Source organism: Chelmon rostratus, chromosome 6, assembly GCF_017976325.1.
Source record: "Chelmon rostratus isolate fCheRos1 chromosome 6, fCheRos1.pri, whole genome shotgun sequence".
Taxonomy (NCBI): Eukaryota; Metazoa; Chordata; class Actinopteri; order Chaetodontiformes; family Chaetodontidae; genus Chelmon; species Chelmon rostratus.
The window spans coordinates 28,815,645-29,090,644 of record NC_055663.1 but is presented as its reverse complement, the minus strand read 5'-3'; the positions used below and the strand labels follow the sequence as shown (position 1 = coordinate 29,090,644).

The following is a 275,000-nucleotide window of genomic DNA, read 5'->3' as shown; positions in this document are numbered from 1 at the left end:
CAGAAGTGTATTATCAGAGTGGTAGCCCTTTGCATTACTCACCGCCCTTTAAGTAGCTCTTAGTTTCAAAAAGGTTGGTGACCCCTGGTCTACATGGTATGGAAAAGTCTTTATACTGCCTCACAGTCCATATCATCATAACTGCCAGCCCTGTTTCTCCATGAATTTCTCTCACCTCCATCATGGGAGTAAAAGCAGAAAGAGACAGAGACTCAAAACCCGGACAAATACAACCAGAAATGTCTGACTGGACTGGATTGAGTCCACTAGAGGGAAGACAGAAAGTAATTCATTAAAAAACAAGAAGAAAGAAAAGTCCAGTTTAAATACTGCAACCAAGAATCAGTTTCATTGTTTTGTTCATTATTGTTTAGTCTCTCAGTTCTGACAAAAATAGAAAAATAATTGAAAAAAATCACAAGTTTGCAGATTCACACGGTTCAGTGGAAAACCTGAAGATATTCAGCTTACAGCAGCATGAAACAGAGAAAAGCAGAGAATCCTCACACTGGAAGCTACATCTAACTACCAAAACAGCTGTCCATTAGTTTCTGTCATCTGACTTATCCTTTAATATATCAATGTTTTTTTTTCTTCAAGCTCTAAGATTTAAAATCTACGCTACGATGTGACAAACTCTGACGATGATGATGGTGATGATGAGCTCAGGCGCTTGAGGAAAGGCCTCCAAATCTATTCCTCCTCGAACAACCTTTTATAGTTTGGAAGGCGTCCTCTCCTGGTCGCAGGAGTCGCTGTGTGACAGCAGGCTCAAAGCAGGAAACAGTGAGAGCAGAACGGCAGCAGACCAGCAGGCACTGCCAAATCCTGCTCGAATTTATCTCCTCTATCAGCCTCGCTGGCAGGAAACCAGCCCCCACTTACAGCCTCATTCCTGCTCTGAAAACTGAGGCGGCAGGTAAAACAGCTCAGGAGCCGCAAAACATACATGACCCCTCCTCCCACTGAGGCCAACTGACTTCACTACAACACAGATGAAGACTGAAGGCAAACAGCTCCACTGTTCCAAAGGGAAACATACGATATGAACCACTTAAGCAGGTGAGAAGTTTAAAAGGAAGCGTAGACGGAGGAACAAGGAGGAAACAAGACAGCAAAGCAGCTACGCAACAAGGCGACAAGTCACATCAACATCAACAGCTAGAAAAAAAACAGGCGAGTGCAGGTAATGAAAACAAGACGGTACGATAAGCTGACAGTAAACAGCCCCCCGGGGAAGCTTCCTGGTGAGTGTGAAGCTGCACCCTGAACTCACACTGAGTGATTCTGCACTGTTTATTAGCAGGAAACATGAGACTGAAGCTTAACTTCACCCTCACATCTACTGGCTGTTATTAGTCTGAATATGTTCAAATTAGATCCTGGAGTCAAGAAACATTAAAAAAAAAACAACAACATGTCCTGTCACTGTTTGTTTATTCAGGTTTGGGATTATATGGAACACAGGACAGGACAGATTGAACCAGTTGGCTGGTTTTAGTGCCCATCAGCCACGAGGACGTCCCACATGACGATGAATTTTCAGACGCCCCCTGGTATATCTCGACCACTCTTCATAACCAGAATGGATCCACAAAGGCGTAGCACCCACATCAGGGGATCCAGTGCCATTAGAAGACTGATCGAAAGAGCAGGTTCTGATGAATTAAATGGCCCAAATCTGGGTGTTCTAGTGTGATTGCCTCCAAATCCCCCCCGGAGGGAGGACTACAAGTTGACATGATTGCTTCTGCTAAAGTCTGAAGACTTGCTTTTGATTGATGATCAATGAATCCATCACCTGCTCAGCTTAATTAGACAGACACTGTGCCCTCACTGTGATGAACGTCACCTGTTCATTTTAAAGGATAACTTGTGTTTTTTACAACCTGGACCTTATTTGTAGCATTAAATACGACCATTTACTCCCCCAGACAACTTTGGTGGCATTTGGAGTCGTTTTGAAGAAATTAGCCCCAGAGGAGCGGCGCGTATATCCGTATAATGCGAGTACTCGGGGCATCCATGCGCAGCCTCTATATAACGCATAATCTGCAGAAACTCGTTCATATTCCAATATTTTGTTCTGATATGCTGGTGCTATTCCCCTCTGAGCCCGTGGTGGCATGTTATCAACATCCGGCATCTCTAGACAACTACCTCTGACGTGGATGATGTCATTACCGAACGCCACGCGCTGCGAGCAGCCAGCCACAACACAGCTGACTCTGCTGCGGTCGGCTAGTAGGCTACAACAACAAACGGCTGCGCGTCCACGAGTAGACGGTAACTGGTGGTGTTCTTGTGGACAATATTCATCGATGACAACAGAGGAGGAATGGCTCTGTTGCTCAGAGTGGGAGATACGCGTTTGTTGTTGTTTGGCTGTTCCTCTCTCTGCCTCCGCGTCCTCCTTTCAACAAGCTCCTCGTCCGTGTACTCCGGCTCAAAACGGTGAGGACGTCCATCGTAAACAAATTCATTGTCCACCACCTCATAGTCGGAAAAATATTCATCCATTTTGTGAAAAATAACAGTCACAAACTACAGCTAAACTAGCCGACCGCCGCAGAGTCAGCCGTGTTGTGGCTGGCTGCTCGCAACACGCGGCATTTGGTAATGACATCATCCACGTCAGAGGTAGTTGCCTAGAGACGCCGGATGTTGATAACATGCCACCACGGGCTCAGAGGGGAATAGCACCAGCATATCAGAACAAAATATTGGAATATGAACGAGTTTCTGCAGATTATGCGTTATATAGAGGCTGCGCATGGATGCCCCGAGTACTCGCATTATACGGATATACGCGCCGCTCCTCTGGGGCTAATTTCTTCAAAACGACTCCAAATGCCACCAAAGTTGTCTGGGGGAGTAAATGGTCGTATTTAATGCTACAAATAAGGTCCAGGTTGTAAAAAACGAAAGTTATCCTTTAATAAGATTCATCCCATATTTCATTAAAAATAATCATTGATTTCCTTCATCTTTAGTGGAAGCGCTCTTTGTTTCAGGTGAGGCAGAGCACCTCCAGTATGAAACCTGTTCACTGCAGGAAAAGGTTTGCTGGTTAAAAAGTCTTTGGATCTATGTGCAATATTTCTCGTTCTCCTGAAGAATAAATTCGGTGCTTCTAAAGCTGCGGTCCCAATTTCAATTTAGCCACACAGTCGAGGTCCAAACTCCAGGTAACTTAACTTGTTAGACTCTGAGTGATGTCAAACACAGTGGATTGAATCTGCTGCTCTGTTAACGAGCTGCTTCAGTCTGTGTGACGCTGTTAAACCCACCAACATGAAAAATAAAACCATTCTCTAACGGACTGAATTCATCAACCTGCAGAAGTGATGCAGATTTTACAGCTGCTTCAGGCTCATCAATTCCTATTCCAAACTATTCCACAAAGGGACGTGTGGCTGCAGGTTTTTGTTCCAACCGACGAGGAGCACACCAGGCTGGACCCATTTGATCAGCTGATCTCAGTCTTCAGCTGATAACTAAGTGATCCCTTGGTGTTGACTGGCTGGCCTGGTGTGCTCCTCCTGCAGCCACTTCCCCCTTTGTGGAATAGTTTGGACATTCCTGGACCACCTCTTGTGAAAAAGGTTGAGTGTTGCTGCTTTTGTGTCTTCTATTCTTCCAGTATAGAACACAGTTAATTCATAAATATGAACAAAACCTGGTTTCATTGGTAATTCAACGTCATGTCGTACCCTCAGCAGCATGCAGGTGGTGTCGATGGGAGCTTTGGCCAGCAGCTGGCAGGTCAGGTCAAAGTAAGCTTTGGGCTGGACGGCAGACAGAGGGATTGTGGGGACCTGAGGGAGGAGGGCCTGGCTGGTGGCCCAGGATCGCAGCTCCTCCACGGTCCGACGGTCCTCCTGGTCGAAGTGGAAGGAGCGGCTGGAGGTCCTCGGCTCCACGGGTCCACCCACCGCCCCGTCAAACGTCACCACAGAGAAACCGAAGGTGTTGACCAGCATGATGGAGTTGTTGTAGAACTGAGTCTGGATAGAGAAAACCTTTAACGTTATCTGATCTGAGATGAAGAACAATACGGGTGCTTTTATTTCATAACTGCCAACTGTGAAAATGGCTAACATATGTTTTTGATTTTGTAGCACAAGACACGGCCGCTAAAAGAATCGGCCTATAATCCAGACCGGACCTTGACTCTGTGCATGCGGATGATGTCTCCAATTTGAAAGATTTTGGGGTGGTCTTCCAGCTTCTCGCAGAAGATGGTGCAGCTGATCTTCTGGTTGGACTGATCGGTGATCTTCAGGCTGGAGCAGAAGTCTGTGGAAAGAAAACTCGCCGTGGTCACATCTCTGAGTCCAGCTGCGCCTCATAACTTAATAACAAAATAACTAAAATGATGAAGAACAGGTCTGAGTTCATCAGTTAGTGATGCATGATGATTAAAAAAAGACATTCACAGCTCAAAGTCTTTCCTCTGACTCTCGTTCTGCTGTCATATAACAAACACAGTGAAGTGCTCGATGCTCCCACTCTCTCATCCTCTGTGAACAACACTGACCATCCATACCATAATATTCAAAGCCCAAAACAACCCTCACAGTCCACACAACAGCAACATATACACCCTAACAACATAGCCAAGTACACACACACTGCAAATACACACAACACAATCAAATACACACAACACAACACAAACATGCTCCAAATACAACACAAACAAATGTAGCGTGTGTGTGTATTTGCAGTGTGTTTGTATTTGCAGTGTGTTGTGAGTATTTGCAGTGTATTTGTGTGTATTTGCAGTGTGTTGTGAGTATTTGCAGTGTATTTGTGTGTATTTGCAGTGTGTTGTGAGTATTTGCAGTGTATTTGTGTGTATTTGCAGTGTGTTGTGAGTATTTGCAGTGTGTTGTGAGTATTTGCAGTGTGTTTGTGAGTATTTGTAGTGTGTTGTATTTGCAGTGTGTTTGTGTGGTTGTGAGTATTTGCAGTGTGTTGTGAGTATTTGCAGTGTGTTTGTGTGTCTGCAGTGTGTTTGTGTATTTGCAGTGTATTTGCAGTGTGTTTGTGTGGTTGTGAGTATTTGTAGTGTGTTGAGTATTTGCAGTGTGTTGTGAGTATTTGCAGTGTGTTTGTGTGTCTGCAGTGTGTTTGTGTATTTGCAGTGTATTTGTAGTGTGTTTGTGTATTTGCAGTGTGTCTGTGTGTGTTTGTGTATTTGCAGTGTGTTTGTAGTGTGTTTTTGTATTTGTAGTGTATTTACAGTATGTTTGTGTACTTGTAGTGTGTTGTGAGTATTTGCAGTGTGTCTGTGTGTGTTTGTGTATTTGCAGTGTGTTTGTGTGTCTGCAGTGTTTGTGTGGTTGTGAGTATTTGCAGTGTGTGTGTATGTTTGCAGTGTGTGTGTATGTCTGCAGTGTGTTTGTGTGTCTGCAGTGTGTCTGCAGTGTGTCTGCAGTGTGTCTGTGTGTTGTTAGTATTTGTTAAACTCGTGCTGTTTTCTCCATGTGTCTGTCTTTTGTCTATTTGAAGGTGATGTCACAGTCTCGGTGCGTCAGGCTCGCTCGGCCCTCAGAGAGATCAGGATCCAGAATGACAGCAGGACCTCTGTGGAGGATCTCACACACTGAGGCAGCTTGTCTGGGCTTTCAGATGTGTGTCGGCTGAGACTTCAGGGCCAAAATAAGAACCTCTTCTTCGTTCAGTCGGAGAAAGCGAAGCTGAACGGGACGCAGAGCTCTGTGCAGCTGGTCATAAGGCCACTTCCTGTGTTTAATGTGTGTGTCGCTCCAGAGTCTGATCAGATGGATTCTTCTCATATCTTTGTTTCCTTTAAAAGACGCTGTAAGTTTCCACAGAGATCATTATGTCCATCGCTCTTCTTTGGTAATTGGCGTTTCTGCACTGTATGACATCAGCTGCAGCGTGTTAACGTGGAAATGAAGTAAACAACTAAGCGTTGTTCCAGAAGTGCAGCGGGTTTGATTAATGCAGCTTCCTGTGTGACGCTGATGAGGACTGAAGCTTTTAAAGCCCGAGCAGCCTGTCCAAACCCCGACGTTCATTATGAGACGATCAACACGTAAACTGAAAATATACTCTGCCATCCCACTGCTCTCCACACCTTTCTGAGCGTGTTACAGGAACAATCAGAGACGTTTGCATCTAAAAAAAGAAAAACCTCTGCTTTCACTCAGCACTGATCCTGCTTTTATCACTTCATGAAACATTTTTGCTTCTTTTCTGTCTGTCAGCTCGTTTCCGTCTCAGAGGAGGTGAAGTGGTTTATGTTCCCAGTTCTGTTTACCGTAAACCATCAATCTTTCTTACATTTTAAAACACGTCTCTAAACTGTCTCAGACTCAGCTGCTGAGCATCTTAACGTCTCTGTCCAGGCTGCTGAAAAGGCTGAAACTCCCTGCTTCTGATACTGATCAGCTTCAGGTTAGAACATTAGAGACAGACGAAGACGTAAACCTGAGGAAAAAACTGAAAGAATGTGAACAGTTTTTTACGGAGCCCCTAAAGTGTCATGAAGAAAAAAAAAAACACTATATTGTGCGCACGAGATACTAAAACGTGCGCTCGATTTAATGCACTCGTTTATTTATTCAGACACTTAGCAACAACAATAGACAGCCAGGCTCCGTTTACGACTGAATATTTACTGTATTTTCCGCACTATAAGGCACCTAAAAGCCTTTAATTTCTCAAAAACCCACAGTGCGCCTTATAATCCGATGCGCCTTTTATATGGATCAATATTGGTTAATTATGGCTAATGTAGTCAGGGGGCGTGGCCGAAGTGCGCCGTCACCTGCATCTTTACGCAGGATAAGCTGTCATCTGTGAGAGCGCGCGGTGTTTGTTCCAAAACGAACAAACTAAAATAAAATACATTTTAAATAAATGCTCATTAATTATTTTCAGGAGCCGCATCAGACTTTTTAGAAAACGATGACTAAATGTCACCATATTCAAGTGTCCTTGAGTGTTCTGAAAGGCGCTTCCAAATAAAATGTATTATTATTATTATTATTATTATTATATTCATTTATCAAAAATGAAAGTTCATATAGTGTATATATTTTTCTCATATTTCTTAGACTTTATTCTTGATATCTCAGCATTTAAGTGCACAGACGTGGAGACGTGTCGGCATGCTAGCTGCTCCAGGGATGAAGTGTCGGTTTCCACCAAACTGAAACTGCTGGACTCATGACTTATTAGCTGCACTTTGTGTTTGGTGCTAATCACCAAATGTTAGCATGCTAATATGCTAAACACGATGGTGAACATGGTAAACATTGCATCTGCTGAAATCTGCATGTTAGCATTGTCAGTGTGAGCATGCTAGCATGCTGACGTTAGCATTTAGTTCAAAGCAGTCATGTTTTTACTGTTGCTCAGGCTTCTCTTCCAGGCTGTCGGACAACCTAAACTGTTCTACCATTTTCTGTCCATGGTTTTGTCTCGATCGCGACTGACCTGTGCCACGGCTCCTGAACGGCTGCTTGAAGAAGACCACCACTCCGTACACGCTGACCACAGATCCAGCCTTCAGGTCGTCCAGTCGGACGTATGTGTATTTTGGGGCCTTGGTCGCCCTGGACACCTGAGCAGAAGCATGGTGAGTTAAAAAGAGACATCAGCAGCCCAGGTTAGCACACTATGCTACGTGCCAATGACAACACACTAAAGACAGCACATTAAATTACATTACATTAAATTACAAGTCATCTTCCATGTTCATGTTTAAAAACTGTAAAACATCGGCAGACTGGCAAACTGCTGCACTTTGACGCCATCCCTGAACATGTGCCATGATACTGAGGAGAGGAGGCAGAATAAGGTTGTGACTTCATCATCTACCCATTCACAGCAGCTAATGTGTGAAACTGTAAAGAAATTCACAGCTGTCACTACGTTCACTCGGGTGTGGTCCCTTGTCCATTCCTGTGAATAATATCACCTCATTTATCATTTATCAACACTTTGTCACAGCAGGAGTCCGACTGCCTTCTCTCCTGCTCTGCTCATTTGCTGCCGTCAGCTAACGATGAAGCTACTGTTGACACCGACGCATCACTTCCTGCGTGAGTTTCATAATAAACGTGTTGTGAAACCAACACATGTGGATAATCCTGCAGACATTACACAGAGCAAACACTCGTCCCTCCAAGACTCAAAAATGAGTTTTTCTTGGTTTTCCACTTGGATGTTTGTGTGTCACTGCAGAACGATGTTCACATTAAATCTCAGTTTAACATGTGGAGCGACAGCATGGTGAATGCAGTATGGAAGTCAGTTGTGTTTCAGTTTGCTTGTAGTCAAAGAGAAGGAAAAGCAGCTACATTTTAGCTGAAAATAACTGAATAAAGACTTAAGTTACATCCATCATCAGAGCGTTATAGCTGTGTTATCAGCTGTCAAATGTGTGTGCTAACATGCTAACAGAGCATGAGCAGTGAGGTCATCATCACTTGAATGTATCATGAGTGCAGGCTGTGATGAAGGCAAACTGAGATTTTGTAATCTTTGTATGTAATTAAACCGCTAAACATTTCTGCTAAATGTTCAGAGCTTCGGAAACATCCGATCAGAGCCACCTTCCTGCATCTCTTTCAGTGTTTCCTCAGTCACATGTGACTTTCAGAGGAGGATAATAAAGATCTGAAAAATGAGCATATGTTCAGAAAAGGGAACTCCAGACAGGGGCAGTCTGTCCAACATCTATTTTTACCTGCACTGGTTCCACAGTACAAAGCAAAAGTCTTTGATCAGTGGCTTTGAAAAATATTTAATCTCTCTTTTTTATTCTGTGTGTGTTCTTCTGTCCTTTGTATGTGTTCATTTACTGAAATGTTTATCACAGCTCCACCTCACTGTTACTCCATCATGGGCTTCACATTTGATTTCCTGTGGTTGTTAAGAAGTTTGCATCTATATTTTATTCTCTTGTTGTGTCTTCACCGGTGGCAGATTATCTCTGCAGTGTCTTTACTCCTAAATTCATACTCGTCTCTCTGCAGGTTGACAGTCAGATGAGCTTTAATCAAAGTCTGACGTTATTTTTGCAATTTTGCTTTACAGTCACTGAGGAGCAGGACTGTCTCTGAACAACATTCAGTATTCAATGAGTCATTCGTCACTGTGTGGAGGCTAGTTAGCCTAGCTTCCTCATGTCAGCATGGATTCCCACTTCATGTTTTCAGTCATGTTATTTCTACCCCTGCTGAGTCCCTGGCAGCGCTCACACACATCCTGCACCACAGAAAGGTCTGGCAGCAAGCTGGCATTAGACGTTCATGGTTCCCACTGTGGTGATGGCAAATAACCGGACCATCAACATTCACAGCAACAGGAAGTCCTACTTTAACCATAATATGAATCATTACAAGGAGCAACATGCAGCAGGGAGAGCTCAAATCACAGATGGTACAAAACCAAGGTTAACCACATCAGCCCCCCCCCCCCAGCTGGCTGACTGCCTGTGTGCCGCTGGCACTGAAGGAAAAAAATCAATGTCGCTACAAAAAACATCAAACAAACAAAAAGAAAAACATATTGTTTACGTCCTGACAGACAAATTAATAAAACTCTCTATTTTCAATTAAAACGTGACTCAGTGAGTCCAAACACTGAGGAAATACTGAAAAATTGATGCTAGCATAAATTAAAAGAATTTTATTTACTTTTATGTGTCAGTGAAACTGGCAATATAAAGAACATTTTTAAAATTTCAGATCTAAGGGTTTTTTAATGAATTTATTTCAAGGACTGTGTGAGTACATTAGGGAATAATTCAGGTATTTTGAAGCTTTTAAAAAATAATATTGTCTGGTGGTGATTGGAGTTATATGATAAAAATCATATATTGGATCATAAATAGTCAGAATGGGTTATTACACAAATGATCTGATGACAAAATTCATCATGTTATGACAAAGAGTCATAACGTTACTTTAAAATTCATCATGTTTTGAGTCGCAGAGTAGCCGGAGTCAAAGTTTTCTCCAATAATTTCTTCATGTTTGACGGACTAATTAATCATCAAGAATGAGATGGAGAAGTCAATGAAAGCTGTGAGGTTCAAACACTCTTATGAAACAGTAACAGTCTTCATCACCACTTCATCACCAGAGGTCTGATGAGACCCTGATCCAGCCGTGGTGACTGGGGGGCAGCCAGCAGCTGACATGAAGCTTCCTGACAGACACAAGACCTCCACAACACACTGCAGCAGCCTCTTCAGCTACCCGGGCTTCTGACTCTGACCTCAGCGGAGAGCGCCGAGCTCCTCTTCATGGCTGGTGGGGATCGGGGGTCGGGAGGAGGCGGCGGGCGGGACACCTGAAGGACGAAGACAGAGGCGAGACATTAGAGCCACCGCAGCAGACAGGAAGGGCGAGGAAGGGAGGGGGTGGAATAATATGTAGAAAGTAACACTGTCTGAGTGAACTTTACCTCAAAATATAATAGAATTTAATGACAGAGTACATTTTATTTAAATATGTTCAGCCAATCAGCTCACAGCTCTCTGTCCTTCGACTAATGGCATGAATGTTTAGATCTAAACTGAGCTCAATGACTTTAATATAGTTTTTGAATATTGGGAGTGTGTGTATTTGAAGTTGTGAGCAGTCTAAAATATATATATATATATATATTTAATGGAAATCAAGCTAACAGCATGTGTCAGGTGTAAATCTGAGGAGCCTTGTTGTGTTGTTCATGCAGTGATGGATGAGCCTGCAGGTAAAACAGGAGCAGGATGTAAAATTCATCAGCAGGTAAACACAGACACGTCTCCAGGTGGTCGTGTTGTTGTTACGTCTGTCTGACGGAGATGTCGAGTGAGACACGGCCAGAGATGAGTCATGTTTCATTTACAGCTCACACAGAAGAAATCCTGCTCTGACACAACGTTTCCGCCTGCAGACTGAATTCAGATGCACACCTTTAGACGTCTATCCTTGTGAGTACAGAATGCATTCCCCAGCCCCTTACCCTCGCTTTAACCATCACGACTAAAGGCCTGACCCAAACCCTGAGTCAAACCTAACCCTTTAAGCCAGGCATCTCAAACCGGTTCCATAAAGGGCCGCGTGGCTGCAAGTTTTCATTCCAACCAAGGAGGAGCACACCAGGCTGGAATCAATTAATCAGCTGATCTCAGTCTTCAGCTGATAACTAAGTGAATCCTTGACGTTGATTGGTTGGCCTGGTGTGCTCCTCCTTGGTTGGAATGAAAACCTGCAGTCACGCGGCCCGTTATGGAACCGGTTTGAGATGCCTGCTTTAAGCCAAGTCTGATCCCTCAAGGTGATCTGATCCCTTTAGGCATGAAATGGTTTTTAATTTTGCAGCTGATGGACTAAAACATGCAAAACAATCAGAATTGGGGCATTGACGTATTGTTACATGCCTGATTTAATGCTGTTTCAACGTGTACTGTGTGCACAGACTCTTTGGCTTGCACTTAAAATGAACTGAAGTTAAAGTTGGCTGTAGAGAGTTTGATTGACAGCTTTCACAGCAGCTGAAATGCACTTCAGGCAAACACACCAGAGTTTGTTCTAACCAGACCAAAGAGGCTACATGTGAAGACCCCCCACAGTGCAAATGAACCATGAAAGACAGACTGAGAGAGGGCTTATTTATACACTACTTAGATTTATAAAATTCCTCACATAAACGCAGGCGTCATCTCCTGACAGCAGCAGGTTAAAGGGGTGCAACTTGTCCTTATGAACTGTGGGAGATTTGCCCACAGTGAAGCCAGAGGCCACCACCACATCCTGCAGGAAACACGAGATAAACAACACCGAGCAGAGAAATCAGGGATTAAAACTGAGAGAGCAGAGAGAGATAAATATACATCCTTCTTCCCAGAGGGAGGACAGATTGAAGCAGCAGATGTAGCATCCTGGGAGACATTAAGTAAGACGTCACAACATGCCGCCGATGATAAGCTGGTGTGAAAAGTGGAGATTGTCTTTTGTCTGGCATGTCAGCTGCCCCCGAGACGGCTTTAAAGCCTGACAAAGGGACAGCAGATAGTCTGAATAATCACGTTACAGAGACACATAGCCTGACAAGAAGTCTGTGATCTACAGCCGAGCGCAGCGGCTCAGCCCGCGATGTTTTCCTGACTTCAGCGAGCTTTACGGCGCTCTGAGTTCCATCAACACCCCGTTGTAGCGAGACCAAAAACACAGCGAGATGCTGCCGACGGAGGATTATCCCTGATGTGTTCGCTGTCCCCGCCCAGGTCAAAAAACAGACTCACTGCTCTGCAAACAACATCACAGCTGCTGCTGTGTGCAGATGTGTACAGATGTGACAGCATCAGAGGAACTGTGTACAATTCAAGGGGGCCGCAGGAGGCGAGCTGTCACACCAGAGGCCTGACACAGGAAGAGTTAACAGAGCTCAGCATAATCTATTCTTTGAAGGAAATATTAAAGCTGTCATCCTTAAGATTTCAGTCCTGTTCCCAGAATTCTGGAGGCTGAATTCACTTCATGAGCAGCTTCTCTGTCAGAAACAACAGAGGAGCTACTGGTGACAAATACAAGGCACTTCCTGTGACTGCTTCACAATAAGAGCCACCTTGTGTTTCACTACTTCGACGTGTTGTGTTTCACTACTTTTTTGAAGAGGAAGCTGCAGCAGTAGAAATGCATTCGTAGTAAGTCTGTGTAGCTCTGTGCAGGTGAGTGAACAGTAAATTCACATGCATGAATTATCTCCTGTGAATCCTGTTAGTGTTTGAAAGGAACCTGAATGGAGCACAGGAGGCTCCACCAGTGACAATGACAGCTGTTACTGAGAGAGTAATTCAGTATCCAACATTCAGTGAATGTAAATACACAGATTTGCTATTGCAGAAAAAACACTGACCAAAAAAATAACAACATGATTTCTTAAAAACTGAAATCACTGTATGTGTGCTGCTATTGTAATTCTGCGTTTTATTGCTCTGTGTAATTTCTATCTTTTTGTATTCTATTCTTTATTTGACACTTGGTAATGATTAGCTACGTTGTTAAATTATTTAGCTTCAAATTAAATAATTTACATAATCAGGATAAACAGACACTAGAGATTCTTCTTTTGTATTTTTTCAAAGCACAGAATATTCAGTTACTTCAAATAAACAGAGGTAACGTAGCTCAGCGCACGTTCCTTCAAACACACAATATGGAAATTAATTCACGTCATCCCTCAGATTGTCATACTCATCAATAGATCACGTCTCAATCTGCTCATTACCTCGTTCAAATCACAGATTTTATGATCCAGAAAAAAACATTTTCCACAGACACACCTTCCAAACATCCAACCCTCATTTTAAATGACAATAATACAATACATTCTCATCAGCATCAAATGAATATTCATTAAAAAAGGCTTTCAAACGGTTCTTCACTCACCCCTCCCACGATGAAAGGCCTCAGCCTCAAGGGAGTAACTTCTGCCTGACAAGGACACTTTATCGACTCGCATTGATTATCTAATCCAATAAATCCGTCAAATACAAGAAGTCATATATTATTCCACGCAGAGTGATGGTTTGGGGGAAAGCAGAGCCAGTGAACTGTCTGGGCCACGTGTGTTAGTGCTACAACAAGCTGAACAGGAAAAATAAGACTTCATTAAGTCAAACACACCCGAGAAAAACAACAACACAAACACAAACTCTCTTTCACACTCAAGGTGAAAAGTTCTGAAGATTTCAGACAATTTAGAGGAAAATAACAAGAACGATGTTTGTTTGGTACTTTTTTGTCTCACATGAAGAATCAGACTTCATTCTTCAGATGGACAGAAAACGTTTTGCAATAATCGTTATATGTCATCATGATTTCTGTTTTCTTGTTGCTTATTAGCATTATATATGGCCTGACTAGTTTTTAATACAGTAAGTGTGAAGAGGACGGAGTAACTGCTTAAACTGTACTTTCTTTCCCTCCTGGGAAACATTTCTAAAGTGGAAAGATAAAGAAACAGGCAGCATTTTCTAAAACAACCATTCTTACTTATTCAGCAGGACACACTGGCAAAAGCTAAATTAGGAAATAAATGATTAGTTTTTGTTGGCTCTGTATTTATTATTATTATTTCTGGAAATTTCCTCAACACCTTTCCGAACGTTTACTTACTCACTGATGCTTTTGATGGATGGATGGATGGATAGATGGATAGATGGATAGATGGATAGATAGATAGATAGATAGATAGATAGATAGATAGATAGATAGATAGATAGATAGATAGATAGATAGATAGATAGATACTTTTTTCATCTCCAAAGAGAAATTTGAAATATGACACATAAGTAGTGTCACATTTCAATGTCATTAGCTTAACAGTGAAAAAACAGCAAAGAAACAACAAAACAATCAATGAATGAGGATCAGAGTGCGAGAGTGACAGGATTCTGTTGTATCAACAGCTATTTAAAATGTGAGCTGATTAAAAAACAGGGAGTTCATCTCTAATATAAGCCTGTTTCAAATAAGGAAAAAATATTTGAGAATTTATAAAAGCATCACAATTACAAACAAACACTCAAAAAATGTATTTTTTTTATCAAAGAAACAAATGAATTACTGACTATTCTGGCCTCTTTGCAAAGAATCATGGGAAATCCAAATAAGTGGGAGTTGTTTGGGAAGGTGAAGAGTGTGTGAGATCTTTACCAGGGGAAAAAAAAAACACCAGGGTTTGTTCACACTCAGGTGACACAAAGGAGATGAACTAACAAACTGTAAATTACATTCACAAGCATGACACCATCGGCCTGTGCATGAACATCATCACCATCTCCAGCCTCCATCCACACTTTATCACAACAGCATGTCGGCACACACCAAATATAGATTCAAATGATACACGTGATTCATGTATGGGGACTGAAAAAAGTTAGTGTTTGCACTTCGAGGACAGTTAGAAACCCTGAGCAATGCACATAATGTGCTGGACTTCTTTATCATACTGTGAATATATTTCTATGCTTTTACTGATGTAAATAACGCATCACACCTGTTCTAAGGTAAAAAACACCCCCATAACTGCTGTACCTTCATACATGTTTCTGTCCAAATCATATTGTTGAGAAAAGAGTGGACCTACCCCTTGATTGACAGCCTGATTGAAGTCCTTGGCCAGTGATCCCAACAGGACGATGTTAATGGACGACATGTTTGGTTGGGAATCTTCTTCTGCAAAAGTCAACATTCAGAGCCGCTGACATGATGACGTCTGTCATGTATGACAGATACAGTACATATTCGCAATCATGAATTTGTAAACATTTAGGCCACAGACAGGAAACTCAGGATCGAGTGGACGTCTGAAACCCTATGAACTGATGCATGATTCATATCAGGACCTAAAAACTAGGTTGAACTTAGTCCTACAGTGGTTCAGCTCGCTAGGACAGGAACTACTTTGTGCCCCGATACAACTATAGATTCAAGTGGACCAACATGACGTGTGGAGTTCCCCAAGGCTCAATCCTTGGGTCACTACACGCAAATATTCACGCTATCCTTAACCATTTTTGATCCCTGTACAGAAATTCATTCTTCGCATTTAACCCATCCTAAGTACTAGGAGCAGTGGGCAGATACTGAGTGGCAGCTAGAGACCAGCTCCAGTTCTCAGTCAGTGCCTTGTCAAAGGGAACTGACTGGAAACTTAAACAAACATAAATGATTTTGAAGGCAGGGAAAACTCGAGCCTCCGCAGGAAACCCACGCAAACAGAGAAAGAACACGCAAACTCAGGTCAGGAACCAAACTCAGGACCTTCTTGCTGTGGGGTGACAGTGCTAACCACTGGGTTGCCTTTGCATGTTAAGCACAGGCAGCCCTGTGCTGCCGATAGTTTACATGCTTCCATTTGACCAAATGATAGAAAAACAACAAAATAATTGTTTTGATGATACCAAAAGTTAACTTTTTCTGTCATCAAGTGACTACAGTCCTATAAAACTGTCGTCAAGTGCAGGAAACCTTTTTTGGTATTAAAGAAATCCAGTAATTAACATCCCTTCCAAAAAGAAAGCTTGAATTTTAAGGTGGCTCTGTGGACATTTATACATTTCTGTTCCTAAGTTTTGCCAATTCTGCACACTTTCTGGGATGTAACCTTGGTGATGAGAAGTGTCAAACCTGGTGAATCAGAGCCCCTTATCCTGCATTAGGCCTGTCACTTCCAGTTAATGAGAAGTAACATGTTATTTGTTTGTAAATGCATGAGGTTCTGTTTGTTAGCAACGCTGCCAAGGCCTCACTTGAGTGACAGATCATTAGAGCAGGGGGGCAGATACATCTGTGGGTTACAAGGCATCTCTGCTGCTGAACCCAACATGCTTTCACACATGGTGTCGTGCTTATATGTTCAGCACGGCTCACTCGTGTTCTCTGCTCTGCGATAACAGAGAAGAATAACAGTGTACTTCACTGATAGGACATCAACAGATAACGGTGGATTTTATGAATGCCCCCACTGGAGAACAAGACACAGCATGTTCCACTCGTACACTGAGAATTATGAATCTGGTAAGAACAATCCAAATTATCAAATTATTAATTTTCTCCCGCACTGTGACAGTATTTCATATTTTGAACGTGACAGCGAACCAAACCAACGCATAGATCCTTTGCTCATACATGAAAATGTCTGTGCTGTGTTGTGACCACAGACAAAAAGCACTCTTTGAGGTGTTCTGAACAAACTGAGCTGATCAGAAACTCAGAAACACATCAGCACCAATGGGGTTCATACAAACGCAGAATCCATCTCTGCAGAGATACACTGGACCAGAACTGTCTCTAAACCGATAGAGACGAGAGGGGGTCCTGCTCATCCTGCAGCTGGGTGGGAGAGTTTCCATGAAGAGTAGGAAGGATGTCGCCGCCACAATAAGAGCCTCAGCTCTCTGTGGTTTTTTAATCAGGCTGCTCAGAGATAAGAAGGCGAGAGACGAGACAACAATGAGACAGAGTGGCCTCGTCCTGCTTCTACAGTACAGACCAGTTAAACAGCTTAACACACACACAGTCCTGATAGGGTCAGACACACACAGCAAGACTCTCCACACCTCAGCTCCGCAATACTACGCAGATTTAAGCCTCTTTTAGGCTCCTGGTTTTGGTTTTACACCACATTTAGCAACTGGTTTAGTGTCGGCACTTCTGGCAGCGGCAGGCAGCTGCTTTCAGCAAACAAGCTAAAACCACAAAACGTCTTCACGGTGCTGAAAACGTGGGCTAACAGGGTCTCCCAGTCAGTGCAGCTTTTAATTCACCAGTTAGTTCGCAGTTAATGGTTGTCAGGCTGTCGAAAGCTAAATTAGCAAAAACTAAAATCCCTACGCACAACCAAAGCGCACAGAGAGATGATTTCTGGGGTGACTGACAGGTTGTTGAATGGCACTCTTGTAGCAGCAGTGCCCTTTCAAGTACAACAGCACTGAGTTCATCTGCACCAGCCTGCTCTGAAAACTAAGTCACAACACACAGAAGAGCACTGATTGGACCAAATTCACAAACACACACAGAAACACACACACATGTTGAGTGTTACCTTGAACGACAGCCTTCTGGATGAAGTTGTCATCTGCTAACGACACCAGCGGACCTTTACGAACCACTTTACCCTGGAAATATATAAAACATTAAACTGAAAAGCAGTTAGCTCTGACTGAAGCTCTGCAGACTTTCACTGAGGGCCTGTCAACTGATCAAAGCCACATCAGGAAACTGAGCAGCGCTGATGAGCGCCTCAGGGAAATGAGCCGCGAGACAGAAGGTGGATTATTCTGCTCCTTTGGTTTGGTTCATGAATATAGTATATTCCTGCAGAGGACTAATCAAGAAGAAGGAAATAACTTCAAATAAAGGAAAAGAGAAACGAGGTGGATGTAAACAGATGGTGGCTGGTGGCAGATAAATGAAAAGGGAATAAAGAAGAAATACATGGAAGTCAGCAGGAAAATACCAAGAAAAGAGGAAAATACGTGAAGTTCTTGAACACTACAGAAAAACGTGGAACCTGTGAATGACTGCACAAACCGTCTTTTAGCTTATTATTTTCCACAAAGTGACTGATGAGGGTTCAGTCTTTGTAGAAATAAAGATCAGTCTTCTCTTTGTGTGAAAATGAAAGGCCTTTCTGGTCAACCTGCTGTCAACAAACCTTGAACATTTTGTCGGAGGAGTCGGTGTTCATGCTGATGAGCGAGATGGGAATCCTGGTCAGTTGTTTTGGTACCTGGGCATCTGGCCCCGCCCCCTCCGACAGCACACGGACAGGCATGACATCAAGGTGACCTGAGGGACATGAACCAAAAAATCTGATTAATTTGTGAGCCAATAAACTGAGCAACAAACAGTTCGGGTTAGAGTTCAGCGTCTGCTTTAATTGGACTCCCGGTTGGTCGATAGTGATGTCACCAGCGAAACACCTGACACTGCTGAGTTCATGGTTGTCTGGTTTGGAGAGAAGTGAACGTCAGTGTTTTCAGGCTGTAATCTGTCGTCTGTCTCAGAAGACAGGGCTGCTGACAGACACCGATCCGGCCTGTGATCTGTGGTTTTAAGGTCTATGGTTTCAAGTCCGGTCCAGACTGTCCTCCACCACAGTCGACTCATTACCAGGATAAACCCTCTGACAGGAAACACCAGATCCATGTCGACAGCACGGCAGGAGGGTTAAAGTCTGTTAGGCATTTCAGAGAGAAACCCAGGAAAGTGTTGGCCATGTTCCCAGCAGGTAGCACGTTGCTTCCTGTCAGAGCTCGTTAGTTTGATTTCCGGCAGATTTGACTTGCGAGTCCCCCTGTGGTACCTCGTCGACCGAGGACGGCGGAGCGGGAACAGCCTGCGAGGCGGACGGGCTGTTCACTCGGCCGTACAGTCAGCTGCTCAGTCAGGCAGAAAACACGGCCAGGAAAAAAAAAAAATCAAATAAACCTCTCTGATTCAGACCAGAGGGGAGGAGCCGGGGGCCATATTAAAGCAGGATGAGTGATTCATTCATGAGTCCAGAGCCGCTCTGTGTGAAGGTACCACAGACGAGTTTCTTCAACTGACCTACAGCTGCTACGAGTCACTGCGGCAGTCTGTCTGCCCCCCCAAAGCATCACAAAGCTCGCAGAGCCGCAGCTTCACTGACTCACGTACACCTGTAGGGTCATTAGGCAGGATGCTGGAGCTGCAGCTCACCTGACAGCTCAGGAAGATTTCAACAGCTTAAAACACCAAAATTAGCCCGTCATCCCCGTGTTGCTGTCACACGTGAAAAACGGCTAAACTCGCACTGTTTTTAGAAAGTGCACGCGGGGGTTATAAGAAAAATGTTCATTACCAAAAGCTGACATCAAGTGTCTGAGTCAGATTCTTTGTTCTGATAGTCAAATGAATACAAAAGCTTCATCCTTTTCAAAACACATGTCGCATTTGGAAAAAAAAGGCTTCAACCCAAAGAAATTAAGAAATATATAAGTGATGCAAATACAAAAGCAGTGCAAGTCACACAAAATGTTTCCACGGTGCAGTACAAACTGAATACAACGCAGGGCCGGACAGTTTCAGGAACATATTTACCTGTCATTTCTCTAAAGACTTCTAAAGATTAAACAAATTAAACTACAGGCCAGATAGTAACTTGGCAACTCCATGGCCACACGGCATCCTGACAAACCCCACCTGTATGATAAAATCCTGCCACCTGGACCTGCTGGACCTCATCTGTACATGCAGCGAGCTGACCTCCTGTGGTCGGTTTGTTTGGCGGCTTCATGTAAATGAACGGTACAGACCGAGCTGACTCAGAGCGCCTCCCACAGAGCAGCAACATATCAGAGACCACCAGTTGGCTGTAAACAGTCTACTGATCCCCGCGGCGGGACAGCAGCTGATCCCAGCCAAATGACGGCCGGGCCACCCCGAGCAGACGGCGGCCTTCCTGCTCCTCGCGGCGTCATCGAAACCCACCGCTCAGCTGCGCCGGGACATTCATTAAATCAGAGGGTCACTCAAGTTCATCCCAGCAGCATCGTTCATGAGGAACAGAGAGGCTCGGTGCAGCAGTTCAGACTGCAAGCCAGACATGACTGTCAGGGCGGGGGGGACGCTCGAGGGTCCCACAAACTGAACCACTCCTGACCTGTTCCCCGAAAAACACAGTGGGACCTACTGAGCTGCAACGATTCGTTGATGAGTTGATCAAAAGAAAATTAATTGTCAACTATTTTGCTAATTGATTCATAGTTTTCATTTTTTAAGCAGAAATGTCATTTGCTGGTTCCAGCTCCTTGAAGGTGAGGATTTGCAGCTTTTCTTTGTCATTCATGACAGTAAATGAAGAGTCTTTGGTTGGACAAAATAAGCAAATATGAAGACGTCACTTTGGGCTGTGGAAAATTCTGATGGGCATTTTATTGACGAAATGATGCGAAAATAATCGTCAGATTAATTGAAAATGAGATGAGTTGCAGGCAACTGTTTTCAGAGAAAAAAGCTCTGAAACAGTTCACTACCTGCTCAGCAGCACACAGCACAGTTCCAGAGCTGGTGAACATAGTGCAGCATTTAGCAGCTAAAGATGCACATGTTTCCAACAGGACTTGGTAGAGACCAAAATCGGAGCTAAAAGACTGAGGAAATGGGATTTAACATTCATCAGGTGGGAACAAACACAAGTCCAAATGAATGATAATGTTGCTCCATAGTTGCTGGATGAGTGAATATGCAAACGCTCGCTGTCAAGTTCTTCATATCAACTTCCAGATTGATTATATGTCAATGTTGTGTTTGCAATTTGTTTCTGCCGCTTCCAAGTGACCAAAAAAGTCAGTTATTGCAGGTTTAAACTCTCCGTGTGGTCCCTGTGACAAACTCAATGCCATCTCTTCAGTAGCTGTGTGACCACAACAATGATAAATATATAACTGTTCTCCAACACTGTAGTGTGTTCTGTGGAGAACCCTACTGCAGACACGTAGAAAGGCTGCTGCTGAAGTTGACCAAAACAGGGAAAGATTGTGAAAAGATTTACACAATGGTTGCAAGTCTACACTGAACAAAATATGTGTGTTTTCCTTACTCTTGCCTCCAAAACATTGGATGTCTGGTCACTAATGCGTTACTAGCAAAGTTTCCATCCAAATGAAGGGAAAATGTGACTTCATTTCTATAAAATCTGCAAAAGAATGAATGTGTTTTCCTCCACTACTGTTATGCAAATGTTCGGAGCTGGGTGCATTGAGATAAACGTCCAGTCAGGTGTTCATGTTCAGATCCAGTCATCCATTAAACCATTGCAGACGAAGAGGATGCAACAAGGTGACGTCATTAAGAGAGTAAACCCTGAAATGATGACAAACCAAGCGGAGAACGTGATGGAAATATGGCATTTCTGTTTGTTTTATGTATTCATCAGATGTGTGTCACCGGTTCACACATTCAGAGGATAACCAACGTTAATGTACATACATTTAAATTGCTTAATTTTCCAAAGTAAACTCATTAATTATGGACTCCAACACACACGGCTCAGTGTCGGATTCAACCTGAAGGTTCATTTTCTACAACATAAAACCTCCAGCTGCCACAGGCGTACGCTCCAGCAGTTTCACCTATTGAATAAATAAAAAATAAAGTCACACAGCTCAGCAGGTGATTTCAGGGTTTTATCAGGTCAGGAGCAGCTTGTGAGTGCAGAGCAGAGGGAGTGTGTCGAGGGAGTGCAGCTCTGCAGTACTCACAGATCCCATTTATTAAAACCATTTAAAACCACACTTCAGCACTGAGTCACAGGTTCTCTGTGGACTAACAGACAGACACACACTCCTGTTTAAATTGTCTCATATCTCACATCTGCAGGGAAAAAAGTAAAAGGTTGCGTTTTTAAAAAAAGACACTCGGTTGCTGCTTCACCCTGCGAAGCCACTGAGTGCACACATGAATCACAGACTGCAGGTCAAACCTGCTCTAATCAATATTTTCATATTAACAATGGATGAAATGGCTGAGCACGACCCCATTTACACCTGGTGTTAAAGTGCAACCTGTATACATGCATGTTAGGTAGATAAGGAAACATTTATGTTCATGGGAGGTGTAAATGCATTCTGACCACATCTGGAGGTAGTCTGGCTCGCATGGTGTTCGGATCTTAGGTGGGTGTAAACACAATCTGTACAAAGTGCTGGCATCCGTACACAACGTAACAGTGACTGGCTAGCATAAAATATAGGCTGTTGTTCAAATTCAAAGAGAGCAAATAAGAAGGCTGAAAGAATCAGGCCTCTGATCACTGATTATACGTCTATTCTGTGCCATGAAAAGCGCAAGTGCATTATTCAGCAGACCTGCATTAAATATGAAAGCAATGCAGGTGGTCACATTTAGGCAACAAAACTACATGGTTAGGTTGAGGAGAAGAGATTCTGGTTGAAATGGACCCTTTCATAACGTTAACGACCTGTTTGAAAGGCTAACTTCTACCATTCACATATTTTTCTGGTCTTTTTTCCTGAGTCGCAAAGCTTTGACATCAAAACAGCGTGATTGGTTAGTTGCAAAGATGATCCAGGAGCGACATGCTGATAATGTTGTAGGAACCAACAAAGCGATATCAGATCATGTGGCCTATGTGACATAAATGTAGTCATCTTGTGGAAGTCTTTGCAGACAAATGCGTTACGGCTAGACCAGTAAATCTGCTATCTATGCTGGTTGTTAATGAACAGGGGATTTAACCTCTAACCCTGACGCTGCTAGTACCTTGTTGAAGGTACTGCAGACCAGAACGAGCAGCTGTTTCATGTGATTCATCATCAGAAAAGGCTTCAAATATTCAGTATTTCAGACGACATGGCAGAGACACAATGATACACACTGTGTAGTGGAGAGTCATCTTATCTACGCATCCCCAAAAATCATCTGTCTTATCTTCTCAGCCTCGGGCTGGAAACACAGAACTAAAAGGTTTATTTCCATGCAGACTGGAGGAGTTTCCTCTGCAGTAGGAATCAGAGAAATCCTCCCAGAGGGCAGCAAGAGATGAACCTTCTTTCACCACATGCAGCTGATAAGACGCTGGCGCTGTTCTTTTCTTACTGTGGTGAAAAGCAGCGCATCCTCACAGTTTGCTGGTTTATCAATGATGATAACTCAACCATGATTATTGTGTTTATTATTTTTCATATCTCCCACCAAATGCATGCCTTTTCACCAACAACACAAAGAAACTAAAAAAAAAGAAATGTAAACAGTTTGCAGTGATGACATTATGAACTGAACCCTGCAGTAACTTTACGCTGACACAGACTCCGGTCATGTGGTTACTGTCACAGCCGAGCTGACAAATGTTCAATAGCACAAAAATCACCAGTGTACCCAGAGAGACACGACAACATGCAGCTGTTCACCACAGCAACAGAAACACGATGGCTAGAGCTGCAAATAACCCAACCAATCACTGATGAATTCACCAAATAATTGCCAGAAAATTGCGAATAAAACGCCCACAATCACAGTATCCATGAGCACATGGTGCTTTCAGAAAACGTCTTGCTTTATCGAACCAAACCCCAAAACATAATTTACTACAATGTAACAGGAGGGAGAGAAGTGAATTCTAGCTTTTGAGAACATGAAACCATCAAATGTTTTCATCCGAACGGTTAATCAATAACCAAAATTGTTGCTGATGAAGAAAAGATGATATAAGACAAAATGTTCTCAAACATCCAGCTGAGCTTTATAGAGGAAACTCTCTGCTAAGCACAACACAACACATCTGATTGGCTTTGAAAACCATTTCTACACAGCAGACAGATAATCTTCTCTGATTCGTGTTGAATTTTCAGATGTGTTCAACAGGTTTTAGTCGACAGCACGAGCCGATGAAGTCCCAGCACAAGTTCCCGTTCCACGGACACAATCACCGTGGGCTCTGCTGACGTTAAAACACATATATCTGACTTTAAACTAGCTTCAATCTGTGCAGAGCATACGGCTAAAGCATGTGTCCATCTGGTGAGTTTCAAACTAAAAGTCTGGTGTTTGAGGAGAATTTCTTTGCTTCCTGACACAGTGACATCTGCTGAATCCTCATGATTTACTTACACAACATCTGAACGGTCACAGCTCTAAATATTATGATCAGTCACATATATCTCATGACCTGGGTGAGGTTTAACAGTTAGTGTCCAACATTTCACAGCAGCATATGATCGTTTTAGTTAGTCCGAAGCCGTTGTGTGACCTAAATAGTACGTGAGTTGCATACTATTTCCAGTAAATATATCAGTATGCAAACACTGGACACTACGCCGGCATCTCACAATACAATGTGGCATTGACAACAATAATGATGGAACAAAATAAACCTTAACCATTAAATTTCACACATGATTGACGCTTCCAGTAGTTTAAGGATTATTTGGCGAAGAAGATTCACCACAGGATCCACCTCCCATTTCTTCTTATATTTCATCTTCATGCATATAAGGATGTACTATATGATTATCTTTATTATTACTGCTACATAAGAGATCATGCTGCGAGAGGTGAGGTCAGTTAGCAGATGTTACCACAGTGACACATCTCCAAGTAGGCTCTTGGGAAGTGGCGTGGGTGTCCAGTTCCATTTGAGAACTGGTTCCAAGTTGTCCGATCCATCGGAGCGGCACCCCTCGGAGTTTCCTTTCAAAGATGCTGGCATGTTTTTCTGACAGTTGCAAAGCAATGACATCAAACTCATGCATCTATGCTGCTGGAAACTTGCAACAAGAAGGAGTCCAGCCCAGGTACAGCCCGACTGAAGACTTAACCACAATGACCGGTAGAGGACAGGAGGCTGTACCAGCATCTGCTTCAGAAGCAGTCTAGACTTTGCTACCATTCTGACCTGGAGAAAAGTCGTGCTGCCCTCTGTGAGATCACTTTTAGACAAGACTTGATTTGTTAAAGCCTGCCATGCTGCACTGCTCTGTGTCCAATGATGCAGCTTCTTCACTGATGAGTGGAATTCTTGACATTTAGGGGGCAGTCCTAGTTTGAACCTTAAAAATGTGAGCTAACATGAGGTAAATCTGACACAGCATGGAAAAGAAGACGTGTATCTTAGGTTGTCACTGGTGCTTCTGTTTTGTGCCATTTTGAAAAGCTGACTTTTGAAAACTCCTCCTCGGGTTAAAGTCAGTTAAAAATATGACCTTAATGATGGCGTACGTTTCTCTGCTTGTAGAAGCAGATTTGGATAATCTTCTCCGAGCTGAAACACTGAAGACTTGCTGACTGCAGGCACAGCAGTGACTGGTTTTATCGGTTAAATGGAGGTGGTTAGAGGTTTTAATGAGCTCCTATGGAGCTATCACCTCGCTGAAAAAATGATTCCTACTAAAATTAAATCTCACTTTTGGCTGAGAAGCACTTGGGGCCAAAGCTGTCAGATAAGGCGACAGAATCAGCAGGTCTGTAATTACTGTATCAGAGAAGATGACAACTTAATAATATCATTTAATTGCACAGAGGTTTTTTTGTGGAAAAACATACCTTACAGCAATGTAAGATATCAGGAAAGTGTTGCTGTGGGATTAGAGACATTAAAATGTCAGCCCATCTGGTGAGAAAGTAAAGAAGAGCTGACGCACGTCGAGAATGTTAACTCGCATCATAATTCAACGACCTGAACACATTCTGTAAACTATTAAATTAAAGACGGTATTCAAATAAAGGCAGAGACGATTAGAAAGGTTGGGTAAAAACCATAGAGGGGTGGAATTGCCTGCACTATAATGCCTCACCTTTGATAAATTCAGTATAATGTACATTTCAATGTACATTGTACTGACAGACTGAAAAAATCGTTCCTCCCCCACGCCGTATGGCTCTTCAACACCTCTCGGGGGAGGGCGACAAAAACAATAATCAACACAACAACTCTGAACCCACGACACACTTACACCACGCACGTTATCACACACACATCCATATGCTGGACTCCATCACACACACATCCATATGCTGGACTCCATCACACACACATCTAAATGCTGGACTCCATCACACACACTTCTATATGCTGGACTTTATCACACACACTTCATCACACACACTTCTATATGCTGGACTTTATCACACACACTTCTATATGCTGGACCCAAGTGTGGACAAACCGACTATTACACACTGTTATTTTGCACAACTGCACTACCATGCACATATTTAACTGCTCGAATGTTTATCCTCTATTACAGATGTTAAGACGTTTATCCTGGATAGCCTAGTTCTTTATTTTTATTTCACTATTTTTTCTTATATTGTTATTTTGTATTTTGTATTGTATTTTTGCCTCTTACTTGAAAGTTGTTCTTTACTAGACAGTTGATCTCTACTTGTAAGTTATTCATTACTTGAAAGTAGTTCTGTTCTTATTTTGCATGCCCTTGTGTGTCCACCTTTTGAGCTGCTGGAACTGCAAATTTCTCTTTGGAGATGAATAAAGTATCTGTCTGTTCTATCTATTGCCATAGCACTCAATTTATCAGTAAAAAAGGGGGTCATTTCATACCCTCCACTCTTAAATCTTGTTTCTAGATGAATATAACCTGATGAAGAAATGCTCGTTATCCTTCAAGAGTGCGTTTGTCTTGCTAACAAATCAACTAGATAAGTTTTCTGTCACATGATATCATCATTATATATGATATTTCTGACATTATTCACTAATTTTACATTATCAGCCTGATCATTTATCTCGATTAAGATTGACACTTAATTGGTCTTTTTGAAAAGTCTTTTCAAACATCAAATTGATAAAGAGTATGTCTGACTCGAGGAAACCATCTTTGGCTGATTATAAATACTGCAGTCCAGACAGCAGCATGCAGAGGACACAGTAACAAAACACCAACAAAGACTTTGATCTTCGGCTCGGTCACGGAGTTAACATTAATATCCTACAGCTGAGTAGTTTTGCCACCAACAGATGTCTCACAGCTAGCAGAAACACCGTCCATTTGTAAAGAAATTGGCCAAATGTCAGCGTGTAAACAACATGAAAGCATGGTTCTGGTAATATGAAAGATGCACTTTCTAATTGGCTCTTCAATTTAAAACTGATTAAGCCTTCATCCAGTTGGCTTTATGCAGAATTGACACAGATTCATCTTGTCCTCCTGCTGGACAGATTCAGTTTGCTCTTTCAGCCTCTTCAGCAGGCAACCAGTCTGGAGTCTCTTTTTTACTCCAACCAGTAATGTGTAAGGTGCAAAGGGTGAAATAAGTGGCAGGTGGTCTCTATAATGCAGAAGCCACCAGGATGCCACAGCCAGATGAAAGCCCCATGTCCTCACCCGCTCACACAGCAGTCCAGCAGGGGGTCACCAGGGTCACGCATGGTGTGATCTATCCCAGAGCGAGCGGCCGCCACTTCAAAAGCAGGAGGGAGCACTCGACTTTTAACACTCACAGGCGGGTGGAGACAGGATCAGTAAGCTCTTCAGACCTCATAGATATTCATCAGCAGCTCCACACAGAGGCTGAATGATGATGATCGTCCGACAGAGACGAAGTTCACATTAATTAGGTTAGATTTGTAAACATCTCTGTCCGGACTAAAAGGGCATTTTTCTCCCTTCAAAACAGACCTTTACCAGACAGCAACCAGACTGTCAGACCATCTTTAAACACCCGCTTGGTGTTTCAGTGTGTTCTGGGCAAACACAGCCTAACACAGCACAACAAAGCCATAAGCTGCCCAGTGAGGATCTGGGGCTGTGTGGCAGGAAAGTTCAGCACGCAGCCTTCAGTGACTTTCTCTTTAAATGCCAACAAAGCCAAAGAGAAAGTAGAGCTAGAACACTGAGATTAATAAAAAATAAAGACTCATCACCACAGTGCATCAGCTTGGAATGATTGCTGGTTAGCAGGTAGTGTTTATGGGCCACAATTAAATAACTATTACTAATACAGACAGCAGGATGAGACTGAGCAGAGGTGTAACAGGCTGTCACTCTGCACAGTAGGACTGCAATAAACAACTACTTTGATAATCAACTAATCTGTCAATTATTGCATCCATTAATGGACTTTTTTCCCAGCATTTTAAAAAAAAAAAATATATATATATAGTGTTATTGTGCATGTTCTTTGAAGCAAATTGGTAAAGCAAGTACAGACAAGGCCACTACAACACAACAAAAATGAAGTTAAATGGACACTGGGGGTGCAGCCTGAGAGTAAAAGGGAAAGGTAACTTAAATATATTTGATTAGATATTGCTCAAGCCATATTCCTAAATCTCCATTAAGTTACATAAAACCGCAGTGTCTCTTTGACCTACTTTCAACTAGTTAGTGTTAGCTAAATCTGTCCTCTCCTGCAGATTTGTGTCCATTGTGACAGACAAACACACGATTACAGGTTAATTCAATAGAGGCCCAAAATGGAGAGAAAACAGACAGAAGGCATTTCTGGGATACGTCTTGTTTTTGAATTAGAAACTGTAATTATGCATTTCTCCGCTGTATCGTCAGTCTCTGCCACGGCCATTTTTCAAATGCTTAGTCCAGAGACAAAGAAGACGGCATCATTCTCTGTAACAGTCTCTACACGAGGCGCAGCAGTCTTACTGCCCCCTCCTCAGGACACGCTGCCATAGCGAGTGCTGGGCATCACAACAAACGCCCAACAAAGCCATGTCCAAATTCATTGGCAACTATCTTTAGAAGAATTTATCATTAACCTGTGTTTATTTTGATTTTGTCAGACAGCATCTTGATTCTAAAACAATGATTTTGTCAGCTGGCCTGTCTGTCCCACTCCGTAACAACATGTTGGCTGTGATGCAGTTTTGTTTTTTGCCTATTTAGCCATTTTTCTGTTTCATCGTGGACAGAGGTCTCAACAGAAACAACCTGGAAAAACTAATGTAGGCGCAAATCACTTCCACATGAAACCAGCGGCTTGATGTAGATATAGTCTGAAACAGCAAGAAGTAAGTGGACACAACCACGGGAAAACATCAGCATGTGATTAATAACATAACTTACTCTTCACATAATAATTCACTCCATCATCTGAATGCACACCAGTGTAGGTTTCCCCTAAAGAGAGAGGTTAGACAACTGCTCTCCACTGTTAGAAACTTTTTATGGCTTGCTGCTCTGATTAATTACTGCAAAGTGAATATACACATCCCAGACCTTTCAAATTAAAGGCTCGTACCTGTAATGGGCTAAGAAATGTTTAGTTTGTTGTTGTTTACTTCTTCATTTAGGACGTGGATTGTGACGCCACTGTCAATCATTTGCTCTAAAATAAAGTTGTAAAACTGCCAAATCCATTTTCTGAGTCGTCTGGCCCCACACTGTCATCCCTTCATCTGATTAATAAAGCAGCATCTCAATAAAATGTCAGCAGTGAAAAACACACAAACACAACCTGTTTAAATAGACAAAGTGGAAGAATTAAGAGGAAAATAAGCTTTAAAATGGCCCATCATGGCTGAGACTGCTGTATCTGACAGTGACGTCTTCTTCCAGCTCAAAGCTCACTCATTTTTAAGAACATAGATAAAAAATATCAAACCAAATATCAATTTATTAAGTTCTAATTCCTACATCACAGGAAACCAACAATAGGCGGGTCAGGGGTTAAAGGTCCCAGCTCTCAGGTACAACATCACGTTACTGCAAACACTGAATAACAACAAATGATATGTACAGTCCACTCTCAGTAAAGAACCCCAAGACGGTAAAATGACATCAACACATTACACTAAGCCACACACCTGGACCGGCATAGAGCACAATAACTCTGACTGATTGCTGCCACCTAAAAACAGCAGGTGCCATGTAGAGGTTGGCAGCTTATGACATAAAGTAATAGCAGAGAAACCACTTATTGTAGAAAGCTGCCACGTGTTATGAGCACTAAATGTCAGTGGAACAGTGATGTGGTGCACATTGGCCATCACAACATATCAGCAGGAAGTGGAAATGCATGTGCAAGCATAACCAAAGACCTGATGATTTTTCTGCGATTGTGTGCGGCAGTTAAAGTCAAATAATCATTATATGACACTAAATCAGAGGATATGCTGACATCTGCCAGTGGAGCATCAGTGACCTGCCATTTGCGTAAGAGCCAGTTCAACAGCTGTGGAAATAAACAGTAACACACCTCTCACAACCAGCACGTGCTACTAAAACAGGAGCGTACCATCATCGAGCATCGATGGGCAACTTGGGTTTACAGTCTTCTTATGAGTGGAATATTTTTTCATCCAGATGGTTAGAGGAGTCATTGTTCACATTGTTTACAACAACACTGTGTTTAAGTTCTGCGCCATTGCTAACTTACTGCGCTTCCACCCAGTATCCGCTCTGCTGGTCCACCTGTCACCGCTCAGTTCAGTCTGACGGGGGGGGGGGGGGGCATTAAACAACTAACTTTAACACGAACAGTGATCACTTACACGTACGCCGAAACAATTTTGTATCGTTAGTTCAGCTTCCATAGGTTCAGCAAGTTAACTGAACGTTAGTTGTTAGCTCGTTAGCCGCTAGCAAACTTTAGCAAACACCACCAGGGCAGCGTAGCCTACTTTTTAACGTTAGCAAGAAAATAAACAGCATACAACAGCAGTCAAGGACAAGTACACGCTAACTACACCTACTACAGAATTCATTTTATCCAGGAAAAAAGTAACATGAAGCTAGTGAGCTAGATAAATCTCTGTTCTGTCGTTTGATCGAAACTCCTTCCCAATATCCCACAATTTAAAGTTGCATTGCTTATCCGTAACCATGCACAGTAAATAGAAGATAATTTACAGGTTTTTATGAATGAATAGAGCCTATTGGAAAATTCGGCAATAATAAAATAGAGAATGACGCATATTATTGAAATGATATTTAAAATTTCCCCTAAGATCGCAAGCGGTACAAATTAGCATGATTTAGGGGGCAAGGAAAACATTATTGTGTATCGGGAGTAGGCCGAACTTTTAGGGTAATGTAGAGATCTTTAAAATTTCCAAAACCGCACTCTATATGCTGTGTGATTGTGCCGATGAGTAATGCAAACCAAAACATGATAATTTTTAGATTGGGTCTCGCCACGTATTCTCCTAAAAGAAAACGGAGCTTTGCGTTGCGTCCAACCGTAACTTTACATGCTTCTACAAACTAACGAACAACAATTCGAGTACAGTTAATAAACGGCCCACCGTAGTAAAATACTCAAACTTCAGCGGGTCATTGTGTAAAAGGATGTAACAAGGCGTCAACGCTACGTACTAAAAGTAAGGGAAGAAAACTTACGGAAGCAGGAGGTCGGCTTGTTTTCCCTCGCTTGGGTTCGAATTGACAGGCTGCAATAACGCGCATGCGTGTTGGGAACAAATACTGTTTGCGGAACAAGTGAACGCGTCTGTACATTTCTTCACATTTGAGCAAAAAAACACACAATTTTAAGTTCCTCTCCCTCCCACAATGTCCACTGTTCATACACGGTTTATTCCAACTGCTGCCTGTGTTAACAATTTAAAATAATACTTAACAAATATCCACTTTTAAAAATATCCGCTTTTTTTTAGAATTTTATTTAGGATTTTCCACTTAGATGACAAAAAAAACATACTAAACACAACAAAAACAACAAGACACCTGTAGGTGTGACAAAACTTACTGCCAAACACAGAAAGAGTATGTGCTCATGTCAGTCCATAGCGAGAGAAAAACTGTCCGTGGATAGATTGAAGGCCAGAAATAGTCCATATGCCAAAGCAGGGCAAAGCATATTAATATGATCAGACAGAATGCTGGAGAGTCCATGTAACACAGTAAAGCAAACTGAAAGGTCCACAACGACAGCCAAAGGTCATAAAACCAGACAAAGAGAGACAACAGGATTAAAATTAAAAAACAGAGGAAAACTCCTTCTGAAACTTTGACTTTGACACTTAGTTCATATCCATTCAGTACTTGTACTTAAAGTGACTCTTAAACTGCTGTCAGGAAATCTGTTTCACCTGCCACTTCAGTTTATGTCGTGCCACACGAAGACATTTCAAAAGCTACAGCAACTCAAACATGTTCAGATATTTAACATTTTCAGATGTTGCACCTGCAGACATTTTCTTCTCCAAATGTTGCTTTGTCCACTTAACAATAAATTGCCCAGGCCTCAACCCCCTTTGGCCAAATTTCCTGGCTCCAGGACCACACAAAGGTGATGTCAGTGGTAAAACAAATTCCAGGCTTAATGACATCTCCTCAGAAAGCTGTGTTGAACCCCAGAGATGTTGCTTCAAGACGTGAAGGTAGCATTTCCACAGATTCCCTCTGCACTGTGAGAAGCAGTTTTCTGTTCTGGCCATTTGACTTGAGGTGGAGAGGAGGTGGGATGCTGACATCAGGCAGGTTGACCTGTCAACCTCCAGACTCTGACTGCAGCCGCTGGAGGTGACAGCTGAGGACTTCTCGGTAACTCTGCCTCCCTTTGATTGCTGCATTTGGGGGGCATTTCTGCAGCACTCCATCCTGTCAGGAGTCAAAATAAGGTGAGCTGCTGACGTCCAGATCAGAAACCCACCCTGGGAGAGTCTGATTTGAGATGACATGCATCTGTGTTACATTTATTCCCCGATCCATCCTCACCTGGTCACCGGCTGTGTTATGCAGTGTGCAGTATTTTCCTGCTACAGTGCACATCTTGTGCTGATTTTATCACTGATGATATGGAGAATGTCTTAGAGCCTCACCAGAGGTGGGGCTGAAAATCTAAATTACATCCAGTGACACGAGTTTAGTTTACAATGTCACCAGAATCCTTTGGACTCATCAACAGGTGACAATCAAAGTCCGGAGGGAATTTCATATCAGTCTGTGTAGTAATTATTGCGATATCTTTCTGTGGATAAATCTGGATTAATCAGCATCATTATGCAGAACCAACAACTTCCCTCTCATCAAACAGCAGCTCTGCTCTGAGCTATCACCCGTGTCATATTCGTGTTACATTATAGATGGAAACCTCAGAAGCTTTTACAACCAGATTACTGACTGTTTAATTAAATTGAAAAATGCCAAACACTCAGAGCCTGTGATAGAGAGCATAATTCTGCAGCTGTATTAGCAGGAGGCTCATTACTCAGCACTAATGAGTTTCTCCTGCAGAGACACAGCACAGCAGCAGGCTGCAGGTTCTGTTCCTGCTTTATGTTTCTAATCAGCTGTCCTGCTCTGTGAAGAATATCACCAATAAACTACATACATGAAGCTGTCTACCAGATGGAAAACAACAACTTCCATATTGTTCTATTTGGCCCTGTTGCTGCCTGGGGGAGGATGGGGGGTCATTAGCTGGTCCTGATAGATAGCATACACATTGACTTCAGGATCATGCTGCTGCTGCTGCTGCCTTCGGTGAGGAAACTGGGATCTGACCGTAGATGTCCACGGGACGAGGCTGTGTACGCTTTTGTTTTTCCTCAGTTTTCCAGGTTTTTGTGTGTGTGTGAAATGGAATATTATACACAGTGTATCACCACCCAGGTTTGTCTGTAAGGTCTCGAATCTGCTCTGAAAAAAATAGTCGTGTGGTTGAAAATCAAAGTGTTTCTATGTGCTGAGCGTCCACACTGAAGGAGGGGTGAAAAGCCTGCCACCTCCTCCCACCACATCCCACTGCCTCCCAGTCTCTCTCCAGTAACTTTGCGTCTTTTGTAACTCTTTGTCTCTCAGTGCTCCTAATTGTACGAATGGGGATAATGGAGCAGACTGTCCTTGAGACATTCATGGTGTTTCGCTCGACTGTTCAAATGAAAAGTGACAGAAGTCGCTGTGCAAAGAATGAAAGTGCTCGAGAGAGGGGGCATTGTTGTTGGATTGTCTGATTTCAGAACTTTTCTAATCTCTAATTCAATCTTATTTATTTATTTATTTATCTAGTCTAATCAAGCATAGCCTATATATATTCTCTAGTCCAATCCAGTACATACATACAATATATAGAACTATATATCATTTTGTCTCTACCCTAATCTATCCAGTGTAATATAATATGCAAGATACTCTATTATGGAGTACAGAGAACTGATCCAGGGATTTGTGGATCAGAGCCAGCAGAACCACCTCCAGATAGATGCTGGGAAAACCAGAGAGCAGGAGGTGTACTTCTGCGGGTGAAACACTCCTCCAGTTCACACCAATGAACAACCAGGGAACAGAGTAGGAGGTGGGGGAATCTTACAGGTACCTCAGTGTTCACCTGAATAATAAACTGGACTGGAGTACAATACAAATGCACCGTATAAGAAAGGCCAGAACAGACTGGACCTGCTGAGGAGACTCAGGTCTGTTGGAGTGCAGGGGGACCTCTCCTGAGGACTTTGTGACTCTGTGTTGGCAGCAGTCATCTTCTATGGAGTGGCCTGCTGGGGCAGCTGCATCTCGACTGCAGACAAGAAGAGACTTAACAGACTGGTTAAGAGGGCCAGCTCTGTCCTGGGAGGCTCTCTCGAGTCAGTGGGGATGGTGGGAGAAAGAAGGATGATGGCTGAACTATCACCCCTGATGGAGGACATGTCCCACCCCGTGCAGGACACTCTGACAGCACTGGGCAGCTCCTCTGGCTACAGGCTGCTTCAACCACGGTGTGTGAAGGAGAGATACTGCAGCTCCCTCTTTCCTGCTGCTGTCAGATTTTACTATCAACACTACTCTCAGTAGACACACACACCCAAACTTACCCATATGCAAAATCAGTGTATGCTTAACTGTGCAATATTAAGACTTCCGATATGCAACAATATGAATTCAAGCACTGTCCACTGTCTGCTGCAACACTGCAGATTTCCCCCACTGTGAGATTAATGAAGGATTGTCTTAGTTTATTGTATCTATGCTAATGTAATCTATTAGCCAGAGTAATCTAGTCTAGTCTGATCCAATATGTATGATATAATTCACTCTAGCCGTTACTTTAGCGACTAAAGTAGCTGTAGTTCTTCAGTGCTGGGGAGTAGTTATCTGTAACGGCATTATGTAATAAAATTACTAAATAAATGTAATTGTAATCCATTCCAGGTACTGAGGAAAAAATATGTAATTAAATTACAGTTACTGTGTTGTCGGACAAGAATGCCTCTCAGGGCCAGAATTCAAGAGTTTTTTCCTTATGAAACCAGAGATGAGCTCTAACATTACTGTACAGTGTAACGCTTGTTTACCAGCTGTGACAATGCCTCAGCGTCAAATGCTTGATGTCAAACTTGTGAAAACAGCTACAGGTAAGTTACTTTATTTCCATCTTCATTGCTCAGTTTAAAACTTGTTAGAATTTTTTAGAAAAGTAATAAAAAAATGATGTGATGAAGTAAGTTACACGAGTTAGATAAGTAATTAAAATAGTTACATTACTTTTTGAATTTCTAATCTAATCTAATCTAATCTAAACTCTAAATCTAAGAAATTTACCAAAAACCTACAGCAGACAGGGGCTCCATTGCCGACACTCAAATAACTAATCCCACGAAATAATCAGGAAGTCAGACTGCAGGTTGAGTGGGTGTCGCTGTCACGCAGCAGCAACACAAATAACACAAAAATACGCCCATAAATCCTGACGCCAACCTCCCAGCAGCGCCGGGGGCCAGGAGGAGAGCGAGCAGGAGGATGACGAGGGAGAGGTGATTTACTCGTCCTGTCCGCCCCACAGATGAGCTCCATCATCCCTGTGAGTGTGAGGTCAGACCCCGGGGAGGGAGGTGTTATATGGTGTTGTTGCAGACCGAGAGAGCCGAGGGTACGGCGGCCTGCGATCCACGCTGAAGCACAACCTGAACCCGCTGCTCTGTGGTCGCAGCTGTTCATTAAACTGACAGCAGCTCAGTGTCAGAACAAGAAAAGGTGCGGTCTGCTCCAGGTAGGCCACATGTCAGCAAGTTTCTACACAGAAACTGGAATCAGCCTGCTGTTGCCTTTTTTTTTGCCCTGTTTTTATAGATTTGCAGAATACAAATGATATGATCAGTTATCATTGCATCATTTATGTGAGATCCAGATGTTGTGATCCAAATAGAGATGGGATTTATGGCTCTTTGAGAGGAGCCGGATCTTGGTGAGCCGTTCCTTTCAAAGAGCCGTTCAAAAAACTGGCTCATTAGGCTCATTTAACTAATTTTGTCTTGAAATTCTGAAATATTGATTATAACCTTATTTGACATGTGTGGATTCGATTTTAAAGTCTGATCTGGATTAATTGTAAATATTCCACAGGGTGGCGCCACATCACTCTGCTTTGACAGTGGTTTTCTTTTTTTTTTTGTAAGTGGCGCACTCACGTGAAGGCAGCGTGTATTTAGCATACAGGCTAAATGAACACAGCAGCACTTTTAGCTTAACGCTAACATTAGCATGGCAGTATGGTCAGCCAAATGATAAGGCTAACATGCTCATATTTGGCAGGTTTAATTGTTACTATATTCACTGTCTTAGTTTAGCATGTTAGCACGCTAACATTTGTTCATTGGAAGCAAACAGAAAACTACAGCTGAATGATGGCGCTGGATGATGAGATAAATGATCACTTTTGTGTGACATCCTGAGCTCTGCATGATAGATTAACTATTGAAACACTTCAGTTAAGGTTGAAGAAAGATGGTTTTGGTGAAATATGGAAAATATTGAGTCACTGTTGAGCTTTTTAATTTGTAACTAAGATCACCATCTTTCCTTTAAGTCGTGCGAGCTTTGAGTCGTCTGAACAGAGTCATAAAACTATCGTGCTGGTGGTTGGTGGATATTGTAGGAAAACAAATTACATGCACACACCAACATTTTGCTGCTACGTTCATCTCAACTTTCTGTGACTTTGCTGAAAGATTCATTGAAACCATTTCTCTTATTTCTTCTGTGGTAAAAACGTCTGAGCGGCGTGGGATGAACCTGGAACTTAAAACCAAAACTTAAACAAACAGCAATAAACTGTGATCAGCTTCTATCTCAAGAAAAGACTGTAGAGAATTAGAAAAGGTTATTGCCTCGTGCACCGATGCCTAAAAATACGGTCTCAGTAACAGCTGAGGTTCAACTTTTGCCCAATTTAACCTAAAGAAAAACCTGGTTCAGAAACTTCAGAAACTGATGAAAAGTTTTCTCAGAGTTTAGTTCTCAGTCACGACTGACATCCATCAGTGGAACGAGTGTGGAAAAGCTGGAGCAAAGGTAATTGATCGCAGAATTAATACATGAGTTAACAGTGAAATTGCAAATAACATTTTTATGATGTTAATTGCCGCAGGCTGATAGTGTGACAGTGAGTTCAGCAGTGGATCATTTCCTTGATCAACGATAATGTGAAGGAGCACGAAGGAAGCCTGATAACACCCCAACAAAGAGGAATGAAGATCTGGATCATTACAGACACAGAGCAGCGGAGAAGATCTCAGAGCTAATCATGCAGACAGAAGCACCAACACAGAGATTCATTCTGAAAAGCTTGATGTCGTAACATTACTGGAGGTCCACAGCACTGAAACCACAATCATCATCAGCCTGCCAAAAGATTTCAATCAAACATTCAATCTGCAGAAAATGAATTCAGTTTTTCTGATATTTATACTTTCCTGCTCCGACAAAGTCCATCAGTTCAGGCCTTTAACACAATTTCAGCTGTTTACTGTCTGTTGAAATAGAAAATGAGGCAATGTGAATGTCAGCTTAGTAAAATCTGAATGTTTCAGAGGAACATCATGACGCTCGTTGCTGTACTGGCCACGGCTGCTTTTCACATTACAGGATGGCGAAGGCATGACCCTTCCCGCTTCCTCTGATTGGTTTACCTTGATCTTCTTCCCGAACCATAACCAATCTCACTCCTCAAGCCTAAACTTGACCAACCCAACCAACAAAAGCCGTGAGATCTGGTCTGATGATCACGCCCTCTCTCAACAGCTGTTGGACCGATTGCCACAAAATCTGTGGTTCGTGGTCTCAGGGTCAACTAATCATACTGACTTTTGTGATTCCCTGTTTTGTCTTCTAGCGCCACCATGAGGTTGACAATTGTGTTTTTTTATTGAAACACATGAATTAGAATGACATTTTTTTTACTGACATCATCCAGCATGCTCCCTTCATGATGGTGTTTCCTCACATTTTCATTTTAGTGCCATTATTACATCAAAGTTTAAATTTGCCCAGTTTTTTGGTTTATGACTGAATACATGCCAAACTAACTCGAATCCTCATCATCCATAATGATAGTGCTAATTAGCAAATATTAGCATACTAACAAGCTAAACTGAGACAGTAAGCGATGGTATCCATTATACCTTCTAAACATCAAGATATTAACATGCGTGCATGTTAGCATGTTAACATGCTAGCCGTTGCTAACATTTGGCTCAAAGCACAGGCTACGTAGAGTGTGTGACATATTGTCCTTGTCTTACGCAGGACTCATCAGCTGGTGAGGATGTTGTTTTTGTATCTGTGGTGTGTTAGCATTAGCCTGTTAGCATTAGATAGATATCTATCTATCTAATGCTAACAGGCTAATGCTCACAAAACATACAAAAACAACATCCTCACCAGCTGATGAGTCCTGCATAAGACAAGGACATGAAAAGCATTCTTGTATGGAGGTGTAATTTAGTAAATAGCTGTTTGCTGTTCCAGTGAGTAACGTTAACTGCTCGTTGCACCACGGTATCTCATTTTCTGTCATCTTTGATGGAGCAGTATCATTCAGCATATGTTCTGAGCATGCACATGAACAGATGTTGGCCTCTAATTCAATCATCTAAATGTAATTGTTGTTTGATGGAGAGGAATGTGATGAAGCCGGTCGGACCCTCTGCCTTATTCCTCCACACGGCGATCACTGGTTCTCCGTTACGCCCACAAACTGCGTCATTCTCTTCATTTCTGTCATGAACTGCGGACGAAACGCTTCCGTCACGCTGCTGCTGCAATGAATCCCAAACTGTGATTCAACAAGTGAAGGCCTCGGAGCGAACACAGCGAGGGTTAACAAGCACCAGGTGCTGCTGTGAAAACTCTGAAGACTGTCCTAACAAGACAAAGATAGAAGTCTAGTGAATTTTAAGCAGAGCAGAGAGTACAGTGAAGTACAATATAGTGACCCAAATAAGATGAAGACCAGCTGGAGGCTGGAGTAAAAAATATATTTCTCTCACTGTCTGTACAGGAAGCTGTTGATTACAGTCAGTTTTCACCTCATGCTCATTACTTCAAAGTGTGAGAGGCCTGACTTCGGTCAGTGAGTAACTGTACATCATCAGTTGCTGCTTAAAGACCGGGTCCGAGCTCAGCAGACCTTCCTGTGGTAATAAAGGTTTACAGAAGTGACCGTCAGCGCTTTCTCCTGTGGCTCCCTGCTGTGTCGACACCTCGTCCTCAGAGAGCCATTATTGTGAGCGACAGGCCGGCGGGACGCTTCGGGATGATACGAGCGTGGTCTTTACAAGCTGCTGCTGGACCAGAGGTGCAGATATAATGAGATCGAGGAGATGGGTCATTATGGACCGTGTGAAGTGTGAGTGGGTGTAAGACGGAGCATTTGACAGCGGTGGCCTCTGGACAGACAGCGATGGTTAGTTAAATGTCTTTAAGTCTCCAGAGTGCAGGCCGTGAGATGGAGGGTTCAGCTGATAATCACAGTAGCCACAGTCAGTTTTCACATTTAGCTGTAGCATGCTGTTATACAGGGTTCACGCTGCTGAACGCGCAACCTAATTCTGACATGAATCATTCTGTTCAGTTCAAACACATCCTGGTTCACGATGTGCTCTGATTCTGTCTTCAGGTCAGTGGTACGTTCACTCTGGTGCTGGTTCAAGCTCGTACGCCCGGTTCAGTGTGTTCAGTCCGTATAAGCCCAGTTCATAAGGTTGAAAGGAGTCCTCCACTACATTAGCTCTCCAATGACATCGCCAGTTTGGTTGGATGATTCAAAATTGATGCAACAGACCCAGAGATGTCTTTTTTATTCCATGCTTTTTTCTTTTTGCTCTACGGCAAACAGTTCATTTGGAGATTTGGGTGTGTTATGCTAGCAGCAGCTAATGTAGCCTCGAGCTGCTACCAGCAGCGATGAGGAGCGGGCTACAGGAGTCTGGCTAACTCCACTTCCTCCTGTGCACTGGTTGTTGTTTTAATGTGAAAAAGTTGCATATTAAAGCTTAAATCAGTGTAATCACAGCTCACTTTTGGCAGCTGCTCGTCCTAACGACGCTCTGTGGACACAGACGGGAGCTTCGTCTTGGCAGCTCCGTCATCGGCACCATCACAGAAGCTGCAGTATTTATTTAGATGTTTAATTAAAAGTGTGTGTGTGTGATGGGGATGCTGCTCTCAGTTTGATAAGACTCAGAGAATCTCATTTGTCCGGACACTCTTATTGGGTTTCGTGTGAAAGATGAAAGCCATTCACCTCGTGCAGGATCTCAATTATCATACTTCAACAGCGGAGCTGTGCTAAGAAAGAAAAATGACTCATTTTTGAAATTGTTCTGGTGTAAACATTTGATTAAAGACACTCTGCTTTCTGCTCTGCTGCCCAATAACTTGCAGTGGATTACCATGAATCCAGCCGGAGAGCTTCACACCAGCTAGATCCAAATAATCTCCAAAGCTCATCTGTCCATCAGCATGTTAAATAACTAAGGACAAAATGTAAGCAGAGGTTTCTGGAACTACACAATTCTTCATCATGACATATTTTGCAATTACAGCAGTGCTGCTGCAGACAGTTGTGTTGTGTTTGGCTTTTAATTATGACAAATGTGCTGGATCCAAAGGGAGATCTACTCTTCTACTGTTAGATCACAGATTCAGAGTTTAAAGACACATTGAAGATGTTTAAATATGTTGAAATCTGTGGAGATGAAATGACAGTCAGATTGTGAGCCAGTTAATGTCTCCTCACACTGTGAAGCACCTCTGGAGATGGAAAATATCAGCACACACCAGACGTACCAGGCTGAAGGAGTAATCAAGGCCAGGTGTGGATATAGGATGTCCACTGGGAAGTGTATGAGAAAACATTATTACAGGTCGTCTGTGCAAGAAGGTTATTATGAACTATGTCTGTGTTTATTGTTAGCAGTGACCTCTAGTGGCTGTGGGAATTATGACAGGAACAAAGAAGTCAGGTGATGAGCATGGTGGAGGAGGTAAGGGTGGATGGACGGGTCGAACAAACACCAGACTTTCACTCAGGAGACCGCTGTTCATGTCCCACGTGAAACGGAAAATCAGCGTAGACTAATTTTAATTTACGTAACATATTTAAGCTACATAACGTAGCTTTACCCAAACCATGATGTGGTTTCTGAACCTGAGGAAACTGTCACCGTTTCACAGTATTGACCACGTGACAGGTCTGACGGTTTGATGAAGGTCGTGGTTGTCTGTCACTGGTGTTCTCCAGCAGTCAAATATGTGGTTTCTGGAGTCGCTGCCAGTCGACCCGTTCAGTCGTTCAGGTATGAGGATGTGTTGGGCTGAATGCTCTGCAGAGGTTTTTACATGCTTCATATAGGGCACCTTGAGGACAACATGAAAGGACCCGTCCACCAGATGGTTTGATACCTGTGTGAAGTGCAGGTAGCTCAACGAGCCCGTCTGCACCGCCTGCAATGGACGAGACCGTTTTCGGTTCCGACAGGACAGGATTTTTGTTGCTTTGCAAACTGCCTAAAATCATTTCTGTATCTGCCCTCCGGCACGACGTTTTCTGCCGCCATCAGCAGGACCACGTCATTTGTCACTGCCTTCCCAAACTGTTCCAAATCACTGTCAGCAGAATAAATCAGCTCTCCGGTCCGAAGGCTCCGGTTGAGGATCGTTTAGACACGACATAACTTTGTGGGGTTTATGGGAGCGTTGTGGTTTGGGCTGAAATGGTCAGAATGATTGTTTTTTGGGGCGCTGGCTGAAATGAATGATGGTGTTGCTTTTCTTCACACTAATTCCTCCTTTGTTCCCCACAGACAAGAGTCATAATTCCTTCTGCCTTCGTCAGCTTAACAGGATATTGTTTTTGTCCATTTCCTGCTGCTTTTCTCGGAAGGAAAGTCTCACTGTGTTGTGTAGAAAAGCTTTGTATCAGACAAAAGTCGCAGTGCAGAAAAAGCTCTGGTCGATTTGGTGAAGCGACATTTTTCGGCCCTGACAACGAACGTCCCCCGACCTCGAACACAGCTACAGCCTGACACGGGTCACGCCGGCTCTCGCCACGTCCAGAATTTAATCTGTCTGAATAATTCAGCTTCCAAAAGCCTCGAAACTTCAACCTGAATTGATTTTCGCGTTTTCATCTCAGTCGAAGGTTTCCGGCTCCTCTGTGGGTTCTGCTGGCTGTTTTACCTCTGCGCAGCATTAAATCACACTCCAGTTTAATGTCGGTAGTTAAAAGGGGGGGAAAGAGATTTTCCTGAGCCTGCAGAGAGTCTGAACTCAGCCACGCTGCAGAGAAAACTCCTCTACAACCTGCAGGTAATCTGCAGGAGACATTTTATCAGCATCACACACATGTTCATGTTTGATTTGATTCCTTTTAGATGCTTGATTACCCTTTCGCTCTCTGCCGCTCGGTCCTCAGTAAACTCTGCAGTGACCTCATCTCGTCCGCATTAATATTTCACGTCGCCTAAAAACTTTAAATGGGACCGAGGCGTGCCAGTCTTTAATTCCAACACGTTAAATAATTGATGCTGCTGGATTCTGATGCACTGCAGAGCTTCAGCAGAAAGGAGGAAATTTACATCCACTTACCCACTGATCTACATTTCCCATCAGGCTCAGAGAGCGCCTGCCAAATTCCTCACTAAACAGAGAGAGACGCGAACAGTGTCGAGTTAATTCTTTGTTCAAGTGCTGCACTTCTTTGTCTGACTGTTAAAGAGTTTTGTTTTTGTGCTGATAATGCAGACAGATTTCAGTAATCTGCAGATCAACTGTAAAACACGACTGTTCAGATGTGTTGAAGGAAAAGTGAGGAAAAAGTTTGGTGACTTTCTAGATTTTTCTTCCTGTCAACGATCCTCAGACCCAGACCGACGCTGAACGCATCTCCTCGCTGTGTTCATCACAGCCTGGTAGATCTTCTTCCTCTGAGCCACAGAGCTCCACTGTTGTCCAAAAAAACTATTAAAAACTCATCATTAAGCCTCACTGCTGCTCTGGCTGACGATCCTTCATCACCACGAACACACACGCTGCAGTTTATCTTCACACACACCGTCCTGCTGCCACAAACACTCTGCATGATTTAATCCGCCGCTGAAAATAGTCCCCAACAAATGCACCAGTTCCTCCTGTTTGAGTAAAGTTTGGTAAAACCTACAGTGAGCAGCTGTTTTAGGAAATGAATGAAGCCTTTTAAAAGATGTCAGTTTTTATTGGTTCCTGTTTTTACAGATTTAAATCTCAGTGGGAACCACCGGACCACACACTGAGTAGTAAAGTCAGGGGGGGCTGATGGAAGGACTACATCAGTGATGATTTGGGTCTTTTCATGGGATTGCTGACAACAGAAAAACAGCAGATTCATCATTTAAAGCAGCTGGAAGAACGAGCTCAACCTGATGAGAGCTAATTTGGAAGGGAACCGCTTCACACTGCATGAGGGACGCTCTCTTAAAGTCTTCAGCATGAATCTTTAAAGCACTTTGTCCTGATGACGAAGGAGATTTTTCACCTGGCAGGTTTGTGTTTTAGAAATTTAATGATTCACCCTGAAATTTGTTGACATCCTTGAATCAGTGTGTCGACCAAAGACTGCGGCTGCTGCTTCGAAAACTCATTCATCTTTTTTACCAAACTCACTGATTTACTCCTGTTTTTCCAGAAGAAATCTTAATTCCTGAAAGTTAAATCACCTGCAGCTTTAAACCCAAACACTGATAATAACTGTGTTTTTTTAGGGGACGGTCATGGATTTGGATCTCTGGGTTTCTCTCTGTGACGTCTGTTTACTCACATGACTTCTTACTGTTTCTGCTCTCTTCAAAGGCTTCAAAGCGCGAAGGATCTCAAAAGGGAACTAAGGACGCTAAGGTAATCAAAAAACAATACATGAGCTAAGGCACGATGAACAGGACTGATAGCAAGACGAGATACTGGGAGCACAAGACGTACAAGACGAGACGCGGACTATATATACATGAGGTCAGGGGCGGGTTTAACAAATTTGGGGCCCAAGGCAAAGGCGGGCATGGGGCCCTCTTAAATGAGAAGACAACACACAAAACAACAGGTCAGTTAAAATAAACATTTTAACAGAATACACACACACTATTTTTCTACCAGTAGGTTCTCTGATAGTGGTGAAATGTATTAATCATAATTGTAATAATATTAATAATAATAGTAATATTTACTCAGTTGCTAACGTAGAAATTTGAGGATTTCATGCAACTTCAATTTTGTCTGTATCTCAGAGGCAAATACTGCACTTTCTACTCCACTACTGAACATTATTTACATTGCTGGTTATATATTTCAAATTCGGCCTGCTCATTGGAAACCATGTTCCCCCAAAATGATGATTTAATGCTAATATTTGTGATAAACTTAAAGTCTTCCTTTGAGGGGTGACTTCTTAAGCCAAAAGTCTTAAAAAAAAAATCATCCTGGGCCAGCTGGAAACATCATGATGAGGCTGAAAACAGGCTGCATGTCACAGGAAAGACTAGTGAAGATGTGACAATTGCTTAAACTGCCCAACTGTAAATTAATTCATTTAAAATTAGCTCAACCTTAAACATCTACAGCAGTAAATGATAACACATTGTACTCACTTTGGGGAATTTTGAGGGCAGCTTTCTGCTTTCCTCCTTTTTCCTTCTTTTTTCAGCACTTTAACTGCTTTGCATCTTCTTTCTCTTCTCGTCTCTTCTCTTCACACCGTTTGTTTTCGTACGTTTTCTTCCTGGATCCTTTCTGCACATGCGCAATAAGATGGACTGATCCAATGTAGTGGAGACTGAAGGGGGGGCCCCTAGACACACATAATACAATAAGCATTCTGCTGGCATTTTATCGAAAGGATTTTAATCTAAAACATAATTAATGTGCGAAAATAAGTAATAACTATTTTAACCATTAGTGTATGAGGAGTTTTATGGGGCCCTCAGGAACTTGGGGCCCTAGGCAACTGCCTAGTTTTGCCTAATGGTAAGTCCGCCCCTGCATGAGGTAACAAGGAACAGGTGGAGACGATCAGGGCGGGGCAGACAATCAGACAGGCGGGAAACACATCAGGAAGTCAGGATCTGAAACGAGAGGAGAGTTAGGGTTTCACAATAAAACAGGAAGTGCACGACAAGACTTGACACAGTGAACAGACACATCAGACACGGCGGGACATGACAGTCTGTTTACTCCTTTTAACATTTTTATTTTAAATACACGACTTCTTACTGTGTCTGCTCTCTTCAAAGGGTTTTAAGCTGCTCTGAACCCGTTGCACTTCATCTTATCACGACACCTCGTCTTCATTTAACTGCTCCGGATCATTCCTCATTCCTCACTACTTAAGAAAAAAATGGCTGGATCTGCTGCATAAAAATGATGTATTTTAGCATTTTCTGATCTGATCCCTGACTTACTGCAGCTTGCTTTTGTTCAGTAAGAAGATTTGAGCTAAAACTCCCTCTCAAAATGAAAAACTGTAGTTTTTGCATGTTTGTGTACTAATTAAACAAAGCACAATAAATTCATTAGTGAGCATTTTGGATGCTGGTATGCATTTCCTTTTTTTCTTTATGCTAAGCTAGGCTAACAATTTACCAGCTCCAACTTAAAAAGAAACTCCACTGACTTTACACACCCAAACCTGTTTGCAGGTGTTGGGGAGTATACTGTGCATATGTAAAAAAATAAATAAATAAATAAAAAAGTTGTATAAAGCCTTTTGAGTCTCTGGAGTTGAGCGATGCAAGTCTGATGCAAAGCCTCAAGTGATGTCACTTGAGTCAGCGTCGGTGGAAACCTCCGTGGAGGCTAAAATGAGACGTCTGCTGCACTGCTTTGGTATTTTTTACTGTTCATCGGGGTGCTTTTGACTGTAATAATGTTTTCATTCATTCTTCATTATTATTTCTTTCGCTGAATTTTAAACTTCTGTCTCTCTCAGACACACGAGATTTCATTAGACGGACGCTTTGCGTGTCTTCCTGTGGACAGTTTGTCAGGTTGTGTATCACAGTGGATCGAGACTGACTAATGTTTCACCCGCTGAGGGATTTTAAAAAAAGGTGTTCAAATAAAACAAGTGGGAACATCAGAAGCGTTGAGGATGACCCTGATGAAGGCCACAAAACATTTTGGTCTTATAACAAAGTTATTAAAGCTGCTGGAGTTTCGACCTTGTTGCTGTCAGGTACGCCCCCGGTGGAGCACACACAGGTCATTTGTTGATGTATCTTGGTTTTATGCAGTGGATCTAATGCTAATGCTAATGCTAATGCAAATATAGCAGAATGATGTATAGAGGTGAGGAATCAAGATTAACATTAATCATGCAGCCCTGCTGTGAGGACTGTTGATTCAGTCAGAATACTGCAGGTTTCATTTGATTTGGGCTTCATATCGACTCGGCTTTGAAGATTTTTGGGATCAACAGGTTTTTTGCATTTGCATGGTTTATGGCTGCTCAAATTGATCAAGCTGAGAAACCACGAGGGACTTTTATCGAGTACCAAAAGTTGTTGCTCATGAGGGTGAAAAATGCAAGAAACTGACAGAAAAACACCAGAAAAAATGTATTGATAACCGTCTGCGGTCGGAAGGAGCTGAGTTGGATAATCATAGAAACGATGTAATAATAACCATCGTTTCATATCTATGGTGAGAAATTTAAAGTCATAGCTACAAGCAGCATGGCTCACACTTGTGGACAGTTTCACATAAGACAGGTGAACGTACATAACGTACCCATCTTGTTTTGTGGCGTTTCACTGGACCTTTGTGATTGGTTAACATTCAGCACAGCAGCTGAACGTTTGCTGCTCGGTTAACACACAGGACGGTGAAAGATACAAATCCTAGCAAACAGGAAACAACAGTGATCCAGGAGCACCTGGGTACCGAGGTCGTGGACCCAACCACACGTTTGTATGCTTTCATTTGGTTTCTCGAGCAGAACGATGTCTGAATCATCAGGTAGTTTGTTTTAGCTTCATGACGTAAGAGTCACGTTCTGATTTAATTTAATCTGAACGAAGAACTTTCCTCCATCTCATCTGTGACGGTTTTCACTTCCTGCCCTCCATCTGAATTTACCGTCACATGACTGCAAACAATCTACATTTCCATTTCAGCAGCATCCCAAGACGTCTTGTTTGCTGACAGCATCAGCTCGACCCTGCAGAAACTGCACAGTCTGAAGCGTCTCTCTTAGCCCTGCGCTCTCCACACACATCTGCTCCCATTATTTGTTCTGTTCTTGGAGAGTAAAATGATTCAGGTTCCTGCTTTGATGCAGCACTCTCATGTTTTCTGTCTGTAAAATCATTTGAGAAGCTCCGGAGGTATTTGAACGTGTCGGCAGGAAGCTGCTGTTCTACCTCCAGCGGGGCAGAAAATGTGAAACGCTTCAGGGAGTTTCAACAGGCCCCGAACTGAGACACAAACTCCTAAAGTGCTTTCATCACTCCGGGGACAAACAGGATTTCACAGCTTTCTGCAGCGAAGCCTGCCGCCTGGGACCGAAAATGGCTTTCTGCCGTGAAATACCTGTAAGAGCTGCAATAAAAGGAACAATGATGCTGCACCTGCTTTAATGTGAATGACGCTGAACATCGACTGAGAACGAGCCTCTGTCAAGTTTAAAATCCTAAACGCCGCAGATAATTTACACAATTAATCCTGCAATGTAATTCAGATATAAATCTCGTCATCTAGTTAAACTTGGGCTGAAATCGGTTGATGAGTTTAGTTTAGAGCATTTAAACCATATTAAATCATGAATCAGGTCCGACCTGCCTGTGAGTGGAACAAAGTACAATTTTGAGGCACTTGCAGCTTGCTGTATCTCCATTTGCTAATTTAGATTTCTACTCCACTTCTCTTCAAGCGGAAATAATGGACGTTTTACTCCACTGCATCTATTTAACTGCAGGATCCAAATAAAATGCAGCAGAAAAATGCTTCACACACATTACTGCATCAGCAACATATAATAAAAAAACATAAGAGGCACACAGCAGCTGAGCGCCGTACGAGTGAAAGACGAAGCAATCAAAGCAAAATCCTCGCTGGAGTTGGTGCCAGAACAGGGTGGACCTGCTTCATGATGTGTACCATGTGGAACCATCTGCTGGATGATCTTTGAGCCCCGACTTTGTCCCCTTTCCACAGTGACTCAAAACTCGGCTTTTGATTGGTCAAATTTCTCGCCTGCGCTTCCTTTCTTAATTGAATTTAGGACGATGTAGAACTGCACTTCTCTGCTGGTCTCATTATTTCCAAACCTGTCAACACTGGGATTTGAAAATAAGGGAGGTTTTCTGGCACCCTCCTCTGGGCCGTCACACAGTGAATCCGAAAATCACCGATAACCACTTTCTTTAAACTATCAGAGCAACGAGGGTTTACATTAAGTTAGTGGCTGCAGTGATGTGGTCAGAATCAGGTGTTTCTGCATCTCTTGGTCGCTCTTATTTTGGCAGATTTGTTGCTTTTCCCTTTGTGGCCTTGTGGCTCGTTGCTTCAGGTACTTCATCCCTCTCATGTTCATCCTTCTTCTCCTTTTTCTTGTCAGAAAAAGAGTCACGGACAGGCAGAAAGTACAGACCAAAAAGGTTGAGCTGCTGCAGTCCAATAAATGAATTCAAATCAGTGACAAACCAAAATCAAAGACTCACAGGAAGAAGAAGTAGGTGAGAGTCAAAAACCAGAAAATAAAGTCCAATTCAGCCTAAATCTCAGGAAGCACAGGGAAACACTAATGGAAAGCAGGAATGAACGACACAAAGAAGAAGTGAGAAGGTAGTAAGAAGTAAGACGAACTACCAAAAACTAAATGAAGCCCACAGACTTAAAAACACCGGGGGAAGAACTAACGAGACCCAGGTGAAAACAACGGGACAATCACACAGGTGGGAAAATACAGGAAATAAATCACAATGTGACACATGAGGAAAACCTTCAAAATAAAACAGGAAATGACAAAACTAAATACCAAGAACCATGAAACTTGTTTTATCACTACCACCTGCGTTACCAGGGGAACGTAGGAAACACATCAAATATGTCTGGCAGTTACGCTTCCTGTCGACATTACAGCCCGCCTTTTTTTTCCTTTTCAAGAACAGTTAAAGATACGAGAGATTCATGAGAAAATATTGAAAAGGGAGGTCAGAGGAGGTTACAGGGTTGACAGGTCTGAATATTTCTTTAAAGATACTGGATATTCACACGACTGTGCAGTGTTTACATGAGTTGTGCACCCGTCCCTCGTGCAGAAGGACGGGATGCTTCGGGTATTGTAATTCATATTGTGTCCGAATTCTGAATCTTGTTTTGGACAAAGCTAGAGGAGATGGACACGAACAGATAAATACACACTTTCCATCTAATGCACACATGAATAAACACACACGCTCTGAGCCGCCCACAGACAATTACAGTATAATTACAGAGCTCGTTATTCGTCTCTGCAGGAGGTTCTGATGGTTTCGCTGTTAAAGGAATGTTTTTAAATCAGCAGCTGGAACAGGCAGAGAAAGACCTGCAGAGTGTTTACTGCCGCTCACAGTCAGCCATGAGGTGGAGGCTCAGAGGTCGAAGCTGTAGGCGAGAGATCTGCGCCGATGTGAGAAGGACTGACTCGGTTCTGAGCACCATGGAGCAACGCTTTGTTTGTTGAGGACGCACGTGCATGCACATGACCATGCACCACCTGCAAACTGCATCAGCTCCAGTGGCTCCACCATGTTTTACTGGTCTACAGGTGGGGATAACATGCAAAGAAACAGCAGCAGAGGCAGTGAAGACGAAGCAGGGAGGAAGTAAACCACATGGAAACGATGCAGCTCCTCCAGGAGCCACCAGGCACTGGGTGTATTTGTGCACTTGAAGAATTTTGTACTATGAGTTAATGATTTAGTTCCTCAAATCAATGATTCCTTTGCATAATCAGTGTGTGCCACTATGTAGGCTGCTGATTTACAAGAGTGGAGCTTTTTAATTTGAACATTCTGCACCTTCATCACATTTTCATTCAGCTGACACAAGACAAACAAGAGAAAAACTAAAATATAAGAAAGCATCATCTTGCATGATAATGATGTTAAATGTTTGAGCTTGTTGCAGTGCCGTTCTGTGGTTCTTCAGGAGGAACTGCTTCCTGTTTGACCAGATCTTTAGCGTCCTTGAGAAGCTGCAGGACTTCGACCGTCCTCTCACTTCTCTCTAAGACAACAATTTCCTTTGTGTCAGGCTGTGGGACTATTTTGACACCCCAAATTGAATTTCCAACTCGTGTCTGGCTCGAGGTTTTTCCTCCATCAGAGGACTTATTGAAGTGTCACTCTGAGCGGCAGCACCGGACATCTATTTTTCCATCCTTCCTGCTGATAAATATTTTGATGTCTCTTTTGTCGTGACAGACTCAAAAAGAGGAGGAAATGCTCCAGGGACCGCTTAACATTTTGTTTTATCAGCCACACTTCAAATCTGACTCAAACCAAAGTGGTTTCAGTGCAGGTGATACGTTAGCAGTTAGCAGCGTTTGACACCAGGCTTCATCACAAACAGCACACGCTCACTCGTAAACATCAGGGCTGCTTTGTTTACGAAGGAAAGGTCAAATGAGATGCATGATTTCTTATTTTTTTGTGAAAAGCATCAAGCTGCAGTTTCTCTAATGTCCACTAGATGCCTCAGAAAACACAAAATGTAACTGAAATGAAATCTGTTTGTAAAAATGAAAGCAGTCACGCAGCATTTAGTTTGAGTTGAGCTTGTGGTAGATGGAGACCTCCACAATAAAAGCCATCGTTTCTTTCCTGGAACATAAATGCTGCAGGAACCTCAAACACAGAAGTTTTAATGAGTTGTCTCTGATCGGCTGGTTGATTGGTCGTCTGGCTGGTTCATTGGTTGGTTGGGTGCTTGGTTACTTGATTGGTTGGTTGGTTGATTGGTTTTCTGGTTGTTGGGTTGCTTGATTGGATGTTTGGTTTGTTGGCTGTTTAGCTGGTTGGTTGTATATTTGGTTTATTGGTTTGGCGGTTTATTGGTTGGGTGGTTGCCTGGTTAGCTGGTTGGTTGGATGTTTGGTTTATTGATTAGTTGGTTGGTTAATCAGCTGAGTGGTTGGATGTTTGGTTCATTGGTTGGTTAGTTGCCTGATTAGCTGGTTGGTTGTATATTTGGTTTATTGGTTGGTTGGTTGCCTGGTTTGCTGGTTGGTTGGATGTTTTCTTTATTGATTTGGCAGTTGGTTGGCTGATTGGTTGGTTGGTTGATCGGGTAGTTGTTAGTCGGTTGGCGGACTGGTTTATTAGCTAGCTAGTAGGTTGGTTGATTAGTTGGCTGGCTGCCTGGTTGGTCAGTAGGTTGTTTTGCTTGTTTAGCCCACAGCTGGTTCTCGTAGCATCGTAGCGTGGTCGTTAATTAGTATGTATGAACACCGGACTGGAGCCGTCAGTCAGGTGACATTGTTGTTTAATTCTCCACACAGTCTGTACGGGTCTGAGCTCATGATCACGAAGCCTCAAAGGGCTGCCAGTAGTTTACAGTAGTTTCACCTGTATGAAGTCTGACAGGATGAGTCTCATTCACTGCTCTTCATCACGGAGTCATCGGTGTAGAAATGTTCCTGAATGAGCAGCTGGATGATGTTAAAGCCTGATGGCATGAGAGGATTAAACTTTCAAACTCTGAACTTCCAAAGCGTAAATCATCAACACTTAGGTATGTTATTCCCTCCGGCGAGTTTTCCGTGTTGTGATATCTGGTTCTGTTCGTCAGCGACGGTTGTCAGGGGTAACGAAGCAGATGAAGGAAGGATTTCTTCTGACTAACTGCTGCATGTGACACAGCTGTATTTGCAGAGGTGCGTTTGATTTTTATGTCCACAGACAAGACGACGAGGTTCAGCAGCTCCGTCTCAGCGCGCGGCGACGTCTGAAGACAACATGTCGGGTGACAGCAGGAGACGACTGATGACTAACAGCTGAGCTACAGGCTGCAGCGTAGCTCCACGTCTCATCTGCACTGACAGATTCAGGACGGCAACATAGAAATCTGCATCAGCGAGACGAGACGAAACAACAATAACTGCACGTTGTTCTGGGATTGCAGAGATCAGATTGCGATAAGCACATTGCATAATGGGTTTTTAGGAACCCCTTTAATTTTGTGAAAGGCTTGTTTAATCAAGAAAAAGGAGGGCAACTTAAGGCAACGAAATCAGAGATTGAACAGTATTTGAAGTCGACGTATTCAGATTCAAAGGAGAATAGGAACATAGGTCTTCCACCTGACATGCCACCGTTAGGGGAAGTGGAGCAGGAGATGGATGTGAGCCCACCTAGGTGGAGAGAAGTGGTGGAGGTGGTTAGGCGTGCAAAGGCTTCTTCGGCCCCAGGGCCTAATGGAGTCCCCTACCGTGTCTATAAGAGTGCACCTGGCATCTTAAGGACACTATGGAGATACCTGAGAATAGTTTGGGAGAAACAAAGTATTCCAAGAGCATGGCGCAGGGCAGGAGGTGTCTTCATCCCTAAGGAGAAGGAGTCATTGGACCTTAGCCAGTTTCAGATGATTTCTCTCCTAAATGTTGAGGGAAAGATTTTCTTCAGTATCGTAGCACAGAGGCTGGCTAAATACTTAGAAGGGAATGGTATGATAGATACGACAGTGCAAAAAGCAGGGATACCAGGATTTGCGGGATGCTTAGAGCATACTAGCATGATTTGGCATCAGATTCAGACAGCTAAGAGGGAGAAAAGAGACTTGAATGTTGTATTTTTAGATCTGGCTAATGCGTTTGGGTCAGTGCCACATAACCTTATTTGGAGTTCCTTTGACTACTTTAAAGTGCCGGAGATAGTTGTTAACTTGGTGAAAGCATATTTCCAAGACATCAGACTGTGTGCAAGTATCGCAGAGCTCACAACAGGCTGGCAAAGATTGGAGGTTGGTATTATGGCAGGATGTACAGTGTCCCCGCTAGCTTTCACAATGGCTATGGAGGTAATTATTAGGGCTTCCAAGTGGGTCGTAGGTGGAGAGAGACGGCAGAATGGAATGCGTCTTCCACCAATTAGGGCTTATATGGATGATATGACACTGCTAACTTCAACAGTGCCATGTACAAGGAGGTTGTTAGATAAAGTCAATCAGAATCTCAAGTGGGCTAGTATGAAGATTAAGCCTAGTAAGTCAAGGAGTATTTCAATATACAGAGGGAAAGTAAGTGATAGAAAGTTTGCTATAGATGGTGAGGAAATCCCAACAATTAGGGAGAAATCAGCTAAGAGTCTAGGACGGTGGTACAATGTGGACCTGAATGATGTTGAACAGGTTGTGCAGTTTAGAAAGGATGTTGCAGAAGGGCTGGAGAGAATAGATAAATCAGGGCTCCCAGGAAAACTGAGGTTGTGGTGCTTGCAGTTTGGCTTGTATCCTAGGTTAATGTGGCCAATGTCAGTATATGAAGTCCCATTATCTGTAGCAGAGAGAATGGAAAGGCTAGTTAGCTCTTATATTAGAAAATGGTTGGGTGCTCCCAGGTGCTTAAGCAATGTAGCTTTGTATGGGAAAGGAATGCTTCAGCTGCCAGTATCCAGTCTAACAGAGGAGTTTAAAGGCACTAAGGTTAGGACAGAACTTTTATTATCTGGGAGTAAGGACATGTTAGTTAGCAATGTGGTTCCGAATCCTTCTGGGGGGAGGAAATGGAACCCAAGGGCAGCAGTGCAGGAGGCAGAGGCAGCTCTTAGGCATGCAGAAATAGTAGGAAATGTTCAATTTGGCCGGGGAGGCTTGGGGCTTGGCCCAGGCAAACCAGTGTGGAATAAAGCAGGTCTAAAGGAGAAAAGAAAGCTTGTAGTGGAACAGGTGCGTAGGCAGGAGGAGTTGTTAAGAGGGGCAAAAGCAGTTGGTCAAGCCAAACAGGGACAATGGTTGAATTGGGAAGGTGTTGAGAAGAGGAAACTTAGTTGGAGGGACCTGTGGAATATGGAGGAAGGCCGTATTAAATTTCTGATAGGGGCGACATACGATGTGTTGCCAACCCCGCAGAACCTAAGTCTCTGGGTACAGGGCGATCAATCGTGCCCACTCTGCTCAGGTACAGCAAGTTTACAGCACATTTTGTCAGGTTGTAGAATTAGCTTATCACAAGGCCGGTATACATGGCGGCATAATCAGGTGCTGAGAAGCTTAGCCGCAGGCATTGAGGAGAGAAGGAAGCAGGTGAATTCTGGAAGTTCTAGAAAGGAGAGGTTAGATGTGCAGTTTGTTCGAGAGGGGGAGAAAAATAGAGCTGCTAAGTCAGGGAGAAAGCAGGTAGGTGGCTGCCTGGTAGGGGCTGATGATTGGCAAATGCAGGTCGACTTGGGAGGAAAGCTAGTTGTGCCCCAGGAAATAGTTTATAGTAATCTGAGGCCGGACATTGTCTTATGGTCCATGAGTAAAAAGACTGTGTATTTTATTGAGTTAACAGTCCCTTGGGAAAATTCAGTGGAGGCAGCTTATGAAAGGAAGAAGACTAAGTATGCAGATTTAAAGACAGAATCTGAGCAGAGGGGATGGAAGACCAGGGTCTGCCCGGTTGAAGTGGGGTGTAGAGGTTTTGTTGCAGGGTCAGCTGTTTCACTGTTGAGGGAGCTGGGAGTGCATGGGCAAAATTTAAGAAAGACAGTGAGGGAGATGTCAGATGAGGCTGCTAGGTCTAGTCAGTGGATATGGATCAGGAGAAATAATAGTAGTTGGGGGGTGAAATAGGGACAGTGAGGGAGGGGGGGGGGGCAGAGGACATGCATGCCTAACCCGGCAGGAGAAGAGGTTAAAGTCTGAACAAGACACCTCTCCTCTGCTCTGCTTTCCCCGCCCCATCTTCTCGCTCTGCCAATAGGAAGAGAACCAGGAAGAGGAAGTTTAGATAAGGTGGGGGTGTGGCCAGCTAGAGTCTCTCTTTGGGACCATGCGGCCTGTTCAGGTGAGTGTGCGTGGTAAGATACAGAGTTGGCTTGTTTTTTTATCTTTTTGGTTGTTTTCCTGTTTTGTTTGCTTCTTGAAGGAAATGTTAGGGTTTGTTTTCCTGCTTTGTTTGCTTCTTGAAGGAAATGTTAGAAGAGGCTGTTAAATCTAGTCTGTGGTTTAGGCCTCCACCTTCAGCACCCTCTAAATTTTCCACCCCCTACCCGAACAAGGGTCTGTATCCAATCCCTACTTTCATCTTTTGACTCTACCTCTTTATTTTCTATCCCCTACCCGAACCAGGGTTTGTATTCCCACCCCGCTTTTTCTTGGTGCAGTTGGTGAGAGGCAGGGGTAGATGATGGTCGTGTGGCAATCGGCAGTTACATGTGGCATCTAGGCCTGTGGTAGCATTGTAGCAGCTAACAATAGCTAAAGCGGTGAGAGTATGATTGTATCTTAGCAGTTAGCATTGGTAGCTAGCAATTAACATTAACAGTATAGGTGAATCTAGCTTTATTGTCTTCTTCTGTTCCTCTTAGCAGGTAGCGGTTAGCACGTAACATTAGCTAAATGGTAGCATCGGAACTGTATTGTCTTCTTCTGTTCTTCCTAGCGGTTAGCATTAGCATTAGCAATAGTTAAATGGTAGCATCGGTACTGGCCACTACCTGGAGCATCTCTGGGTCAGTTGAACGTGGCAGTGCTGTTTGGATTGTGTAGGAGCAGTGTGAACTGGCACTAGGGGGGGTGACTCTGGGACGCCGGAGTTCACTGCCTACCTCCTGGAGGTGTAGTGGGACTAAGTAGGCGAAACACTGTTGAAGGGAGGTTTCCACCTGATGACCCCCAGAGACGTGTTAGGAATCACTGCTCTTTGGCAGGTATAGAGGCAGATTAGAGCTCCAAGGTTCTTCACTGAGAATGAATCCTCTGTTTGAGCACAAGGATCTTGTGTTTAAATTAACTGTGCCAGATATAATAAATGTAGTGAAAGTCATGCCGGTGTCACTGTGTGAAGACACCAATAACTGTACAGCGACTGTGTTCATCAACAAAAAGAGTTCACACATTCACGACTTTTCTCTCCTCTGAATTTACTTTATTCTAATCAACTCTCTCTCAGAATAAAATGTCATTTTGTTCGGACAATTTGGAAATACGCAATAACGAACCATAGCTGTGCCAAACTACAGCTAAACTAGCCGACCGTCGTGGAGTTAGCCGTGTTGTTGCTGGCTGCTTCAGAAATGACATCATCCACGTCAGAGGTAGTTGCCTAGAGACGCCGGATGTTGATAACATGCCACCACAGGCTCAGAAGGGAATAGCACCAGCATATCATAACTAAATATTGGAATATGAACGAGTTTCTGCAGATTATGCGTTATATAGAGGCTGCGCATGGATGCCCCGAGTACTCGCATTATACGGATATACGCGCCGCTCCTCTGGGGCTAATTTCTTCAAAACGACTCCAAATGCCACCAAAGTTGTCTGGGTGAGTAAATGGTCGTATTTAATGCTACAAATAAGGTCCAGGTTGTAAAAAACAAAAGTTATCCTTTAAGATTAAAATTCCTAAATGACAACACTAGAATTAAAAGGACCATTTCAACGACACACCAAAATATCTGTGTTTCAGCCTCTGAAGTTTCTTGCTCAAGTATATTTGGGGTTTGGACTGTTGGTTCAAGGATGTGACCTCAACAAAATAATCAATGAACAATAATAGACAAAACTTTCATCCGTTAGGTCTTTTTGTTTAAAGGGATATTTCAGCACTTTACAACATTTGGGGTGGTGGTCTTCTGTTCATGTGCTGCAGCTCTCCAGACGCACACATCCAACTTATATTTGGCAACAGTTTTAAATCACAGCTGATGTGAGTCTTGTTGTGCAAAGTCACTGTGAGATGGAGCAACGATGAGCGACTCTTACGATGCCTTTGGACCAGTTGTCGTCTGCACAGCAGTCGCACTCAGCGGGCTGGGATAGAGGTAAGATCCAGGACCGCGAGTATTAAAGCCCGACCCAGCCCGAGCCCAACCAATTAACGTGATTTGCAGGCCCGAGCCCGAAGCAAACGCGAAATTTCATATTTTATTTGTGAGGACTCGGGAGGAGGAGGGGTGATTTATGATAACAAATTAAAGCCTGTCTTTTGTAACGAAATCTAAGTTAAACAAGACTGAATAAACATTCACATCTTTTATATTTCTGTGTCTGCAGAGGTTACATTAACCGACAATTTTCCATCATTGACGGATTTTTTTAAGAGTTAACGGGAAGAATTTAGGCCGTCCGTCATTTTGACGGGTTGAAAATTGGGCCATAAACCACAGCAGCGGTACGTCCTTAAGAATTTAGCGCGGCACTTTAAGAGAGAGAGAGGCAGAGAGACAAAGAAGAACAATGACGGATGGATAATAGACAGAGACGCAAGTTTTATCAGCGCACGTTTCTGAAGCATTTTCAACAATCAGTTTGAAGCTTTTCCACACCTCACTCTTACCGGTGCATGTTTGCCTTTTCAGTTCCCCTGTCTTTAGTTTATCCTTCACTTCTTGCTGCTCCATATCGGGGATACCAGCAGGTCAGATGCGGACTTGCGGAGGGGAAGAATTTTAAGAGGACGAGGTTCACGTGCGCAGAGCATGCTCTGGCTCTGCGGCTCCTGTTTAGCCTTCTCTGTTTTATCCAAATTATTTATTTTATAACAAGTATTCCGTAGTTTAGTATCGTTTTAGTATACATTTTTATAAACATATATTTATTAAAAAAAAAAAAAAAGTCAGCGGGAGAGAAGCCCGACCCGACCCGACCCGACCGTAATGATTGACATTTCAGGCCCGACCCGGCCCGAAATTCGGGTCGGGTCGGGTCGGGCTTGGGCTTGGGCTTAAGATCTTACCTCTAGGCTGGGATCGCCGAAAAAGGGGCGGTCTCAGCCCGCCTCCACTCGAAGCCTGGAGCAGTTTCATCCGGAACAGCTGCTGATGCTGCTGATGAAGAGGAAAAAGAAGCGTTTTGAGGAATCTTCCTGGAAATATTTCTGACCAATGAGAGAAAAGCTTGTTTACAACTTTTGGACCGCTCTTGAATGTTGCCGTGGAAACACAAACCTACCAAGGGACACATGCGACAAATTAAAAAAGCAAATGAACTTCAGGCCTGAGATTGTCTTTGCTCATTCCACAGTTCACCTGGAGAGCTAAGCTACCTGCGGTCCCAGGGGAGACTGTCCTACCATTAAAAACGAGAGCATCAATCCTTTTAACCCAAAATGACTCCTGTTAACATGCTGGTCTGCAGAGAGAAGAGGGTCCTGGAGGAAAGAGGGTCAGCTAAGTGTTGGACGACCAGCATGGAAGGTGACCGCGGTCTTTTCCAAACCTGAACCAAGCGGTTCTCCATGAAGGTCCCCTAACTTTAGGTCGTTGTTTTAACCCAAGTTTTGATCTCTGCCTCCTCCTAACAGACTGTTCTGGTGGATAGTTTTATTCTTGAAACAGTGACGCCGTCCTGTGAAGGAGGTGTGAGGTAAGAAAACACTTCAGCTCGTTGAATGCTGGTGACATGTTGCTCAGGGTGCAGGGAACATTCTGGAATGCTGAGTGAACGCTGTGTCGTCTCCTCTCTGAAGGGTCTGTTGGAAAGAAATGCTTCACGCTGCAGCTTCAGACATGAAACGTGAGCTGTAACTCAGCCTGTGCAGACAGACGAATCGATCAGAGCTGAAGAGTCTGTTCATTCGGACGTCCTTGAGACTGAAAACAGCTGAAACGTGTCTGGAGCAGACTGCCTGGAATGTAGTTTTTCCAGGTGTGTAATAATTATCACCATGGTAATTTCACACCATCACTCTTTCTTTTTATTCCATCATATTGAAAGAGTCTGAAGCTGCTTCGAAAACAGTCAGCTTGTTCTTTGTCTATTTCCTGTGTCAATAATGTTTTACAGAAGTGACCCAGATACAAATGATCCAATCACATCACTGACGAGACCTCGTCAAACAGCCTCTGTCACCACTTACAGCCTCCTTCAAACTCGTTATGGCTCGATTTCACAGCCTTTAACCCCAGCGTTTGGTCCGGGACACCTCCCGGGTCAAGGTTTAAAGGACAAAGTGCAGAAAACTTGACACACATTCAGCTCTGTGTGCATCATGGTCTGGATTTGAAGGTAGAACAGTGAAATATGATGAGTCTGCTGTACTCAGTTCTCAGATCCTTTATCTCAGTAAAAGTACTAATACTGCACTGTGATAAATACTCCACTACAAGTCCTGCATTGAAAACTTACTGAACTAAAAGTATCAGCAGAAGTATTTCTCCAAATAGATCAAGTGTAAAAGACGTCATGTCTCAGTGAAATGTTCCTGTCAGTGTTTTATATCTGAGGTCTGTGGATTCATGTTCCTGCTGCATTCATGACGATTTTACTGCTGCAGATGTTTCAGGTTGAGCTAGTTTAATCTACAGCAACACATCATATTCTGACAGAGACAGAGACAGAGAGACGGACAGAGAGACAGACAGATGGACAGAGAGAGAGAGACAGATAGAGAGAGAGACAGAGAGGGAGGGAGAGAGACAGAGAGACAGACAGAGAGACGGACAGAGAGAGAGACAGAGAGACAGACAGAGAGACGGACAGAGAGACGGAGAGGGAGGGAGAGAGGGACAGAGAGAGACAGAGACAGACAGAGACGGACAGAGAGAGAGAGACAGAGAGACAGACAGAGAGACAGACATAGAGGCGGAGAGAGAGGGACAGAGAGAGAGACAGAGACAGAGAGACAGACAGAGAGACAGACAGAGAGACGGAGAGACAGGAACAGATATAGGACCATGTGTCTTGAACCTGTGTTAACAGTGACACCATCGTTCGATCCTCCTGCAGTTTGTTCCAGCTCAGTGACTAAATGCAGCAAACAGTTAGCAGACCTGTTCCACATGACCTCAGAGGCCTGGGGGGTTCACGTGTCTCAGTGGTTCTCAAACTGAGCGGCAGGTCCTCCTGGGGGGACATAGAGCCACTGCAGGGGGGGCGTGGATGATCAGGGTGAAAGAAATAAAAGTTTGCTGTTGCCATCGTGTTGACCTTAATTACACTATAATTCAACTTGGATCCTTTTTAATTAGCTGCTTCAGCTAACATTGCTAATGAGTGATACAAATTGTGGGGTGGGGGGGCGTGAACTTTTTACAACTCCTGCGGGGGGCTCTTCCAGCCACTGACCTGGAAGAACCATGAAACTGTTTCTCGACAACCAGCAGCACCTTCAGGTTGTGACAGACCTGAGAACCGGTCCGGTGAGCTCAGCTTCTCGTCTTTGTGAGGATTCATTATTCTTCTAGTTTAGCACAAACATTCAACACATCTGGAGATACGTGCTTTTCACTGGACAGGAAGCGCATGAAAAACTGTAATCTAGTAACCAAAGCTGTGCTGCATAACATGACGGACTGGAGCTCCTCAGGTGAAGTGTGTCCAGTCTGCACCTGCAGGATCTGGATTCGTCCACCACACTGATGCAGACATGAGACGACATTTTCACATCGTGTCGTCCTAAATTAAAGAGTGTGAAGTTTCTTTCTCTCTTTGTCTCGTTCTCTGGAGCTCTTTGTCATCATTTTGTCCTTCTTCTGGTAGTTTCTTGTCCTCTGGATGTTTTCCCGCTCTTATCTTTTTAAGACATCCTTCTTTTCTGTCTATTCAGGTAGCTCGTTTAGCACATTTAGCACATTTAGCAGTTGATAGGCCACGTACCGAGGCTCCACTGAAAGGCTGCGAAGGTGTAACTGCAGCGTCTCTGTGTCTTCTCGCTGGGACTCCCATGATCCTCCGCTGGATTCCTGCACGATCACAAAAGCATTTCTTTGTTGAATGTGTTCAGGTGTTACTCGTCTCACTTATCTGTGCACAGCATGTGTTCTTCCCGGCTGCCGCCTCATTCTGAATGCATTACACCAAAAACATTCAGCCCCTGTCAAACGGCACACCTGTACGCCCAGATACACTTCACCGATTCTCTTCTATCCCCGCTCATCCGCCGGGGGGGGGTGGGGGGCAGGCTGCTGGAAGGCCTGCAGCCCTGAATTACTGAAGTGTTCCTGCTGGTAAAAATCCTCATCGCGTTTGTCTCGGAGTCACGTTGATACATCAGGAGCGTTTCCTGCCCGGTGCTTCTTCCTGACCGTCTGCAGCATTGGGGGGTTGTTTCCTTTTTCCTGAAAACTCACTGAATCACAGTTACTGAATCACAACAACACTGCATAAATACTAAAGTAATCGCTGTCAATCAGCATTTATTTTAGTGGTGTATTCATCTGCAGACACGTCGCCCTCTGCCTGTGTTCTCTTATTTTCTTCTTCTTTTGCTGTTCAGGATGTTTCTGGGCTGCAGCCTTTGGGCAGTGGGTGTGAGTCCTCCAGCCAATAGCAGCGCACAGGTGAGAAAGTAGCACAGCCGCACACATCCAGATGGGTTCCAGCGGTTAGGTTCGTTAGCTTGCTAAAGTTTGAGGATTGAAGGTTCCTGCAATAGCAGCGTGCAGCGTACCGAACTTCATGTTTAGAAACAAAAAGCTTTGAGATCTACGGTTTGAGCTTTGGTTCCAGTCGCTCAGGTGGAGGTTCAGCATGCATCTGTTGCCTGTTTCCTCTCTCACTCACTTACTTTCGCTGTGTTTTCACTTGTTTTCTGTTGAATTTTTGTCGTCTCTACTCCACTTACACCCACGTACCCTGTGAGGAGGTTCCGGGGGGGCTGGAGCTGATCCCAGGTGACTTTATGCTGCAGGTGGGATCCACCTCAGACCAGTCAGTCACTCAGAGATAAACGACCGTCCACACTCAGTCACCTGCATGTCTCTGGACTGAAGCTCAGACAGACACAATAAGACAAACAATCATTTCCACTGATCCGTTATGGAACAGCAGCCTCGTTCGAGACTCGTTGGATCGTCCTCGTCTTCCTCGGTGTCCTGACTCCGTTTTCTCGTGCGCTGGGAAGAGCTTGACCTCAGAGGAAGAAATTACCTTCGTTTTTATCTGCAGGATCTGAGGAAGACTTGGAGGAAGCCTCGGCTAGAAGCCTCTGAGTCCAAATCAATAACAGCAATGAAAGTGAGCGTCCTCGTGCGATGAGAAGGTTATCTTAATCAGAGACAGTCGGGGCGTCTGTGGAGAGGCTGAGCGTGTCGGCAGGTTCAGGAGGGTAAACGCCGTGACCTCCGTCATCTTCATCTGGAGAGAAAGGATCGTGGAGAGCTGCCATCTAAATAAAGACGAACGCTGTCGAGTTTGATTTTCTCGTGTTGACCGGCGAGATGTTGTGGAACGAGCCAGAAAGACAACACGAGAGAACGGGATGAATTTGTCGCTGAAATGCTGCCAGTTGGGGTGTTTTTTTTTTCTGCTGTTCCAGCGTCTGAATTTGGCATTTTCAACAACGCCGAAGGCTCTTTAATTAAAGCAGCTAATGTCAGTCACAGCCTTCAGGGCCGCTGTGTTTCTGTGGAAGAATGATCTGCTGACACTCAGGCTCCGGTCATCGCTTTCTTAAATACATAAAATTCACCAATCAGATCAGCAGCTAATGTAAAGCCACAGTTCACCACAAGCTGCCCCAACACAGAAACAGGCATAAATAAGTTAATCATATGGCTCCTCTAGATGGGCCACAATGGATCTGATTCTGAAAACAGAGTCGTCTCAGCCGTATCTTTTCCAGTGATTGCACCAAACTCCTCAGTCCATAATCAGCTCACAGTCCAGCTCTGCTCCTGCGGGCTCGTTTGGAGTGAATAACAGAGCTTTTAAGTCTTTCATCACAAAGACCTCCCCAGAAAGAAGAAATTTGTTTTTGTCATCAGTCATTGAACTCTTCATCAGTCTCCTTCACATTCATCTGAGGACAGCAGAGAGTAATTCATTCAGAACGACTGGAATGAACTCAAGTTCAAGTTCTGTCATGACAAATAAAGAACTTGAGCTTTCGGTGGTAATTCATTTAAATTTCATTTGAAAAATACAGAAAAAAGGCAGCTCATTGTCACAAACATTTTAAAACCTTCTTACCTGCTCAATCAAAAAAAGAGGAATAAATGATGAAGAATCAAAAAATCAGGCAGCACGTTTATATTTCACAAAGAGAGAAAGTTAGAGAAAAGACTGACGTCACGTTCACGTTCATTCAGTCCCGTTTGTTCCTGGTTTCTCACCAGTTTGAGCCTTGTCTCAAACTGGAAGTCCACATCGCGCCGCCTCGTCCTCTCCGGCGAGCTCCTCTTCACAACATCTGCAGACAGATCCCAAACCCGTCGTCCTCGGATCCAGAGCCGGCTCCTGTCTCCCACAATCCTCGGGGTGTGTTTGTGAATAAACACTCTGCCTCAGAGCGACGCCTTAATGAAGAAAAATGCAGCGTTTCCCTCGCAGCAAAAGTTAACGGTAAATAATGCAACATGAGCGTGACAGGACAGCATGTGCATCATTAATTGCAGAGCATCCAGGATGGGTCATCTGCGCCTGCAGGGGCCCCAGGGGGCCGCCGTTAATTATAGCCTCCGCCCGGGAGGGAGATGATGAAGAGGAGGCTGCTGGAGAGGGAGTGTGTGTCGCAGGTGTGCACCAGCAGTCGCGTGTTTGTGTGTCTGTGTGTATTTTTAGCCTCTCTTTGTGTCAGGTGTTGGTTTTACTGTAAATCACCGTGTGTGCACCATTAACAACAGAATCACATCCATCCCATAAAAAAAGCACCTTAAAACGAGCTAGCAGCTCCGTGAGCTCGCAGTGGTGATGCTAGCATGCTGATGATAAGCAGGTGTAATGTCACCATGTTCACACCTTAGCTTGCAAATCAGCTCTACACACAAAGTCCAGCTTGTCCAGCTGACGGGGGTGTGAGGAATCAAAAGCATTGGGCTAATTTTTATCAGACTTCATGCTGAGGGGGACACGAAATGAACAGAATTTTAGTGCAAACCATCCAACAGTCGACACATTTCATTCAAAGACACATGCCAACCTCATGGTGGCGCCGGAGGAAGAGTCAACTCTGCAGCTCTGTGCAGCTTTTTAGCCTCTTTTAGCTCCTGGTTTGGATTTTCCTGTGGCGCGTAGGGTGCAGAGAGACCCAGGAGCAGAAATGGAGAAGGTTAGCAGTGTTAATTTTCACAACAAACAGTCAATAGTGAGACACGAGGCAGGAGGTCCACAAACAAAAAACTCAAGAAGGCGGTCCAGAGAGTGCTGGGCTGTACGGGCACAAGAGGCACTAGAAAACAAAAAGGGGAGAACAAAATTACTCCACATGAAATTCACAACAGTGATATTACAAGAAATTACCACAAGCAGGTTAGAGCCGACTGGCACCACGATATGACGGTGTATACGCTGGCATCGAGGAGCGTCTCAGCAGCCTAGAAATAGGCGTCTTGATTGCAGAAGTGATTCCAGGTGTGTCCAATCACTCCTCGACGCCTTAGGGAGAAGGGTGCCTCCAGAATCAAATAAAGTTGGCCACAAACACACAACAAAGGAAGTGGACTTTGCAAAATAAGTGCACCTGAAATACAAACCACAACATTTCCAGCACATTTTCTGTGGGACCGCTTTCAGAAGTGCGCCTCTCTGAGTTTACATGTTACACGTGTCATGTCTGATATTCAGTCCGAGTCACGTCATTCATCTTTTTACATTTTCATCTTTTTTTCACAGCAAATACATGATGAATCAATTAATATCCAGCAAAACGCTTCAGATGAGCAACAACATTTGAGCAAACGCCATCAAACTCTCCACCAAATAAATGATGCAGAAAAACACGTTTTTAAATCGATCACCGATGCAGCTCGTTAGAAAACAGAAACATTTCCTCTCGTGCATCAGATGCTAAATATCCTGCTAGCTCGTGGCTCGTTCTGTAAATGTGCTGTGATGTCTTCATAAAGCCTGAAATGTTACATATTCTACGTCTGAAAGGGCCTGACGTCGAACAACAGCTGATACAGACAGCGAAACATTTAGCAGCTAAAAACGCAGATTTTTGACTCGGTGGAGACCAAACCTGAGCTAAGAGGAGAGGGAATATGCAGCTTCACATTTAAAGTTGAAATTCAGATGATGAATTGTGCCGATGCTCTCAGAGATGTTCTCTGCTTTCGGTTGCATGACACCTCCAGGACCAATCTGACGTGTGCGTGCTGCCCCTCTGCGCTGTCTGCCAGGCTCATGTTTATGTACGAGTTTGCATTTTTAAAAAGTCAATTTGTTGAAACCATTTTTTTATTGTGCAGTTTATAAATAGTCAGAAGCCCGAGAGATGCAAACAGCACATTTCACATGCTAATCATCCATCTGCTTTCCATGTTAATTATCGCTGATCGGCCTTATCTGAATATGAATGCGTCCAATCTGCAGAGACAAAGCGCCGAGCACACGCCTCGTCCGACACGTGCACAGGCGTTAAAATGTCAGCTGCAACATGTTTGCTGCAGTGAAGCGGAAAACAAGAGGAAACAGAACGTGGCAGCGGCTCAGTTTGGAGAGCGTCAACAGACGAGTCTCTGGAAAGTCGCTCACAGACGCTTTTTACAGTTCAGGTAAAAGATCGGATTTTTTTCCTGAAATGTGTGAAATGCAAATCTCAGCTCTTCAGGATTCACTTCCTTCAGCCTCTCATGTTTAAACATCTCAGTTCAGGCCTGTTAGGCAGTGAAAATACGTGTGAAGTTAAAGAAAATGGATTAATTAATGACTATTTGTGTAAATATGATTTTAAATTGCATTGAATGACCTAACGTAGCGTTAACTGCTGTGATAATGTTTCGAGGTGTCTTCTGAATGAAAGTGAAGCTGGAGCCATTCACGGTGACTGAGCGATGAAGGTGAGGCGAGGAGCCGGGTCATAAACAGTAGAACAGAGCAGGAAGTGACCAGCGACAGAGGGGGAGGGGCCGTTCACGGGCCAATAGCTTCACTGTTACATCTGGAACATCAATAATGTCGGATGAGTATTTTTCTTTGATATTCTTACATTCATTTATTAAAAGTGCTTATTTTTATTAGTTTTTAATATATTTTTGTGTCACTTTAGAGATTTTTTTGATCAGGCACCAAACTGTGACTGTTTCACATTCAGCAGGTGTTACAGCAGAAAGTCTGTCCACCTGTCTGCTGACTCACCTCTGAACTACAACCACTGACTGTGTCGCTGCGGCTCAGAGACCACCTGGGACTGAACCCACCTGCAGCCAATCAAAAGAGTCAGAGAGACGCTGTGACGCCCCTCCAACACACACACACACACACACACACACACTCGTGCTGACCCTCACAGCTGTGAACTGATACCTGGGAGGTAAAAATAAACTTTGTTCTGTGGCGAGCTGTGAAATCAGCTGACGGGGGGGCACACAGGATCAATAGTTATAACGACAGACAGGATAAATGTGGCTGGTTGAAGATGGCAGAGTGTGAAGAGTGCGAGCTGCAGATGGTTCCTGCTTCGGTCGGCGGTCCGGACGCATCGACGGAGGATCTCTCTTTAAAGAAACGGGTTTCCAGAGCATCACGGCAGAGGAAGCGGCCTCGCTCTCTGTAATTATCACACTCTTATGAATATTACTTCACTCTGTGTTTTGCAGATGCGTTGCTTCACGCAGAGGGAATGAGTGAAACTCAGCAGCACAAAGACAAACACGCTGCAGCTTGTTAATCTGAACATCTTTACTGTTTGTTCTGGAAACGCTCTAATATGACTGTTCATGCAAAAAAACTACATTTAATGATGCCTGAAAACAAGCTACTGCTCAACTTCTGCATTGACTCTATTCTAATAAACAGACTGGGGGAGCAGCTGAAGGCCATTTTAAATATTAGACAACAAAAGTCATCTTTTTCCGGATGATTTCCTCCTGAAATGGGTCCACTGACGTGATCAGTCTCTCCTCTGATGCTGAACTGCAGCTGTGGATCAAACATTTTACCATCACATCATGACCGCAACGTTTATTTAACATTTAATTTGTCGTCCGCTGCCCAATAAAGACAAAACGCCAACAATGACTGACGTGAGTCGAGACGGAACAAAGCGAAGAGTCTGACATGAAGCGCAGCTGCTCTCAGACCCTGAACGCACCGCCGCTAATAGATGTCCTTTAATATTGATGTTAATTTGACTGAAGGGCGGATTCGTGTTCAAACAGCGCAGCTCGTCTCCGTGTCAAACTGAAACTGACGCCAGTCCATGTTGATCACGTCAAACGAGACACTTCTCAACATTTTGCCTTTTCAGGATGAAACCTGACAGCTTTTCTTTGCAGCAGATTTGACCTGCGGCCCCTCGTTTCCGCCTCTCTTACTCTCAGGGAGTAATTGGCCCCGGGGCCACCTACGGCGGCAGGATGGAAGTGCTTAGCAATGAGAAAAAGCTACAGTGTGTCTGTCAGAGTCCAATTAAGCTGATGTGGCAGGATTTCCCGTCGGTGGCGGCGGGTTTGCTGGAGACGAGCTGCAGAAGAAGAAGAAGCTGAACCTGCTGGAACGACTGTGGAGAAAGAGCCCGAGCTGCAGACTCTGTTTCCCCATTTAAAGACAATCAAAGATTCATGTGAGACCCTCAAAATATGACATGAACAGATTCCTGCATGGATATCATCACTCTGCAGTCTGAACTGAGGAGGCTTCAGCTGTTTGTTCACCTGGTTTGATGTGAGCAGCGTGTTACGGCGGCTGACGCTGGCAAACTTTCAGGTGTGATTTCAACTAGAAGGGAGTCATTTTCACCCACCTGGCAGAAAAATGTCAGTTTTTCCTTCCCCCTATTTATTAATTCAGCTGTTCAGTTAAAATTTCTCTATATTTAATCTCCATTAAACTCTACATCAAAGTCTAAATGCTGGTTCAGAGCGTTATCCACACTGCCAGGAATAAAAACCCATTATAATATTTAAATCTAAATTTTTACCTAAAAATGATTCAATTTAGCGTCAAATTTAGTCTAAAATGTCTCCAAATTCACGACGTCAGTGTTTAAAACACAGCACGGGGTCTTCAGCACATCACTGCAGAGAACGGCAGCGATGAACGTGATGTCAGTGTGAATACAGCACGACGTTCATCCTTTGAAGCCGAAGCTGCAGTCTGACTCTTCGGGGTCTTGTTTTCTCCTCTTCAGATCAGCGATGCAGGTGAGCGAGCGGTCGCTCTTTTCATTTGAATTCTTATTTTGGACACCTCAGTGGGATGAACTTAATTTTCCTTTTGTTGATTATTTTGGCAGTGTCAGCCCTGGAGCTGATTACTTCCTGGCAGCCACTTCATAAATACAAGCAGCGTGTTCTGCCAAGCTGCTGGCTCATTCTCCCTCTGTGGGAACAGATTCAGAGCGCTCTGTCACATTTCTGCTTCAGATGGCTTCCCCTCAGGCGGGGGCCAGCTCTCTCTGCAGACACAAGCGCCGCTGATTATTATTGATTATTGCTGCTGGATAAATTTGAGACTTTGTGACGCGCTGGCTGCAGGATGTGAGGGTCTTCAGTGTTAATTCTGCATATTCAGCTGCACCAGAGAGGTCGTAGCTTTTCTCCTGCAGGATGAAACACATTGTTTGGAGGCAGTTGCCAAATTTTTCTTGGCATAAAATAATTATTGTGTAACTTTATAACTTTTGCTGTGAAGTCAAGGCAATAAAACAAAAGGCGATCTGTCTGTATGGCTCCTGCTCCAGTCTACAGCCATGCTAACGGCTTCGTGTTCCGTGCTTCAAGCTAAATGCTAATTCAGCATGCTAACATGCTCACAATGACAAAGCTATTATGGTATTTAGCAGGTATAATGTTACCATCTTTATCAACTTAGCTTAGCGGGTTAGCATGTCAGCGTTTGCTAATTAGCACTAAAGCGCAGCTAGCCCTGATGGGAATCTCAGTGGCCTTGCAGGCCAAATGCTGACCTAATGGTGGCGCTAGATCCAATAGTTTTGGAGATATTTATATTAATAGACTAAATTATTGAACACATGTATAACACCAACCTCTGCGATGGCTGAGCTGCTTCTCTTCTCTCTCAAGGTGTCTGACAGATGATGCTGCTGCTGATGATGATGATGCTACTCGCAGCTGAAATCCAGGTCCAGTCTCGAGCTGCTTCCTGCTGCTCGTTGCTTTGCAGCTCAGTGATTTCCTGCTGCAGGTTGTCAGGTGTGTTCACTTCCTCCTGTCAGCGAACACCTGAAGCGGTTTTCACTCAGCAGCTTGTTCAGGTGTCAGAGCAGCTTCACGCTGACGGTGCCGCTACAAACTGGTCTGAGGATTTATTTTTGGTTTTAGCGATGTTCAGCTTCAGCTAATAAGACGGCAGTTATTTGGTTCAAAGGTTCAAATGAAGAGTCACGAAGGTCTGAAGTGTGTCTGAATCTCTGGCTGATGAAATCTTACATTTGTGCAGTTTTTCATGGCAAAATTTCAAAATGTGAACGATAAAACACAGAAAACAACAGCCAACATCTGGACTGTTAATATCTTTCCTGGCATGTCATTGATGTGTTCCTCTGTCATCTTCATGTTGGGACATAATTGGCGCCTCTGGGGGAGTCAGAGGTCATCACCACATTGAATTGACCAAATAAAACATGACCCGAACAAACAACCTCTGAACCCTTTTTCAGAGATATTCAGCAGCTGGTGTTTTTTTTCCATCCATAATAAATGTGAAAACACAGAGTGAACAACAGCTGAAACACTCGTCCCATTAAACCACACACAGTGGGACCAGTAAGAGACGGCGGTGCGCTGTGGTGCTTCTGCAGCTCTTGAGAGAAAACTGTCAGCTGCGAGTCAATCACAAATAAAATGTAATAATTGAGAATAAAACAATGATTTCGTCATTCAGCAGCAGAGAGGCTGTCTCAGAGCAGACATCATCCTACAGTTTACGGGCCGCTGTGGGACGATGATGTCAGTATTCACCTGCTGCTTCTGAAATGTGACCGGCAACCATCAGATCAACTCGTTAACCCCGCGGTCTGAGGCGTGACTCCTTCTCAGGTGTCCTGAATACTGGAGGTTAGTTCAGGTTGTTAAACCCTCATGTCCAACTTTCTTTACAGGTTGAATTGAAATGGGGGGTGGGGAGGGGGTGGGACTGCAGTCGGACAGTGCTCGACCGCAGGAGAGTACAAGCGTAAATGCAACCAAAATGCACTGAGGATGGACTTCAGGAGATCTGATTGGCCAAACCACCTCAGGTACAAAGATTAAAGCAGATGCATCGAACAGCGTCCTCCTCTGCTGTACTCTTCAGCATTCCAGCTGTGGAAGACGACTTCTTCCTCTGGAGGAAGAGGAGAAGAAGGAGAAGAAGAAAAAGCAGAAGCTGGACAAAGTGATCAGATCTCAACCGGATGTCAGTGCGGACACGTATTGATACCAGGTGTAAATCACAGGTAGATACAGTCTGGATACGAGATACGTTTTAATGCAAGGAGGTATCTATTACACATAAAGCTAAAGGCAGCAGCTAACAGCTAGCCTCACTCTGTCACAATCTGCCTAGCAACAGCCCGAAAGTCTAAATCTAAATTAACCAACTTATTTGTTTAATCCAGCTAAGTGTGATGGCTGCAGACGTCCTGATGCAGGAAACACAAACTCTCACCTGAAGGCTGTAAAACTGTTCAACAGCTGCGCCCGAGGACAGAGAACACCTGATAAAACAGAAAGGCAAGAATGAAAAGCTGCGAAATTCAGACGAGCCGTCTCATCCTCGGTGTATTTATTTCAGCGTGAAGACGGAGGCTCTTTCCTTTCAGCCGGCTGCGAGTGCGAGAAATGGGAGCCGTGTCGGGGGAAATAAAAGCAGGATGCCCGGAGGCTTCATCACTCAGAATATACCTGTCCTCCTCTTCTCTGCCAGGAGAGGCAGGAATATTCATTACATGCATGAGGAGTTCTCTGTGGCAGCTCGTATTGATCCCGCCTCTCCTGTTCCACAGCACGTATCGATCACATCGACTGCCTTTTTTTTCCCAAGTCTGTAACGAGGTGCACGCTGCGCTAAGTTTCCGCCCAGACTCTGGATTGTGTGACGCTAAAGGTCAAATCCAGTGCGGATGGAGTTTCTGTTCTCTTCCTGCTCTGGAGTCTTTAATAAAGGCGTCATATCAGCCTCTATTCACACAATGAAAATGAGGCTTTCCTGTTCAGGTAGAACTTAAACGCTTCATCTTCACATGGATGACTGGACGAATAAAGATGATGTGCAGGAGATCCAGTGGAGTTGGAGTTAATTACCAGACGTCCCAGTTTCAAGCTGAGTCCCAACAAATATCTGTAAAACACTAAGACGTCCCGGTTTTCAACATTCACACCTGATTGTCCTGGTTTTAATGCACTGTTAAAAAATAATTATAATGTTATATTTGCACCACACGTAATTCAACACTGACTTGTCTGTTTGTGCATCACTATCAACACTGCTGCTGCCATGGAAACCATCACAGGCTGTGATGCTTTCAGCTCCCTCAGTGTTTATGCTAGCAGTTAGCTGCCAGGCTAATTCTTTACTAAAGAGCTTCAGGCGGCTTCCTTCGTAAAGCACCCGGCAACGAAAGTGCTGCGTTCATGGTGTCGAAAGTTGGTGTTGGTAGGTGTGGCAGCATGAACCTGCGATGCACTTGAGGGTCCTGGTTTGCTTTTTAATTCTACGGTGCAGGAGCTGTCATGCGCACCAACAACCACTAGGAGGCGTCTGTGAGGTGGAATCCCCTCATCTGTCATAAAAGTTTTTGACAGCGAAATCCAGAGTGAAGAAAGAATCAACGCAATCTGTGGATTTGTTCTCAGGGAAGAAGCAAGTTGGGACAGATTTTTGAGGACAGTGAGCTGTGGAGTGTAAAACGGGGAGAGCTACCATGGTAACGTCACACCGACTGTACTCGTCCTGTTTATAGAACTGCTCTGCATGGTCTGAAGTCAGTCATCACAAAGACGTTAGGATTATTGAATTTACTGTTCTGTAACCCACTGAACTTGCAACCTTGCTAACTAGCATTGAGTAAGCCAGCTACTGTGGCTGGCTAGCATGCTAACAGTTAGTGCTAGCTGGACTCGACCTCTGAATCAACACTCACACTTTTGAGTTTTGCAGTGATTCAAATCAGATCAGGTTTGGTAGTTGAAAAACAATCGTTGAAGAATCGAACAAACGGTGTTTCCACTGAGAAGACGACTGCGTTAGACGCTACAGATGCTACAAGGCGACGACCAGAACGAAACAGCAGCCATGTTTCCTTCATTCCTCCGTTCTTGTGTTCTCGTATTCAGACTGTTCGGACAGAAAGCAGCTGGCACCGACTTGTGAAACATTCCTTTATTATAAATAGATCATTTGTATAAAAACTGGCATGCTTCAATTCAACCATGGCATCGAGACACTTCACAACCAAAAGCTACCGTTCAGTTAGCCAAAAACAGTGACGGACTCATGTCATAATGCAGGTCGACGGACGGACGACATGAGACAAGAATCAGAAATTTTCACAACCACAACTTTTTTTTTTAAACGCACAATTAGAATAACAACAAATATGGTTGGTCCCCACAATTTCTTTTTTTGTGTTTCTTTTTGAAGACTTGTTTTAATTATTATTATTTTTTATCTTTCAGGTCGCCATCCACCTGCTTCCTCTCCGATAGTTTTGACTTGTGCTCCCTTCAGGTTTTGGGCCGTTCAGGCCTGTTCCCTGCTGTCTGTAAACATTAAAACACCACAGATGTGTTGGTTCAGTCTGTCGGTTGTTCCGATCCTTCAGAGCGCCTCCTTCCTGTTTTGGTGGCGTCTGACAGAAATCTGCTCGTTGAATGTCCCAGGACGTCCTCGAGTCGAAGGTGTATTTTCACATGGCGTGGTTGGTGTAGCTGACGTAGGTGTTTTTTGTTGGCGGCACTAAGGAGAGAAAAACAAAGAGCAGTTTGGTAAATTGGCACCTTACGTCCACTTACCTTCACTCGCCTGCAGGTCAAACTTCTGATCAGTGTTTGTCACCAAAGTTTGTTAAAAGTGGGGAAGATCTACTGCGCAGCAAAACTAACATTAGACTCTAACAGTTCTTAAAAGATCTAGCGCCACCCTCAGGACAGACTGGTAATGGTAAGGCTCTTTAAATAGCTGACCCATTTCATGAAACTTTATTTATTACCACACCATTAACAGCACGTCTAAGGCCGAGCAGACAGTGAAGGTTTAGCTTTAGATTTTAACCCCGGCTTAGTTTACAATCAGCAGTCTGGCTGTTGAAGACGGGTTTGTGAAATCCATCAGAAATTTTGCTCGACTGTCTGCAGTTTGAGCAGTTCCTCATTTGAACTCTGCTGGTGTCAAAAGATGAGTGTGTTTTAATAGTACTGCAGTAGTACTTCATAGTTCAGATATGATGCAGACTGCTGTGCTAGAACTGAACAGAAATAAACATCGCCACCATCTTTTTCTCTTGTATTTAGGTCATATTAGAAATGAGTAGAAAATACCTGTCCTTCTCTTTGTGTCGACGATGTTGAGGACTCTATCGTCTTGTTAGAGTAAACGCTATCAGTGCTGTCAAACAAAACCAATCGGGGGTTTCTGTGGTCATAGTCAGTGTGACCGCCCACATCGTGACCAATCAATCAATCCGTTCAGTGTGAAGACAGAAGTGTTTGCTTTGCTTTGCAGAACACTGCACAGCCAAAGTGCTGTCCGTGGAGATAAGCTCCAGAAGCCTGAGCAGGGCATCATCTGGCCTGGTGGGGTCCTAATGTACGTAAAGAACTGGAAGGTCATCCTGGAAGGTGTCGCTGAATGGGTGGCAGTGAGCAGAATCAGCTGTGTGTCTTGCAGCTTGGCTAAAGCTACGCAGCTAAATATGCAGTGGGACCATATCAGCCTTTTAGACGGTGAACAAAGTCATTGATCTGAACACTGAGGTTTGTTTGTGCACAGACTTTCCACATCAGTTGAAAACAGGAAACAAAGCTGTTAAATGACCAGACTGGAGGAAGTGGCCTGCAAAAATTACAGCTTACCAGGAGTCAGGCAGCCAGAGTGTACGGGACTGAGTCTAGACAGGTGGGTAGACTGTGGTCCGAAAATTGTTCAGCGACAACAGTCAAGTTAGCATTAACATCGTGCTCAGTTGGTATTAAGGCGTTCAATGTGCGCTAAGAAAATATTTCCCATGACACCAGCCTGAACCGACACCATGCAGTGCCCTAGATACAGGACAATATAAACATGGCTTTATGAAGGAAAATAAGAACTCCTGAAAATTCAGTTAGTGCCCCCTAGAGGCTGCAGTGTTCATTACAGTCACAATATGGACAAACTACCTCCTGATCATTCAGCTTCTTAGAGCCTCACCAGTAGCTAGAAATGTTCAGTTTGTCCAAAGGAGGTGCTCGAGTAAAGGTCACATCGCCACCGAAAACATTAGGACTCATCCTCTGGAGACCATGAACATTCAGACTAAATGTAAAGGTTGTATATCCAGCGGTTGTTGAGCAGCTGTTAGGCTAAATAAGCCTCACGAGCCTTTGCGGCTCAGGTATTTTTTCAGCACTGAATCTTGTGCCTTCTTCCGCTCACACTGAGCACTCTGCGGGATTGAAAAGGACGTTCAGCCTCGTGCGAGGTTGAGAAAATAAAACGGATGTGAGAGCTGCTGCTTGTTGGGTTAAGCAGATCAGTTCAGTCAGCACGTTCCTGATGAGTAAACAATCTGACGTCCCCCCACTTTTCTGCTGACGGGCCGAGAAGCAGCTTTGAAGTGAAACTCTGAGCTGTAAACAGATCTGGTCTCAGGTGATGTCTCAACAAACTCAAGTCAACTTCCTGTTAAATCCTCATTACTGCAGAGATGCTTCGCTCTGACTCCACAGAGGAGCTGAGAAGAATTAACAGTATTTTCTATGAGCTTTTTGTTGAGCATCACTTCCACAGGATGAAAATCCTTTTTTCCTTCATTTTGGCCTCATTGAGCTGTTTGTCTTTTTTTCTTCGCAAGCACATTGAGTGCAATGTTTAAACCGGAGTCAGACTGTTTGTATGTGCACACATATTTGGTCAACAAAACTAGGGGTGCATGATATCGGACTTATCGGAATGACGTCATAATTTCGGCCCGATAGTTATCGGGGCGATAACAGGAAATTATGACGTCATTCCGATAAGTCCGATATCATGATGAACAGCCTCGATCACATATGTGTTTTTGTCAGCACGGCTGTGCCTCGCTCCCACTATGAGATCCGAATGGCCTGCAGTGAATGCTGCGTTCATGTGACGTTGGCATAATCAGAAAAACTCTTTGTCACTGGGAAAAATCAAGAATACCCCCTCATCCCAGAAAACAACTCGTTAACTCGGTCATAATTTTGCTAGTTGCTGACTTGAATTAACATTCGCAGTATTTTTCCTCATGTTACACATAAGGAATAGAAACATGAACTTAAATAGGCCGAAAGAATGACTGGCAAACAAGGGAACGGAGGAATGTACGTTACACCTTGAATGCAGCATGCGGCACAGCGTGCTTATGAAAACAGACTTCAGACTTCTTCAAAGTTTCCGAAGGAGACAGTTCGCTGGTTATTCGTAACAAATGTTCCGAGTGAGTTCCACGAGGAGCGAGAAACGGCACAAGCTTTAATACCTGATCAGTCACCTGAAACATAACCACCGCTTTGACGGAGTTTGGAAAGCGTATGAGGACGGCCGGCCTGCTAAAGACGCTAACGTTAGCAAGCCAGCCGCAAAGAAGCCACCGGGACTGACACACGTCGGCGAGGCTTTCGATAAGTCCAAGAAATTTGCCAAAGATGACCCACGGGCTGAGGTTATTGAAGGTTTAATCATGGACGTGATGGCATTATCCCATTTACACGGCTTACTACTAAAGCATTCAATAATGTGACATAAAATAGTGATTAAAACACATTTTATTGATTTAAAATGAGCCTATTCGTCTGTCACATCTCTCACTGCGCAGCGGCTCTGAAAGTAAACACGTACGTTGCCTAGCAACCGCCTCTCACTGTGCGCCGCTGTTTTTGGCTTTGTTCGTGGTATTGATGTCATGATGTTAGGTATATGTGTCAGTTATCGGTATCGGTTTTTAAAAAACAGTTATCGTGCATCCCGATACAAAACCGATTCTGATTCTGATTGGAAAACGTAGACAAATAAGCAAAAAATTAAGCGCTACATTACTCGTTAGGGCAAAAAAGTTTGCTATACTAATAACGTTTAATCTTTTGTAATAATTGAACGGCTATACTGATAACTTTTAATAAAACTGTAATTTAAATTTTCTGCATAATGACTCGACTGCTGCTCTGATTTCAGAGACCTGGTCCGACCATCTTAAAACACAACAGGAAGCTCCTCAGCTCACTCACCGCCGGCGTCCACGCCCTCGCACAGCTCTGTCTTCACCTCGCCGTTGGGCCGCTCGGCCGCCAGCTGCGACAGCTTGCTGGTCATGGTGGCGGCGGTGACGATGGCCTTGAAGCTGCGCTTGCGTTTGGGGACGTTCTGCTCGGGGTGGAAGATGATGATGTAGACCTTCGGCATGTAGAGCATGCCCAGAGAGACGGAGGCGCTGAGGCTGAGGGAGACGGTCAGCGTGGCCGTCTGGATGTACATCTGAGGGGAGAACAGAGGGAAGCGAATGACAGGATGAGACGGCACCACGGCGTCTATAACGACCACAACCTGAGAAACCTGTTTACTTCCTCTGAACTGTGAAGTGAAAGAAACTCTGTTGGTGCTTTTCATGTTTTCATTTTGACTTAATTAATAATTTTAACATAATTATATAATCAAAACATCAAATAGGTCATGTCATCTGCTTTAAAATAAGAAGTTAACTCCCTCAAAACATGTTTGGCGCCCTCGAATTGCACACGTTCCCTCAAGGAGTTTTTGGCCACTAGAGGTGCTGTGGAGCAATATTTCGATGAGTGGGTCCTTCACGGGCGATTTGATGTTGCTGTGTGACACTGGGTGATGGCAAGGTGCTAAGAAATGCAGCAACGTGCCTGCAGGTCCTTACTGTCCTTACTGAAGCTTTAGCTTGACGCTCGTCAGACAAAACACTTCAAAAATAAATCCACTTCTTGATTTTAACTGTTTACTTACACTTAAAGCAACATTACAAAACGTTAGAAACGTACACAAATATAACTTTCCACGTCGTAAAGAAAGCCTGTGGAGAGAGAGAGCAAGGTCAAAAAAACTATATCGCTCCAGTCTCCTTTCTGTTCCCGCTGACCCAGGAGCTGACCCCGTTCCCATGGCAACCAGGTTAACTGATGGGTTTTTAAAATATCACAGAGTAGAGTCCTATCTTACTCATACACTATAAATGAAATGTACATATGTAATAATATTTAAATCTTTCTCAATCATGAAATTATTTATCTTTATTAGTTATCTTACTTATGAATCTGCATATTTTAAAATAAAAATTATTCTTACTAAATAAACTGCATTTAGGCTCCTACAGCGCCAACAAACACAAGAAAGAAGACGACTTCAAGCTCGAAAATTAGGATGAAAAACTGTCCAAATCAGTTTTATTTTCATCTCAGCTTCATGTGGATTCACTTTAGGTTCGTGCCATCAAACACGAGTCTGTTTGATCTTTGATGACCATGAAACGTATACTATGGAGAAAAACACTGAATATATGAGATACAGCTTTTATTCAGTTGTCTCTTGTTCTAAGATCTCAGCCTAATGAGTCAAGGATCTGTCGCTGAAGTGTTTTGGTTTTCTTTCAGCTGACAGTGTTGAAACCACTTTTCACTGCAGATAAACCAGATGATCTGAACAAGAGGATTCACTGAAATGGCGGTTTGAAGGACTGTACTCGCCGTCATAATTCTATCAGCCCCCATTAAACCAACAGATGGTCGACTCTGCTCGGTTCATTTACTGGAATCAATCTAGTGACTCATGTTTGTGGCTGATAATGTTGTCTGCTCAGGCAGATACTTTGGCTTGAAACCAGACATCGTTTAGAGTTTTTCCTCTCCAGCTGACTGGTGGAAAAGTCAAAGTGGTGACGATTGGGCTTAAGTTCCCTCTTGTGTTGTGGTGATGTAACAGATGTGTTTGGATCAGTTTTTTCTCTGCCGTTTGTTTGACCACTGCTGCTGCTGGAAGTCGACACTGATTTTTCACATTAAAAGCCAGGAAAGGGAGGGATTTAGATTCTGCCCTTTGAGCCTCTGGAAGACTTTTAATGTGAAACATCTGCAGGAAGTTTCCCTGGCAGTCATCAGTCACAAGGCTTTTTTCTTTTGGATGATTTGGAGACACAAACTCTACACGATGATCAATATCAACTAGGGGAAATAAGAAATAAAGGCCTGTCTCTAACATAAGTCTCTTCCAAATGAAGGCCTTCTTCTGTCTGCAGTGGAGGTAAATTAAACAAAGTGAAATGTAAGTACAAAAATTGTACATTGGAAAAAAATCTCATGAAAATTAAGATTTTATAACATTTAAACAGTAACAGTGAATTTAAGGGCTCTTGTAGTTGGACTTCCTCTCGTCTCATTAGCTGTGCACTGCATAAATGTTTTCACTGCAACTGCTGGAGCACAATCATGTGAGCAGCTGGATGATTAACTAATAATCTGTGTCTCTTTAAACAGGATTAACAGCAGAGCAAAGAAACAACAGGCCTTTCTCTCCTCATCGCAGTTTGACAGATGACCCTGAACGCATCATTAGGCTCTGTGCTGCGTTTGTGAGCCAATATAGGACTATTGATTGTGTGTGTGTTTATCTTTGGCAGCAGCGTACTGTGAAGGCTCTTAACTATGTGTCTTTACTGACAGAAAGAGGCACTTGCAGACCTGGTCCACAGTCACACACTGAACCTGAACTCTGACCGGACTAAACAAAAGTATCAGTGTACACAAGAAGCACAACAGCAATGTCTGAGTTTTTTTAAGCTAAAATGTCGATTAACATGATGATTAACGTATTAGACTATTGATTGGAATGGATTGTGTCTCTGCAGGTTGATTTTCACAGCAGTGGAGTGAAACTGCATCTTCCACCTGCTGATGTGTGTTTTTATTCTGTACCAGCAGAGCGTTTCTCCACCATCACAGCTACCAGCAACGTACAACAACCTGCATACGACTACAATCTCGTCACACAGGTAAATAGAGTAAATGAGATGCAATATGACACGTTACCACTAGTAACCACTTTGGCTAAGTAACAGTTTAAACAGTGTTTATTGATAAAACCAGACCATTAAACATTGACAGTGATGTTCTGTTGACTTCACTGCTGGTACAGAGGTGCAGAAGCAGCTAAGTTATCCGTCAGATGAGCATCCTTTTCCTCTGTTTCATGATTTAGCATCTCTCAGGTGTAAAGCACGATATTTAACAGCATTCAAAGCCCTTTGATGACTGGACTGTCATTAAAGTATTCCAGATGTTTGTGGGAAAGACAGAGGAGATGATATTTGACCCAAAGTCCGTCGGGGACCACAGGCCAGTCGTCATTAAGAACCAACACATCAGTCAGGTGGGTTCATGCAGGTGTCTGGGGGTCCACGCTGACACACTCAGCTGGAAGGTAACGTGTACCTCTGCCTCTGCTCCAAACTCCAACAGCGTCTCTTTCTACGCAGACTGAGGGTCTGCGGAGTGGAGCAGAGGATCATGTTGCTCTTCTACCGGGCTGCACTGGAAAGTATCATCAGATACGGCATCGCGGCCCGGTACGGCGACCTGACCGTGCAGTCGATGTCACAGATTGCCAGTCTGGTGCGGATCACTGTGAAGATTATAGGGGTCAGGAATCATCCTCCCCTCCAGCTGCTTTATGAGCAGTCCGTCACCAGACTGGCACAGAAAACTGTGTCTGACCCGACTCACATTTTACACCATGAGTTCCAGCTCCTACCTTCTGACAGGAGACTCAGGGCCCCCAGAACCAGACTGAACCGCTACAAGAACTCATTCCTGCCAACATCCATCAGACTGCTAAACAACCAACAGGACCTCTGCAATAAGATACATGGAGCAATAATCTCCTATCTGTGCAATATAATAATCTGTTTATATCTCTCTTGTATATAGGTGTGTATATGTATGTATGTATATGCATATGTGTGTATTTATATATTTTTAATATACTTGTTTATATATATATATATATATTTACTTCTGTGTAGTATGTCGTTACTGTACTTTCTTGTTTGTTTCTCTCTTTTCTGTTTACATCTGTAAACTGCAGCTGGACGGAGTCCAAGAAAAATTTCCCCACAGGGACAATAAAGGTATATCTTATCTTATCTTATCTTATCTTTCAAGAGATGCACGTATCCTAGATTTCAGTCCTGAACACTCATGTCCAGCGGAGATGAACTTAAAAGATGTTCGCAGTTTGTTTCTGAGCGATGTGGTGACGGATTCTTTGTGTTTGTACTTTACTGGTTTTAATGGAAGAATGCCGTCTGACATAATGATTGATGATTATTAGATGTGGAAAACATTGCTTCTGCTGCTTCACAGGACATAAAAGAAAAACAATTTCTGCTGTTTGAGTTCAATAACTAATGAGAAACTAATGCATTAAACAATTTATGCAGTAAATATTTATTTCATGTCGTTTATCAGTTAGCAAGGGGCGGAGCCACAACAAGACGCTGCTGCGTCCACGTGGAGGTTGAGGTTAAAAGGCAGAGAGGATCTGGTGCTTTCAGTCGTAACAGGAAGCACTGGCATCGTTTTATTCTCTCTCGTCGTCACCGTTGGTGCTGACGAATCTCGTTTTGTGGTGAAAAACAACCTTCTGCTGCAGCAGGAAGAACCATCGACTCGGCTGAGTTATCGGAGATTCGAGCTCGCTCAACCACACACGCGCTCAACCAGGCAGCACAAACCCGTGTTTCCTCTGCTCGCCCTCCAGCATCTGTCACAACACACCTGTGCACACGCTCCCACACACCACCTGCCGCCACCGTTGCTCAGACCACGTCACTATGGCAACCGCCTCACATAAGTCAAAGCCGGGGTTAATGGTCCTCCGACTGAGCGGCAAACCGACAGCGGGGAATCCTCGACGGGGCTCGGCTCAGCCGCCAGGACGGGAAAGAGAGGAAGGAAGGAAACGCGACGACAGATGGCGAGTTTCCCCCCAAGAGCCCGAAACAACGACGGCGGTGTTTCCGGCGACACATCAAGGAATCATTATGAAAATGTATGACAGACAGCGAAGCATAAACTCGTTTGTGGGCCTGAGAGAAAAAACACGCTCTGAAGTGATTTATGTCTCACCGACACAAGCTGTTAATACAGAGCCACGGTGACGAAGAGTGTGAAGGTCAGAGGAGTCTGAAAGCGTGTTTCAGCAAAGTGTTGTTGGTCCTTTAATACTTATTAGCTTAGCATGCTAACGTCAGGGAGTGGATGAGCTGAGAATGTGCATGTGCAGTTACACCTTGGTGACCCCCGGGCTTTTCATCAGGCACCATCAGGACGTTTGACAGAAACAAGAATGAACTGAAATCACTTTTCATCGAGCACCGTCTTCACGTCCAAACTTTTAAACGACCGATGCCTGGTTTGACATTGGTCGTACTGACTTTCCCATGAGCCTCAGCTGTATGTTGTGCAGGTATAATATTTCCTATGTGGGAGCTTGTTCCTTGCACAGCCATTACTTTGGTTTTAGCACAGATTCCCGTTGTGTGAGATGGTTGAAATAATAACAATAAGCACAGTGTATGCATGTTGATAAAATCCATATATATATATATTGGAGGAGACGGTGCCATGACAGCTCCAAAGTGGAACTGAAAAGAATATTTCTAGAAATTTCCTCAGTTCTTACAAATCTGGAACCAGCTTCAATTCAGAAAGATGGTTTTGTACATATTGAGCAAACAAGGACAGTAAAGAGGTGGATTATTATTATTTATGTTGGAGACATGCTGCACACACCAGCTACAATATTTCCATCTCATGAAATGAAGTCTTCGGTTTCACTAAGTGAAGAATCATCAAACTTTAAATCCTCCGAAAGGAGAAGTTTATGAAGGTGGGAGAGGTTAATGGAGGCTGAATCCTGTGACCGTGCAGCTCTCTGTCTCCGTGACCTGGACGCCACCTTCCTGCCCGATCAAAGCAGAGCCGGTTTAAAGCTCAGGACTGTGGGAGTCTGATCTGAGACCAGCCGAGTGAAACTGGAAAGTCCACAGCAGGCGGCAGGACGGAAGAGACCAGGTGGCTGGATCACATAACACAAGTATATTCAGTGGAATTTAGATATTTTTAAGTTATTTTACATGGAAGATATCAATCGGCTGGTAAACTATCACCAAGATGACTGCAGGGCGTCGATCTAAACTGACTGTGACCCTGAAGTTTTAGAGCCCAAATCCAGCTGTGACCGACACATCCACACTGACTCTTTCCTGTGTTACTGGACGAGTTTCTCTTTCTTCAGTTTGTCCCTTTCTCTCAAACAACAGTACAAACTGTACTTTTACTAGTTTTAATGTGACCCATCTGCTAGTTGTTGGAGTGAAGCTAAAGTTCCTTAAACGCCCTCAAACTGCAGTTTCATCAAGTTGTAGGAAAAAAAAAACACAGCGACGCCCTGCAAATCTCTGCATTCAAATGAGCTCCAGCGAAATTTACAAAAATCACTTTGTGCAGCTTCCTCTTTTAACTACTCGCTCCCTCACTGGCTTCCCACCCACAAATATTGTCAGTTATTTTAATTGTTTGACCAAGCTGGAGGTACTGCTTCTAGATACTAACCTGTCTTTGCAGAAAGAGAGGAAACAGAGCAAAAACTTCCCCAAATCCTTAACTGTCCCCCAGCTCTCACTCATGAGGTTTTAATACTCAGCTGTACCGTCCAGACGGCGTCCATGAACGTCCTGTCCGACTCCACTCCACTTGAGAGGCGGTTCTAGTTCGAGAAAAGCTGCAGAGTGTCACACCAGTGGAGACAGTGATGTGTAAGTGATGGGAACAAGCTGACGCACGTCAACCTGCAGTGACTCTTGTCAAGTTGTTATCTGTATGAGTTGGCATCAAGGTGGTCCGGCCACCCTGCGGCCCACCTTCCTGTGTGTGCAGTCTCGATCTGTTGGTTGTTACCTTAAGCTCATGGCCATACGTGAGGGTTGAGATAGACACTGTCTGTTACACAGAGAGTTTTGCCTTTTGACTCAGCTTAACGCCTGCCCCACTTCTGATGCCACGCCAACCCGCCTTCCAGCCTCCCGTCCGTCTTACCCACACACCGAAAAGACAAGACAACAAGGTAGCACAGACAACGACCCAACAAGGACAGGGGGTAAGACACAGACTTAAATACACAAGGAGGGATCACTAATGACACACAGGTGACACACATCAGACAATCACAGGGGAGGGAACACACAGGAAGTAAAGTCAACCAAGAAACATAACAAAGGCCTTCAAAATAAAACAGGATGTGACAAAAACCAGGCAAAGACAACACACAAGGGGAAACTTAACAAAAAAACGGCGTGCAGAGCACGGGTCATGAAGGACCAGTTCAAGATGAGGGGATTTAAAGCACCAACCGTGGCAGTGTTAGTGCAACCGAAAGAACAAAACTCCAGCTGGACTTATTCACCAGTAAGTCCAGTCGGAGGCGCTCTGATGTGTAATTCCTATCAGATTCAGACTGGAGAAGCTTCGCTCTGTGTTGACATTAGCATTTAGTACATTCCTGTTCACCTGCTGTCAACTGCTGATATTTTCTCTTCATTTGGCCCGTGGACACCTTTCCCCTCACACAGGATTAAAAAGACGACAGTAATGGACGACGGGCAGTTACACTGCGGTTAGTATTGACGTTCTCTCCACAAGTCTGAGGCTCGTGAAGAAGACGAGCAGCGGAGCAAAGCTAACTGCTGCTCACGCAAACGACGGAGAAGCAGGATAAACTGGTAGCATTGAAAAGGCAGCGACAGCAGGTTTTTATGTTGTTCATCACCCAGAAAACATCTCAGCGAGCTTCATCACGTTCATGGTCGACTCTGTCGGTCCGGGCCGAGACTCGTGGAGTAAAGACGAGCCCTTCGTAGAATAATGTTTACATAAAGGAGCATCTTAATACTTTGATATCCAGAATAAACAGACTTCTCTCTCAGCTGCAGCCATGACTCAGCACATTTATGATTCCTGCTTTTAGTTTATTGAGAGTTTTTTTTGTATTTGTAATATGGTGAAGATTATTATTAATGACTTTATTTTTATCTTTCATTCCCGTGTGTTGAAATGGATTTCTGTATATATCAATGGTAATTTAAATTTAACCTTCTATTCCTTTTTTCCTCACATAAATCTGACTGTAATAATAATTTCCATCGTTTTGTATTCATTGATTTTTTTAAATTCTGTCATAATTAACTGTCATTTCAGGCATCAATTTAATTGCAGTTGCAATTATTTTTGATTGACGTCTTTTTTAAACCACCTGAGTTTGTTTGGCTGCACTGGTAACAGAAACACCCCCCTGCACCTGCTGTTACCACGGTAACCAGAGGTGAAAGACTGTCTGGCAAACTACCCCCCTCTTATTTATAACTGATGCCAAGCTGAAAGAAGGCTGATTAGTTCCCCTCATGTGCATCCCCAGATGTGCATCATTCAAAAAAAACCTCCCTCCTCTGGGTCCTGAAGCCCCCCCCTGAATGTTTCTGGTCCTCAGAACAGTTATTTTAACGTCACAGAGCAGAACTTAGCCCGGCGTGTTGAGGGAGGGGGGAGAATAAAGTGCTGCACATAACGAAACACGTAGCGCAGGCTGTGGATGTAGTAAAGTTATTTTTACAGCGAGGGGTCGTCTCCGGCGTTTCTCCACCTTTCAGCGCTGTGATTGGTCCTTAATGAAAAGTGCAGAGAGCAGGAACGTTTGCATGGCGTTCATCAGCAGAGGAGTGCTCACAGCTCCGACATCACAAACCAGCTTTTTACTTTTCTATAGAATCACATCTAGAACATAATCTGCTGAGCTGTCCATCAAAATACAGCTGTTAACGTGATGCAGGCCGGTCTAAAACATTTCAGCTTAAAGTCAAAAAAGATAAGCCAACCAGTCCACCCCCACCCGGTCCTCCACCCGGTCTGACTGAAGATTTGAGCCTGACAGTCCAACAGTGTCAGAAATCCTCAAACTTTATTTGTGAACTGTGAATGAGTCCAAAGAGACGGTGCACTGAGCTCAAAGATGAGGTTTAGAGTCAGCGTCCTGATCCACGTTTACATTCAGTACTCTGATTACTGGCAGAGTCCACCTGAAAGGATCGTTCTGTTCCTTTTACATCTGTGTGGTGTCAGGCGGGGACTCACCGCGCTGTGACATGTGGTTGGTCAAACCTTCGATTATCACATCTGGAGATAAAACCTACAGGTGTCAGAGAGGAGTGAAGCACATTTCTGTGTGATTTTTATTCTCTCAAATAGATCCTGGCTGCAGACGCTGATAATAACACTAATAATAGCACCGTTAGCACATTAATATGATAAAGTAGCTCATCAGTTGAGGTCAGAGGAGCTGGATTCCCCGGAGGAGCGGCTGTGGGTGGAGGCTGCATGTTAATCTTCTCCGGGATCCTCCGCCTGAATATCAAAGGCCGGTTCATTATGTATGGAGGCAGCGTGACTCTCTCCCAGCGGCTCTGACTCCTCTCTCTCTACCTGTGAAGTGAACGCCTCCCTGGGCAGCCGGCGCTGCGTTCAGGGCCCGGCCTCTCTGATGTGCTTATTATTCATTCTGTGGCTCCGGCTGTAGCCGACACGCAGTGAGCGCTGCTGCGGCTGTAAGTGTGAGCGTCCCGCTCCAGATTCACCATCTGACCTAAAACATCAGCCGGTTAGCTGCGGTTCACCACGTTTAATATGGAGAGTAATTTCTGAACGCCAGGGTCGGGTAAGTTTTCCACAGGTCGCCTTTGGATTGGGTCCAGAATGAGTAGACCTGTATTTCATGGTCACAGAGGCCAGCAGAGACAGAGTCTTCACTGTGTTTGTCAGTTTAAATCTGCCAAAGATTCATCTGACTGTGATCAAACCAGTGACAGTGAATATTTTATCAAGCGTGAAAATCACACGCTGAAGTTCTCACTCCACAAATAGACTTTGGGCTTGATAAATGAAGTGGTGAGCGTCTGACGAGGTGACAGATGAGCGCACGAAGAGTTAATTACACTGACAGAAACCCTCCGCTGTCATCTTCATCGACTGCAACGTACAAACTCCTGAAAACTTCGAGGACAAATGAAGATCGGCAGGAGGACGAGGAGCGTGTGGGACGAGGATCGATAAATGTTTCACAGCAGTGTTTAATAAGCCAATTCAATGGAGACCTTTATTAAGTCGTTCTCGCTCCCACCAAGTGACGGAGAGGAGAGGAGGAGGTTTACAGCGACTGAGACCTGAGACCTGATCTCAGAGGCCCGCTAACAGCTGCTGATACAAGTGAAGTTCAAATGATGTTCCTCTTCTGACTTAAACATGAATATACTCTGCAATAACTGCAATAACACCCTCAAACAGCATCTTTCATCACAGCCAAAGCACCTGCGACGGCACACCTGAACACACTCATCACTAAAGATGCCGGATCCCTCGTGTTTGAGGTAATAATCCATCAACACGACATCAGACGATCAAACAGAGCTCTCAGAGAGCACAGCTAGAGGAAAAACAGGGACAGTAAAACACTGACAGCTAAAGCCTCGAAGGTGACTCCCTCACACCTTCCTGAAGGCGGGAACAGATCCACTGCGTGCAGCGATTAGCCCGCTGCACGGGGGTGTGAAAGGACGCGTGGTTTGAATACGTCTCAATCTTCTCATGGAAATTTTCAAAGACACAGAGCTGTGGGAGGGAGGATCAGGGAGACTCCACCTCCCAGTGTGGTCTTTCAGAACAGGTAGAGACCCCCACCTTTCCCCTGGACCTCAGGACAGCAGCGAGAGAGGTGACATATAATAGAGCCGCATGCTGGTCCCAGCGATGAAGGACATGTTCACATCTTTTATGTAAAAGTGAATAAACTGATCTGAGCATCAGCAGGAACACCAGGAATTATTCCTGTTGTTTCTGTTTTCTGAAACTTTCCATAAAAGTCCTTAAATAACTTCTAGATTTCTCCTTTTTACGAGAGAAGTACGTATGGCTGCGTGTTTGAACCCAATCAAACCAATGAAAATGATTCCATTCACTGGTAATCAATAACCTCTTTAATATCAATAACAATCAATCAGTGAGAAGGTGAGAACAAGGTGTGAGAACAAGGTGTGAAGGAGACCCCACGGTGAACCGGGGGTCCTGGAATCACTACACCTGCATTTTTAGGGGTGGTTGTGATCAGAGGGAAGAAACGCTCGACTCAACATCGATCTTCTAATCGTCTCAAACACTCAGCTCACATCTGATCAATTCAAAACAGAAGTTCAGTCTCAGAACCGACGTTCAGCTGCAAACGTTCGTCTTCTTTCCGAGCCGGGACGGCAGCGAGCAGAGCTCCTGCTGACAAAGCACCGGTTCTACCTTCAGCTTCGCAATCACTGTGTGTTAGAGAAATGATGATGATGAAACTCCAGGAAATGATTTTTCTGCGAAGAGGATGTACGGCACTGCGGAGTGAAGCTTTTCTGTTGATAGATGAAGAAAGCAGTCAAATAAATCTGGAGGAGCCCGGCAGAGAGACGAGGAGCTCCGGGTGCTGAGAGGAAAGAGGAAGAAGTTTGGAAGCACGATGACTGTTTGTTTCTCCCTGAGACACGTTACAGCTGGTATCAACGTGTCGTCTGTGTCTGGATATTTCATCTGGATCCTGAACAACACGTGAACGCACTGACAGCAGCTTCACGTTTGGATCTTCGGCCTCTTTCCGGGCGTTTGAGTGCAGCAGCTGCACATCTTGTTGGAGGACGTTAAACTGAAGCTGGCTGAGGCTCTTTGAGCAGCTGAGTGGGAGACAGAAGGGCTGAAAAGGCCAAACTGACCGTGGATCAGCAGCACTGATCCCTCACTAAATGAACAGGCTGACCTCTGACTCCCCACGTATTCACGGCCCTGAATAAAGTCTGTTATCTGCCTGTTGACATTCAGCTCTGAGAGCGACTCCAACATGACTTCAGTCTTTTCTTACCTTTGATTTCTGCTCGTAAACAAACTGAACAAAGTCTCCAGCTGTTCAGTTTCATGTGGTTTTCTCATCTCGATGTGCAGATCCCCCCCGCTTCCATATTGTTGGGATCAGTGGAGCAAATGCATCCAAAATGTTTATTTCTAATTGTAAAAACTTTTATTTTGCAGCTACATCAACTGATTTGTCACTTTTTCGAGTAACCATTTCCACCTGATCCACCGACATAAACACTGCTCTTGATGCTTTCTTGGTTTTCACCCTGAAGCTAACTCATCTCGAGGTGGTCTGTCTAGAAATACCTGTATGTTTTCTGGAGGAGGACCCACGGGCGCTTTCATGAGGATTTCAGGAGATATAAGGCAGACTCATGTGCCTGGTAGGTTGAGGAACCCACAGCCAGGTGAGGAAAATCCTGCACCTGATGTCCACACAGGAGGAACGTTCAGGGACGAGTCACAAAGTCAAACAACCCTAACCCTAACCCTTGTTCAGTGCCGATACTCCAGCTGACATTTTAACCGATACTTCAGGGTCTTTTAGCGAGGTCACACCTTTTTAACCTCAACTCTGAATCCTAAAAATCTGAGATGTGTTCATCTCCAGCGGTCGCTGTCATGCACAGATCGTCTGTATCGAGGGAGCAGCACAGCTGAAGGATTGGTCTGATTGAAACCTGTCACATTATTCACATGTTCACAGCAGGTGGGACTGCTCAGCTGGAGCTGCAGCAGCAGGTCGATGGATGTAGACCGGATATGAGCCTGCCGTGGTCGCCTATTTCAGGTGGCCAATGGCGGCAAACAGTACGAACATCAACACGCGAGCAGCTGTTAGCTTTTCCTTTGCTGGGATTTAGACGTTTTATTGTCAGAGCTCAACCCCCCATGTGCAAATATTCCACCAAAAGAAGCAAGTCCGCTGACACAAACACTGTTCAGCAGGAGCACCGTCGCTGCATCCTGCACTACGCACCGCCCCAGACGGCTGGGATTGATGGAGGGTGCAGACAGTCTAACAGGCTGATGAAGAGTGGAACAGCAGACGAAGCACTGTTCAGTAAATAATGAAGCCGTTTTTTTTTTTTTTTTGCTGCATTTCTCTCCATAATTAACAGTGTGGATGCTCCAAAGTCTGAGAACAAACACTCTGCCTGCTGTGTGACTGCAGAAAAATATAAAACACATTTCTTTTCTCTCTGTTTAATCTCTTTTTTTCAGTGGAAACCTGAGATTTGTTGCAGAAGAAGTAGTTCCTGCCTAAAGCCTCTGGGGGGGGGGGGCACCAGCTGCTTGATGTGACACCTCAGTCTGTTTGGGGACAGTGATGTAATCTTCATCTGAGCATGTGTGATCGCTCAGTCTAAATCTGCTGCTTCTGTCATTTCTCAGGGAAAAAATAGCACAAATAAACCTGAAGCTGCAGTCGGCTGCTTCTCGTCCCTATCTGATAACTGGAACTTGATATTTTCTGTTGCTCAGACCTCTTCAGACTTTCTAACAGAATAACTGAAACTAAAACGTCCATTTAAGAGGTTTTTGGGGCTTTTCAATGCCCCCTTTCCTCCTCTCCGTGGCTCAGGTAACACAAAACCTCTGGGGCTGAAGAATGAAGTCGAATCTGCAGTTCTTTAAATGACCACATGAAGCTGGCGACGAAAGGGAGTCAGTCCCCATAGACCCCCATATGTAACTACTTTTTAAGAACTAATTTTTCAGTTGAAAACAGTTGTCAATACTGCACAAGAGACATTTTTGAGCTCTCCCTACTTGTAGCCACCATCGAGCTGTTTCCACAGAGGTACACGACTGCAGTGAAATGAGTCCACAGTGAGTGAAAATGTGACAGGAGCAAAAAAGGCTCAGAAACTTTACTTGAGTGATAAACTGACATAAATCCCTGAACTTCGTGGATCCACCAGGAGGAAGGAGAGGAGCTGGAGGAGACAACAGGAGGGGAGGTCTGAGGTTTCAGTCAGAGGCTGAGCTGAACACGAACACACACCGGCTGGGGTGATGAAGACCAGCGGCTGCTCAAAGTGGACTCTAAGTGAACAAGATTTCTGTCAACTGCTGTCTTCAAGGCCAACGATGAACTGACGAGCACGACGTTCAAGTCAACGTGGACAACGAGCCCGTTCCACGAGATAATTGGACTTTTTTCAAATTTACATACAATGGAAGTTGATGTACTTGTCCTACACCGAACATCCGATGAGCCTATTTTTTTGTCCACATGAGCTCCAGGCATTGACGATGAAGAATTGCGGAGGGTATTTTGGGATCTCGTAAAATAACAAGATGGCGGCTCGATGAATTTAGGTATCTTTTTAGAAAATAGAAAAAAGAATATTAAAAATGTGTGCAGTATTTCCCAGTTTCCATTATGACTACGAACATTTCTATGTCTTATAAATGAAAATATAGCATAGCGTATTGCCACTGCATGAACTGTTGCACAGTTCTTCTCCTTCTTCTTCATCTCTCTCTCTCTCTGTGTGTGTGTGTGTGAGGTGGGATTCATTAGAAGCTAATAGTGGTATGCACTTCAAAAACATCCTCAAGATTCAAGATTCAAGATTCAAGAGTGTTTATTGTCATTGCACATGTCAATGAAATTTTCATTGCATCCTCCGCAGCCAATTGAAATGTTGGAAAGTTTGCAATTTGATTTTAACAATGTTATTCTATCGCTTACTTCACTCGTGTCTCTGCACTGTGCAAAGACTCTTATAGCTCATATCCCTTCTGATCTGTTTGCCCGGTAACAAAGAAGGTCAATACGATGATCTGGCCATATAGGAAAAGATGATGGGCTCGGGGGGGGCAGTATGACACGCTTCGAGCCATAGGTGTGAGGGCCCTTTATCGCCACTTGCGGCTTTAATTTTTGTTTTTTTCTGTTCAAATACAGACACATGATGATGATGATGATGATGATGATGATGATGAAGTCGTATAGCTGCTGCCAAACATCTACATTTACCATTTCATGGCAATCCATGTAACAGTTGTTGAGATGTTTAATGGAAAAACAAGCACGTCAACATCAAGGTGGAGCTTTAGGAAAAGTCCACCGGGCTCAATAAACAGCTGCTGAGGAGCTTCAGTCTGGACCAAAAGTGGAACCGGCCTACAGACGGACCGACAGTCGGCGTTATAATAACACATGAGAGGAACCAGGAGAAGGAACCTCGCCTCAGCGCCTCAGAAGATCCTTCAAAGCTCAGCTTATGATGAGTTTACAGGTTAAGTTCCTGCCGTGGAGACGTGATGATCGTCTCCCCGAGCTGCTGCTGCATCAGCTGTCAATCAAACGGCACACTGAGTTTCCCACTCAGACGCATTGTCACGTCTTCATGAGCGATTCTGACAGTCCCGAGACGGACGCATGGAGGACGAACAGCACGGAACCAAAGACTCCGGCCAGACGCCAACGAGGGGCGCTGCAGTCAGTCAGAGCCCCTTCACACAACCAGTTAAACTTAAGCTCCATGTTGCTTTCATCAGTCAGAGCGCTCCTGGTTTCAATCTCAAACTTCTCCTCAAATTCTTAGCAGCTGAACAGTAGCAGCAGAAAAAAAACGATAAACTATATTTAGAGGAGATCTCAGTGAATCACTCCACCTGTCCTCTCGTTTTCCCCACAGACATGATAATGAGCAAAACCCTCCATCTGGCAGCTCGCTCACAGCAAACTCGACCCAAAACTGTTGTCTGACTGTGCTAAATTTAATTCTGCTCTAATTAGTTTTGTGTGGAGCAGACTGGGCTCGTCCTGAGGCGATCAGAAACTGATCAGTCATCGATCAGTCAGGGAGAACATGTATGAACTCCAGCTTTAACATGTGCAGACAGACGCACGTTTGTTAGCTTACAGGATTTCAACACGCCACGGTCAGTGTCACACAGAAACACACCGAGTGTGTGTGTGTGTGTGTGTGTGGATTCTGCTGACAGTGTGTGTTTCCATTTATAAACTCTGCTGGGGGGGCTGAACATTACATTAAACATGTGGTTACATTATTTATCAGAGGAGGACACTCACGCGCTCCGCCGACTGTGCCGTGCCGAAGAAGATGGGGATGAAGGCGAGCCAGATGATGCAGGTCGTGTACATAGTAAATCCAATGGGTTTGGCCTCGTTGAAGGTCTCTGGCACGCCGCGCGTCTTGATGGCGTAAACAGTGCATGTGACCATCAAGAGGATGCTGTAGCCCAGCGAGCAGATGAGCGACAGGTCGGAGATGTCGCACTTGAGGACGCCGCGGGCGTTTTCGGGATCCTGCGTGCGCTGCTCGCCGTAGTCCACGAACGTGTGCGGCGGGTCGGCGGCGAACCACACGAGGACGCCCAGCAGCTGGACGGAGATGAGCGAGAAGGTGATGACCAGCTGGGAGGCCGGCGAGATGAAGCGCGGCGCCGTCACGGCCTTCTTGCCCTGCTCAAAGATGCGGTGGATGCGGTTGGTCTTGGTGAGCAGCGCGGCGTAGCTGAAGCACATGCCGAGGCCCAGGAAGATGCGGCGGAAGGAGCAGACGACAATATCAGGCGCGGCGATCATGGGGAAGGTGATGATGTAACACAGGAAGATGCCTGTCAGCAGCACGTAGCTCATTTCCCGCCCGGACGCGCGAACAATGGGGGTGTCGTTGTAGCGGACGAAGGTGACGATGACAAAGGTGGTGGCGATGATGCCCAGTACGGAGATGAAGACGGGCAGCAGCGCCCAGGGCGAGTGCCACTCCAGCTTGATGATGGGGATGGGCTGGCAGCCTGTGCGGTTCCGGTCGGGCCTCTTCTCGTAGGAGCAGAGCTCGCAGGTGAACTCGCTGGCCTGGAAGTGGTAACCCTCGCAGCGCTCGCAGTGCCAGCAGCACGGGACGCCCTTCACCACCTTCTTCCTCTCGCCGGTCCGGCAGGGCAGGCTGCACACCGAGGCCGGCAGGGAGGAGTCGCCGCTGGTCCACTGCAGGGCCTCCATCTGAGGGGAGGGGGGAAGAACCAAGATTCATCAAGATTCATCTTTAAACTGAGCAGCTGAACAAACATCGTTACAATTATATAATGACTTCTCCATTAAAGCATCTTTAAATCAGACCATCAGTTCACCTGCAGGTTGCCATAGCAACAGTACTGATGCTTCAGGCTCTGCTAACCAACCTAACTGTGGGTTAAACTGACTGCAGGCACACTCTACAAGTGTCAGTGGAATTCATAGACAGTACAAAACATGGCTGAGTCTCCATGCCGTCGCTCTCAGGTTTCTGAGAAGCCAATGTGAAGCTCAGTGACAGCATGGTTGCTGAAACCTAGGAGCTAGCTGTCAGCCAAAGCAGCCCATAATTTTGCATAACGTTAATTGAAACGTGTGAGTTAAATAAAAATTTACCCTCATACGGTTGTCATGAATGGGGAAATTAGCTACGGAGACCAAAACTGTTTTCTGCACCATGTTTATTTCTGCTGTGAAGTTGGATATTTTATTACGGGGCTCTATGGGGACTGACTTGGTTTTGGAGCCTCGAGTGGCCACTTGAGGAACTGCAGTTTTTGTTACTTCCACGTTGGCGTCACTTTCAGCCGTGGAGGTTGCTGCTTGGTGGACTCACAAAACTGCCCCGCTGGTGATCAAGAGTCAAGTTGCAATTGTGGGTCTCAACACCGTCACCGTGTTTACTATTTTTAAAGTGTCTGTTGCGTATTCTTTATTATTTTATTGATTTCATGATGAAAAATGAGACCAAAACGTGCGTCTTAAGTCTTTAAGCGGTTCGAATTTTTTTCAGTCATGATTGGACTCTCGGCCAGCAGGGGGCAGCTCTGCAGTTCCACCATTGCTTTTTTCAAAAGTGACAAATTTTGGCGTTGCTGCCTCTGAGAAAACTCCCTCCTGCTGATGTGTTTGGTGCAGAACAAATCACTGCTGCAGGGCTGCAGACGTGACTGCACACCTACAAATCATTTCCATCTTTTATGGAACAAATGTGTTTCATTGAGTCAGTGGACCTTGACTTGGGATTGTTCTGTGGAACTGAAAAAGTAAATGCATCACGTTTTGTAACAGCTTCTCTTGGATTGCTGATCAACTGAGCTGGATGTGAAACCTGATTCCATCATCATCGTTCAGGGTGATCTGTGTCCCCTCACTCATGACTTCACTGTTTGACAGGCACTGATGAGATAAGACGCACTGAGATGATTGGTCCTTACGTTTAGATGCAGCTGATTGGTCCAGTGTCCGATGACCTTGTACTCTGCCGTCGACTTGTTGTTGATCTGATACTGGAAGATGTCGTATCGTCCGGGAGCGTCGCCGTTCTCATTAAAGGTGACCGGAGTCCCTGCACTTCCTGTAAAAACACAAAGACGAGAACAGGCTCAGGCCTCGGCAAACGTTTCCTGCGGCGTCTCTGATGGCTGGATCACCTACATCACACCTGCCTCCACCTGGCTGCGTGGTAAAACTGTGATAAAGGAAGTGATATCTTTGTGATTGTGTGATCAGACTGTGTTTGTGTCAGCAGCGGCTTCTAGACGCCTCCTGCTCGCCGTCATAAATCACTCCTGTCTGAACCGGAGCTCACAGGTTGACATGAAGATGTGAGCTGCGGGACAGGCAGCTTTCTGAACCAGTGAGGGTGGGGAGATGAAATGTGGTTAACTGTGTTTTGGGTTTGAACATTTTGAAGTAGATTATACTGCAGGAGGTGTCAGAAGTTTTCATTTTACATCCATTCGGTGACTTCTCTACCACATGCACACATCTGGAACAATTTGCTCCAGGTCACTTCTTTGATCAGCTGTTTAGCATTCGAGCCGAGAACAGCCCTGCATCGTTTGAACCCATCACCGCTGCCCCCCCCCCTCAGTTGTTTCAACGCATGCACCGCGCTGTTTAAAGGGACTGACGGGACAACGAAAAACGACCCAGGAAGTTCAGCAGGAGTCTTTTAAAGGCGTCTGTCGTGTGTTAAAGTCTGACATTTGTTGACCCATCCATCCATCCAGCCATCATCCATCATCCATCATCCATCCATCCATCATCCATCCATCATCCATCATCCATCCATCCATCCATCATCCATCCATCATCCATCATCCATCATCCATCCATCCATCATCCATCCATCATCCATCCATCCATCCATCATCCATCCATCCATCCGTCATCATCCATCCATCCATCATCCATCCATCATCCAGCCATCATCCATCCATCAATCATCCATCCATCCATCCATCCATCATCCATCCATCATCCATCCATCATCCATCATTCATCATCCATCCACCCATCCATCCATCCATCATCCAGCCATCCATCATCCATCTATCATCCATCCATCCATCATCATCCATCATCCATCCATCATCCATCCATCCATCATCCATCCATCATCCATCCATCCATCTTCCATCCATCCATCCATCCATCCAGCCATCCATCATCCACCCATCATCCATCCATCCATCTATCCATCCATCATCCATCCATCCATCCGTCATCATCCATCCATCCATCCATCCATCCATCCATCATCCATCCATCCATCCATCCATCATCCATCCATCCATCATCCATCCATCCATCCATCCATCCATCCGTCATCATCCATCCATCCATCATCCATCCATCATCCATCCATCATCCATCCATCCATCCATCCATCATCCATCATTCATCATCCATCCACCCATCCATCCATCCATCATCCAGCCATCCATCATCCATCTATCATCCATCCATCCATCATCATCCATCATCCATCCATCATCCATCCATCCATCATCCATCCATCATCCATCCATCCATCTATCCATCCATCATCCATCCATCCATCATCCATCATCCATCATCCATCATCCATCCATCCATCCATCATCCATCCATCATCCATCATCCATCATCCATCCATCCATCATCCATCCATCCATCCATCATCCATCCATCCATCCGTCATCATCCATCCATCCATCATCCATCCATCATCCAGCCATCATCCATCCATCAATCATCCATCCATCCATCCATCCATCATCCATCCATCATCCATCCATCATCCATCATTCATCATCCATCCACCCATCCATCCATCCATCATCCAGCCATCCATCATCCATCTATCATCCATCCATCCATCATCATCCATCATCCATCCATCATCCATCCATCCATCATCCATCCATCATCCATCCATCCATCTTCCATCCATCCATCCATCCATCCAGCCATCCATCATCCATCCATCATCCATCCATCCATCCATCCATCTATCCATCCATCATCCATCCATCCATCCGTCATCATCCATCCATCCATCCATCCATCCATCATCCATCCATCCATCCATCATCCATCCATCCATCATCCATCCATCCATCCATCCATCCGTCATCATCCATCCATCCATCATCCATCCATCATCCAGCCATCATCCATCCATCATCCATCATTCATCATCCATCCACCCATCCATCCATCCATCATCCAGCCATCCATCATCCATCTATCATCCATCCATCCATCATCATCCATCATCCATCCATCATCCATCCATCATCCATCCATCCATCTATCCATCCATCATCCATCCATCCATCCATCCGTCATCATCCATCCATCCATCCATCATCCATCCATCATCCAGCCATCATCCATCCATCAATCATCCATCCATCCATCCATCCATCATCCATCCATCCATCCATCCATCCATCATCCATCATTCATCATCCATCCACCCATCCATCCATCCATCATCCAGCCATCCATCATCCATCCATCCATCATCATCCATCATCCATCCATCCATCCATCCATCCATCATCCATCCATCATCCATCCATCCATCATCCATCATCCATCCACCCATCCATCCATCCATCATCCAGCCATCCATCAATCATCCATCCATCCATCATCATCCATCATCCATCCATCATCCATCCATCCATCATCCATCCATCCATCTATCCATCCATCATCCATCCATCCATCCATCATCCATCATCCATCCATCATCCAGCCATCATCCATCCATCAATCATCCATCCATCCATCATCCATCCATCATCCATCCATCATCCATCATTCATCATCCATCCACCCATCCATCCATCCATCCATCCATCATCCAGCCATCCATCATCCATCTATCATCCATCCATCCATCATCATCCATCATCCATCCATCATCCATCCATCCATCCATCATCCAGCCATCCATCCATCCAACCATCCATCATTCATCATCCATCCATCCATCCATCATCCATCATCCATCATTCATCATCCATCCATCATATAGACATAATAGCTTCTAGAGGCTTGAAAGTAAACAAAGGTCATTTTTGATTTGCTGAAATGACTGATGCTGTCATTTTTCTTGGGGGCGGGGCTTAATACAGTTGTTACAGTGCTTATTGTTACAGTTTTTATTTCCACGTGGAGCACCTGGATCTCCACATGTCTGTGGCTCTGGGGAAGTTAGCTGCTTTGCCTTGTGGGTAATCCAGCCTCGCCTTTGCTAACTTCCACTGAAGGTGTAGCGCGAGTCCTGCGTGCTACAGGCTTCAAATGAATGACGTGGATGTGATGCAGCCAGGGTGTGTTCTCGTTTCTGTATCAGAGGAAATAAAGCGTGCCGCTTGTTTTGCTCTCAGTCTGAGTCTCCTCCTCGCAGTTTCCCCGCCATCTCGTCACAAAACAACCACACAAACGTCTTGCTGCCATATTGGCTGGATCCCTCCTGCCGAGTTAAAGTCACATGCTGTCTGACCCTAAAAATCCCTAAAAGAAGCTGCCAAGTTCAATAAATGCTGCACACGACATGTTGCAGTGTTCTTGATTTGTAACAGCATTTTTTTATGACTGAACTTCCGGGTTTTCAGAAAGATAAATAAAAAATGCATCCAAGAAGCCAAGAACAGGTCTGACATCTGATTGTTGGACTGATTCAGGAGGTGGTTCGAGAGAAAATGTGTCTTTCTGTATAACCAGTGACTTAATTCATGGCTGCAACACAGTAAGGAATCAAATCTTAGAGAAAGAAATGCTGGAGGGTGTCGTGTTTGGAGGGTTTGAACATTACAAACAAGCTTCAGATGTTCAGTTCGTCCGCCTGAACGTGACGTTCTCGTATTGTCTCGTTCTTGTACAGTTGTGCTGTATTTCTCGCCGCAGGGCAAACTTAACATTGGACACAGCGGAGTCTCGAACTCGTGGATTAGTTTGGAGCTGCTGAAGCCGAGAGGAAGAGGAGCAGATTGGAGTTAAAGAGCAGAACAACAACAACAACAAGGAGGAAGCACATTTATAATGAAGTGAGTGGGCGCTGGTTTGATTCTGTCCTGCCCCGATTTCCTTCTTCAACATGAATAAAAGCATCGCAAATCACATCAGCATGGCGATGAATCACCAGAGCTCGCCTCAGGGTGTAGAGCCCCCATCCCCCCTCCCACCACCACCACCACCACCCCCACCACCTCGCTCCTTCCACCCCCCCCACTTCACTTCACTTCAGAGAATCTGTGCTGATACAGAATTTACATCCTCGCTCTGCATTATTTCCAAACACGGTCGTCACGGTAACTTGGCTTTGTCGTTTAACACAACGAGACGAGCCACAAACAGAAAATCTGCTCTAAACTCACAAGCACTAACTGCTAACTAAGGTTCAGACCGCGAGGCGCAAACCCCCGGGGGGGCTCTGAGGGATAGATGTGAGTAATGTGACAGGAAGATTGTTATTATAGTTGATGTGAAGGAAGAAATGTCCATAAATTATGTTAGAAATCAGCAAAAGATGCTTCACAACGAGCCCGAGGATCATCACGTCTTTCAGCTTTCTTAAAGTAATCCAGCGATAGATCCATCTGTAGATCCATGAGAACGCCACAGAGATCCAGCCCATCAAAAGTGGAGTCCTCTCCCTGTTTGGGTCTGTTCAGATCCACCACAGTCCGGATCTGGTCTAATTATCCAAGGCTTTCTTTACATCAGGGGCCTCATTTATGAAGAAAACTCAAGATCACTTGTGGTCTTAAACTTGACTTAAGCAGAACACCCCCCCCCCCCCCCCCCCCCCACCCTTCCCAGAGGTTGAACTCTAGGTTTGGAGGCTCCACTGATCAATGTTTTATCTAAATGAACAGCAGGCGGAGTCAGAGCTTCAACGCCTCCTTCAGCGGCTTGTTTTAGTTTTACGGCACAGTTCCCGTCTGTTTCAGCCTCAGACTGACTGAGACTGACTGGTGAGGAAACCAAAGAGACACTGTTGGAGACCAAACCCGAGCTAAAAGGAGAGCGACTGCTGGACATTAATCAGCTGGACACAGAGACGAATGTCATGTGATGAGCACATTGTTGTGTCTGCTGGATGCGGAGCCACAACGACTGCTAGTTTTCTGTGGGTTTGTTCTGTGTCAGGTCCAACGCATGAAGACCTTCAGTCAGGAGGTGATTAAAATCCTTTGGATTCGTCACCTGAGAACTTTAAATATCCATGATAGATTTAAATCAGTGTTGGTCTGATGGAAGCACGTCACAGCAGAAACAAACTGAGAGAACCTGCTGTGAGATGGAGACGGCTGAAAGAGGTTCCTCATCAGAACCACCGACGCTTGTTTCAGCTGAGTTTGAAACCATAAATACTCATTTGAGGTGTTTGATTTCCAGGCTGTCGATCAAATCAGAGCAGAAAGAGATCTGACGCTCCACGAATCCACCTGTTTGATCCGAATGGATCCGCCACGCCGATGGGAAGCGTGTGACCCTGAAACACAGCGGAGCGAGGCGTCAGAGTGTTATCGTCTCCTGCATCTATTGTTTCCTGAGACCTTGGCGGACGGCGTGGGCGCTCAGAGCCGCAGCTCGTCTGTTCATCTGCGTGATGAAGCCTCCAAACGTGCACATTCACTCTGCTCTTACCTCTGCATCCTCCCTCTGACGGCAGCTTCGCATTTATTCCGCTTCTTTCACTCCTCGTTCAGTTGTTCTGCCGACTTCAACCTCGTGATTTTCGATTTCACACCTAACTGACGTGTTTGTCCCAGTTCCCTCCAGACGCCACATGTTGACTGTTCATGCTGGTGTGCAGAGATTTTGCTGATAGAAGAACACACAGAGAACTGAAAGCTGTGCGAGCGGAAGGAAACCTGGAAGAACTTCTGTGGTTTCAATGTAAAGTAGTTAAAAGCCACCAGGACGGCAAACTGATTATGGATGAACTCGTGCAATGATGTTATAAACTGGTTAAATTTAATTCCTTCGTCCACACCCTAAACTGACCTAAAAACAGATCGTTTCCAGGAGAGGAAGTACGTGTTCACGCCCCAGCTGGGCGTCTTCATGGGGTAAACGGGGAGAAAAGTCAGAGATGGCTCATTTAAGTGGCTGATCAGACGGCAGCTTCTCTCATTGTCCCGTATTTCTGCTGATTTTGTCAGACGATGATCGTGATCATAAAATAAAGATTTAATCATGCAGAAGAGCAGCTGGGGGGTGACTGCCGGGTAACAGGTGATATTTATGAGACGTGATTAAATCATTATCACACTTTCGGGCTTGGCTGCATTCGAGCAGGACGGAGGTGATCACGGAGAGCAAGAGGGGACTGATCGGGGGCTTAACCAGCTGAGACCGGCTCTCTACCAGATTTTGGCTGCGATTCCCAGTTTTGCTGGTTGCCAACAGAAAAGATGACGAAGAGGAGCGAGAGAGAACTAATGCAACCACTTCCCATGGTTCAGGTCCTTCAGTGTGGACAAGAACCTGGAAATCACGGTACACTTTATTTTCTACACGCTGTCGTTTGCTGTAGATATTCTTTTTTGTGCAACACTTTTTCATTACTACTGTTTGCTATTTTATTATTTATAGTTTGTTCTTTATAGTCTTATTTCATAATTTTTCACTTATTTCACTGTGTGTAATGCTGCTGCTGCACTGCAATTTCCCAGCTTGGGATAAATGAAGGTGTGAGGACATAATCCAGCTCTGCAAGCAGCTCTGATATTCAAGCTGCTATCAACTCATCAACTCAAGCACCAGAATCTTCCTGTAATTTCACGAAGCTTTTCTGTCAGCTGGAAAGTACGCTGGAAAAAACCTGAAAACCAGGGCTAAAAAATCAAGTTATCTCATTTAGAACAAAAGCAAAGGAGACGTTCCTGCAGTGAGGACCCCCGGTCGACTGAAGAATCATAGCTGGGAACAGGAATCGTTCTTTAAATGTAAAATAGTAGAAACCACAAACTGAGTTTTTTACATTTGTATGTGTGTCCTGATAAAACAGCTGAGATAGGACATGTTCATTTGTGAGCTGGTGGCGGCCTTGACGTTAGCACCCCCCCCCGATGTTGAGCTGCTTCCACACGGTGCAGGACCAAACGGCCGAGCTCTCTCTGCTTGTTTCCTGCTTTGTTCAGCAGTTTATAAAAAGCTGCATGTTCGAGGTGAAGTCACAGCGGGAGAAGAGCTCTTCACAAATTCATCACTTCACTCACCTACAGTATCTGCCCCCCCCCCCTCCCTCCATCGCCGATCTGAGTGCACAGGGTTTCTCTTGCTGCAGCTCCACGGGGTCAGTCGTGCTGCATCCCTCTTAAAAATGCCAACAACAAGCTTTTATCGCCTCTTAGTAAGCATCCGCTGTCCAAACGAATTGGGGGGGGGATCTCCCTGGCGTGCCGCCCCCTCCTCCCTCCCTCTGCTGATCGTGTTCAAACAGGACTTGAAGATGGCTTTAGTACAGCAAACGCTAACATTAGTACGAGCGCCTCGATTAGCCTCCTGACGCTCCTCTAAAAATAATTGCATGGGCGAGGAGCACACGGGTGAGTTAGCGATTAGCCCCCCCGGCTGCTGCCGCCACAGAGCCGCGCTTCATCCTGGATTCGCTGCATGTCATACATGGAATTATGGGTAACCACGTTGGCCCGTGTTCAGAGAAGTGAAGCATAAAACACAGAGAAGCAGCCCGAGTTTGATTTATGTCAACGTTTGATGCATGTGGAGCTCCAACCGAGCGTGCAGCTCACACAGGAAGGCCTAAACGCGGTGTGACGTGAGCGTGTGTGTGTGCGTGTGTGTGTGTGCATGTGTGTGTGTGTGTGTGTGCGTGTGCGTGTGTGTGTGAGGCCTCAAGAAGCTCAATCAGGCACAAACCACATGAGCCACATGCTGAGGCAGGATTCAGCGATGATGCGCGTGGACCTGGACCGTCAGTGAGGAGACGTTCTCTGAGGCTGCACATTCGCTCCTCATCATCATCTTCATCACTCAGTCTAGAAAAGATGCCTCAGCACCCAGAGTCCTCTCAGAGGACTCTCGTGGTAACGCCTGGAAACCGGAGCCAGGTGATATCAGAAACATTTACTTGTTAGGCGCCAGTTTAAAAATGATGAAATCCAGCACGGGAAGCCAAACGTCCTTTTTAAAAACGCTCTTCGTCTTTGCATTTTGTTCTTCTGTGTCGTGGCGACAGTGATGGTTTCTGACATCCAGCAGACTGAAGGATAGAAAGCAGGCGTGTAGCAGCGACACATTTCAGCACTTTCTGATCTGACGTCGATTCAAAATCAAAATCCTAATTCGAGGTTTGTTTATGTTGAGGAACAGAAGCAGTGGATTCTGGTTTGGGTTGAAGTTACTGCCTGATAAGATGGGAAACAACCGGCCTCATGGTCGCGGCCTCCCGTGTTAAAGTCTGATGTTTAGTTCACCCGCTCGCTCTATGGACTTCCCAAGTTAAAGACAGGAAAGACAGATGTGCTACATCTGCTGACTATATTTACAATATTACTACATTTACAGCAGTTAAGCAGCTCAGTTTTACCACCGTAAGTATCAACTACTGTCGACTTATTTAGCTTTAACATCAGCAGTGGCGTGCACAGACTTTTTGAAGGGCAGGGGCGAAAAGGACTTCACTTGAGCACGCGTTTTGGCGTCCAAGAGGGCACTTTAGTGCGCGTTTTGGCTCCCAGGTGGCACTTCAGCACGCGTTTTTCAACAATTGGGCCACTGCTGCTGCTGCAGCCGCTGCTGCTGCTGCTGCTGCATGGCTTCTTTGTTCTTTGACCAAACCCAGGTGTGTCCCAGCAGCCTCCAAATTACCTGATTCTTCCTCGACTCACTGCTTCCCCCTACTGATCTGTCAGTTCTAGGTCACGGCCATTGACTGCGACTGGTATCAAATAAATAAACCATTAAATCAATGACTTTCTTAAATTTACAAAATTAAATGTAATTAAATGGGAGGAGGAAAATAAATAAATAAAATATTGTCTTTGACATAACAACTATGGTTTATTTTATATGCATTTCGAGTGATGCATCATACAAACTCAGTCACCTGATCTGTCTGAAGCTGATGTGAGATCAGCTGAAATCCTGAGAAGAGACCGAGAAGTTACCACTTTGTAAAAATGTCCAAAGAATCAAAACCTCTGGTCCTCACAAAGACGTAAGAACGGGGAACACACGAACGCATCACTTTCTCCTTCGGGCTTTAATCTGAAAGACGGCTGACTAATCTTCCTGTTTGTGACACGTTTCCTGTTTCTGCCCTTGTTTGCTTAATTCACTGAGCGAGGCAACAAACTGCTCAGTGTTTAAAAACCACGCCTCGCAGCCCTGAACCGGCTTTAACCGAGCTCAGATTTATTGCTTCAGCCCTGCAGCTGAAACTCACAGCTGATTCAATGTTTAATGTCTCTCCTCCTCCTCCTGAAGAAATAACATCCAGCAGCTCCTCACATCCATCAGGAGCCGCGAGATGAATCCCTGAGAGCGCATCAGCCGCAAAATCTGCTCAGTCTCCTCCTCTCTGCCTTTTATTTTTGTCCTGCATCGCTCTGTGCTGAGCTCGTAGAGAGGAAAATTATTCAAATCGAATCCCTGCAGGTGGGAGGAGGAAGGGGGGAGGAGGAAGGGGGAGGAGGGCGGTGAGATGTATGGGGAGATGAGGGAAGATCTCCTTTCTGAAGTATTGCCGTTTACAGGAGGATCGTGGTGAAGTGGAGGAGAGAGACAGCAGAGAGGAGAGACGTTAGAGGCAGAAAACAGCAGATTGAGATGTTCGTAATGTGGAAACTGACTTTTTACTTAATTTAAACTTACTGTAGGACATGACTGCGAAATGTTTTGCGTAATTCTTTACGAAACCTTAACTCTTTACCCTGTTTTCCTATTTAAAATGAAATAAACTAAAACAAATGAGTGAGATGAAGATAAAAAATCATTTGTTCTGGTTTAAATCCCAGCAGACTTTATTCTCTCTGTTCTGAATGACTCACTGACTTCAGTTTGATTGGATGTGTGAAGGAGTTATATGACGTGATTGTGTGTTTGGTCCCGGGGAAGAGATTAACGAACGCGCTCACCTTGACAAGCAGGAGTCACACTGAGCGTCAGCAGGAGGGAGGAAACCGGACTTTTTCTTTCTCGCTTTAAATGACAGAAATTCTCTTGGCGGAGTGAAAAGGACGTCGGCCTTGGCCATAAACGCCTGCGCTCGGAAGCCAGAGAGGGAAGACGAGCTCCGTCAAAGCTTTTGTGAAAACCTGCGACGGCCTCGAGTCCACAGGAGAGAGAACGTTCACCTCACGCGTCGCTGAATGAATTTGATTGGAGCTCTGAAATCACGATTAACCGTCCAGACTCGGTGCGTCGACTCCGCCTCTGCTGCTGCAGAGGCGAGAACGTGTCCTGTCGTGTCGGTTCACACCTGCTGCTTGTGATCGCTTCACACCTGCGTCTGTGCAAAACCTCAAAGACGTTTTGTTTTATGTGCGTTTAGTGTTTGTGTGTCTGTTGCTGCTCTCCTGATCCCTGGAAGAAGAGACTTTCTAATCTCAACAGGACTCCGGTGAAATAAAGGTTTAATAATCGGCAATACGGCTCTAAAATAATACCACGATATTTCAGGGTTTTAAGGATATTTTAGATGATATCACACATATGGAGCACACCTTTCCAAAGGTTGGACGATGCTGAGCTATCGGTGAATTACCACTGGTAAGATGGAAACATCCTTTAAAATCATCCGCCACCAGCACATACGAGGAGCGTGAGGTCAAATATTCCACAGCTGTGTGATTATTAAAGTGATGTGGAAGCAGACGGATCATCAGCCCCCACCGGGCTCGGAGTAATGAACGTGGAAACGGGAGGAAATAAAACCCGGCGACCAGGTTTGTTTAATAATGAGCCGAGGATTCCCTGACGACGGCGTCAGCGCTCGCGCTTCCTGCTGACAAAGGCCTTCACCGGGAGGTCGACCGCCACGAGAAGAGCTCGGACCGCAGCGATGAGGAGGGACGAGGATGGAGAGGAGGAATGAAGGGCAGAAATAAATGAGAGGTTAATGAAGGAGCGTTGAGGCCTCCTGTTGGGTGACGCTGGGATGGCAAACAGCTGCGCCGACAGAAACAAAGACGCTGATGAAGGGCGAAGCCTTTCTTCTCTGTTTCTTCCTGAATCATCTTCTTTCTGCATTTGTCGTCTCTTTTTCCAACGTTTTCCACTTCACGTTTCACCGTCACACATCAGAGAAGCTTCAGCCGGTCGCCTCCTCGTTGCTGGTTGGTCAAACGACCAGATGTGCGTGAAAACGCGGGGCCGGACCCGCATCGAAAACCTTCCAATTCGACTGCGATCCACCACATCAGGTGATGCATCGAACACCTGTGTGGTGGAGAGTCACAGATCTGAACATGGTCCCGCTTCTTTAAGCTGTGAGTCATCATCCAGGTGTCTTCACTGAGAGCAGCGTCCACCTGAAGCTGTCGGAGACAAACAGTCCGATCTGTTGTCCTCTGAGCAGCAGCCATGTTCACTTTGCTTTTTGCTTTCTATATTTTATTCCAGTGAAAACAGGAAACATCCTTGAGGCATCTAGAGAATTAGGAGAAATCTACATGACTCACGGCCTCCACACAGGTGCAGCACACCTGCAGAGCCGGTCCAGGTGAGCCTCCAAACTAAATTTAACTACAACGACTGCACGTGACGGTGTTTTTGTGTCTTTATCAGGTCATTTTCTTTGACGTGAAAACAACAGATTTCCACTCAGGAATGAGATGAAATCCACCAGCTGGAGTCTGATCCGGATCAGCTGGAGTTCAGGTGAAAGGTAAAGAGACAGCCCACGCGTGGAGCTGCTCCGACCTGCGTTACGAGCTTTTTCCACGACGCTCTGACACGAGGCTCGGCCTGCAAACTGTCGTCCTGCTGCTTTGCTGTGATTGGTCGGTGAACAATGAAAACAACTCTCCACCTGACAACACGAGGTTCGCGGCGCCTCGACCGATCGATGGGCTGATCTGATCACTGATTCATTTTGGTCAGATTTTCCTCAGACGTGCCGACAGCTGGTGAGAATAAATTTGATTTATGCTCAGTATTTCTCTTGTGTGCATGTGTTATGGCTAATACACGAATATTGATCAGATCAATCACAAACTGTAAACCATGTGTTAGCGTGAAGCTGCAGTTTGTGGTCAGAGCGGACAGAACGAGGTGATGAGGTGACGATGGTGAAGAGGAGGGCAGCAGGCCGTTCTGTTCGCTCTGTCCATGTTTGAAACTGACAAATAAGATAAAATAAAAAGCACACTGATTCAAACAGGAGCAGTTTAATTCCTATGACCCCTGAAGGCATCTTCTGTGTTAAAGTGTGAGAGGAAATGTGTTCATGCTTTAACCAAACTAAAGGTCAACTAATTGAAAAACAGTGCAAACGATGACGATGCTGATGAAGATGACGAAGCAGCGGCTCTTACCGTTGAAGCCGACGGCGCGGATGTGGGCCAGCAGCTCCTTGCCGTCGATGTTGGCCATGCGCGGGCACAGCCCGGGGTACCCGGCACAAAGCTCGCGGTGCATGTGGTGCAGAGCGTGCGCCATGGCGTACACGGCGTCCATCACAAACTGAACCTTCCCCTCCTGCTCGTAGGTGGAGTCCCGGCCGACCTTCTCCAGCCCTGGAACAGAAACAGCGTCAGGTGATCGAACGCGTGACAACACACCACGGATCGAGACCGAAAGTTCATCCAGTGTCTGAGCTTCGTCAGATACGATCGAAAGCTCCAGAACAGCTATTGAGTGGATCTGAGATTCTTTTTCAAAGAAAAAGTTAAAGTTTCAACATCAACTTCAAAGAACACGAGGAAGACGTCCTGAAAGTGGCCAGAGAAGATTAAAGGTTCAGCGAGGACTGTGACTCCATCTGCTGATGAAGACCATGTGTTGTGATAGAAAGACGTCTGTCAAAGGTCCAGTTCCTACATGAACGTATTCCTTCTGTTTTCCAATCAAAATCAAGTAAGAACCTGAGAACTGACCCTCTGCTGACGACACACAGATCTTGTGATTATGAAATATGAGCTTTGTAATTATGATCTCAGATTTAATAGATCGTGAGAAAATTCTATGAGCTGATATTTGAATAATTTCACGACACTAACAGGAGATTCCTCTCGCACATCTTGAAATGATGAACTCATTTTCTCAGGATTTTTACATACTGATCTCATAATTATGACATACAGACTCATACTGTGAGAAATGGATATTGTTAAAAGCGACAAATTTTATTGTAACTCTGTGATTTTCTTGACATTTGACGTGGATCTTTAATCATGGTTACAAAAAACAAAAACACAATTAAAAGATCATTTCTTGTAATTTTTTTCATTTAATTGTTTTTCCCTCAGTAAATGTTCCTCTGCAGGATTTATTTTATTCATTTATTTATTTGAAAGGGACAGCACACATTCATGAACATCAGTATGTGAGTACATGTGTAAATGTGTCAGAGTTAGCAAGCCTGCTAATTTACATCCATAGTCCCTCGGCAGGTAATAGAACAACAGACAGATAGGAGGAATATAATAATAACAGTACACAAGGAGTTCACATTAAAATACTCATTCATACATAGACGTAAAGTGCAGTGTGATTCTATAAAGTGCCGGGTGTATGGATAAGTGCATGGATAGTTAAACAGATCCACATGTGGTGGCCCAGACCTGCCGCTTAGAGTGGACCAAGACATCAGATACTTAGCAGCAGATGAAAAGTCCCATTCACAAATGAAGTACACAAAGATAATACATCACAGTGCAGTACAGTGCAGTGCATACATACGTACGTATATGGAGGCATACACTGCACAACAACAACAAAGACAGTGCAAAGTATGGCGGACAGTCACAAAGCGCGGTACATACGTATATGTATCGCCCTCTGCGAGACGTCCGTCATCCCCTGGGGATCATAGATATTAGAAATCACCATCACAATCTGAGCAGTATTGAGATGAAAGTGATGGACAGACCATTTAATGGACGTCATCGTCCTCAGATTCTTCAATATGACAGAAAACGTCAACGTTCAGAAGAAGAACGGAAGAACAGACTGCGTCCGTTTTCTTTTCTGTTTCAGACCAAAGGTTTCAGTTTGTCCTTGCCGCCAGGCAGAAAGTAACTCACAAAGGATTATGGGATTGTAAAATGCAATGCAAAACACATTTCTGATAACTAACCCATTAGCATGAAAAAATTACATTTAGCTCCATCTCATTAGCCGTGATTAAATAACGTAGTGGAGACGACATCGCCATCTTTTATTTGAAAACTCTGTAAAATCCTTCCAAAAATTTTCACTGAGTAATTACCGTTATTAGAGCGGCGGCGCTCTGCGCTCACGCCGCCGGCCGGAGAGCGAGGGGGAGGCGGGGGAGGAGGAAACTGGCTGCCAGACTGGACCCTCCATCAACAGACAAGACTGCTCTGAATTAATAGGAGCTTAGAAATGAAATCCAATTTAATTTTAATAGCAGGCGGGCAGTGGGGGATCTGTCCGAGGGGAGACATTTGCTCCGGCAGTAAAGACTGATTACACGTCTGTGCGGCGGTAATGAACGAGCCTCGAACGGCGGGCGGAGAGCCGGGGATGTCAAACAGCCGAGGCTGAGAGGAGATGTACGGCCGAGCTGCAGATGATCGCTGCTCGCTGCAGATGATGAGTGTCTCCTCAATATTTAAAGAAAACAAATGTCGGATTCTGGAAATTCAAACGGTGCCTGAATGCAGTGTTGTGAATCCACAGGAAGCTCGGTGGCTCCGAGAGCGAGTCCGACGTCTGCAGAAGCTTCTCTGAGAACAGTCCAGTTCACAAACAGGTGATTCAGAGCAAAAACTTTAGATCTGAGTGATCTTCTCATATTTAGATTGAAACTTGAAACTAGATTGAACCACGTAGCGCTGACTACGCTAACGCTAGCTCGAACTATCGCCTGAACCTGCAGCTTCCTTCAGCTTCACTGAGCTTTACATCGAGTTTCAGCTCCATTCACTACCTGCTCAGCAGCGAACAGCCAGAGACGAGCTGGTGAACGAAGCGGAGGAGTCAGATATTTCCTGCAGGAGTTGGTGGAGCCCCAAAACAGAGCTAAAAGAGAGACAATATTGAACTTACATTCATAATGTGGAAACAAAACTCCACATGAATGACAGTGTTGCTCCATAACCGCAACAGCTATTTATAATTTAAGCCTTCTGCAACATGTTCTAACTGTTTATGTCATCTTTGTTGTCATGAAAGCAACATAAGACATGACTCAACGTCAACTTTGCATTAAAAGTGACAGAATTGACTGAACGACTCCTTTGTGTTCATGTCATGTCGGTCTCAAGCACACGCCTTAAAATAAGTGTTACTGTTTATCTGAAATAAAGAAATATATATTAACGTGTTGGATGGTTTACATCCAACTCAGCTGTAGAATGAAGAACATGACAGAATCTCACCTCAGAGTTTTATAATCAGTAAATCTAACAGCCTTCACCGATGATTAAGATGATATGAGCTAGAACAGCACACACATAAAACGATGCATCATTATTGGTCAAAGGTGTCATCAGAAAGCAGCGAATCCTTCCAGTAGCTGTGAAGATACTTCAGTCTGGCTTCCTGGTGTAAACGCCGTCCTCTTAATATGTCGGCGTTCATAATTTCCTATCAGTGACAGCCAATTAGGTTGGAGGACGTCCAGAGCTTTTAGTTCACCGAGGCGTGAGATCGTTAGGAAGCTGTGTGGTCAACGGGCAGAAGAGCTGGACGTTAAGTTTCTGCAGCCGAACACAGAATTCATTTGGAGTTTTGTGAAGCCGCTTGTTGCTGGTGTGTGTAAATGTGCACAAATGTGTGTCACACTGGCAATGTTTAGTATGCATGATCTTCAGCTGTAGTACCCCCCATTAATGCTGCCTTGATATATTTCAGATTTTGTATATATATTTATATTATACATAATATATCTATAATAATTTCTCACTGCTGCTACGAACAGTGAGTGTGTTTCTGATTAGACCTTTATAACAACATTATCACGACTGTTGTTTTACATTCTATCTGTTGATCTGGCAAATGTTCGGTTGTTCTCATGTTTGGGTTTGTTTCCTTCAGGCTGACTCGTTGTGGAGAGCTGGAGGGTGTTGGCTGGGTTAGTGACAACATTTAACAAATATACTACAAGTCTTCTGTCTCGTCCCTGACCGGATGTGCAGGTTTAAACACTACTGAGAGTCACCCACAGTTTTCCTTCACTGGACCAAAGGGAGGGGGGCCGGTCTGGTGATACTGTTCACTGCGTGGTGCCCGTTCGCCTCCTGGTTAAAGGTGGACGCCAAATAAAAGAAGCATCGTCCCTCTTCAGATGTTTCTTTGTTTTTAGACTGTTGCTGTCAAATAAAGACAAAAAGGTCCAAATAGAAAAAGTATGTCACCAAACTATTGTGATCATAAAGATTCAGTCAATTTATCAGTTTGTTATCAGGGTGGAGGTCAGATCCACAGGGATCATCCTCTGAGGACCAGGAGCGTCCCCTGTGGACTCCCTGTGGTCTGTAGCTGTGGTGTCTGTGCCCGGGAACAAACTGCTGCTGAGTGACTGTCAGTGATGTCAGTGACGAGCGGCGTCTTCGGCCACGTGGCGACCCGAATGTCACGTCCCTCTCCGCGTTCCTTAACGGACCTTGATGACTGACGATGATGGTGACGATGATGAAGGTCTGACGGTGACTGAGGTGAGGCGTCGCACTCGACAGACAGCTCCATCGTGGCCGCTGGCATTTCAATTACGCATCACTTAGAGGGTGAATTTAATTCCCTCTTCTCTCTCGCAGACATCCTTCTGTTTCAATTACATTTGGAAATTAGATCAACGGCAAACTAATCACAGAGGTTGGTGGTGATGAGTTCAGGGGAAACTGAACTCTGACGGCTGCATCTCGCACACCTGAGCGTGTTTACAGGAACCGCTGTTTCATCATCTGTGTTGTTTATTAGGAGCGTCTGCGATTGGTCGGCGAGGATTGATCACGTTTCCTAACAGCAGCCAATCTGACCGAGAGTCATAAAACACGACTGACACGTCAGAGCTGAAGACTGCTTTTTACAATCACAGGAAGAGTGACATAAATCATCTTAACAGTCCCTCAAACGTCCACCAGAACACGATTTCTCCGGTCGTCATATTTATTATTCAGACTGAACATCTGCTGGTCGTTCAGAGTTTTTCTTATTACAAAACTTTGAGACAAAGTTGTTTTGTAAGTCACGAGTGAGTCTCAAGCCTTCGCTGTGTGAAGGACTGCTTCAAGTCCCAAGTCGAGGCCAGCAAGTCATGATCTGTGAAGTCCAGACAGGTGAAGACAGGTAAGAGCCTGAAGCTAAGCTCTCAGTCGAGATGAGGAGATCCAGAGTCTCCGAAATCAAGACCAACCGGATCCAGATCAAGACCAATAAGTCAAGAGGGGTGAATCCTGAGTCAAGCTCCAAGTCAAGATCAACAAGACCAACTTCGAGGCCAACAATAAGTCAACAGGTGGTCCTGAGTCAAGTCTCAAGTCGACTCAGGTCAGTTTTCCTTTAACAGTTATAATTTCATCATTTGCAGTCAGAAAATGTCTGGATGGTCTTTGAGGCTCCGTGTTTCGGCTGACTGGTCAAATCTCGCGGTTGTGACGGAGCACAAACCTGGATGCTTCAGTATCGTGTCTTTTTTTGATGAGTTCAGATCAATTCAGCTTTTTTAAAAACCAACAGCTGTGCAGCCGCCTTCCACGCTGACGTCACTGAGAAGCAAAAAGAGAGCCGCTCGCTCAGCTTCTCCTCTTCAAAGCAAAAAGGAAAAGTTCCTGAGCGCTGCTGGATCCTGACGCCGAGGCAGCGTTCCCCTCAGAGATCACAGCAGCGCTCGCAGAGAAGAAAGACGGCCGGCCGCCGTCGCCGTCGCTCCTTCATCTGCTTCGAACCCAACGCACTGCGGCGCGACGGGAAAACACACGAGACAACACAAAGAGGCGTTCGAGCGCAAATCCGGCTTTCATACCCACTCAGTGCATTTCCAGGGAATCTGCAGCACAGAGGAATACAGCGGGGGAGGGGCAGGGGGGGGCAGTGGCGTAAAGAAGGTGAGAAAACAATGAGGCTCTTAACTCAGCAAACATTCAGCAAAGAGCAAAGAGCAAAATCAAATATTCATGATTTCTGGTGAAACTGTGTTTGAGGAGTCCCCCGGTGAAAGAACTGAGCCCCGGCGTGAAAGACGAGGTTTCACCTGAATTAAACAAACTCAACAAGAAGTGCACGGCTGCTGCTGCTGCTGCTGCAGCCGAGGGAACAGTTTCACTGAAAAATAGATCTCACCTTCTTTTCTTAGAGCGACTGAAATGTTCGCGACAGCCACGCCAAACGATCATTACACCGACAGCTTTACCAGCAGTGGAGCTGAAAAGTCCTGAAGCGGCCAGCAGAAATCATGACTGGATGTTTTAAATTAATGAATTAATGAATTTAAATAAATCCTCTCATGTTTTAAACAGATGTCATACTGTATATAATATATACTACATGTATACTGTGAACAGGGAGGTCAAACTGCCTCTGTGCACTGTTTCGGACGTCTGCGACACCCCCCTTCACGGTGTGTGAAAGTACTTTTACTTGTACTGGATATTTTAGGGTAATATTGATGTTTTTACTCAGGTAAAAGATCTGAGTACTTCAAACCACAAACACAGCCAGGTTTATGTTCACCCACTGTCCCTGAACGCTGCAATTCATGCAAAAATCCCAACACATATGGTCCTGTGTTGTACCTTCAATCTGACTTTTAGATTTTTAGAATAATAAACGTTAAAGTGCCGTTCACACAAGACTGCATCAGGATCAACGTCGCAGCTCGAAGTTACTGCAGAGAAATCACATGAAGACATTTCCTCTGTGAATAAACGCCAATAAATCTGCTGAGAAATCATCGAGAGAGGAACTGATGAGCTCATTCTGCATATTAAACGGTGCTGATTTGCCGAAACATATTGCCTAAAAGACCAGAACGGCACGCAGATCATCATCAATAGAAACATCGATTTTCATTTCTAAGGATGTAAACATTCAGACTAAACCCCATTTTTCAGAAAAAATGTCCTAAAACATGCAGCGCAACTCAAAATCCAGCAAAAGTGCCTGAAATGGGTTGAAGCAGTTTGACCTCTGAGCATCCTGTCGATGACCAACGTGCTCGTTTTGTCCTGATTTGGTGTCGGAGGTTTGGGGGGGGGTCAGTGGATTTCATGTAAATCGGTCCAGCAGTTTTAAAGGTGAAAGCGTAACATCACGTCTGCCACGTCTCCACCCTCAGACATTAGAAATTCTCCCTGGAGGTCGAGCTTGCAGCCAATCAGAAAGCGACACGCTGTCGTCGGGATCTCAACGCCCGAATCAGGTGTTCAAACCGTAAACGTGTCTCCGTTAACCAAACGAGCGTCTCTGCCGGCGACACGACAACAAACACGACGCTAATTATAGATCTGGATCAATGAGAGGCTGACAGAGAATCCGTCGGCTGGAGGGTCAGATCTCGACCTTCAGAGAGGAAGAGGAGCTCGGCTGCGAAGAGGAGACACAGATGATTCGTCTCAGCAGCTGCAGGCGTCCCTGTCTGTCCTCGATGGACGAGACAAAGTTAACATGTAGCTCGAATGTCGTAAGCGGACGGCGCGCTGTTGGTGGGGCTGAGGAGGAAGGACCACGCCAGCGCCACGTCTGCATCCCGTTTAACGTGCCGCTCGTTAGCGGCGGACGTCTGGTCGCCCGTTCAATAAGCAAAAGCGCGAGATGAGACGTGTGTCCGTCTTTGTTACATAAGGAGACGAGTTCGGCGGGAAAGCGAGCGTGGGTTGGAAGGAGGAGGAAATATAGATTTTCTAATTTACACTCATCCAAGCCTTCAGGAGGAGGGAGGGGCTGGTGGAGGTTGGAGGCGGAGTGAGGCGGGGGTGGGGGGGTACAGTATTGGATTTCTTTTTAAAGCGACACACTCTATCTGGCAGGAAATGAGGTGCTCCGAGGTGGCGGAGCCGAGCGGCGGCATCATCCCCGGGCGGAGGGTGATGGAACGTCACCCTCAGACCTCGGGCCCCCGGCGTCTCATGGATATTTAATTATCCTAATTAATTACAATTAATGTGCGGGCTTTCCCGCCCGCCCTCCGGAGGGATCGCACTGAGCGCGCTCTAATCTCCGTCAGCTGCTTCTTCTTCTCTGCTGGAGGCAGCTGAAGACATGAAAACAGATGTTTACAGATGTGAACGATGTTTGAGGTCCACTGACATCCCAACATTTCCATTTACTGGAGACTACGAGGGGTCAGACTTTATGATTCATGTTCCACAGAAACACGAGACAAGAGACTCCGAACCGCCTGAGGACCGACCGACTGACAGCACGACCGTCCAGAAGCTCCTACCCTGAATAAAAACATCACCCGTTTACAAATATGAATGAATCCTGTTGTTTTTTATCTTTTTGTCCGAGCAGAGGATCAATACGACGACACTCCAGCTGATTGTGCAGCCTGCAGGCCGCAGACGCTGCAGAACTTCTCTGCTCTGAGATAAACGTTCAGACAGCACAGACAGATTGTCCTGGATTGTCCTGGATTAAGACCAGACGACCACCAACACTGATGATCAACTCTGAATCACAGAATCACAGGCTACATCTGGACGTGACGTGTAAACAAGCGACGATGTGCGCTAGCTAAAGTTACCGAGCAGCAGCTCATTTACCGTGTTTGGTTGCGCAGCCTCTGTGAACAAAGTAAAAACTACCATAACTAACAAAAATACGCCCTTTGACCTCTGACCTCTGTCAGGTGACGTGTAGCATCCAAGCTCGGCGCTGTGTGAGGGCTCCACCTGTGTAGAAAAGTCTCCACATTCTTTCAAACAATACACACATTTCCACCCATTGTGTGTTATTGCCTTATATTATGCTATCACGTCTTAGCTACCTAGCTAGCTGGCTAACATCGGCCTGTGGGCTGCAGGTTTGGGTCCCGTAATTCAGATAATCTGCATCTGTAGTATCGACGTTTTCTTCTGACTCTGTGCCGCAAAGCAGCTGAGCATCTTTCCCGAATGTCAAAGTATTCCTTTAAGTTGATTTGCTGTCATTTAAAAAACACATTCGAGTTCATCAAGGTGAGAATTCATGAAATTCATTCTCCTCTCAAACGTTCAGAGCGTTTCTAAGCTCCTCCCCCGTCAGCTGACACTGATGTTCAGTTTCTTTGCTTTCCTTTATAATCTTTATGGAAATGAGAAGTGATGTAATGCATGAAAAAAGATTACAGTGTCGCAGTGTGATACACACGCACACACACGCACACACACCTGCAGCCTTTCAACACTCTGATCTCACATCTTTACAGCTGCAACGACACAATCTGCCCCCCCCCCCCCCCCCCCCCCCCCACACACACACACACACACACACACACACACACACACGCAGACAGACGCACACACACTAACAGGAGGATGCTGACCTGCTGACTCAGCTGTTTGTTCGTGTGATGACTCTCCTGCATTTTAAACTCTTTTTAGGGGTGTTCAAACACACCTACATTTCATACCAGCCCCCCTAAAATAATACGAATTTTAATCAAAAATCTATTTTATAAACAAAATATTTAGTTATTTTACTAATTTATGAGCACTTGTCCTGCCTGTTGTCATCATTTTAAGGTCATGCTAGTTTCTCATCTGTTCTCTGTGTTTCACCAAGGTTTAACCCTCCACTGACACACACACACACACACACACACACACACACACACACACACACACCAGACGTCAACCACAATCATCTGAAATTCAGGCCAGAACATCGAAACGCACTCAACCTGAATGTGTTGACAGTGAAGCTGCTGGAAGCTCGACGGTTAAACAGCCCCGACAAGCAAAGGGGGACAGACTTGATCCATCTCAGCTGTCAAACAGGAAGCAGTCCTGGATCTACAAGACCAGTACTGCTGAGATCAGGTGCAAATGTTCTGTAATATTAGAATATGAAAAATATACTAAACAATATTTTATTGTTTATTGTTTAGTATATTTTCATTCTGGTATATTTTTAGTTGCATTTACGAATATTTTTATTGCACGTTGGTTTATTTTATTCTAGTTATCTTAATTTTATTCTTTCTAATCTTTCTTATCTTTCTTATTATCTTGTTTCTAACATGGGGGTTGCAATGAAAGTTTCATTGACATGTCAGGCTCAATGACAATAAAGAACCTTGAATCTTGAATTAACTTAGCTTAGCAATTGATTACCAACTAATTTCCCATCAGATTAAATGTCAGTTTCTAGCTGTACAGTATGTTTGTGTGTGACTGCCAAAGAGTGAGCGAGGAAGACGGAGAGGAAGAGGAGACAGCAGGAAGAATCAGGTGAAAAGCGGACAGATAAAGATCTACTGGACCCTCCATTCACAATGTTGTTTTACATGCACGGTCTGATCCTGCAGTCGGCCCTGTCCAAAACTCCGTCTGGAGCTTGTACCCGACCTGACGGCGGCCGACCGATCGAAGCCGTCCACTGAGCTCGGGTGAAGACTCGCGGCTTCATCAGCAGCCGAGGGGAGCGGCTGTTCTCAGAGCGCTAATGCTGTTGTTCTGTTGTCTCACGTCTTTCTGCACACTCACCTGCGTTTACCCAAAACCTCCCGCAAATCCTGTTTGGTGTGTCGGACATGTTTGTAAAGGATGCGGCCCTCAGCGGCCCCCTGTTCCACAGAGGAAGTCCTCCTGAATCAGGGAGGATTACGTCCTCTGCAGGGGCTCCGCAGTCAGCACAGAGAGGCTCAGCAGACCAGCAGAGAGCTGGACTGGATTCATTCAGATTAAACAGCTTCTCATTTACATCTGCTTTCAGCTCAGGTCTGAATCCCTGGTGACTTTAAACGAGGGTCCAAGAAGAGGAAACCACAAGAGTCTGCAGAGCTGAGGGGTCACTGATCTCCTGAGCCCCAGTTCACACACTCCACGTGTTGCGTTCGAGGTCCAGCGGTGAGTAACTGTTCTGAAATATAAACCCCAGATGTTCTTTGTGAACCAGGGGCTCGTCATGCAGCGTCCTCTGGTTTTGATGTGACCCACTTCGCCTCCGTGCATCCCTGGACACCGCATGTTCTCTGATGAGAGACTCTGTCACTTCTCATTTGAAATTCAATCTATGTTCAACTTTAAGGGTCGCAATGTGAGGAAGCGTTTTTAGATTGAACACCAACGATGAAAAACAAGTTGTGCATCAGTTTCATTTGTTCGGCTCCCCAGAGGAACCAGGCTGGTTAAAGATGAAGACCACTGAGACAGTAAACACGACACAGGAAGTCCAGTTTGAGGGACAGATTCAGGACGAAATGCTCAAACACTGATTGGACAGTAGAAACACTTTGTTCTCACTGCAAAGAGATGCACCATGAACGTGCACTTGCATGTGTCTTATTCACCACAGCAACACTGTGACAAACACTGAGCCCAGACCACCCTGCAGCGCCGCTGGACCCGCTTCATGAGGGGCTTCACTCAGGCTGAAGTGGGTCTGAACCCGGGTTAAGGACTGGCTCATGCTGAGGTGTGTCACCTGTCCAGTCACCAGTTGTTGGTTGGGTCTTATTTTGTTGGAGTTGTGGTTGTTGGACATGTTTCCGCTGCAGGTCGTGGCTGTAAAGTCTGCTCCCTCGTTCTCTGACTTCATATCTGGCTTGAATCGTGCTTTTCTGTTGACACTGTGTGACTTTGATTTTTGATGTTTTGAATGGGCCCAGGTGGACTAGCAACCACTTGTGGAAGCTAATGGGGATCTGAACTACAAATAAAGAATCAGATGTAGTCTCAGACTGCCTGGCTGCTGTGAAACTGGCTTGTTTTGGCATCATTCGGCTCCAGATGGGTAAAATGGGCAGAACAGCAGCACTTCTGCTCATTTGGAGAGCTCTTGTTGAATGTGTACTTTTTTATTTTCTGCATCACTTTGAATTAAATCCCATTGTTGTTCTTCTTTTTTCCCTAAATCCTCCTTTCATTTCTGTTCTGCCAACCTCGTAGCGAGTGAGAAAGGTGCCGTGTTGCGTTCAGGCCTCCTTGGAAATCCAATAGATATTTAAAACTAAAAAAACATGCCTGGTAGAAAGGTGAAGGAAGCACTGCCCTCCTCTCCTCCTGCTGATTGTAGTCACTCTAACATCGTTCATCAGTGTCAGATGGGATCTGTGAGTTCAACTACAAACACTTTCATGTTCACTCTCAGACTCAGCAGGATCGAGTGAACGCCGGATTAATCAGGATGTCAGAGACGCTCGGTGTCGCGAGGTCGAGAGCTCAGGCCCCAAAATGATTATCCAGCGTGTTAATTGGCACTCGGCGCCGGTCGTCCGGCTCATGAATATAAATGGAGGAGAGGCTGAGTGTTGGAGCGCTCCAAAGAGACAACAGACCCGTTAACCCTCCAACACGGAGAAGATCCTGGACCGCCGAGATGAAATCACGTACCGACGGCGTCTCAGCTCCTGCGGGCTTTCACTCACATCGTCCCATCCTGATCACGTCAGCACCAGCTTCTGCTCCTCTGGGTTCACGTTGAACTTGGCTGCAGACGTTTGCTCGCACGCCGATGATCGGTTCATCAAAGAAGAATTAGATTTGAAAACCACTTTGTTCCCCATGATGCTAAATCTATGAGATCATTAAACCGAGGACGCTTTGGTGAATCGTTTTTATTTTAAAAATGGTGATCTGAAAAAGTGTTGACACGCTCACTGGTGAGCTTAGTCAGCTGTAACTAGCTAACTTTCATCCTGTGATTTGGCCAAAGCTCAACAGGCTGTACTAATGTGCTGCCTGCATGCTGCTGTCTGTACCTGACATCCAGCCAAAGAGAAAAGAGCATCAGGATGAAGAAGAGAATGAGCCGACTCTTCAAAAAGACACAGATACAATAAAGCACATAAACAATGCAGCTCGTTGCATCATGCAGAAAGCGATTGAGTGTTCATCATATATTCTAAATAATTTCCTTCTGGATGGAAATAAATGTGACTGCATTAATAGATGGAAGAGGCTGCAAATGATCGTTACCTTTCAGAATAAAATTCTACATGAAAAGCCTAAAACTGCAGTGATTTGTTAGAGTGACTCATTTCCAGGGGGCTTAAAATAACTGTTAGAGGTGCAAAGATGCAACACAAAAAAGCCCAAATATTAATAACCAAAAAAAAAAAACATGTGTAACAGAACTTTTCCTCCGTCCTCTCCATCAATCATCTCATGACCCCTCAGATTTATCTGGTGAGCCTTTGGAGGGCCCCGACCACTAGGTTGGGAACCACTTGACTAAACTAGCTAACTGTATATAAAGTATTTGAAGCTAGTTCCACCTCGAGCAGCTGCAACAGTAAACGAATGCCTACACTTCCATGCATGAGTATTAACAGTGTAATAATGTCAAATTTAATGATCGCAGTAATTTCCTGCAGAACGATTACTTTTACTTTTGATGTTTGTGCTGGATGTTTACTTATGATGGAGTATTTTTACACTGTGGTAGTGGTACTTTGCTACAGCAAATGATCTGAGTATTTCTTCCACCAATGATGAAGGGCAGAAGCTCCACACGCTGTATCTACAGCAGAGTTTACTTCCTGTGTCAGCCCCCTCAGAACAGCTGAGTCATGAACAAAGAAGTTAACTTAGTCATGCTTCTGTAGTTTGAGGCAGAGGAACACGTTTGATTTCATGATATGAGTTTGGCTGTTTCTGGGGGAGGATTAGAGGAGTGTGTTTTTGAGGCGTCTGAAAAAATGATTCAAAGGAAAATATATGATGAAGTGAAGTGAAGTTTTATTTCATCCCCCGGGACCACAAATCAGCCTCAAAGGGCTTTAAAGCCAAAGAAAGCAGAAGTTAGAGAAGGAAAGAAGGAGGCAGAGAAGAGAAGGAGGAGATAGAGGAAGGAGGAAGGAGAGAAGGAGGCAGAGAAGAGAAGGAGGAGATAGAGGAAGGAGGAAAGAGAGAAGGAGGCAGAGAAGAGAAGGAGGAGATAAACGAGGGAAGAAGGTGGAGGAAGAGGGAGAAGCACTAGGTGGAGAAAGGAATATGGAGGTATTGAAGGAGACATGGAAAGAGAAGTTAAAATAGGAAAGGAGGTAGAAAGGGAGGTAATCAAGGGAAGAAGGAAGCAGGATGAAAGGTAGATGTCGTCCAAGAAAGTTGCAGTTAGATTCTAGGAAAGAATGAGGTGGAGAAGGAAGAAGGACATAGAGGAGGAAACAAGGAGTGATTGAAGGTAGAGAAGCAGATGAAGAAATTGATGAGGTGAGAAGGGCAGGAGGCGGAGTTAGAGAAGTTTCTGCTGCAGTGTAACTAAACTAGTTCCTTATCTGGTATAATGAAGTCCATGCTGACCTTTGACCTCGCTGCTTCCACCTGTGTTTCTTACCTGTACATTTCTTGGGGCTGCCGGGTCTCTTGCCATGCATCCCCAACTTGCAGCCGAAGTTCTCCTCCCAGAACTCGGCGAACCAGACGTTCCTGCGGTTGTTGGACAGGGAGCGGCTCTTGAAGTAGCGGTCAAACGCTGCGGAAAGAAGGGAACTGTTCATCATCATCATCATCATCATCATCGTCATCGTCACGACGGTCATCTCCTTCAAAATGTCCTCGGAACGACGTGCTGTCCTGAGCTCTGTTCCCTGACTCACCGTCCACGGACGCCCTCTTGGGGAGGATGGTGACGGCGCCCTCGGCCACCCGCTCCTGCTGGACCACCGGAGAGATCTTGGAGCCCCAGCTGTCGGAGCCCACCCACAGGAAGTGACCCGTCAGGTTGTTCTGTTTCGCCGCGTCCAAGATTCGCCTGTCAGGGTCACAGGTGACACGGTCGAGACAGAGACATAAACTACATGGATGTGTTTTGAGCTAATGCTAATGTCAGGATGCTAACATGCTCATCATGACAATGCTAACATGCTAGCGGGTATAATGTTCAACATGCCCACCATCGTAGTTGTGTTAGCATGTTGGCATTGTTAACAGGGTTGAGGCTGATGGGAAAGTCTTTTTACAACCTCCAGCACTAAAAAATGAAGCCAGTGCTGCAGGACCAAACACTGCAGTTCCTCCAACGGCCACTGGGGGCTGGCTACAACAGTGAGTCCGTCCCCACAGACCCTCATATTAAAACGCCCAACTTTACAACTGACATAAACATGTTTAGTGCAGTGTGAACGGTTTAGTCTCTGCAGCTAATTTTCTTGTGCAGGGTTGAATTTTTATTTAACTCACTTATTTAAATGATATTAAAACTTAAAGCATTACTTTGAGTGACAGCTAGCCTCTGGGTTTCAGCAACCAGGCTTCACTCAGCTCCACCTATTTGCCATTTTTGGATTAGCCAGGAGTTTGAGTTTCGTCACCTGAGACTACGTCCATATTTTATACTGTCTCTGTTCTGAAACAGAGTCCTGAAACGTTGACCTGATGAAACAGTAACAGTAATCCTTTAAACATTAATGTTAGTTTCATGACATGAGTTCAAACAGGAGAGATGATCCGTCTGGTCCTTTACATCCTCTGCTCTCTGTCTGTGAGAGAGAGAGTTTCCTCTGTGTGTGATTCAGAGCTGCAGAATAACATCAGCTGCAGCACTGATGTGTGTGTGTGTGTGTGTGTGTGTGTGTGATGCTCTCAGTTCACTCAGATAATTGGAAGCTTGTTATCTTAATCTGCACTCAACAGTTGGTGGATGTACTGATTAAATACATGGAGAACACACAGATACAGAGTGTGTGTGTGTTTATACTGAAGTCTCACAGCAAGTGAGTGTGAGTGTGCGTGTGTGTGTGAGTGTGAGTGTGTGTGTGTGCGTGTGTGTGTGAGCCCAGTGCTGTATTTGGAGGCTAATTTCAGATAAACTGGGGGGGTGTTAGTGGCTTGTATTCGGTGCAGTAACCTTCAGAAGACGATCAGCAGATTATTGTCAGTTGTTATTTTCTAAAAAGTGAACAGAAGTTCTGCCAGTGACTCTGTGCGGCTTCATTTATGAACAGATAACTTAAGCCTGATCACAATGACAATGCTAACATGCTGATGCTAAGCAGATGCAACATTTATCATGTTCACCGTTTTAGTGTCGCATGCTAGCATGCTAAAATTTGCCAGTTAGCATGACACAATAAGAGCAGCCGTCTGATGGGGTGTCAAATTAAAACTGACTCGATGATGGTGATGGTGAGTAGAAATGAAGGAATCACTGAGGAGACTGAAATTCATCCTGAGGGAGACAAAACTGCGCTGAACACATTTCATGGCCAGTACATTTCACTTAAAAGCACAAATGTCAACCTCATGGTGGCGCTACAGGACAAGTCTAAGGATCAACTTTTTTACCGGATGTCGTCCTCGTTTGCAAACATGATGACAGCGCGAGCGTTTGGCGTCTCCAGCAGACGCAGGACGATCTTGTTGAACTCGCCGGGTCTCGGCTCGCGAGGAATCTTCAGAGACTGAGCGATACAAACACCACCTGAGAGAGAGACAGAGATAGATAGAGAGACAGAGAGAGAGACAGAGACAGAGAGAGACAGAGAGACAGAGAGAGAGACAGAGAGACAGAGAGACAGAGAGAGAGAGACAGAGACAGAGAGAGACAGAGAGAGAGAGAGACAGAGAGAGAGAGAGACAGAGAGACAGAGAGAGACAGAGAGAGACAGACAGACAGAGAGAGACAGACAGACAGAGAGACAGACAGAGACAGAGAGACAGAGAGACAGAGAGATAGACAGACAATTAATATTTAGACAGAAAGACTGAAACCAGGATTAGTTTAGAGGATTTCTGGGACGTCATTGGTCAGATTAGTCGATCATTATTAGCTGTGCTCAGACGGGTCAGACTACATGTTGGATTGCAACCAATCAGAGCCTGCCAGGTGCCAGTGCACCTGGCTGAGAAGTGATCACACTGCAGGTCTGGTCAATCTGATCCAATGTCTTCTGCACGCATCCTCATCCAGACACAGATCGCTCCATGCTTACATCTGATTGGTCGGTGTCACCAACAGACTGCAGAAGCTGTCAGACTAAAATACTCTGACGTGAACAGGGGATAAAACCAGCACCACGTCCCACATCCGTCCAGTCTGGACGATATCAGGCGGACAGTTTAACCAAAATTATCTGAAGAGGTGAGGATTTGTCCTCTGGGGACCATGATTGAAAATCCATGAGACATATTTTAGTCTTGAAGAAAATCCTTCAGCCAGTTAATGGTGAACACTGATCGTTCATGTGCAGCTCTGCTGTTTGTTCATGTTGACACGTCTGCTTCGTCTTCACTCCTCTTCATCTCGTATTATTTTCTCTCCGGGCTTCATCGTGACTCGGATTTAACATTTTAATTGTCTTCGCTGTTTGTCTTGTTCTTATCTTGTTCACAGGGATCATTAAACTTTCATCTGCCGTCACTGAAACAAAGGTCGGGGGGAGGGGGGGTGATTAACGCCGCCAGAAGCTAAATGCTGTCAAATTATCACTAACATCTCACTAATGACGCTGGATGAGAGGGATTCCTTCATGCAGCATTTACTGCAACAATACAGAGATATACAGAGAAAACAGAATAATCTGATACTGATGTTCCTCAAAGAACAAGGAAGAAGAAGAAAAGCAACAGGCTTTCAGTCGAGATCGCTTCGATCTGCTTTGTTCTGTCTTCAGGGTGAGAGAGATGAAGAAAGAAGAGGAAGTCAAATTCAAGTGTTTGGCACATCACAACCACAGACCTGAGAGAACCTGAAGGTCTTAAGGTTTTAAAAGACGCCACAGTGGCTGTACATCTGACATCAGGCTGATTGTTCCAGAGAGGGCTCGTAGTAAGTGAATGCACCTTCAGGGTGAGGAAGAGGAGGAGCACAGAGTAGAGGGAGAGGAGAGAGGGAAGAAGGAGCAGCAGGAGGATAAAAGGTGCACAAACGAAGTGCTGTCCTGTCGTTTCATCCCAAAAACACTGGATCCTGCATTTCCCATCATGCATCTGAACATTGTCTTTCATCAGCCCCTCCCAGATAAATGTCTTTCAAACTCTTCACCTCTCAAGACGTAGCAAATATGCAGAAAAAGAAGATTTTCACATGACAGCAGAAGACTTTGATCTGATGGTTTTCTTCTGGATCACTCTTTTATTCATTATTATTATTATTAATTATCATTATTCTTATATTATTATTATTGTTATTATTATTATTATATTATTATTATCATGTCCTCTCATGTTTTGATTGGTTGTTTTGCTTCCTGTTCTGCACTGCTGCAATCAGCCGGTTTCCCTTCACGCTTCAGTAATCAAAGTGGATGTCTCAGCATTAAACTCTCGTCTAAACTCACTGAAAACACCTGAAGTTTGTGATATTGTTCCTGCAGCGCTGTCCCCGGGGCAGTTCTGAAGATGAACTTTGTGTCATGGAGGCTGCAGAGGAACCGAACCTCTGAGCGTGAGCCGTTCCGACTTAATTGGCTCTTTCATCGTGAAAAAACTAAAACACAAAGACGCCGGCTTAAATTTTGGGCATTTTCTCGTCAAAGTTTGACTTAGTTTGACTTTGAGGCTCTCGGAGGGTGATCTGAGCTAACGCTAACGTCAGCACGTGAACATGCTGCAGGTGTAATGTCTTCCCCCGTTCACCATCTTAGCATGTTAGCATTGTTAATTAGCACTGAATGCAGAGTAGCTACACCTGAGGCTGATGCGTGTCATTGGCTTTGCAGGTACCTTGGTGTTGAAAAATTTTGACCTGATGAAAAGTCAGAGGATCATCAAAGCAGTTACAATTCATCCTGGGGGGGACACAGATTTTATCAATTCAATAGTTACTGAGCCATTTCAATTAAAACCACAAATGTGGACCTCATGGCGACGCGACAGAGAAAATCAGGGGATCACTAGAGTCAGACGGATCCACCTGTGGGCAGCTCGAATATCTGTTCTTATTCTACAGAAATCCATCTTCTATATGTCAGTAACCAACATTTGTTGGTCGCAGCTTCTTCAGTGGATTTGCTGCTTTTATTTGTAATGTATGATCGTGAATGAAGAGTCTTCGGGGTTTGGACTGAGGACAGAAGCAATCTGAGGACGTCACTTTGGCCTCTGGGAAACTGTGACTCAATGAAAGGGCAGATTAATTAATAATGAAAGTAATGGTTAGTCGCAGCCAATAATAAATGACTGATAATTCATATTTTCTTGGGTTTGAATGTTTTCTTTTTCAAACAAAACGTTCCTGTAAGTTAAATTAAATCTTTCCAGGAAGCTTCAGAGGAAATTATTAAGAAATCAGAGACCTGTACGATGAAGGCTTACCGTTACTTCACTGTTCGAGCTGCTGTGAAGTCTCTATATAAGAGAAACGTCACAGAGTCTTATCTCCCTGAAGAAAGAGGAGCTGTGTGAGTTCACCTCTTGTCTGTTCAGGCTGCTCTCAGAGGCTTCGGGCCAAAAGGATGGAGATAAAAACATTTAAGACCCTGCTGCCATTATCATCATCACGCCGTCCACGGCGAGCTGAGAGGCGTCCACAGCCTCTCCCCCGAGACACGGCTCCAATCAGACGCTTTCAGAGGAAAATTGATTCCACTGTGAGCTCATCTCTACATTACACAGGCCCACCAGGCCATCGGATTGGAGCTGCAGCATCTCTCTCGTACAGGCCCTTTTGTTGGGGGGGGGGTCGGGGATTATATGTTTGAAGATTTGAAGGTCAGGCTGCTGAGAGCACGATGGCGGCATTATCATCTCACATCTCAGACAGACAGCTTTTTTCACTCATTCAACTTAATCCCGGTTTTCTTGACACTTGACGGTCGTTAATTTCAAAACCACAAATAACAGCTGGTGGGAGACGACGGTCAGGGGGTGCACCGTGAGGTGAAAGGTGAAAGGTGAAAGGTGTGTGTGTGAGACAATTATTGTTCCATCGAAAACTTGCACATTCAAATGCTAACATTAGCATTTGCTAAGCTCTGTTGTCCTGTCAGCGTGTGTTCAAGCGCCATGAGTCTGTGTTCGGGGGGGTGTGTCGTTTCAGGTGCAGGTGAGACATGAAATGCAATGCAGGGAATCTACTTTGAGCGACAGACCCGTCAGTCTGCAGGCCTATCAGACACCAAACAACCTCGTCCACGACAGGCTTCTGTCACAGAACACATTTCGTCCTTGTCGCTGCAGGAAAAGCGCCGGTGTGAACAACAAAGTCAGCGATGGCTGAGTTCCATCTAGTTGCTTCGGTTTCAGGGTCCTGGTGTTGTGCGTGCTGGCTCTCTGTCACACCGCCATGACTTACTGGGACACTTGAATAGAAGTAAGCCGTCGTCAGTGTGATTATTAGCGCCTGCTGTCGGCCGATTTGACTTATCAGACAGAGAAATGAGTAGAGGCCTGCAGCCACATTAGCAGCTCAGTGCTAACTGCTAACGTGCTCAGAGTGGCAGTGCTAACGTGCTGATGTTTATGTTCGTTATTGTCGCCATCTTAGTTTAGCATGTTGGCGTTCAGTAAGCGTAGCTGAGGGTGATACGTTTGGCAGGTATTTGACACATACGGACAGACGTAAATGACAATAAAACTGAAAGACGCTGTAACAACAAAAACACTTTACAGCACTTTTAGCATCAGCAGCTACATGTTTGCTCAAACCCCGTTTTTAAACTCTGAAGTCTTTGTGTCGCGTTTGTTGACATCTGAAGCGTCTTTTTTCATTTGCAGCTAAACGACTTGCGCTGCCTCTCCTCTTCGACCTTATTGTTTTCAGCTTTCCTTTGTGTTTAAACGGCGTCCGCTCATCCGCCCGTCTGCTCCTGTGCAGCACCTGATATCTGCTCCGGAGTGGAGATTTTAATTTGAAAGCACTCGGTGCTGCTGCAGCAAGCTGCTCGCTAAATCTCTCATTTGTATGCAAATATGATTCTGCAGAGTACAGAGTGTGAGATAATGTTCACCTCAGTGTGAGGAGTTAATATTGGGACCTGACATGTTCAGACTAAGATGCTAACACATAGCAACACGAGCTGTAATGAATCTTCACACGAGTGGCTGAATGCTGCTGTCACTGCCCTGGAAATGATGATGTCCTCTTTTATTTCCTCAAACACACTTTTCTAGCTTTTTCATCTATCTTGGAGTTCATCCTTTAGGCGCCATGAGTGTCTGTACAAAACACAGTCTTGATCCATCCATATATTTGTGGAGATATTTCAGTCTGCCGGTTTCTAATTAACTGATTTTACTGAGATCTTCACATATTTTCTATGATTTGATGTCACGTCCTGTCACATTGGCGGTGTGGAAATATTTCACTTTGGTATTCTGTTAGTCATTTCTATCAGCCACACTCACCAAAATAAAAGCCTTTGATTGTACTGCTCGTGTTTCTCGATCAGACCTCTTTGTAGTTCTGTTTCAGTGTTTCCAGATCACAGAAATTAACTTTGTGAGTTCAGTCTTATTATTAGTGATTAAAATGTTGGATGAAAAGTTGTAATAAGTCTGAATGATCCTCTTTTCTATTTTATTTTATTTTAAATGCATCTTTATGTATATTTTTAATCTTCTGTGGAGTGTTTTTAGTATAAACTGACAGATTCTTCATCATTTGGGGCAATTTAAATCACTGGATTTTCCCTCAGAACATCTTTGACATGATTCCTGCTCAGAAGCGCGCTGGTTATTTATATTCTATGAAAGACTGAAGGGCGTCTCTGTTGATACACAACCATGCGCTGTTGTTGCATCAGATATCACTGACAGCTACACTGTGGATCTTACAGCAGGCAACTAACCCCCCTTTAACATCTGCCAATCATCTGTCTGTTGAACAACACTGATGATTCTCCTGCTGCTCTGTGACGTCTTTAACTCCTCGATCTCTGCTTGTGCCTCTAGAGGATGGATGCGAGAGCGACAGTGTGGCTCATTGATGGGTTTTAATTGTTTTCAATTGAGCTATGGCCCTGAATTTTTCAACAGCCCTTCAAAATAAAGGTCGTCCGTGTCCCTCCTCCTACACTGCCTCTGCAGCAGCTGACGTCTTGTGCTGTTTTCTCTCATGTTCATAAAATATGCTTTGTAACATCAATAAAACCCCCAAAAATCACTATAAAAACAGCATATCAGACCTCCATCCTCAGACCCTCCTCCTCAGGCCTCTCAGACCTCCATCCTCAGGCCCCTCAGACCCTCCATCCTCAGACCCTTCTGACCTTCCTCCTCAGGCCTCTCAGCCCTCCATCCTCAGGCCCCTCAGACCCTCCTCCTCAGACCCCTCAGACCTCCATCCTCAGACCCCTCAGACCCTCCTCCTCAGACCCCTTAGACCTTCCTCCTCAGACCCCTCAGACCTCCATCCTCAGACCCCTCTGACCCTCCTCCTCAGGCCTCTCAGACCTCCATCCTCAGACCCCTCAGACCCTCCTCCTCAGACCCCTCAGACCTTCCTCCTCAGGCCTCTCAGACCTCCATCCTCAGACCTCTCAGACCTTCCTCCTCAGACCCCTCTGACCCTCCTCCTCAGACCCCTCAGACCTCCATCCTCAGGCCTCTCAGACCCTCCTCCTCAGACCCCTCTGACCCTCCTCCTCAGACCCCTCTGACCCCTCAGACCTCCCTTTTCAACCAGTTCGGCTGTGTAGTAGTGTCAAGTTCCTTAAAAGATGTGAGCTGCTGATCTATATTTTCTCCCACACCTTTAGGACAGGTGAATGCTTCTTGCTGAAGACACAGTCTAATTTACACATTTGGGCAAATATGTATCAAATATTATTAAAGACATACGTGGAGACCACAGACACAGTCGCCGGTTCACACGGTCACTCGTTACCGGCACGCCTTCCGAACGTCAAAACAAGCTTTTAAATTATTTCTTGTAGATCTGAGTGAAGATTCAGCATCTAGACTGTTTATTTCCTGCCTGAAATTTGTTCAGAAACATATTTTTGTGGACCTGCTAAAGTGAAGAGATTGTTTATGAGGACATAGGCTCAATCATCGGCTCACAGGAACTCATTGTTAACCACAATCTGCCATTTTATACATCGGAAAAGGTGTTTGTGACACACAACACTCTGTCCATTAAGCCATCAGACCAGGTACGAGGGCAGCCAACCCTGCAGCCTGGATACAAACCAGACCTTCAGCTTCCATTAGAACAGCCCAGTTAGCTCGCAGGTTCTCCACCTCCTGAACCTTCTGCTTATCTCATTTCTCTTTGTCACGTACATACAGGCCTCCAGTCGGGCCTGTGCGTTGGTTCATAATGATCAGGTTTGGCAAAACATAGCAAATGTGTGGAGCTGGCAAATTTTCCACCCTATCACCACACAGAACTGATATTGGACAATTCCAGAAAGCCCCAGATTGCATTCAATTATATTTTATTACTGAACCGTGTGTGATAACAAACGCGTTTATCCGTATAAAGGGAGCCAAGGAGAGTGTGACAAACCAGGTCTGCGCCTCCTGAGGGAACCGCCGCGGATAAATGTGGAAATAATAAAGATGGACACACACGGCATGATTTTAATGAGGTTTAGCTTCAGCTGAGGTTCGTCCAGCGGAGGAAAAACAAAGTGGGGAAGCTTCTCCTGCTGCGCTCGAATCCACCAGATTAACTTTGGGTGACAAAGTGAGAAATAATCACTTAACAGACCCTGCATGAAACGCCGCCATCTACAATTTACCCTGTGACGTACCGCACTGTCTCACACACACACACACACACACAGACGTGATAATGTGGGACGATGTTCCCTTTTCTTGGGAACAGATAAGAAAATCCCTGCTGCTTCTAACAGGATGAGGGTTTTCTTTAAGCTCTGCTGGAAGCTGCTGCACTAAACCGAAGGAGTTAATTCACTGAAGGCTCAGATATATATATATTTATATATGTCTTTTATAAAAGACAGTGGAACATCAGCAGCTGGAGCTCATCATTCAGCATCTCTTCTTTACGAGAATCATTTAAGTTATCATTGTTGAAAAACTTTGTTGAAGCTGGCGTCGCCTCTCTTTTCACAGACAATGACAGATTACACAGATGTGCCTTTTTCTTAATTTTACTAACATATACTGAGATTATCAACGCAGTTGGTAACATGGAGGACGTGTCAAGTCTAAACCAACAGCAAATTAAAACTTCTTACCAAAATATGATCAGAAAACAGGAAATTAGAAGGTCTGTCTGTGATTTAAGTGATAGATTATTATGAGAGATAAAAATCAGCCTATTTAGCAGCTTATAGCAGCAGCCTGAGTATGAATGTGTAAACCTCTGAATTATACCAGCTGAGAGGATGTTTTTTTATTAGCACTATGTCTAAATGACACATTCTGAGCTCGAAAGCTGGATTTTTCATTGTCTTCCCCACGCAAACTCAGTTTTAATGATGCGGAATCAAATAAAGCGTATCAGAGGGACCAATGAGAGGAAATAATACAATTTCACTTTGACTTTCAACTCAGCCGAGGAAAGTCGCAGCAGGAGTCACTGAACTCAAAGGTGGACCAAATAAGCACGGCCGGAACATTCAAAGGCTCGCCGAGTAATGGAATTATGGGTAATAACAGATATCATTAAAGCTAGCCTCTGGCAAAGCCTTTACACTGACCTTTCAATTAACAGTGCACAGTGGCAGCCAGTGTTTATCGCTGTGTAAGTCCCCCAACCCCTCCCCCAAACACTGAGTCAGAGTGACGGATAGAAGCGGGACATATGTGCCCACTCGCCGCTTTCATTCCTCGCCTTTGAACAGCGGAGCAGCAGACCGTGAATGGTTTCCTGGGTAACACATGCACGGATGAAACGAGCGAAGCCCACAAAGCTCTCAGTCCACCTTAAAGCAAGAAATCTCCCTTAAACTTCAAAGCGTCTGCCTGGCGCCTTCGTGAGTCTCCTCTAACGCCACTTTCAGGAAAAACTTCGATTCACATCAAATCAACATTAATAATTCTGAACACCTTTTTCACAGAAGCGTCAGGGCTGCACCCGTCTTCACAACATGTCACCAACAGTTTTACTCAACATTTACACACGACTTAAGGAAATGTTACGCACACTGTGATGTTTCCTATTAAAATAACGAGAAAACGTTAAATAAGTACCTCGCAAGTCACAAAAACCAGACTTTTTAATGGTTGTGTTGAGGCGCTGGGTTAATCTTACAGAAAGATCATGATCTGTTTTAAGTTCAGAAAGAACATTTAACATTGAACCAAAATCACGATCTTTCCCTAAACGTAACCAAAGTGCTTCTGTTGTCCAAACCTGACCGCGGTCCGGAGTCTGGACGTGGACCCTGGACTGGTGACGCAGTCCTCCAGCATCCACCCGACCACCTCGCTGCGACTCATATAAGAACATATGAATGCAAATTAGTTGTATATAAACAGAAGTTCTGTCTGTGAATACGGAGTCCAGTCATAAATGTTCAGATTTGTCCAGGTTGAGCCCTTTTCAGTGACTTTGGTCAGTTTCCTGAACTGGAGGATTCTTTCTGGACTCATTGTTCAGAATTTAAAGTGATGGATGCACAGTCTAGAAACACTGGCTCTACTTTAATGTCCAACTCTGCTGCTCAGCTATGGATCAGATACGATGAGACCCGGGAAGTTTGGGCCAGAACTTCACACGGCTCTAAAAATATCCACACGGCACAGAAGAAAAGTCAGAACTGGGCCACTCTGCGCCGCAGTGTGAAAGGTCTTCCTTTCGTCAGACTCTGGGCTCTTTATTAAGCAGAGCAGAAATTCTGGCTCAGGCTTTGGCTCGGACCCAGTGGCCCACATATGAAACTGCTTACAGTGTTATTAGTCCTCCGAGTGGTGCCAGAGGGAGGCCGGGCTGCCAAAACCAGCATCGTGTCTTAATATGCAAATGAGGAGGAGAGCAGTGCATTTCACCGGCGGGGGTTTAGTGGAAGGAGCTTGTTGTTGAAAGTGAGACAAAAACTCTTCTTTCAACTCTGACAATCAAAGTTCAATCATTCCTGACAGGTTATCTGCTGCGAGTCGGTGGGTTCACCTCTAAAACCTGAAATCAACCACAAACATGTTGAAGGACTGCCGACCTGAACCAAACTGGTTTAGCTGCTGCACGTCACGATAGTGCAGACGGTGAAATTAAGGAAGCGAGGGGCGGGACACAAAGGCACGAAATGACTTCGAGGAGCAGCAGTTTACAAAAGGCTTGTGCAAAGATGAGGCAGGCAAAGAAAATCCAAAGAGGGAAGCAGAATGCAAGAGTCCAGAAACACTGGGAAACACTGGGAGACACTGGGAGACACTGGGAAACACTGGGAGACACTGGAGAACACTGGGAGACACTGGAGAACACTGGGAGACACTGGGAGACACTGGGAGACACTGGGAAACACTGGGAGACACTGGGAGACACTGGAGAACACTGGGAGACACTGGGAAACACTGGGAGACACTGGAAAACACTGGAAAACACTGGGAGACACTGGGAAACACTGGGAAACACTGGGAGACACTGGAAAACACTGGAAAACACTGGGAGACACTGGGAGACACTTGAAAACACTGGAAAACACTGGAAAACACTGGGAGACACTGGAAAACACTGGGAGACACTTGAAAACACTGGAAAACACTGGGAGACACTGGAAAACACTGGGAGACACTGGAAAACACTGGAAAACACTGGGAGACACTGGAAAACACTGGGAGACACTGGAAAACACTGGGAGACACTGGGAGACACTGGAAAACACTGGGAAACACTGGGAAACACTGGGAAACACTGACTGACTAACGAGTTAGTTAAAGACCAAAAACAGGAAATAAGAAAACTAACAACAAAACCACGACACTAAACTCTCAGGGTTCCCACGGTCATGGAGAACCTGGAAGTGACTGGAGATCAAATTCTCATTTTCCAGGCCTGCAAGGTCATAAAATTAAGTCAAATCCTTAAAAGTTTTGGAAAAGTCTTGGAATTCAGTGTGTAATGAAATGAATGAGGCAGTAACGAGCCCCCACGCCGCGCTTTGACATGGAAGTCTGAATGTCTGCAGCTGCTGACTGAAGTCATGCTGCATTGATGGAAGCACGAGACGACCACCAGTCCAGACATTTTTCAACTTGACAAAAAGCAAAGCCAGAGAGTGGACCAGAGTCTGGGTGCAAACGTCGGCCCCCCAGAGACAGGACAGTGTGTGTCTTTATGGTGGATCGCTGAGAGTGTGCTGTAGACGGACCTGCAGGAGCTTTGTCTTTAAGTTATTAATATCCAGCTTATCAGCACAGAACAGAATGAATCTGTCTCCAGGATGAAATCCATTTTAAACCAAGCCAGAGATATGAGGAAGAGACGTTCCACTGTCCAAATATGAATCTCAAACTTTCACTAAAGACACCAGGAACTGTCTAAAGGTCCGGAAAACTTTTCATCTGCATTTGAAATATGAATCAGAGAAAGTATGGCAGCAAAGTTTTCTCTCCCCATTAAAGTTCACTTTGCTTCAGGTTTCCGTTTCACCTAATAACTCTAACGAGCTCATTTAGAGCATCATTATATGAGAAGTGAAGCAAATGAGGAGGTGAGGAGGAAGGTGATGGTCCATATGTCTGCTGGCGCCGGTTGTGTCTCCCAGCCTGCCTCCACATCTGTCTAACCCGCTGACAAACAGGAGGGAATTGGACGAATAAGAAGAAACCAATCAGAGCCAGAGCTGCCTCCTGGCATGCACAGGTGCTAGTAGGGGGGGCACAGTCTGCAGAGGGAGAAGCGCCCTGTGTTGATGCTGGATTGTGTCATTTCTAACCGCTCAGACCGGTTCAGACCAGAGCGCTGGTGTCAGGTTAAGGTCACGTGTCACCCCTCCTTCATGTGAGAGAAAAATGTTTTCAAGCAAAGCTGAGAAGCTTTTCTGCTTCATTTGAAGCCTGCGAGCGTCCTGCAGCATCGCATTCATTACACTCGTCACCCTCCATCTGCGCTGCAAACACTGCGGCGGCTGGAAGAGGCGTCAGGGCGGCGTGAGGCGGGCCCGTCCCCCCGCAGTGGGAGCGGGTGATGAAATCCACCGAAACGGCTCATCGCTGCGACTCAGGCGGGACCTGCGCGAGTCTTCTCAAGGTTGTTGCATGTGTCCGTCACAGGAGGTGAAAATCATTCGTCTCAGGAGGAGAAGCTGTCTGCTGACGGAGCGAAACGCTTCCTTTGATTCAGGAGTTTCTGACGTGCTGAAACAAAGACTCATAACACTGTCACAACTCTTTTAAAGGCAGCTGATGCGCGGCGGCGGCGGGAAACAGATCGGCGGCGTAGCCCAACACAAAGGCTCACGTCAGGCCTTCATGTCACAAGTCATGACCACGCCGGTTTGGGCTCACACAGAGTACAATGCAGTGGGCTTTTGCCTCTGTGTCGGCCTGTGTGGCATCCTGGATGAAGACAGCGTTCTGCAAAGCAGCACTAAATTAAGATGCTTGAATAAACGTCACGACCTCCAAAAGACTAGAAACTGACGATAAACTCTGTCTATTTTTAGTGGATAATAACTGTAGTCAATTTCTGTTAAACTTCAACCCTGAAGACTAAAAATAATGTGCCCTCTCCACAACATCTTCTCTCAAATCTCGACATCCAGGATCCTTAACCCTTATTCAGATGAACAGGTGAAGCTAAAAGAACAGCACGCTACGGTTAAATCCCCTTTTCTGTCAGATTCTGTAGCTTAAGTATAAGATAGATCAAAGCTGTGTTTAGCCTAGCTTAGCGCAAAGGCTGGAGGCAGGGGGAAACTGCTAGCCTAGCATCATCAAAAGTGGAAAGAAAGCTTGCAGCAAAGTTTGTCGGTTTGAGTCGAAGTGATCACGAGGTTTTGTTAATGCTAACTGACAGCAAAAATGCTTCTGTGCACCTATTACACACAAACTGTGTTCTGTTTAAAGCTGTTTTAACTGAAACATAGACTTTTGAGCTAACAAATGTTAGCGATCTTAATCACTGCGCATCCAGTGCAGAGATGTGTTTAGCTTAGCTTAGCACAACGAACAGAAGCAGAAGGAAACCAGTCACCGGTCCATCCTGCACAGAGCTGCAGACCTGAAACGAATCAGCAGCCCCAGATTCTCGGTAAACTGGTTGCAAAACAGATTTTTGATTTACATTTTGTTGAGATCTTTATTGGAACCCTTGAGGAGACAGTTTGAGTCTGGGATGTGCGGCTGAAACACATTACTCTGCTTCTGTCGGACAAACAGAAACCTTCGTTTCAATCTGTCTCTCCGTGCTTCCTCGTCATTGTTAACGAGCTCTGGATAATTGGAGCTGATGATGTATTCAGTGAACGCAGCTCGTCCCTCGCTCCGACAACTCAGATACACAGAGAAAGAAAAGGGTCCACGAAGGGATCCTTGATTTAAGCTTGTCTCTGAAGCTGCAGGCCACAAAAAGGCTGCAGATTAGGATTTGTAACTTCCTGTCAGGGACACCGAGGCGTCACCGAGAAGCTGCAGAGCTGCTGTGAGGTTTCATACCTCACCACCTTCTGACAAGTGACAGAAAATAACAACGTTAAATCACAACAAAAGTCAAAAGACCGACAATCCAGCCGCTAACTCTGAATTTTAATGTGTGGGAGTTCACATCTGTTTCAGATCAACACGGTGATAAAAACATCGTGTTTTCTGTAACTCTTCACAATAAAAGTCTGCTGCTTCGCTGATGGAAAGCTTTTAATGTGAAGCAGCAGCAGCGCTGGTCTCCAGCACGGACGCAGCTTTGGGAGAAAAACCCAGCTCATGTCCTCTCGATGAAACAACAGTTATCAACATCAACACCGAGACTCACGTGAGAAGAGGTGACATGACTCATGGAGACACAGAGAGGTTTTCCGGGCCGAGTCCGAACTACAATCCCGAAACAAAAATGCATGTGTGCACATTTTGCAAAGGACCAAGGCGTACCAAGCTGAGGGGTATTCTATATGTTTTCTTTGTGGTGCATCTGCGGTCCTATTACGATGATACTGAGCCTCTTCAAAGAAGAAGAAGAAGCTCAGTGAGGTGATGCGAGGACGCTGAGTTTGAGTGATTGGTGGTGTTTCATAATCAAAGAGTTTGTCAATGAAAAGAAGACTTTCTCTTCGTGTTCCTTCATCAAGGTCATCTGGCAGTTGGAGTAGTTCAGGTGGTGCTGATGACTCAGATCTTTGTCTTACAGGGATGTGGACGAGGGAGGCGGAGAAACGACGACAGGCTCCTGCTGCCTTCTTGCTCTCAGACTTTCAAAGTCACTGAACAGACACAGATTTCATTTCTGACGGAGGAACAACACTTTTTTTCCACCGCGTGACATCACATGTTTGGTTTGCGAGACGCAGCAGAAGCACGAGGAGAACTGCCTGTTTGGTTTCACACAAATCTTTCCTGGGTCAGTCCTGTTCCTGGAGCGGTTTGACAAACCTCCTCTCTCGTCTGGCCTCACCTCGCCGCATTCGATTGGCTACCGCTAACGGACGCCTTTATGTGTGAGTGAGCAGCTGACTACTGATGAGTTATTTTACTCTGTTAATGTGTCCTCAAGGGAGGAAGGGTGAAGGAATCCCTCAGCATGAAATATTCATCCTCACACTGTATGCAGAGCAGGAGGTCGGGAGGGGGGGGGGCTGCTGTCCGGAAAAAAGAAAAAGAAATAAACAACAGACCAGAGCGTGGAGGGAAAGAAATAAAAAACACCAAGTTAACAGAGGCAGGTGAGGTGAGACAGAGAGTATTTATGTCTTATTGGCGAGAGAAAGAAATAGTTTCAGGGATAAAGAAGCACAGAAGGAAAGATGGAAGAGGATGAGGAGCTGAGAGAAAGAAGAGAAAGGAAAGCAGATTATCTCCTGCAAGCTTTCACACTTCTGAGGGAGAGTTTTTCCACAGCGACTGATCCGACAGAACGTCAGCGAAAACACAACGCCATCACCGCCTCCATTTAATCTGCTGCACTGAGAGCCGTCTGAACGAGAGGAAGATCTGCCGCCCGGCCCAGAGGAAGAGGAGTTCTGCTTCCTGTGACACTTTGTCTTCATTAAAACATCAAACGTTCAGTCCGTCAGCTGTTTCTGCATCGTTTCTGAAGCGCTCACTTCCTGTCCACCTCTGCGGTGCGTTCAAGGTGACAAATGTTCATTTACTAAAATTCCATTTTTACATAGTTTCTAAGCAATAATTTTTGTCTTTGATGTCAACTTTTAAACTGTCCTGACTCACATGCATCGTGTCCTTCTTCTAATCACGAGCTCATTTTATCAATTTGAGTTTAAAGTTGTCAAAAACCCGAAATACAAAAAAAAAAAAAAAAAAAAAAGACCCAGGTGCTGCAAAAAGTTCTGAATCAACCTGTTTTCTCCTGCCTCTCTGGGGGTGATCCTCCTGCAGGATCCCCAGGTGCTCCCCGGCCACACGAGGCACCCCGGCCTACCCTGGAGTCTCCTACCAGTCAGACGTGCCCAGAAACCCTCCGGCAGAAGGCGCCCAGGATGCATACAGATCAGCTGCGTCTCAGCTGCAGCCTCTAATGCAAATACACAAACCTTAAGTGATTATCATGCAAAATATAATCACAGAACAGCTGCGGGTTGTAAAAAATATGGTTTCAGCGTTTCTGCACAACTGTAAGCGTTCAAACCGACACACAGCAGAAACATCACTGTCACTGTGATGCAGTCTGAGCACATGTCGAGTGTAAGTGAAGCATGTATGACAGATCAGGGTGGTGTGCAGACATCAATGAGACACAGAGTGAAAGCCCCACTTCAGCACATTCAGCCAGTTTTCTCAGCGTGTCTCCACATGATATATAAATAAAATTATGCTACTATTAATAAAACATGTTCAGTGGATTCACTGGTGAACAGAGAGACTCCAGAGGGTAAAAACTGAATATTAAAAACTGCGATTACAGTACAAAAACTACAAAACTCTTCTCTTTCAATAAACTTTCAACATAACTTTAAAAAGCCTTGAATGCTGAAGCCTCATTTCTCTCAGATTCGAGCTTCTAAGATTAAAAATACAAAAGCCTTCAGTTTGTTAATAATTTACTGGTTACAGTCATTTATTCTTCCTAAAGACAACGTCAGGTGGCTCACAGAGCAGCTCGGATCAGCGTGATGCTCCCTGTGCTCCCTACATTTCAGCCTGAATATCTTGTGAAGCAGGTAACATTTGAATATTTTTTCTGGACGGACGGCTCGCTCCATGACGTGTCTGATGTAATCCCGCCATCGTTGTGTTTCCAGGTCTTAAACTTTTGAACTCCTCGCAGAGCTCCTCCAGTCACAAAGCAGCTGTGACTGTCACAAAGCGTTCAGCCTCAAGACGACACCAAACGCCACACGAGAGACAAACAAACACGAGGCGGCTCCCGACAGACGCCGCCGCAGCCTTTCAAACCAGCACCTGCTCGTAGGTTTTGAAGACGAACGTATAATTAACAGCCGAGGAGCTGAATTTAGCTTCGGAGGCGGCGGTGCGTCGTCTCGGTCTGATACGAGTTCAAACAGGAGTCGGCCCGCCGTCGGCCCAGAGAGCGGGAACATCCCGGTTCTCCCGCCGGGGAAGCTCTCAGCACGACCGAACGGCGGCGAGACGGCGGCTCGTTTGTTTTTGTTCTGTCAGAGATCAGAGAGTTCTGCCGTTCTCCCGTCTCTTCCCTCGTGGAACAGATCAAAACCCAGGAGGAGGATTTCTCTCACTGTTCAAACTTATGCTTCACTTCAGCTTTGTTGAATCATCATTAACAGAACCAGACCGTTACTGTCTGTTTCTGAAAACACCCCAAAAACTGACAAAAATACAACATCGTCATATTTTACTGTCACGAAATCTGATATAAAAGACCCGAATCAGCAATCTGTCAGTGTGTCTCTCAGTACTTTGACTTCCTGCTCTGTTTGTTGGTTCTTACTGAAGACCTCAGGAACACCTCACACATCTGTAGCTTCAGTTATAAAAAACAAAGGCTCGGTTTCTGAAAGCAGCCCCTCCCTGAGCTTTCTACCAAACAAACAGCAGCACTGCAATATTAGGGACTATTTGCAGCGGCGGATTAATCCACATTATGTGCTGTAGTGAGTGTTTGTGGCAGCAGGACGGTGTGTGTGTGTGTGTGTGTGTGTGTGTGATGTCAGTCAGATGTATCAGGTATTTCCTGTTAGTCGGATCATTCAACACCACCAAACTGATCTTTTTCTGAATGAGTGTTACGTTGAACTAACGAAAGATTTCCTGAAGAAAATGTGGCTGCAGCAGCTTCTGATCAACTTTATCACAGAAATTTGAGTGATTTAATTCTAATCCTCCGTCGTGATCATTGCTGCTTTAACGTTAAGAAGGTGTCGTTTGTTAGCACATTACAGGTGATTGAAAGCGATGGGAACTAATTACTATTATTAAACCAATTCTTTTTGATGATTACCCATTCAGCCGTTCAAATAAGCCTGCAGCATACATTAGAAGATTATTTTATGTACCAGTGAAGCAGCTGAGCAGAGGTAGTACGAGTGTTGAGATCGTTCACTTAAATAACAATCAGACATACAGACGTGTTATCAGCAAAATGTACTTCAGGTATCAAAGGTTAAAGGACTCCAAAGGGTCTCCAGGTAAAGCTGAGAGGCTGTGAGATGATTAATGGAAGAGGAAAGAAGAGAAATGGGCTTTTTCTTTCATCCTTGCTTTAGTTATTAAATGTTGGATAATAATTTGAGTGTTGAGCAGATATTGAAATGAAACCATCTGACATGTCGCAGCTAAACTGTTTTCCTGCGAAGAGTCACGAGCCAAAAGGGTTGGAAACCACTGTTTTAATACTTGATGTATTTTATAGGCTCATCTTATTTGGTTTATGCAAAATCTTTATTGATATTATAAATAAATAACAAATCAGCTGTAAGCTCATTTATGTTTTAAGTATATTCGCGTCATTTTTGCAGCAGTTGTGAGGACATTTTCATGACATCACATAAAACAGGTGAGAGTCTAAAATAGGATAAGAGAAGGTCACGACCACGAGGCCCTGAAGGCCTCTTAATGAATTCTGGTCCAGCAGAGCTGTTAGCACTGCAGGAACAATAACTTAAATATTGATGATGTTTATTAATAATGTTTCTGTGTGTGTGTGTGTGTGTGTGTGCTTCATCAGCTTCCTCTACCTCCTGATTCAGAACAGAAACCTGTGTGTCAGTTCTGCACAGCTTGAACCGCCACTTTTTGAATCAAACTCTTTGGCTTCGGCCCACGTTAGGCCGCATCCATCTCTGAATCCAGCTGAAACGTGCAGTTTAGACGTGCCTCCGTTAGAGAAGCGTGACGCTGGCGTTCTGAACTGAGACGAGTATTTCTGTTTCACGCGATTATCCAGAAGGCCACGTCTCCTCACCTCCGCCTCCAGGCTGGAACACGATTTTCTGTTGCTTTTATACTTTTAACCGCCTCTTGACAAAAAGTATTTTGCAGTGTCGTGTTTCGTTGTCCGCCAGGCGAGCGGCTTGCAGCTCTGTGGTCGGTCCGTCCACCACTTTGGTCCACACTGAAATATAAGACGTTCAGGGTTCCCAGAGGATGAACCTTAATGACTTTGGTGATCCTGTGAAGTTAGCTCTAGCGCCACCAGCATTTTGACATCTTTGATTTTTAGTGAAACGCCTGTTTGATAGACTGATGATTCGACAGACAGTGCAGCCGTGATCGGAAGGTCGAGGTTCGATTCCCTCACCGGACTGGCAGAAAAATTTGGGTGTGGTGGAGTATCCCCTCCCCCTCCATTAGCCGGCTGATGTGCCCTTGAGCAAGGCACTTAACCCCCCAATATGCTCCCCGGGGCGCTTGAATGCAGCCCACTGCTCCTGTGTGTTTCACTGCATGTTGCATGTTGCATGGTGCATGGTGCATGTGTGTGTTTCAGTGAATCAGTGATGGGTTAAATGCAGAGAATAATTTCTCAGTTTTGGGATTATTAAAGTAAATAAAATTAAATTAAAAAATATTTATGGTTTATGACCAATTAGCTAAAAAGTATTCACATCAACATCAGCATCCCTTTGTGCTTGGTGGTAATTTGCATGTTAATAAAAGTTAATAACTAACATACTTGCCAGCATGTTAGCATCGTCACTGTTAGCACTGAGCTAGTGCAGCCTAGCATGTCTGTCGACTCTTCCACAGACTTCCTCTGACTTTGACTCAAGCGCAGACATGAGTTTCACTCAAACTTGATTTTTGACTAAATCCTGAAACCTAAAGACATTCCCTTCAGCCCGCGCTGCACGTGTGCTGTACAGACTGCGTTTAGGTTATTAACCCACTGTCAAACCGTGGTGAGGTCTGTGTCGTCTTGGGGTTTTTGTCTTGTCATTTCCTGTTTTATTTTGAAGGTCTAACTCTCCTCTCGTTTCAGAGCACTTGCCCTTCCTCGTGTGTCCCGTGTGTCCGCCCCGATCACCTGTTGTCTCCACCTGTCCCTGATTACCCTCCACGTGTTAAATAGTCTGCCTCTCCCTTGTCTTGTGCCAGTGTGTCTTAGTCCGAAGGTCGATTCACCCGAGCCCGTTTTGCCCATCGCCACAGCATTAATTCTTTAAGCCTTTGTTCCTCTTCGTGAGTGTTTTTTGTTTGTAACTTTGATAATCTAGTTTTCTGTTTTCCTTTTCATACTCATAGCTTAGCCGAATTCTTTTCCTCGATTACGAGTGATTTTCTGTTTGCTTGTTTTGTTAGTTAGAAGCTTGTTCCTCCACTTTTTTAGGAGTGTATTTTGTTTTGGTAGTGTTTCTAATTCGATTCGTTTTGCTGCTGAGTATATCATTTCATAGCCATTGTGTTCATCCTCCTTCGGGAACGTTTTTGTTTTCTAATTTCATAACCATAGAGATTTGTTTCTTAGCCTCATTTAGAGCGTTTTCTGTTATCTTGTTTATTCTCGTGCATATATATATATATTTGTTAGTGATTCCCTGTACTCATTCTAGTATATGTTTCATAGCCTGTTTGTTTGGCACGAAGCGAAGAGGTTACTTGGTTGCCTGAATAAATCTCTGTGTGTGACATCTCTGTGTCTGAGTCCTGATCTGAGTCCCGGCCTGACACCCACAAACTTATTTTCAGAAAGGCTAGAACTGACATTGTGACATCTGCTGTTCTGTAAAAAATAGAAAGTGTTATTCTCTCCTTTCAAAGTTTCCACTGGAAACCACATTAACATTTATTTTTCACTTGAATCACATCCTTAGGAAGTGAAAAAATCAGTTATTTATCGTTTGATAACTCTTCTCTACAGCCGAGAGCAGCTCAGTTAGAAACAGCAGTGAACCAACACTTTGGCTCAAAGGCTCTGAGAGACGACGATGGAAAGAGTTTGCAGCGATGGAGGTGATGGGATGTTTCCTGTCCATGTTCTTCAAAATAAACCCAACATAAAGCAGCCGAAGGTGTCGCGTGGCGGTGGCCATGGCGGCGGCGGCGGCGGTGGCGGTGACTCAGCTGAGCGTGCAGAAGGTCGGAGCCTTCTGGAGTTCAGGCCTCGGAGGTAAAACCCTGCAGCTGATGGCAGACAGACTTCAAAGACTTCAAAGGCTGACGGACAAGAAGAGATATTTAATCTGTGGGTGATAGGATTACCCGGCCGGGGAAATGATCACTGAAAGACGTTTTAATATTTCCCACACAGTGCTGGTGAAGTGCGATCGGCGGCAGTTCAGACGAGGAGCTTCCAGGAATGAGGAAGACTCGGTTCGCTCTGCGGTGACATTATGTAAATGCTCCTTTAATCTGTGACAGCTTCCGTCTGCCAATGAGGTCGCTGCTCTGCTCCCCGGGAAACTCTGCTGTCATGTGCCAGCTGGCCCAGCACAGACCAGCACGGCTCAGCTCGGTCCGGCTCATTACGGAAACAAAGCACGTGGAAAGTTGGCCGCGGCTCTGAGACAGGAAGCGAGCCGCCGCGGGGGTTCTGGTCCAGGTGTCGGCGATTGATCGCGAGCTGGGTCGATGCTCCGAGCGGCTGGTTTTCATCTGGAGGGTGAAAAGAGGCGAGCAGGAACAAAACGATGGCGTGCTGGAGAGGATCAGGATGTTTGAGATTTAACAATGGCTGCGTTTAGATCGAAACAGGTAACCATGATGATGAAGAATAAATGAGCTGCTTGGTTTTTATGCAGCTTCGCTCTGTGGGTATTCGCTGCGTTATCTCTGACATCCAATAAACACGCTCGAACGCTCATATCGTTTATCTGCGTTCAGTTAAAGGTGGAGTGAGTCACTCCTCTCAGAGTCGCTGTGAAACAATCTCCCAGCAGCCCAGACGACATGATGGTGACATCACTGATGTCGAGCATCTCGATCCACCTGTCGGCTGTCTCAGAGCCCCGCCCCCTACTGGTTAACACGCACCTTAACCTGCCGACGGGCTCGGCTCGGGGGGAGGTCACGGTGTTTTCATCCGTCTGTCGCCGAGCCGCTCGGCACGCTGCAGGGAGACCTCCAGCTGTTGTCATGGAGACGGGCTTCGTGACGCAGGGATCCTGCGTTACATGATGCAGCCACCAGCAGGTCTCCGTGGTGACAAACATCTACAACAGCTGGATCAGAGGACGCAGGACGTGACCTCACAGACGTACTTCCTCCTATCACTGAGGATCTGCTCCTTTCCTCCACCACCTCCTCCTTTCCTTCTCTCACACTTTCTTTACTACCTCCTCCACTTCTTCCCTTCCTCCTCCTCTCTCCTCCTCTCTCCTCGCTTCATCCATTACATCTTATTTCCTCACAAATTCCTTCTTTCCTTTCCTTCTCTTCCTCTACGTTCCCCTTCATCACTTCCTCCTCCTCCTCCTATTCCTTCTCTCCCTCTCTTTTACTTCATGCTTCCTTTTCAGCATTTGTTTTTTCTCTTTGTTTCCTCTTTTACTAACTCCTTTCCTTCTCCACTTCCTCTCCCATATCCTCCTTTTCTCTTTTACAGTTTTTGTTTGACTGCAGCTTCTCTTTCTTCTCCATCCTTTTCTACCACTTCCTTGCCTCTTCCACCTCCTCATCTCCCTCCTCCACCTTGTCCCTTCATCACTACATGTTGTTCATCACCTCTTTTATTGCATCCTAATATCCTGTTCTTCCACCTCCTCCTTTTCTCCACACACCCTTTTCTTTCCTTTAATGTCTCTCCTTTACCTCTTCCCCTCCTTTGTGACTTCCTTTCATTTTCTAACTTCTTTCTTTACAACTTCCTTGTATTTTACATCCATCCTCCATTCAGTCCCTCCTCCTCTCCACTAATTCCCCCTTTACTCTACTCCCTCCACTGCTTCTCCTCCACCTCCCACACTCTTTTCCTCCTTTCCTCTACTATAGTCTCTTTCCTTCCCCACTTCTTCCTTTCTCCTCTTATTATTCACTTCCATTCAACATCTTCTCCTTCACGTGTGTCTCATTTCCACCTCTTGCCCCTACGTTTCTTTCCTGCACGTTCTTCAACTTGTCCTTTACCACCTCCTTCTATCCTAGACTACCTCTGCATTTTGTAAACCGCGTTAGTTTCTCCTCTACCTCGCCTCCTAATTATAGAAAATGGACTGAATGGCTCGAGGTAACGTTCCTTCATTCACTTCCTGATAGAGAACAACAATCACTGTGCTTCAGATGGTTTTTCTAGAATAAATGGGGTGGGGGGGTGTTGCATCAGGGTTGGCATCCGGCGTGAAAGCTTAAGTCACATTTTTAACTGAGAAACACATTTCTATTATAAATGAGAGGGATAAGGCAAAAAACATGGCCGCCACCAACCAAAAAGCTTTTCAACTCATGGGGGGCACCACAAACGCTAAAAACACGCACCTCAACACCCAGCCAAGAGAATTTCATCAATTTAAATGTGCATGCTCTGGAGGCAAGTATTAACTCAAATCTGAAAATCTGAAGCGCCATATTGATCAGTGCACCTTTCACTCAGTGGAGACATCCTGTGCCCCCTCCCGAACAGACACACAGAGTTCAGTTCAAATCCAATGACGGGGCCGAGCTTTGAGTGTGCGGTTATTGAAATGCTGCAGGTTTTGTGATCACTCCTCGTTTAAACTAAATGAAACTGCCTGAAGTTTCACCGCTGCGACGTCTGAAGGAAAAACAAGTACAAGTACCTGGAATTTATACTTTCATACCTGAGCAAATATTCTTGGTTACATTCCGCCACTGCACCAGTATTATATCACCACATATTGTGTTTTAATTATATTCCCCATAGCAACTGTGTTTACAGCCTTTTATTCACAGAGCGGGGGCTGCACTGAGCAGATGGTTTGCAGATCTCTTTGTTAGATGTGTGTTAGTGAAAAGCAGAAGATAACTGAGCCTTTCTTTCATCTCGCTTCATGTTTTCTTCGCTCTCAGCGCTCTGAACCAGTATCACAAGCATGTAGGAGAAAACACCGGCAGGCCAAGCTAAACAGTCACAGCTCTGCTGCCAGTCTGTGGCATCTCTGCAGCAGCTACAGCCTCGTCTCCACCTGCAGCAGCTACAGCCTCGTCTCCACCTGCTGCGGCTACAGCCTTGTCTCCACCTGCAGCGGCTACAGCCTCCTCTCCACCTGCAGCAGCTACAGCCTCCTCTCTACCTGCAGCGGCTACAGCCTCGTCTCTACCTGCAGCGGCTACAGCCTCCTCTCCACCTGCAGCAGCTACAGCCTCCTCTCCACCTGCAGGAGATACAGCCTTGTCTCCACCTGCAGCGGCTACAGCCTCCTCTCCACCTGCAGCAGCTACAGCCTTGTCTCCACCTGCAGCGGCTACAGCCTCCTCTCCACCTGCAGGAGATACAGCCTCGTCTCCACCTGCAGCAGCTACAGCCTCGTCTCTACCTGCAGCAGCTGTGTGCATACAGGCTCCATCGCTACGCTTTAACCCCTAAACGCACAGCCAGAAATCAAAGTTCAAGTACAAATCAAACAAATCAAACGCCTCAATGTCCTTGAGCCCTGCAGAAGGATAAACAGACGGTTTGTCCTCCTCCTTCAACTGCTGGAGAGCTGGGAGTGTTGCTAGTAGTGGCTAATGTAGCCGTGAGCTGAACACAGAGTCACTCTTTTCTAACTCCAAACCTGTAGACCTGATAGACCCGACCGAGGCGACTTCACACAGCGCCCTCTGAAGGCTATATACAACATTTCTGACACTGACAGCAGTATAAGACCTGCAAACAGATACGACCGGTGCAACAAAGCTGCCTTACAAATACACGTGCTGAAAAGGTCGGCGTAATGAGCCCCCTTCTGCTGGGTAGCGATAAAATGCAAGATAATTTAATCAAGATAACTGTATACTCAACCAAGAAGTGCTTTCCCAAAATCTGCTCATTAAAAGCTAATCAGCTATCAGCTCTAATTAACACATCCTCTGCTCACGGTGACTCCATGAACTGTGCAGCCTGTGTTTCCTGCAGCAGCTGAGAGGCTTCGTACCATCAGAACGCACTCCTGTTGATATAAATACGTCTTTGAGCTGCTAATGAAGTCATTTCCATGTGCAGCAGCGTGTGTGTGTGTGTGTGTGTGTGTGGGCGGATGGGTATTACTCATGTTGTGGGGACATAAATCTCTTCTCACAATCACAATGTGAGGACAAAATAAAATTCCCATAACGTAAATAATTAAATCTTAGGGTGAAGACTTGGGTTATGGTTATGGTTAGTCTCCAGGAAATGAATGCGAGCCTATGTAAGTGAAGGAAAAGTGTGTGTGTGTGTGTGTGTGTGCGTGTGTGTCAGCAGCAGCAGAGATGAAAGCTCTCTGATCCCGCTGAGGAGCCACAGCTGCTCTCTGCACACCGTCTCGTTATTAATCTGAAGCTCTTAAACGCCTCGATCGCAGCCATTCTTCACGATCACTGCCGCTGCTGCCGTTTACACACAGATTACAGCGGTGCGGCGGGCGCAGGTAAATACGCAGGTATTACAGCAGCTTACAGTGACGGAGAGAACGAGAGAGCGTGGTGGGCAGGAGGTGAAAAAGCTAATTGCGTTTTGAATGTTATGTTTCTGTTTTGTCGTACTGTGAACTGAAGTCACGGCTGAAACTGGACTTTCATGTCTGAAGGATTTGAAACATGAGCTGCAACATGATGCTCATTAGAGTTCAGTCACACTATATTATATACATACGGCTGGCAAATTGAATGCATTAACTGATTATACATTAATTAAAAACATACAGTCTCTTACAACTGGTGACTAAACCTGTTTCCCGCCGACGTGTGGTGGAGGAGAAGTATAAAGTTGCATAAAATGGAGATACTGAAGTAAATGTACTTCATGTATATTCCATCTCTGGTTTTAATGTTTTTAAAGTTCAGTTGTTTTTCTTATGATCTTCACTTTATGCACACACACACACACACAGACACACACACGCACGCACACACACACACACACACCGCTGATCTCCAACATACATGTTACCGCTGATGGATTTCAACACGCTTCATACATTCTAATTAATGTCGCAGCTCGACCGGGTGCGATAACATTTCAATCAGCGAGCGCCGGGTCTGATTACCTCACAGCGACCAGCCGAGGAGAAAAACATGGTCGACTTCTGCTGTAATTATATCAAGAGTCAATTACACCATTGATCCCCAACCCGTGGGTCATTTGGTACTGGGCCGCACAGAAAGAAAAAATAATTTCCATTATTTTGTTTTTTCACATAATTTGCTTGATTTATTTTTCGAGTCTTAATGACGTTTTATTTTGAAAAGTGGCCGGATTCTCTCTGTTACATCCGTCTCGCTTGACGACACCATCAGTCACGTGATATATCCCGCTAAATTAAATCCCAAGCAAACAAAATGAACAACAAACAAAGTTCTTTAGAAACATTTTTTGCAAAGGGGAAACGGTCCAATGAAGGGACGGAAGAGGAACCGACACCTGCTAAAAAAGGGAAAGCTCCGAACAGGCAGTGTCAGGAATCCTTTTTAAAATATGGATTTATCGCTACCGGCGATGTTGCTTTTATCTGCTACACCTTTAGCCTGGGCCGTGAAAACATTGTCGACATTAAACTGGGCCATGGTACAGAAAAGGTTGGGGACCACTGAATTACACGACCTCTCCTCCCGTTCAGCCGTCAGCAGACGTCGAGCAGGACTACAGCGACTTAAACGAGCAGCAGCTTAAAAACCGCGGCGGCTGCTCGTCCCGCCTGTCCTGCGTCACACACATCACATGTTTGAGTGTTTGCGGGGTTTGACTGAACGTCCCCGCTCTCGAAGCCTCCTACCTGACTCTCTGGAGATCTGGACGAAGGCCTCGACGCCGCTCTCGCCGTAGTTCCCCTCGGAGGCCAGCGTGGACACGTAGTTCCAGCCCATCGCCGTGACGATGTCCAGCATGGCCTGAGCCTGGTAGGAGTCCGGAGGAACCACGCGGGAGAAGAAGTCGTAGCGCGTGTTGTCGCTGAGCTCCGGAGCCGTCGAGGCGTAGCTGATCTGAGGGATCTGCGGAGACACGGAGGCGTCGACTGTTAGCCGTCAGCGCCCGTCAGACTGCGCCGTGATTTACAAAACTCATAAAAAATCCAGAAAACAGTGTCAACAGTCTTCACACACACAGTTCAGACACAGTCAGTCATGAAACACTGAACACTTCCTGCAGATGTTTCACATTAAAAGCCTCGCGAGGCAAAGAGTATTCAGTATTCAGATCCAGTACTGCAGTACATGTCACATTCATCAAGTGTATTATCCCGTCCTGTTCCTTTAATCACAGGCTGATACAGAAACATGATGTCATCACATTTACACAGTTCATAACAGTGTTTTTTCTCATTTTTGCTCCTGTTAAAACATATTTGCTGTTAATTCAAACTTAAAGTCTTTAGTAGGAGGAGAGCTGAACACCAGCCAGACGAAGAAACGTTCTCACTCCAGAAAGGCACGTTTTGGTTTTTTTTGGTATTATTTGGATTTCTGTGCTTGTTGAAGTCTTACACGCGGCCACTAAGTGGAGGCAGGGATGTTGAAAGCATCGCCAGCAGCTGCTTGTTGAAGCGTTTCCAGTTTGGTTGTTCGGCGTCGCTCTCAAACATCCTGCAGTCTATTTGCTGAGATTTAAACAGCTCGAGTCCGAACCTTAAATCCCGACCTTCCTCGGCTTCCCGTTGTTCGGTTTCTTGTCGTGTGAACGAGCGAGGCGGATCAGGTCATAGATCCTGCAGCAGACAGGCCGACAGGCCCGGCGGGGCCGGATAATGGTCCTTTAGAGAAGGATTGAAGGGCTGATTGATTTCACTTCAGTCGGAGGCCGGCGCGTTGGGCCGAGCGCCGCCGGACGCCTCATCAGGATTCACAGAGGAGGAGGGAAGACGGACGGGCCGGGGGCCCGACAGCAATACAAACGTCGCTCAGCCCGACTGGCTCGGCGACAGGCGGCAAATTAAAGGCCTGCACTGCGAACACAAGCCTGAGCGAGCGCTGACGTTATCAGAGCGCCGCAGGTTGAACCATCAGACAGGAGCCGGACTCACTGATGAGTCAGACCTGCGTTCGTCGAGGCCGACACGTTCAGGTGAGTGTTTTATTATTGGACGCTTTATCTCCAGGACGACAACTCAGAAATAAATATCTGTAAATGTCATGTTTTTGTTGGGAGGACTAAAACTAAACTGTTGTGTTTTTTTTAAACTCTTACCTCAAAATCCACCGACTTCTTTCCTGAGACTCATTTAAACATTTAAAGTTTTAACATCAAAATTAATCTGTGGAATTACAGCTCTGGAAAGTGATGCATGAAACAGAAATATATGTTTAACAATGCGTACTTTGTATACATGTACTACAAATGTTCCCTCCTGAAAACCTCAGAAACTACTTTTACAGTTTTCTACTGAACGTTTCAACAGAAAATAAAGTCAAACATCTAATTTGGAGACAGACTAAAGCTACAAAAAGAGCAGAGAAGTAAAGCGTTCATGGAATTATTCTAACATTAATTAATGCTTTCAGCCAAAACGCATGTAAGCAGCAGCAGGACACACACACACACACACACACACACACACACACAGACACACACACACACACACACAGAGTTAGGCTAAAATAACTGCAGCTGTATGAGAATATAACGGGGACCCTCCATTAGCATTAATGATGCATTGTGGGCCGAAGAAACAGCTGCATCAGTGATTGATGCTCAGTCAGCTGGAGTCAGCTCCTCTTCTTAACACACAGCCGTCTCTCAGCGCTTCAGCCCGTTTAACGGACGTCAGTACCTGCATTCACTACAGATCGACCCATCCTGTGATTTGACTACGTGCAGTGAACAATAACTCTCATTCAGTTAATCGAGTCCGAGACGTCTACTCCCAGTCGGCTCTGACTGGACACCCCCGGAGGACGGGGACCAGCTGGTGGTGTTCTCTGGTGTGGAGCATCGACGCATCAGCGCAGAGAGACGACATCAGGAGCTGAAGAACAATGAGTGCGATGTGGTTTGTGGAAGGATCGGCTCGCTCTAGTGTGGAGTGATGGAGGAATCAAACCTGTGCCCCGCTGGCTGCTTCTGAAGGAGCCCCCACCTCAACCGGAGGACTGTACTTTAAATTAGTGGCCTAATTAGACACCCTGTTGATCATCTCACTCACATCTTCATCCTCACAACGCGCCATCACCGGCTCAAACACATCAGTGTGGAGTCACGCTGACGGTCTGAGGGGGGGCTGTCACTGTGTTTGAAAAGAGAAAACTCACTCCTCTCACTGTACTCAAGCTAGAATTTGGATTTTACCTCATCAAGGCTGAAAACATTAAAATAAAAAAACTCACAATGCTTGATTTTAAATTGTGGTGGAGGTCTCAAAGTTTCCTCATTAGTCAGGATTTTGGTGGAAATGTGTTTAAAACGAGCAGCAGGAGGTGATCGAGTGCAGAAAACACACATTCATGAAGCAGATCTGTGGAAACTCTGAGCTCACCACTTCCATTCTGTGTCATTTCAGAGGGAAACGAGCCAACACTGAGAGGAAACAACAGCTGCTTCAGACATGTCATAGAGAGGGAGGCTGAGAGGAACACGGAGCATCTGAACGTCCACTGTCCCACAAACTGAAACCAGCAGAAGGGACGTGTTCTCATCACATCACTGACAGTCTTTTAAGTAATTAACCAAAACGAGGATTAATTCACGTTTCACTTTTTTGAGCCATATTTGGACGGAAGCCTCGAACGAGAAGAGACCTGCTGCATAATTTCACCTGGGAGACGTTCAGCATGGCGATCAGACTGAAGCTGGAAGTACAGCGTCTCAGCGGACCTGCGCGCTGAAGGGTGTTCTGGGTAATCAGACGCTCAAACAGCCTCTCAGCACAACCTGTGAACCCGCGTGTGAAGCAAGCTGATTGGCTGATTCACCTCCAGTCCATAACGGTCACTGAAGATGTACATTTGGAGATTGTTTGCAATGTGGAGGGTGTCAGCACCAGCCCCCAGCGTCAGGACGTCTCAGTGGGACACACAGCTGAAGTGATCTGGACCTGGACGCTGGCCTGCCGTGAAGAGGCGAGCGGCGTGCTGATCGACGGCGTCCTGACAGCGCTCATTTGCCTCCACACCTGCACGGCCGCATCAGGCCTGGTCCCACGCCGAGGGCGGGGTCCTGTGGGCGGACGTGTTTGCACATCTTTACCTCTGAGGACACGTTTGCAGTTTTGTGCCGTCTCAGGGCGTTCACGGCGACAGTGACTGATGCTCGTCATCCCGCCGCAGCCTCGAGCTGACGACGGAAGAGGAAATCCATCCGAGGCGACAGCACACGTCCATCACGGCTCGCTCTGCGCTCTGATTGTCTTATTTAAAGTCAAGCTCTATTTACCGTCATCTGTCTCCTTCCTGGACGAGAAACAGCTTCGCCCTCGAGCTGAAATCCTACGACTCCCGCTGTCGCTGCTCTGCTTCTCTGAGGTTTCTCCCTCGCTCTGATCAAATCCAATTCAGCAAGAAGTCAGAATGACTCACTGCTGAGCTGAAGAGCTCAAAATAACTGTTTGCTTTTTTAATTAAACGTAAATAACTCAAAATAAAGATGTGTCATTGAATGCTCCGTGGGTCATTTAACTCCCCAGTGATTCTCAAGAAGGAGTCATTCTGTATTCTGTCACCTCCGAGTGCATTTATTCAAAAATACGACCCACGTAAAACTGCATTCTTTACCCGGAGCGGTCAGGAATACGTGGTTTCATCAGAGATCAGTCCTCACCTGCAGTGACACATATTCAGTGCTGCCTTTAAGAGCAGCAGGTCACCGTTTTATCAGCACTGTTAATATTTAATATCTGGGAGAGCTCCAGAGGCCTGTGAGGAGGCACCAGAGATGGAGGTCAGGACACTGAGTTAAAGACACGGCGAGCGTTGAGGGATTTTCTGGCCGGCTTTGTGGAGAGGCGCTGAGGAGCGTCACGCTGACAGAGCTTCAGATAATTCACAGATTCCTTCGCTTCCACATCCTCATCCTCATCTGACGTTCTGGAAAAACAAGCTGCATTCGTGACACTCGCGGGTTCATTCATTCATTTACTGATGACAGCTGGATAATATTTGACATATTGTTACGGTGGAAGGAAATATTCAAGATGCGGCATCATTACTGTCTTCAATAAGATTTGGCTCCATTATTTCCTGTAACACCATGAGATTCAGATTATCGACTAAATCTACATCCACTGTAAACGTACTAAAAATGGAGAATATCACGATGAGCTTTAAGTTTTGTTTTGAATCTGGCTTCATGTTTTGTAGGGATGAGCTCAATGAACAGTTTGTGAAATGATGCGTTCGGATACTTCTGGTATTTTAAACAGCTTCCTCTGAACTCATCACCAAACACTGATCAGTGATGCAAAAAGCAGCTACGAACCAGCAGACCTGTTTCTCACGTTACCTAACACATGATCAGTCCAACCGGAGTTATTTTTGATTTAATGACCCCATCAACTTTCCTCTAGCGCCACCCTGAGGACAAACTTCACACTGTTTGCTCCACTATTGTTTGAATGTTGGCACAGACCACATCAGAGTATTTTAAATAGCTTTCAGTACAGATTAGAGACTCAACTGTAAAACTGTAAAGACAATAAAACTGCACCAATTAATTCATCAATTATTAAAAATAATTACACTGATAAACCGCCATGGAAATGTAGGCTAATGGAAGGCGGGACAATATTAATAGTTTCTGTAACGGGACGATACAGCCTCAAGTCTGTTGCTCCAAATTCAGTGAAATTTAAAGACTCAGTTTCTGAGAGTAACTGTCCTGATTGGCTGATACGACCAAACAGCTGAGGAACAAAGGAACGTTTGAGGCTCTTGAAGGAAACCAGACCCTCACATGTCTCTGATGGTGCTCAGTGTTTTGGAGCACAGCACAGGAAACAAGGTGAACCAAGGTTTCATTAGAAAGATCTAAAACAAGAACTGATCCTCCATCGACTTCAGAGGAGGAAAATAAACTTCTGTTTGTTTTTTACTTCCCTCTGAAAAGACTCGAGGCGTCTCTGAACGTCACAGAAACCGTCAGATCACCAGAGAGGAAACTCGAGGAAACTCAGCTCGAGTATCAGCAGCGACAAAAACTCTGAAGAACCGCATTCAGCCGCTTTCATGGCAGCGTGTTTCAAAAAGGACACCACCAGAACCGATCCTCCATCAACATCAGAGGAGGAAAATAAACTGCTGTTTGTTTTTCTTCCCTCTGTAAAGACTTGTGTTTCAATAAGGACACCACAAGTTTCCACCATGATTCAACCACCAACTGAGTACAAGCGTGACGACATTCACGCTCACAAGAGGAACAATGACAACAAGTAGAAAATATTTAGTCCAAACCATAATAATCCACAGAAAGATGTTTTCTTCTTTCAGATTAGCAGGCAAACTACTCGTCTTCTTCTTCTGTGTTTCCAAGAAAAACATACAGACGGCCGCCATCTTGTCTCCAGTTACTCTGTAGAGTCTGTTTCAAATGACACCTCACTCGACCAATCACGATCTGCCACATGAAGCCTAGCAACCAGAGAGGCCAATGAAACGGAGGACATTCTTCTCTTCTTCCGTTTGAAGCTCGAGCCAATCGTAACAGACTTTGCAGATGACTGACGCTTCGAATAGCCAATGAAATTCAGAACACTCTGATAGGCCACTTCATTGGACTATTCACAGCTGGATCACCTCAAATCAAGGAACTCAGTGATCATGGAGATATTCTGCAGTTTGAAGAGATAAATATAGGAAATGGCTTTAATAAATGTTGATATCTGCAGATAAAAATATAGTAAATGACCTTTGTTTTTTGGAGGAAGCCTAGATATACCGTTAGAGAACACATGAAAATATTCAGTTTCTGTGGTGTTATCAGTTTTTATTGGACTACGGTAAGGCTTCATGCTGTGTGTTTTCCAGCTAATTAATCCCAGATCTAGTCACCTGTAAGCACCTATTTGCAAAGAAATACTAAGACTTAAACAGCTTCTGAAGAAACATCAGATCTATGTGAGGCGATGAAGAGGCGGAACGTCCCTCAGATTAATACATGAAACAGACAGACATTAAACGTGTCCATCTTATTTTCTGAACTATTTTCCAAAGGTTTGAGGTTTGACAGGAGCTCTCTTGATCTTCTACAGTCGTAGTTCATAAATAGGATTCATGCACCACCGCCTCCTTCTGGACTGAAGTGGAACTGACTCTGATTGACATGTTGCCAGGAAACACCGATACATTCAGATTTCTGGTGAGGACAACGGAGACAGATGCAGCGTCTGTGGATAAGTGTTGTCTCTTTCATGTACAGTACACTAATTCAGAGCATCCATCACAATAAACGTGTTCACTGACAACATTTTTTATTTGGTTTTCTACAATATTTTCTCATGAAATGTGTTTTAAAAACCTGCTTTTGTTGTCTGAAGCAAACCACACGCAGGACTCAGGATGTGAACTCTGGACTGGGTCAAACTCTTAAAGACCAAACAAACTGAACGTTTCCCTCACAGGAAAAAACCTTGAACGCATCATCCACAATCTTCACAGTTCAAACGGTAATCAGCAAAACAAATTAGACATGAAGACAGTTTCGAGGAGAACAGCTTGGACCATCAGCTGATCAGAATCTAAATCAGAATATTTTTTCCACTGACTGAAAATATCTGAAATATCAGCATCACTCCATCACACGGAGATATTAGACACGTCTGCTGCATCATTTTCGACTCATCCCCCCAAATTCAGCCTGACAGATTTAGAATATGTGGAAACTTTCCGATTTCCACTCGAGAGGTCGGTAAGTTTGCTGAGTTTGTAGAGATGTTGAACAGTGTGAAATAAATATCAGTAAATATTCAGGCCACATTATTCATCTGCCAGAGATCAGCTGACTGAACTGTCCTCCCACTCTCCGGGGTCCCGACGGAGCCGGCTGACTGTTTGGCATCCAAAAACCAGCAGATGCCAGCCCTCACCTGGCGTCAGCAGCGAGGAGCCGGAGCCTCTGCAAACTGCAAATGATGCCTGGTCTCAGCGGGCCGGCCAGCGTCCAGCCTGCCCGCTGAGGAGACAAACAACCGAACCATCCTCTCCACATCTCCTCCCTGCAGACTCTGTCCTCGTCCCTCTGGAGATGGCCAGCGCTCATCTCATCTCCGCCCTGTGGGGATTATGTAAAGTGCTCGGCTTTAAGGACGGTCCTTCAGTTCAGAAACATGTTCAGCACATCAGCTCGGTGGAGTGTGGAGGGCGGCTGCTGCATTATGGATATACAGTCAGATGTGGAAGTACGTATGTGGGTGTTCCTCGCCCTCAGACGGCGGAGAGTGGAGTGGTGTTTGAGGAGACGCCAACCCGAGCTGAAGCCTGTGTGCATTTCATGTGTGAACAGCCGATCTGCTGCCGTTAATGCCCCCCATCTATTTGGATTTTACAAAGGAGACATTCAGTTCTCTGAAGAGGTTCAAACTCAAGATCTGCATCGAAATCTGGATCTAACCTGATGGTGACACGTGGAAAAAGACAAAGTGCATGAACTTTGAGGAAACTCAGAAGCAGTCTGAAATAGATTCAAGGATAATTAGACCAGATCCAAGCTGCAGGATACAAGAGTGATCATGAAGACCTCTAATCCAAACCAACAGGATGGGACTAAACCAGACACACGTGAATCAACAAGTCCTCCAAATGAACACCACTTCATCATGGTGACAACAATAACCACCTGGTTTAAGCTCAGGAACAATCACAGTTAACAGAACGCAGCATTGACTGCAGGTCGGAAACAGAGGATAAGATAATAACTGTGGGGGGAGGGAGGAGCTGTCTCCCTCTGTTACAGTTTTCTCTTGTCTTATTGTGTTTTAACATCCACATAATTAAATGGTCTTCTTCATCTTAAAATAGCGCGCTGCATCGTCATGATGGCAGATTATCTGACGGTCGATGCATTTACTGGTTAAAGTGGAGACTTTCTGCTCTCGTGGTCAGTTTTTCTCACGGCGTGTTGAGTCGACGGGGAATAACCAACAGAAACAGTCTCTCTCTGACAGCAGCTGACAGCAGAAAGAGGCTCCAGCAGCCTTTTCTGCATTGTAAGTAGATTTTTACACATTTTTTTATTGGGGCCGTCCCACTTTAACACACCAGACTCTGACTGACCCGCTCGCTGACACACTTTTCTTATATGTTCGGACGGCTCTGATGATCTGACAGAGGACAGAAGAGCTTGTGGTTGAGCTTGTAAACATGCACATGTCAGATGCTAGACGAAAAAGTGATCACCAAAGTTATTGCAGTTCATCTTGAACTGAAGTCGACAGCTTTGTCAGAGCGGCATCGTGGCTTTGTTTGGGTAGCAGAAGAGCGAAAGACTTCCTGAAGTCAGCGCAACATCATAACATCATTTTTAGAATGAAATAAAACCAGTTCCTGGTTTGAACAGGTTGGTCACAGCTGTACTGGGATGGTGGTGAGTGTCTGTCCTGCAGAGAGGAAGGACGACAGCCCAGCTGAGTCAGCATCGCGGAACAAACATGATTACAAGAGCTGGAAAAACCCTGAAGTTCTGCAGACAATAATTAGCTTCACAGCTGTCTCACTTCATTAGAGAGTGAGACAGTTCATCAGAGAGACTTATCGTCGACACAGAGCCAGCAGGTATGAAGCCACGGGCGTCCGATTTTTTTCTGTCTTTGACAAACGACTGCACGAACCTTCTGGCGGCCTAATTGCAAAACGTGCTGATGCTGAAAAACATTAAGATATGAAAGAATCATCTCTCAGCACTGAGGTGAAAACATCATGAAAATACAGTTTAATCATTCCAGCAGCTCTTCATGCTCATCACACAGCCTGCGTGCCATCCTGAAAGAGGCCTGAATGAGATGTTTCTCTGTCAGTTCACCTTCACATGAGACGGGAGCGTTCTCAACATTCATCTTCATCCCTGCCGCTCATTAGCTCCAGCGTTAGCGTCTCCATGACAATTTTAATTTATGAGCATGTGAAGCACCTGCCTGCCTGCTCCTCCTGAAATCTATCCATCCTGCTGATGGAAGCCTCCGTCAGGTCGCTTTCTCCGCTGTAATGATTATCTGGAGCTGCTGCTTCGGCTCGTCTGGACAGGAAGTCATTCGGCTCGGTCCAGACACTTTGCTCCTTCTGGGGAACGTGACCAGTTTAGAAAAACTCTTCCGTGATGCCTGTTGCCATATGAGCATTAAGCGGTTTTGCATGATTACCCTCATTTACTCAAAAATGATCCCATGTTTAGTCTCGAATAGTTCATCTGAACTACAGAGAAAACCAGGCCTCTGTTTGAAACAGACTTGCATTAAAGACTGGGCTGCTGATTCATCTTTTGGTGGGTTTCTGACACTGCGTGTGCAATAATAAAAAAAAGTTATTAATTGCTTTTATTGATCGTCTTACTTCCATTTGGAGGTGGATCATACAGTAAGTTCTGGAACTATGGCAAATATGATACTTTGGGAGATATGAACAAGAAGTATAATGTTGCCATGGAGCCAGTTAGCTGTGGGCTACAATTTGAGTCCATTTAATCCATCAATGAGGGTTTGACAAAATATTAAAAACCCCTCTCATCAGAAATCTGTTTACACTGAAGGTTGGATTTATTTTATTTTATTTAAACACCAAGATTTCAGTTTTCAAGTTGTCTAGAACTGTTTCGTTCATTAATAGTCTATTAAGAGAAAAGTACTGGTAAACTTTTTGACAATTGAGTAATAGGCTATGTCAGCTGATACTAGCCTACCCAGATGAACTGGTATCAGTCAATATGTCAGCCAATAAACAGCAAGAAACTCTGTCTGAGGTCATTTAGAAACAGTGTCCTCAGTACAGCTGCTACAGCTCAGCCTGTCTTAAAGAAATCAGCTGATATATCTGATCATCAGATTATATCAGATATTGATTAAATATAATATTGATTAAAAATATTTGGAAGCTGAAATGACTGATGGTCCAACAACACATGCAGTTTCAATACATCAACTTGAGCTGTGGGGAATTCTAACGCACTTTTTTCACTATCAAACCCATCATCATCATCATCATCATCATTGTGCCTGTCAAACCTGTGCTCTTCCTCCTCATTCGCTGCTGGGTGAAGATTAGGACTTTGGATATATCTTCAGCAGTGAAGTCCGCCTCGGTCTCCAGAGGAAACGGGCAGTTCCTCTGGATGCTCGGTTCAATACAGCTGATTGCTGACCATTCTTTAACTGACAATAGGCTCCAACCACAGGCAGGTCTAATTGTGGGGTTTTTGGGGCGACTGTGAGGCAGAGCCGAGGCTCATTATGTGTGGGCGATTGCTGGATTTCAGCAGGTTTGGAGGGTTTGCAGAGGAAGGAAATTAGCACCTTTTACAGAGAAACAAGGAAATGTTAAATGCAGTGGGGGTCTTCACATTTCAAGTAAAAATAACCTGCAGGAAAACTTGTCGACGATCTGATCTGAGCACAATGGCCATTTATTTCCACACTTTTTCTCACAGATTTTTTCATTTAATTGGCAGGAAATATGTCGGCCCTGAAACTACGGAGTGAAGGCCTCTGGAGCCGCTAACTAACTATCAGAGAGAAATCCTTCAGAGGAAACACAAAGGAGAGCTGAACCCTGAACGGCAGCAAGGGGGGGCGAGTCTGGGCGACAGTGAAAAATTCATCAAATTCATCTCTAAAACCTGAACCAAAGGGTGGACAGACTGACCGACATGTCTGGTCGCTCACAGCCTGCTGTCCACTCGACTAGAAATGTTCACTCTTTTGCTTTGGTCGTGATCATTCTTGCATTTTCTTCAACAACTACAACCAAAACGTTTTACGACGCAACAGAGGCATTATTTTATTATTAACAACGTTTTCATCATTTATGCTAGCTGTCCTGTTAGCCAAACCGGTCTTTGTGTTAGAAAAACCTTCACTTTTTTCTTGTTAGCTAAACATTCCTTATGCTAGCAACAAATTCGCTGCTAGCTAAACTGGTCTTTGTGTTAGCAGAACCTTCACTCGTTTCTCATCAGCGGAACTTCCTTTATGTTAGTCAAACCTCATTTTTCCTGTTTTAGTCTTTACTTTCGTCTGTCGGCAAACTTCTCATATTTCCCTCCAGAGCAGCCGATGATATAAACAAGACGTCCTCCTCTCCTGTTAGCTGAGCATCCGCCGTGTTAGCAAAAACTTCCTGTTAGCTAAACTTTTCTTTCTGCTAGCGAAGCCTCGTTGTTCCTCATGTTCCTTGCTGTTCAAAGTAGCTAACAGTTAGCTGAAACTTCCTCTTTCCTGTTTGCTAAACTTTGAACTTTTTGAGTCCTGCCTGGGCAGGGACAGACAGGCTGAGTGGACTGGTTATAGTGGGATGCAGAGGCTGAGTGGACTGGTTATAGTGGGACGCAGAGGCTGAGTGGACTGGTTATAGTGGGACAGACAGGCTGAGTGGACTGGTTATAATGGGACAGACAGGCTGAGTGGACTGGTTATAGTGGGATGCAGAGGCTGAGTGGACTGGTTATAGTGGGACGCAGAGGCTGAGTGGACTGGTTATAGTGGGACAGACAGGCTGAGTGGACTGGTTATAATGGGACAGACAGGCTGAGTGGACTGGTTATAGTGGGACAGACAGGCTGAGTGGACTGGTTATAGTGGGACGCAGAGGCTGAGTGGACTGGTTATAATGGGACGCAGAGGCTGAGTAGACTGGTTATAGTGGGACGCCGAGGCTGAGTGGACTGGTTGTAATGGGACGCAGAGGCTGAGTGGACTGGTTAAAGTGGGACGCAGAGGCTGAGTGGACTGGTTATAATGGGACGCAGAGGCTGAGTGGACTGGTTGAAGTGGGACGCAGAGGCTGAGTGGACTGGTTATAATGGGACGCAGAGGCTGAGTGGACTGGTTATAATGGGACGCAGAGGTTGAGTGGACTGGTTAATATACGCACTGAGAGACACTGAGTCTGATCCATTAAAACACACTGAGTCCCTGTTGGACAGGTGTCCGTCTTCCTGCAGTCGGTCCATTTCATCTGACATCCCATCGCTTCCTGGGAGGCAGTTTAACAGGATTTATGGGACACTTTTCGTCCTGCTGATATTTTTTGGTCAGCTCGATGGTTTTCCAAAGCTGGGCTTCTCCTCCTCAAGGACTCTGTGAAGTGGGCTCTCCATCCTCCATCATTTTGTAATTATCAGGGAGGGGTCGATGGCCGAACATAAAGTGATGTCGCCCTGCAGTAAATCCCGCTGGATAGAGATCGACAGACAGAACGAGCGAGGAGGGAAAACAAGTCGGTCGGCGGGGTCGCCGATCGACAGGAGCGTCAGTTTGCCTTTGACGTCATTATGAGACTCATCTCGAGGAGTCAGAGGCTCAGTGATCGTCCATCAGCCGAGGAGCTGGAGCGGCAGGAGGGTTTCAAATAGCTGGACCGACGTCGCCTCGGCTGGAATTAGATGCATGCAAACATTTCTGCTGATCTTTTAAAAGCAATAATAATCAGCAGATGTGACCTCAGTGCAGACAGAGGATGAAGAGGATGAAAACACCCACCTGCTTTCCATAAAAACTGAAAATCACGAGCACAATAACAATAAAATACAGCTGCGTCGGCATCTCTCAGTTCAGATGAAGAACAAACAGAGGAGGAGAAGGTGGACAAATGAGGTTTTTCCTCACACAACGTTCTTCTGCAGCCCTGTTTTCCACTCCCACCGAGCTCCGCGACCCCCCACCGCCCCGCTTTTAAAGGATGTTCGAGTCGAACACGACTCACAGCTTCACACCTCTTACAGAACGCACAACAACGCTGAAGTGGAAAATAATATAACACAAGAGGAAGCTGCCGAAGGGCTGCACATGTTTCCAGTGCATGGAGGCGTGAGTGTCGGGTGGTGAGGGGGCTGCAGAGCCCCCTAAATCATGCATGATCGAAAACACTGGCTAATATAAATAGTTAAAGCTAATGTTTCCCCCCGTTTCTACTTGGATATACAGATGTAGCACGCTGGTGTTAAACTGATGCCAGTTACAGCAGACTGAGGTGTTTTTCAATCAGTCTATCAGGGCTCTGATCACTGATCACTGATCAGTTTCTGTGGCTGCTTCCACAAACAGTATGTTGCCGTTATGTCGACAGAATATGATCAAGTTGTATATAAATGTAATTTCTGTCCTCCTGCTCGCTGTGTGGACTGAAACTCGTTTGTCACAGGAAGACATTGAAGTCTCTGTCGGATGAACCTGATCTGAGTCAGTCTGCAGGTTTTGCTGAGGGTCTGAAAATGTTTTTATCCTGGAGAACAAACTGAAATGCCACTGAAATGCCACCGCTCTGCTCTTTATATTCGGCTCGTCGTCGGAAAGCGGCGCCTCGTCCTCGTCTCAGCTTTTTTCTTAATGATGCGTTTTAAACGAGCGGCAGCGACGAGCAGGTCAGAGGTCAGTTTAAAGGAAAATGGGCCACGAAAAGCTGCGTGATCTCTGCAGATTGTCAGCGTGACTCGTGTCGGGAGCTGACGCAGGAAGTGACATCATGTACAGGTAAAGTGCCCTTTAGCAACTTACTGCTGTGATTGATCAGAGATTCAGGAAGAAGAATAAAAAGGTCACTCGTTTCCTGTTTTAAGAAGCAAGTTTTGACGAGCAAAAATTCGGCCAAAACAGTCAGACTTTTACTAAAGTTCCTCTCCAGGTGTTGATTTAACCCTGAAACACTCATCTCTGTTTTACATCTTTAGAAGGTTTTTCCATGACAGAAATGCCTTCATGCCTGTCACTGGCTTAGATGTAGCCTTACACCTTCGCTGACATGTAGTTTGCTCCACCGCTCACCTGCAGCTTCGACTCCGCTCATCCAACACTCAAACCTCATCATCTGACGAAGGGCTCTGAGTAACGGGTCTTCGTCAAATCCCCCCAGAGCCACAGAAAATGTCCCGTCAACATCAGTCATCACTCATCGCGTCCCTTGGCAGGCTGAGGTCGGCTGACATCACCTTTGGAGGCAGTCAGCAGGCAGAAAATAAACCGACATCCGACCAACATGTCGGCTCGGACTCGCTGTGTGTGCCACCAGGTGAGGGGTCGCCCCCCCTGCACGAAGATCCTGCAGGAGGTGAAAGGGACAGGTGTGAACGGGTGTCCTGAAAACACCTGGAAGTCGGCCTCTGCGGTTCGGTTTGCAGCAGTTTGTGACACATCGTTGAAAAGCTGATCTGATTGGTGCAGCAGGTCCAATCAATGCTGCCAACACACGGACAAACGATTCCAACACTCACTCAGCTCGCTGCTGAAGTCTCATCGTAATCCACCGACGGCAAAGGTCCAGATGAATCAATCAACACCTTACTTGACCAGAGAGCACCCCCCATGTCATGTCCACAGCCAACAAGAGCCAACTAGAGTCCGTGCCTGCCCAGAGATCAAACCAGCTGAATATGAAGATGAGCGCCACTACATATAGGAGGATGCTGCTTCAGTGGGTAAATAAGGAGGTGGGTGTCAATAAGGATATTACAAAAGGTTTGTACTGATAAATGTAGTAAAGTGCCTAAATATGAAGACAGACCGCCTGAATATAAGTATGGTTGGCCTTAACATAAATATAAACACAGTTTTATCTGGATGAATGTAGTAAATGAGCTTTTTTGGACAAAGCACTTGTTATTGAACTTGGACTGGGGTCAGACTTCATTCTGTGTTTTCAGCTAAAAGTCCCAGATACATCATCTGCAGGCATCTGTTGATAAAAAATGTTCAGGTGGAAATAAAAACCTACATTACAGCAAACATTTGAAGAGGCACCAAAGCCACGCATGGACTCCACAGGGCTCGCTAACGGCTTCCAGGTCACTTCAGGTGTGCCTCAGGTGTTTTATTCTGCAGGAATGGTAGTCCTTAGAGCCTGATGGTCACATCAGAAACATCCCTCCCTCTCAGAGTCGTAACTCAGTCACATCTGAACACACAGACATGATGCACATACCGGAGATTCAGTGAGATTCACACATCCTGAGGACATCATTATCTCTGTGGACATCGTGAATAAATGTCTATAAATCAGCTTAGAGAAAAAGACAATCCTCATAACTCCAGGACCTGAATCATCACGTTCTTCAGTGTCAAAGTCCTCCACTGATTGTTGTCTGGGTACAATACAGAAACTACTAATAACTAAACTGGCATATGGTTCATAGTGCTGTTTTAATTAGTGCCAAGATTTTAATTAACTAAAAAAAACAAACTCCAGTTGTAGTTCTTAGTGTAAGCCCCCATGGTGACATTACATTAGATTAGATAAGATAAGACTTTATTAATCTCACAATGGAGAAATTCACTCTTACAGAAGCTCTTCAGAACACACAAGGGGGGGGGGGGGGGCAAACAGCAAATGGAGGTGCAAATAAGACCAATAAGGGTGCTAATAAGAACATACAACGCACATTAATTACACTTCCTCTTTTCCTGTTCCCCAAGGCATCATGGGAGCTGTAGTTCCAAAACTTAGAGCATCATTTTCCCCCAATACAAAAGACAAAGAATACATATCAAAACACACGTTAATCAGTGAGCTTTAGACGTGTTAGTCTAAAGTTTGAACCGAGCCAGGCTAGCTGTTTCCCCCTGATTCCAGTCATTATGCTAAGCTAGGCTAACCACATCCTGACTCCAGCTCCACACCAAACACACAGACGTGAGACATTCATCTACTCATCTCACTCTCAGAAATAAAGACAATCAGCTGCTTCTGCTTTTTCTAACGCGCTGCAGAACCGGACTGACGTCGGCTGGACGTGAACTGTCGGTACACTGAGTGTCTCTAGCTGTGTGACAGCGTGATGACAGGCAGCAGGTTTTCAACTGATCTGCAGTCAGGCGGGAGGATCGCCCCGAGGAGGGGGAGGACGGTTAGCAGGCCAATCGGCAGCGCGGAGCTGTCAGGATCAATGAGCGTCAGTGCTGAGGGAGAGCTGCAGAGGATGATGGGACGGAGAACAGATATGACCTGCGACCAGCAGCGAGTCCTCATTGCTGAGACACGTCTTTAAACTTAATATCAACAGCTGAAGTCGAAGGCGTTAGCTTCCTGAGCTCAGATTAGGAAACCAAACATGATCAATTTAATATCAGACGTTCTGAGGTTACAGCCTGAAACAGGAGATGAACTACTGAAATATTGGACTCTTATATTCTTCAGAGAGGTGACAGACGTGACGTGATGACAATAGAAGAGTGTTTCCATTTATAATCTATAATATTCTGAAATTAGCCTACAGTTCAATTCCAAAAAAAGGTATCTCTCTACTATACAACTCACTTTTCCACGCCACTAATTAAAACACACTTTATATTTAAGAAAAATGGGAAAGAGAGGCAGGAATTAGACTTTCTGAGGAGGATTGGGGGGAGATATGCACTTTTCAATGGTCTTCAACCAACTCCATGGACTGGAGAGACCACTGTTGGAAAAATGTTATTCGATATTTTAAGACTCCATGTCAAGAAAAATACAAGAACACAAATTTGGAGACAATGTGGTTCCCCAGAGGCAAACCATTTTCACATATTTTGGGGCCACCCCAAATTGAAGCGGTACTGTGAGTGGCACTCACAACACATTAAACACAGTGTTCAAGTGTCAAATGCCCTTCAAATTGAACATTTATATTTGGGTCATGTTGTGTGCTTGAAACTAAGGAGGGACAAAAGGCTGCTTCAGGCTCTTCTGGCTGCAAGTGAAAAATCCATCACCAGGAAGTGGTTAGATCCAAAATCACCTACAATCGAGGATTGGCATGGAACAATTCTGGAAATATAGAAAATAAATGAATAAATATATAAAAACTGACCTACTGTCTGAGAATTCAGAAGGTTAAGTTTTATCGAATTTGGGAAAAATGGACTGAATTCATAACCTCGACTCAAACAGACTTCATATGATCCCTCTGAAGGTGTTGTTTTGTTTTTGTTTTTTTTTTAAACTTATGTTAATTAAACATCTAAGATGGAAATAACAATGAGCAGCCTCCTCCACTTCACTGTATATAGTTGTCTTTTTAAAATACGTTGATGCATAAACCGCAACTACGCAGGCTGTAAGCAAACGGGTTGAAGAGAGAGTTTAATGTGTGTAAAGGTGCTCAACTGTTCACATTTTGTGGAATATACAAGGACATGTTCTTAGGAAAGTGACAATGGACGCTCACGATGGATCAGAAGGACTGTCCCTTATCACACAAACTGTCTTTTGTTGACTCGAATTGCCTTCCTGTAAATGGTTGCACAAACAGGAAAAGGACTGTGGTAATTACCATGTTTGTACTACTGCACTGTTGATTTTAAAGGAAAATGCCTTTTAAGAGCGTTTCATCGCTCTGTTTAAATCAGAACATGAAAATTACTGAACGTTGCATTGTTGAAGATTTTCAGCTTCTGCTTGAGAAAAATGTTCCTGAAACCTCAAAGTTTCAGTGTTCGAACATCTTGTTGGCTGTCAGTCAGAGCTGTGACCAGACCTGTGCAGATATAAAGTTCATGACTGGCTGCTGTCACTTGGATATTACTCAGCTATTTCCTGATGATGTGAAACTATCACACTACAACCGTGAGAGGTCCAGAATACTCCTCGAAGATCAGAGGTAATATCTTCTGGAATAAACCTGTCAGGTTGGTCGTAGCCCCCAATAGCCTTGAACAGACTGAGATAACGCTCCAAAGTTCAGAATAACCCAGAAAAATCCAAAATAAATCAGTCTGAAATAACAATAAACAAATTCTGGAGAAAGTCAAGGCTAAGCTAAATCTGGGATAATCACACCAAAATAACTCTGAGAAGACAGCCAGGACAGAAAAAGAAGAACTTGAAAAGTCTGGGATAAAACTATGAAGCCTAGAATTAGCAGAAAAGTCAAGAATAGCCCTGAAATCGTCTCAGTGAAACAGGGATAATCCTGGAAAACAAGCCTTTCAGATCGGTCTGATGAGTCCGCCTCTGTGGAGGGTTAAACACAGTATTTCTGCAGACTCAGCTTGTAGAGTCCAGCTCAGATTTTCAGCTCTTGAACCCGTGAATGTGGCTCCGTCCAGCAGGCGGCTCACAAACAGCGAGCCCCACCGTGGCGGCTCAGTGTCGGCAGACGCCTGTCAGCGAGCATCACGTCCTGCGGCAGGCGGGGAGCGCCGTCCTCCCACAGCTTAACCCCAAAATGTCACGCTGACGCCGGCCTGCCGCCGACAGACGCGAAGAGGCGATCCGAGGAGCCGGTTGACGCTAATCTGGAAGAACAACGTTAGCGACGACATGCTGTGACATCATCATCCCGAGGCTCGGACAGAAACGACGCAACACGTCCTGATTTTGACCCGGCGTCCCGCGACCATTTGCGGCCTGCAGCGGGAAACATCAGGATTCATGCGTGTAGCAGCTCAGCGCAGCGCACACATGTGGTGTGACTGGTGCTGCGTTCAAGGCCAGAGGAATCCAGAGCAGATCAACAAAACTGAACACACATGAATGCATCTACCGACCTGAGGCGAAGGAATCCGTCAGATAAGTGACAGGAAGAGATTCAGGCACAATCAAAAATCTAAATTATTCTGTGGATCACACAGCACCCAATGCTAACAAGTGAAGAACGGCTCTGAAATATAAGAAAGAACAAAAAGTCAGAAGTAATCCTGAAAATTCAGGAATAAACCTGTTAGAATTAGTGCGAGTCCTGAATCTTCACTTAAAAGTCTGCACTAAACCTGAGATGTTGGAAATAACCCTGAAAATGTTGAAGGGAAAGTCCAGAATAAAAATGAGTCTAAAATAATCTGAAAAATTCTGAAAAAAAAAAAAACAAATAATATAATTTGCAATTTCCAGAATAATCTTTTTGAAATAAAGAATAAAGTCAAGGCTAATCCTGAAAAATCAGGGATAACCACAAGAAGACGTTAATGAAACAGAAAAACCCTGAACGTCAAGAACCGCCCTGAAATCACTTCATTTAAATAGTCAGCCTGAGAGTCGGGAATAAACAAGCAACAAATCTGGAAACGCTGGAATAAATCTGATAAAAAAAAACACCTGAGAAGACAGAAATAACCCTGATAACTCTGAAAAGTCCAGAATAAGAGGTCACACACGATAATCACTCTCATGAAAAGTCTTCGGTAGCTGAGAAAGGTAAGACGACACTAATGTCAAATTTATTTTAAATCCAATGCGACAAAATTGCAGCCTGACACTCGGACTGACTTTCATTTTGTTTCACCCCGAAAGTCAAAGATGATCCTCAGTTGTCGAGAATAAGCCGTATGACATCCACAACAAACAGAAGCAGACAGCTGACTGTCCTCTGCGTCTTCCTGATGAAGTCAGTTAAGGAAACAGAAAAAATCACAAACAGAATAAGAAGAAGAAGAAGCAGGATAAAAAAAAACAAAAAAAAAACAGGGGGGACACGGTGATTAAACCGTCACTGAAGGACCCGTCCAGGTAATAGCCTCCTCCGCACAGGAAGAAAACCATTTAGCTGGAAGCCGGAGGCGCGGCGGGGCGAGCGGTGATTTGTTTGGAAGCTCTGGAAAACGCTGTTAAAAGGTTTCGTCTCTGTTGTTGAATTACTTTGTCTTTTCCTTCCCTGAAGCATTTTTTAATAAAAAAGAATCAGACAAAGGACAGACGCAGAAAGGTCTGTTAACAACCACCAGAGCTGCTGTCCAAACCCACAGAGTGTGTGTGTGTGTGTGCGTGTGTGTGTGTGTGCGTGTGTGTGTGTGTGTGCGTCTTGTTTGGTGAAGACACATGAATCCTGTCATCCTATAGAGATTCAGACCTGCAGCTGTTTCTTCAGCCTTTAAAATGTTAATCTGCTGCTGTCAGACCATCATTAGTTTGGTTTTTTTCTTCAGTTTGCAGTTTTTTCCAAAGCCTCATAAGTATGAAGGAGTCTTCTTCAGGAAGCCAGCAGGGACCTGAGCCTCAAACCGGCATCGGACTGTCAGCAGTCGTGTCAGAAATGATCACAAAACTGCTGCAAAGTGTCAACATGTCTGTCAGCCGAACAGGCAGAAGGGTTTAAAGTCAACCTGCCACCAGGGGGCGTCCAAACAAGCGTTAGAGGCTACAGCGATGCTAGTGGCACTGTGAGGCCTCGCTTCAAGATAAATGCTAACATGCTTACAGTGCTAACATGATGATGGTAAGCAGATATGCTTACCACGTTCACCATCTTTAGCATGTTAGCATGCTAATGTTTGCTAACTAGCACTAACCACAAAGTATAACGGTTGAGGTGAATGTCATTAATCTGCAGGTAACTGGTCAGAAATACTGCACTATAAAAATACTCTGCTACAAGTAAAAGATGTTTAAAGGTACAAAAGTATTGGAGCGAAAGTATCAAAAGTAAAAGTACCACAGAATGGCCCCAGTCACTGCTATAGTAATATATGATTGGATTACTCATGTATTAGCCTAATACATGTGTATGGTACTTTCATGTTGTTGCTGGTTGAGGTGGACTTTTAACTAATTAATATACAGCTGGGTACTTACTGTTCTGTTGCAGACAAGAGACTTTTCGTCAAATCAGAACAACATCCAGGTATTTACTTCAGATTTTGCCTTTGTTCACATGCTGCACACGACGTGCTACATTTTGGCCAAATCAGAGCTTATTATTTGTAAGGCGGTTTCGAATACAGCCCAAGAAAAAAAAGGTAGCTTCCAGGTAGGAATGCTCGTCGCTGCCCTCTGGTGGTTGGGAGTATTTATCCATAACTACAGTGTAGCTCAAATTTGACGATGTCTATGGGGCGCTGTGCCGCAACAACACTGAGATGATACGTCTGTGCGTGTATTAAATAGAGAATCAAAACATTTAAAGTAGGTTTTTCTTCCTAATAACTAATTAACTTTATATGCTGTAATTCAACTACTTTAGGGAGAAGTAACTATTAACTGTGACTTATTACTAATTTTCAGTAGCTTACACTGATCGTACACATCGATCATTCTGACTGCAGCTTTTCTCTGTTTTATATCATCGTGAACTGAACAGCAAATCTTTGAACTGTTGGTCGGACAAAAAACATCTGAAGACTTTGGACTCTGGATCAGCATGTTTTCACGTTTTATAGACTGATTAGATTGAGAAAAAATCAAAAAAGCAACCAGAAGATGAACTAATCGGTGTCCTCCCCGCTCTCTCAGATACACCTGGCAGCTCCGAGTGGAGAATAAAAAGCCTCTCCACAGCAGTCTGAGCTGCTGACAGCAGCAGAGAGGAAGAGACGAGTGTCGGAGTGTGGAGGAAACACAAATGAAGCATGAAGTGTGCGCAGAGACAAGAGGAGAAGAAGAAGAAGATGGCTCCTCCACTTATGAACGAGCCTCCCGAGATGACAGCTCCTCCTCTGACCGACTCGCTCATGCAAAAAACGATTTCCATCCGCAGCCAAATAAATGTCAGGTTACCGTCTGCACTCGTCAGCGTCGCTTCTCGCTGTGACTCAACGCGCCGCACGTCACCGTCGCGTTTCACAACATGTCAGTGACGAGAGCGGGGCCTCGGGCTGACCTGGAAAACCAGGGAGCGAAGAGGACGACGAACAACCACCACAAAAACTGCTGCCTGTGAGCCTCCGAGCAAGGCGCCTCACCTCCGAACCGCTGCAGGGGGTTAGAGGCGACATTTACACCAACTGAAACACCTCCAGCAGCACGGAGACGGATTCAAATACTAGTGACTCAATGCATCAGCATGCCTACAGCCACGGTGCTAATGTGCTAATGTGTGTGGGGGGGTGGGGGTGTCACAAAAAAGTCAAGATTTCTTCAATTTAATTTCCTGCATTAATAAGGCACATATTTATCAGCCTAATAACACGTTATAATGACATTGCTTATCAGATTTTCCATAATCATGATAATCGGCTACTAAAAAAAAGCTTTATTATGCATGAACCCTCCTGACAGACACACAGACACCTGCTACATAAGGATAGATACTGTTTTTGCATATATATGAATAATAAAACTATCTTTGGCATTATCTTAAACAGTGCTCCACTCTATTTGTCAGAGATTGTGATTACACATGATTATCTGTAAATCGGATACAGGTTCCCCTAAAACATTCAGAGCCTGTTTTTCTGCCCTGCAGTACCTGCAGATCTTCCTTGATCCACATCTTTATTTATAATTCCACCTCTGTTAATCCTGTCTGTTTTCACCTGCATACAATACAGCTGAACACATCATGAAATTAGTGCATCCTGTGCAGCTCGAAAGAGCAGAAACAACCGAGGCTTCATGTTCAGTCCAGGAAGCTGATCCTGATCCTGATCCTGGTCCTGGTGGAGAACAAACACAGATCAGGAGAGAAGCTTTCTAAACTTTTTTTCTTTCCACATCTCCCGACTGAAGCCAGAATACACCTGACAAAACACCTGTCCAGCTTCAAAGTGCTGCAAACATCTGCTAACATGCAGAATAAAAGCCTACAAACATGCTAGGGATCCAGCAGCCAGAAATTAGCATGCTAGCATGCTCATAAGTTAGAAGCTAAGCTAAGGCATGATGCTTACCTTTTCCATCATCTTAGTTTAGCTTGTTACTAACAGGCTAACATTTCAGTCTGACTGCTAACCGTTAGCCACGAGCATGGCTAAAAAGCAGGAAAACTGAGCATGACGGAGAACAGACTGACTCGGCGGTGTCCTTTATCACATCAAACAGTGACAAAGCTGAATTGTTTTATCGCCTCTTCATCCTGCAGCACAGACACACGGTGACTGACAGGACCCCCCCAGGAAAACTCCACCGACTGTAACCACAGAGCAGATCCAGGAAGCAGCGGGAGACGGCCTGAGATGGATCGGCTGGTGGTGATGAATGAGCTGCAGTAGCTCTGACATTGACAAGGACGTGAGACAAAGCATGTCAAAGTCCCACAGGAGGAGTCCAGTTCATTGAGATTTTCCTCTGAAACTAAGACGAGGAAGAGGATGAGACAGACGAGGAGCAGGGACGGTTTACAGGTCAAAGATGTCGAAATTTCCAGATTAAGAGTTGATTTGGGAGAAAAAGTCTACGACACATTACTGCTGTGACAAGGTATGACCACCAGGGGGCACTAAGGCCAGACATTTTCAAATCCTACACAGTGCGTCTTTATGTAACACCAGAACCAACAGTCAACATCGTGACCACGATCGTTCCCAAACCGGATCAGACTACATGAATCCAGCCCCGTTCTGTGAGGATTTTGTTTGACGAGCTGCAGCTTTGTGGCCAATAATAAACGACACGGCGCCTCTACCCGTCTGGTTTGACATGCTACATGACCTGCCGTGCAGCCTCTGGGACGCCCCCACGATAGCCCAACAAAAAGTCAAGCGTGTCAGACACACCCAGAGTGGTATCTCCCATGATGTGCTCCTTGGCACTGACCAATCAGGAGTCCTCTCCAAAGTGCAGTCAGGTAACTAACGTGGCGGAGAGGAGGAGGAGGAGGAGGAATCCACAGCGTTTTTTTCTTTTTTCGCCGCGCCAGCATCACACACAATGCTTCTGTCACTGTGACTGACAGTTGCTTCAGCCGCCTCTGCGATGACCTCTGAACCGGTGCGTGATCATGAAATAAGACGTGATTGGTCGGGGTTATACGTTCAGCCTTGCTTGTCACTCGACCAAGACACGGCGAAAGTGGCCCTGCGACGTTAGATCCGACACCGTCAGCAGAACAAAAAACATTGTGCTGTGTGATCCCGGCATACGGCATGTGTTTATTATTGTAACCATGGCAACAAAGCTCCCCTAAACTTCACGAAGGAAGAAGTTTAACCCAGAAATTTCCCTAAACTTCAAAGGACTTAAAGTCCCTAAACTTAATCAACATAACAATGTGAAAGGAGTCGCTCGTGGTGATGAGCCCCCGGAGAATCACCGCAGGAACCTGCAGCTCGCCTCGGCTTCACGGAGCTTCAGAGCGAGTTTCTGCAGCAGACAGCCGCTTTCAGGGAAGAAGCTCTAAAAACCCACCAGCTCATCAGCAAACAGCAGACAGACACAAGCTAGTGAACACAGCGCAGCATTTAGCAGCTAAAGAGCCGGATATTTCCCTCAGGAGCTGGTGGAGACCAAAGACAGAGCTAAAAGAGAGTAAATATCAAACTTAAATTCAGCAGATGGCTTTGAATGAATGACAGTGATGCTCTGTGCTGCTGTGTGTGAAGAAGTAAAAGCCAATAAAACAGCCTGATTTCACCAGTGCTTCAATCAACCAATCAACTCAACATGGCGTTACAGGTGAAAGGTCGGTTACAGACGGTTCAAGCACCTCCGAGCAGCAGCGGAGTGTTGGAGCCTGAAGCAGGTCAAAGGTCGCCATCTCTGTCCCGACTGCTGTGACTCACGGCCGAGGGTTTGTCCTGAACCAGATCCAGAATAACAGTCTGAGGAGACGGAGGAGGGGTCACGATTGTTCGCGTTACGTAAGCGGACGCCTGCAGGGCTCCCCCCTGAGGAGGCTGTTAGTGACGCTTAGATTCACCGCAGCCGGCCGGGCGGTGAGATCTGCAGGAAACCGACACAACCCGAGGAACGAGCTGCTGAGGGTGGAGCAGCACGGGAGGCGGCCGGTGCCCCTGTCCAGTTGAGACGATAAAACAATCTGAGAGACGGAGACCGAGGAGGAGGAGACGCGACCCCTCCTGTCCTCGTCCAGCCTCCGTTTGTCTTCGTCCACGCTGAATCTGCACGTGTGGAGCTACAGCTCATTCATACATGAACTATAATGATAATGATGATTTCATACAAGAATTCAGGCTCAAAGAGCTTCACATGAAAGAAAAGAGAGAACAAACATGAAAAAGAAATCAAAACGCACCAAAACTGAGGAAGCAAACAGAAGCATCAAAGGGCTCCAAACGTATATGAATAAGCTTTAGTTATTACTATATTGTAATATTTTATTCTTCATTTATACATATTATATACATATATTATCACACATTATCAAATAGTCACATATATACACTATTATACATACTACTATTTCTATTTCTAAAATGTCTTATACGACTTCATTATTATTATTGTCAGATTTATATTCTTACAGCAGTTGTTGTCTCAGGCTTCGTGCTGAGTGTGATCCGGTCTAGACCTGCTCTGTATGAAAAGTGTCATGAGGTGACGTTTGTTGTGATTTGGAGCTTTAAAAAAATGTAATTGAATTGAAATAGTGAAACACCAGAACAGATTAGAGGGAACCTTAGATGTTCTACAATAAATCCATATAATAATAACTGTGACCCTACAGCTGCACATTTTTCCTGGACATTTTTCCGACAGGACTACAACCATACAACATTATTGATAACTTAGTGAAACAGCCTGGCCTCGCATCAGATCAGCCAGCCAATCAATAAGCTGCCTTCCATTGAAGGGGTGTAACTTATATTCCTCGCTCCGAGGTCCTCCTCCTCTCTGAGACACATTTGGGGGAACATCCTCGATGCCTGACCTCCATTGATTTCTGGTCACGGGCCGCAGGGCGAGGAGGAAGCGTGATTAGCAGAAGGGAAAGCACCCAGAGTGTCTGACAATGACTCCGCTCGCCACATCCTGTCCTCGACTCGCAGTCGGCGCCGGCTTCTTTGAACCACGACCACCGTAATCTCTCATGTTGTACCTAAACCTCATAGCAGAAAGCACTCCTGGGAATCAGCTCTGGAAGATGTGTTGACAGGTGACAGGTGTTCATAAAAACACCTGCCAGCCAATCAGAAAGGAGTATTTTCTATGACTGTGGAATAAATGTTTTTAAGAAAAGCCTGTGATGTAATTTCTGCTCCGTCAGTGGTTTTGGATACAGAGCAGCAGGCTCTACACGCTGAGTTCAGGACAGAAGCCCCCCCCCCAAATCCTTTGAGAGGAGACAGCAAACACTTCCTGTTTCGTCTCATCTGTAATCGCTGATTTACATGTTGCACTGAATAAAAAAATGCAGTAATGTCTCGTGTAATAAATGATATGAACATGTGATATCTGGGATCTCGTTAATGAAACCGGCTGACCTCTGACCTTTGTCACCACTTCCTCCACAGCAGTCTGAAATCTCAGGGTATTATCTGACCTCCAGTCCGGACTTTTTATTCCCACATAGATCAGATTTCTCATCTGGCGGCAGAACGACCTTTTTCCTCGCGACGCAGAACTAAACCAAACGGACGAGGTGAACTGAGAGCGAGCAGAGCGTCGTCACTGTGAGACTGTGAAGGTCTGAACGTACGACGGCTGAAAGAGAAACTAAAGCGACGGCACGAAGCTCGAAACTCTTCAGTCACAGAAGAGACAGGAAGCTGTTAGAAATCAATGACATCGACTATAAATCAGTTCCCAAAGTCGGTCCAGTATCAGCTGACCTGTCTGTCAGGCCAAGTCAAGCCTCATGTCAGAGTCTCAAGTCACTTTAGACAAGTCAGAGTCGAGTCTAAGTTGTTTAAGACAGGTCTCGTGTCAATAATTTGACATTTATTCTGAGTGTAATCTCGAGTCATTTGAGACTATTTCAAGTCAAATCTCAGGTCATTTTTGCAGTCTCGAGTCACTGGAGTCCACATCGAGTCTTATGTCACTCTGAGAAAGAAAGCCAAGGAACATATTTTCTTATTGCTTACATCATGTTCTCACAGATATTTTCACTGTAACTGAGATTTTCATTGTCGAGTATTTGTACAACAAAAAACATACAGTACTACAGTGTACTCTGATTAATACACTGAGTCAGTTTGAAAGCTACACACACACACACACACGTGTGAAGGTTTCCAGTCAGAGTGGATTATTGAAAACTGGATGGATTACAAAACGAGGTCTTCAAAATGAGCAGAAATTGCAAAGAGCTTTATTAACAGCGACAAAACAGCAGCGAGGACGATGACTTCAGACAGCTTAACGAGGTCGTTATAATCAGACGCACTAATGAAATGCCGCGACGATGTGCAAATTCCCCTCGATTAAATTCCATTATCCTCCATCTTCTTCCACGCGGAGAGAAACTACATTTGTTAGCCAACAATAGAGCAATCAGGTGATAGAGACGGATCAGCCGATGGATCAGCCGATGGACGCCTCCGGCTCGCTTTCATTTTAAAGACGGTGGAGGGGCGTCACCCCCGCTCATTCTGGACGATAATGATGATGATGAGTTTGCTGATTGGACGCGATGCTGCTGCTCAGACCGCGATGTTGAGGTCACGCTGGCGGTTAATGAGAACGTCTGTCTGTGATTGGCTGTGGGAGGCTGACAGGATGTCACTCCACTTTGTCCAGAAAGAGATATTTCAGGTCATTTAAGACAAGTCCAAGTCAGGCGCAAAGTCATTTGAGTCGAGTCTTAAAGGTCTCAACTGATCTGAGACACGTCTCCCATCATTCAAGAAAAAGACGAGTCAAATCTCACTCGAGTCAAGTCGCTCTCAGCAGTGACGTGATTTTAAAGAAATCTAAGTCCAGTTTCAGGTCATCTGAGACGAGTCCCGGTTAAGATTCGAGGCTCAGGTTATTTAAAACAAGTCCAAGTCGTGTCTCAAGTGAAATGAGACAGGCCAGAGTCAAGTGTGAAGCAATTAGGACATTTCCCAAGTCACTGGTGACATGTCAGAGTCAAGCCTCTTGAGTTATCAAACTTTATGGAAACACCTGTTGATAGCAACACAGCTGGCTCAAAGCGTCGATGCTCACCAGCAACACGTCATCACATCTTAACGTGTCTTCAGAAAATGTAACGATCAGCTGCTGGAAAGCTAATATATAAAACAATAAATATATTTCTGGAGACGTCTCAGAGTCACATAGAAGTTGTGTGTTTCTCTTTGTGTCATCAAGCACAATAATGTCTGTCTGTCTGATCTTCATCACTTCAGTTCATCTGAGGATGAGGCGAATCAGATCTGCGGGATCAATAATCCGTCACAGCACAGAATGATTCAGTCTGCAGCGAAACACCACAAATCAGAGGGACAGAGGAAGAGGACAAAGAGCGGGAAGACAAAGATCCACAGGAGGTGATAAAAGTCTTCACATCAGCGACGTCCTCTGACTGAAGTCTGGAGATGCTCTGCAGCTGAGCCACAGCAGGACGTCTGTTCAACACAAACCATCAGCTGTGACCCACGATTCACCTGAAACTAACACAGCCCTGAAAGAAACCCACCCCCCATGAATCCACCCGTTCAAACTGCCTCAGAGAGACTCAACAGTATGATCGTCCTGATCGTCCCGATCAACAGGTACAGCGCTGAGAAGTGTTTCTAATATTTAGTCCACCCCATTTATATCAATAAAGGTGCTGAAAGTGCGTCACAGACCCAACGACAGAGATGGTGCAATGCAATGATTTATTAACTGAGCTGACTAAACTAAGACTTTGCACTGTCTTTGTTGTTGTTGTTGTGCAGTGCACGCCTACATATACGTATGTATGCATGCACTGCACTGTACTGCACTGTGATGTATTATCTTTGTGTACTTCATTTGTGAATGGGACTTTTCATCTGCTGCTAAGTATCTGATGTCTTGGTCCACTCTAGGCGGCAGGTCTGGGCCACCACATGTGGATCTGTTTAACTATCCATGCACTTATCCATACGCCCGGCACTTTATAGAATCACACTGCACTTTACGTCTATGTATGAATGAGTATTTTAATGTGTACTGTTATTATTATATTCCTTCTTTGTGTCTGTCTGTTACCTGCCGAGGGACCACAGATGTAAATTAGCAGGCTTGCTAACTCTGACACATTTACACATGTACTCACATACTGATGTTCATTAATGTGTGCTGTCCCTTTCAAATAAATAAATGAATAAAATTAACTTACGACAGGGTGAGGTGGGGGAGGCGGGTGATGCTGGGGAGGCGGGGGAGGGTCAAAATGAAGTCCAAAGCACTGACTGAATCCAAACAAAGGGAGCTGCAGTCTAAAATCACAGAACAACTGGGAAACACCCGCTAAGACAGGAACACAGGACACAAAGGGGACGAAGACGAAGACTGATTCAAACACACCGGGACGAAGACAAATGAGGGACAGGTGACACAAATCAAACAATCACAAGGGCGGGAAAACACAGGAAGTCAAGCAAAAGGAAAACTCTCAACATAAAACAGGAAATAACAGAACCGGATCATAACGACGGGCAGAGACACGCCCCTCAGCGAGTTAACGTCGAAGCGAATGCAGCCCCTGAAATGTTGAGTCACACACTGAACAAACTCTGAACTTTATAACCATCATGAAGGCAGAAGTTACAGCAGCATCTGAGCAGCTGCACCTCACCGCTTTGTCTAACGGACGAACGAAACCAGACTGACAGTTTCTCTCTCCGAACTCGTGGTGAAATCAATCGGTTTGATTGGCAGTGAATCGCTCTGCAGAGCCGCTCGTCACTCTTTCAGCCCTCGCTGTTGCTTTTCTGGCACATTTGCTGTTTGGTTAACGTGTCGTTGCCGTGTTGTCTGGGAGCGAGATGTCCCAGGCGATGACACCGACCGGCAGCCATACTTTTCTTCTTCTGTGGGTTCTGCCGTTCGCCTCCTCTCTGACAGTTTATCAGGAGCGGTGTAGGAAGGTTCCCTCTGTTTTCATTCCTCCCTCTGTTATTTTCTCACCTCTTTCATTTCTTATTTTGTGTTTTTGGCCGAGACGCCGGCGAGCTCACAAACAGAGCCTCGGCGGTTCGGTCTCTCCCACGCAGAGACGGAAATATAACGCAGCAGCGTGAGCGACTGTCGCAGCAGAGCGTCCTCCTGCAGACCAGGCCCTCCTCAGACTGTGCAATACTGTGTGAAATGGATGTGCAAATATTATGCAAATGCTCTATCACAGTTTCAGATGGAGTATCTCACCTCCGACGGCCTCTGTGAGGCTTCTGAAGAGGGAGGGGGGAGTTTTATTAGCAGCAGGACAGACGAGCTTCAAGCTCTCCCACTCCGAAAAAAAACTGTTATCTTTGTTCCCCGACGTCGCCACACGCTGCTGGTTTAACACCTCCATGCAAATGTGCGATGGCATCGATCAATCAATCACCTGCTGAGCTGAAAGCACAGATCCCGACACGCCCCATCCCGTCGCTGTGGTTACTGTCTGATAATTGTAAACTATTACCTCATTGAACGAGTATACGACCTTTGCGGGGTGATGTTTTCCCTGGAGGTTAGCGATTCAGAAAAACACAGCAGTTTGTTGTGACGTTAGCGTGGGCAGAGGATCGCTGCAAAGCATCATGGGAGACCCTGGCAGTTTAAACTGATGAAATGTGGACAAATCTTCCCCCGCCACGCCGTCACCGCTGAAGTCACTTCTCTCTATTTGAGTAACAAAAACCAGCGTTTAACTGTGTACTAAAATATATTAAAATCATCCAAATCATTCATTTTATAGCCAAAATAAAAATGGCTAAACAACAAAGCTAAAGACATGTTAGCATGTAAAACAGCACGATGAGATAACAGAAAGGAAAATGTGTCACGTGTCATTAAAATATCAGCTGTTCCTGAAACCCAAAGCTGCCCCCCAAAGCCAGCAGCACTCAATGTTATTCATTCATTCATATCAAAGAAATCACAAGTGCAAACGTGTGAAAATCACATTTCACTCTCAGACAGCGTCGACCCGATGACGCCTGCGGTGATACGAGCTCGTGACTGAATTCATGTGAACGTATGAATCACACGAACGCGACGCTCCCGCTGTGTGAGCACTTTTCCTCTCGAAAGAAACAAGAACCAAACTTCAACATCCTGCTGGGGGACCCCCTCCCCTCCCCCCGACGCACCTGTGACGCTTTCCTTCAATAAGCACCTCCTCATGAACAACAGAAAACACATAAAAGGATGTAAGAGGAAGGAAGACGCTCACTGCTTTCCTCTTTGAGTTCGGTGACATTTTAAACTGCAGAACTTAAAACTAGATGTTTGTGTCGAGGTACGGCTACTTTTACTTCACACAAACAGCCATGAAACCCTTGTTTTTGCTGCCCCCGGTGGTTTAACCTCTCGCCTTGCTGCAGTGATGTACAGGTGTACTCCAGGACCCCACCCATCATTGCTGGGTGTGGTTGTAGAGGTGCAATGAAGCCATTTCTTACCACACACATTGCCGGTGCTGACTGTGGTCAGAGGTGAACACCCCCCCCCTCCCCCGTTAGTTAACACTCCCATCTTCTTCAGTGAGGTGTTTGTTTTATGTTACCTGAACCGAGATCATGTCACAGACTTCTCTGACAGTCAGTCCTGACAGCAGCAGCTGGGGGAGGAAACCTCTGCATCAGCAAAAATCCGGCTGCGCCCCCCCCTCCACCCTGAGGCATCTCCAGCTAATTTTAGATAAGCGATGTTGTTGGGCCTTTCTGTCCTCATTAAGCTGGCCGGGCTCTAACACACACATGAATCATGCAGCTCATCACTAATTTAACAGAGTGGAATTTGTTTGCTGCCTCGCGCAGCAACACGCCGCCTCCGGACAGTTTGTCCGCACGCGGCCGACGACGAGGGAACAGCTGGGATCTACTTTTTGTGTCGCCGCGCCGCGAGGAACGTCCCCTCGTTACCTCAGCTGCACCTGGCTCAGCGCTAACGAACACTGAACGCGCTTCCTCCACCGCTAAGTGACGGTCAGGTTCGTCTCAAGTCGAATCCTCAAAGGACTCGTGACTAAAACTAAAAACTGAAACCGTGTGGGGGGGGGGACGTCACGGAATCCCAACAATGACAGAGCAAAAGACGATTTCTTCTCTTCCCACACGTCAGACTGGTGAAAGTGGTGAAAATCTCGAATCGTTTTGTTCAGTTCAAAGACGACCGAGTTCGTTCATTTCTCCTCTACGGTGAAAGATCTCAGTGTTCAAAGGTTCCTCATCATGTACATCAGCAAGTCAAGGCATCACGAGTCAAATCGCTGCCACGTTCAGCTCATTCTGCCTGTCTGCAGGAGTCCGTCCAGGCCTCTGCTGGTTCAGAGCGTCACAGTGTTCAGAAGGAGGTCCATGAAAGCAGCTCAGCAGCTGACTATCAGCATCACAGTGTTTTAATACGCTTTAACCCAGGAAGAGCAGTCCTGTGGCTCACAGCTCAGTGCAGACACCTGCTGTGGGTTTGAGTTTTAGAGCCGTGAAGACGTCTGCTGTGAAGCTCAGTGACAAACACGTACCGAAACCAAACAACGTCAGGACAGGCACGGATCGAGCTGCTCTGGAGTCAGCTCAGGTCGACTTTAGTTTCGTCCCATTTCACTGAAGAGTCCACAATCTATAAACTGCTGGACTCACTTACGTCACGCTTGTGTAGGCTGGACGGTACGCTGAACCATGATCGGCTCGTGAGTGATGTGACTAGTGGTGATGTCATAAAATCCTGCTGGTACGTTCATATGTTGGACTGAGAAAACAGCCTTCTAGCTCTGCTGCACAGCGAAGCAACAAGAAGTCAAACACACATGATTCAAGTTGTACCCAGCTTTAAATGAACACACAATGTTTCCTGAGCTACAAGTTAGCCAGCTGAGGTAAATAACAGCAGACGGATGTTTTCCACGTCAGAGCATCAGCGCTGACTGAGCCTGCTCACCTCTCTCCTGTTTGACTCGAGCAGCTTCAGGATTTTTCAATCCTCAGAACACAATATTTATCCAGACTGAGAAAAGCTCCGCCGTCTGCGCTGGCTGATTAAACACTTCATAGTGACACCTGTCTCCCTTCCATCACTTCTGTCTGTCGGAGGAACAAAAGACGTCATCATAGTAATGAAGATGTGGTGAAATTACAAAGCGGGGAACGGAGGAACGTCACTCGTGCTCTAAAAGCTCTGAAAGAGCTCGTGAACACGTCGAACCAGCTGGTGACAACACCTCGAGAAGACACAGCACGCCACCCCACAGCTCTTACCTTAAACAGTCGCAGGATGTTGGCCACCATGATCGACACGGAGCTGGCCGACGCCCCGATGACGCCCACCACTTTATCCGGCTTGGCGAAGATGGGCGGGTCTCCGTTAGCGCAACGGACGTCGGAGCCGTCCCTCTCGATGAGCGCCTGGACGAAGGTGAGCGACTGCTCTAGGGCGTAGGTGTCACGCGAGCAGGTGTCCAGGATGCGCGCCCCGAGCGTCACGTTGGGCAGCAGCTCCGGGTCCTTGTTGATGAGGTCGATGGCGAACAGCATGGCCTCCAGCCGATGGATTCCCTTCTCCTTCTTCAGCTCGCCACAGGGAACGCCCCTCTCGCCGCGAGCGTGCACGGGGAACAAGCCGCCCAGGATGATGTCACCATCCAGCCGGATGGAGTGGGCATACTCCTGCTGGGGCTGCTGGGAGTCCGTCAACACGGCGGGCTTCTGGGAGGTGGCGCCCAGCAGCCAGCAGCTCTTCAGCATCAGCAGAGAGAGGAAGCAGCGGCCGGTGACTCTCGGGGGCTTCGGGCCCCTCGCCATTTTACGGTGAGTCGAGCTGCAGGGAAAGGGAGCGGTGATGTGATTGCACAATCAGCAGGCGGGCGGCTGCAGCGGCGATGTGGCGAAGACGGGAAGAGCCAGACCATGGAGTCTCCTGTCACTCAGGGCAGGGTCGACCACGGCGGACGGTCCCACCTACGAACTATGACCCCGAGGTTTTCCTGCGGTTCAGGTTCCCGGGCCGGACATGGAGGCGGAGCTTCAGGGTCTCTGCAGCTCCACTTTCACATTCTTTCAAAAACCTGTTGGGGATTCAGACAGAGGAGGAAACGATCAATACGTGATCAATAAAGCAGAGTTCAAAGTAGAGATTCTGAACACAGGTTGATGTCTCAGTCCTCTGGTTTACACGTAACACGAACCAGAAGAACCAGAAGAACCGGAGACCACAGAGGTCGAAACCACGAATGAAAACATCAAAGAGTGAAACAGAAGTGAGCTCAGAGAGCTGAAACCACCTCTCTGTCTGAAAACACCAACTGCACGTTAAACAAGACACCACGAAGGTTATTTCTCTCTAATGTGCCTTAAGAGGTTTGTCATTTCTCCCAAAACTTGCTCATTTCATTGGTTCTTCCTGAAAGTGTTCCCAGTGATGAACAGGTTGTCTCTCGCTTGTTTGATCCTGGGTGGAAGTACCCACTTTTAATCTGTTCACCTGTTTATGCTCCATGTTTGATTCTACAGGTGGTTAAGATGGCCTCTACAAGCAGGAAGTGGGACAGACCAACTGTCTTTGTTCCGGAGGGGGGTTCACCAGCTGGAACCCCAGTTAGATCTGAAAGCTTCAGACTCCCAGTGTTGTATCTTAGTAAGAAGGTGTAGAAACTTTCTGTGTCTGTTCTTGTTTTATCTGTATTAAGTTTTAATCTTCTCACAGGTAAATGTGCAATAAAAGTCCAAGAAGTGTGAATGTTATTATGAACACTGTGTAAAACAGGCTCATCCTTTTTGACATACACTCATTGAAAACAGCACAAAGTCAATATATTTACTGTCTGAGCTCATCAGCTTCATTGATTTCTGTAAATATCTGCTGATTCTGGATCTGATGCAGCAACATGTTTCAAACACGTTGAGACAGGAGCAGCTAAAGACTGGGAAAGATGTGGAACGCTCCAAAAACACCTGTTTGGATCATTCCACAGGTAAACAGGCTGGTTGGTAACAGGTGAGAGTATCATGATTGAAAGGCTCAGTGGTTCACAGCGAGGATGGAGCGAGGGTCAACACTTTGTGAACATGTGATTGGATAAAGAGATTAATACCTGGACTCGGGAACACTTCAGGAAACACTGTTTGATTGGAAATGACTGCTTTCCACTCGTCGAGCTCGGTGGTCTCAACCTGTTCAACCCTTTCAACATGGTCAGTAAACGCTGCTCTAACAGCCGATTACACAGCCTGCAAAGAAAAAAACACTGACCTCCTGGAAAAAAGAAACTCTGCAGCTCGGCTGGGAACCAGAACCAAGAGCAGAGATCACATCAGTCCAGGTTCAGCTGCTCTGCACTGGCTTCCTGTTACAGTCACAACTGATGTTAAGGTCCTCGTCCTTGTATACAAATCCCTTAACGGACCAGGATCAGCTACATCGCTAACTCCCTTGTTCACTATTTGCCTTCAAGAAAATCAGGGACAAAGCGTTTGTCAGAGCTGTGGAACAAACTGACCTCAGATATGATGGAGGCAGCTCGCTGAACATGTTTCAGAGAAAGCTGAACGAGCCTTTAACGAGCTCTGACTGCCTGATACAGGCCTGAAGCCTCTGCGCTTCACCTCGCACTTCTTTTAAAATGTTCTATTTTACTTGATTTTATTATTTCTATTTTATCATTATTCTCTTAGTTATTCAGTGGATTTAATTTTCTGTAGCATATCTTTATCCTTATTTTACTGTGATTATAAAGTGAGTTTCCTCCTCCATCTTATTTCACATTTTCTATCCGTTTTATGTTCATTATGTGTTTAATGTGTGAAGCACTGAGGGCTGCTCAGGTGAGGGGGGGGGACTTCATGGTCACAGTGAGACAGAAATGTGTTGATGCTGACAGGAAGTGAGCCGCTGTCTCTGTTGGCATGTTGTCATCTGACCCGACCTCCTCCCACTGAGTCGAACACGCCCGCGCGCACACATGGACCCTCCTCTTGAGTGCGCGCGGACAGACATTTGGCTCCGTTTTATTATCCACGCCCCGCAAACACACACGCACGCACACGAACCACTCAGCACGAGCTCAAGTTGCATTCCGGCAGACTCAGCTGAAATCAGAAAATCCCGAATCTGATCTGAAACCAGCCGATACACACAACCTGAGACCCTGAGTGCCTCATTATTGATTGGTAGCCTACTGATCGATAAATGAATTAACGGATTTATTTTACAGGTGGATTCACAATACAGTAATCTGGGGGATATGACAGTGAAAGCTCGTATCTCCAGTATGGTCCCATTCCAAGAATCCAAGAACAACACAGACAATAATAATAATAATAATAATAATAGCAGTCTGCAGTCAGCTCTTTAACTGAACTCTGACTGAGTTTTTAAACCTGTTATATCTTGTAAATTGTAAATGTTGCGTTCAGGTACCTTTCCTCTCCGCTGCAGCTGTTTCCTCTGTCGGTGTCACAGGTCAGACAGATGTTGTCTGTCTCCAGCTGTTTGTCACATCACACAAACATTTTCCGCTAAATTCCTCCGCGATCCGGTTCCGCAGCAGCATCCATCAACCAAACGATAAAATTTAATCCAAATCCACTTTTTTCTGTCCCGCAGTTACACAGTAGAGCTGTTCCCGATGCTGACTCAGGCGCGGTAAATTCCTCCGAACAGCTGCTTTCTGACGCGCCGGATCACCTGCAGGCGTTGGTTCGACTCCCCGTCACTCAGCCAAGGATGGAGGCTCCGGAGCCCGGGTCCCGGTCCTCCCACAGACGGCACTCTCAGATCAGTGAGTCGGGCTGGTCACCACAGTAAAGACATATTCACAACCGGGTCGAGTGGCTACAGAGGACCGAAGTCACGGACGCGCTTTTTTCCGCTTCTTGCAGCTCCTCGAAGTGCGCGGTGCGGCTGTCCTGCGTCACAGGAAACACGGGAGGCTCTCGGGCTCATCACACCAGCGGGGTCCACGCTGATGGGAGTCGAGGGGTCTCATCAAGTTCCCCGGCCACGCAGCCGGTCTCAGGTATGAGCAGGGACACCATGATCCTGGTCCTGACGGAGAGGAAAGTGCGCCCGGACAAACGCAAGAAACCTGAGAGGAGGAGCGTGTGCGCAGTTTGTGCAGCAACATATGAAGTTCATGAGCTTCATCATGCAGCCTGTCAGAGAGAGTTAAAGCAGCACAGATGGACGCAGGACGTCCCCCAGAGGACAAACACCGCAACTACACAAAAACCCGCAGCTGCATCAAACGCTTCATCAGCTTTGCACTGATCTTCCTCGCTCTGTCCAGGCTGGCGGGATTTACGGAACCACTGGTCCGGACTGTTATGGTGCAGATTCTTCCAAGGATAGCTTCAGATTGAAAAAGACAATAATCCTCACATGGATCATATTTGCTGATAATCTCTGTATGTAAAATAAAATAATCAATTTATTTGAGACCAGTTTGCGTTTTTGAAGTTTAAGATTTAAAAACAATAATCTCCCACACCAACTTTCCATAAAACGTCCTTTTTAATTCAACCACTGATGCTTTTCACAAACAGACAACATTTGGATCTTTAACTAATATTCAGCAGCAGAGAACACGAGCTGTAGGCCGTCTGCTGCTCCGTTCCCTTCCAGATAACCGCTCAGCATCAGGTCTTATCAAGGAGAACCTCATGCAATCAACTGTAAGATAAGATAAGATAAGATAAGATAAGAGGTGGATTCACTGACATCTGATGCAAAATTGTGGAAAACTCCTTATGATAATCTGAAAGAGGCACTGGCTGGAATATACATGCACATGTCTCTGTGCTGAGAGCAGCATTATGGACCGGACTGGACTCTTGTCAAGACTCTGGTCCAGAAAAAACACTTAAAATGTGTCCGTCAGCCAGGTTCAGCCAGTCACAGGCAGCATCACACACGGAAACAGCTACATAACAACAATGCAATGTTACAATGATGATGGATCACCTTATAGTTTCGGTTTCGCCTGATCACCGTCATTTGCATCACTGTAGATACAAACACGTCATTCGCACATTCATTCACACAGGGTGGCCCAATGAGAGCTTTTCTACATTCAGATTAACATTAAAACATTAGAGATAAGAATAAAGAAAAGTCTAGTTAACCTTATAAAGCCAGCCGTCAGTCTGATCTAACCCCTGCAGGCTCAGGAGTCAGTGGAGAAACTTTAAAATCCATCGAAGAAATCAGGTGATCCAGTTTGAGATACTGCTGCTTTTTAGCTTCAGCTGAATTTGAGGATCTCCACAACAAGACTCCTCAGATTTCATGAGGCAGTGGGTTTGCTGAAGAGAGGATCACCAGGAGGCGTAGCCAGAGATGAAGTCAGTGTGCAGGAGGCTAACCTGCAGGTCCACAGGCCTCCTCTGACGAGATGATAAGATTAGAGAGGTTACAGTGATGTCGTGAGCAGGTGTGTCGTCTACAGTATGAGAAGAAAGGGCTACAGGGATGGAAAGAAGACACATCAGGTAAGGAAGGAGATTAAACAAACCAAAAAGATGCTTAGCCTGAAACAGTTGAGTTAGCAAAAACCCATAAATGTACACCTGTGTCGTTGTATGTCTGAGTGTTCGTACACCTGAGTCTTCGTACACCTGAGTCTTCGTACACCTGAGTGTTCGTACACCTGAGTGTTCATACACCTGAGTGTTCATACACCTGAGTCTTCGTACACCTGAGTCTTCATACACCTAAGTGTTAGTACGATGAGGCTTCTGGCCTGGCAACAGAAACTGGTCTTTAATGACAACCCAACAAACAAACAACAGCTATGATGATGTGATTTCTCAAAATACGAAACTGTTAGTAATAAGGCCTCTTAAGGTGCAGGTAACCCCCCGCTTATACAAATCCAAGACCAAAACAGAATATGATGTACTGATAGTTACCTGACAGCACCATTTATTTAAACCAGTGGTTAAAATTCAATAAAACAGAAAAAAAAATCCCTGGTGTGTCTCCTGTGTGTGATCCACGACTCCTCAGACCCAGATGAGGAAAAACACAACACTGAAACACTGCCCTCTAGTGGACCAGCGGGTCTATCACATGCTTTGACATGAGACAGAGCTGCAAGATCACATTTAGCTGACACCATAGAGCAGCTCACGATCCAGCTAAATGATCTGTTGACCGACAGAGCAGACAGAGCTCAGTTAGGCAGAGAAATAGTGGATAAACACAGTCTCAAAGGAGTTAATTTAAACACAAGATCCTTGTGCTCAAAAAGAGGATTCATTCTCAGTGAAGAACCTCGGAGCTCTAATCTGTCTCTATACCTGCCAAAGAGCAGTGATTCCTAACACGTCTCTGGGGGTCATCAGGTGGAAACCTCCCTTCAACAGTGTTTCGCCTACTTAGTCCCACGACACCTCCAGGAGGCTAGGCAGTGAACTCCGGCGTCCCAGAGTCACCCCCCCTAGTGCCAGTTCACACTGCTCCTACACAATCCAAACAGCACTGCCACGTTCAACTGACCCAGAGATGCTCCAGGTAGTGGCCAGTACGGATGCTACCATTTAGCTAATGCTAATGCTAATGCTAATGCTAGCCGCTAAGAAGAACAGAAGAAGACAGTACAGTTCCGATGCTACCATTTAGCTAATGTTACGTGCTAACCGCTACCTGCTAAGAGGAACAGAAGAAGACATTAAAGCTAGATTCACCTATACTGTTAATGTTAACTGCTAGCTGCCTATGCTAACTGCTAAGATGCTATCATACTATCACCGCTTTAGCTATTGTTAGCTGCTACAATGCTACCACAGGCCTAGATGCCACATGTAACTGCCGATTGCCACACTACCATCATCTACCCCTGCCTCTCACCAACTGCACCAATAAAAGCGGGGTGGGAATACAAACCCTGGTTCGGGTAGGGGGTAGAAAGTTTAGAGGGTGCTGAAGGTGGAGGCCTAAACCACAGACTAGATTTAACAGCCTCTTCTAACATTTCCTTCAAGAAGCAAACAAAACAGGAAAACAACCAAAAAGATCAAAAAACAAGGCAACTCTGTATCTTACAACACAAACTCACCTGAACAGGCCACATGGTCCCAAAGAGAGACTCTAGCTGGCCACACCCCCACCTTATCTAAACTTCCTCTTCCTGGTTCTCTTCCTATTGGGAGAGCGAGAAGATGGGGCGGGGAAAGCAGAGCAGAGGTACAGAGATACCCAGAAATCAGGATGGGCACAAATTGAGTTGATAAGCCAGTGCAAAAATTCATTTTACTGAAAAAAATATCAGTGGCACCGAGGAATTTGAGTAGACACAGGGGCGGATCGAGAAAAATACTTATGGGGTGGCAACATATGACAGATGTATAGATATTGAATTGAATAGTTTGATGAAATAGTACGTACACACTACATACGGGCACAGGCTGACATTTACAAACTCACACAGACAAACTTCATCTCATCTGAAGTTTCATGTGAAACACTTCATACAGTGCAGTACTTATTAGGAGATAGAAGTATGGTAACTCTACTGTAGGTGGGGCATTATCACAGGAAAGACATTAAAGGAAGCAAACAGTCCAGGACTGTTGTGTGTGTGTACTTAAATGTTAAGTGCACAGAAGGTGCAGGTGGAGGTGGAGGTGTAAAAGTGCAGTCATTCAGGCAGGTGATGATGTCTCCTTATGTACCGGAATGATGGTGGAGGACTTGAGGCACTCAGGAACCAGACAGCTGCAGGGACAGATTGAAGATGTCCAGAAACACTCCTGCTGGCTGCTCAGCGCATGTCCTCAAAGTCTGGCCTGACACCTTGTCAGGGACCCAGCAAAAAGGCAAGAGGACAAAGGTGTAAAAGAGGAACTTTTCTTTACTAAACTGATATTCCTTTAGCCCTGTATTGGGGCTTTCATTGAATTATAATTTATTCTCATTTGACTATCAAAATAAAATATTTCCATTCTGTCAAAACTGTCATTCTGTGGTTATGGAAATAAAAATCTACACCTTTATTGAAGACTGTATTATAAAATTGCAAGCCCAGAACTATTTCAGTGTACCTCACTCAACAATCTGAATAAATCATGTAAAAAGGAATAATTACCCCCAACAACTTACACAGCAATTTGTTCCATGTGTATTAATAACATTAAATGTCTGCTGTGGCTGATTAGCAGTCCAGACAGCTGGAATGTAAACACACAGAGACTTGAAAGTTGCATGACTCTCCACAGTTCATGGGAGGGGGTGTTAAACACTTCAGCTGTCCATCAGTGGCATGAAAATGCAACAACTGGGCTGAGCTTTGACACTTGTTTTTACTGAAGGACGGAACAATAAAAATTAGGGGCAACTGAGTGAGAAAATGAACAAATGTTTTAATTTTATTTGCAGTTTCAACATTCAGACAAGGAAAAACAACAGAACTGACCAAATGTCACAACATTCACACTGTGTGTGAAAGCAAGTGCAGAAAATTCGGAGGGAAATTTAGCCATGAGGTGAGCTGAGGCCGCGTCTCCCTCCCTCATCAGAGGCAGCATGGGGGCGAACAGGGGCTGATCTCTGTTCTAAATAACTCTGCATGCCTTATTGGCCGCGTTAACACAAGGGGAGCAAGAACGGAAACTTCAGGCTTAACAAGTGTTCACGTGGTCCGGTCTTCACAAAACTTTCACCGCAAAGTAAGTTCAAAGCCCTCAGCTTCTCTCCGTCCAGCCTGCTGAGCGCTCTGCTCCGTTGACGTACTGACGTAGACGCTGCGTCGAGCGCTGAATCATACGTCGACGTCGCCGCCATATTGGATGAGGCAAAAGCGAACGGTCGGAGAGTGGCAACACACGGAGACCGTTCTTTTCTATACACACACACACACACACACACACACACACACACACACACACACACACAGTAGTTGTATTGATGTATATATGTTCATCAATGCCCCCCCGTACAGATGAATCACTGAATATGAAAATGATAACTGAAAATCAGTTCATGAAATGAAATTTTCATTGCAACCCCCATGTTAGGAACAGATTGTTAGAAAGATAAGAAGACTAGAAAGAATAAAATTAAGATAACTACAATAAAATAGAATAAACCAACATGCAATAAAAATATTCGTAAAGCAATTAAAAATATAACAGAATGAAAATATACTAAGGCAATAAAATATACTAAACAATAAACAATAAAATATGGAAGTGAAATGTTCCGACAGAATAAAATATACCAGTGGACAATAAAGTATACCAATGAAAATGAAATGTGCCAATATAGTAAAATGTATATAATTTAGTTAAGTATATGTGTGTACCTAAAAGTTAAGTACACAGAAGATGCAGGTGGAGGTGGAGGTGGAGGTGTAAAGTGCGGTGTGCAGTGGTTCACAGTTCTCACAGTCTCTCACTACAGTGGGGGGCTGCTGGTGGTGATAGCTCTAACAGCTCTGGGGAAGAAGCTGTCCCTAAGTCTGTTAGTGGGGGTGCGGATGTTCCTGTACCGCTTTCCTGATGGTAGCGGTACAAACAGTCTGTGGCCCGGATGGCTGGGGTCCGTGGCGATGGATCTCGCCCTCTTCCTGACCCGGCCTTCATATATAGAGTCTAGGTCAGGGAGGGGGCGGCTGTCATGTCTATTGATGTTCTATCGATTATAAATGTTATATGTTTAGGACAAACCAACGTATGTATTTTCCGAATGATTTTATGAGATTTACTGCTACGAATGTAGGTAACACTGTTATTGTGATGATAAATATTGAAATATTTATCTTAAACATCTGTTTATAATAACCAGATCCTGAAACGTAGATGTGACAGGTGGGTTTTCAGAATAAAGAGCACGACCGTTTACATTGAACTGATTTTCATGAATCATTTTCATATAAATAAATATAAAGAACGGTCTTGCACAGGTTTCTCCGTGTGTTGCCACTCGACCGTTCGCTTTTGCCTCATCCAATATGGCGGCGACGTCGACGTATGATTCAGCGCTCGACGCAGCGTCTACGTCAGTCCGTCAATGGAGCAGAGCGCTCAGCAGGCTGGACGGAGAGAAGCTAAGGGCTTTGAACTTACTTTGCGGTGAAAGTTTTATGAAGACCGGACCACGTGAACACTTGTTAAGCCTGAAGTTTCCGTTCTTACTCCCCTTGTGTTAACGCGGCCAATGAGGCATGCAGAGTTATTTTATGTTTAATATGCTAATTAGATACTAGCGAAGTTCCTGTGATAACAGCCTGATAGCTCACATATTCATTGAATGTATAGCAATCTAATTATCTGAGATTTAACAGCTTTCAGCTGGATGTGCAAGCCATATTTTGTATGTGAGATATTTGTTTGGTCATTATTCTCTGTGAGAATTACTTTAGACTCATTGTGTGATTTGTGGTTTTTATTTTGTCTGGTTCTCTCGGCGTGTGTGATGACATGGATGTACAAATAAATGCCCGTACTCGAAGAACGCCTTTGTCCTCGTGAGTCACCTGGAGTTATAACAAAGAAGGGGCACAGAACAGAGATCAGCCCCTGTCTTCAACAAAGGTGTAGATTTTTATTTCCATAACCACAGAATGACAGTTTTGACAGAATGTAAATATTTTATTTTGATAGTCAAATGAGAATAAATTCTAATTCAATAAAAGCCCCAATACAGGGCTAAAGGAATATATCACATCAGTGAAAACATTAATTATCCATATTAGGCACATACTGTTGTTCCTTAGATGTAGGCCTGTAATCAGGATGTAAATTTCAATCTTATTTTGTTTCAGATACACTAAATTCATGCAAATGTTATTTCCCCAAATGAAATTATAAATGCTGTTTCAAACCAGGAATACATTTCTGATGGGGAAATACAGCATCTGCATGATTGTGGAAACTGATGTTATGATTTCTAATAATGAGCCCCTGATTCAATGTGTGAAATGAAGACACAGCTGACGGTCTGCAACAGTCCAGCGTTTCTGTGAACACAGTCAGCAGTCTGAGTGAATTTCATCGTTTCCCCTGAACAGTGTTGTCTCCATTAACTGGGGACATGAGAGGATTGTAGATCGTAGTATTTGCAGCAATGCAGTGCAGAACCTGTGAGGCTGCTGTCATCTGTTTGCACCATCATGTCAGTCAGTAAAAAGTGAATGAACACTGCCATCATGTGGAGGCTTTCCAAATAACAACCTGAAAGCAGCATGCTGTTTTATTTTACAACTTCATGAGAACATTAGAAAAAAGAGGAGCATTAATTGTGATTGTTTGATTTTGGTTGACTGAACCTACAAAGATTAGAAGTAAAGCAGACTGAATGGACATGCTGAAACAGACGTGTGTGAACCTGTAGGCTATTTGGTTTTGAAGAGTGTTTTATATGGAGAATACAGTATGACAATGCATACATGAACATATTGACAACATAAGAAACAAAGAAGCTTTGTTGTGCATATGAGGAATAAATTCTGCTGAGTGAAGCTAAACGAACAGAAGTTAATTTTTTGAACATTTCATTCAAAAACTTGATCGTAATGTCCTGAACCGAGCCGACACGAAGTGACACGAGGTTCTCCTGGTGTGTCTGGAAGCTCTGGAACAGCTGTCTGTAGGTGTTTTAATCACTGCACACTTGTGAGCTGCAATGATAACACATCTCTGCGTTAATGTCCTTGTTCTGTTTTTTTCTTTATACTAATATGGACCTATGAGTCTGAAATAAAGTTGAATTGAATTTCAATAATCTGGTGATGTCATGACGCCAAAAGAATCAGTAACAGGTGAATCTTCATTCAATTAAAAACACGCTCTTCCTCAAAATTGAGTGCAGGAACATTTTCACCATACATCCTGATTTCCCTAAATTTGTTCTGTTCACATATTTGTCTTAAAAAAAGTCTAAAGTGCTGTTTAAATGTTCTGTTTCTTTTGCTTTTGCTCTCAGGTGCTCACTGTGAACCAGACACTTAGTGGAATGATGCACAGTGACACTGAGAAACCTGTGATGTAGATTTATAGACATTGAAACTGCTGTTTGAAATTTTGAAATCTTTATTTTATAAAAAATGGATGAATGGATATATATATATAAGAGAGGGGGTTTTTTTTCTTTCTAAAACCAGTCAGCCTTTGGGGACTACTGAGAGCACCCAATTGCTGCCTGGCTTTGAAGAAAGATGGCGAACCGGAGCACCCGGAGAAAACCTCACCACCAGGCAGGTAACACACAAACTCAGAAAGGCTCAGGACCGGGACCGGACCCTCGCTTCTGGTAATGTGGTCACACTGCTGAGGTGGCTGCACGAGCTCAAGTCCTGGCCCAGATCCAGGTATCCTCCTGCTCCACTCCGTGTGGAGCAGGACTTGAGCTCTTATTGCATTCAATTTGAAGAAAAAAGAAGATTGGAGACATTTTTTCCCTTCAAGATGAATACTGTAATTCACCTAAATGGCACCAACTCTGTTTGATCTGCAGAGTGCAGTGAAGGGCGCACAGATGACTTTGCCCACAGAGGAAAAGAACCTGCGGATGGTGCTGCGTTTTTTTAGGTGTTTTCTGAAAGTGGAGACGATACATTTTTCAACTGCTGGGTCCCTTGTCTTTAAAGCAATCAGCAACATATCTATATCTCTCCACTTGTTGAGCAGGTCCATGAAAATGGCCTCGTCAAGCTTTTTAAAGGTTTTGGGATTGATGTCTTCACCCTTGACTTGGGCCCATGTGCACTCAAGCAGATGCCTAGCAATGTCCTGTGGGTCATCAATGTGAAGGTCCACGTCTGCTCCGCTGAAGATTTTAGTAAACAGTTTCTCAATGAGTACCTGCACACACATTTTGTTTCGGTCTGTCTGTGCTGTTGTGTTCTGGTCGGCAGGTGTCGCTGCAGCTGTTTCCACAACGCTTGTGTTGGTCAGTGTTGGTGTTTGTGGCTCGGTGTCAAACTCCACAAGTCCTTCAATCTCTAGAGGTGCCAGTGGCTCACTGCCCATCAGAGCCAGCGCCACCCTTTGACTGTAGCGTGGAGCCTGACTGTTCATCCACCAGCTCATCATTGACAGGAAAATCCACACTCTGTTCTGTATCTCAGTATTCATGTCAGCAGCCTGGCCAGTTTGTCGCCTGATCGATTCTGCGATTATCTCAGGCTGCTTCCCGTCTGTCACGTAATTATGCAGGAGCTGACTCAGCGCATGTGTGAATACCAGGACTTTCTTTCTGGGAAGCCCTTTGAAAGACCCGGCCCCCAAAGCTTGAACCACATCCCGTTGATTTCCGCCCTGTTCGAGCAGAGAGACGACACCATGTGTGAGAGCCTCGGCTGACTCCCTGCGTTCCACTTTAGCGTCCGCGCGAAATTTGGCCTTCAGCTTTGCCGCCGTGCGTAACGTCAACGCTACAGCAATCCTCTTTGTCAAAAAAGACTTGACCCTGTTACAGAGTTTCTCCTTTTTTCGTCGTCTTTGCTCAACAGCATTTTTCTCGTCTGGAGTCTTAACGGTGTCATTCGTGATCTGAGAAATGTCATCTGCAACAGCTTCAACCTCCAGAGAGGCTTCAGATTTCATCAAATTGTAATCAGTTTCTGGCACGTCACTCACAAGAGGTTCTACCACATCAGTTAGCTCCCCCTCAATGACTTCCTGGACAGATTTACTCGATGCTGTGGCAAGGCTGTGCTGTGATGAGCCCCGCCCTAGGGTCTCCGGGGGTTCTGGTTCTGCTGCTGTGCTGGTCGCCTGCAGGTCAGCGTCAGTGGCTTTGCTCGATGATCTGTCAGGGCTCCCCTCTGATGAGACCTCCTCTAGGTCTCCCTGCCTCTGTCTACGTGGTCGACATGAGCAGAGACTGTCCGTGTTAATCTTGCAGCTCTGGAACATTTTGCAGGCGTGCTCGACCATAGCATTGAGTCTGCTTGGGGGAGTGGGGCGCTGATATACAGGCGATGCGGGCGGCGAAGCAGCGGAGCGGACAGAGTTGACATTTTCTGCAACCTCTTTACTTATGAGGGACGACAAGCGTCCCGGGCTGTCACACCGGTCTGCGTCCTCCACAGACACGGCAAAACTCTGGGGGAGCGTTCGGTCCAGACTGGACTGAACATGCTTCTCAGACAGGGCTACTTTCTCGCTTCGAATAGCCTCCGAGAAGGTTTTGCACACCACAGAAATGATTTCCAGCATCAATTCGGCCATCATCATTTTAGTGGCATGATCAGGGGAGCCTTCTTTCAACAGTTGGCACTGGCTGGTTGTTAACCCTTTCAAAAAGGATTCAACCAGCTGGCGAACTGTCTCCCCTTGTATCTTCGGTATCTTATCCATCGATGATTCTGTTTTATCCATCATAACTGGTTTTGTATCACCTTTCAATGTCTTAGATTCGTTGTCTGTCATAGATTCCATCATATGTTCTCTCGCACTTGTCAATTTAAATGAGTAAATACGTTGAATAGTAATGGTTTGTGCAGTCTGTATAAGTTCAGGTTGAGTCATACATTTCAGCCCTTTGATAACAGAGGATCAAAGGAATCAAAGGAATCAAAGCCCGACAGAGATCAAAGGAATTCTGATCGCTGAGCCCCGCCCCCTGAGCGTCTTCAGCATAGCAACCGTTGCTAGGCACGGACTCCTCTGCCGGCTTTTCTATTGTAAATGCTATTTCTATAATTCTAAATGAGGATACGATTTACAAAACATAAAAATGAAAATAAATCAACATTTGATATGTTGTCTTTGTGCTTTTTAAATTCATTGTGTGGGTTTCAGGGTCCGCGTACCTTCCATTCATTCTATTTCCAATTCTGAAACGCAAATCGAAAAAATAAATAAATAATTAAAAACAGGCATTTTTAGTTGTTGTTTAGTTGCATTTTAGTCAATGTATGTAGCAGATTTTAAAACAAACACACAAGAGCCGTTTTCCATTAAAATATCGCCATAAAATTGGATTTTGTGTTATTTTCCTATTTTAGATTTTTATATCCCCAGATAAACACGAAGAATCCAATCTATGCTACATCAAAGTACAAAAATGCTGGGATATCTGTATTAGAGGTAAGATCGGGCCCAAAAAATCCAGCCCGACCCGACCCAGGCCCGCGAGTATTAAAGCCCGACCCAGCCCGAGCCCGACCAATTAACGTGATTTGCAGGCCCGAGCCCGAAGCAAACCCGAAATTTCATATTTTATTTGTGAGGACTCGGGAGGAGGAGGGGTGATTTATGATAACAAATTAAAGCCTGTCTTTTGTAACGAAATCTAAGTTAAACAAGACTGAATAAACATTTACATCTTTTATATTTCTGTGTCTGCAGAGGTTACATTAACCGACAATTTTCCATCATTGACGGATTTTTTTAAGAGTTAACGGGAAGAATTTAAGGCCGTCCGTCATTTTGACGGGTTGAAAATTGGGCCATAAACCACAGCAGCAGTACGTCCTTAAGAATTTAGCGCGGCACTTTAAGAGAGAGAGAGGCAGAGAGACAAAGAAGAACAATGACGGATGGATAATAGACAGAGACGCAAGTTTTATCAGCGCACGTTTCTGAAGCATTTTCAACAATCAGTTTGAAGCTTTTCCACACCTCACTCTTACCGATGCATGTTTGCCTTTTCAGTTCCCCTGTCTTTAGTTTATCCTTCACTTCTTGCTGCTCCATATCGGGGATACCAGCAGGTCAGATGCGGACTTGCTGAGGGGAAGAATTTTAAGAGGAGGACGTTCACGTGCGCAGAGCATGCTCTGGCTCTGCGGCTCCTGTTTAGCCTTCTCTGTTTTATCCAAATTATTTATTTTATAACAAGTATTCCGTAGTTTAGTATCGTTTTAGTATACATTTTTATAAACATATATTTATTAAAAAAAAAAAAAAAGTCAGCGAGAGAGAAGCCCGACCCGACCCGACCCGAACGTAATGATTGACATTTTGGGCTTGGGCTTGGGCTTAAGATCTTACCTCCAATCTGTATTATTACAAGGTTAACCGGAAGCAGTATTTGATCTTTTTTCCGTGAGCACGTCTTTGGCATAGACATTTTTTGTTTATTGTCACACATGACACACAACACAACACAACACAACACACAGCAAGCCCTATTTACATATATACATACATATACAGAAAAAAAATGTCGCTCTTGTTCAGTTCATAAATAAATCATGTAATTCCCAAGGTTTCACATATTTGCACAGTTTTGATCGCCTTTTGGTTCTTAAGTCCTGCCAATGTCCCAATATAATGTCCGACTTATATGTTAAATTGCTGGATTCGTGTTTTTTACCGTCCATTTGGATTTGTGTATGTGGAATTTTCAAAATAATATCAAAAGGTTTAACACAAAAATTTCTTTGCTTTCGAAGTTTCTTTCAACATACAAAATAATGTCTTTCACATTAAAGCAACTGCTGAGTCTCATTCGGTCTTGAACAAACCTTTCCACATCGATCCAAAACAGTTTAACATAAGGACAATTATAAAACAAATGAAGCACAGTTTCTGCTTCAGTGTTACAGAAAACACACATTTCATCTATTTCTCTGAATCTAGCCAGTGTTTTTTTGTTTTTAACCCTGTAATATATCGACCCCTGCTGACCTGTTGCTACCGAAAGAAAACCACAGATAGGAGGTCAGATCAGCTGTTCTTCAGAACATATGGCTCTGTCATGTCACCCTGTGCTTGATAGATCCAGGAAGATACAGGTTTAAACGTGTGATGTTTGTGTGTTAAATTTGGTGGGAGTGTAGCTGCCATCAGAGTCAGTTATACAGTTTAAGTTCATTTAACATTTCTGAGGTAAATACAAGAATAATTTACGGTTTAGTAAATAATAGCTTTGTTAATAATTCAATAATTGGGAACATAAAACCTGCTAACATACAGTATGTTGAAGAGGACCTGTCATGTATTTTCATGGCGGAAATAATGTTACTTTGTTGCTGTGGGGTCGTTTTTTTTGTTGCTGCACCCTGTGCCTGCAGTGCGAGGAGGCGGAGAGTACAGGCTCGAGACGCCTCATCAAGCGGGTTTGCCCGTTGTTAAGACCTTCACTAATAGCCTTAAAAAATGAACTAAAAATCTTATTATCCTCTCTAGTACTTTTAGCTGAAAAATATGGTCCAATACAAGAACTTTGCAACAACCTGTCACAACTTTTAATGCCTTTAATGACTGTAATGGAAACGTCTTCATGTGTCCTTAAGCAGCACTTTCATGGGTTTGAACTGTGAATGTAATGGGAAGGACTGTCTCATGTCAAAAGATGGACTGCCTGCTTTATTTAGTTATTTAGTTTATGTTCTATATCATGTTAATTTCTAATATGTCTTGGTTAATATATAGATTTAAAAAAAAAAAAAAGGGTTTGCCCGTTGCTGCGATACGTCAGCGTGTCCACCATATTGGATGAGGCAGATCTGCCGCGTAAACTAATGCAAGGAAATGGACCGAACTTTATAAAGTGCCTTTCTACAAAGTGATTTAAGTTCTTACATTTTATCTACCCATTCACACGCACTAATATATTCTGGAGACAAATATGCATCAAAGACAATGCATGTAACTTTGAATGTGATGATTATAAATGTTTACTCCTTATATGTTTAGGACATAGGTAAGCACCAAACCAACGTATGTATTTTCCGAATGATTTTATGAGATTTACTGCTACGAATGTAGGAAACACTGTTATTGTGATGATAAATATTGAAATATTTATATGAAACATCTGTGTTTATAATAACCAGATCCTGAAACGTAGATGTGACAGGTGGGCTTCCAGAATAAAGAGCACGAACGTTTACATTGAACTGATTTTCATGAATCATTTTCATATAAATAAATATAAAGAACGGTCTTGCACAGGTTTCTCCGTGTGTTGCCACTCGACCGTTCGCTTTTGCCTCATCCAATATGGCGGCGACGTCGACGTATGATTCAGCGCTCGACGCAGCGTCTACGTCAGTCCGTCAATGGAGCAGAGCGCTCAGCAGGCTGGACGGAGAGAAGCTGAGGGCTTTGAACTTACTTTGCCGTGAAAGTTTTATGAAGACCGGACCACGTGAACACTTGTTAAGCCTGAAGTTTCCGTTCTTGCTCCCCTTGTGTTAACGCGGCCAATGAGGCATGCAGAGTTATTTTATGTTTAATATGCTAATTAGATACTAGCGAAGTTCCTGTGATAACAGCCTGATAGCTCACATATTCATTGAATGTATAGCAATCTAATTATCTGAGATTTAACAGCTTTCAGCTGGATGTGCAAGCCATATTTTGTATGTGAGATATTTGTTTGGTCATTATTCTCTGTGAGAATTACTTTAGACTCATTGTGTGATTTGTGGTTTTTATTTTGTCTGGTTCTCTCGGCGTGTGTGATGACATGGATGTACAAATAAATGCCCGTACTCGAAGAACGCCTTTGTCCTCGTGAGTCACCTGGAGTTATAACAAAGAAGGGGCACAGAACAGAGATCAGCCCCTGTTCGCCCCCATGCTGCCTCTGCTGAGGGAGGGAGACGCGGCCTCAGCTCACCTCATGGCTAAATTTCCCTCCGAATTTTCTGCACTTGCTTTTCCACACAGTGTGAATGTTGTGACATTTGGTCAGTTCTGTTTTTTTCCTTGTCTGAATGTTGAAACTGCAAATAAAAATTCAAACATTTGTTCATTCCTTCATCCGTCAGTAAAAACAAGTGTCAAAGATCAGCCCAGATGTTGCATTTTCATGCCACTGATGGACAGCTGAAGTGTTTAACACCCCCTCCCATGAACTGTGGAGAGTCATGCAACTTCATCACATTAGAAACTAAACTGATTTGCTGCACTGCTTTCATGCAGATGCTGGGTTTCTCTGGTTTATTAGAGGATTTACCAAGAGATGTTTCAAAGAGGCTTTCCTGGGTTATTACCGTCGCTGGATGCCACTGAGCACCAGCCTCGATCGAAAACCGGCGCCACTATTTCAGTTGTCCACCGTGAATCATTTGAAAATATATGAAAGGGATTCTTGTTGTTTGACCTCCTGTCTGTATGCAGACCCGTCACCGTCTCGGATTCACCGTCACCGTTGTGTCACCTGCAGACTTCAGGAGTTTAACAGACAGATCTCCTGAGGTGCAGTCGTTGGTGTGGAGCGAGGGCTCCAGTGCTGATGGTCCAGGTGCTGGATGTGTCCCCAGTCTCACCTGCTGCTTCCTGTCTGTCAGGAAGCTTCTCATGTGTTTTGACACAGTGGGCTGTGTGAGTTTTGAGCAGAGGATTTCTGAGGTGATGGTGTTGAACACAGACAGGATCTTTGGTGTCCTTGGACTTGACATTTTGAACGTGTTCAGAGATTTAAAAATGTTTAAAGCCTTGCTCAAGGACACGTCATCAAGGCTGTAGAAGGAAGATAAAGGGATAAATTAAAGCCACAATCTCTGAGACAAATGTAAAAAAAATAAAAACAATCTGTCTGAAAAACAATCTTAACATCCAAAGAACCATTTTCCCCCAATGTTTCACCTTCATCTCACAGCCATCCTCAGCAGAACTCAATCTGCTGAGAAGATGCACTTAACAGCTTTGAAAAAAGGTTGGTAAATGGAGTTCAGGTCTTTCTTGTAAAACTACTGTTTCCATGGTAAAGAATTGAATTTCTCACCCAGTAAACTTGAAAATGTAAAGTCATGAATGTTGTAGGTTGGAGTTGTGTGTAATTTAATATTGCCCTCTTCATAATGTGAGTCTGTCCTCCAGCCAGCAGGAGGCAGTCACACTCCACTGTTAAAAAATAATATTTGTCTGTATGCAGAGCTGGGTGATTTTTTTCTTTCCTTTCAGTGTCACACATCTCAACCCTCAGAGGCCTCGCTCAGATTACAATCACCACAGGCAACTCAACATTTTCATTTCTAATTAATGTAATTATTACAGGCGCTTCAGGGGGAAAAGTCTTTATCTTGTTCATGTCACATAAAGCAGAGAAAACCAGGCTTTCCTCTGACAAACAGCAGAATTAAAACAACAATGAGCGAAGTCTTCAGATGCTCCTGATGAGGGACAGTTCAGTGCAACATGTCTCTTATCAGGCAAACAGCAGTCAACATGGGACTACACTATGTCCTGCAACACCTCCACTCCACAGGGTCAACACCGCCATCCCAGAATCCTCCACTCCCGACTCACCCGGCTCACTGTGGAGGAGACCCGACAGTTAAACTCCTGAAGTCTGCAGACAACACAAAGGTCATCGGCCTCATCTAGGATGGTCACGAGTCTGCAAACAGATGGGAGGTGGAACAGCCGGTCAGAACAACCTGGAGCTTAATATGGTTCAAACTGTGGAGATGACAGTGGACTTCAGGAAGAGGCATCACCATCAACAACACTGTGTCTGCTGTGGAGCCTTCAGATTCGGGGGTCCACAGTCTCCCAGGACCTAAAGTGGACCTAACATAGACTCTGTCATCATAAAGGCCCAGCAGAGGATGTTCTTCCTGTTCAGTTTTACTTTAATTTGACATTATGAGCAGGTGGACATTAAATCTCACACTCATCAGAACTGAAAAACTGACAAACTGTAGTGTCTCTAATGGCCACTAGATGGTGCCTCGAAGGAAACGCCTGCTTCTGACTTCAGTTGTCCTCACTTCAGGTCACCTTCAGGTCCAAACGTTAATGTGTCCAGTACTCTGGTGTATGACTAATGACTTTCAGCCTCAGCTGTACTTTGTTTTTACTGCCGATTAACAAACGATGGCATGCTAACATCCGAAATTAAGATGTTTTGAACACATTACAAACACATAACATTTTAGAGGCTCATCAAAGGATGGGCTCAGGCTGCAGATGCTCCTCTAAGTGCCATAGGTTCATGTTTTATTCTTATTGTCCCTTCAGAAATATACATTAAATAAATAAAATGAGAATCCCTTCTGCACATCAGCATGTTAGCATACTGATGTTAGCATTTAGCTCAGAGCAGCACTGTAGGTAAATACAGAGCGGATCATGGCTGCAATTTGAAGAATTGTCACTGAAAATAGCAGAAAACCACAAACCAAAAGAATAATGGCATAAAAAGGTAAAAAAAAAAAAAAAAAAGCTACATTTTCATCTTCCATTTTATTTGACTCTTAAAAATTGTATTTACGTTGGATTTTTTAAATCCGTCTTTGTACATTGGCTTGTGTTTCTTTTCGAGCTTGTCTAATGGCCTTTTATGTCTTATGTAGCACACTTCACACTGCCTTTCTGTTGAAAGGTGCTATACAAAGATACTTGCCTTGGCAGATGTCGTCCTGCCACTGTCAGCACCGTCGTCCCACCTGAAGTTCTGCTTCGTCTCAATCAGGATTTTCTGTCTCCAGTAAAGGACAAAGAAAACTGCAGACACCCTTCAGAAACCTGTGAGTGACAACACAGGTGTAAGAGGATCGTATTGGCCTGTAATGATTACATTTATAGTCATATTTTTACATTTAGATTTAATTTTATATTTCTCAATTTAGACCAGAGCAGTGCAATCGACATCAGACCACACCTGACTCAGCCATGTTGGCCACATCATGCAGGGATGTTAATGTTTCAGGTCGTGGGACCCCACAGGTTCAAACTTTCCCACGCTCGCCTCCTTATGATGAGCGAGTCCAGCGAGTCCGGATCTCTGCAGGCTTTATCAGACTCCAGTTAGTCAGCCTCAGAGGTGAAAAGGTGGAGAATCGCCGACTCGTTGATCTGTGTGCCTCAGGGAGATGAGAGGCGAGCCGCAGACTTCAGTCATGTTGTTTCGTCGTGCACTCGGTTATTTCAGCGCTCGGATGTGAAACGGTTTGTTCTGCCTCGTCTGAGTCTGGGATTCATGACTCATGCGGCGGCTTTTTAGGATTGAGCCTGATGGTGGGCATCGAGGTTCAAAGTAATGGGCTGCGAGTGTTTGAAGTGAATAAAAGAAACTGAAGACATTTTGACAGAAGTTGAAGAGGTCAAGCCGACACTTTTAGCCACTGAGGTGCTGCACCGGGATGAGCTAACTGACGCGCTGCTTGTCACCGTGTCGGATGAGTGACAGTCGTCGTCAAACTTGCCGTTTGGAGACTTCGTCCATTTATTTTCCACACAAAAGGTGTCAGCGACCATAAAACTCAAACAGGTTTCCTCAACCCTCCATACGGCCACACGTGTAACACCATTTGCACCGAGCTGCGTCAGCGGTGGAACACCTGACCACACACAGAAACGTTCCTACCATATAAAGTGCTGACCGCTAATCACCCCGTGAGACCAGATCCCAATGCACCGTGAGAGACCAGATCCCAATGCACCGTGAGAGACCAGATCCCAGTGCACCATGAGAGACCAGATCCCAATGCACCGTGAGAGACCAGATCCCAATGCACCGTGAGAGACCAGATCCCAGTGCACCGTGAGAGACCAGATCCCAATGCACCGTGAGAGACCAGATCCCAGTGCACCGTGAGAGACCAGATCCCAGTGCACCGTGAGAGACCAGATCCCAATGCACCACGCTTTATACATAAATAAACTGATCCTGTCACATTAACTTTTCAGACAATAAAAGCTGAACCTGATGTAGCCGCTCTGTTTGTTTGCTGCTTTTTTTTCATGCTCAAAAGTATGTGGACACCTTCTGATTAGTGTGTTCACCTGTTGCCAACAGGTGCATCAAATCAAGCGCACAGCCTTGTTTGCATGGATGTACTGAAGAGCTGTCTAACTCTCAAACTGTGTGTGATGTTATTTGGTGCTGAAAACATCCAGAAGCAACGACAGGCTGTCACACTCGAACCTGGTCTGATGCAGCTTTGACATATTTCCTTGTTTTGACTCGGACTCTGCAGTTTGGAGAACATGAAATAGCTTTTATGCCAAAAAAAATAAAAGGGTAGAGCTGTACTTCACTGGATGTTTCTTGGAAATGGGGTCAGTTTGTAATCAGTTGTTGATGGTCAGATGAACTTCCTTGAAAACACTTCTCTGTTTAGTATTTCCAAAGTCCAGAACTTGATCAAACCGTCAGCCCTGCAGTCAGTGGACAACAATGCAGATAATGCTTCTCTTCCATCGTGGGTCTTTGCCCTGAAACAATGTTTACGCACAGATGATGTCTGTGCACGATTTTCCAATATATTTCCATTTTCTTCAATTAGTGTCTGACCTGTGAGATCCACCAGCCCACCTGCTCAGCATCCACAGGATGTGACGATACTACACTCATGATTTCCTGTTTCTATCACGTTGCAAACATTTCCTGAATCAACAACTGAACTGAGCGATGCAGGTTTAATCACAGGTGAGTCTCACCGTGAACAATGGGCTCTCGTTGAATGGGCTCTTTTTGCTTTTGTGTGGGGCTGGACACTGAGTGAAAAGGTAAAAAGTTTACATCAGGAGTTCCCTGTGGTGAAGCTGTTGAAGAGTTATTCACCGTCTCATAAACTTCTCCAGAAGCAACACAGCAGCTTCACATCAAACAGTTTCACTGTCTGTAGATCAGGGGGGGCACCGATACTCTGACCTCATAACTCTGAGGGCCTTCTGTTCCACCAGAGTCTGTTTTAAAGGGCTGGGGGGCATCTCCTCCAGTCAGAACAGCACAGCCAGGGCCGGTCTTCTGCCTAAAGCTTGAAAATCCTCCACTGTGTCCTCCTTCTCACTTCCTCCAATCAACTTTGGAGTCTCCTTCTTGAGTCCAGTGTTCTCCCTCTTTTAGCTTTGTGTTTGGTCTCCTCCAGCTCCTGAAGGAAATCTCTGGCTCATTAGCTGCTAAATGCTGCACTGTGTTCACCAGCCGGTCTCGTCCATTGATGAAGTATTTCTCCTCACAGCTCAACCGTCAGGTGTCACATTAGAATAAAGATTTCAGCCTCTGATTACATCAATGAGGACTGAGTGGTAGTGTTATAACGAGGTTTGAAGAAGCCATCTTTGTTTCAGTGCATACAATACTCTTCAGCATATGAACATGCAGGCACACACATGCTAAAAGTGCTGGAATCCAGCCACCAATCCAGCCAGCCCAGGAAACTGGTCCAGAATCAGTGGACAGTAGATGCAGGATTGGGACTTTAAGCTCATTCACAGCCTCGGATGGTTCTTCGTACACTAAACGTGAAGTTTTGATGCACTCAGAGTAAGAGTTTAAATGAAAACAGCAGAAACGAAGTGAATGAGCTTCATCTCCACCTGCAGCTTGTCTCAACATGCGAGCGTCCCTGCGACAGACGCCCTGACATGAAGCGTGTCAGCCAGCACCACGCAGCACATTTCTTAATTACCCTATATAACCTTCCACAAATTGCCTGTTGTTGCCGGTGTTGCTGGAGATAGGCCGGGTCGGAGTGATGTTTCTTCAGCGAGAGTGGGAGCGCTGGCGGGGGGGGTTGTAATAGAGAGCATCTGAACACTGAGCCGCTTATCAGCTCGACCACGCCATCAGTCTCTCAGCGGGACTTTGAGCCGCTGAATTGAGTTTTTTAATTGGTTCTGCTGCGTACCAGGAGCCTCTGCAGGAGCAGCCATGTTGCCTGCTGGGGACCGGGGCGTCGATGCTGTCGACACCCAGCTGAGAGGTTCAGTCTGTCAATAGCGAGCTCCATTTATCTGCCACAGGTTTGCTTTGGGGGCAGAGTAATAAAGTGCTGTCATGCAGTTTCAGGCAGGATTTATTATTAACTGAGGATTTATATTAATATCTCATTTATAATATTTCCATCTTTATGCAGCGTTGATGCAGAGGTTTGGAGCAGCTCTGGACTTTTACCTTCTCTGTGAATGTTGGTCCTTTTAACGTATATCAAACATTACTCCACAACTACAACCTGTATTACCTTAGATCAGTGATCCGCGACTGGCGGCCCGCTGCAGGTAAATACTGACCTGGTGTCAGAAGCTAAACAAAGGTCACAAATAATGTTCGGCAGATTAAATAAAGGCTGCTCACACGGCTTTATGGCTGAAGTTACAGTTCCCCTCTGACACCAACGTCTTCAGATCAGGCTGCAGCTGTCCGACTGGTCTAACAGGAATCAGTGTGTCGAGGTGACGGCGAAGTTTCTATTCTTTTGCAACAGCAACAGTTTGGTTGCAGACGAGACAAACAGGTGACGCATTTCGGAAGGCTGGCAGGATAAATGTGCGCTTTTCGGTCCATTCATCATTGAAGAGTCGCTTTCCTGCATCAACGTTTCGCTTCATGGCCTTTGAGAGAGCCGCTTTACCTGTGTTTTACCTGTGTTTTACCTGTGTTCAGAGGTGTTAAAGGATAACATAGCTGTGCCAAACTACAGCTAAACTAGCCGCCTGCCGCAGAGTCAGCCGTGTTGTGGCTGGCTGCTCGCAGCGCGCGGCGTTCGGTAATGACATCATCCACGTCAGAGGTAGTTGCCTAGAGACGCCGGATGTTGATAACATGCCACCACGGGCTCAGAGGGGAATAGCACCAGCATATCAGAACAAAATATTGGAATATGAACAAGTTTCGCCGCAGATTATGCGTTATATAGAGGCTGCGCATGGATGCCCCGAGTACTCGCATTATACGGATATACGCGCCGCTCCTCTGGGGCTAATTTCTTCAAAACGACTCCAAATGCCACCAAAGTTGTCTGGGTGAGTAAATGGTCGTATTTAATGCTACAAATAAGGTCCAGGTTGTAAAAAACCAAAGTTATCCTTTAAGAGGCTTTTTCCTTCCACTAACTGACGCTGTATTAGCGTTGAAGCAGGTGATCCGGCGTTGGTCCAGATAAATTCTGGACCCCTGCCTTAGATGAACATGATAATACAGAGTTCCTACTTTTTTTGATATGACAGACAGGTATCACTCCTCACACTAATATGTTCCTCGCTGTGGAAGCCTTAAAACAGTCGAGTAGGTGCTTTAATGTCACATTTATCACCAGCTCCTCTTACTGTTGTTTTGGTTCATTGCCATTTTTAATGTAATGTTCATATTTTATTTTGTATTTGTTGAAAAACGCTTTGAATAATATTCTTTAAGTGCAAGTAAATAAAATTCATCACTATCATTATTACAGATTCATAACTTGAAGCCCTTTTTTTTCCTTATAAACAGTCGTAATAGAAAATTAAAAATAATTTTGCCTTCAGATCCGAAGAGACTGCAGTCTGAACTTTCTTATCTGAAAATACAATTTAAAGTCAGTCGAGTTTGCCCGGACCATCAACTGCCACTGGCTCGGTTTATGACAGCGTACGTCAGTTAAACATGTGATGTGATGTGATGTTGAGTCTGTTTTACCTGAACAATGGACCACCGTGTTTAAAGAAACGACGCTAGCAAAGTACAAAAGTACTGTTAGCAAGTATTTAGCTGCTGTTTGGGCTCCCAATCCAACTCCCTCATTCATGCTTCATCCAGCTAAACAAAACATGTCAGCCACGTTAGCATTTTTCAACCAGTTCATTTCCAGTTTTGCTTATGTAGCACCAAATCACAGCAGAAATTGTCTCAGGACACACTCTACAGCCCACTCCAAACAGTCGTCCATCAGCTACTTGAATGTGAATATGATCCTGATCAGAACTGAGCCCTTTCAGATTCTCAGTTCTAATGCTGAGTAACGTCCAGACCATCAAGCTGCCCCCTCCTCAACCAATAAAACCAACATCAAACGCATAAAACAAATTTAAACAAGTAAAAGACGAGAGCAGAGGGACCCACGCTGAGATGCATCTCAGATCCATCTCATCTTTCTGACAGTGAGTCAACAGAAATGAATTTACAGACGAGCAGGATTCTGCAGGTCTCAGCTCCTCTTGGGGGTCGTGTCTCTGGGTCATGGCGGTAAAAGCTCATTTTCAGCTCGGAACAAATCTGACAAAGTGCTGCCAATTATTGAACTCCTCTTTCATCTGTGCCGCCTCCGTGACCTCCAGCTCCACCGCCTCCTCCTCGTCCCTCGCCGTCCTCTGAAGGGCTCAGCTGAGGGGCCCGGGGGTGAAACACGCTTCCTGCCCGCCTCCGTTTGTGTGTGTGTTTGTGTCTCGCTCGTCAGATGATGGTAGGTATCAGAATCCATAATGAAGACAGAGGATGCCTCCCAGGAGACGAGCTGGTTCAAGAGCTGCTGACCTGCATCGCTAAGCAGCAGCTCGGGGGGGCCGAGGCCACCGAGGAAGCTCTGAGGCTCTGTGTATGTATCTCATCTCATCCGGCCTTAACGGCACGGACAGTTCACCCTGAAGATGTTCTAAATACTCTCTACTGACTGACGATTGTGGGACTGACATGGAACCATAATTACACAGCTGTGCTGCTCACGAGTCACCAGGCAACAACGCTGGACATGTCTCCCTGTCAGCCAATCAGCATCAACATCCAAGTCACATGCTGAGAGCCTGGGAGTGCTGCAGAGCTCTCTTTAGCGTACCAGGTTTATTGACCTGCCGCCGCCTGTTTAGATTCAACCTGAGCATTAAAGCTTGAGGAGAAACGGTGGAAATTCAAAAGGTGCAATAAAACCAGACAATCACGACGTCAGTAAATGATGACATCTATGAGTCATGTGACTAAACGTCACTCGTCACGTGAACACATGAAACAAACACAAATGTCTGATTTCCGTCATGTTTTCATTGTGAAAACTTGGCTGTTCGTTTCTTTACATTTCACCAAAATCAGGTGTCTTCACCAGAGAAATCAGTTTCTGTCCAGCTTCACAAAATGCTGCAGACGTTTGAACAGCATGTTTTCTGTCCAAACACAGTTTGTTAAAACGACCGATGTTCTTAAGACACTTTCACTGCAGAGACCAAGGCTTCAGTCCCATCAACACTAACAGTGAAAGCTGGTTTTCTTTAACCATTAAGATGACCTGAAGTGCTCTATTTGACAAAAGCTAACTGGACTCTCACCAACATCATTTTCCATTATCTCGATCTTTCTCAGATCTTAACTGAGTGCTTATATTCGCTTAAGCGTAATTAAATGATTAAAAATGGCTTCAGCAGCACCCAAATCTCAACCTGTCCTTCTGAGATAGACTGTTTCAATAGGTCACTGTTGGTGTTGTGGGAGCGTGTTTTAACACAGCCTGGCTAGCTTCATGCTAACTGTGTAGTTAACGTGTGTGGTCTCGATCTTCTCATGTGACTAAAAGACTTTTTCTGTGTAACTTCAGAACAAACCTTTAAACAGACCGGAATGACAAACAAATGACTTTTACGTTTTCCTAAAATAAGTATTGGACCCTAAGTATAAGAATTGGAGTCTTACGAGGTGCCAAGTGACAGTGAGGTTTATGAATTACCATTGTTTTCTGTGACGACATGTAGAAATGCACAACTCTAATTTTCAAAGTCAGCAAACGCAATGCATTGTGGGATTGTCAGCAGAAACCATAGATACATACCATAGAGCTGTGAAGAGGTAGGAGCTACTCATTCTTCCCATTGACATCATGTGAGTCACAGTTGGAGCACTCCTTCAGCTTGGATCACAGCAGCCTCGTGGTTGAATCATCAGCACGAAAGATGAACAACCGTAGAAAATATCTGATCTCCCGCCCCCCGAACCGTCCAGTCCGGCCCACGACCAAATTGTGAGGATCGAAGAGAAAATATGGTCTGGCCCCCACTATTAAAGCAACTGAACTATCAGTAATCCACCATTTATGACTCTATTTACATTCTGAATGAGGACAAACTCGCTGTCTACATTTATTGTTTCATACTTTGTTTTTTCCACAGGTTTTCCTCGTGCCCTTGTTCAACAACAAGTCTCAACAACAAGCTTCAAACTAGTAGACTAGAACAGTTTGGCTGCAGACGAGGCAAACAGGTGACGCATTTCAGAAGTTTGGCAGCATAAATGTGCACTTTTCAGTCCGTTCATCATTAAATAGGCCTTTGAGAGAGCCGTTTTACCTGTTTTACCTGTTTTACCTGTGTTTTACCTGTGTTTTACCTGTGCTAAGAGGCCTTTTCCTTCCACTAACTGACGCTGTGTTAGCGTTGAAGCCAGTGATTGATATGACGGCCCCCCAGTCGAGGCTTTGTTTCAGCTGGGTTTGTCTCACTGCAGGTGGTCGACAGGTGATCGGAGCCTGACTGATAAAATGTCTTCAGCTCTGGAATAAAATATAAAATATATTTAAACAATAAACATCCAATAATAATGTTAGGCCAAAATGTGATTTTTATTTCATGTTATTTGAGTGTCCAGAGAGTACACAGCTAACAGCTAACAGCTGACTGCAGAGTGCTGCTGGAGGCTGGAAGAGGTTTGGAAAGCTCTCTGGAGCTGTTGGAGCTCCTGATTGATCACAGTGTCTTGGCTTCTACTGCTCCTTTGTACCAAGTTAACAGCCGATTTATTTCTAAATGCTATGAAGGATCAAACCGTTTGAATTAAGCGAGCTCGCTTGTTGTCCCACTAACTGTTTGGAATCACCAGTACGTCCAGTAAACTAGTTCCCACCGCCTGGCTGGTGATCGGCTGCGTGTCCTCCAGCTAGTTCAGGAGTTCTGTAGGAAAGGCCTCATGATTCATCACAACTGAAATCACGATCAAAATAAAATCAACACGAAAAATAATCAATAATCTCCTCTTGTATTTGCCAAGAATTAGTCGTCAATGGATGCTGGAGGTCAGCCCATTTGACGTTTCATTTCAGACCTCCCCACTGTGAGGGGGGACCACTGAGGGTAACCAGGCCCGGAGGACGGACAGTTTGCTCCAGGACAACCGCCGCTTAGCGACACCTGGAACGCGACCAGCACTGTTTCATGGCGGGAAGATATTTGCAGGAAGAGGACGAAACATGTCAGGTGTCACATGTCAGAGGCGCACACTTTTATGAAACAGATAAAACATATTTAATTATGAAGCTGGGATATGTGTTTCTTTATCTGCCTGCAATATTAGATTACGGCTTACAACTTATGAAGGATGTGTAAGAAGACTTTCTGTAATTAGGGAGGATTTATTCAAGGCGAGCGCTGTGCAGATATGGATCTGAGCCCTGACTCAACACGGACGGCAGAACTGGCTCTTTAATGTTATTACTACAGGCGTTAAAGTCCAATAAAGGGCACATTTTCTTTCTCTTTCATTTAGTTTATCGAACCAGACGGTGACATCTGGAGATAATGAACTTTAATTTCTGTCCCGGCCAGTAAAAAAGAAAAAAAAAACTTTATCAGAGAATATTTTTTAAAATATTTTATTTTTCAAATTATTCTAGAAGAGCTCATCAGTCGTTATCTCGCTAAACCGATGTTTTCCTCAGCGTCGAAGCGTAACGTGCTGAAAAGAACTGGTGCTTTCTGAGGAGATGAAACCAATCAAAGCAGCACGGATGTCAGCGTAGAAACAGCTGGAAGCTCACGGAGAGACAACGCAGCGCCTTCATCTGTCTAACACACTCGGTTACATCGAGCCCGCCGCCGCCGCCGCCGCGGGAACCCTCCAACCTCCAACCTTAACCCAGCTGTGACGAACCACGTCGGCTTGGCCCTGGTCGGAGGAACCACCTGCAGCGTGGCCAAAACCTTTTCGCCTCCTCTTCCATGAAGGCAAACGGAGGAAAGTGACCAACTTCATGTCTACAGAGTGTCCACGTGGGGTAACCCCTCACATCCACTGAGCGCTGCACGGCTGCCCCCCCCTCCCCTGATATGTTTTGAGATCACGCCTGCATGCACATGTTTACTGTGAATTACTAAGTAAAAAAATTTCCAAACGGCATAAAGTTAAAGACGACACTTTTTTTTTTTAATGTTTCGAGCTGGATTGCTGCATGTTGATTGCCCCCTGCATGGTCAGTGTTTAGTAACACCCCCTCTGACAACTATCACAGCTTGCGAGCTTGTTTTTTTTTAGCCCTCTTCTGCTTTGTGCGCATCAATTATTCTAATTTTCAGAGTGCTGGCAGCTGCTTTGAGGAGAGCATGGCTGCCTTTCCTAATGATGATTGTGACCTAACGAGCTCATAAAGGTCACAGACTTTAAAGTCACCTGACAGCTCAAATGTCTCGGGTTGGCCAAACTTTTGCCTGGTGTTTTTAAAATCTTACACAACTAAAATAATCCACTGATGTTGGAGAGAACATGTCATCTTTAACTTGATGGCTTTTTGGAGATCAGTCCATCTTCTTCTCAAGTAACGATTCACAGTAACGTACAAACTCTTCATGCAGTTGTGTTTAGGGTGCGAGGACGCAGAGAGGCTATACTGGAGTTCAGTAGTGCACATTTCACGATCTGAAACATGAATCAACGTCAGGTTCTTGTGTCTGAGAATCAAAGAGCTGCCGTTTTAATGGAAATACATCAGATTTTCTAAGACCAGGGAAGCTGCACAGAGACCAGAGTGACGTGAAGTCGGGTAAGTTGGAAAACTTTGTTTGCCTTCCTGTCTCACAAACTTTTTTTAGTTGAGAGCACCACTAACAAAATTAGATTCATTTTCATTGGTAGAAAAGTCAGACAGATGTATCAAAACCTGAAGAAATGAAACCCAAACTACCTGCATGACTTAAAAAAAAAATGTGTTTTTGCAATTTGGGTGAAAAGTGATTTTACCCACAGAACTGCAAAAACTCTGTGGGGGGCGTTTTTCCAAAAGCTTTTGTCTGCAAAGCAGCAGCCACCAGAAGGTTTACATACCTCTCAGCCAGTTTTTAAAGACTTAACGTCAGGTGAGTGTGTTTGGGCGTCTTTAGAACCGAGCCACTGCCCCCAGATGGATTATTTAGGACTTTGTGTTCGGATCGTGGAGTTCGTCGAGCTATGATATCAGCAGGTTGATTCAGAGTCAGACAAGAATCAAGTTGCTGCTGTTCCCCCCCTGCAGCTCGGCCACCGACCTCGGACCAGTGCAGGATAATTTCCATCGCGTCAGCCAGGCGCTGTCTGATATCTTTTACAGGTATTAATGAAACACCTGCACCCACAGAGCCCCGGGGCTCGGCTATTCACAGGCCAGGTAAAGGCCCAAAGTGCAGGAATGACCCTGCACGGCGCTCCCATTTACATAACTGCATTTCAAACTGGTCGAGATGGCCGTGAGAGAGGAGCAATCAAACAGTCAAATGAGCCACGAAGCATCTGCAGACGGCTCAAAGATTTCATTAGGGATCCGGAAAAAACTGGTGTGGGGGAGTGATGGGGCAAACTGTTGCAATATGCATGACCACATGACATTGATATGAGGATAAACTTCACATCCAGATGACTGGCTTCATTCATTCTCTCAATGACACTCCAGTAGCGATCATCTCACGCTGCTTTAGAGGTGTCTTCAGACTGACGTCTGGCAGGGAAGGCTGTCTGTTCAATATAGATTCACGGGAGATGAAGCAACAGCGACACAGCATCATCAGAGATGAGATCATTAGAACGAGGTGGACTGTCCCTGAAGATGAACACTGATTGAAAATATATTCCTATTATCTCTGGACAAAATTCTTGGATCACAAAAAAATCTCTTTCAAGATTAAAGGCATGATGGACATAACTTTAGCATAAATCCAGTGTGGATGAGTTGAACCTGTTCACAAAGACGTTCTAACAGTTTAAATGATAAAGCTTGGACTTACTGTCTAAGTTCTTGGTAATTTTGCAAATAATGTGCAGTTGACTTCACACTGAGGTAGACGAAAGCAGCTTCCAATTTTGTAGTTGGCAACTTTCGATTTTGTCGGCTGAAATGAGGAACTTTTCTAAACTCTAGCTAGATAGCTAATTAAGTAACTTTAGCTGAAGCTGGTTGGCAGACGTTCATGTTTCAAACAGCTGCTTAGTTTACGTAGACAAGCAAGACAAAAGATGCATTTAGTATGTGTTTAGATCTAGATGCACATTCATATTTTTAACCAGGATGTTTCACTTTTACAAAAGACGAGCGTGGTGTCCAGCAGGATTAAAGCTGCTGCAACAGCCCAAAATGTTTCCAACAGGAGGAATGTGCTGCAGCCTGAGAAACAGCGCAAACGTGCTGCAGAAAGCCGAAACGAATACATTAACACGCTGCACATACACGAACAATAGAAAGTCGAAAATACTCAAACACACAGAACAAATGCATCAGAAAAATGCTGCACACTGAGTCAACACAACAAAGTTATCCAGGCCTCTCGAGAAGCACCGAGTGGAACGGCTTGATTTTCAACCCGAGAGGCAAGAAAGACCAGACGGGGGAGAGTTTGTTTCTGAAGCGGGAAGACAAAGAAAAAATGGAAAAAATACTACGTCCCTTCACGTCACCTCTTTATTCCACTTTTCCTCCACTTCCCCGCTTCATGAACAAACATGGTTTGCACATGTTGCTTTACCAAAGGTCCAGACGATCCAATCCAATGAAATAATTCATTCAAACAGGATAACAATCCACAGAAAGCTGTTTAATCATTTCAAATTACCTGGCCGACGTGCTAATCTTCCATGTTTTCTCCATTAGCTGCAGGAAGCATGTACTGCACTCTGACATTTTGATTGACACCTCACTTGTCCAATTATGATCTTCTATGTCACGTCCACAGCCAACAACAGCCAACCAGAGTCCACCTTAGAAGGGAAGTGCCCCATTCTGTTGTGTAAAGAACGAGCCAGTGGCAGCCGATTGTGCTTCAGATAATCATTGAAACTCTGAAAATGACGATATTCTGCTTCAGTGAGTAATTTACAGCCAAATCAAGGAATTCAGAGCAAATAGGGACATTACACAGGGTTTGACATGACAAATATAATAAATGTAAAGATATATAAATATAAGTATAGATATCCTAAATATAAATACACATATTAAATGGCCTTTTTTTGAAGAATGCCTGGACATACTGTTAGAAAAACATTCAGTTTCTATGGTTTTGCTATAAGTTTTTATTGAACATCACGTCAGTTAGACCTGGAGAAGCCTTTTGGACGAGATGCGGGTCCAGTTGTGGTTGTAAAGCACGTGGACGCCGGCGTTTCATTCAGATTTTACAGCGATGAGCATTGAATTTCTTTGTGTGTCATCTCCTGCTTTACTTCCTGTGGGTTCGGGTTCGGGTACGATCACCAGCCTTCATGGTGCTCTTGGATTTGATTTGTTTTTTCTACCTTGCCGGGGCTTTTTTGCATTTATGGACTCTAAGTCCCGTCACTGTGGAGCACCGTTTGTCTTTTTGAAATTTCCTCCTCCTCCCGTGAGTCTTCGTTTGGTCACCTCTGGTAATAAAGTTATCGAACTGCACCAGCTCCAAAATGTTTGGACTGCTTTGGGTTCAGCTCCTCGTTTCTTCATGACACAATTACAACACCATCATTTTATTGCTTTGTTTCACGCAGGGATGCAGGCATTGAGTTAACCTAACATAACCTGCACCTGCCTAACACAGACACCTAATGTTAACCTAAACTGAACCTTAACCACTGACCCAAAAGTCCACTGTTCTTCAGTTGAGGGCAAGGCTTTTGACCAGTATTGGACAAGCTGTCCCCATTAACTGGTCTTCAGTCTGAAAGCAGACTGTATGGGAAACACACACACACGTCTGTTCAGTGCCATGTCTTTCCAGTTCGTGTGTTGATCCCGCACTTCTAAACGAGGCCGCATCTCTCCACGGCGACACTGGAACCCGAGCAGCTGCAGTTGGCAGTGAAACAGCAGCTTAGAGACGGACTGATGAGTCTTTTCAGCTCTCTGTAAATAAGGTAAATGCTGGATGTAAAGTACCAAAAGATGTGCAAACACAAGCTTTATTACCCAGAGTGGATATTACTCAGTCAGAGTCGACGAGTATTTTCAGGACAGGCTTTAATTCCAAATGCAAAGACTCATTTTGCTCTGCAGGCTGTGATTTAATAACCTCAAACATGAACCTTAAATGTCAGACTATATTGGCACAGGGATGAACATCGCATTTGAGTGAATTAATTTTGCAGATGTGAGCCTGCTGTGCGACATTGCCTCAGTGGGAGGGTTGAGCACACCTGCATTTAGCCCCACTTGTGCCTTCCGGGGTCCCATTACGCCGTAACACAGCTGTTAGCATCGCACAATCAACAGCTACGTCTGAGAGCTGAATTTACCACGAGTGCTCCCTCAGTTTGATTTATGCAAATCAGCGGCGCGCCTCTTCCTCTCAGTCGTTTGAGGAACGGGCAGAAGTCGGCTGCTTCGTCTGGTGTGGTTTTTCTCTAATTAAGGCTTCAGATAACCTGGTTGATGCTCATCTCTCCTCTCAGAGCATTTAATAAAGAACAGAATATTAATGGGGCATCTTTAGCCCTCTGCTGACAACACCAGCGACACAAACAAGAGCACGGCGATAATACGTTTTTAGATAATGACATCATCGTTCAAAATGACTGAATTCAAACGGTTCTCCTCAAGTGTACACGAGAGGTCACACGGAGGTCGTACTGACAGAAGAGACGTGAAAGGAGCTTTGAACTTCGTTAAAGGCAAATACTGTGAAGTTTTTCAGTCTTTTATCTAGTTTTTTTTTTTTATGTTTTCATTATACAGCACAATCAGGATCTGTTGACTTGAACTATCGTCTCCCAAAGGTGCTGCTGGTCGACGTCAACTGAAAAGATGTCGAGTCTCCCGGTTTGTGAGGATGAGTGTTCAGCGTTCAAACACAAGACCTTTCCCTATGAGCGCAGGAGTAGTACAGTGATCCCTGGCTATAACGCGGTTTACTTTTCGCGGTTTCGCTACTTCACGGATTTGCATCGTGCACTGTGTTCTGCATTCTGATTGGCTAAAAAGTCACTCCGCTTCTTCTTACGTACACGTACGTAAAACAGCTCGCCAAATTTACTTTACGTACGTGCAAATTCTCTTGCAGTTTCGAGTTTCTCTAAAACCCATAATGTCGACAAAACGCTCTGGACCGACAAAAGCACCTGCAGCAGGGCCCAAAAGGCAGCGGAAGATGCAGAAGAAAAAAGAGCGACAACAACTGCCTATCACTGTGTTCTTCTCCCGAACAAACACACCTGCACCGCGGGCTTCAGAAGAAGAAAACACTGCAGAGCGGAGTCAGGATGCAGCGGCTCAGTCTGAAGAGCAGTGAAATACACCTGAGTCACCATTTGTCCGACTGTACTTTGTATTTTTTTCATAATCATTTTTAATTTTCTCCCGTTTAGTCCAATTACTCGGGTCGCGGTGGGCGGTGCTAATCTCCGCAATTTGAAGCCTTCTGTTCACATCGATGATTAAAATTGTTATTTGACAGCACAGTACAGAAGTTATTTGTTAAAAAAAAACATTTCTAAAGTACTTTTATTTGTGAAACAAATACTTGAGCCTGTAAAATGGTTTGTTCTTTCTTTTCAATGTATAATAGAGTATTTAATTGTATAATAATTGTAAAAAAAAATAAATAAAGGTTTCTACTTCACGGATTTTGCCTATCACGGGTTCTTTTTGGAACGTAACCCCCGCGAAAAACAAGGGTATACTGTATTTCCATATCTCTAACTTTAAGCTAAAACTAGACTTGGGAACCAGCTGATGGTCCAGACTAGCAGTATGCTATCCATCTTTCTCCAGCCAGGGGAGACCTGGCACCCGCTTCACAGACAAGCGTTGAAAAAAGAATAAAACTTAATAGTACTCACGCAAACTGAACATGGGAACGTCTTTGTTAAACAGCGTAACTTACATCATCCTTACGTGTTGCAGCATTTATCATATCACGTGTCCAGGATATTAGTCTGCCCCCCGGCTTATCGCGGCGCTGGCGGCTGCGTCCCACCCCAGCGTGGCAGCGTTGTTGACCACAAACTGCGCTGGGTGTCGGAATCCACACCGGATCGACTTAGCCCTGCATGTCTCCCTGATAGACCGGGGGCCCTTCATATCGTAGAGGAGCTTTCTCTCCTGCGAGCAGCACCACGAGCTCTTTCACCTCGTAATAGTGTATCCTAGCGATGATGGCTCTCGCCTTACCGTCTGTAGCCGGAGCCAAGCTTCGGTGGGCCGGTCTACTTCTATCAGGAGGTGGAAATACAGATACAAACTCTATAGGCCGTCCATTTTCTGACTTCTCCTTACAATATGAATATTCTGCCTGCGGGGGCGGGCTTCAGGATCATCTAGCTTGGCTTGTTGCTGCTCGTATTGGGAAGCTAATTCATCGTATCGCTTCTCCAGCCCCTCTATTCGCCTCTCATGTGACTCTGTGGCGGCCTCTGTATTTGACACCCGCTCGCTTACTTCAGTTCAGTCAGAACCCACCGGAAGTCCCCGACATTTCATTTTCAAATACTAATCAAATGCAATAAGTGTCCCTAGGTTATTGCATTTACATTTACATATCAACATGCTCTAAAGTGGACAAAAGGAGTTTGAATATTGTCCACTTTTGAACAGGTATAGTCTCTGAAAATGAAATGCCAAACAGCATTTTCATTTTAATATGGTCAGCGAACACCCAAAAGACATGTGAAAATGAAAATCCAAATGGATTATTGCATTTTCATTTACATTTTTACCCCAATAACACACACATAGATAGAAAATGCTAATGCTATGGTGAAATTATAAATACTTTAATTTTCAAGTTTACATTTTCATTATGATACAGCCCCCTCCACACACTGGAAAACTTCATGAACACTGCTATTGATCAGTATTTACCTTTGCTAAAATCACAAAGGTTTAAATTCAAATATCAACGTCTGCAGTTCTTTAAATAACATGAATGAGAATATGGACTTGGTGGAAAAGAGACTAGAAAAGGGGCGGGGCAAGGATAGCGCTGCAACTTATTTTTATTGATTGATCTGCCAGTTATTTTCACAATTAATAAATTAATTGTTTGGTTTATAACATGCCAGAAAATAGTCCAAAAAAAAACAACAACCTTCAAATCAGTTGGTTTGTTCGACCAGTTGTCCAAAGTTTGCAGTGATAAAAAACAGAGAAAAACAGCAAATCATCACATTTAGATGCTGGGACCACAAATATTTGGCATTTTTGCTTGAAAAATGGCCTTAAATGATTAATTATTAATCAATTATTGTTATCAACTAGTTGCTTCAGGTCCAGGACTTTAGCTCTTTATGTGATTGCAGATATCCCAGGTCCATTAGACCCCCTGTAGTCTGGTCCTTCACTGAGAGGGAACAGTTCATGTCGCTGGTAAAAACTGAACTGAGGCAAAATTAACAAGAGTGAAACCGTTCACATCACAGCAGTCTGAACAGTCGGACTCAGTGAATGTCTGTCTTTCTAAACTCCGACTTCAGGTTAGATGACATGAACATAGTTAGAAGACCTGAGTGTGTGTTGGTGCGTCTTCATCCCTCCTCTTCCTCAGAGTCCAGTGGTCCTCGGTTCGGAGGCAGAGATGGTCTGATTTGCTGCCAGCGAGTTGGTGGCCAGATGATGTGAGAGGCTCGACCGTGAAGCAGCCCCATAGACACCTGGAAAAAACAAACCAAACAAAACAAAACTCAGTCAAAGACACGTTGACACTTTGGTTCGGCCATGACCCAAAGTTTACATCTCTGGGTGACGGTTTTATCTCACGCTATGACACAACTAAAAGGGATGCTCCACTCAGAACACGATTCCAATGTCAACAACGTAAGGCAGGAATAACCTGCTCCATAATGTAGGTTAACTATTAAATGTGATGTGAGTTAGACAAGCAGTGGGATCAGACATCTCAACAGCATTTAATAGAAAGAAATCTCAAAGTGTTTTATACAAGTCCAACAGTCAGTGGACCACAGGATGTCCATGTCCACACAGCAGCTACAGACACACATACAGACGCAGCAGAGGAGGCTTCCTGTGACAACAGACCAGCTCAGCTTGAGCTAATGTTAGCTCCGGCTATGAGAGACGACACAAAAGGCTACGTGAGAATACTGTTTCCACATCCGACCTGCTGCTCTGGATCTTTAACCGGCTTCAAATGATTAACACACACAACATTTTAACTGTTAGCCTACGCATTGTTGTGGGGACATTTCCATCAAGTTACTCAACTGGGTCTCCTCTTCCTCAGATGGTGACAGTAGATGAAGACTTTTGTGTTAGTTCTTGCAGCCAACAACTGATAAATTGGAAGGTTAAAAGGTTGCAGAAGTCAGTGGGTTAGTAGTTACTGGGAGCAACTCCAGTTCTATGAGTTTGTGCGTAGCCCTGTACCTGCAAAGCACATTATTTTTCACATGATTAAACTTTTATTACGTTAATGACGTGAGTGACAAGCACTTTTGCAATATTGTTATAACAATTTGTTGCTGAAGTGTAACAAACAACTGAAAAGATTTTGGTGTGGATCCAGATTTCTAAAAATAATTTCTTGAATGACATTTTTTAATGTGTTCTGTATTTTATCATGAAATACAACACATACTGTATCCCAAACATGTATCCTGTGGTCAGTTCTATATTTTGTTCTGTATTGTAATGTAGATTTGTATCCAAGTCAGAAATGAAAATATGTTTGTGCCGGATACAATAAATCTTTTCAGGTATGTGTTAAAAAATATCACAATGAAAATTGTGCAGCCTTGGTTCAGGCATGTGTTCTCTGAATGACTTTTAGGAACAAGTGATGAGTAAGTACTCAGTTTTAAAGGTCCAGTGTGGAGGATTCAGCAGGATCCATTGGCAGAAATGGGACATAATATTCATCAGTATGTTTTCGTTAGTGTTTGATCACCTGAAAAGAAGAATTGTGCTTTTGATGCCTTAGAATGAGTCGACAGAGTGAGCGGGTCCTCTTCCAGAGTCCACCATGTTTCTGCAGTGGCTCAGATTGGAAAAACCAAATGCTAGCTCTAAAGAGGGACTTTAGCATTTTTGGGGGGTTTCGTGTCCACTGGACACCGGTTCTCCTGCATGCTGGGAGGGAGGGGTGAGGCGAGGGGTTTTCAGCTAGTTGCAGCGATCAGCTACAAAGATAAGGACTAAATGTGATGCGGAGCTTCACGACATGCAGATAACTACTTATTCGGGAGGATTTAAGTTAAACAGTTTAATTCACATTCAGGTCCAGACATGAACAGCAGAGATGATTAAAACTGGCAAGCTGACAGCTGAAGATCTGATCGCTCACATCAATTAGAGCTCATTTGCATAAGGTCGACCACACACACAGCAGCAAATGTCAAACGCTTTTAATGATGCCCGATATCTCTTCAAAGCTGGCATCTATATTAAAAAAACACCACGCAGCGTTCATCTCTATCTTCAGGGCGACCTCATGGCGTGCTCCGGCTTGTGGGGGCGATATGAGGCGGGCCGTAGACAGACGAAGAGGAGGTCGATTTGACTTTCAGGGTGTCCTCGTGGCTGAATCAGGGTTGCATTCTGGGTAGTCTCCTCCAACCCACAGCAGCTGCAGGTCAAGATCCAGTTTAACAACGTGCAGCCAACTAACATTAATCTGCTGCGGTTGGAGAGCAGGTCAGTGGGCTGACAGGCAGCGAGACATTAGAAGAAATGTCATATCATTTTATTCAGATTGCACATTTCAAGCAACTGCTGATCTGAAATTCTCTACAAATCTCAAACTGTGAAACCTGTTAGTGCAGACAGGAGGTCCGATCCCGCCGGTCCGGGTCAGCTTCAGCAACACTTTTCTCTCTTTTAATCTCAACAAAGATGTTACGAATAATTAAAACGAGATGTCTCACTTGTTGATTCTCAAACTGGTGGAAATCAATCAGAACAAAAAGTCAATGTGAATTTTTAAGAATGTTTTTTTTTCCACTTCCCAGTTTCTTACTTTTAGGATTTTAGTCGAGTGATCGATTGAGTTATTGATTATTGGTGACTGAATTATCTTCAACTGTGAACTGTTCAGTTGGTTAGTCTAAAAAACTGTCAGGAACAGTGAAAAATGTTTATTCCCAGAGTCAAAGGTGACGTCTTCAGAAACCGAAGACGTCCAGTTCATAATTAGATTTAGATTTATTTGTGATTTGCAAAGAAATTTGTCTCCACTTCTGTACAGACTCAAGAACACAACAACACATCAGACGGGACAGATACAGATGAGTAATGGTAGAAAAAACAGTTGATCCTCATACTAAAGACGCTGGTCAACTAATTGATTAATGAACTGATTGTTGCAGCTCTTTGTTGGACCCCCGCCTGTTTCTTTGGCTCAGCTGGTCTGGTTCTTTGGTTTCTGTTTCAGTTCCTTGGTTTATTTTTTACCTCTTCACCCTTTCTTCTCTTGCCACCTCTGGTTCTTAGTTCAGACCTTCCTCTTGTTGTTTGCTTCCCTTTTGGGTTTCTTGGTTGTATTTTCATTTTTGTGCTTCGCTGCTTCCTTCATTGATTCGGCGGTTACGTGTCTCGTGTTTACTTATTTGATTTTCTGGTTCCTTGGTTTTGGCTTTTTCTTTCTTTCTTTAGTTCCTTTCATTCCCTTTTAATCCCACAGGTCCCGCATTGATTTCATCCTTTTTTCTTCAGCTCTTTTTGTGGCTCACTGGATCCAGCGACGGTTCCCTAGTTTGTCTGTTTTCTTGGTTCTTTGGTTCCTTCTTTGATGACATACATTAGTTCCTCGGTTCTGTCTTTCACTGCTTCCCTCTTTTGTTCCTTAGTTAATTCTTCATTTTTATTGTGTGTGTGGTTCTTTGTTTGATGCTTCTTAAGTTTTGTGTCTCTTCAGCTCTCTCTTGGTTCCTTTGTTTCTTGGTTCCTTCCTGATTCAGTGGTGACTCGTGAAGTTATATGGCTCATCCTTTAGTTCCTCGTTTTTCTCCTCAGCACTTTCTTTGGTTCATTGGTTCCTTACCTCCTGTGTTTACCCCCACATTGGGAATGGATATGGAGCTCTGAAAGGCAGAAGTCTCAGCAGGCTGAACTCTGGCTGACTCACTGGTATCGATCAAAAGCCCCCATCAGCCCCCTACAGATGTATTGTGGTCATTTGGTGCTTTGGGATCAGTAAAAATCTTATTTATTGCACCTTCAAACGCTTTAATAGGCCATACTTCCCGCAGTGTGAGATCGATTGACATGAAATCTTGGCATGTCTGTGTATTGCATTCAGAGTTTCCCTCCATTTCACATTTTTCAGAGTTTTGAATTATTTGGAAGGAGCAGTTTTCATCTCTCAATAAAAAAAAAAAAAACACACAGCACAACACTACACACTGTTTGCAGGGAGAGTGGGTGTTTTTCTGTTTTTCATTTGTGGGAGCTGAATGAAAAGACTGTTGGTCAGTGTAGATGACTGGATGGGATCCATCGATTTAGTGGTTTTAGTCGTGCTCCTCCTGGTGGTGACATGAAAGCGTCAGATGTGAGTACCTGGTGTGACGTGACGTTCTCCTCCCGGCAGGATGCAGCTGCAGCTTCAGACGTTCAGCCAGAATAAAGACGTAATGTGATCCTTTGAAGTGCATGATGGTGACGTTTGTTAGGAGAGAGGGCAGCTGATTAATGCTCTTTAGGCCCCGCTTCAAAGAGCTGTGCAATAAAACGTGTACGGGGTGAATGACCACTACATTTAGACCACATGCTAAAAGTTTCTGTTGCTAAGATGCAGAAGAAATCGCTGTTAATTCACTCAACTGGCAAAAACCCAGCCTGGTTCCAGACCTGCAAACTGAACCACAACCCTAATTTTTTCAGGAAAAGTCGGTCTGGGGTCGTGCCCATCGACACTGATGTTCCCCTGGTTGAAAAAGCAACCGAGTCAACTTCAGAACTGGGTAGGTGGGACTGAAGAGGACGTCATCTGTGCTGAAGCAACATCAGAAGTGACAGGAAAAGGTTCTCAACGTGAGCGAGATGGATGCAGCTGTGTCGGGTTTTTTTGACGTATGCTGTCTCAGATCAGGCCAAAGACATGACAGAATACACGTCAGTCCCCGACCAATCATAGCTTGCCATCTTTCGCAACCTGTGTGATGTCATCAGAAAGGAGCTGCTACGCAGCGGCGTCCGAAGCGGCGTGTGTGATACTGGCCGTCTTGTGAAGACTCGACCGCGACCTTTCCGCCGTTTCACCTCCCCTGAACGTTATTTTTCTTTCACTTCACTTAATTCTGACAAACTGATCTCACATGAGGAATCAGCTGTCATCGCTACGACAAACCGCACAGAAAAAACGGCCAGCTGTCGCATCCGGAGCCCATTTCTGCTCCCGAACATCATGTAGTCTGAACCTGGACCTTAAGAAATACCAACTGTTGAATCAGCATATTTTTTCTGTAGCAGTAGGTCACAAGGACCCTGCAGAGAACAGAGGCTGGAGACCAATCAGGAGGGACGGGAGGGGCTGATTGGCAGCAGGTGTGACTGCAGGCAGTCTTCAGATTGTGTGCTCACTGTGGCTGTGACTGCTTGATTCCCTGTGACTCTGGTCGGTGGACTTTTAACATTGTTTTATAGTTATGTTAGTATTTTAATTGTTAGGGTACAGTAGGGGTACTTGCACCCTGAGGTATTTGTATTTTAATGATTTTAATTGTGGGTCTACCATGTTTTTGGGTCTAACTTGAGTGTCACACAGCACAGAGGTATGTAAGACAGCCAGCATTTTAAACCTCTTGTGCTTGACCTCCGAAATTAACTGTGCTTTGTTTGTTTCCAGGCAAAGCACTGGCTGCCGTTTATTTTATGTTTTAGTACTACGTGTTTTATTTTTACTGATTGACTGTATTATTTAATTGTTTTAGTGCAGGGTTTAGTTTTAATACTCTTTTTAATACTGTCTCCTCTTGTTTCTAGTGCGGCGGTTGGTGGGGTCCTCCACTCGCCAGTGTGGTTGACGCTGGGAGTTCACTTTAGATGGTGATACGCTTTGTGGCGGCACATTGTTAATTGTGTGGTGTTTTTATTTGAAGTGTGTTGAGTTTTGCTTTCTTTGGTTATGTAGTACACTCCCAGTGTCCCGGCAGTGAGTGGTTGGTGTCCCAGCCGTAGTACGACTGTCTGTCCTCTCCTTTTTCCTTCCCTGTGTTTTTAATCAAATAAATGACATGCGTATGACCCACACTGGTTGTTGCGGCATCTTTTATTGAAGCCCTTGTGTTTCACCTGGAAGGCTACATTTCGATATATGTGAAACCGCTACAGCAATTTTTTTTTGCCAACGGAAACAGAATAATAACATAAAGAATCCTAATAATCATAATAGTGATAACAAAAATAATAACTCTGTCCAAACAGATAATGAATGATGTGCAGTGTAATGAAATGGACTTTCAGCAGATGAACTAATGAATGAACAAATCTTATGAAACTGAAGTTTAGTGCTGGGTCTGCACTGCTTCCAGCCTCACACTGTGACACTGACCAGAGCTGGTCTTTACAGCTTTACAGTCTTTACATGCTACCAAACTGCCAGCGATTCTCCTGTACACACTAAATACTCAAACACCTGTAAGCTTCAATGAGACCATCAGTTCACATGAAGGTTTGTTCAATGTGCTGATGTTTATGTTGTATAAACTGAGAATAATGCATCATGTAATGTGCAGCATGTCTTAAAGCACACATACACAGCCGGATGACGAAATCAGAAACACCTTGCACATCATAGCACGGCAGCAGCTCCTGTACCTGTGTGGTGAAACTCGTTTGTACTGCTGATTAAAAAACTGTGTCAGGAAGTTCACACCTTACAATACTCTAAATATTACGACCTTTCGAGTTCTCTTTGACGTTGTTATGTATCTTTTAGGAACCTTCAGGGGACTCAAACAGGATGTGTTGGAATTCAGAGGAAGTGAAGAAGTTTGTGCTTCATTACACTAACAAGCCGTTTGGTTGTTGGCTAGCTGACAATCAATGAGATCAATCAGTGTCTCACTTCACTTCCTGCAATGATTCTATTTTCCAGTAAATAAACTAAATCTCATTAAAATTGTTTACGTGTCTGTAAATTCAGCCTTTATGTTATGAAAATTAATTACATTTCACATTAAAGTTCCTTCACATGAGGAAGAAGCTCAAGTTTTAACAACCTCGACTGACGTTGTACAAATACAAACTGCACTGCTGTCTACAATCAGATCGACATTCAGAATACTTCATTGAGTGTTGTACAACAGTAATGAAGTAGAAATATCTTAGAGAATGTAAAAAAATACATGAACACTAGGCAACAATATAACTCTACCACAAGTAATAACAATAAGAAATATGTAAACTGTGTATTACTGTATGACTCTACAATAAATATCCACCATCTATTTAGAAATTTATCTGCTGAACAACATTATACATCAAGTCACATGAATACCAGAATACCACTACTACTACTAACACTACTAATGCTGATACTGTTACTGCAATAATACCATATTTGTGAATGATGAATGAATGAATGCGCACCGAAGGATTCACAAATGTATTCAAGGATTTAGAGAGAAAACTTTTAGTGTACACAGACGCAGTTATCGTTGAGTGTCAAATATCTATGTCACATAAATGCAGCAGAAATCCATAAATAAATGTATTTAAAGTTGTATTTAGTAACTGTGTGAGCTTCACTGCATCGTGTGGGTCACTGTGTGGGTTCAGGTCATACCGGTCCGAAGCTGTTGCTGTCCAGACTGTGTCCGTGATGGTCCCCCTCGATCCAGAAGTGACCGTCAGGAACCCGAACGTATCGGTTCTTGTAGCCCAGAGTCCTGATGAGAAAAGAAATAATTACTCAGTACAGTAACCAGTACATAAAGTTGTAGTAGAAGTAGTGGCACAAAGAAAGCCTCAATACAAGTACCTCAAATTTGTACTTAAGTAGAGTATTTGAGGAACCACTACAGACGTGTGTGTAAGAACCTCGAGCTTTCTCGTTATCATGTGGAACATGTTTTTATGTTTAAAAGTGTCTCAACAGTTAATTTAAACACAAGATCCTTGTGCTCAAAAAGAGGATTCATTCTCAGTGAAGAACCTTGGAGCCCTAATCTGCCTCTATACCTGCCAAAGAGCAGTGATTCCTAACACGTCTCTGGGGGTCATCAGGTGGAAACCTCCCTTCAACAGTGTTTCGCCTACTTAGTCCCACTACACCTCCAGGAGGCTAGGCAGTGAACTCCGGCGTCCCAGAGTCACCCCCCCTAGTGCCAGTTCACACTGCTCCTACACAATCCAAACAGCACTGCCACGTTCAACTGACCCAGAGATGCTCCAGGTAGTGGCCAGTACCGATGCTACCATTTAACTATTGCTAATGCTAATGCTAACCGCTAGGAAGAACAGAAGAAGACAATACAGTTCCGATGCTACCATTTAGCTAATGTTACGTGCTAACCGCTACCTGCTAAGAGGAACAGAAGAAGACAATAAAGCTAGATTCACCTATACTGTTAATGTTAACTGCTAGCTGCCAATGCTAACTGCTAAGATACTATCATACTCTCACCGCTTTAGCTATTGTTAGCTGCTACAATGCTACCACAGGCCTAGATGCCACATGTAACTGCCGATTGCCACACTACCATCATCTACCCCTGCCTCTCACCAACTGCACCAAGAAAAAGCGGGGTGGGAATACAAACCCTGGTTCGGGTAGGGGATAGAAAATAAAGAGGTAGAGTCAAAAGATGAAAGTAGGGATTGGATACAGACCCTTGTTCGGGTAGGGGGTAGAAAGTTTAGAGGGTGCTGAAGGTGGAGGCCTAAACCACAGACTAGATTTAACAGCCTCTTCTAACATTTCCTTCAAGAAGCAAACAAAACAGGAAAACAACCAAAAAGATCAAAAAACAAGGCAACTCTGTATCTTACCACGCACACTCACCTGAACAGGCCGCATGGTCCCAAAGAGAGACTCTAGCTGGCCACACCCCCACCTTATCTAAACTTCCTCTTCTTGGTTCTCTTCCTATTGGCAGAGCGAGAAGATGGGGCGGGGAAAGCAGACTGTCTGTTCAGACTTTAACCTCTTCTCTTGCCGGGTTAGGCATGCATGTCCTCTGCCCACCCCCCCACCCCCCCCCCACCCCCACCCCACCCCCACCCCACCCCCTCCCTCACTGTCCCTATTTCACCCCCCAACTACTATTATTTCTCCTGATCCATATCCACTGACAACAAAACAGAAACATCAGAGCTGAAGAAAGTTCAAACTCCACTGGATGTTTTCTGAATTATAGCTTCATTATTTCAGACAAGAGAAAGAAAAAAAATCAAGATTCAGGGGAAAATTCAGGTTCCTCATCAATGACGGATCAAATCTCCAGGACAGTTATTGCATCCTCTTCATCATCGTTAATCATCATCCTCAGAATCAGCGCCACGCCTTATCGCTCAAACAAAGGACTGATAAAAGGACACATCCAGACTAATGAGGGTGGAGGCTCTGGTGGTGGGGGAGGTTCATAATCTCCTCTTGTAGCTGCTTCGATCAGGTCGTCGTGTTTACGAGAAGGTCCGACGCCCTTCATCATCTCTGTGACTGAAGAGGAAGACTGGGAATTAAAGCCTCAGTGGCTTTTGAATGGGAATTTGTCTGTGATTCTTAATGTGAGAGTGTGTGTTTGTGTGCGTGCGTGCGTGTGTGTGTGTTTGTGTGCATGTGCATACATGCGTGTGTTTGTGTGCATGTGTGTCTGTGTGTGTGTGTGCATGTGTGCATGTGTGTGTGCATGTGTGTGTGTGCGTCTGTACATGTTTGTGTGCATGTGCATGTGTGTGCATTTGTGTGTGTGTGTGTCTGTGTGTGTGTGTGTGTGTGTGTGAGTGTGTGTGTGTGTTTGTGTTTGTGTTTGTGAGTGTGCATATGTCTGTGTGTGTGTGTGTGGGTGTTTGTGTGTGTGTGTGTCTGTGTGTGTGTGTGTGTGTGAGAGTGTGAGTGTGCGTGTGTGTGTTTGTGAGTGTGCATATGTCTGTGTGTCTGTGTGTGTGTGTGTGTGTGTGTGTGTGTGTGTGTGTGTGTGTGGTGGTTTAACCACAGCAGCTGAATTTTCTGCCTCACAAATCAACAAAAAACAACAAAAAACAACAAAAAAACAACATAAAACAAGAAGCTGGGACCAAAGTGAAAGAAGGTTAAAGTCGTGTTTCTCTGACGTCTTCACAGAACCAAGAAGCCTCGACAGCGTTCAGCTTTTATTTAACCAGGTTTGTCTGTGATGAAGAATCTGAGCAGAGTCAGATCAGAATCAGTTATTTAGTGATGACGTGCTGTAATTCTTTAACGAATTGTACAAATAACCAAAGAACATACAGTGACGCTACAGGCCGCCCCCCCCATCCATCCATCTGAACACAAGCTGAACATGAGCCTCTTCTGACCGCAGGGTCCGAGCTCTTCACCGAGACCACCTCCTCTCATCGGTGTCAGCAGCAGCTGGTGAGCGCTGCAGAGGAGGTTCATGAGGGGGCTGCTGACGGCTCCACACGCATGAAGACACTGAAACCTGCTCCTCAGTTCAGTCTCCACTGTGTCAGGTTTTGGTTCCCGTTTTCCTTTCGAGGGGCGTCGTGCCACTTTGCTCGAGGAGGAGTGACTCTTCGCGTCAGTGATGGCTGCCTCCTGCTGGACGGGGACCTGAATAACGGTTTAACAGAATCTCCAGCATCGCGCCAGTCAACGCTCCCACTGTGTTTGCTCTGGACCGATGGCGTCGATGGGAGATTTACATCCGGTGCTGGCCTCTCTGTTCGGAGACACATCTATAAAACATCGTCCCTCTGCGGCTCACGGTTATGTGGCGGGCAGACGGTCTGGCCTGGATGCCTGAATTAAAACAGGAGCTGTGATTTATGTCAGCCTGGCCCGTGTAAGACAGCTCCGCCAGCTCCGCCTCCGCCAGGGAACCCATCCCGGGCCCGTTAATTATTCATCCCCTCCCACGCCGGCGACCTGTCATTTGCACGGCGGCACCTGACGATGGCGTGCTATGATACTGCGAAGACGCCTCAGTCGGCCCGATGCCCTGCCGCGTCCCCTCAGCCTCGCCAGCGCTGCTGCAGTTCAGGGACGGTGACTCTGAGATCTGATGGGTTTTCTGGTTCACTGGTTTGAGTGTCTGTGTGTCACTAAGCTGGAGGACGTGTTTCCAGGCACCAGGCTGTGCTGCACGTGTGCTTTTTAACGTCAGCATCACGCGCTGTTCAGGACGGGAAGTGCAGATTCTGCTCTACAATGTAAAGACTTGAAGAGCTGTAAAAATACTCTGTGCTGAAGAATAATTTGTGCCTGAGATGTAGTTTTTCCTCACAAAATGGGTTCAAATTCGTTAAAATGAATCTTCTCGTTCCTCATTAAAAAAATAAACGGCGACGTCCACCGAGCAGATCTCAAAAACAGGTCCTCGGATCTTTACGACCGGACAGCCTGAACCGTCTCTCGTGTCCCAGGTTGCTTTGCCTCTTCTAGCGTTGTGCAACACTGATTCAGCAAATTCCAAACATATTTCATCAGTTTTCCACCTCATGTTAAAATCCACCTGCTCCGTTAGCCTGAAGGTGCAGCTGCAGCAAGACTCTCACTGCTGGTGGCATCTGGTCACTGGCTGCTCTGCTTTTCTATCCAGCAGTTAGAAACACATGTTTTTGGTGAATGAAATGTGATCTCATGGATTGTTCTTGTGTGGAACATCCAGAGTCACACTTTTCTGTGAGTTTTTCGATGCTGCGAGCACCACAAGCTACACTCACCTGCACCGTGTTTGGCTCAAGATCACAAATAAAACTGAACTGTGCGTGGATGCACGTCACCGGCCGAAGTGACAACAGAGATGTTACTCCAGGGTTTGTGTGTTTGTGTGTGCCTGACCCTGTTTGTGCAGCTTTATGCAGCTTTTCAGTGAAGTTTGGGGCATTCTGGGGCCGATATACACTTTGCTGTTCTATGCAGAATGAAGAGAAGACACAACTGAGTGCTGAGGGTTTGCGTTGGTTGTCTCATTCCTCCCCCACTAATGTGGAGGCTTTACCGACTCGCTCGGCCCTCAGCTTCAGACGAGATGACGGCTCGTCAAGATGATCGACGGATGTGGAGGCGGGAACTTGACCGAGTTGATTTGAAGGAGGACTAAGAATAGGCCAACTGTCTGAAGACGCAAACTTAAGCAAAGAGTAATTGAGCAGTGAGTCACAGCGCAGAGAACTGCTGCCGTTCTGTTCTGTGGGTTCAAACTCACAATCCTGTGACCCTCACAGGTATTTTACTGAAGAAGAAAGCAGCTGCTGTGATGTCACTAATTAGGGTGTGGCCACAGCACGTCCTCATCATAGCTTTGATCTATTGTACGACAGTTATGGATTTCGGGGTGATGAATGGTAGTGAAAGTTTACCGCCACCTGCTTTCAATCTGATCTCCTCCTCAACCCCACAGTTGCAGTTACCATGTGCTACAAGGTCGCACAAAAGTGGAAACAAGACCGCCGTTCCTTCAAATGAGTTTCGGCTCCCACGGGGCACTTTAGCACGCGTTTTGGCTCCCAAGAGGGCACTTTAGCACATGTTTCGGCTCCCAAGAGGGTACTTTAACGCGCGTTTTGGCTCCCATGGGGCACTTTAGCACGTGTTTTGGCTCCCAAGGGGCACTTTAGCACACGTTTTGGCATCCAAGAGGACACTTCAGAGCGCGTTTTGGAGTCCAAGAGGGCACTTTAGAGCACGTTTTGGAGTCCAAGAGGGCACTTTAGCGCGTGTTTTGGCTCCCAAGAGGACACTTTAGCACAGGTTTTGGAGTACAAGAGGGCACTTTAGCGCGCATTTTTCAAAAACTGGGCCACGAGGGGGGGCGGTCACTCCCCCCCCCCCCCCCCCCGCACGCCACTGTCACCAGACGTACATTCACCAAACCACACACCTCACACCTCATCTGCTTTCAGTTTTTTGTTCTGTTGCAGTGAAACCTGCTGTTGGAGACACTTCTGATAAAGCCTAAATGATAAAGTCTCGTTTTTCCAGTTAAGTTTTTGAGTGTCTTGTCTTCGTCATCTCTTTCTGGTGCGCCAAGCTGTAATGGGCTCGTTACTGCCCCCTAAAGGTGGAAAACATCCACTGATACTGGGGGTGTTTCCCCATTGGCTGCAAAGGGCAGCAATGAGACCATTTCATATCCTCAAGAGCAAACCTGGACGCCACAGAAAAGTGACGTTTAGTGTTTTTAACCGGTATGTTCCAGTTTGACATGACGGACGGATGAGGACCAAATGTTTGAGATCAGAAACCTTCACAGTAGTTAGAACAGCTCAGTAAACAGCCATATGAATAATTAAAGATGTAATGGAACCACATGGTCCTTATTGGCTCATGTTTCTTTTAGGAAGGCAAACCAAATGTTTTTTGTATTCGTTTTAAGCAGTTGGTAAAAAAAATTAGGAAGCTGTGAAATATTGTCGTACAGTGAACTTTCATATAAGTATTACTAATATTTAAAAGACACAAGAGGCTTTACATGTGCTAACACAACAAACATAAAGGGGACTGAAGGTGAACATTAAAGCATTCAGGTTTTCCTCCGCTGTCTTTCATCAGCTTGGTGAAATGTTTGCATTGTCGAGCAGATTTTAAAAGAAAAGTATCAAATAATAAACAATGCTTCGGTTCTTCATCCTAAAGGATTAAAGGACTTATTAACTTAATTTTAGGGTGTTTTTACGTGGTCTATCCCATAATCCTGCAAAATAAGAAAAATTTGAGGCATTAAAGTTGGCTAGAATCGTAAAGAGATAAACTGCTTTGATTTCCCAGCATAAAGCAACTTTAACTCTGTTTTATCAGCTCGGTTGATGCTCCGCAGTCACGCCTGCTGAACGTATTGAATCCTGCAGCCGGCTTTGTTCTGATTCTTTCTCTGTGAAAATACAAAATATGCGTAAACTTACAAAGAGAACTTGAAGTTTATCTGGCTGCACCAGATTTCCACAAAAAAAGAAAAAAATTCTAACTTGCTCTTTACATGGTAAAAACAATTAAATAACCTTAAAAAGGACCAGAACCGAGAGTTTGGATGATGAATCACTCTTAACTCAATGTCTGAGAATAAGGTGTGAGTGGAAGCTGCAACTTCACATTTGACCTTTCAGTCTTAAGTACAACACAGAGAAAAGTTTGTTATAGAAGTAAAATGCCCAGAATGCATTTGGAAAGCTGTGAATAATGACCACATTAACCTAAACCATGTATACAGTCATCGCCTGTATCTGATAATGTAATACAAAGATAAGAGTCATAATATCTGTTCAGACATCAGTTAGAAGGTGAAATGAAAGCGATGCAATGCTAAAAGGCAGAGCGACATCAGGATAGAGGTTTGTCTCTGTAACAAATAAACCACGCAACACTCAGGAGGAGTTTTTGAGGAGGTGCTGTATCAGAGCCAGCAGCCCGGCCTGCTCGGCTCTCCTGCTGCATCTCATTATCTGAACCATGGAGCTCCTTTCCTCACCAGAATGCAGTGTAACAAGAACAGCCCCCACCTCTTCCTGAAGGAAATCCAGGGAGAAGAGCATGAGTCACACACACACACGCACACGCACACACACACTCCGTCCCTGCCATCCAGTGCACTCACACTAGGAATAAAAATAGCGATCTGCAACCGAACCTTAATGTGTTCTTAATGCCAGTTCAAATGCAATTTAAGACCCATTTCAAGCCCACATTAAGCCTGAAACGTTAAAGTACTCCAGTGAAGTCTGCTTCCCTGCAATCACACACGTCTCACACAGGGGAAATAACACAACGCCAAGTTTTTAAACTGTGGAAAACACATTCAGCATTAAAAACGCTACATTTTATACTGTTAGAGCATTTATTTAAAAATTAAATCAAACTTAAAGGCCCAACACACCGTACGTCTTTCCTCTCGATCAGACCTCCGCTCTCAGGTTTGAGGTGCATTATGTGACGTCACTATGACGACTCTGTGTGTGTGGACAACACTGTGACGACCAGGAAGGTGCGGTGTTTCTGTAACAGCAAACCCTGGGGGTCCCCTGAACTGAAAACCCTACTGAACGAGAAGAAAGGGGTTTTTAAGTCTGGGGACAGAGCTGAGCAGAAGAGGGTGCAGAGGAACTGAAAGAGAGATCAGGAGAGGCAAGGAGAGCTACAGGAGGACGCCTGAGGAGCGCCTGCAGGGGAACAACTCCAGAGAGGTTTGGAGGGGCCTGAAAACCTTCTCAGACCGCAGCAGCGACAGGCAGGAGCCCTGAATCTGGAGACCAGGAGTGGGCAAATGAGCTGAACCTGTTTTTTAACAGGTTTGATGGCATCAGCTCCAGCTGGATTAATAAAGTATATCTTATCTTATCTTATCTTATCTTATCTTATCTTATGCACAGAGAAAGGCGTCATTTGTGCTCCCTGTTTTGTCCTTTTGCAGACAAATTCAGTGATGCCTTTCCAGTGCAACAGACGGTTTATCATTACACTAAAGTATTTGTATTAAAGTATTTGCTTGATTCAGTTTCTTCCATTTCCTGTGCATGTGGCTCATGACTCCGTGCTACACCTGTCCATGTTGCCACTCAGGTGTGCACCAACAGTCACACAGGCCAATAATCCAGAGTCAGAAGCATCGTTTTCAGGACGCTCATCTCACACTCTGCACAGAGACATTTCTAACAGACACGACGAGTTAGACAACATTTCCAGAAAACACAAAGCAGACAGATCAGACTGAGACGCAGCGCAGCCGAGCAGCACGAACAAGAAAACACCTACAAATACCAATAACCATGTGGACAACAATTAAACAAAGACTCTGAGATGATGCGACCGAGAGCAGAACAGCACCACCTGAGGCTGAACATCAGCAAGACCAGAGAGATGGTGATCGACTTCAGGAGGAAGAAGACGCCTTCACAGCCACTACGGATCAAAGGGGAGGTGGTGGAGGAGGTGGAGGACTACAAATACCTCGGAGTGGTGATCAACAACAGACTGGACTGGAAATCCAACACGGAGACTGTGTATAAGAAGGGGATGAGCAGACTCTACTTCCTGAGGAAACTGAGATCCTTCAACGTGTGCAGCAAAATGTTGGAGATCTTCTACCAGTCTGTGGTCTCCAGCACCATCTTCTCTGCTGTTGTTTGTTGGGCAGCAGCATCAGAGCCAGCGACACCAACAGACTTGATAAGATCATCAAGAAGGCCGGCTCTGTACTCGGACTCAGACTTGAGTCTTTTGAGACTGTGGTGGAGAGGAGGACGCTGAATAAACTGCTATCCATCATGGACAACGATCAGCACCCTCTCCATCACACAGTGGACAGACAGCGGAGCAGCTTCTCCCACAGGCTGCTACAGCTCCGCTGTCCAAGGGACAGATACAGGAAATCTGTCCTGCCACATGTCATCACACTGTACAATAACAGCTGAAGATAATAATAATAATACAATACTTCTTACCACGACTGTTTGCTTTCGATATTTTATTATTATGTATATAATTTTTTACTGCTTGCTATTTGATATTTTATTATATATAGTTCTTACAGTCACGGCACACTTTATTTTCACTGCCATTTGCTTTTGATATTCTTTTTTGTGCAATACTTTTACTACTGTTTACTATTTGGCTATTTTATTATTTTGTTATGTATATAATCTTTTTACTGCTCGCTATTTTTATATTTTTATTATGTATAGTTTGTTCTTTATAGTCTTATTTTCACTTATTTCACTGTGTGTAATGCTGCTGCTGCACTGCAATTTCCCAGCTTGGGATAAATAAAGTCTGTCTGTCTGTCTGTCTGTCTGTCTGTCTGTCTATCAGTAGAAGTAGTTTAGTGTGAAGAGAAAATCTGCATCCTCCCACCCAGACACTTGTCCTCTTCCGTCAATCTCAGTCTCCTGCGTCGACCGAAGCCTCGCGAACTTCAGTTAGCTGCAGTCGCAGTTCAGCCAGCTCTGCACCACCATCTTAGCCATCAGTCCAGGTAGAGGCTGGAGACTGTAGACTGGAACTTGTGACAATACAAGGACTCAACATATTTCAGCCACCTAGTGAGTCTCATCTGTGAGGACTGCCAGCACTTTCTGTGAGACTCCTTTGCTGTAATTCTATTTGGAGTGTGTTTCGAGTCCGGCTGCACCCAGGCTGTTTCCAGGCTGTTTCCAGGCTGTTTCCAGGCTGTTTCCAGTTTGAAGAGGAAGACAGAAAATAAAAACAGGCTTCTGCTCGACTTTGAGTTGAGCAGCTGCCACAGCGCTCTCAGCAGTTTGACATGTGGCTTTCATGGCGTGCTGCACCAAAATCCCTTTTCTAATTTGTTCACCCACCTGGCAAACACGACGCACAGTGCCAGCAGTGATTGGCCACTTCAAATCTGCTTTTGTCATCGGTGGGAGACGGCTTGCTCGGCCGTGCGGCTGCACAATTGTTAGCGGGGTGAAGTCAAACATCTCGTACACAACAGCTGGTGAAAGTTGTCTCAAAAGCAAAAAAGAACAGCTGAAGACAGTGAACAGTGTGCAACGTGTTATTTAACACTGCTTGTACCTAAAAAGTCAGAGCAGCAGCAGCAAGTGTCCTGGAGGAAGACACCAGATCCAGCTCACTGGATCACTAATTTACCAAAGTCCTTCCACATCAGTCTCACTGGTTTTAGTAAACATCTGCTTTTTCTGAATCTGACGCAGCAACATGTTTCAAACACGTTGTGACAGGAGCAACTAAAGACAGAGAAAGATGTGGAACGCTCCAGAAACACCTGTTTGGATCATTCCACAGGTAAACAGGTGATAGCATCATTATTGGGTAATTCTGTTTTTGGAGTCCAGACGTGGTTGGAACAGGAGTTACACCATAGAGTATCTTATCCTACTTTTTTACTCCACACATTCTTCTTCTTCAAAAACAGCACTTACAGTAAATTACCCACAATGCTGTTCAACCACTGATGGTTCGGTGGGAGGTTGGATCTAGCCTGCGGCAGTGACGAGGAGCAACCCTGACTCAAGTGACATCACTTGAGGACATTTGTCAGACTGCACGCAGCTCCCTCTGGAGGAACAAATCATATGCAGTAACAGTACTCCTTTAGTACACCTGGAAACATACTGTGACATGAAAAACTGATGGAGCCCCCCTTTAAATCTTAATCTGATGCATGAATGTGGTTTAAGGATGTAGAATCATCCAAGAAAACCTCCTCTGGTCCAGTCCATCAGACACCTACCACAGTGACTGGCGGGACAGTACCTGCTGTCTCTCAGTCTGGAGGAGCCTTTCAGGCCTGATGGAGAACCAGCAGCCACTTATAATCGATGTACACATCACTTGTAAAGTGGAAATGGTGACTTTCTGAGGAGGGTCTGATGGAAATTTATATGAATGATGTTGATCAACTGGAGAAGTTTGGCTGTTCTTCAATAAATCGTCCTAATGGTTGTTTGCTAAAGACAATTCACAGAGTGAAGGACGATTAAAAAAAAGTATTTAAACAATAAAAATACAAGTAATACACAGAGATATATGAAATATATGCAAACTAAATAAATATCATTGTGCATATTTAAATTTTGTAAATGTTAAGACTAATGATGCAGTACTTTATACTCATACTTTGTGGTATTACTTTACAAAAACAATAGTATCATAAGAGATTTATTCCTGGTTTGAGTGTAATAAATAGGTCATTTTTAATGCCTTTTATTATTGATTTATTTGGGTTATTAATGGGTTGTTACCTCAAAAAACTTTACCAAGTAAGCCTGATTGATTAAACTGCACTTTGACAAGAGCTGGTCCTCAGTTAGCTTCATGAATCGGTTTACAGCCCCTCCCAGGCTGGACAAACAGTAACAGTAACATCTGGGAAAGGGTACAATCGGCATTAATTCCCGGGTCAAATGACTCTGCAGCGGTCGGGTCTTCGTCGGCTCGGGCTCCCAGTGACGGAAACACGACACCCGGGGGGACCCACACATTTTTGCCACTTTTGCGGTGCGCTGATGAAACAAATATCACCTGATGTCAGACAGAACTGTCAATTCGTTACACTCTGTTTCCATGTCATCATCATCATCATCATCATCATCATCATCATCATCTCATAAGGGATATAAAGAAGTAAGCACAATAATATTGTCACTGGCCTTCGTGCTATTTTCTCATTGTTTTCTGCCACTTTCTGATGTTAATTGCCTTTTTAAGAAAATAAAAAATACATATTACTTTACACTTTACACCTGCACCTTCTGTGTACTTAACTTTTAGGTCCACACATATACTTAATCTAAGTTATATTCTTTTTTACTATATTGGCACATTCTATTTTCATTGGCATATTTTATTGTCCACTGGTATATTTTATTCTGTTGGTACATTTCACTTCCATATTTTATTGTTTATTGTTTAGTATATTTTATCGCCTTAGTATATTTTCATTCTGGTAATTGCTTTTTCAAATATTTTTACTGCATGTTTATTTTATTTCATTGTAGTTATCTTAATTTTATTCTTTCTGATCTTCTTATCTTTCTTACTATCTGTTCCTAACATGGGGGTTGCAATGAAAATTTCATTGACATGTGCAATGACAAGAAAGACTCTTGAATCTTATTACCTGAAACTGAGAAGTTATTTATTTATTTATTTATTTTTTAAAGTAATGGATCCCCCACCTGCAAGTGTAAAGTAATTTATATGGTGGCTGCTCAGGATTTGTCCAATCGAAGCTTCTCCTGTCTGCAGGTGGGGGTGACCTTCGGTGCTGATTTGTTCTTGTTCTTGTTGACGCCACAGTTTGAAACCTGGTTTCCTCCATCACCACAGAACCGCTGCATGCTTTCCTACGCCACAACCTGACTGTGCACAGGGATGAGCTCTTTGATGAATCCTCCTCACTGGGTGCTTGTTAAGGGTGGTGAAAAATATGGAGGACGATTAAGGCCAAAATGAAATGAAGTTTTTTGTTTTAGATAAACAAATACAGGAAGCTCGACTACGAGGAGACAGTCGTCAGACATCAGTGACTGAATACATGTAAAACAAAGTACTGGTTAATATGGCTGTAAAATGTTATACTTCCATTACTTTCTACATTAAATACCTTAAAGATCTCCATTAGAAAGTAGAGAACTCTTCATTAAAGATTGGCTGCGTTGCCTTTATCTCACAGAGGACAGGACATGTTTTTGGCCTCTTGTGTTCATGCAGGAACAGAGTCGTGACTTATTTTTGCCACAAGGTGATGCCAGTTAATCTGATTAGAAATCAGTGTGAACCTCTCGACTGCAGAGTGATACGATCAGACGTGAGACAGCTGTGTCACATCAACCTCGGGATACCTTACGTTTATTACTTAGAGAGGCTCAGTCAGATATTCAGTCATACGCTGCTTCCTACCTGATGAAGTCTCCCTCCAGGCCGATGACCCGCTTGATTATCTTCTGCTGGGGATTCTTGGGGGACCTGAGGGAACAATAAATATACAGTATATTTGGTCAATGAGCATAAAACCCAAACAGGAAGACAAATAAAAAGCCAAATAAAAACCATACGAGTGTGACGTAGAGAGGTATGGGAACAGCTCTGTCGGGGAGATCTGTGAAGGTTCAGATAACTTCTACACTCTGTGCACATGTTCAACCTTTGGTGCTGATTAAAGTCTCCGACTCTTCATGAATCAAACCAATCTGCAGGTTGGACGAGCAGAAACTTCACTCACATGCTTGTGCTGTAATTTACATTATAAATGACATATTCTGGGGGGAGGCACAGCCATGGGGTGCTGAGGGTGTGCCAGCAAATCTGCCCTCAGGAGCCTGAGATGGGGTTCAAGGTATTCTTATTATCCCAGAGGGACAGTCTGTGGTACAGCCAGCAGTAACGAGCTCCAGGTCCAGTCATACAAGGACGGGAAGGCTCACTGCAGCTGCTCCGGTTCCGGGGACGTGGCCTCAGGCACATGTCCACAACTGCCGGGGCCTGGTCCACGACCCAGAATGTACACCGGTCCTTCTGACTGCTGCATCTCCTGCTGAGGTCCAGTTGTGTCAGATCTGTTTCTAACACCATTTTCACTCAACGTTTGTCACGTCAATTAAAGAAATAAAGCAATTTAAAATGTGTTATATCTGAAGGTTGAACCTGTACGTCTGCACTGATCTCATTCACACCTGTTGCCTCGTTTGTTTGAAATGGACGCGAACTTGAAGAAGACTGTTGAACGTCCTCCTGAAGCCTCCTTTCCATCACCCAATCAGATGCTTGACAAGGCAAGCTGAGCAGCATGATAACCCAGTAACTGCAGCACACCATCCAGCCCCCCCCTTTGAAACAGGAACCACCACAGAATCTGCTGGTCCACAGGTACTTGGTGTTGCACAGTTGTACTTCAGTTCAGCAGCATCTTGGATCAATGATCCTGTCCAGAGTGGGTCTACTTAGGATCTGGTCTTTCTGCTTTGAAAATGTGTTCATGCACATCAGGCTCAGGTGGATCTTCCAGCGCTCGACCTGGTGTCCTGCAACTTGGATTTTTTTCACTTCCTCAACGATTCCTACCAAGAAGGTGGATGTGACTTCATCCTCCTCCTCCTTCCTGTTTGTGCTCATCTTCCTCCTCCTCTTCTGCCTGTTCTTCCTCTGCTTCCCACGAGTCCTACTTTTCTCCCTCTTCTTCATACTCCTCACATTTCTCTCTCCTCAGCTTCGTCCTATGTCTCCTTCTCTTCCTCTTCTTTCCTCTGCCCCATCACCCCCTCCTCCCTGTTTCCGTGGGGATAGAGGGGATCATGACTGACTGACAGCTTGCTCAGCCAATTGGATTCACCTACAGCTGCAGAGCTGAACACTCATTGGCTGGTCTCTGGGGAACTGGAATGTATCAATATGTGTATTAGTGTGTGTGTGTGTGTGTGTGTGTGTGTGTGTGTGTGTACTTGTGTAATAGAGTGATGAATGATCTCTCCAGCAGCAGAGGAGAGGAAGGATGAAGGAACAAAAAACACAGCCTATCATTCACCCTCAGTGTCTCTCTCTCTTTCTCTCAGTGTCTCTCACTCCTCTCTCTCTCTCTCTCTCTCTCTCTCAGTCTCTCAGTGTCTCTCTCTCTCTCTCTCAGTCTCTCTCTCTCTCACTCTCTCTCTCTCTCTCTCTCTCTCTCTCTCTCTCTCTCTCACTCTCTCTCACTCCTCTCTCTCTCTCTCTCTCAGTCTCTCTCTCTGTGTCTCTCTCTCTCTCTCTCTCAGTGTCTCTCACTCCTCTCTCTCTCTGTCTGTCTCTCAGTCTCTCTCTGTGTCTCTCTCTCTCTCTCAGTGTCTCTCTCTCTCTCTCAGTGTCTCTCACTCTCTCTCTCTCTCTCTCTCTCTCTCTCTCTCTCAGTGTCTCTCTCTCTCTGTGTGTCTTTCACTCCCCTCTCTCTCTCTCTCTCTCAGTGTCTCTCTCTCTCTCTGTGTGTCTTTCACTCCCCTCTCTCTCTCTCTCTCTCTCTCTCTCTCTCTCTCAGTGTCTCTCTCTCTCTCTCTCTCAGTGTCTCTCACTCCTCTCTCTCTCTCTCAGTCTCTCTCTCTCTCTCTCTCTCTCTCTCTCTCTCTCTCTCTCTCTGTGTCTCTCTCTCTCTCTGTGTGTCTCTCTCTCTCTCAGTGTCTCTCACTCCTCTCTCTCTCTCTCTCTCTCAGTGTCTCTCACTCCTCTGTCTCTCTCTCTCTCTCTCTCTCTCAGTGTCTCTCACTCCTCTCTCTCTCTACGTCTCTCTGTTGCTGTGGAGAGGAGGAGAGAGAAGACGCTGCTTCTTGGAGATACTCGAGGAAAACAGGAAACTAGCTGCTGCTGCTGGATGTTAACATGCAGCGCTGCATGCCTTAAATACAACACACACACACACACACACACACACACACACGCCCGTGTGTGTGCGTGCGCTCCGCGCTGCAGCAGCCATGCCAGGAATACCAGCTGAATATCTGCTGCTGCAAGGGACGTGATGGATGCCGTTTGTACTGGTGAGTGCTCCATCACTGTATGACTGTGTGTGTGTGTGTGTGTGTGTGTGTGTGTGTCGGGAGGACTGCGGTAGTCCTTGAGCGCTGTGGCGGCTCAGCCTGCAGCTGTGACAGCTGACGGGAATAGGAAAGCGGGGCTGGGGGTTTGTGTCGCAGGTTTTCAGAGTGTGTGAGGAGGCTGCAGCTCCTCAGGTCGGCCTCCTGTCCGTCAGTCTGCTTCACACACGGTCGGCGTCGGTGTCACTCTACAGGTTCGTCCCCTGGAGTCAGACAGACCGTGAAGATGGACTTTTCTGCCGGGGAGGGGGCCTTTTAATCTTTATCAGGCAGGTCAAAGCGAGGAGAGGCAGGATTCAGAAGTCCGGGGATCACAGTAAAGTCCCTGAGGACACCGAGCCGTCAGGATGCTGCTGGAGTCCGGGCAGGATTCAGGCCACAGCATCAGCTACAGGGAAAGATGTTCCCACCGCTGCCTGCCTAATTTACCAGAACCTCCGTCTCCCTCCTCCTCCTCCTCCTCCTCCTCCTCCTCCTGTATTTAAGCCTCGCTCATATTAACAGCAGCGCACTGAGGCATCTTTAAGCTCAGCACGTTTCCACCGCGGCTGGATGGGGGGCTGGATGAGTAACGGGGGTCTCCTGACGGTGAACATGCAGCGGCGGCGGTGACCGTGGACCCTTCAGGACGCGGTCCTGTCTGGAGCACCACAAGAAACCCGTCAGCGTCCGTCCTTCATCTTCATCACACGATTACTCAGAGAGCTGACAGGCAGCACAGACAACACGGCCCGTTATTTGAACTGAACTGACGATACAGGAGGAATTAGTGCTAAGTTAATTATTTATTAATAATACAGTTTCCTCCGGATGTTCTCTGCCCGAATGAGACACAATTCACAGTTTGCTCGTGTTCATTCCAGGTAGCTTCAGAGCGATGAGGCAAACGAGAGGTTAAACATGTAAAACCTCCTCATTCCCTGCCGTCTTTTACTTTCTGCGTCTCTTTTTCCTGCACAGAGAACAAAACTTCACCGTTTCATGCTACAGGAAGTTGGAGCCGCCGCTGAAGTCATGAGTCCAACCAGAATGTAACCACGTTCTCCAGGATTTAAATATTTCTATTTTCTGCTTCTTAGTACTTTCACTACATGTTTCAGATTTAACTACAGCAGGAAGCAGTTAACGTTCCTACAGAATTAAAGTACTGCTCACGTGTTCATGCATCAGTGATGATATGATGATATATCACTGATCAGTCAGAGCATCAAATCTGAACACAGGACTTTTACTTGTAATGGAGTATTGTTTCTACTTGCTTACTCCCACCCCAGAAAAACTAGCTGGACCATTAAAATGATGCATTTGTCTGAATATCTGACATTTTTGTCCTATTGTAGGTTAATTTCTCATTTTAAAACTGCTGTATATTCCATGTTTTCTAGTTCATCGACATGATACTTGAAAAGCTGATTTCACTGCCAGGGAAACATTCTGGTGGGAGAATAGTTACACTGATGCTTGGTTTGTTTTTGCATATTTCACTTTATTTAGCACAAAAATGTCCAGTTTAAAGACAGTGAGTTTGCTATCCACCTTTTAAAAAGCTGCTATGTGTAACTTTAAACTCTAAAACAGAAACCGCTGCTCAGGTCTCCATATTCTCCTTTAAGTACAGAGGAGGCGGCCTTTGTACTCTACAGCTCTGGCTTGAAGAGAGACCAGACTACTTCCTGATCCTGATCATGTCTTGGAGCCTTTTTTCTTTGCTATTAAAATTAAATATATTTGCTGAAGGTTTATCTAACAATAAGTTTCATGTTCGGTTTTGTTTTTGAAAAAGCAGATTTCCTACATTTCTTAAACGGATGCTTGAGGGACAATTAGTGGGAAAACAAATACAGTCTGGAATAAACTGTGATAGAAACTCATTTGTCATCTAAATAATTCTGTGTGGCAGTCTGCACCACCACCTCCAGAAAAAACACAAAGTCTCCATCTTAGCAGTGAGGCCATTGGATCAGAGTATTGCCAAATGCTTCAAACGTCATTAAAAATACATAATGAAATATAATTTAATCGACCTTAGCTCACTGACCAAAACCACCTTTCCCCCAAATCCCAAAAGAGACCCTATAACACCTTCAGACTAATGATTAAAGGTTAAAAAATGGATCAGAACTGGATATTTTTTCCCTCTTCCACACATTTGCCAAAACCTGGTGCCTACATTACCCACAATGCATTGCAGACTGTGTGCCATGCTAGTAGCCTGTAGCCTGCAGTCAGCTTCTCCACACTAACTAACATTTGTTCAGTCTGTATCAGACTTCAGACTTTTCACAGCTTCGCCTTTAACTTTGAAGACAAAAAGACTCAAACATGTCGTCAATGACCGCAAAAAGAAACGTGAAGGGGTTCCTGGTGGTCTAAGAAGCACACCACGTGTACACCACGTCTGGTTCAATCTGGCCGCGGTCTGCACAGTGATTTATATTAAACTTCATCTGGAGTTTTGTAGAATCGTTCAGTGTGTGTTTCTTTTCTGCCATGAAGGTTGAAAATAATTTCCTCATGTTTGTTTAATAAGAACTAAAGTGTGTGTGTGAGTCCAGTGAGTGTGTGTGTGCATGCAGCGTGTGTGTGCAGTGAATGTGTGTGTGCGTGCAGTGAGTAAGTGTGTGTGCGTGCAGTGTGTGTGCAGTGTGAGCGCATGTGTGCAGTGAGTGCATGTGTGCAGTGAGTGTGTGTGTTCAGTGTGTGTACAGTGTGTGTGTGTATGTGTGTGCAGTGTGTGTGCAGTGAGTGTGTGTGTGCAGTGTGTGTGTGTGCAGTGAGTGTGCGTGTACAGTGTGTGTGCAGTGTGAGTGCATGTGTGCAGTGAGTGTGTGTGTGCAGTGTGTGTACAGTGTGTGTGTGTATGCAGTGTGTGTGCAGTGAGTGTGCGTGCAGTGAGTGTGTGTGTACAGTGTGTGTGTGCGTGCAGTGTGTGGGCAGTGTGTGTGTGTGTTTGTGTGTGCGCAGTGAGTGTGTGTGCACAGTGTATGTACAGTGTGTATGTGTGCAGTGAGTGTGTGCGTGCAGTGTGCGGGCAGTGTGTGTGTGTGTGTGTGTGTGTGTGTGTGTGCAGTGAGTGTGTGTGCACAGTGTATGTACAGTGTGTGTGTGTGCAGTGAGTGTGTGTGTGTGTGTACAGTGTGTGTGTGCAGTGAGTGTGTGTGTGCAGTGTGTGTGTGCAGTGAGTGTGTGTGTGCAGTGTGTGTGTGTGTGTGTGCAGTGTGTATGCAGTGTGTGTACAGTGTGTGTGTGTGTGTGTGTGTGTGCGTCAGGGTAATTAACAGTGTCCTGGCTTCTGATTAAAGAGAGAAGTGTGACTCATGGGAGTGGAGGCTAAGTGTGAATCGTAATGCTGGTCATGCTAACAGGGAGCATGTGTGGGGGGAGGAGGGAGCAAACCGGCGGACTCACGGACTCACATGGGACCGGTTTAATGGTAAATCAATGGCCGAGGGAGGGAGGGGGAGCTTGAATGTAGAAATGTTGATCTTATCTCGTGTTGTGGCGTCGGTTTCGTGCCAATAACAGCGAGTGAGATGAATGAGAGCAGAGCGAGAGGGAGGGAACAGAGAGACAGCAGGAACACTGTGTTCTGCTCTCGGCTCGGCTTTCTGCTGGAAACTTCAGCCCTTCATGACCATTCTCATCAGTCATTGATTAGAAATAATGTCGTGTGGTGGTATTGATCCAAAGAGGTAAAATCTAATCCACGTTCTCACATTTTCCTCGGTTTTCACTCCCTGTATTTAGAGGCTTTATGTTTTATATTCAGTCGTGGAAAGTAACTAAGTACATTTACTTAAGTACTTTATGGTAGATCAGTAATCTAAAATACTATGGGGAAATTAATGATGATGTGTTATTGTCATAAAGAGAAGACTTCATGGATCCCTGAAGGGAAATTCACAAAGGCTGTTCTTACCACAGACGCTCCACTGTCCCGCTGATGTTACAGACAGTGAACTAACCACAGACGCTCCACCGTCCCGCTGATGTTACAGACAGTGAACTAACCACGGACGCTCCACCGTCCTGCTGATGTTACAGACAGTGAACTAACCACGGACGCTCCACCGTCCTGCTGATGTTACAGACAGTGAACTAACCACAGACGCTCCACCGTCCCGCTGATGTTACAGACAGTGAACTAACCACAGACGCTCCACTGTCCCGCTGATGTTACAGACAGTGAACTAACCACGGACGCTCCACCGTCCTGCTGATGTTACAGACAGTGAACTAACCACAGACGTTCCACTGTCCCGCTGATGTTACAGACAGTGAACTAACCACGGACGCTCCACCGTCCTGCTGATGTTACAGACAGTGAACTAACCACAGACGCTCCACTGTCCTGCTGATGTTACAGACAGCGAACTAACCATGGACGATCAACCGTCCTGCTGATGTTACAGATAGTGAACTAACCACGTTGATGTTAGAGTGTTGTCACAATATAAAACTGGAACGTTAAGTCTGTATGTAAAGAAAAGGAAAGTTTCCCTGGCTTGCAGAAATAATGCCAACATGTATTCTGGTCTCAGCTGGTGCAGACGCTCTTCACTGGGATTCAGGCAGATAACATGATGGATGGATTTTTAGATGAAAATCTCGTCTGGAGCAGCTTTGATGGCGCTTTAGAAATAAGTTGGGCTGAAGTTTTTGCTGCATGAAGTGTCCTTGAGAGGTAAAAGCACATGAGCTCAGGCTTTTTTCTCTCTTTGTTGATAGCGCAAAGGAAAAATCCAGTTTTCTCTTGCCAACAGAGGGTCAGAGGTCCGAGATGAGGGGTCAGAACGGCAGACAGAGCTGGTGGGTGTTCAGTGTGTTGCTCAAAGGTTCTTTCTTTGGTAGGTGGAGGGGTTGAAGGACAGCAGCGTGCCGTCCGGGGTCAAACTGAGATTTCCAGCTGACTCTAATGAAAAACAAAAAGTGGGCAGCTAATAAACATCAGTGAGTATCTGTTGGTCATTACACCGTCTGTCTGCGGGGGGGGGGGGGGGGGGGGGGGGGTTATCAAGAAGAAAGGTCAGATACATCTGAGCCACAGACACGTGTTGATTACAGACAAACTCTGAAGTCCACAGTTCAGCCTGAAAACACGCAGTCATCTGATTTACAAGCTAACGCTCTAACAGCTAATCTTAATCAACACATTACATTACTCCATCATCCTCAGTCCTGAAGCATCATTAGATTCATGATGATTTGATCTTTGTATTATTATCATCATTCTGACGCTGTCATTCTGACTGTGACCACTGTTTGACTGCTGCAGGAGCATGGGTTGGTCGGGGGGTTGTAACGGTGCAGAAACAGTAGCTTTGGTTTTATATGTCCAGGTTTTGGGATATTTGTTCCCCAGCATCTCAGAGGAGGTGGAGGAGGAGGTCGCGGTGGATGGATGGGTCAAACGGAGACCGCTGTTTGTGTCCTGTGGGACATCGCTGTATGTTCGGAAGTTTTCTTTGTTTACGTGTCATGAACGTAACTTGACCTTCATATGTAACTGAGTACTAGGAGCTGTTTTGGTGGCTAAACCAGATCCAACCTTTGACGATGTGTTTGTGTGGTTCTACATGGATCAGTTTGTCATTCAGGTATGAGGGAGTGTTGCCTTTAAAAGAATCGTTTGAGACTTTGGGAAATACTCTTATTCACCTTCTGGTGGACAGTTACATAAGAAGACTGATAGCGCTCTCATGTGTGTCCGTTAAATAAACGAGCACCTCGACAGCTCACCAATGAACATCTGTCCAGAAACTTAAGCGTAAAAATGACAATTTGTCATTTTAATGAGAGATTTCTTGGCGGGGGCTGTTACGTCAAATAACCTGCCGTAAAACTGTCAATCAGCGTTTTTACACTTAGAATTTGTCGGGATTAAATGAAGCAGATAGATGTGGTCAGTGTCCACTTCAGAAAGCACCAATTAAAGCACAATAAAGTGTTGTGGTGCATGACAGTCGTTCTCAAAGGTTTCCCGCTCGAAGCAACTCGACTGTCATGAAAACAGTTCTGCTTTTTCTCCTGAAAAGTCGTTTTCATCCAGTAAACCGCTGAACTCCACTTGTTTCATTTAGTCACGATTTTTCACATCAACGATGTTGCTTGAGATCAGTGGAAGCATCCCGGTCGCCCGAGGCAACGACACATAGCGTGCAATCACAATGATGTGATTCCAGACATTAGCCACATGTCGTCTCCTTCTCTGTCAACCCCATCAAGTCAATAAAGGTTGAAATGCAAAAACCACTGAAATGGACACTTAAAAGTCCTGGAAACAAACTGCTTGAGGTGTCGCTATAAAACACAAACCATAGTTCCTGGCAGATCTTTGAATCATCCCGCCCCTTCTATCTGACAGCCCATTGGCTCAAACTGGCTTCAGCATGGATTACATCACATTAACGAGGTAATCACACCTTTAACAATCTGCGCGGTTACTGTTTCCATTCTCCAAATGTTTTTGCTCAATAAAAAAAAGCACTGTGACATTTTCTGAGAGGGTTTTGACGGAGTTTTAACATCTCCAGAGGTTGAACAGTGTCCTCCATTTGTGATCCATCAGTTACAATAACAGCATGAAGACTAGCCCAAGTCCAGGGTTTGCATGTGACGACAGTTAGCGGCAGGCTCTCGGTGGCTATGAGTGTCAGTGAGTGCTGAATAAAACATGTCGGATGGGAGCACTTTATGAGACGTCTGCCTCTTAAGGACGGCGGCGCCCTCGGCCTCTCTGGCTGCCGTATAAGAAACAGAACACGCAGCACTAAAAACGTGCTCAGGTCTGCAGCCCTGAGGTTCAGCAGGGATGTAGGTCATATACTGGATTCTGAAATACTTTCATCAACAACAGCAGATCGTTCCTCTCTGTGCGCTGCTGGCAGAGTGCGAGGAAAAGCTCAAACCAAATCCTTCTTCTCCGGGCGGCGAAGGAGGAGGAGACGACAACCTTTGAGGTCAGCGCCGTTTGACGCAGCTCAGGACGACCATGATGCCTGTTAGTTTAGTTTAGACTCTGGGTTTTGTTTGAGCAGAGCGAGGTTAACGTTTCAAGCTAACTCCTGGACAGATTGTCGTCTGCAGAGAACGATGAAGGAAAAGAGATGGAGGGAATAATGACCGGCCTCAAACTGGACGCTGTGGCGACGTGTTGTGAGTGTCAAAGAATCAATCCTTCGCTCCTCATCATGAAAGCTTCGTCATGTACAACGACTCGCCTGCTAACTGGACAACAGGTGAACCATCCGCTGCTCTCTGATGACACTCATTCAGGCCGGAATGAGGATCCGTCTACTTTTAGGTTCAGTCTTTGTATTTTTTTATTGTTTGTTACGAAAATGAAATTTATTTTAATCCTGAAGACTGAAAGCAAACATTCCTTCTCTTGACTTGAGGCCTGAAATAAGAGCAGGAAGAAGCCTCAGGTACTTTTCCTGTGGCCTCAAAGTAATTCATCTGGATTTTTAACTTCACTTCAAGGAAATCCTCCTTCTATTGAGTTAATGAAACCAGAACAAATTACACTGTCTTTAATACAAGAGAAATCCACGACTTGGATGTAAACAAGGCGAATCTGTGTTGGTGCGTTCGTGGTCCCGACAAATACCAAACACCAGCTTTATGTTCCGGCTGTCCGTGTTCTGAAGATAAGCTTATTACATCAAAGCTGAAATAAACCTGAAGTGTTAGCCTAAAGTGTTAAGTGTCAGTTTTCCACAGAAGAGTTAAAATCACTGGAGGCTGCTAACAAAAGGAGGACGAGGCCTCGGTGTCGCGGCAGAGCTGGATGATAGAAGCTGAGTGAAACTACTGATGCCTTTCAGGACATATTGGTCCTCCGGCTGTTTGCTCTCTGAATCACTGCCACCAATTATGCTATTATATTATATTATAAATTATATTTGTCACTGCGGTCTACAAGGAGAGACCGTCATCCTGAAATTTAGATACGAACCTGCGTCTCACTTACATGAAATTGGCTTTTGAGTAAAAAAAAAAAAAAAGCTCACAGAATCACCACATAGCTCATCCAACATAACTCACAGCATCGTGAAAGTCAGCCATTACTGTGTGGGTGTGTGTGTGTGTGTGTGTGTGTGTGAGAAGTCACTACAGGCTGTGATTGTTAAGTAATAAGAGGGAAATGAGTGTGCGAGCATGGCGGAAGCAAACAGGAGAAATTAAATTAGCGCCCGGCAGCGTCTCCTGAGAGCTCGCTCTCCAGCCCAAAGAGAAAACATCCACGATTAAACGCTCCGTCTCACATTCAGAGCACGCTCACCTCATTAGCATATAGGTTGTTTTCGTTGTTACCTAAATACTTTAGAGAAATGTGTTGTTTCCGTCTTCACATTCACATAAAACTGTGACACAGCACAGCCGCTTCCTCCTGTCTCTGGATGGACGGGGGCCTGCAGGGCTCACAATGAGCTGCATAAGAACAAAACAATGAGGAATGATCGCAAGTGGAAGAGAGCCGTGTCCACTGAGGAAGACAACACGCCAATGCAGATGAAGACACCAAACGATCCATTATCACATCATTGCATACTGACGGCAGGAAGACTCTCTGCTAGAAACACTGATCTGAGAGACAGACAGAGAGAGAGAGGGACAGAGGGAGAGAGAGAGACAGAGAGAGACAGACAGAGACAGAGAGAGAGAGACAGACAGACAGAGAGAGAGACAGAGGGAGAGACAGAGAGACAGACAGAGACACAGACAGAGAGAGAGAGACAGAGGAAGAGACAGAGAGACAGACAGAGACACAGACAGAGAGAGAGAGACAGAGGGAGAGACAGAGGGAGAGACAGAGACAGAGAGAGAGACAAAGAGAGACAGAGAGATATTTATTTTATATATATATATTTTATTTTCTCTATATTTACCATCATTTTTTTTTATTATTTAACTGTGTGTCTATCTGTGACACATGAATATAAATTCATCATTTTCATTAAATATTATTATTGTTAATTATCTATTTAATGTACATATTTGTATATATCTGTTGTGTTTATGTTTTTGCTCGGTTACTTTTGTTGTTGTTTGTAACGGCTTTGGATGTATTGTTCATCTACAGTCCTGCCAATAAAGATTATTGAAATTGAAATTGACAGAGAGAGACACAGGGAGAGAGAGACAGAGACAGAGAGAGAGACACACAGAGAGAAAGAGAGAGAGAGACACACACAGAGAGAGGCAGAGACAGACAGACAGACAGAGACAGACAGACAGACAGAGGGACAGATAGAGGGTTAAAATGTTGTTGTTCCCAGTTAAAAAATGCTCCACTACAACTCTTGCGTTAAAAATGATAGAATTCAAAGTAAAGAAGTATGAATACTGGATTTGGGTGAAAACCACTTTTCAAACCGTTTAATTGTGTGAGAACAGTCGTCTGTCGCTGCCTTACAGAACAACGGATCAATACGATGACAGGCAGAATGAGGAGGACTGGTCGTTGTGGTTGCAGGCAGAGCGCCGATAAATCCACTGTGAATGTACGAGTCTATACATCGTTCTGACTTGTAAAGCTGGTGGAAGTAGTCAAATCTGTAACTTAAGTAAAGCTGTAATTACCAAAATAACACTTCAAGGATGACCTGGATATCTGATACAAGTTTTTTTGTCAACACTTAAAATGAACCAACAGCGAATGAAAGCATTGTGTGTGTAACCAAACCCTGAAACCTCGTCTACCTCCAGACTATTAAAGCAGCATAAAGGAGCCACACTGGTGCACTGGAGCAACATCAGTCAGTACCAGAGATCCTGTCCTGCTCATGAAACGTGTATTAATCCACATCTGAAAGTAGCCCCCAACAAATGCATCATTTCCTCCAGTTTGAGTCACGTCTGATAAAAACCAGCTGATTTAGGGAGTCTTAAAAAAAAAAAAAAACTGTTGCTTCTGGTCTTTTTTTTGTGATTTGTCAATAAGAAAAAAAAATAAAAAATACATATTAGCACCGACTTTATCCCTTAAATAGAAACATTTAAGTATATGTATGCGAAAACTGTCATAAAATACATTGTACTCAAGTAAAAGTACTTAATTTACCGTCCGGCTTTGAGAAAGAGAGGGAGAGGGGGATGAAGTGAGAGAGGAACTGCAAACCTGTGCAGACAAACTGCCATAAACAAGCTAATGTATGCATGAAGTGTCAGAGCTCGTCTTCATCAGCAGCCGGCTGCTCCAGACTTCACCGACAGCTTCATCTACTGTCGTACACTCAGCTGTGGCTTCTGCTCTCAAGGTCACAAATTAATCAAAACATCGATATGTGCAGTCGACGTAGGCAAAGCCCGCCGCGGACCTGTCACCCGCACCAACAACATTGATTCAGCGCCTCATGAATTATGCAAAACGCGGCCGAGAAGACCGGCAGCGAGCTCGTACCGCAGATATTTCTGGTGGATCTACAACTCCTTGAGGTTGTGTGTGTCAGCTGCAGCAAACTGTCTGCTTGTTGTTGTGTGCGGGTGATGTGTAAGTGCGTGCAGGTGCGCTGTTCGCTGCAGAAGACAGTTCAGGGGACGGAGAGGCTCCGTTAATTACAGCACGCTGGAAAAAATGGGAATTTGCGAGGCATCGCCTCTTGGATCAACACACATTTGAGCATCATCTCAGAGCTCCGACTTTTCTAGGACACTTTCTTTTCACTGCTTTGACTGAAAAGGCAATAAAAAATATCCCGTCGCCCTTCAGCCATGTAAAGAGACTCACAAGTGCCGTTTTTGGTTTCAAACCTGTCAAAAAAAATCTACATAAGGTCAAGTTAATCATAACTTACTCTTCCAACGGTGCGAGGAAAGCGATAAAATCAAATGAGGCTGAAAAGAGTTAATACGTCTCAATAATCCTAAATGTCAATATGCCTTCATCACTCAGCAGCACCGTGTTTTACTGGTCTTTTTTCTCTCCTTTCTCCCCAGATGGAAACTGACACCGGTAACAGCCACGGAGGAAAATGATGATGGAAGCCAGAGCGATTCGTTCCCAGCTGGAGCCGCGGCATTCCTCAACCGCCCCTCTGCCGCGCAGCGCCGCTCCCTGAAGGGTACATCGACCTTGACATATCGCAGCGTGTATGACAACCCGGCACGGACCGAACCGAAAGGTCGCCTCTCTTTGCCAAAAGCCGGAAGACAACAGGGCCGAAGCTTCGGGGAGCAGGCGTCAGCAGGAATCCACTCTGTCCTGCTGCAGTAACAAATGAGCTTTTATTTGTGAAGTTAACAGCGCTAACGGCTGACTCCATAAGGGCCAATTACAGGCTGAAGGGAATACGGGGCCAAGATGAAGGAGACGGCAGTTGTGGCTTGTTTTCTGGCTGAGCTGTCTCTGGCTGCTTTTGTTCTGGCCTCTGAGGGGGCTGCTCATTGCCCTGCACTGTGTCAATGTGAGATACGACCCTGGTTCTCACCCAGTTCTGTTTACGCCGAGGCTGCCACTGTGGACTGCAATGACCTGGGCCTCTCAGTGCTGCCGGAGAGACTACCCTCAGAAACACAGGTGCTGCTGCTGCAGACAAACAACATTGTTAATGTGGAGAAGACTTTGGATTACTTGGCCAACATCACTGAAATCGACTTGTCTCAGAACAACATTTCCTCGGTGAGCCATGTTTGTCTGGGGTCTCTCCCCCAGCTGCTGTCACTTCACATGGAGGAGAACTGGATTCAGGAGCTAGCTGACAGCTGCCTTGCTTCCCTGCCCAATCTCCAGGAGTTCTACATAAACCACAACCTTATAGTCTCCATTAGCCCCGGAGCCTTCCAGGGCCTGAGCAGGCTGACGAGGCTCCATCTTAATTCTAATCGATTGACAAGCATCAACAGCCAGTGGTTCCAGCATCTCCCCAACTTGGAGATACTGATGCTGGGAGAGAACCCCATCCTGGAGCTGTCAGACATCAACTTCAAACCTCTCGCTAACCTCCGGAGCCTGGTGCTTGCCAAGATGAATTTGACTGAAATTCCAGATAACGCTCTGGTTGGCCTCGAGAATTTGGAGAGCATCTCATTTTTTGACAACTTGCTCAGTCGAGTGCCCCGAGCTGCACTGATGAGAGTCCAGAACCTGAAGTTTCTGGATTTGAATAAGAATCCCATTGAGAGGATCCAGAGAGGTGACTTCATAGACATGCTGCATCTCAAGGAGCTCGGCATCAACAGCATGCCCGAGCTTGTATCCATTGACGGTTTTGCCCTAAACAACCTGCCAGAGCTGACAAAAATCGAGGCCACGAACAATCCCCGGCTGTCCTACATCCACCCCAGGGCCTTCCACAAGCTCCCCCGGCTGGAGACTCTGATGCTAAACAGCAACGCTCTGAGCGCACTCCACAGCGGCACCGTGGAGTCCCTGCCCAACCTGCGAGAGGTCAGTCTGCACAGTAATCCTATCCGCTGCGACTGTGTGATCCGCTGGGTCAACATGAACAGGACAGCACTGCGCTTGATGGAGCCCGACTCCCTGTTCTGTGTGGAGCCTCCGGAGTACCAAGGCCAGCGCGTCCGACAGGTGCATTTCAGGGAGATGACAGAGATCTGCCTCCCTCTGATTTCACCTGGGAGCCTCCCGGATCAGGTTGAAGTTAATAAAGGGACATCCGTGTCACTGCACTGCAGAGCGTTCGGAGAACCGGAACCTGAGATCTACTGGGTGACACCATCGGGTGACAGGGTCCTACCTGGGAGCGTATCCGATAAGTACTACATGCACCCCGAGGGAAGCTTTGACATATACGACGCCACAGAGCAGGAAGCTGGCTCGTACACTTGCATCGCCCACAACCTCGTCGGAGCAGACCTCAAGACTGTGACTGTCGTGGTGGACAGATACAGTTCCCAGCCTTTAAAGCAACCTTTACATGTATATATCACATCTGTCCAGACTCGTTCTGTTACGGTTTCCTGGGAGAGCACGGGTGGCTCGGTATCACAACTACATTGGTCTGTTTTAGCTGATGGCGGTCGCCTCTTGATGCCCCTGAAAGCCCGGCTTCCTGCTGATGTCAAAGAGTACCGCATCAAACAGCTGAAGCCTTCCACTCGTTACAAGGTTTGCGTTGAGGTCACTGCAGTGCCGCCTCAGTACGGCAGGGACTGTGTCAACGTGACCACAAAGGAGGCAGTGGTCCGAAGGGACAAAACCGAGAGCTGGGACAGGCTGGTGATGGCTGCTTGTGCTGTGGTTTTTATTGTGATTGCCTTGGCTTGCTCCGTCATCTATACGTCTCTGTACAGCCAAGTGATCTACAGGAAACTGATGGCAGACCCGGCTGAAACACTTCTGATTCACAGCTCTCATTCCTCCTCCTCTACTTCCTTCCTGGAATTTGGTTTGTCTGGGGTCAAGGTGAGGGCAACTGCAATAGACTTACAGGACGACTCTATGTGAGAAATGTCTTTGGGATTAAGTGAAGATAAAGAGTGATGGACACTGGACAAGGTAATCTATGTGCCCTCTTTTCAGCTATTGATGGGACATTTTGCACTGGAACTCAGCTGGGTGGCATCAGAGGGAAATTCATTCAGATTTATGTAACTGGCTAAAAGCAGAGACTGTTTTGTATTTCAAACTTGTGTCATAAGAAGCTTAATCAGGCAGATATCTTGACTATAATCTACATGGCTACTGGTCATTCATGCAGTGCAACCAGAGTAAAGCACAGCGCAGGAACTATTCTGTCTTTAAATACCATGTTGAGATGGCTTCGATGTCTGCAAAAAGCATTTTCCTTGCTGTGTTACATTAAACGGCGGCGCCAAGCGGAGATAGTTTATAACGGCAGAATGAAAACCTGTTAGTCCGGTGTACAATAAAAGTGACTCTAATGTAAACAGTTTTAAGAACAAACACATTTTTCATTAAACCTGTGTGATGTTTTATAACTACAATCTTTTCTCGTCAAATCTGGACATTTTCTGCAATGTTTTGAGCCACAGAAAACCCACGAAATGCAAAATATGAGTTTGTGTGGATGAAGCTCACGACTTGTGAGCTCTGCGGTGGACGAACACGATCCCAGCAGCCGCCCTTCGAGCCAGACGCTCTAACGCTGTTAGGGAAAGGTAAGGCAATCTCAAACAGCGTGATGAGGGCGTGTGATGGTTTGTTTCTGTGTGTGTGTGTGTGGGCCTGTGTGCATATTCCTTAATGGGTGTGTGTCTAAAGTGTGAGGACATCGGCAAACCCATTGACTTTGAATTGCATTATATTCTCTTTCATTAAAAATCCAATATGGATTCCCAACACAAACCTCAGCGAGGTGATGAATCGACGTCACGCGCAAACTGATGGGAGGCATTTATCAGCGAGGCTCAGTCATAGATCAACCGAGTTTCAGCACCTTGGACAGGGCTTTTAGAGCGCGGCCATTTGTCACCGCCACAGCAGCTAAAATATGACCCATTAGAGGCAGGTAGTGAACAGGTCAGCAAGAACGCGGCGCCCAAACCGTCCCCTTCCCCGTGTGACCCTGGAGAGACGCCGCAGCGTCGCAGGAACAGCTCAGCAACTATTGGGCTTGTTCGCCAAGTGCCTCGCATTGAGATGGCGCTGATGTTACTGTGCTCTCCTGTGCACCCGGGCCCGGGTTCATTACAGAGTCTGCACTTCAGACTGTTCCAGGCATTTAGAGGAGCAGCTGAACGAGAAAGTAAGGATTAAATAAAGGGGATGACAGGTTGTTTCTGAGGCTTTTCATTTTCCTGTGCTTCCTCACCTGTGCTGCTGGGTTCAACTCTGGTTCATCCCTGCTGGGGGGAGTGAAAAACCTGTCAATGTGCAGTCCTCACAGCAAAACAAAATGAAACCAGGATTAGCTCATTCCTTTTTAAACTCACTCATGATATAAAAAAAAATGCTGATACACAGCCAAGAGAAAAATGAGCGATCGCTCACTGCTGATGTGTTGCGGCAGATCCAAGGGGAACGTCTTCAACAGGAATAGATTTCACGCAGCTTCCACACCAAATGGCAGGTTGAGTTAAGTCCACCGAGCCAAACTGAAAGCAGGACTCAAACCTGAACTCCACACAAACAGCACAAACGCTCTCAAGACTGCAAAGTTCACATTTTACCCTCCAGTGCTAACACTGCACGGAAAAATCGACATAATGAACGAAACACGTAAAGTGTGTCCTGAGGATGGCGCTAGAGGAGAGGTCGCACGGACATTTTTGTCTGGAGGTGATGATGTCACAGGTGGTCAGGGGTCACTGGAAGTTTTAAGATGAAACATCTGGGAACCGTGGATATTGGAAACAGGTTTTGGGAGAAAACAGGTTTTTTAATATGTTACTGTTACATGTAAGCTTGAGTGTGGTGCTGGTCCAAAGCTGACTGGAGGTTCATCGTCTGGGGAGCATGAATGTGCACAGTAAATTCAACTGGTCAGTAAATTCTGACCTGCTGGTGGAACTACAGTAACGGTCAGGAAGCCACCAAAAACTGGCATTAAATTAACATCCTCTGCAAATGTCATTGAGTTTAACAGCGCTGAACAGACAGAATACAGATAAAATGTTTTTTTGAACTGTAAATTGGACAAAACAGAGATTTAAAGTTTGCTTTTGATCCTTCGCGCTCATGGTGATGTAAATTTAAAAGTGGCAGTGGTTGATATGTTAACATACTCATTATGGTAGCAAGCTAAAGTTTTGTACAAGTAATATTCAGCATTGTAACCGTCTTTACCTCATTAGCACACCAACCACAAGGTACGCAGCAGTAACGTCAGTAGTTTCACAGCCGTAAGGTCTAGAACCAAACTGACATTCTGACCCAATGATTCAAGATTCAAGATCCTTTATTGTCATTGAGCATGACATGTCATTGAAATTTGCATTGCAACCCCCATGTTAGAAACAAGATAATAAAGATAAGAAACATTAGAAAGAATAAAAGATAACTAGAATAAAATAAACCAACATGCAATAAAAATATTCGTAAATGCAATTAAAAATATACCAGAATGAAAATATACTAAACAATAAACAATAAAATATACCAGTGAAATGAACCAATATAATAAAATGTCTATAATTTAGTTAAGTGTGTGTGTACTTCACACGCAGGTGCAGGTGCAGGTGTAAAAGTGCAATGATGAGTTGACGGTGCTCAATGAAAAGTTGGGGAACAGCAAACCGATTACAACTCATCCACTGGGCATCATGAATGTCTGCCTGTACTGATCTATCCCATAGTTGGAAAGTTAACGTGTGTCAGGACAGAGGTGACCAATAAACCAGCGCCCCCCCAGCTGTGCATGATGAGCATGGCTAAAAACAAACATTAGCAAACGTATGACTGAAGCTGATGTGACGTTACGGTAAAGCTGTATTTACACGAGCACTGCGAGTAAAACTACATTATTCCAGGAGCGCAGCGGTGGTTCAGCTGAAACCACAGGTTTATTTGCTTATTTACTTCCCATTTCCTGAAGAAGTAGCCAATCCAGTCACAGCTACAGAAGCCAGGCCTATCCCCAGCTCAGGCCTCCATTCATCACAGAGCGACACGCAGTAAATGAGATGCTGCTCAACAGAACAGATGATGTTAATGAAGTTTTCAGGTGTCACGTTGTGAGTGTTCGTGCTGGATCCCTCCGTCCTTCAGCAACAGCCAATCAGAGGTGGGCGTCGCTGCGCTGCAGACATGATTAACTCGATGATGATTTTCCTCGCCTGCTCGTTAATACGGAGCATGACAACGAACAGTTAGGACCTGCTCTGCAACTGAAGGATGATAAATGTGGCCAGACTGGGAGAATTAAGCAGCCATTACTGACCATCACTGACAGAATAATCAGCCATTCCTCCGAGCAGAGCTGGAAGATAACTCATTTATTCAAAGGCAGAAACTTTGTGGGAGATGAACTCTCTGTAGGCTCTCTGTAGAACAGTTGTTAGATCGTAGGGTGAGGGTCACTAAAGGGTGACTGATGGAAAACATCTGTCACAGCAGGGTCACTTGGTTAGCGCTGGACAGATGTTTGATTGACGAAGGCTTTGAGGGAATGGTCCATCATGAGTCTAGCAGCTTGCCTTCCTCTGATCTATCACTATTTAAGGTGAATGCTCTGAAAGTCTGGCAGAGAACGCTGTGGACTAGTCTTCTCTCCACTCTGCACGAAGTGAACGAGATCTGATTCATCACACCGTGTTTGTGATTCTTCAGAGAATTAGCACTCTCAAACCTACAAGAAGAATTTTCTGAACTGTTGAAAGGTTGAGGCTGTGACACTGCATGTGGGACTTTCTTCTTCTCTTCCTCCACATTTGAGAGCGTAGTGCTGAACCCCCTCCTCCATTTGTCTTCCTGCAGCACTGACTGGTTACTGTAGGTGCTGCTGAGGAAACTGAGGTCCAGTCATTGGTATCTTTGTCTGTGGATTTGTGGCTGTTAGCTAGTTCACATTCTGCAGTTAAAAAGGTCGACATGCATATCTTCAGGTTGATTTCCAGTATTTTTAGATTCAGCTCTTCATTCAATATGAGATACAATAAAAAATGTTACTGATATTCCTTTTTCCTTCTTTCTTTTCTATTGCTTTTTATCTGTTCCTTCCTTCCTACCTCCCTGCTATCCTTCCTTACAATCTTCTCCTTCTTGCTTTCTTCTTTGTTTTTATTTTTTCCACTTCATCTTATTGTTTTCTTTACCTTGCTCCTTCGACGGTTTGTTGAACAATGAAAACCTCTGTTCCTCAGTACTTTTACTTCTAATATCGAGAACATTTTATTACAAAATACTGCTTTTATTTATTTATTTTTTTCAGTTAATTTTTTTGTAGGACTTCTTGCTTATGATAAAGTTATTTTTTACATTGTGCTTAAAGGAACAGACTTGACTTCCTCTAAAACACTGTGATTCATTCATGGATGATTTTTTAAAACCTGCAGTTTTTACACTTTGCAGTTGAACATCTGTGGCCAGACTCGGGTTCATCCAGCTGTTTCTAAGCTCTGCAGATAATTAGTCATTCGTTTTACCATCGTGTCTTGCAGAGCGGTGGCTGGTCGAGTGAACATGTGCAGTAAAAACATCCTAATTCAAAGTGACGATTTGCATGTGCAGTGGTAAAACTACCCACAAAGATACTGCCGGGAGTTCACACATGCTGGAATATTTTCTACTATCGTCTTTACGGTTGTGCATTAGTGAGCTGACTCAATAGGCTCTTTGTGGCAGCAGGCTTCAGGCCCTGAGGTTCTGGCTCGTCTTTACTCCTCGTCTACTAGCAAAGACAGAGGAGTGAAAGCAGCTTTGGCTACTAGACGACAGACATTCAAAACTCCTCTGCGGCCTCAAAATCATTCGTCTCTGAGATGCTGCAGCACGTTTGAGGAATAAAACAGGGGTGGCAAACGGTGAGGCAGCGACAGACCGTGTTATGATCTGAGTCAATGTTGTAACAGAGGAAGATCAGACACTCACTGAAGACTAAAGAACAAGCACAAGTACGGAAAGAAGCTCCACAGCTACGCTCGACATGTTGGAAATACAAAAGAAACACAAAAAACCAGCCCAGTCTCAAGCTTAATGAGCCCCCACTGCACGTTCAGTCCCAGCAGAATCAGATCTGTAATCTTTATATGTGAACACATTCCCATTGTTTACCTGCCACTCTTCCTCCACTTCATTTTCTGCTAATAATCAATTAAAACAGCCTAACGATCCAGGCTGAAGTGCACTAATACCTCTCGAGACGACACTTCCACTTTAAAAAAGTCAATTTTTCTGCTACATGTTAGCGGGGAATGAATTATTTCCCCATTATAAAGTTTTGGTATTGAGGCCAGGCTCGCGGCTCGTCGCTCGGGGTGAGTAGGACTAGAAAAAGCCTCACATTTATCCAGCTTTCCTCGTGCAGAACCTCCTGGGCTTTAAGTAATTATTCTCATGCTCGCCGGCCCATTAGGCTAAAACAACACAGCTGACTTTGGGTGATCTTGGAGCAGGAAGCTTTTTGAGCTTTTATTATTGTTTCAGGACGGCGAGCTGCAGATGGCGAGCGGGCTCTTAACCTCTGCTGATAAACTGAGGCAGATAGCAGCCACTTACAAGACAAGGTTATTTCCAGTAGAAGAGCAGCAACCATTCAGGCTGATTAATGACTTCCTCCGACTTATTTTTTGTTCTCCTTGGCTCTGTGGCAGCCGTTACTTTTTTAATCTTTTCCAGGAAACACTGACTCAGGCAGTTGTGTCTCACATTCGCACAGATACCCACAGTCAGACACATCGAGGCCTCCACTGATGGTCGCTGAAAAGCTGCAACACACTCCTGCAGGATCAGTGCTTTGCTCGAGGGCACTCCTGGCCTTGCTTGGTAGTTTTTAGGGCAAGGCATCCTTTGAATCGTGAGGGATCAGGGCTATGACAGTATGTTATACTAATGAAGTGAGATCCAGCTGGAAGCCCAGCGGAGCCTCGTGCAGTAAGTTGAACCTGAGTTACTATATTGTCTGACATTATAATAACTCAAGGTCCACTACTATTCCCAAGGTAAAGAAGGGAAGTTCAAACTCAGCAGATAATGCTGTATTGGCATCTTTAGTAATAAAAAGCACTGTCCTCTATTTCCATAAGTCAGAGGATCAGAGGAGCCTTAATGTAGCCTGACAGGCGAATCACAGGGCTAAAACATCAGCAAAGCAATCGCTGCTGCTCATAAAGCTTAATACTGTGATTGCATGTAATAAATGTATGCTGATGTATATATATACTGTGTTCTAGCCCTGTTCCAGACACTCATTCACTGTGTGGGAGACAATGCCAGATGCCTCTTGTGGCAGCTCTTCACCAGAGGCTTGAACAGTATCCAGTATGTGTTAGCCAGGCTTGTAGGGCGGTCCTCTTTCCTCAGTGAACCCTGTGTGATTAACATTACTTTATTTTTTTAAATGTCAATGCGTAAGATGATACACCATGACAGGTAACCTGAAACAAGCCAGAATAGGACCAGGCAGGTGTGAAGGGATAACCTTACGTGTTGTAATCTTTATGATTTCAGCCCCAGCTGATTGGACGACACCTGCAGTTACTGGTGGCTATAAAAAAACATTAGGTTCAATGCTACAGGTCCCCTCTTGTTCCATCACTTCCTTTAATATTTTAAACTGACCTGCTGTCGCCTTGTGAGACATTTTTGATGAACAGAAACAGTACGTGCTGAGCTCAAACACAACGTGACTACTTTCCTGTGACTACTTCATAATAACACAAACGTGTCCGAACAACACCTGTGCATGTTCGCTCCTGTGCAGCCTGAAGAGGAGGTTCCAGTACTGAGCTGCAACGCTCATCGCTGCCCCCTGGATGCTTTAGTGGAAAACAACAACATACCTACTGAAGCCATACTGGATGTGCTTTCAAACTATATGCTTCTTTTTCACAAGAAAATCACACAACCTCTCATCTCAGTTGCAGCAGATGCAAACACCTGGCCAGAGGAGAGTCCTCTGGACCACGCCTCTGACTACCTCTGAATCTGACAGCAGCTTTCATGGACCTCTCAGGAAAACAGCCTCGGGTCTGAAAAACATTCTCCATAAAGAAATCGCCCTCAGATCTCTCCAGTGATCGTGTGTGCACACCTGCCGGTGAGGTGCTGACCACACCATGAGGAGGCTTAACTAGAAACTCCCCACAGCGAGCCGCTGGGATCAACGGAGTCTCAGAGGATGTTTTCAAAACTAAAATACCACAGTGAAAAGTTCATAACTGCAGCTAACGAGCTGATCTCAGGCCTGAACTTTGTTACCTGTGGATTTGCCACGGCTCCATCACCTCTCTGTGGCTCCTTTCATCTCTCGGGTTCCTCACGGCTGCCATCAATGGTGGAGGGAGGGGTGTGGTCTCGCTCCGGGAGAGCGGGCCCTGAATTCCCTCATCCTCCACCAAAGGCTGCTCTGTGATTACACATTTTGTAATGAATAATTTACCTTTTCCTAATCACCCAGTAAGCTGCTTCATTTAAACGCTGGCTTCCTCCTGGTGCAGTGATTAGAGTTGGGAGCCAAGGTGAGGGAGGAAGATTAGAGGAAAATTAAGACCGGGCTGTTGTGAGCGGCGCCGTCCTGCCGAACGGCGCTGCACCGTCGGCTCTGCTCATTACCGATCGGCCAAATGTCATCGCCATGCACAGCAGGCGTCTAACGAACAATCGGAGCCATTATAGGGACAAATACCTCCACTTTAAAGTTTCAACCTCGACTCGTTTTTAGATCTTTAGTAGAATAAAGGTTCTGAAAGACTCAAAGTAATGCTCAGAGTTTTCCAGAGAGCTCCTCCTTTGAGAATAAAAGCTTGTTTTATGGATGTATTTTGGTCTCAAATAGAGCTTTTAGGAGTGCGTTCAGCTGTGGATGTTCCCGTGATGCAGCGCCGTGTAAACATGCATCTGGACATGAAAGCTTTTTAAAAGCGTCGATCTGAATCAGAAATTTTCAGCAGGCCGACTGACAGCACTTTTCTGTCCGTCTGCACCGCAGCCTCCACACTGATGGCACTCAATCAGGCTGAGAGGTAAAGGTAAAGTGCCTGAGTCTCAATTATTCCTCAGTGAAGCTGCTCGGTGGAAGGTTCATACTGGGAAGCTTCACCTGACCAGTGACAGAAGACTGTGTTAAATATACAAGGGTCTGAGTCGGAGTGGGAGGGCTGCTTCCAACACCAGTGAGGAGAGGAAATACAATCCAGAAAGTCCAGGTTGAGTAAAACATGCATGAGTTTCAATATGCCAAAACACTGCACAGCGGCCTATAAGATAATGAGAGCAGAAGGACCCTTGTTCAAAGTCCACCTACAATGTACCCACATTCACACAAGACATTCAACAGCCCTGCAGCCCCAGACCAACCAACCAAAACACCAGGTTCACGACACATCACTTGGCTTTTGGTCTGAGGAGTGTCCCGCATTCTTTCTTAAAGGACAGGTTCACAATTTTATTAAGCTAGTCTTAAAACAACAGGCAGGTGCCCCCATGAACACTGAAACTTGTTGTTCTTCCTGTTCTTACATGAAGAGATCCGTTCCTGACGCCCTTTCAATGAAAGGTCTGGGTTATGCTACAGAACTAGTTCGTACAACTACATCAGCAGGCGAAAGCGTTTATCCTTCCTGTTCCGAGTGACCATATGTTGATAATTGCGCAAATTTTCAGACCGTCAGTCCTGAAAGACGTTGTTGACGAGTGTTGCACTTAGTTGTTCACCTGAGAAGGGTCACAAACGCTTTTGTTAGTCAGACACAGTGCCCATCCCCACCCCCCATCCCGAATGCCAACTGTGGCTGAATTAAATCGTGTATACACATTTTGTATCATCATTATCGTTTCTGTATCTGATCTGAGAGTGTGAACCTACAGTACATACAAATCAAATCACCTGCGGAGAGTTAATTTAAACACAAGATCCTTGTGCTCAAAAAGAGGATTCATTCTCAGTGAAGAACCTCAGAGCTCTAATCTGCCTCTATACAAAGAGCAGTGATTCCTAACACGTCTCTGGGGGTCATCAGGTGGAAACCTCCCTTCAATGGTGTTTCGCCTACTTAGTCCCACTACACCTCCAGGAGGCTAGGCGGTGAACTCCGGCGTCCCAGAGTCACCCCCCCTAGTGCCAGTTCACACTGCTCCTACACAATCCAAACAGCACTGCCACGTTCAACTGACCCAGAGATGCTCCAGGTAGGGGCCAGTACCGATGCTACCATTTAGCTAACACTAATGCTAACCGCTAAGAAGAACAGAAGAAGACAATACAGTTTTGATGCTACCATTTAGCTAATGCTAATGCTAAATGCTAACCGCTACCTGCTAAGAGGAACATAAGAAGACAATACAGCTAGATTCACCTATACTGTTAATGTTAACTGCTAGATGCCAATGCTAACTGCTAAGATACTATCATACTATCACCGCTTTAGCTATTGTTAGCTGCTACAATGCTACCACAGGCCTAGATGCCACATGTAACTGCCAATTGCCGCACTACCATCATCTACACCTGCCTCTCACCAACTGCACCAAGAGATGCAGGAGAAGAGATGCGTGCAACTAATAACAGAAAATACCAAACACCTCAAATATAACAACTTGCTGCTTTCCCTCATCTAATAAATGAACCATGTTGTTACTACAAATGCAAACTCTGCCAGAAACAAGATCTTACTGTGAGCTTTTAACGACAGCCAGCAGGATTTATATCACATGTTTTGTAGAGGATGACATGTTTCTCAGCTACTGTTCTCTTCGATGCTGTGAATCTGTAATAACAAAGCTCATCAGTCGGAAAGAAGAAAACAATAAAATGACTCACCAAGTCAATCAATCAGTGACTGGAAGCTTAAGTCCCGAGATAACAATCCTAAAGATGACTTAACTGTCACAGCCTGAAGATCAAGCATCACAATTATCCATTTACATCCTCTGAAAACCCTAATCTATTAGGTAAGAGCATGGCTAAATATAGACACAAGCCAAAGAAATCTTCTTTGTCTGCCATTCAAACAGAAGCAACGTCTCTGAACACGACTCGTCCCGCCGCCTCAGCAGGGGGAAGCTGATATGAGAGAGACGTCCACAGAGACAAAGCAGCCAGAGAAATGAGCGTCTCTAATAACTCTATCAAACTTCAGACAAAATCCATTCTTTATTGATAAAAACATGTCCAGGAAAGAACGCTGCAAGCCCAGAAAACGCAGCTGTATGAATGCCTCTCCATCTCTGCAAGCAGGGACTCGGATGGTACACCTGGGGATGCAGGGCTGGATTCATCGACACGGCCGAGGCTGGTCTGAGCACTGCGACAGAGTCGACCTGAACATGAAACCAGCTGAGAGTTTAAAAAGCAGATAATGATGACGGTGTTCAGAGGTTTCCAGCCACGTCAGAGAATGGTCAGACCAAAATGAGCTGCAGGTGAGACTGTAACGTTCATTACACGCCAGAAACAAACCACTGGATGGACGAAAAATGGGGAGAAAACTTTGCCGTCACACTAGTGGGACAAAGAACCAGGTTTTTAAGGTTTCAGTCGGGTTGTTTTGGCTTCTACTCTGCTGGACAATGTAGCAGGATTTTTTTTTTTTCATAAATCAAGATGGGACCACATGAGTGGCAGTTAGTTACAGCAGCTCCGACCACTTTTCTTTGTTTTAGTGTTTTCTTGTGTGTTTCTCGTCTTTTCTCCGTCTCAGTGTCAGTCGATCGTGCGTCCCTACGGCTGTCCAACTGGTGAGACGAGTGATTTGCTTTTTACTCTTTTGTGGACTTTTAAAAACAACTTCAGGTGATCCATTCAGCCACGGCTCCATCATTTACACTCATGATCAGCTGTTAGCGCTGAGCAACACCAGAGTACTTTCAGCGGAAAGATTGGAGATCCCTGCACAGAGACGGAGACGGAGAAGGGGATGCAGAGCTGGAGTTCAGTGCCGGGACAAGAGAAGACGGTATAAACCATCCATACGAATTCCGAGCTCTTCCGAATAAGATGGAAGAGCTAACGGCGCTAACCAGACTGCAGCGGGAGTACGGGGAGTGTAACAACATGGACGTGGCTGAACGAGGCAGGCATGTCGCTTTGGACAATTTTCATCTGCTGAGAGCGGACAGGCGAGGGACGGTAAGAGGAAGGGAGGGGGCATAGCGATGTTTGCGAACAAGAGATGGTGTAACCCAGGACACATTCGTGTAAGGGAGCAGCGCGGCACGAGAGCTGCTAGCTGTTAGCATTCAGTCGTATTACATCCCGAGGGAGTTCTCGCACGTCATCGCGATAACTGTGTACACCCCACCCCCCCTCGGCCGACGCGACAGCAGCACTCAAGCTCTTCCACCTGGTCTCACAGCTGCAGACATCGCACCCCCAGGTCTTCCTCCTCATCTCTGGAGATTTCAACCACGCTTCCCTGTGTTCAACTCTCCCCACCTTCACCCAGTATGACAAATGTCACACCAGAGACAATAAAACACTGGACTTACTGTGTGCAAACACAAAGGTGGCTTACAGCTCTTCACTCCTCCCCCCACTGGGCCGATCTGATCACAACCTGGTTCATCTGCCACCTACTTACATACCCTAGGTGAGTAAACAACAGCCAACCAGGTATGTGAAGACATGGTCAGAGGAGTCCAGTAAAATGTACGGGGAGTCCAGCCTCCGGCCCTGAAAATGCTGTGGCCTGCCCTGCTTCATGCATGTTTACTCGTCCTGATTGCTGTTGCTTGTTTTGTTCGGACCCCTCATTGGCTGGTTCGAAATCTCTGCACACAGGACTCCCAGCTTGACCTGGTACGTACTTCTACTTTAGAGAAACTACAAATGTCAGACATCCAAACTATACTCATAGTCCTGGACATGTGTTGCTGAAGGGGAACTGCTGAGAAGAGAAAGAAGCTGGATATCTGTCCACCCATGCAGACCAGAGGACGCCTCAGTCGCAGAGTTCACGCCGTTCAATTTGTCACCTCGTGCGACCACAAGCCAGCGTGATCGATGGGGAAGTCTGGACTGCAGTGAATTCTGCCTGCTGGTTAAATGCTCCAGGGATCGATGAGATAACGGCTCGCCCGAGTTCATCTGCTCCAAGGTGTACTTCTGGAGGCTGTGCAGTGATTTCCAGTAGAGCGTACTGTAGCAGGAGACAGCTGTCACTCCCGACAGACTGTCTTAACACTTCCCAGACGGGCAATGCAAACAGAAAACAGATCCATCAGTCTACCCTTAATGCTGAAAACCTGATGAGAAAACATCCGGCGGACCTCGAGCTGCGGTCTAACAGTTGTTGTCCTGAGGTGAAAATGACCTGAATCCATCACCGGACGTGTCTACTCAGAGAAAGACCCCGCAGCACACCAGGTCAGCTGGGTTGCTATTGTCAATAAGTGTTTAAAGCTATGCTGTGAGGTTTTAGAAAAGGCTTATTTAAACCCATACAAAGTCCAGAACAGGGTGATTTATCTTCGTCCTGAGTTAGTGGAGCATTCAGAGACGGAAACAACATCCACAGAGTACATGAAGCTATAAACTGAGCTGTCTGGCAGCCTCTCCTCGACCTTCTCATCAACGCTGGAATTAAAACTGCTGCTGACCCACCTCACCTGGCTCAAATGCTTCTTTAGTTTTGTAATAAGATGGAAGATAATTTTATGGATTTAAATCTGACTCTTCAGCTGATTTCTGGAAACTCACCCCGCCTGTTTAAAGCTGTTTTTTATCATCTACAAACACGTAGCGTTGCTGTGTGGTTAATTATAGGATGACAGCAGCCACTGAAGAGCCCTGACTGATAATAAACGGCTGAAATATGAAAGTCCTGACAGCCAGAGTTTGATGTGATCGTATTTATGGTTCCTCTTCTGTTTTAAAGCTTTATGAATCCAGAGAAAATCAACTTGAACCTGCCATGAATACAGGTGGATCTTCTTCATCTGAGTTCCATTAAAACTCATCAGTGAGCCTCACTGTTGTTCCTTCATCACATGAACACACACACACACACTGTAGTTTATTCTGATTCAGTCCCACACACACACACACGCACGCACACACCGTCCTCAACAAGGTGCTTCCAGCAGTCCACGTGCCGTCTCCTCTGCACTGATGGAAGCAGGAAAAGCCAAACCAGATGTCTCAGCATTAAAACCTTAATTTTTAAAAACACACGTGTCTTCTATCATCATCTGTATCCGTCTGTCACATTCAGCCGCTTGTAAAGACATTTCAAAGGAAAATCTGAGAGAAGAATGAGAAGTTTAAGACTCTCTGAGGATGTAAGTTATGAACCTGAGAGGTATCTGTGAGTGTTTTTTAGCTGCTTTATTGAGTCAAACCCTGCTGGCTGCCGTCAGATTTCAGTCTTGCTGAGTGGCAGACGGCTTCACACAGGACGAGCTCGACCGAACTCAGCGTGATGAAATCAAACATGTTTAAAACATGCTGGCCGAAGAGACAGTCTGCAGTCTGAAACAGGAGAGCAGACAGAAGAAGTGTGAAAACCTGCCTGTGAATGTGCGCCGCCTCTGGTTTTTGGACTTATTTGATGCACGTAAATATTTTTTTAGTCTGCTCTTACGTTACCTGTGTTTAACTCCTCTGTATAATGAAGCTATATGTAAAGCCCACCTGCAAACACATTTTTGTCTGTTATTGGGCCTGTAGGAGCCAAAATGTATGGTTTCTTTATGAGTGTGATTTATATTTGTCCACTGGGTGGCGCATGTTAATTAACCTTTCGCCAGGTATATAGGTAGGAACTATGTGTTGTTGGTCAGGTGTCCTACCCGGAAGGGCAAAGGGTTTTGACCCTACGCTACGCTACGGTAAACGCTAAGCGCTATGTTGGCTCACTGCTATTGGATTTTGGCTCGTGGAATAAATGGAACATCCTTGATTCAACAAGTACGGTCGTTTTGTGCTTTAATACTCAACTGTATAACTTGGCTTCTTCATAATTTTAACTTGTTTTATCGGCTCAACCTGATTTAAATTATCAATCTCAGTGTAGCATTTCAATCATAGGATCACACTGTTTAACTGCACGGTATGTATTAGTTAGCTAGTTTAGTTAGTTAGTTAGTTAGTTATGTTTAGTGCTTAACTGTTTTAATACTTGCAGGAATTACACTGTTGAAATCAATGATGTTCAGAGATGGACTGAAATATTAAGCAGACCATATTGAAAGTTCACCTCTGAAGAGCAGGAGGGAGGAGACGCATCAATACAGAGAGGGGGGTAACAGAGAGACGAAGGGTCGAAGGGCATCCTGTCCCTCACGGGAGACTAAAAACGAGGTTGAGAAAAATCGCCGCTGGCTGGAGGTCTGACATCTCCTCCGCAGCACATCCAACAGACTCCTCATCAATGCTCAGGAAACAACCCTGAAGACCCAAAACAGCTTCAAACTTCAGGGTTTTGAGCGAAGACGGATTTTAAACCTCACAACTTCCGGACAGAAGCCCCCGGCCAAGCAGTGAGGAGGCTGATGAGATTCTGCCAGCAGCACACATCCGGCTTGACATGCTGATGACACACTAATCCACATGACTTTACCGTGTGTGCGATGAACTCTGCATTGACTGATGCAGCTGTTTTCTTTCTCAGTTGCAGAAAAGTTCCTTAAAGGCTCCACATGAACAGAAATCAAACTGTCTTTTGCTGAAATAAGACGTTTCGTTTTTATCTTTGAGCCTGCCTACTACATCGTATATTATACAACTCATACAGGTTGAACATGTTTCTGTCAAACCTGTGATGCCATGGTAACAGAAAAATGGAAACATGTTTAAAATGATATTAATGGGAATGACTTTCACCAGCTGGACAACAATCCGGAGACTTTGAACACCATCTGAATAGGGACGTCCCGACTCTGATCCTGATCCCAGAGCCCGACCTGATGCTTACAGTCACCTGAGTCTTCATTAAATATTGTAGAAAACTATTAAGCTGTAAAAGTTTAACAGGCAGATTATCTGTCAGATCCACTAAAGAGAAGACGTCTCACTACGATGGAGTTCCTGGAACTACAAAAATACTTCATCTGGTACATCTGCGGTTGTACGGTGGTGTGACAGAGTGGCGCTTCTTCCACCACAAACAATCTCTGGCAGAGTACAGACACCAGTTGGCGCTAATTAGCTGATGTGATGGCAGCTAACAATGAGCAGCTGCTACCTGAACGTTTGGTACACTTTGCTAATAAGAAAGAGAGTTTACTGAAGCCACTCACACAAACACATTCACACTCACATGTGAGCGAACGCTGCCCCTCAGTCATCAAGGACCACTGCAGCAGGCCGACGTGGACAAAGCATCAGATATTGATCAGACTTATTCCATTTTTCATCCATTAAATGGTCCCCGATCAGCCCCAGTATGGATCATTAGGACTGTTCGGGACACCTCTGTCCTTGATGAATGTATTAACAAGCAGCTGGCACAGATGTGAAGGGGCTCACTGCACAAATGTTCAGACCTGTAGTTGTTTTAGATGAAAGATAAGAGCGTTTAAACGTTTGGTATTGACAGTTTGAAGAACATCTTGGACCAAAAGGAAAGCGATCAACCGACCGACACTGGAGCAAAAAATATTTGAAGAAATTTAACCGAGCTCAGCGAGCCGCCCTCGTCTCCAGCAGGATTAATATTCTGCTCGTCATCGCGAAGAGTCGACTGCATGAAGAAGTGAAGAAAACAGCCATCAATTATTGCCTGGGAGAGTGACTGACAGGTAGCAGAGACGTGAAATCAATGTTATTAATATTATGACACAGAGAATAATGAACCCCGGCACCACCAGCAGCTCCACCTCCACCCTGATAGGTTTGTCTGTGTTAAAGAGAGCTGTGGGTGGCGTGGCTGACATTTCCTGATCAACATGATGGAGTGTGTGTGGGGGGGCTTTGATCACCACCTTTATCTCTGAGGGCATTTAAGTGCCCTTCAGGAGCATCAGATAACCGTAACAATTAAGTCTCCTGGTCGATAGTTCCCTGGCGTCACTGCAGACCTCCGCCTGCAGGTTACTGAGGTGAAAACACAAAAACAGAGACCGTCTGCCAGCCGGGAAGCTTCCAGCAGACAGAAAAACCTTCCAGTGCTCCCAGTTCAAGTCAAATCCTGCTGCTGTCGACTGACTCTAAGCTGTTCTTACTGATCGTCTCAACACCTTAACCTGTTTTACTTCTGTAAACCTGTTAGTTTGTTGTCAGCGTCCTGGAAGAAGCTCCTCCTCCTGCTAATTTTGGAAAAATGTGTGGAAAATATTTGTGCAGACGCAATTATGTTTTTTAAAAAAAACCTGCTTGTTTAGGTTTTGCTAGTTTTCAGTAATATGTTAATCAATAACTTCAACATTGATAATGTAATCAGAATACATTCACTGGTGCCTCTGACAGACAACCTCGAAATATTAGCCGAGCTCACGATATCAGAACTGTGTAGTATTTACAGGCAGGAGGTCGGACAGCTGAGCGCAGGGACTGACAGCTGTTACCATGGACGTCTATGAATCAATAATTCATCTGGAATAAATACAGACTGCAGGACTCACATAGCAGAGGAACAGGCTTCACTCCAGGATACAAACATGAGAGGAAAAGAAGAGCTTCTGTTTCTGTCCATGACAAATGAGAAAGCAGGTACCAGGACTGCCGGGAAACCTACAGAACAAAGCATGTTGTCTCAAACACAACAAATCTCGGTCCTTGGTCTGGTTTAGGCACAAAACACGACTTAATTTGGTTCGGCTCACGTGAACGAACAAGGTCGCACTGACTAACGTTGGCTTTCTCCTCCATGAGATTCATCGGGCAGTACGAGGCGAGTTAGAGCGGGACGGTTCGATGTCTGTTCTGTTTCCGCTGGACAAACAGGATCGGATCAGTCCCCGTGTGTCTCAGAAGAACTTTCTCTGCTAACGTCACAGCGCAGAGACGCTCGGACATGTCTGCAAACGAACTTCAGGGTCCAGAGGTCCAATCACCTTCCTCCTGCACTTCGTCCACCTGCACCTGTCAGCTGCAGCTCAGTACATAGATTTTAGTATATATTCAGCTGTTCTTGGTATATTTTATTGTCTTAGTATATTTTTTTCTGCTATATTTTAATTTATTATCTTTATTATTATCTGTGTTTCTAATGGGGGGGTTGCAATGCAAATTTCGCTGACATGTCCATGCTCAATGACAATAAAAGCATCTTGAATCTTACAGACTTGAGGAAAAAAACCCTAAAACTTTTCCATTCTATTAAAGGAGGGTGCTGGTGATTCCCTTCTGAGAGGAGCTGAATGTCTTTTAAAGGTCTCATTGTGGACACCCTCCTCTTCAGACCATCTGTCTCTGTCAGATGTCCGTCTCCAACTCCTGCTCTGATGTTTCCACCAAACAGAGCTGACTCACTTTAAGGAGAAGCTGTTGGAATCCACTACTGAGGACTTCCTGTCGTAGTCTGGCGTGTGTTTGCCCCCCCTGTGGATAACTGGCGCATGTAGACAATCTATTCTTACATCCATTTTTTTCTGTTTGAAAACAGAAATCAGTAAATGTCAGGTTTTCTGTCAGATCGTCTCAACCAAAGAGCGAGCACTTCTGTCTCCGGACGCCATGCAACACAATGTATCCACATTCAGCACAACAGGGGGGATCTACCCGAGAAGAAGAACACAGTGAGCAGTTTCTACAACCACAAGAGCAGGAAACAAGTCAGGTTGTGGTTTGAATGAAGCAGGTCTCACTTTTCTCTCAACTGGGAAATCTCCAGGTCCGTCCAGCTGCACGTCCAATCACAGCTAACAGGAACAAGTTCACGCGCCTGTACCGTAGAGAGGCATTCTGGGAAATGCAGAGAATCACACAGGAAAGTCAAACGACACAAATCAATTTGAGAAATGTGGATTCAGTCGTTGGATCCCAGACTGAATCCACATCAGAGGGGACATCAGAGGTTGGATTTTTCTCCTCCTGCACTGGAGAAAGAGATTTATTTTGTGCCCACTGAGTCCTCGCCTCCTTTCCTCAAAAGAGCACAGACACGTTTCCTTTCATGTCCTGTGACAAGTTAGAAAACAGTTTTCATCCGACAGAGTACAGCTGCACTCGCTCCTCTTCCTCCCAGGGGTGAAGGCTCATTTATTCAGAGAGGCTCTTTACAGGCCGGCCTCTGCGTGCTACATGGCAGAGCTGTGAATTCATAAATGGCAAATAGGCTCTAACTGTCAACCTCGGTGCCCAAAGGGGAGTCGGGCAGTTAGCCCGCTGCTCGGTCGGGCCACAGTTTTAGGAAAAACAAGAAGAGAGCGTGTAGACGGTAAAGATGGAGTCCGTTTGCTCAGAATCAGAGGAAGACTCCTGGGAGCTTCATTAGCAGATCTGCAGCCTAGTTTTAAACCTTGTTTAAAGCAATCATAGAAGCACAGTGCAGAGGCAGATCTGATCCCAGCGGACACAAGCCGTCGCCACGG

General features: G+C 44.9%; 4 protein-coding genes across 8 annotated transcripts in view; 1 reads left to right on the top strand and 3 right to left on the bottom strand.

Moving 5' to 3' along the window:
- The window catches only part of pot1 (protection of telomeres 1 homolog), a 59,738-nt gene extending 28,360 nt beyond the window's left edge, over positions 1 to 31,378 (bottom strand). The window contains exons 1-9 of one of the 4 annotated variants that reach the window (XM_041938971.1): positions 31,343 to 31,378; positions 18,199 to 18,332; positions 17,587 to 17,659; positions 15,127 to 15,215; positions 11,679 to 11,786; positions 10,264 to 10,338; positions 7,474 to 7,600; positions 4,169 to 4,299; positions 3,714 to 4,007 (exon numbers count right to left, since the gene is read on the bottom strand). In XM_041938971.1, coding sequence (XP_041794905.1) covers positions 3,714 to 4,007; positions 4,169 to 4,299; positions 7,474 to 7,600; positions 10,264 to 10,338; positions 11,679 to 11,786; positions 15,127 to 15,215; positions 17,587 to 17,659; positions 18,199 to 18,318 — 1,017 coding nt within the window. In that variant the 5' untranslated portion in view covers positions 18,319 to 18,332; positions 31,343 to 31,378. The other 3 variants (XM_041938972.1, XM_041938970.1, XM_041938973.1) reach the window with 3 other exon arrangements.
- Positions 31,379 to 72,849: 41,471 nt separating this feature from the next.
- LOC121607607 (metabotropic glutamate receptor 8-like) lies at positions 72,850 to 182,951 on the bottom strand. Its single transcript, XM_041938512.1, has 10 exons — positions 182,409 to 182,951; positions 149,184 to 149,400; positions 123,241 to 123,376; positions 121,554 to 121,708; positions 121,292 to 121,429; positions 107,221 to 107,421; positions 94,645 to 94,784; positions 92,480 to 93,415; positions 76,654 to 76,900; positions 72,850 to 73,168 (listed from the first exon to the last, which is right to left on the bottom strand). The coding sequence occupies exons 1-10, from the start codon at positions 182,949 to 182,951 to the stop codon at positions 73,119 to 73,121; spliced, it is 2,763 nt and encodes a 920-aa protein (XP_041794446.1). The 3' UTR covers positions 72,850 to 73,118.
- Positions 182,952 to 219,820: 36,869 nt separating this feature from the next.
- The window catches only part of immp2l (inner mitochondrial membrane peptidase subunit 2), a 117,388-nt gene continuing 62,208 nt past the window's right edge, over positions 219,821 to 275,000 (bottom strand). Inside the window, exons 4-6 of one of the 2 annotated variants that reach the window (XM_041938826.1) lie at positions 240,351 to 240,416; positions 227,613 to 227,715; positions 219,821 to 220,521 (exon numbers count right to left, since the gene is read on the bottom strand). In XM_041938826.1, the coding sequence (XP_041794760.1) occupies positions 220,396 to 220,521; positions 227,613 to 227,715; positions 240,351 to 240,416 (295 nt within the window). In that variant the 3' untranslated portion in view covers positions 219,821 to 220,395. Of the gene's footprint in view, positions 220,522 to 227,612; positions 227,716 to 239,706; positions 239,856 to 240,350; positions 240,417 to 275,000 lie in introns of those variants that run through there. The other variant, XM_041938827.1, reaches the window with a different exon arrangement.
- lrrn3a (leucine rich repeat neuronal 3a) lies at positions 254,313 to 256,467 on the top strand. The gene has a single exon (XM_041938825.1). The coding sequence runs from the start codon at positions 254,313 to 254,315 to the stop codon at positions 256,416 to 256,418; it is 2,106 nt and encodes a 701-aa protein (XP_041794759.1). The 3' UTR covers positions 256,419 to 256,467.

What these genes read in the sequence shown, in the direction of transcription:
- LOC121607607 (XM_041938512.1), bottom strand. Translation starts at nt 182,951, where the DNA reads ATGGCGAGGGGCCCGAAGCCCCCGAGAGTCACCGGCCGCTGCTTCCTC. An exon ending in CCAATCAGCTGCATCTAAAC is followed by an intron (nt 93,416 to 94,644) that starts GTAAGGACCAAT and finishes CCCTCCCCTCAG; the next exon opens with ATGGAGGCCCTGCAGTGGAC. An exon ending in CGGCACAGTCGGCGGAGCGC is followed by an intron (nt 76,901 to 92,479) that starts GTGAGTGTCCTC and finishes TTCTCCCCTCAG; the next exon opens with ATGTACATCCAGACGGCCAC.
- lrrn3a (XM_041938825.1), top strand. Translation starts at nt 254,313, where the DNA reads ATGAAGGAGACGGCAGTTGTGGCTTGTTTTCTGGCTGAGCTGTCTCTG.